Source organism: Crocodylus siamensis, chromosome 9 (assembly GCF_052110815.1).
Source record: "Crocodylus siamensis isolate JL-2025a chromosome 9, ASM5211081v1, whole genome shotgun sequence".
NCBI lineage: Eukaryota > Metazoa > Chordata > Crocodylia > Crocodylidae > Crocodylus > Crocodylus siamensis.
The window spans coordinates 69,997,913-70,202,076 of record NC_143403.1 but is presented as its reverse complement, the minus strand read 5'-3'; the positions used below and the strand labels follow the sequence as shown (position 1 = coordinate 70,202,076).

The 204,164-nt window shown below is 49.8% G+C and overlaps 1 protein-coding gene across 5 annotated transcripts; it reads right to left on the bottom strand.

The window, feature by feature from the left end:
- Positions 1 to 39,625: 39,625 nt before the first annotated feature.
- On the bottom strand, positions 39,626 to 191,791 carry CMKLR1 (chemerin chemokine-like receptor 1). Of its 5 annotated transcripts, none has more exons than XM_090063442.1 (3): positions 191,751 to 191,791; positions 44,472 to 44,555; positions 39,626 to 43,482 (listed from the first exon to the last, which is right to left on the bottom strand). In XM_090063442.1, exon 3 carries the CDS (start codon positions 43,477 to 43,479, stop codon positions 42,406 to 42,408), a length of 1,074 nt encoding a protein of 357 aa, XP_089919568.1. In that variant the 5' UTR covers positions 43,480 to 43,482; positions 44,472 to 44,555; positions 191,751 to 191,791; the 3' UTR covers positions 39,626 to 42,405. The 5 variants fall into 5 exon arrangements, with proteins under 5 accessions (XP_089919568.1, XP_089919565.1, XP_089919567.1 ...); XM_090063439.1 differs by lacking the exon at positions 191,751 to 191,791 and adding an exon at positions 80,702 to 80,881; XM_090063441.1 differs by lacking the exon at positions 191,751 to 191,791 and adding an exon at positions 71,327 to 71,506 and having other exon boundaries at positions 44,472 to 44,573.
- Positions 191,792 to 204,164: the final 12,373 nt, after the last annotated feature.

Here is a 204,164-nt window from a genome sequence, read left to right as displayed (position 1 = left end):
TCGGTAACCGTTGTGTGTCCGGCGTTGCAGCACTATGCTGCTTTCTTCAGCGAGGTTTTCTTGCTGCATCTCCATGGGGAGAGCTGCTGACCATCCTTCACCTTGCATCATTGAGCGGATGTGCGTTTGGAGCACCTTGTGCTCCTACAAGACCGACGACATCCGGGCACAACCTGGTCTCTTGGTGATGAAGTCTCCGGGCCAGAGCCCGGTAATGTGCTCTAAGCACAAGGCCAAGCTTCCTCTCCTATTTGAAGACTAATCAAACGTGTAGTTATTATTACAGTTCTACTCCAAAGTCAGGTCCTTATACCTGAGGTCCTTTTACGCATGCAATATTCCCAGAGGACTGAAGAAAAACCTCCCATACGTCCTGAATTGGACGATCTTGATCTTTGAACCACCCTAGCTCTTCTGAGCAAGTTGCCTGCAAACATATATCCCGCTTGCAGTGCTTTGGAGGTATTCCTGCATCTTACTGCTCTCAACTGTCCTCAAGATGAGTATCGTGCAAGTTATGCATCCCCAAAAGAAAGTTCATTTTATTTCCTTTTGATGGAGCACAATAGATCACTGCAAAGAAGTCTGGCACATCAAGTGCTGTTTGCCGCTGGTGCGACTCATCTGTTCGGAAGTAGACAAGCATTTATATTGCGCGAAATGAAGAGTGAAGCAACCCACTCCAAAATAACAGGAGTTTATCTTGATATCTCATGGTCTCAAAACATGACCCTGACATGAGGACTTCATTTAGGACATGTTGGACTAGCTACTATTGGTAGGGGTTTTCTGGTGTGTTTTGCTTCTAATTTACATTGCATGGCATTGGGTTAGTTATCCTGTGAAAATACATATACATAGGGGTTGCAGCCTGGGCATAAGCTATTGGAAGGGAGTTTAACTTCTGCATGATTGGAGCTGAAGACTTTCCCCACCCCCGTCCTGTGGCCTAGAACAGGTACAACTTGCAACCCATGGGCTGGATCCAGCTTGCAAAGCCTTTTAGCTGCAGGGCAATCGGGCAACATTTCCATGGTAGGTCCGTGGCATCCATGTTGGCCATTGGGAGAAGTCACAGTGGCAGCCACATCAGAAGTACCAGCCCTCCTCAGCCTGAGCTGCCTTATTTTGGCCCACTGCTCTGAAAAGTTTTGTGTCTGTCCTGAACTTTGGAGTGAAGCACTATTTTCTGCATTATGATTTTTTTTTTACGGGTACCCAGCCAGACATGGGTGCCACCACACGCCCAACCCGCCAGCAGATGAAAGGCGCTCCCCAAACAGACCAGATATGTTTACCAATGGCAGAGAAAGACTAATTTCTAAAGCTTGCACAAAAGCCAGAGGAAGCCCTTCGAAGGCTGGCAAATGTCACCTCATTTTCTCTTCTGGGGCTTTCCGGATCGCTGGTGCTTAATTCATTTATTCCACCGCAATTGCTTGTTGTAGTGAAACTGAACAATTTTAAGTCATTACCTCCCGTAACGGTGTGTCGAACATGCGGTTGCACGCACAGACAACGCTTTTCCACAGCCGCGCTCTTTAGCGCGGCTCTCAGGAAACACAGCGTTGGCATTTTTCAATTCATCCTTTGGCGTAACCTTCTTAGCAGGCAGCGGGGGTTTTCTTTCCATGGGCCAAGAGATAGAAACCTGCATGCTACGTCAGATCTGGCTCGCCAAAAAAAGGGGAGCTACACCTCCAAGTTCATCCCCAAAACAGGCTCCACTCACATGAATGCCCAGAATGAGGCTGGTCGGGGTAACGGGTGCAGACATCACGTGCATACTTTGAGCTCCACTGGACTCCTTGAGTGGGAGTCATAGGTGCATAGCATCACTCAGGTGGCAGGGACCTCGGGAGGTCACGTCTAGTCCAGCCCCCTGCTCCAAGCAGGACCAGCCCCAACTGCATCATCCCAGCCAGGGCTTTGTCTAGTCAGGTCTTAAAAACCTCCGAGGATGGAGAGTCCAGCACCGCTCTGAAATCCCCATCAGTGAAGCCTCAACAGACCCCTGGACTTTGCTAGGGTCGCTGGACTTGCTTCTCCTTGGCTGGGTAAAAAGTGATGGTAATTCCCACCCACCAGCCACTGGCAACCTCTGTCTCAGGACGTGCATAGCGACCCTCTTTCTCCTGCGCCTCAGGACACAAAATAGCTAGCGATGTCATGACCATTATGGCCCTATTCGTAAGCACACAGCATGATTGATATCTTCAGCTGTGCAGCCCGCACCGCAACGATTCAGCTAATGCAGCGGTTTCAGTAGTAGGCTGTTATCCTCTGTCGGACCAACCAGGAAGCAAAGCAAGGCTCTCGCGTGCTCTGTCACTCAGAGCTCCATCTGATTTCTCAAGGATGCTGGATCCGCTCTTAAATATGCAGCTGTTTTTCTTTTAAGGCAAACAAGTGGCGCTTCTGCAAACATCTGAGAATCCTTTGAGGCTAGCGAGCTTTTTCAGCAGCCAGCAAAAGGACACGACTCTGCAATGCTTCATCTAGGCAGAGCAAAAGACAAAAAAAAACCCCCCTCTGTATTGCAGGAATATTAAAAAGTAAGAGCTAGAGAAACTCAAAAAGAAATGCAAAGGATTAAAGATGAAAAAAGCCAGGCTGGTTCTGCAGGAAGGTAGAACAATAGTTACACACAGGCAGATTATTTTGTTTCTCCCAACTGATCCGAAGTGCCGCTTTGCGCGCCTGTGACTCCCCAGTGCAGGCAGGTTTCTGTTTGCACGGGGAGGCTCGCACATTCCTCCAGCCCTGCCCTGAACACGCAGAGCCTCCAAAGTCGCAGACTCGTTGCATTTCCAGGAGGGGTTGTCACACGAACTGGGAGCTCTTGATTGCCCCTTCAGCTTCTTCCTTGACAGACCGGCAATTCCCCCAGCACCTCAGGAGCCTGGATTAATAAAACATTTGCTTTGTGGTGGGGATGGAGAAATGCAGACGCGTGAGGGACTCTGCCTGCGTTGTCCAGATATCAAAGGAGCCCTTTAGAAATTTCCCTCCTCCCATTTTGATGTGGACTCATCACTCATGCTGCCTGTTGTATAAGGCGCGAGACCCACCCAGCACCTATGAATTGCTCTGACATCTTTAATAGGGATGCATTTATGTTGATAAGAAATCTCCTCTGAGCAAGAACTCTTCCGGTAACTGCTGGACTCGAATTGCGCAGCCCTCGGGGAAGGGACAGAGAAAGGCCAGGTCCTGGTTTGCACGGGTGAATGCTACATGCCCGAGGGAAGGTTGGCTAACGTCCCTGCCTGAAAACCCATCTCTGGCTCAGATGATACATTCATATCAAATACATCCTTCTGTCTTGGTTTCTTTAAAGATACGTAGGGAGACAGAACTTCTGTCGATAGAAATAGGCCTCGTTCCTTATATTGCAAAGGCCCCAAGGTGACCAGCGGCCCTTCTCGCTTGGGCAGACAAATACCTGACAGTCTCACAGCTGGCTTTCTCCGACTGCCATTTGGGGAGCAGGATTTTATTGAGGGTGCTTTACTTTTTCTGCCTTATGTCATTTGTCTCAGGGGAACTCTTAGGCTCGTGGCAAGGCGTGATTACAGGCCGGGACAGAGGGGTGTAGGGTCATTTTGGGGAAGGATACTGAAAAGCCAGCCTGTGTCATGTCCGGCAGTGCTCTGGATAGCAAGGGAGGGGATGTGCAAGCTACTTCTGCCCTACTGTCGTTGCAAGTCTCCAAGCACCAGTGGGGCTCACAAATCCCCAGCAACAGCCCACCGGGCCACCTCTGCTGAATCAGTATCATGTACCTCTTTGGTTGTGTCTTGCAAGAGAGCCTCCATCAGAGATCTTCTCCGGAGGAGCAGTGAAGCCCCAGGTATGTAGAAATAAGGGCTGTCATGTTAGTGGGAGGAGCTGTTGCTTTCCTGTACTAGTAACCTTTGCACCTTTGCCGAGAGGTGCGGAGCACAGGGGCGGGCGAGTCGTATCGGTGGAAGACAGCCGAATGAGATGGGCCGCATTGGCAAGGTTCAAAGCCCTTGCAATAAAGAGGATGCACAGAGGAACCCATCACCAGGGAGCAACCAGCACTCACTTAACCCTTTCTCTGTTGGGAGCTGAGGAAGCCTCTTGGAAATGCTAACACAGCGTAACAGCCTGAACACAGGCCAGTAAGCTGGTCCAGGGCTAGGCAAAATAGAACATGCTTTGGCTGCAATTTTTTTGCCCCCTGAGAAAATGAAGTGGCAAACATAAAGTAACTCCCTAAAGTGGCAGCAGTTTGTCCAGCTTGGCTCCCGATCCAGTCCCAGTTCTCTTTGTGAGGGTGAAGTTATGCTTAGACCATACTAAGAGTACTTAAAATGGGACCGGCCACATGTTAAAGCTCACTAAGTCATGCGGAGTGCCCTCCAAGTATCTCCGAGCTGGGCCACTTCAGAGAGGGTTAACTCTGGGCCGTGCTCCTGAGCTCGTGTTAGGGTAACTTCAGTCTGCTCCATGGAAACAAGCAATTTGCAGTCCTCCTGCATCCCAGCATGTACCACTCCCAGCCCCCCACCCAAAACAGGGATAGTCCTGGCTCCTAGCCATGTCCCTGCTCACCTGCCCTCTAGTGGCAAGTCAGAGTGGTGCAGGCAAAGAATGGTATTAACCCTTAACGTGACACTGCTCACCGCACAGCCTGACTTTAACACCACTAACCACTGCCGCAGATTTAGCCTGGTCTGCCTGGAACATGCCCTTTCACCCTGAAACTGGCCCAGGCACTTAGCCAGGGACACACTGAGTCCAGCAGTGGCTCGTCAGCGGCTCTCCTGTGTGTAATGCAGCAGTAACATGCCGGCTTTCAGGCCACGGGCTCCCTGGATGAAGTTAAAAGGCAAGTGTCCTTTGAGAGGAGGAGGAGAGGCCAATCCCCCAAACCAGTCCTTCTGTATCAGAGCCCAAGCTCTGGGATAAGTCGTGTCCTGGCTGAACGGGTGGCAGGAGCTGTACTTTGCTGAGGAGGAAAAGCAGTCCTGGAGGGGATGCCACGCACAGCACAAAGACGGAGGGTTTTTCTTCTCCCTCTATCTCCCTTTTATCTCTTCTCTTTATGTTTCTTTACTTCCCTCTCCACGCACTGGCTGTGGTACTGAATGCTGATGAGCGAGGCCCAGCTCTCTCCAAGCCGGAGCCAGGATTTCTGTGCTGCTTATAGCTGATATACTGCACACACCAATGAGCTGCTTTTATGGCATTTCAGGAACCAGGTTGAACCAGCTTCCCTCCTACCCTGGCAGCATTTTAGACCCATCTCGGGGGCTGGGATCAGGCCCTGGGTTGGATCTGTCTACACTATTCTGCAGTGATGGGGAAGGGCAAACGGAGAACGATTTGCTCGTGGAATACCAGCAATGCAGCCCAATGCTATTAGGATAGCAATTAAGATAGAAATACAAGGAACTTTGATGTGTACTGTCTAATCACAAAGGCAGAGGAATAACTAACTTGATGGCTGATTTCAATCATATCCTCCCCTGAGTTCTGGAAGAAAAATAAAGTAATAGAAACCTTCACTGTCAAGGAAACCCTGGCTGGGCTAGAGCGAAAGCTGCCAGTTTAAGACTGTGCTGATGCTGCTGCATCGAAGCCAACACTATCCAACTTCTCTGCCAAGGGAGCAGAGCATCGGAAATATTAGGATCTGGAGAGAGGATGAAACAGCATTTCAACCGGAGGGGCGAGCAGCAGCTTCTCCTGGACAGCCATTGTTCTTATGCCAACACAGACTAACGTGCCACAACACCCCTACGGAGGAGATGACGCCGTGTGGGGCTTTGCAAGAAGAAATGACATCACTGCAGCAGTCGGGTCTGGAGCCACTTCCATACAGCTCCCGTGGTAGAGCTGGGGGCTGAGTTGTGACCCCTTTGGAGTCTGGGGCTCGTGAAGAAGTCTGGGCGATGATTTTTCCTGGGAGAGTATCCTTCCCTTGGCTTTTTCTGAATGCTCACACAGCTGCTCCCAGCCCCGTCTCACAGCAGATTAGTTAATTGATCCGTCTGAGCTGCCTCCTTTTCGGGAATAGATGGGTGGAAAGGACAAATCTCATTTCTGTGAATGAGAATGCAGGGTTTACATGGGGTCTTGCGATTCATGGACCTGATTGAAGACTGCAGCTCTCAGGTCAGGAAGACTTTGGGAGGGAGCTCTGGAGCGTATAAAAGGAGCTGCACACCCAGCATGAGGGGAACACATCTGGGAGAGAAAAGAGAGAAGAGTGGGGCTTACAAGAGCTGAGGAGAGCTGCTCAGCTGGGCGAAGCAGTAGCCCGGAAGTGCTCCTGAAGACTTCTATCAGTGGGGGATGGCAGACGGCTCCAGCAGCTAGGTTCTCGGTGCACACAGCATCCAGACCCTGGGAGCTGCGTGAGCGGCTCAGGTCTGCAACCTCTGGCGTGCGGCCAGAGATACAGCACACAGGCTGGTGCACGGGGTAGGGCCTTTGGAGCGCTTGGGCGGCTCAGGTCTTCAACTCTCGGAACGAGGCTGGGAGCTCGGTGCAGGAGACGCTGCACGGAGGATACAGGAGTGGACCAAGCCGGGTGCTGCACAAGGCAGTCCAGGCCTCTGACCCATAGCAAGAGGTTGAGTCCAGAGAGCCAGACTGTGATCAGGCTACTGAGCCAGCAGACAGGGCCGAGCCAGAGGCCCTGCGCAGCAGAGCCCTGTTCCAGGGGACAGCGACCCCCCCCAAAGCCCACTGCAGGCGAGAGAACCACCCTCCAGGCCTGGGAGCTGTGAGTTGCAGGGAAAAGAGGATTCTTAGTTAAGGGCTCCTGAAAGGGGAGGTCCCACTGAGAGGGCCCCCCTAAAGTTACCAGCTTCTGTGTAGGGCTTGGGAAAAGCCCAACGGCATTGGGGTTTGCCCTCGGGACTGAGTTTATCTGTTTCAGATCAGATACTTACCTGTATATGGGAGCACTGGTGTAAGGTTTTATGTCATTTACCTGGAGGGTATTGTTTATGTTACTGGCTTAGATATCTTATAACCATATATATGTATATATATTGACCATATGTGTATATCCATGTTCCTTTCCCTTGTGCTACGCCAATGTAAATAAATGTGTATATAGTGAAGTCCCCTGACTGTCCTGGCCTGGTTCTGTAGGGACGGAGGGAAACAGCAGTCGGCAGTTCCCACCCCACAGCACACCTCCCAGCTAACAATCCCCTTCAGCTGGAGAAGGGGCGTATAGACCCAAGTCACCTGGGCTGCAACGTCAATAAGGAGCCAAACTAGAGGACAAAAAGAAGGGCTGTGAAACCACTCCATGATTTTTTCGGAGTAAAAGTTCTGTCTGAAGGTGTGGGACAGAAAGAAAAGAAGTGGCCTGTTCCAAACAAATCCCTTGGGTAGCTCTAATCTCAGGCAGCTCTGGATGCCCTGCTGTTTCTTTGTCTAATGGTGGGTGGTGGATACAGCTCCTTGTTCAGTATTAGAAGAAAACAAGCCTTTTCTGGGCTCTTTTGTCCCATCGCATTGTGCCAACAGCTGTTTTTTTCCACCGGACCATCCTGTCACTAGGAAACATGCAGGCCGGCCTGTGCGACACCTTGGAGGGCAAAGGGAGGTGCTTTGGCCGCCCCACTTGCAAGAGGTCTCTGTGCCGCAGGAGAGGACAGAGGAAGGCAGGGCACTGCGTCCCCCTGCACAGCCGCAGCAAGGCCGCTGGCAAATGACCAAAGCCAGCCGGAAGAGAGGCCTGCGGGGAGGGGGAACAAGTAGAGGGAAGACATCTAAGAAGCCATGGGGCAGGTAGCCCCCACAGATCACAGCTAATCATGCTCAAACCCTGATATGGGGCATCTTCACTGCCTTGCAGTATAGCTCCTTGCCATACCTCCGATGCAAAGAAATAATTCCCTCCCCTCTTAAAAGTCCATCATGCAGACCCCAGGGCGAGCTCCATCCCCTACATGCAGCTCCTCGGTCTCTGGAAGGACCCCCAGACAGCTTTGCAAAGAATAGCCCCGTCTCGGGTGCCTTCACCTTCCCCCTCTTTGCACAACAGTGAATCCCACCCAGGCATTACAGCTCTCCGGCAGCCACAGCAGCCTCCTTGCAAAGATGCAGCCACGTCCTTTTGTTTTCCAATTGATTCCAGGTTCGATCCGGGAAGAAATAGAAATGCCTGGTTTTGGGCAACACTTGGCTTTGAGACGTGTCATTGGTCCAGACCCCCCCTGCGGCCAGTCCAGCAACGACGCTCGGGGTAGTCAGTCGCGATCTGTTTGCAGGGATTGGAGATCGCTGTAGAGGCTGGCTTGACTGTCACTGTTCCCGTTTGCGTGCACACACAATGCAGACTGCTCCAGAGACGGGGCATGAGCTGGCGGAGGCAGAGCTGCTCAGGGGCCCTGGAGACCTGTGTGCCGTTCCCAGCTTCACCACTTACGTGCTGGGGGACCCTTGGCAACTCGCTCTCTGTGCCTCGGTTTCTCTCCTCACCCCGATTCTAGATTGGCAGCTTGTCGAGGCACAGGCTTCGTTACCCATGTGCTGGACTTCTCGGTGCTGCCGTGGTTCAAATCAGTCATACAAACTTTGCTCGTGTTACCCTAGCACCAATCTCCCCCCGCTCTAGTCAGTCACTCCTCTAACCAGGCCTCCTCCTGCTGGCTCGTTGTGTCCCCTCTCTCATATTTCTGTGCCCTAGACCCTCTTCCGTGGGCTGTTGTGAGCCCCACTGGTGCTTTAAGACTTGCGGCTCCAGTAGGGCAGAAGCATCTGCACATCCCCTCTCTTGTTATCCAGAGCACTGCCGGACATGCCGCAGGCTGGCTTTTCAGTATCCTCCCCCAAAATGTCATTTGCAATATAGTGGGTTTCCTCCTTTCTTTCACCCTTGGTGGCGTCCTGATGCTGACATGCATGATCCCCAGGCAGGTCTAGGGCACAGCTTGTCCCCCCGGTCTGCTTTTGGTGCACTACTCTCTCTCTTGCCCTGGGATCTCTGGGCTCCTGATCTCACATGTCCCTGTGCACTGGAGAAAGACAAGGTAACAGGTAAGAGACCCTTTCCCCACTGCAAATTATCCTCCTGGTCACCACGTTTGCAAGGCAGAGGCTGCGTGCTTGTTCCAAATAACAGCGGGCCCTGCTGCGCAATGGGCTAAACCTCCTCCCGCCCCAATCGGGGCGGAGGGCCTGTTGCTCCCAGCCCTAGCGGAGAAGTCCAGCAACGAAACAGGCCGTGGGGAGAACAGGCCAAAGTTGCCCCCCAAGAAGAGGTTGAAGGGAGGGAGGGTGCTGGAGGGCAGAGCTGTCCATACCGCACTTGCTCTGGGCAGGGGGATCGTACCCCTCCAGGGCTGTCGACCCATCTCCTTGTGCCAGCCCGACACGCGCTTCCTCCTCATTTTGCTGAGACATGGATGCTTTCCAGCAACTGCATCACAAAGCCTGCCAATCGCCCGCCCCACGGCGACCCCGAGGCGCCCGCCGGCTCCCCACGCTGCTCCACAGCAGCAGACCGCTGGGCCCTGGCCAGTGGGGCTGTTTAAGACGCACCGGAGGCCACCGGCAGCAAGTTCAGGCTTTCAGAAGAGAAGCCGCCGCTCCAGCACTGTCTGCAAATCGTCGGCTTGCTTTCCACACGTTCTTTGTGCGGGTTTCCAAAAAAATAAAGTCACGCTGGGAGCATATTTGGCCAACGCTTCGAGTCATTTCGTTAAGATCATGAAATGTATATTCAGCGGATTTATACGGTGACATCATCTACTATTAAGTTATCGAGGGGCAGAGGAGAGACGGCGAGTTGGCTTCGAGGCCAGCTGCACATGCAGGCTCTTTCTTGAAGGTAGGTGGGACGAGCGGGGCGGGCGGAGGAGACGGGGGTCCCGAGAGGGAGGGTCGGAGCGGCGAAGGCAGCAAGGCGGTCCGCCGGTGCGGGGTTTCCTCTCCCCGCGCACTTCACGCTGCACAAGCCGCCGCACGGCACAACGTCGTACCCCCAAGAGGCAGCCACCGCCTGTTAACGTGGGATACAAGAATTTGTAAGTCCACTCTTAAGTCCAAGCTAGCTGGAAAAGACGGGGGAAAAAAAGGTCCCACAAGAAAAATGGCTTTTCAAAGGGCAGGAAGGTATTTGGGAGTGAGGTTTTTCAGAGGGCCGGTGGCTAAGCCCTGAGTGAAGGGAAAGGCAGTTCCCAGAGGCTTCGACTCTCTAACTCCCCTTGCCTTGCCCTGGAGATGTCATGACCTGTCTTCATACCAGTGAGGAACTGCCTGCCCAGAGGAGTTTTCCAGCTATTGAGTCCTCCGTGAAATCCTATGAAATATGAACTTTCATTTCTACCCAGGAGACTGTGTGCAATCTCTTCTCCAGTGCCTGACAAAGGGTGTTTGCGCCCGAAAGCTTGCAATTAAAGACCATGTTTTGCAAAAATCTTGTCGGTTTAATAGAAGATATCATCTCTACCATAAGTCCCGATGACCTGTCTGGGCACTTCACGGACACGGATACGCTCCCCCATGCAGCCGAGGCCCAAGCCATTAGTGTAAAATTGTCACGCAGGGCCCTCATCCCACAGCCCCTTTCATACGGCCGTGAGCAATAAACTCAATTGGAGCGACCCTTCATCTGGTGCCGTTGCCTGTCGGCCTCCGGGGAGACATTTCCAAGGCCCAAATGAGTAAGTCAGCAGGTGCTGCTATTCATCTTGCTCCATCTGTTCCATTTTTCATTATTTTTAAAGGTTTTTGTATGCAGCATCAGTGTGATGAGACGCGATTGATTTTGCTGCTAGAACTACAGCGCCAAGCAGAGGGTCCGACTCATGTCATTTCCACGGGGTAGTTTAAAAAAACCCAGACAACCCCCAAACCTTAAAAAGACAGTTTCTTTTTAAAAATTTCTCCACATTTAATGACGCTCTCGCCACTGGGATCTGCCAGCAGTTGTCCCTCTCATTAGCGAACAAGCCCCAGGCTGAATTAAAGACACCCGGTTCCTTTTCTTTTCTTTTTATTTTTTTTACATCCAAATTTCCACACAAGCGACTGGCATGTGTTGGGGTCCCGCTCTGCCTTTGTGTCTAGACTGTGTAGCCAAGCACCACGTGTGTGTGTTGAGGGCTAAGATGCTTACAGCGCTTGAAAACACTTCTGCTTGGACCTGCTTGGCGGAAGAAGGGGCAATGGTTGGTCTCCAGTTGCAGCCAGGGAAGTTTAGGATGGACATTAGGAAGAACTTGCTCGCTCGGAGGGTAGTAAAGCATTGGGAGAGCTTCTCCAGAGAGGTGGTGGGAGCTCCATCCTTGGAGGTTTTCACGACCTGGTAGACAAAGCGTCGGCTGGGATGATGTAGGTGGGGCTGGTCCTGCTTGGAGCAGGGGGCTGGACTGGATGTGACCTCCCGGGGTCCCTTCCACCCTCATTTCCTGAGCTGCCCTCACTGAAAGCAACAGGAGCACTGAGGGGGGTGAGCATTAGAAAAAATACATTAAGCTGAAGCTATTCATTTTTCTTCCCCAATATTTTTCCTCCTTGTGGCCATTCCTTTGCTCCCTCCTTGGGGAGCAGGGCCTGGGAGCTATTACTGGGCTCTGCGAACTGTAAATGGAGCCAGCTCGGGTCTCTGCAGAGCTCCTTGCTGACGAGAGCTTGACTCTCAGGTAGCCTCCAGCGACACAAAGCAGCCGGAGCGTCTTCCTCCCTGCAGAGCGAGCGAGGGAGACCCATCTCCATCCTCCACCAGCCTTCTGCTCCGCATGGTCTGGCAGGACTCCTCGCTCAGTCGAGCCCTCAGCCCTCAGGGCTCGGTCCCACCATGGTCTGTCTGAAGGTCCACGCTTTCCTCCTTAGCCTGGTCCCTCAGGCGCATGTTGAGCTGCAAAGGGTAAGACCTCTCTCTTGCTCGAAAACACCTACTCATTCAGCGAGTGTGTACGGCACGGCTGCAGCGCCGGCCCTGCAGGAGCCAGCCACGTGTACGTGCAGCTGGGCTGGGGTGAGGGAAGTACTTTCCTGGCGTTATCTCCGGTTTATTCATGGGCTGGGTATAAAAGTACTCCAATCCCAGACAAACCACTCGCAGTCAAATGACTGCAGGTTTATTTTCCCCCTAAAACAACACCAGCTAGCTTTCTAAAGATCTCTCCTGGGATTGATGCACGCTGCAAGACACGAGGACTTACAGAAGTTTAACCTCTTCAGAGCAGCATTCACCGCGAGAGAAAGCCGGCGTGCTTGCAGCTGGCACCTTGTAAAGCAAGATCCCCCGTGCACACAGGGTGGAGATGCTGATAGCCGGTGTAACAGGGGCCAAGGTCCTTTAAGAGGGGAAAGCAGCAGGGGATAGTCGTGTTCTGCTGGAGACAACCGAGCAAGCGCAGGCTGCAGAAAGGAGCCCAGAGAGGGGCTTCAGGGGCCAAGGGCTGGGCTTAATCCATTTCGGAGCAGACTTCGTGGAGCAGAGGGGCTATCCCCGGGGAAGCACAGGGCTGGAAAACGTGGGGCCCAGGCAGATATCAGCCCCACCCCGGAGCCGCCGGTCGGACTCGAGCCGTGCGAGAGGGAAGAGCTCCAGGCATCGAGACGGGTAGAAACCGTAAGCAGGGCCGGAGCTGGGGAAAAGCAAGCCAGGCAACACAGGAGTCCAGGGAGAGCCTGGACTAAGGCCCCAGCCGGCTGGGGTGGGCTGCGGGGACTATTAAAGACCCGAGGCCGGGTTGTGGCTGCAGTGGAGCTGTCAGGGGCTGAGCTCCGAGGCAAATCCTGCTGTGGTCTGGGGTCCAGGATGGTGCAGGAGGCCGCCCTGCAAAGAGGGTCGGGGTAGAGACCCAGAGAAGAGGGGCCGGGGGCCGAGCGACTAGGAATCGGTGCAAGACCGGGGGTCCAACAAAAACTGGTGCGCGGCTCGGGCGTGGCTATAAGGGAGGCCAGAGGCCACGACGAAGGGGCACGCGGCTCCCCCCGACTCCGAGCCAGACCGTACGCTGCCACGCTCTGGCGCCGGGGCAGGACGCGACCCTGGCCACGGCTCTGCGAAAGGGGGCCGGGGGTGGCAAGAGCGCTAGCGGGGCCGGCAGGAGGCAGCACCCCCGGCCCCGCGCCCCCCGCCTCTGCACAGCGCAGGGCCCTGCACGCCTGCCCCGCCGCGAAGCCGTACGCGCTTCCCTCCCCCGCTGCCGAGGCTTGGGAAACAGGCCTGCGGACCCCCCCAGCTCAGCGGCTGGCAGCGCGCTCGCCACGACGCGGGCGAGAGCGGCTCCCGAAGCGGTTGCCCTGGCAACGGTGTCTACGCTCACACCATCTCCCCCCAGTTCTGTGCGATTTTCGCACTTGGGTTCATCGCTGCAGAGAGAAGAAAGCGAGCCCGGAGATCCCCTGCCACTTTATCAGGGCGATGGACATGCCCCCCGCCCCGCCTGGAGGGAAGGGCGCCCTGCCTCCCCCCGCGCGGGCCAGGCTGCCAGACCTCCTGCGCACTTCAGGTGCCCCCCGTGCAATCGTCTCTTCTTTTGGAGGCCAGGTGACCTGGGCGCAGCGCAGCTCCCCGCGGGCAGTGTCCTGCCGGCAGCGCCAGGGGCCCTGTCTCGTCCCCGCGCCCCACCCGGAGCGGGTACAGGGCCTGCCGGAGTCCTTGGCGTGAGGCACGAGGCGCCCAACCACGTCGGGCGATCATTTAAACATGGGGTGCAGCGGTGAGGAAGGAGAAAACGATCAAAAAACATTTCTTCCTTTTCTTAAATCCAGTCCCAAATAAACACTGGGCATTCACCGCCTCCACGGAGCACGTCCTGCCAGCCGGGTGCAACCGCAGTGGCCTCAACGGCATGTCGCCCCGGGGCCGCGTCTGGGCCGTGCCTGGTGAGGACCACCGCTGCCCCCCTCCCCTCGTCGGCAGCCAGCCAGCAAGCAGGCCACGGCGGCCTGTGGGCCTAGTTTTACCCCCTTCGGCACCGAGAAGGAGCGTGTGCTGCGGCGCCCATCCTAGGGCAAGCAGCAGAGCCCGGGCCAACAGGACGCCACCAAGAGCGAAAGGAAGGAGGAAACCCACGTCCCCGAATTACGAGGCGAAAGTGGAGGCGGGGGAAAAACCCCACCAGGGATCATCTTTTCCCTTAGTTAAACGTGCATATGCAGTTCATGTTGCTATTTAAATGAGAAAGACTCAAAAAAAACCAAACCCCCACTCCTAACAATGTATTACAGAGGCCTACAACAGCACTTTCATAAAAGCAATAAAATGTATGGGAGATGAGAGTTATAAATCTGAATGGCAATAATATTCATCCGCTACAAAAGAAACATGTTTATTTATCGCTTTTACTATTTTCCGTAAAATTTACGGTCGACAATCTGCCTGAATGCAAGGGAGATAATTTAAACATGGCTCTCTCCGGTGCGGCGCTGAGGAAGGAGAAAATGATCAAAATATTTCTTCCCTTTCTTAAATCCAGTCCCAAATAAAACGGGGCTGATTTATGGGAGGGATAAAACACAGCTTTATTTCAAGCCCCTGACAGCTAATTGAAAAGAGCAGTCATTAAGGATCGCAACGCGTTACACCGACAAGATTTTTGTATATTCCTGGGTAATTTGCCCTGTGCATGCCTGAAAAAGGAAACTGGCCCCCAGAACTGTCAGGGCTCAGAGTACGACTGGTAATTACAGGGAGGGAAACAAGCACTTTCTGGCTGCAGCGAAAAAAAAAAATTAAATGGGGATGATTGGCATTGCTAAAGCACTGAACCAGCCAGAGGACACCCCAGGCAGGCCTGCTGCCCGCCAGGAGGCTGGACATGCATCACTTTAATTGCGTTGTGGATGAGACAGTCACACGAAGGTCCCGTCTGCAGCCGATCCACGCCGGGCTGTGATCTCAGCGTATCTCAGAAGCTAATCAGGGCTCGAACAGGCCACGGCCGCAGGAAGCCATGTAAGCGATTCAGCGTGCGGTGCCTTCTCCCCAGGACGCTTTTGAAACAATGCCCTGGTACGTGCAGCTGGCAGTGCTTCGTTGCCGCGCGCCGCCTGGGGATGGATTTTGCGGGAAGAGGTGTGTCGGTGCCAGCCCCTGCCTGTCGCCACAGCCCATCAGCCGAACAGAAGCGGATGCAGTAACCTCTCCCGTTTCCAGCCCCAAACCGGGACACCGGGTTTCCGACCAGCACGTGCCAGAGGCGCACGGCGGGGAAGTCGCCTAGCGCTCGCGCCGGATTCGGGAGCGCAGGGCGGAAAGGTAGCACGGCACAGCCAGGATCGTTGCTTGCAATTAGCAGCCTCGTTTCCTGCGTGCATGCTATGAGGGGCCTGGCAGACCCGGTCTTCATCCCCAGCCCAGCACTGACCTGCTGCTTCCAGCGGCAGGTGGTCAGGGCACTGCCCTTGGAAACGCGCAGCACAGAGCGCCCTTTTCAGAGAACGGCAAGCTTGTCTTTTCCTCCAGGCCCTGTCATTTCTGCAGTTCAAAAAATGTCAACGGCAAAGCGCTTATCGGATTCAGGTCTCCGCTACCCCCTCACCAGTTTCACCCAGACTTTTGCCTGAGTAAGGATGCCAGAATTTGGCCTGATAAATACCAGATAAAAGAGCCGGCGGCAGAGAATTGCGCCTTGTGGGCAAGGAAAGGCCAAGGGCCGAGCTGGACTGAGTGAAGCATGGGTCTTAGGATCGTGGGAAAGCAGGGCTGGAAGGGACCTCCCAAGGCTGTCTAGCCCAGCCCCTGCCCAAGGCAGGATCGTCCCAGCCAAGTGTCTGGCCGTCCCAGCAAAGGGTCTGTCCAACCTGCTGCTAAAAACTGCCAGGGATGGAGACTCCCCCGCTTCTCTGGGCAGCCTCTTCCAATGTTTGACCCCACTCAGCCAGGTCCTCCACGTCTCCAGCCTCGGTTTCCCCTGCTGCAGCTTGAGGCCGTTGCTCCCAGACCTGTCCCCCGCCACCACAGACAAAAGGCCATCGCCACCCTCTCTGGACTCACCCTTCAGCTATCAGAAGATGGTTATCAAACCCCTTCCTCGGGCTTCTCTTCTCCAGACTAAATACCCTAGTTCTTTCAGCCTTTTCCTCCTAAGTTTTCCCTCCCAGGCCTCAAATCATTTTTTGCTGCTCTGCACCGGACTCTTTCCAACCTGTCCACATCCTTCTTGAAGCGCGGGGCCTAAATCTGGACACAGGCCAGACTCCAGGTGCCGAACGAAGGGGAAGACTCACTCCTTGCTCTGGCTCTCTGCCTTCAGACAAATTTCTGGTCTTTCAAGGCTTCGTTGCCATGGACTTCACCTCTTCATAAGACACGCACCTTCACATAGGTGGTGCCAGGGGCTCAATCCTGCCAGATGGCCAGCAAATCCCGGGGGTGCTGACTGAGTAGCCTGGATTCCCGCAGGAAGTTTTGTGGGAGTGAGGATTGAGGTTTCAGCCCCAGACTGGGAGCATTGCAGTCTGCTCAGCTCTTTTCAGGTCAGGTGAAGATAAATATCAGGGTTTTTGACCCCAGTGCACTAAATCTCTTCTGTAAAGCAACATTATTGGAACAGAGACATTTGTCTGAATGCTGATTAGGACTTTTTGCATTTTGCTTTCAGGTTTTGCTACAGTTTCATTAACCCGCTTGACATGATTTATTCAACAGACAGGATTAATTCTTAGAAGAGGCCACCTTGCAACTTAAATTTTGAGTCCATCAGTGATTATAAGATAAATGAAATCAGCTGATTTGGGGTCAGTAGGGTGGCTGGAAGGATTAATGCTTTAATCTATTGAACCTCCTGACCAAAGTAGCTCATTTGAAGTCCCATATTGCAAGTCGGGGTCAGCGTTTCCTTCTCGGTGGCAAACTTCCAGAGCTCGATCAAACTGACAAATGCTTCAAGGAGGGGAAAGAGAAAAAAAAATCTTTAATGTTACCATCCAAAGTACAATAAGAAGACGGGGATAACTAGCGAGACCACGAGGAGCTGGAATTCTTCAGCAGTGGGTCAGGACTTCTGGGGAACCCACCCCCAAACTTGGAGAAGTGTTGCTTCAGCACCCATCACCGTTCCTATGTTGACTACACCATGTTAAGGATAACAACCCAATTTTCACCACCCTCTTTGCAACAGACTAAGAAGTGGACTTGATTTTTTTATATTTCTTCTGGAAGTTGAGTAAAATGCTGGATGTTTAAAAGGCAAGGAAGGTGTGTTTGGCTGGGGAGTGACACAGGTCGAAATCAGGGGGGACAAACTTGGGAGAGCCATCCACGCGACGCGCAGGTGGGGACATGGCGCCCTTCACGGCCACACAGAAAAGGAGCTGATGAATAACAAGCTTTTCTACTTACTGGAGTTTTATTACTGATAGTTTGTGTGTGTGTGTGTGTGTGTATACAAACCATTAAAGTATTCTTTGTCTATCCTGAGCTGTCTATTCATTTCCCAGGCACAAACACACTTCAGTAGGAATCGGTTATGGGTTTCCTCTGGATTCTAATTGAATAGAAATCAGCTAGGGGAATTCATAGATTTCATAGACATCAGGGCTGGAAGGGACCTCGGGAGATCATCGAGTCCAGCCCCCTGCCCAAAGGGCAGGAAGTCAGCTGGGGTCATAGGATCCCAGCAAGATAAGCATCCAATTTACTCTTGAAGGTGTTCAATGTAGGTGCTTGAACCACCTCCGCTGGCAGACTGTTCCAGACCTTGGGGGCTCGGACAGGAAAGAAATTCTTCCTTATGTCCAGCCTGAAACGGTCTTGCAGGAGTTTGTGACTGTTCGACCTCGTCATCCCTTGGGGCGCTCTGGTGAACAAACGTTCCCCCAGATCCTGGTGGTCACCCCGATAAACTTATAGGTGGCCATCAGATCACCCCTGAGCCTGCGCTTTTCCAGGCTAAAGAGTCCCGTGGCTCTCAGCCTGTCAGTGTAAGGTCTGTTTTCCTGACCTCTGATCATGCGCGTGGCTCTCCTCTGGACTCTCTCCAGCTTCTCCACATCCTTTTTGAATTGTGGAGCCCAAAACTGGATGCAGTACTCCAGCTGCGGCCTCACCAAGGCCAAGTACAAGGGGAGAATGACGTCCCGGGATTTGCTCGAGAAGCATCTATGGATGCACGCCAGCGTTTTTGTCGCTTTACTAGCCGCAGCATCGCATTGCAGGCTCATGTTCATCTTGTGGTCAATGATGACCCCCAAGTCTCTTTCTTCTGTAGTGCTAACCAACGTAGCACTGCCGAGCCTATAAGGGTGCTGCAGGTTTTTCCTCCCAAGGTGGAGAACCTTGCATTTTTCGGTGTTAAACACCATGAGGTTCTCATCTGCCTATTTGCATACTCTAAATCCGCTCCTCCTGCTTTTTGGGGGATATTTTAACACAAAGAAGTAAAGGGGGCTTCCCCTCACCCTTCCCCATTTTCCAAACACCACCACCACTCAAGAAGGCCCAACCAGTTCACTTCAGACACCGGGGGCATGTCTACATGTGCACATTTACTGTGCAGTAGCTGAAATTATTATGTAGTACAGGTGCACATCTACAAGCCCACACCGATGCTGTGCAGTAAATATGGCAGCTTACAGTAACTTGAGTGTAAATTTGATACTTGCATCATCAGATTTACACTCGATTAGTTACTGCACAGTGATGCACATGTAGATGCCTTACTGCGCAGTAACACTGTGTGTGGACCGACTTGGGACTAACTTTACTCCCAAGTCAGTCCACACACAGCGTTAATGCGCTTTAAATGCCTACACATGTAGATGCTGGCCTATTCCTGCTCACTGTGCAGTAATTACTGTGCAGTAAATTTAAGCCGGCACAAATGCACATGTAGACACATCAGGAGTAGTTCCCTCTCATCCTCATAGCTAACTGGTCTGCAGGTGGGCCAGATACCATGGGAACCGCTGTCCTACGGCATTGCCAATCTGTGGCATGGGTACCACCAGTGGTACATAGACAACCTGTCAGTGGTACGCGTTAACAGATATACTATGATTACTTTATACAACAAAAATTTGCTGGTGGTACTTAAAGTTGTATCGTTTTAAATTGGTGGTGCGCAACCTGGCAGAGTTTGGGAACCGCTGCTGTAGGAAGAACCAAAAATCGAGCCAACAAGGGGAATTCAGGAGCAGCTTGACTAGAAATCCCCGCAGAGCGTGGTCTTTTTGTCCCTCTTAATGAAGCACTTATTGTGATCTGACTACTCTCTCCTCGTACACCCAAGTGTTCTTCTCTTATCGCCCAGAGTTACAGAAGACGGGAACTGGGTACTCTAAACCAGACCTGCTCTAAGCTGAAGTGGGGTGGGTTAGGTGATGAACAGATACCCCGGAAAGGGAGCGCTATATGATTTTAAACTGGCAGGTGCAGTGCAATCATTATGGCAGATTTGGTCCTTCCTGGGGGAACTGATGAGTTATTGCAGTGTTTTCTCTGCTCCTGAACCACAGCCTTTCCTTCTGCCGTAATGCATGAAACAATTACAAATGCATCATTTCCATCTCAGGTGAAGCCCCTGGGACCAAACTGATCTCATCATTCACCAGCACAAGAAGACACCCGCAAATTATGGGACTTGTCCAGCCAACCAAGACTTGCTTCCATGCTGCCTCCTGCTCCAACAGCTGCTGCTCAGGGGAGCCTGCAAAAACTGAGCCATTTGAGTGGTATTTCAGAAGGACCTAGGGATGTCTAGCCCCAGCTGCTTTTGTGTCAGCTAAAGAAATAAGCAGAGGATGCTAAGCTTGGCAAAGAAATGGAGAGGTACAGGAGAAGACAAGAGGATAACAGAGAAGGGAAGTACAAGGGGAAGGAGGATCAAGTATTCGGGAATTAGCTCAGCCAATACAGGATGCTGACAGACAAGTCTGCAGGTCTGAGACGTCACCTGTGAAAGCAATCAGTGCACCGGATTATATAAAAAGAGCCATTCACAGACTGAGATAATTGCACCCAGCCTCATTCTTCTGCAGGAAGCAGCCTTTGAAAAGCAAAGCACAACGGCATCACGGAGTCTGCTCCACAGAGGAAATCAGCCCTTTGCTTCCAGATAACCTGCCTGGCAGCCCTCCCTTTGTACAGAACGGGAGCAGGGCTCTGCTGGGGGGGCACGATTTGAGCAAGTGATCTGCAGCCAAGTCTCTGCTTTGATTGACTGTCATTTGATGTAATGAGCTTCCGAAAAATAAATCTTGGCCACTGTTGGGATAGTGGAAACTTAATTAGCTGCGTGTGTTCCTTGTCAGGCCCAGAAAATGAAAGGGCTGTGCAGCTTAGAGCAGATGGGCGCTGGGGAGGGAAGGCCAGAGCATCAGGATGGAGGCAGAAGTCCGTTGTGACTGGGGCTACGGCTTGGTCGGAGCAACTGGACTCTGCCTAATCCGTAGGCTGGGACCCCCACTTAACGGAAATGGAGCACCGGCTGTTTGGAGAAGCGGCAGCATTGCATGTGGGGCTTGCTGTTCCCTGGCCATACCCAGGCACGCCACCAGAGAGAGAAAGGAGGCTACAGTGAAGAACACAACTGCCAGACCGTAACGCAGAACGGCAGCCGTCGTTCCCTAGTCTAAAGGGCAATTGGTCACCAGCTAAACATGGCAGAGAAGACAACTGGGCCAATGCTGCATTCAAGAGCACTAAGAAATACTGTGTTGGGCCTGACTCTGCATTGCTGGGGGGGATGTTTAACTGCTTCCCAGCCAATCGGTCATGTGTTCAGGGCCTTTTCCAGCTTCCTTGGGGATGAAGGTGCCACTGGGTTTGGAGGAGCTGCTGGGAGTTTATATGCACCGTCATTTGAGCCTGCAGTGGTGTGAGAACGAGCCCTTCCTGTCCTGCCTGGGCTGCTAGGATGGGCAGAGAGCACAGCTGCCCCTAGGATATCTGTATAGTGCTTCTGCTTCCCCCTTGCCGCCACGGAGGTCAAAGCAAGTTTCTGAAATGTTGGCCAGACAGCACGGGACCTGCAGGGAGTTGGCTCCCAGCTTTGGGTAACACCCCTTCCAAGCCAGCGCGTTTGCCCATAGCTTTTAGCATTTCCTGCCTGAAATACGCTCCTCTGTCCCTAATGGGTTGCAAGGAAGTGACATTTGGGTACTTGGAGCAGGGGACTGGGACTCAGACCTCCTAGGCGCTCTCCCTACTGCTGCCACAGACCTGACGAGCAAGTCACTTCATTGCTCTCTGCTTAAGCTATCCAAGGGCAAGCCCAGGGAGAGAGCAGCAAGTCAAAGGGCTTCAAGACCCCTAAGTGAAAAGGGGCTGGAGAACGGCAGGACATCGAGCTGTCCCAGTGAACCCATCCACCACCCCCCAGGACACAGACCGGGATGGTGACAAAGCCTCGACACCACCACGCTGTGGGAAACGTCCTCCCTTTGTATTAATGCCTTTGATCCTTATTATGGCAACAGGACCAGACACTCCGGGACTGAAAGCGGCTGTCACGTCAGCCAGCTTCCCTATTCATGGCTTGTTGACAGAAGCAGGAGTCGCAGGCATGTTCCCCGCCTCTATCTTTGGGCTCATCACATCAGCCAACGCTGGCCAGGCTGCTCCACGGGTGAGGAGGCTCGGTGAAAGAGAAGCTGAATGATTCCTAGCTCTCACGGTCCAGATCCAGGCTGCTACTTCTGAGCAGGACTCGGTGACCAGAGTTTCAGGGAAGAGGCCGGTTGGATGCATAAATCCATCGGCCTCAATTCACTGGCTGACCTGGGACTTCACGAGCACTGGATGCAGGAGAGGGGAGCAGGAGACTGTCACAAGAAAGGAGAACAAGGCCTACAAGGGACACCGTTTCCACATGCCCCCCTTATTCTCTACTCCAGGTCTGGGTAATAAGAGGTGGACGAATGGCACACGGTCACTCCTGACCTGCACGGGGAGACGAACGGAGGCATCAGGGTCTGCCCAGAGGATGCACAGATCCCACCTCTGCCTTCGAGGCGGCTGGTCTCAGCCCAGAGCAGCTACACCATGGGCCGGAGACACGGTGCTGTCCCTGCAGCATCTCCCATCCCTGCTCAGGTACAGCAGCAGGAAGCAGAGGTGAGACGGGCGCTCTGGATGAGTGCGCGGTAGCTGGACAGATGCTCCTGCTTATTACTTTTCGTTACAGCAGGACTGCCAGGGCCCTATTATTCGGGGCATTGTAGCGCACGGTGTGAAAGGCGAGCCCTGTTCTAGAGAGCCCAGCGCCTCCATAGAAAAGGCACACACAAGGAGAGAGGCAGGATTATCGCTCCACTGAGTAGGTAGGAAATTGAGGGCACAGAGGGACTGATGTGCTCAAGCTGGGGACTGAACCTCGGGCTCCTGAATCCCTCTGTAGAGCCCTAAACGGTGGGAGGGAAGGCCTGGGGGCTGTTGCCTAAATGGGCACTGAGGCGCCGTCGCGGTGGACGCAGGCTGGACGAGTGATTTGGGTAGACAACCCCGGGAGGGGAGTCAGATCGCCGCCACCTTTGAACTCCGGGAAGACGAGCTCAGACAGACCATCGTTCAAGCGCGGGCACGAGAGGCAGCGCCGCGCAGGGATGGAAATGTCATTTGAAAGCTACCAAATCACTTTTGTGCGGTGGAGACAAGACAGCGAAGGAAGCTCCCCCCGCGACGGAGAGCCTGGCACGGGGGGGGAATGTCATCGGCGCTGATATTGCGAGAGCGGGAGCAAGATGTAAATTGTGCCGAACCAGATACCAATCTCGGCGCTGTCATTAATAATTCTTTTTCAAATAAGCATAACAGAACAGTTGCCAGATCTTATCTGACAGAGAACACGTCACGCTGACATGAAGACAGAGGGAGATATTGTAGGCCATTCAGTTCGTGGATTAATGAATGAGGAAAAGGAGAAGAATGGTAGCAACCCATGGGACGCGGAGGAAAATAGCACCCACAGCGATATCTGGCCTGGATACAAGCGCTCTCTGCCACAGCGATCCTCGGCCATTAGGAATGGGGGGTCTCGGGGGCAGGCCGATCACAGATATAGCGTGCTGGTATGGGCACCACTGCTCTCAGAGCAACATTTAAAGCTCCCTGAGCATCAGAATGAGGCTCCATTAGGCCCCATTTGATTTTCAAGACACAAAAAATACTTCTGGGGGGAGGGCGCCTCTTTACCTCGGAGTTTGCATTGCTCAGAGAGGCACCCAGGAGGCTGAAGTACATTCAGAGGAGGTTTCAAGTCATGACAGGGCGCCCAGAATGAAGCATTCCCATCGTCTGTTCGTTCCCAGGAGTTTTCCAGGCTGCTGGGCAGGGCAAAAGAGATGGAGCTGCCCCGTGAGCAGCCCTCGTTTGCAGGGTCCCTGCGAGAGTCTCGCTCAGTTCAGCAGATGAGTGAGCCGGAGTAAGGCTACATCTGTCATTTTAAAGGGGCTACTGGACCTTCCCTGCAGGGCCAAACTAGGGAGGAACAAAAGCGCTTTCTTCTCCATTGCACGCACTGACTTCCTCAGCTTATCAGCGACTCTTATCATTTTATTTGCTGCATCTCTTTCTTCCCACCCCCACCAGCAGCTCCATTAATGCCTTCAGACTAGAGAACAGCGTCCCCAGGGCCATCTCGAGGCCACCGAGCTTGTACGCAGGCATATTTTACTTTGAAGCTCATCCTCACCAGGGGATTTGTGCTTGGCATTTGGTGGGAAATCTCTCTGCCTGGCTCTCTCAATCTTCCCTTGGCTGAGCAGCCACTGGATGCTCAGGAAAACTGCGATCTAATAGCCTTGGCCAAAGGCTGATATCGGACTGGCTCTCAGTGCAGTGTGGCTTTTTCCACCTAGCATCTCGCAGACAAAACAGATCTGAAAATGCTCCGCTCCCCACCCCTCTCAAGCCTTTGCACCCATCCTATTTTACTAGGATGGCTGGTTCTGCAGTAGCCCATACAAGATGGACATGTCGCCATCCATAAGGAGTGAAAGCCAACCCTGGCCGCAGATGGGTTTCTTGGAAAGCCTGAGCCGCAGTTAGCATCTGCACGCTCCATCAGTGTGACCAAAGGCTGCATCTGACCCGCATCCTCCAGGGACCAGAATAAAAGCGTTTCCATATCAGCGTCGCTTTATAAAAGTCTTGCAATTTAAATCTTATTGAAGAAAAGAGGGAAGGGGGGGGAGCTCTGGGACAACCAATTATTATTGCATAATTATTAGGCAGCATGCAGAGAAAAGCTCTTTGAAAAGAACGGTCTTTGGAGACTTTATCAGAGTCCAGCTTGCTTTTTTGGTCATTGAGCTGCTGAAAATGACCTATCCTTGGGATTTTTTTGTGCGTTTCTCCTCGTCACCGCTTCAGATGGGCCTGGGAGAGTCCCTCAAAAGCAAACGAGACTCAGCTACTGCTACTCCCCAGAGCACATCAGCCTCTGCCCAAGCCCTGGTAAGGTTGGAGGAATGGACGTTCATGTTCAACGCTGACAGTGGAGAACCACAGGTTCCTGATCAAGCATGGATCAACTTAGCTGGACCCAGATGCGGGGAGAAGGTCCACCACTGACCGCAGCATGAGCGGAGAGAACGGGGTGAATTATTCCTAAACTCTTCTCTCATGCATGGAGAGGAAAATGCGTGCTACGAGAGACCTTGATTTGGGAGGGCTGCTGTCACTGGTAGCAAAGCATCCTTACAGGGTTTAAAAAATAGTACTGTAGATGATAGCTTTCTTCAGGCAAAGGGCATTTTGTCAAATACGAGATAACTACTGGCATTTTGAACGGTGGTGATGAACCGCTCACCGGACTGAAAGTTGGTCGTTGCCTTCCTACACCACGGGTGCTCAACCCCCAGGCCCACAGACCAGATCCCATCCCCGGCATAAGTGACCTGGTACACTAGATCCTGTGCACAGGGCAGCACGGGACTGATCCCAATATACAGGGCTGGGCAGGAGCAGTACAGGGTCCTGGGCTTAGTCTTCATGTGTGGGATCTCATCTTGGTGCATGGAGGTGGCACAGGGTGCCAGGACACAATCCCAATACTCAGGATCCGATCTGGGCATCCAGGGGCCAGCTGAGGCCTGGCAGGGCTCCATCATTATGCGTGGGGCTGATCCAGCCCATGGACCAGTTCCTTATCACTCCTCTGGCCCACAGGGCCAAAAAATTGGTCTCCACTGGTCTAGAAGACTGTGCCCAACGAATTACAGTCAATGTATGCAAACAGAGGACAGTCCCAACTGGTATTAGATACGCCAGATGCTTCTAAAAGGGACGTAGTTCCCAAAGTCAAATGAAATTATAAGCAAAAAGTGATTGGGAAGAAATATTTAGACCAAAAAATGGAAATTGGGAGGCTTTTAAGAAGCTGTTATTAGATAGCCAGAAGTGACAATTCCACACAAATAAAGAGAATTTTGGCTACAAGCACATCCTGGTTCTTTCAAATGAATTAGAAATAAAAAGTAATGGGGAGAAAGATGTGGGGAAAGGAGAAAATGTATGGTCATCAAGATAAATTGGATGCTGTTAAGTCTATAAGAATAATAAGGGAAGCTAAAGATATGAAGACTGGTAGGGATAAAGACACTAAGAAGGTGGTCTTAAAGTATGTTAGGCACAAAGGAATGCTTAGTAATTATTATTGGGTGCAGAAAAGACAGTCATCACAATAAAGAAAGATTAGGAATATAATTAACTGCATTTGGCTGGGAACACTAAACAGATTTCAAGTTTGATTGATAAAGGTGAATATAGCGTACGCACACTTTTGTAAGGCAATATATTTTATTGGAATATGACATTGTAGTAGTCACAAAAAGTCTGGAGTGCTAGAAAATATTTAAAAAGCATGCAGATTATAAACTGGACAACTAATTGATCCGCAAATGCAAACATTAATGAAGGATCAGTAGCAAATGGGGATGTTTCTAGTGCGGTTCCACAGAAGCCAGTATTAGGACTGATGCTATTCAACATTGTCAGAGGTGGTCTGGAAATAGGCATAAAGCCATGGTTGATCAAACGTTGCAGGTGACAGAGGCTGGTGGAGTGGTTAAGGCAACAGCGAGGATAGGGCAGTCATACAAAAGTGTGAGACGGACTGCTTGGCAGCTGGGCCCAGGCAAGCAGGGGGCATTTTAATACAGCTAAGGGCCAGGTTGGCCATCCTGGGACAAGGACTGTGGGGCACCCTCCGAAGCATCGGCTGTGTAGCATTCTGGACAAGCAACTCAGCATGAACTCCTGGGGTGATGCCACAGCAGGAAGGGCATCAATTCAAGCTTATGAATAGGGGAGTAGAGAAGAGCAGAGAGGTGATGTGGCCACCACGTACGCCCTTGTGAGACCACTGCTGGAGCACTGAGCCCAGGCCTGGTGTCCACATTGAAAAAGTGTCGCATAATTGGAGAGGATGCCAGAAAGAGAAAAGCTATGGAAATCTTTTGAGGTCCAGAGGGAAAAAATGCCTGAGATTCTTAAAGGAGCTAAAGCTCCTCATGTTGGTTGAAGACAGGGGAACGAGAGGTGACTTCACTGTAATGCATTTGTACCTCCACCGGGAGAAATACCGAGTACTTCAGGGCTCCTTGGTCTAGCTGAGAACGGTGTAACAGGGATTAGAGGCTGGAAGTTGCAGCCAGGCTCGTTCCAGCTGGAAACAAGGGACGCACTTTTAAACCAGGAGAGTGGTCCCCAACATCCTCGAACTCCCCAGGGAGGTTGTGGGTTTCCCGCCTCTTGGGTGCCTTCAAGCCAAGACTCAGCGCCCTTCTGGGGTGTCTTCCTAAAGCCTTTTCAAGAGGGCGGGCTTCTTATGGACGGGACTTGTAATGCCCTGTGATGTGCAGGAGAACAGTTTAAAATTACTTGCAGAATAAATTCCTCCCACCGCTGCCCTCATTAGAATACCCTGCGAGTGCTTGATGTCTGGCATGCAGATTGGTTGGATCCGGTACATCTGTCACGTGGCCTCTTTCTGCTCCCCGATTGGATGAGCAATATCTGCATTAAAAAATTCAAACGAGGTTTTTTGTTGTTTGTTTGTTTTTTGAAACCTGCTCCAAACACTCAGCTCGCTGTACGGCTTCGCCGGCTGTCCCAAAATGCAGGGAGAAAAGTGAGAGGCTCCTCTGAACTTCGCTGGGATTTCAATTAGATCGAGGCTGGGCCCTTCTTAAGCATTCAGGACTAGCCGGCTCTCTTCTAGCCCATCTGGAGAAGGGGATTTAGCACGGTCAAAGCAAACGCGGTTAAACATTCAAATAAATATTCATAGGCATTTTTCAGAAACGTGATCCCAGCTCTGCTCCCGGCGATGACACTATTCAGGGAACCTGACAGAGAATAAATAAATAGAGAAGTCTAAAGAATCCTTATTCAGTCAAATCCTGCCTTGATATTGGACAAAAGCTGACAACTTCACATGAATCAAGAGAAGGGGATTTTCGCTAGAAGCACAGCCTGGTTCATTGGTGAGGTGAATGCAGCAATTAGACATACAAAGCAATTTACAGAAAGAAGCAGGGGGGAGGAAGAGATGCAAACCTAGAACTAGATCTTAAGGCTAATCCAGGCCATATGGCCAGTTTAGACCCACTAGGATCCAGGCCTTTATTTTTAATCACCCTCTTGTATTTCAGAAACACCCATTTGGGCTTGATGAAGCCAGAGCTTAGTGGAAACCTCAGAGATTTCTTCCCTCCCTGCATGGAGCTGTGGCACAGACACGACATATTTGTATGTAAAACAGATTTGATATTAACTAGGCAAACAGCTACAAAGACAAAATCAAATATTAGGTTTCCAAAGCTGTCATTATAATGATGATTTAACCCAGGGTTACGTACCAAGTCATAATTTCTGGAAAGCTGTTTGCAGTAATAATAGATGGGGCTGAAAAATCCACCCATGAAAATTAGTAAGGATTCTCCCCGCTTTTAACTTCTCCTGCAGAAAAGGTCGCATCTCCAGGCAGCTGCATTTCAGAGGGAAGCAGCAGGGGGTTTGCACTGGGGGGCAGGGCAACTGTGCAGCTCCCCGCCACCCGGGAGCTTTGTTAAGGGGTTGAAGCGTACAGAGCCTGCATCTACCTGCAAGAGAGGTCAGTCAGGGTGGAATTGCTTCTGGGGTGAATCCAGGCGAGACGCCCCACGTCTACTTGGACATGGATTCAGTGCGGACAAAAGAAGGGCTGTGAAGGCCGGCTGGCGGCAGGCGTCGCAGAGAAGATTTCACCACCCTGGCAGCTGCCCCATCATTTCAGATGCTCCAGCCCAGGCCTGGTGGCAATGGGGGCTTTGTAACTGCCTTGAAGGGGGTTGATCTTACACCCGAAGGCACTGAAGGAGGGGAGAGAAAGCAGCCCAGAGGTAGGAGGCACAGGGGATGCCTTTGATAGTCCCTGGGGCTATGGAAAACACCTACACCTGATGCTAATTTATAAGAACTAAAGCCACAAGGAAGCGTGCGGAGCGGCTGTCAAATTGGCAACCCCATTAGCTAAGAGGAGCCCCACCTGAGCTAGAGGTGCATGGTGAGGATTGCTGTGAGCTGCTTGGGGAACCCACTCAACCGCCTTTTAGTCATTGCAACTAGGGGTGGGCCACCCCTCACCCCTGCAGCTCAACACTATGTCCATCTTAAGGATGTGAACCCAAACTTGGCTTCTCGGCCCTGGCTCTCTGAGCATTGAAATCCCTGCAGGAAACTGGGGCATGGACTTAGCTTCAAAGATGGATGCAAGTGTCCTCCGCTTGCTCAAATAGGGCTGCCCATGAACGTTGTGCCTATGCAACTTTTTCCACTGGCAAACCACCGGCAGGACCCCGGGGGACCGGGTGGGACTCGTTTCCTCCTCCCCGCCTCGGCGCTCTGCCACACGTTGCGGTACGGAGACGCACCATATGTGTGCGTGTGCGCATGACTTGTGCGCCAGCTAATTGTGCCTCTCTCTTCTGGCTTTACGGAGCGGCCATAAATTGTGAGGTGCCATGCACATCCATGATTGACATTTACAGTGCTGGGCTGAAGAACGGGGCTATAAAAACCTTCTGTTCTTTATACATGATTTAGAGAAGCTTTCGACCTCTATTCATGTTGAGCTAATAGGACTCCAGGACCGTACCTTTGAGCACTTAATTAAATATTATGTACAGTAGAAAGTGGGCAAACAAAGACTTCCTCCAGCTGCCAAATGCACACATTTTCCCCCTGCCTTGGAAAAACAAGGGGAGCGCGTTTCAAAGCAAAGTGCAACCAGTGGCTGGGAAAAAAAAATGTCAGCGCAGCTTTGTAGAGCTTCGGAGCAGCTCATTCCTCAGGGGCCTTTAGCTAACAGAGGTTTTATGAGACAGAAGAAAGTGTATAAATTACCCTAACAGATTTCCATGATCAGTTATTAATGTTAACAGCCTGCTGTTTCCTTAACTGAGCAATTTTGCTCAAGACCTTCCCAGCAGCCCAGGCCATACAAGAGGCTTAAAGAGCAGGCTCTGCCTCTGAGCACAGGGTGCTTGGGGCAGCATCTCCACTTAGCAGGGCTATCTATCTACATCCACCAGACTTCCTTCGAGGCCAAGAAGAGGTGCTCTGGAGTGCTGGCCGATGCCATTTTGTGCTGCTTTTAGCCTGTCTGGGCCAGACAGGGCTATAGCCATTTGTCTGTGCTCTGTGAATGAAGCCGGGGTGCCAGTGAATGGTTCCAGCGATGCAGTCCCACCGGTTGGAAATCCCCCTTTTCTCCGAGCTGACACAACACGCTTCCTAGCAAGGAAAGCTCTCTGAAAGCTGTCTCACCACTTTGCCTCCATTCCCTTTTTCAAGCCCCAGGCTAATATTAATATGCGGTGACCCACTCTTGTTCATACATTAGCTAATGCCCTGTAGGCTGTTATTCAGCGAGCTGCAATGCCAGACTACCCTTCCTGCCAAAAGGGCAATAACTAATATAACACGAGCTCATATAGGAGGAGCCCTCCTCCCAGCCCCCTTCCCTTAGAGCTCTCAGCGTGTCTTCCCCCTTCCTTTATAGGCTAGGTGGCCTTTAATGAGTCACTCCTGGGCCATCAGTCAGCACTAATTAACCTGCAGCTCCCTTCAGAGTCCCATCCCCACCTGGAGGTACCAGGGAAACCCTGCAACCAGAAAAAAAACAAAAGCTAGCATATGCCAGCGATATCTAGCCCGTGTTATGACGTGGGCCTGCTATGAGCTAGTGATCTGCCAATCAAAGATAATGCAAAGCTGTGGCTTTTTACAAAGCAGCCTGGATCTTCACTGCAGCAGGCCCAGGCACCTGCTGCAAGGGCGCTGGCCGGGGTAAAATCAGTGACCTCAGCCATGCACCAACTTCCGAGTGGCATCCCACCCACTGGGAAATGGGACTTGCAAGCGGCCCTCAGTAGCATCTGCGCTGTGCACCCCTGTCCCATGGTCGTGCGTGAACAGGCGCCAGTCTGCAGCCTGAATCAGTGAGCTGATGAGCCCAGGCAGCAGGGAGCTCTTCAACTTTTAATTCCCTTTAAATGCTCTACCAGCTCTTCTTGCGGGGGTGGGCATTAGTGAATGTGGGGCTCTTTAGAGAAAGCTCAGTCCCGGTTTCTGCAATAGCAGCTCCTGACAACTGACGTCTTCTGTTTTTATCCCCCCAAACAGGGATACCGAAGGCAGCAGCAGTTACAGAAACAACCCACTAGCAGTCTCCTGCCAGCCAGCATCCTTCTCCTGGAGAAAAAGGATGTGTTTCTAGATCCCCACTGGAAAATGAACATGATCTGAAGGGGTAAACTGTTTCTGGAGGGAGTCTGGCTATGCCCAGTGGGGGCAGCCGGCAGGGTACGCAGCTCCTGGAAGATGCTGGTACTGGGGCTAAGGCAAGTGCCTGCGTTCTGGACTCGCTCAGACAGGCGTGGAAAGGCCAATACGTGCAACTTGGTGTTGAAAGCCAGGCTACATGCAAACCCAAAGGGCTGCTGGCAGCCAGCCTTATTTAGAAGCCCTTCTTTTTTGGAAAATCTCCCCCTCCCCGTTCAATAAATCGCTTTTCGCCAATCTGTGTTGTTGAAGGAAATGCCCGAGAGGTGGCAGTAGCCCATCTCCTATTAATTTGCTTTATGGTCCTTTCTGCTAGAATATTCATGATGCACGCCGGTTCAGTATGAATACATTTTACTGGCATTACCATTCTGCTTCCCTTCACCCCCTTTTTAAAGGCCTAAACGTAACGCGGCCAAGGGTCTCCTACCTCCCCTGCCCCGGGAACACGAAGCTGGAGAAGGAACTGAGTGTTTGGGTTGAGCTCAGATTTGGAGTGAGGCCCGGTTTTGACTCCGTGTCATTGGGATGCCACGTAACGTTCACCGCCGCATGCAGCAGGGGAGATGGGAGCAATTGTCTGTGCTGCTGGATCTGCACAGGCAGCGCTGCAAGAACAAATAGCAAATAAGCACAGCGCTCAGCTGTTATAAAGGTAGGGCTACCTCGGCAGGTATTTAAGGCTGATCAGATATTGATGGGTTTGCTCATTCAGTCTGAATGCTGTTAGGTTAAAGCTACGGAGCATCCCAGTTTGGGGGGAGCCGTCCTAGAAAAAGTTGCTCTGATGTCTTGAAAGAACTTAAAAAAAAAAAATCACTATTTTTGTCTCAGAAAAGATTGCATATTGCTTCATGCCAGCACCAGGCAGCATCTCAGAGAGGCAGATTACATCCATTCTAGGCCAGCTACCTTCTGACCCCAAAAAAGGGGCTGAGAGGTACCCCAAACCTGTCCCTGCCCCATCCCTCCAGCATCATCTTTGGTTCTTAGTTTACACGTTTGTGGGTGCAACCACGGCAAGATTGCACGGACGCTGTGGTGACTGCTCTTATCCTCGTGGGCTTTCAACCAGCCCAGCACCGGCTTTCACGTGGCTGCAAGGAGGCAGAGGGAAAAAAAAGTCTGTGTGTGCACCAGGGGAAAGGACAGAACCAGGAAGGGACGTTGCCAACCGCGTGTGCAAGGGAGGTGGAAAGCTCCTGAGAGGGGCTGCAAACAGCAGGGAATGACGAAAAGCAAATAGACCCAGGGCATATGCAACATGTCCTTAATACGGGTCTTGATGAGGACCGTTGTCTCCTAGCTTTCGGAGGCCAGAGTCACGTGGAGCGCTCGCCTTCTCTCCTGCTGCGTGCTCTGATGCAAAGCCCTCGGGGATGGCTCTGCTCCCGGGGCTCAGCCTTTCCCTCTCTTCGGCATCCATCCCAGCCAGGCGGCTCTCCCCATCTCCCGCCCAGGGATTCCCCCCAGCGCCACGGGCGTTGCGTTCACAAGCCCGGCGGAGGGCTTGGGAGTTGCCGCCGCTCGCTCCAGAGCTCGGCTGCGGGTGTGTCCTGCCACGCGGCAATTCGTTCAACACGTGCTAAGGGCTGGATGCCCCCTAAACCTGCCCCTGCCTCTGGCCTCGTGGGGACTGGGGTCAAGCGTTGCACTCAGCTTCCCTGATGAAAGGGCCTGACCCACAGTAGTCGATCACCCTGGGCATCCTTCTAGGGGTGGGGAAGTGGGTTTGACCCTCTCCTCGGGATCCCTCTGGGCTTTAGGCAAGAGCTACACCCCTGGTCCCTCAGGGCACATGCACAGAACTGCAACTACAGGTGCCCCAGGCTTCTGCCAGGCCCAAGCCTAAGTGACATGCCCAAGGCCATACAGGGGGGCCTGTGGCAGACCTGGGAATCCCATCTCAGTGTCTCAACCATGCTGCATTTCTCTTTCCAGTGACCGTCATCTCCAGGGAGTCCTGTGCTGAACCATTTGGGTTCCTAATACCACCACTAAGCAGCTTTTTGCTGCGGGGGGGGGATCTACACCCATGCAATCACTACTTCAGTAGAAACATTTCCATTTGGTTTTTCCTACGGGTGAAATTACGGCTCAGATTTGACCTTCGAATGCCCTTTTCATTACTGAACTCATGCAACAGGTTGACAACTGAAAACAAAAATACTGTCGCTAACCTAACGATGTATTTCAGATTTTCCTGCTTAGGCCAAAGGGGTTTTCAACCCCAGCTCTGGTGGGAAAAGGTTCAGCTTGTAACCTCCTCTTCCGGTAAGAGTCGGAGCAGCTCTTCCTGACATCCACCCAGATAAAGCCTGGCAGAATAGGATCGTTAGTGCACCCGCCCCGTACGAAATGCGCCGGGGAAGCTTTCATGCTTTTCCTGACACTCCGATTAATTAGTTAAAACGTGTCGAGCTCTCTGCAGATGAAAAGCGCCAAGTGCTAAATATTGTTATTTTGAGCCTCTCTCCCTGTTACCACCCAAGATCTCTTGATGTGGAATAACGCCTGCAGTCAACAGTGGGAACCGTCTTATTCCCCCCCGCCCCAAACGCCACGCCGCATTCAAGGATCAAAGCGGGTTTGCTGTGTGTTCCCGATCCTGGCTCCCCCTGCCCCAGTACAACCCCGGGAAATAAGATGGAGCTTGTTTTCCTTCCCAGGGGCAACCTTCATAGTGTGCCTCTGCCCTGTCCCCCGAGACACGTCAGCCAGAGGCTGCAGCCCAAGTCAGATCCTTATTGATCCTGACCCCGACTGAGGTCAGGAAGGCCGTCGACGGGTCTTGCCTGCAGGGCTGGGACCTCCGAACTGGTCTAGAGTTGAAAATCAATGTGGATTTAAGTCCGGTGTGAGCTCCCAGCCTCGTAGCTATTCCTGAAGATCTCCGTGGGTCTCTCTGTGTGCTGCCCTAACAGACATAGGGAGATCAGGGTCTTCCCTCCCAACAGACGAGGGATGAACCGGTGAAGGAATCACAAACTCCCCTTCTTGTTGGGGTTGTGCGCAGCGGACGAGCTGGGCCCACCCATCTCATGGGCTGCTCGTCCTTTCTGCAGGCCGAAGGAAAAAAAGTCCTTCCTTTTTATTCTGGTTTTCTTTCTCCAATGCATGCCTGCCACGCAGCCCCGGGGCGTCGTTACCACTGTGAAACACTCATTACAGGACATTGCAACGCAGCCAATTACCAACCACTGTTATGTCAAGGCAATCCTGGAATAAGGAAATGCTCGCAGCAATGACCACTTCCTGAAGGAGCTTGGTCCGGGCCTGGAGAAAGCAGGACACCCACAGGCGACCGAGCAACCCTTCAGGAAGGGCATCGATGGGGCTGGGAGTTGGCTCTGTCTTCCCATCCCAGAGCTACCTGGAGAGACGCAGGGGCCTGCTGGCATGGATTCAATCGGAGCACAGGGCCTTGCTTTTCCTAACGGGTTGGCTGGCTTTTATAGCCCCGCTGGCTTTGGCGATCTCGGTGCTTAGCTCGTTACATTTTACTTGTTCGGCGGGCTCCTACGGTGGCTGGCTTTTTGGCATCCCGCTCAGATAAACAACAACCGGGCTTTAAATTCAGCCAGGAAAGCTCGCGGCTTTGCCAGGACCTGCAATTTCCATGCTCTGCCGTTTTCTGCTTGACCTTTCTCTCACATTTTGCTTCTTCCTTGCTCCACGCTCTGCATCTCTAAATAATTTACACCTAGTCGGCTTCCCAGTGGCTATTAGTCACAGCAAATGAGATAAAGACACAGGTTCAGCCACTGCCCTCCGCACCGTGTCTTCACCGGAAAACACAAGCAAACAAAGACGAGATAGCCAATCCCGTGCAAAGCCCTGGGGAGGCCAGCGGCCCAGCATTTTTAGCCAGATGTACACTGCAATAGCGAGAGACCCCAGGTTGGGGACACAGAGTTAACTCGTCTATCTAAAAAAATAACACCAGGTGCTTTTTTTTCTACTTGGACTGAATTCCTGCCCTTTCCCTGGATGCAAAGCGGGCACCTTTTTTTTGCAGCGAGACCTCACTAGCACTCTTCCCACCAGCCTTTTATGAGGCTGGTAAAAGCAGAAGGCATTTTTGAATATTTTTTTTTTAATGAAAAATGATCTAACTGACAGCTTTAGTGGGTTCAGATGATATCCTGTGTCCCCATCAAGTTGACACTAACAAGATTATGCAGATAAAACCCTTGATAGATTTGAAACGAGGCAATACCATCATGGGGGGAACTGTCTGATAATCTATTTGAAATCCAGCTCACTTCTCAGTGTTTGGTATTATCTGAGGAGTTGCTACAGCTCGACACTGTAGCTCAATTACTTGGGCTTTGTGAATCAGTTTATATCTGTGTCTGGCTTGATCTTTTGCTGACAGAAACCTGTAAATAGCTTAGTGTCTTTTTACTGGGAGCTGCCTATTGACTTGCTTCTTCTTCTGTTTCTTTTTAAAATAAATACATCGGTACTGTCTGCTATCTGTGCACAGACTCCCAACTGAGGCAAGGCAGCTGGTTATGTGAGACTCAGCACCTTCTCCTTACCCTGGGAGGATGGCATGCTGCTCTCTGGAGAGGTCAAGTCTTGAAGCCTTCCCAGTGATGAGTAACAGCCATATTCAAAAGGCCCTTGTATCACCTGGACGGTGCCTTTCCAGCAGAGGAAGGATAGGCTCTCGGAGGACTGGACCCTCCTGCAGCCTTTCAGGAGGCTTGCAGACGGATCTATCCGGTGGGGATGGTACTAAGAGGTTTCCACCTTCCCTTCTTGTTTCCCCCTTGTAGGACGGAGGTGGTGGAGAAGCCACCTTCTGCTCCAGAGCTAGGAGCCGGGGCTTGCACTACCGAGCACAGCTGTCTCTCGGCATCTATTAATTAAACCTTCCTCCTTCCCCCCTCCAGCAGCCCCTTGCAGTGATCACTCATAAAGGGAACAGCCCTGCCTGTGCGATGCGCGCTAATTAATTTGTAAAGATGGGAAATGAGTGTTGCCAGTGTCGCTGCTTCTGCTAGGCTGGTCAATAGCCGTTCTAATCTTCCAGAAGAAATTAAATCTTTGCTGTTTATTTTTCCTAAGGGGCCCTCTCTCTAATGTTAGTGTTAGTAAACAGATGCGGTGCGGTGTGCTTATAAGCGGTGATGTATTCCTCTCTTTAAATCATTAGAGTCCCCCAGTTAATACCTTGCTACATCGCTGACATTCATCACCGCAGAGGCTGCAAGAATCGCAATGGCTCTGAAGCCGGCAGCCTCTGCGCATGGCTCGCTCTCATGAGTAAAGCGCCGAGGCGTACGGTCGGGCCAGGACTCCTGGGTACCGCACCCAGCTCAGCCCCTGGCTGGCCAGCAGACCTGAAGCACGGCCACCCCTGTGTCTCTATCTGTATAACAAGAGCACTTGCCTACCTACCTGGCGGGGTGGTGAGTCTTAATTAATTAACGACAACAATGAGCCAAATCCCGATGCCCTTAATCAGTCCCGGGTCAGAGATACTCAGCCTGTACTTCCTGCCTTAAGCCCATCTGAATCCTGCAAACAATACAGCTGGATCCCAAGCCTTAGGGACCAGCGAGCCCAGGATTTAAGTCCAAGATCCCTTGTCCCCAAGGAGCAAAACTCATCCTCTTATGCAAAATGATATAGAATTGCACAGGGTGGTAACAAACAGGGTTTGACATGCATTTATCTCCTTTGTATGGGAACCACCTGATCAAAGTCTCTAGCAGGAAAAAATGAGGCTCAGGATGCCTCTCCAGAGAGAGTATTTTTTTGTTCTGCTTCCTATCCTGGGACCCTTCTCTTCTGACAGGATTGTGGTAGCTGGCCTCAGATGATCTGAATCCCACTGGACAGTCACCCTAGGACATTTGGTGCCTTGATTTGATTGTTTATAATACAACCCTCTGGAGATTTTGGGTCGCCTCCTGCACTTTGCTGAAGATTTTAGTAGCGGTGTACACCGCAAAGAAATCAACATATAAATAAGCATGGCGGTGGTGTCCACTCAGCGGTGGCAGCCGAGGAGTCAAAACCATGAATTATCTCCCAAATTAACTGTGCGTGAAATTGGATAGAAAGAGCAGCTCAGCCCATCCTTTCCAGAGAAGATTTATGAATGGGCGATGTGGCCTCGCCGAAAGGCAACACAAGTGGAGGGAAAGTTACATGATGGGCGACGAGGAAGAGAGGCATCTCCCACGTCATTTATCTTCGGCGCGCTTTTGCTTAGCTCCAGTATTTTTCTTTTTTTGCAGGAAAACCAAATTGGGATCAAAGCAAGAGGGTGCTATAGAAAACATGTAGGGTAGCAGCCTGGCCTCACTGAAGTCAATTTGAGCTTTACCTCCGAGTCTAGTGGATTTTTCACCCATATAATTGAAGCAGGGACGATCACTTTCTATTGGTTTTTGCAAGCGTGCTGCTAATTGTGTAGGAGGGATACCATTCGCTATTCCATTCGAGTCAACAGGCTAGATACCACTTTCTATGATATGCCGGAGGATTTTTTTTTTTTGAGACGGGACCAAACCTTTTGCAATGGCTGTTAACTGACCGCCAGCCCTGATAATGAACCCCAAAATAATCAGGATGCTGCCTGTTGGAGTGTGTGTGTCTCTGAGGATCTTGTTTGCTTGATTAAGGAAGTGCATGCTATCGCCTCATCAGGCAGAACCATGTTATACAGACATCACTTTCTGGGCCCACATTCAGCCTAGTGTTGCCAGCAGTCACGCCTGCATCACACATCTTGTAATATCTGGTATTACAGCCCCGACTCTAGGGGGCATTTGAAGAAGTGAGATGCTTGGCTTTTATTAAAAATAAAAAATGAGTAAAATGCAGTAAATTTCTGGCCCATGTGTCAATGGGGCAGGAGGGGGAAAGGAAGGATGATGCAAAGGCTCAGGAACCTGAAGGCAAAGAACCCCTGATTACAGATATATTTTTAAAGTCATCTCATGGTTTTAATTGTCTGATTTTGGAGGCCTGATTCATGGCTTTGGACCCCGTGGGGCTGGCAGGGGCCAGCCGCAGATTCAGGAGAGAGAGGGGGTACGTGCACACGTGTGTCTGTTGGAAGAGAGGAGACCTGCTCAAGGGCTTGGGGTCATGCTGGCCTCCTGCGAGTGCATGCGTAGGCACAAAGAGGCCATCAGCCACTAGTACTCTGCGTGGTGAAAGAGCTCTCTCCTTAAATCCCAGGGTCAGGAGTGGAGGCTTGTGTTTCTCGGCACCGGCGGTCCGAAGTCCCACAGCCCATGTTCCTTTTGGCTGGAAGCCTTGTACACATACGACACAGGCGGGGCACGCCGGGAACATCTGAGCCAGGCACGCAGTGTGCTGCCTAGAGAAGTGCGGATGTGATGGGGAGGGAGAGAGTTGGAGCTTTCCTGGAAAGATGCCATTTGGGCCACGATGCACAAGCCAGATGTTTCGAGGATGCTGCTGTCTCTCCCCGGGTCTCTCTGTGCAGCACATGCTCCACCAGTCCTCTTGCGACCTGAATATTTCCCGTAACGATTCCCCGGAGGACTGTAATCCCCCCGGTGTGCACTTTCCTCCTTGGCATCTGGCAGACGGGGGGAAGATTGGCAATTACCACCATGCACTCCTAGGCGCCTGGAGATAACTCTTGCCTGCCACCTCAACTGAGATCCAGCCATCGTAGCACAATGCAGACCCAAATGAGAGAGGATAAGTGGATAAATGTCCTCAGCTCACCTCCAGAGGTCTGTTTTTCAGCCTCGCTTGCAGCAAAACATTTAGTATTCTCATCTTGGCCCTCAATTGAAGGTAGTTCACATCAGAAAAACAGCAGGGACGACACAGTTTGCTTGCTCTTCCGCCCACCGCAGAACAAGCCCGGGTAACCTTCGGTGCTGCCTGGAGCTTGCGGGCCGCCCCTGCTGCTCAGATGTCCTTTTGGAGGGGGTGGATGGCAGTCGTTTCAAGTTTTCTTTCCAATGAACTCAGATTTCCTGCGCTGCTGCTAAGGAACCAGCAGGCCTGCCACTTCTGCTCTGCCGCGCGAGGGGAACAGGGCTGTCTGTAACCCCCTTGTTCCCCAATCCCCTGCCACTCTGCCCTCATGAAGGATAATGCCAGCCTTGGCTGCATTATTTTCCCCCCCCTCTCTTCAGAGGACAACCCAACCCTGGCCTTCCCAGTCCCCCATCTCCCCCGGTGGGGACCCCTGTCAACTGGCTTGGAAAAAGCATTGGGCACCTGAGGCAGGTAAGCCTGGCTGATAAACTCAGGAATACAAAGAATCCCTCCCAGCCTGGATCTCAGGGTGACCCTGAACTGTTTCTCACCAGGTCCTGGAGAAATCAGCTTTGATTTGCAGTGAAGAAGGCGTAGGTCACAGATTAGGGAAAGAAAAGCACAGCCCCCTGGGCAACGGGGGTGCCAGGGAAGGTCTGGATTCTGCTTCACTGGACATTATCCAGACGGGTCAGAGAAACACCCTTCAGGGAGGATCTAGGGGTACGGACCCTGTCTTAGTGAGCGGGGTTGGACTAGACGACCTCTCAAGGTCTCTCCCCGCCCTGAGTTTCTGTGAATCTCTGAATGAACTCAGCACCTTTCTGGCATTTGGTTCAAAATGTGGCTGGGCCTGGATCAAAATCCCCTTACGGTATGCTTATGTCTACAGATCTTGTGGATCCACGTTCCCCTATGAGATCCATGTGCTTGGGAAGTACTGAATGTCCCCCGCCTCTGTTGCTCCATCTCATGCAGCTCTGGTTTCTCTTCCACACCCCATAGGTCTACTCATATTCTACCATCCTCTGCCTATTGCTGTACTCCCGGGATACGTATCTTCATCCTACTACTGAAAATAATTTTCCTCTGACACATATAACTGCATGCAAGAAAGACTGGAGCCATATCTGGAATTAATCATTGTTAATGAGAAGACATACAAAGGCAGTGTGTTTCAATGCTGGTATAAATTTTAGGCGCGTTGTCTTATGCTAAACGCCTTGTACAAAGTCATCTCTATTCCTCCCTGCATTTTCTCTCTGAGGTTACAGCTGGGGCATTCAATAGGGCTGACGGGAACGTCGTGCTCTGAAAATCAAGGGGAGCCGGACACCTGTCTTAGGAGCCTTGCTGTTGGGAAATCACAGAAGTGAAAAAGCAGGCGGTGTCGTCAAGCCACGGGGTGACTGAAAGGCAGGCCTCATGAGGGAGGTGCCAGAGGATATTCTGCTTTCCTGCTGGGCCCTGCAGCATTGAATGCTCATGGACGCGGGCACCAGAGCCCAGGGGGACGGTCACTGAGATGTAAGGAGCTTCTTCCCTGTGCTCTCCAGTGTACTGGGCAGGTGCCTGACCGCAATGCCTTAGTCCTAGAGGAGCATCTGTGGTAGGTATCCGGTTTCCCTGTGCTCAGGCTGCTGTTGGCGGAGGATGCAGGACGCAGCACAGAGAAGCAGGCATGAGCAATGTAGTGTGCACTGATCCCAGTGCTCTTAGACCATCCCGACATGCCTATGCTGGATGGTCCAGCACCCCTGCTCAGCCACCGCTGCTCTGTGGTTTAGCAAAGCCGGCCTCATACGCCGACACGAGGACTGGGCCCGTTCTGGATGCTTGGTCCAAAAGGCCTGGGAGGGAGTCCCCGGTGAGACATCACTCTCAGGTAGCATCACATCAGCCATGCCCCATCCCATCCCAACAGACTTATCGAAGGAGGAAGGGAAGAGTCGTGGGTGTGGAAGGGGTGGGAGAAAGCAGCTCTCAGCTCCCAATGGCCCTCCCAGCCTCCATTTGCACGGGCTGCATGTTGGCCCACAGCAGACCGCCACCCAACGGGTCTGTCCTTCCTGAACCTCCTGTCTTACGAGGACAGGAAGATCTTTGTTTGCACTTTTAAAACTTATGAGACGCAGCTCTTCCTGCTCATCCTATTTATAGATTAAAACACATCAAGGACACGGCTCTCAGGCAGCTGATTTGTCCGGTCAAGAGATTTCTCCTTCCTAAGAGCCTTTATGCTGCCTGCTGGTGCCAATAAGCTATCATTTCAATTAAAAAAAATGCAATGACATCTGGGATCCGGCGCATATTTCTGTCTCCTCACTTCCGTCGCTCGATCCGAGATGCTCACCCATTGCAGCTAAACCCTTCTGATCAGGGCTGTCCACCCCCACTTCGAAAACTAATCCCTTGCCTCTGAGCTTAAGCCAATTGCTACAGGGGTCAAGAGGCAAATTTGTTTCACATTGTACAATGGCCCAGGCACCTTCGGGAGATTTTGTTTTCTGTTCCTCAGAATTAATAGCGAATTCAAAAGACTGCAGGAAGGGGATTAATTCGGCATTAAATGTTTTAGGCTTTTAGAGGCATTTCAATAAAACCATATGCCGTTTCTAACATGACCATGTAGTGTCGCCCCTAATGGGACTTTCATTTGGGCTCATTTTAATTAGATACTTTATTCCTGACTAGGGTTGCCATGTGCTGTGCTGGCTTCCATTGGAGGAGAAATCAGGCCGCCGTGTACCTGAAACACATGCGAGGTGTCATAAGAATGGATGCCGTGGCCATCCAGCTTTTGTTCTTTTTTCTTTATCTGCTCTGATTTCGGGTATACTCGGGGAGTAGAGAGTGTTTGCAGACAACCGAAAACCCTGTTGTGCTGCTACCAATATATTATGTGCCTTCAAGAGACTGGTTAAGTGGCTATATGCATCACTATATACAATGTCTAACATGATTTCCCCCCCAGGATAAGCAGTATGTATTACAATTATAGGATAATCAGCCTTTCAGCCCACCGGGTGTGATGGGCATTCAAAAGACGCTCTCAAAGTAAAGCATTAAAAGTCACAGTCTTCTCCCCAACATATATTTTAAGAAGCAATCCTGGCTTCTCTGCTCTGCACGTTTCTCTCTCTTGGTCATGAGTCTCTGTGGTTTGCTTGGACTCCATAAACTTTGGCATGACCTGGTCATCTAGTCATTTAAGATGGTATTGTCTCAACTGGGGCTGCGATTTATAAACTGTGCAGTTGTTGGCACAAAGGGAGATTTATACATATTCACAACTGTGTGTGCATGTGTACAATCACCAGGAGCACAGAGTAAAGTGCAAGGATAGACCGTTTTTATGGCTTTGATTTGGCAACTTCTCTCTGTCCAGTAAGAGGCCGACTGAATGAACTAGTCCAGCAGTCAGCAATATGCAAGGTGGAAAGGTGTCTTGACCACACAGGTCCAGATGCCAAATCCTTATCCAAGGTTTGGACTCGGTCTGACTTAAAGCAATGATCTCCTTCTCTCAAGCAGTTTGGGAGGCGTAAGAAAGAAAGTGTGGAAGGAGGAGGAAAAGGCACATGAAGACCTTCCATCATAAGCACTGAGTCTGCATATAAAATACCCAGTGGTTTGCCCAATGTTTCATGACCAAGAGCATTGATTTGCTGGCTCTCCAAACTAGAGGATCTCTTCTGAAAATTGATGGCACTTTATCAGATGCAGTAAGGCCACAAAATTGGGTTAATATACAGACTGCATCAAGAAAATACAGGCACTTTCTTAAGGTCCCCTGAAACATCTTCTGAAACCAGAGCTCAGGACACACTCCTAGATCTCAGTGCAGTTGCCTCTTCCCCATAGGAAGTACTGAAAAGAGTCTGTGTTTTGGGTGCCAAAAGCATCTGAGGTAGGGATTAGAGCAGTATAGTCTCCTTCTCGGTCATCGAAACCGTCTTAGAGAAGCTCCTGTGTACAAGACTGGAGTGAGCAGTGTCTTCACTTATGGCATTCACCAGCCTGGAGAAGACACTTATCTTGAATTTTTTAAAGTCCTGGCCCATGAAGACATAAAGGACAGGATTCATGCAACTGTTGAAAGTAGCAAGTGCCGTGGTGATGGGTATGCCAACTGCTAATACTGAGTAGGGGATTTCGTGGGGATGCATTTCCAGGAAGTGCAGGATATGGTAGGGGCTCCAGCAGAGGAAGAAAGTCACAATGATGGTGACAATGATCTTGAAGGGCTTTTTGGATTTGGAGAGGCGGCTGGTTTTCAGCTTGCAGACAATGCGGATATAACAGAGTGTGATGATGGTGATGGGAATGATGAAGCCTGTCAGAAACTTAGTGACAGTCACCATCTTGTGCCTCATCACACCCAGAGAGTGATAAGACTTATTACTGGACAAAGAGAAGTTGCTAAAGCAAACCACGTTTTGGCCGTCATGCTCAATGTCCCGGAAAATCAGAGACGGGGAACTCATCATGAAGCCGATTGTCCAGGTGACGAAGCAAACCAGACATGCCAGCTTGGCGGTTCGATGGTTTTGGGACCAGATGGGGAAAAACACTAACAGGTAGCGGTCGATGCTGATCGTGGTTAGCAAAAACACGCTGGTGTACATGTTGAGGTTCAAGAGGTAGGAGTTCAGCTTGCACATGGCTGTGCCAAATATCCAGTTGTAATTCATAGCTGTGTAGGCAATATTTAAGGGCAGGAAGACGCTGAAGAGAAAGTCAGCAGCTGCCAGGTTGAGAAACCAAATGGCATTGACAGACTTCTTCATCTTGAAAATTATGATTGCAATGACCAGACCATTCCCCACGATCCCCAGCAGGCAGGTGACACTATAGATTACAACCGAAAGGATCCTAATAATTTCCACTGTGTTGTGCGATGAGCTAGACCCGAAGCTATACGAGCTGTAATCGATATCAGAAACATTTCCGTAGTCATAGTCATCTTCGGAGTAGTTGTAGACCTCCATTATCTGTAAACCAATTAAAGCAAGTTCAGTGCTGGGGTCTTTTACAGTGCATGCTTCCACTAACTGTCTGACACGGGAGGGCGAATCAAAGGAATCTGGGAGGTGCCCCAGAGATTTCAGTTTGTCAGGACGAGAGCTCACTCAACGCCAAATTTCACGTTGGGTAGGGGGTGCACAAAAGTGGGCAGCTCTCAACAAGAGCAGCATCGGGGCATAGGGATACAGACACTGATAGCACAGTGTCAGAAAGCAGGGTCTAAATTCAACATTGCAAAGAGCAGCTGTGGTTAAAGCTGGGCACATCATACATTTCATACGTTTCCAGGGGAAGACCTGCCTTTGGATTTCCGGCAGCTTACCCAGCTCTGGCGAGACAAATGCTATAGGTCTTGGAACAGAGTGGCTGGTCAGAGGACAAGTGACATTAATGAAAACTAGGACAGAGGGGTGGGGAGATAGGGAAAAATAAGGAGTTGACATGAGCCTCTGCTCCAAACTCCAAAATAACGCTCTGAAAATGTTTAGCTGACATTATTGCTGGGTTATATCCGTGCACTGAGTTCTGGCTAGGCATGGATGCTGGTCAATACAAATAGGGGGCTCCTCTGATTTTGCTCCAGTAGGGTTTATTTAGGATTGTTCTAATATGACTGAAAGTGAAATTTAGCCGTCTTAGCCACAGGGCATGATTCAGAACCATTTCATTTGATTTGGGTTTTGTCCTGAACCATCTCTTCACAAAACAGGTATAATCCTCTCCATCTACCACCCACAGAAGCATCTGGGGCTGACTTAATGCCTGCTCATTAACTGCTTTGAGAACCTACAAGGGCAAAATACTAGTCCTCGTCTCAGCTGCCTTTATTAAATTGCACATTTCTGTTCCAAATTCTGCCCAAAGTTTAATATGCAACTCAGTTGGCATCAAGGGGGTTGTACAAATATAATTAAGAGTAAAATTTGGCCCTGTAAAAAATGTTATTAAATCTCACCTTTTCACTCCAGTATTTTTTCAGCTCCGCTCTTAATGTGCCTGTAGCAGGGGCTTCATCCACTCCCTGAGCAGCTGGAAATGCCTGCAAGACAGGAAAGATCTGATGGATTTATTATCCAACGCCAGGCAAACAAAGGCAGCCCTTTCCTGTGGATGCGGTCTACTTTGGGAAGCACATGCATGCGTAGCGATGTAACGCTACCACTTGGATCATACAAAGGACAGGCCTCCAATGGAAGAAGGCGTTTCAGGAGGAAGTAGATTTTTAAGCTTCAGTTAATCTTGGTAAAGTACAGCTGGAATTGTCTCAAAGCCCAGATTTCTTACATAGTGCCTGACTTGTCGAGCCAAGGTCCTTTCTGTTGGATGGATGCTTTAACACGCTACCCTGTATTAGGAAATCCAACAGAGCTTCAGCTGGAAAGGACAATGTTATCTTCCGAGAAAAACTAATGCCATGTGTCTAATTCACTACTGGTTTTAATCTGCTGACATCATTCAGCTCGCACAACAAATGAATTGAAGTCCACTGAGGTTGCTCTTTAATATTAAGACAACAACAATTCGCAAAAAACTCCATCGGCCCTCAGAGGGACAGATTTTTTTTCCCAACAACAATAGTTTCTATTGTTTTCCTTTCAATAGAACAGGAGATTACAGGTGTCTCAGATACCTATGAAAGGCAAACCTGGCTTAACTTTTTAAGGGCATCCTACACACCCTATCTACAGGGATACCCGGTGCAGCTTTTGGTGATGTGTGCTCAGTCACCGTCCTGTAGCTTCAGAGCAATGCTCAAATCAGGAAACGTCCCCTGCATGTAATAAGCTAGCTTAAAAAAGGAAACCATTTTGGAGCCAGTAGAACAACTTAAAAAAACACCAGTCCCAAAACCCTCATCAGGCCAATAGTTGCGTTAGGATAAATAACTAAAAGCATCAATAAATATGTGTGAAAATGTTGTGGTTATTCCTCTGATTAAATAAGTGCCTCTCACATTTTAAATCTTTCATATGACAGCTCACACTGCCGTTGGCTGTAACCAAGTCCTGGCTTGGACCAGCCATAGGAAGGCCGCGCTTGAAATGGGATCTTTAACAGGAGCATCTGACCAGGGGCTAAAACTTGGATCGGACCCAGGCAAGGAGAGAACTTGAGAACATGCTTGAAGCATTTCACTGGGGAAGGGGATGTGCTTCCTGCAACGCAGGATTTCCTGTGCTTGCCCACGTCAGCTCTGATGGCATCCAGCGACACGGGTTTACAACTGGAAGGAGCTGTGGGCCCATCACATGCAGCTCAGGAAGCCTTTCCCAGAGCTTCCCAAAGTCAGACCTGAACCTTCCCCCACTTTGCACAGGCCGTGCATTGTGCGGCACAGGGTCTGAAAGGGACCTCGGCATCTTCCGAGGTCAGAGCTCTCGCACAAAAGCTGACTGCCCTTTGAGGGAAAGGGACACATGGATGAACCAAGCCTTTTAAATGTAGTTCCTGCCATGCAAAAATGCATCTGGAGTCAGAGGAAAATATCCTCCATGCCACTCGACTCTCAGCACCAGCACTGCTTTCAGCTAGCGTGGCTGCAGGCGTGGCAGGAGGGTCTGCTTGGGACATGGCTCCACAGCCCAGCCGGTGGGCACAAGTAAAAGCAGCTCCCAGACGAGGGCTGGAGGCCAGTTCTTGGGTACTTGGATCCTAATCCCATAAAATCTGTTGCTTTCTACAATGGGATCTGGCTCTTTGAAATGATTAGCCCAGAACAACGATGCTCCCAAAACATAGCCTCGTCCCACTCCAGTGGCCCTTGATTCAATACCTCTGGAAACATTTGCAATCTGAAACTTAGAGGCCACATCTCGAAGTCCTTAATGGGTTTTAACTCATTCACTGAATAAAGACCTCAGATTCTGTGCCACTGATATTCTTGGACCGCCAGCAGTGAGGCATAGGATAGGACAGAAGAAGGAGCAGACCTGCACCAACACAGAGTGTTACAACCCCTGTATACATCAGGAAACTAAATTCCTAGAAGGTGCAACTCAAAACCAAGGATAATGGACTTACTCCTGCAGATATTTTGGCCCTAATCTTTCAGGTCCACTTAGGTCTCAGTCACCGTTGTCCAGTAAGAATGGGAACTATATTTTGGGAGTGATTTGGCCGTTGGCATAAATTGTGAGTTATTTTTATACCCTCCAGATGTTTTTGGAGGCGGCACCTAATAAATTTCCACTTATTGCAAAGATGCCTTAAGACCATAGCATTTTTTGTCATGTTTCCAATGAGCCTTTGCTGTTATTGTGAATGGAGGGGGTTTTCATCCCCCTCTGGGAATGTCTTCACTTCCCACCTCACCCCTTAAAGCAGATTGAGGTGAGACATCCCAGCAAAGGAAACAGGAGACCTGGATTTTAGGTCTCCAGTGGGGGGCGGGGGAGGGGGCGAGTAGGGAGAGTCTTTTCTATGTTTCTTCAAATACTGCACTGCTAAGCACCGCTCCGTGATGTGCACCTTTCACTCGACTGTCTCTTTGGGGCACTTTTCCTGTCCCTCATCTCTGTGGCCTTGCTCGCACAAAGGGGGAATGCAGGTGTGAATGACAACCTTGTAGCTGGAAGGATTAAACATCCAACGCAGCAGGTGCCGATGCTTGGTGCTGGGAGTGGGCTGTCCCTGACACCCTTCTGACAAGTCGTGCAGATGCGATGCTTATCTGCATTACGTTCTTTGCACATGACTGCTCGCTACCGACTGCTCTGTGCGCTGAGCAAAAATGCAGCAGCCAGTTTAATCTTCTGTTAGTGATGCGTATCTATCAGCTGAGCTCGAGTGCAGTAATGACTCAGTGCATATCCAGACTTTCTGAAGCCTTCACAGCCCTTCATCTATCAGCACCATCAAGATGTGATTGCAAGGTGAGTGTGCAGCTGGGGATGTCTGAAATGTAGAAGTATCCAGAAGAAGATATAATATGCTGTCCCGTTCCTGTATTCCATCCCCATATTTCCTTTAAAGGCTTTCACTCTTTCAACCCTCCAAATCACCTTCCTCTCCCATCTAGCCTCCTCCTTCTCCTCCACCTAGTATCATCTTCTTTGGAAGTATATTTTCTTCTGTGCTTTTTCCACTCTTTTGTTTTTCATTTCTAGGCATCTACTCATATTCTTCAGAGCCTCTTGCAAGGGACCCTCTTGCTCTCTTTTAGCCTATTGCTACTAATGTTGTTATTACAGTGGCACCCAGGGCCCCAAACAAGATAGGGCTCCAGTGAATTAGGCATTAAGCCAGCCCCTAGGTAGACACAATGCAAACCCTACATATCTGACCATCTAAGAAGATGAACAAATATAATAAGAAGGGAGAAATGAATACGCCACAATTTTTGCAGATTCCTATGTACTTGCATACACATAAACAAGACCTTGAAAGATAAGGTCTTCATGACTGCCGTTTGACCTGGCCATCGCTGGTTGGCTGATTCCTTCCAGACGTCAAGGCAGAAGTGGGCCCTAACAAGAGATGTGGATGGAGAAGATGGCGTCTGCCCCATGGACTGATTCAAGGGGGAAGTTTCATGCATATGGTGCACGTGGAGCTGGGATGGGACAGAGTCATGCATGAGAGCCAAGGCTGGGCAAGATTTCAAGAAGACTGAAGGTGACACAAAAGCAGCATCGAGGTCAAGAAGAGTGAGAATGGACTTTTGCACCTGGTGGGTATTGACTTAATCGATACTGCTCATCTCAGGCGTGTTGAGAGTGGTAGGGAATTCCTGGTGCACTTTTGGTGTTCCTTTTATGATTTCCTGTGGCACTGGCCTGCATGATGACATCTTTCATGCCTGACACCAAATCTGTTAAAGGAATCAAATTTACGAGCGTTGGGCAGACACTTTCCTTGAACGGGCATTTCAAATAACTGACTTGCACTGATTTTCCCCAACCCAGTTAAAGCCCCACATTCTGCTGTGAAGCAAAAGTCACTTCTCTTTACTGCTTTGAATTCTCTGATGAACATTAGCTCAGCTCTGGTGAAGTCATCTCACTGGGATGGTTCAGATGTTTGGGTAGCGTAGCTGATAATGCACCAGGGAGTCCATGATTAAAATCACATTAGGAGTCAAAGGGCAGCTTGTAAGGGAAACAAGCTCTTGTCTTGGCATTTCTAATGGCTGTTACTTCACATTAGGAAATGATCATACATAATCTGGCAAAGTTTGATGCAGCTGGTTGCCTCAGATGAGAAGAGGTCCAGCTTGGAGCTGGCCTGGGTTAGAAATAATGGTTATTTTTAGATAGGAAAATGACTGCCCACCCACACTGAAGCTGGCCAAATTGAAGGTTGAGAGGGAGCTCCCACCGCAGCAGTCTTCCTCAGATGAAAGGTTTAGTGCCCTGGAAACAGAAGGCTTCAACCATCAGGCCTGTCTGCTACTGTGTCCCTTGCACTGGCACTTGGAGTCCCTTTTGCACACAGGCCTGGCCTACTGCCTGTTGAGCCTTACTAGTGTGAATGCCTACACTGGAAACAAGGACAGGTGAAGCTGGGAAGATGCAAACCCTCCATCCCATTCGAAAGCATATCAGCCAGTGAGATGGATGTGTTGGCTGGCCATGGCCATCTCTGGGGTCCAGCGTTTTAATAACATTGGCCACCCCCATAAAGTGGAGACACATCACTCCAAATCACACATTCAAGCATCCTTGAACGTTAAGGAGGTAAACGTGCCCAAAGCTGGATCCTAACTTCTGGTTAGCTCCCTGCACCGGGGCAGTCCACCTCCCAGTACAGAAACCTAATGAGGAAGGTTGCTTTGCCATTCATTCTTCTAGGCCGGCTGAGAGGCATGAAGACTATTAGCCTAGAATAAAGGCCTTTGACATAAGTACAGGCATCTTGACAGAAGTAGCTTGGCTCTTGCCCAGCCATGGGGGTTGTTTACGTGAAATGCAGGTTTTGCTAAGTCAAGATGAATTAGGAATACCGAGAAATTGGTTAAAAGGAGAAAAACAATATGTGTTCTTGGCAGACAGAGACCCTCTAAGGCAAAACAAGCCATACAAGAAATAGCTGTTAAGTAAAATATAAGGTTGCTATAGAAATGTGTGACGCAAATGAACGACTGTAGAAAAGGGTGTATGTTAAGATAAGAAGTGGAGCGATGTAAACAAGATAGGTATAAATTTGAAAAGCCAGCTTTGGGTCTTTGCAAGTCCCACTCAGAAAATCCTCGGCGTTGATCCTCTGACCAAAAGTCTACCCTGAGCAGAACTGATGTAGGAGCGGGAAGCCCCAACGAGTCCTCCCGGCCCAGTCAACCAGTGACGTCATGTTCGTTATATCTTGCGTGCTGCATCGTTTTTAAGTAACTACAGAAATAGAATTGTAACTGCTGCGGTTATTTTGGCTTTTTGAGTTAAAGTTGCAACTGTTAGGGTTTAGTAAACTTGCTTCTAGTTAAAAACAACCATGTCTTAGTCTCTCTACTTGGTGAAAAGACCCGTAGCAGTGTCACTGGACATAACAACACCCAGAAGTGTGTGGAGAGTGCGAGAGAGAAGATGGGTTTTTTGAGTTTAGCGTTGTTAGCTCAGAATGGGTTCTGGCACTGATTAAAGATGAGTTCATGCCGTGAAATGCTGGTCAGCCCTGGATTTGGATTTTGAAACAACCCATTAGAGTTGGGGCATGTTGAGGATCTGCAGGTAGAAATCAGGCTTGTTCCTGAGCACTTGAGCTCTCTGGAGAGTTTCTGCTCAAACCCAGTGCTCACCATCCCAGTTCAGCAGGTAGGATGCCAGCTGGTGAGAAGTTGTGACTGCAACTTGGGGCAACACAACTTTGTTGCCTTGAATCTAGGAAGGGAAGATGCCCTGGTCTGTGCTGGAGTCCATGCCATCATTGTCTTCACTGAAACTGGGACTCAAGCTTGGGAGAGTATGTTTAGCCATCTCCAGTCACCCACCCCAGCTGCAATGTAGCCAAGCTTGTACTTAAGTCCATACAAATTGTAAGCATGGGCTCAAGCCCCATTGGCTTCCAGTCGGAGGTACCCTCGTGTGCCTTCCAGAAATGCAGTCCACACAGCAACTCAATATTGTGCTAGGATGCTGGACATGGACCTTTTGCTGGAAATCAGGTACTCCCTTGTCTTGTCCTCCAGGGCACAGCCAATCCCTGGCAGGGCAGCCACAAAAAAGTGACCTGAATAAACGAGGGTTTAGGGCAAGACCTGTAAATTAGCTTGAGTTGAAAGGAGACCTGGCCCCGGTGAGACCTTTATTGTCGGGAGGATGAATTAAAGTTGATGATCCAGCAGAAGTAACAATATCAGCAGAACTGGTTGTTATACAGCTGACTATTAATGTTGCTGTTTAATGAGCCATTTTAACTGTTCCCTTTATGGACCAGCGATTTTCATATTGTTACCTTTCAAAAGGCAAAGCCACAGATGGTCTGGATGGCAGGCTGTGCTTCACTTTCACTGGGCCCAGTTTTATGGAGGGAGACTGCAGAGGGAGAGCAGGGAACCACTTCCCCTTGGTTCAGCCTCCTTTACACAAAGAGGGACCCTGAACGGTGCCATCCACACAGATGCACAAAAATACTGCAGTGCTCTATGAGCAGGTTGTGGCCTTGTTGTGGCCTCGTTGCCAGGCTAAGCCATAGCATCTGCAGCACTAGGAATTTTACCAGGGTCCAGAAAACAAAACAGGGTGGATGAAATGACTAAAGCCAAGGTCTGAAGCCCACAGACTCAGCTCTCTTCGAAGAACGGCGAGAGACCCAAACCCCAGGATGGTGCTGAGCTGCTCAGCTGAATTCCCTCCTGTTCCCACGGGTCTCTCCCAAACACAGATGCTTGATTTTCACTTGCGGAGCAGGAATGCATGCACTCAAGGTTATGTACTACATTAGATGCTGTTCTGGATGAATTCCTGGGATGACTGGTAGCAGAAACCCTGTGCATACAAGTTTTCCAGCGGAAGTTCAGAGACTTCCAAAATTTGAATGGATTCAATTAGTGTCAGAACATCAGAGGACTTTGGCGTGCTGAATCTGAGTCCCTGGGAGGTTAGCTCATCAGACTACACCCTCCCAGTGCTTTCTGCCGGCATGGCGAGATTTGGGATTACAGACACCCGAGGTTGCTACAACAGCGTCTTTGCTGTTTCCCCTTGGTGGAGGACATCTTTGAACACAAATGAGAGGTTCACAGTAAGGGAGGTGCTCCTGGATTTGATTATGCCCATATCCTGCACTATGGAGGGAAGGATAAGTCTGTGGAAAGATGGAAGAAACTATTGGTGAAATGGGATTTTTAATGATATTTCCATTTCCCTTCAGCCCACACATACATTTTGTATTTAAACCCATCCCTCTTGTTTATTGTGGGCCCGGTTCCTGCAGTGACATTCAGACTGACATTTCAAAGCTGCGTTTCATGGATTGTTTGTTTGAACTGTCTGCTTGTTTGCTTCCTCTTTCACTTGTAGCATGGGCAGTGACTGAAACAGGTCGGCACATTGGGATGAAAATGGGTAACACGGGCCCATCTGTGCATGGGCACACGCGGTCTGGCCTCGTTGTGGGGTGATTGAAACCTGGGTAGCGCTGGGAGGTGCATTGACACCGGTGCAAACAGCTGTGTTGGATCCATACAACACCTCCGTCCTTTGCACGGGTTGTCCTTGCATAGGCTCTTTTTAGACTACCCCCTCTACCAATGCTTCAAGTCAGACCTAGCGATAAGCTGATACCTGGGAGGTTGTATGCACTAGCACAGGGGAGGGGTGAGCGCAGCAGAGACCCCGCCAACTTCCCTCGCTGCGATTTCCTACGCAGAACAACGGCTTCAGCCGCATGCTTCATCTTCCCAGCCAGGTTTGATTTGTCTGCAGAGCAAACCAGCCAGAACAAACACAGAAAAGGGGGAGACGTCCAGGGAGAACAGCTCATTCAGAAGGTGCGGCAGGGAAAGATGCAGGGATTCCCCACCAACTGTTGCCGTTTTTTGGCTTGTTTATAGATGTGTCTGGGGTACTCTCTTGACATCTGTGGTTACTCTCTTTCCTCCAGCCAAATGAACAAAACAGTTTTGCACGCACCATGGAGAGAGATTAGCTTCCCAGGTGGCCAAGGCTTTGCAAACATTTCCAGCCATGGACCCATGGCTTTGGAAATCCCAGGACCATTGGCGCTCTGCTCCTTAAGGTGTCTTGCTGGGTTGAGATGAGGCTGATGGCAAGGAGGTGGGGACTAAGGGTAGAGCAAAAGGCGCCTCTACTTCCACAAGGAAAGGAGGATTATCTTGCTGGGATCCTATGACCCCAGCTGACTTCCTGCCCCTGGGCAGGGGGCTGGACTCGATGATCCTCCGGGGTCCCTTCCAGCCCCGAAGTCTATGAATTCTATGAAGTGCAAATAACAGGTTGGCTTTCATTTTCTATTATTTCATTTTCTTCTTGATGGGAGGGGGTGGAATCTGAATTGAAAGTTCATGTCCGTTGACAGCGCAGCCAGATCACGTTAGTTGTTAATTATAACTAACTCACGAGACAGGCCTGACTCATTGAAACTCCACTCCAAATTCAAGGGAATGGTTGGAAGTGGTAGGAAAAGAAAATGAACTGAGCAACTGAATCGGTTGCAATGAAATGGAAAGAAAAACAAGAGGTGGTGCAGAGCTACGGTTCTCAATTTTGAAAGAATAAACTGATCAGCTAAAGGAATGAGTCAGCAGATCAGCCAGACTAGGGAACTCGGGAACTTGAATGCAGAAGAGATTTGGCATTTGTCTGAAGTGAAGGTGCTAATCCCAAGAAAAAGGACAAATATTTGCCAAAAAGTTCAATTTCAGCAGAGCTGGAACCATATGTGAATTCAGGTCAAATCTGGCAAAGAGCAATAAGACATAGCTAAACTATTTATCTGAACTTCTTCTAAATGAACTTTCTCAATTTTCCATTCCCAAACTAAGATTTCATTTTAAAAACTGCCAAAAAAGGCTTTCAAATGTTTCAGTTTAGGTCACACAAAATGTTTGGGTTGAAATCTTTTTCTTTTCTTTTCAAAGACCATCAAAAAGCTTTTACTTTAGGTCAACTCAAAATGGTCCTTTTTTATTTTATTTTTTGGTTCAGCCACAAAACTGAAAATATCCATTGTTAACTCAGATGTTGCAATTAGTAGATCCTAATGCATCCCAAAGGCATACAGAGTAGGAGTTTTGGCACATATATTTTTATGTGTTCTTTAGATGTATCACAGGATTAGGTGAAGTCAGATGTGTTATTCTTGTGAAATCAGCAGGAAATGCAAAAAAAAGTGTCAGAAATAATCAGACTAACATCAGCATTTTGCTGCGGTTTTTTTATCTAGCTTGACATGTTTCATATTGCAACCAAATGGTACGCTTAGACACCTTAAGAGATGGAAATTAGTCAGGATGGTGGGGAAGGGGTCATCACTACGTTTTATTGGAAATGCCCTCCGTTACCCCAAATGGAAAATAGTTGCAATCCAGTATTAAATTTTAAATGCAAATGCATTCAGCTGACTCATATTGGTAGAAAGCAATAGTGGAGGGGAACAGGGACTTGCACAAAGTTGGGGTGAATATTTCCTGGTAATATTAAAAATAAAATTTTGAAATTTGAAAATGTCTGGCCAATTCTGTACGTGCCTTACTTAGCAAGGCAGCCAATCTGTTTCTTGTAGCCAGCGTGAGCCCTGTCCTTACAGGACATTTTCTAGTGCTTGGTCCAACTTGTTCTCCAAGTCCATCCCAGGATGCTGCTAACTACGATATTTCAATGCTAGACCTAATGCCCTGTTTCAACATGACAAACTCCACCCTGGCAACTGCACATATATCCCTTTCTTTGCATTTGGGTGCTTATCAATAACCGGTCGCATTTAGCTACACCACGTGCAAATACTCCTTGAGAAGACACCCTCAGGGTACGTGTCTAATAGCCAGCACCGTATTTTCCACCTGAGTATACTATCCCAACAACAGTGACATACCTTGTACCATCTTAAATCGCGCATCTGGTGAGAGATCACCAAAAATACTATCTCTGAGCAAGGACTGGATAGAAATGGGTGTAGGACAGGTCACAAGAAACTGGACTGGACCCTCAGATTAGCTGGAAAATATGTTTTTCTCATTGTTTAACCCATGGTGTTCAGAGTGATGCTCACGGGGAAATTCCTCCTTGCTGGACACAGTGTACTACACCTCTCTGCTCTGCTTTAGAGGCTGCACCTTGCAGCAGGAGGCAGCCCAGAGCCGTTTAATGATTGTAATAGGGTGGTAAATGGCAAGTTTCAGTCTTCAGCTGAGGAAAAGCCATATGATGGCTATCAGACTGCCCCAGAAAGAGAGGAACGTACAGACAGGACTAAAGAGGTTTAGGTTACCCAGATGCTTGCAAAGGTGATGCTAAAAATGCTAAGATCCCGATGGAGAGGAGACATTTGCACAGGACTGCTCAGAGGTGTAACTGCATGGCTCTCTGGATATCCATGCACACAGATCTACGGACACTCAAGCGATGTGCCCCCTGGCAGAGACTGAGCATCTAGTTTAGTTTATATCTCTCAATGTCCCTGTTTCTGTATCTAAATCTAGCTGAGGTCTGCCCCCCCGTTCCCACCCTCAGAAGCTGAGTGGTGAAGCTCTTTGGGGCATTGCAATTGGTTTTTTCATTGTAAACAGGCAAGGACTGGGGATGGTCTGTGTGTTGTGCTGATTTGGGCTGGACTTGTGGTTCAGACCAGATGTCATGGCCAGGTCACTGCTGTGAAGGCGCAGACAAGTTGATGAAATGCTCTACACCCACCTCCACTCGGTTAGACGGCAGGTCTTTTGCCTTCCCACTCAGACCATGTATTTTTTAATCAACCTTGTCGTTTCCAGTTGACCCGGCTGATGTGCTCGTATCTGCCGGTGGTGGCATCACAGGATGTGGAAATGCTGCTCCAGAAGACCTGGGAACTGTGACCTGAGCCCACTTTTGAATTAGCAACTGGACTTGGGGAAGTCATTCCCTGCTGTTCAGATTAGTCCTGGGGGGTCTCCACTTGTTTTACACAAAGGCAACTGGAAATACCATATAGCGGGTAGGGAGAAGGCCACAGCTGGGAGCTTGGCTTTGGGGTAGGTTGGTGGGTCCAGTTACTTGCAGGTGACTACTGTGGGCAGAGGCTTTAGGACCTGTGTCTAGCTCTTGTGTGCACATACAGATAGGAATAAGCACAGAGAGATGCCAGGGGGTCATGGGAGTGATGGGGAAGGGGTCACATTCTCATTTCCATTCTTGTTTGCATTGCTGAACTACACGGATGCCAATGGGGCACCTTCAGACTGCCAGCCATATAAGCAGAGGAGAGTCTGGCTTGGCTACGAACACGCCGCCCTTCGTCTGCACCCCAGCTAGGAGAGCTCCCTGTTTCTGGTAGTGCAGCTTAGATAAAGCTGTGCTAGGCATGGATGGAAGCAAAAGGGCACAGTGGGTAGAGTGGCAGAGGCAAAGTCTTCAGTGCCAGCAAGACACAGAAAACAAGAGCAGTTTAAATAACAGTGCCGTCGTCTGAGTCGGTGGAATTGCCCAAGCAGAATCCTGTGGGTTGCTTCTCCCCCCCCTGCCACGCAAGCCCTACAGAAATGGCATTTCTCTACCAGCCCACAGTCCTGGAAGGAGCTTGAACCACTGACTCCAGAGCCACCAGTCCAGGACCCCACCCCAGCACTGCTGTTGAGCTGCTTTGCTGCATGATGGCTGTCTAGCAAACAGCACTAATAATGAAGGCAACAGGAGTGAATGAAGGCCATGCTACAATGCGCCAGCCTGTTGGCTTGAATGGACGATGCAGGGATGTCTCTCTTCTGCACGGGCAGAGAAAGTGCAGCAGCCCAAGCAAACTGTCCAAGGACATCCTAAAGGCAAGCACTACAATACCAAGGACCTGCTGGCAAGAAAGCACCGATGCAAGGGAAGGCATAGGAGCAGATACACCATGCACTAACTCGAATCTGGTGTAGGATTACCCCAGGAAAACTCTGGTGAAACTACAGCCGTGTAAGTGCTGTGGATTTATTGCTATTTTGGGAGACATTCCCTGCCCCTCTGCCATCTAGTGAAATAGAGCCCACTGACCTGGGATGAGTCGTGCCTTGGCCCCTCCAGACACCAGTGGATCTGTGACCAGCGGCTAGTCAAACCGAGAGCTCTGAGCTCAGCATAGATGTCTCTGAACTAAAAATGCACTTGAAAAGCCTGTGCTTCCTGTGCAAACTGGCTGGGACTCCTGCATTTGGGCTCTTGCACTTTTAAGGTAGAGTATTTACCAATCTTGGTTTCTTGGAAGCCTGCCTTGCTGAATACAGTGCTGTCTGCTAACCACCTCCCGCTGCCCTTATGCCCCTGTAAGCCATTTCCCTAATTACCCGTCACAGCCATTTTCAAGCCCCTTTGCTTGGAGCTTCCAAGGCTTACCCTCCTGTCTCAGCTCCACCGTCTGCCCCCTCCCCAGCCTGGACCACGGTGGCCCCTGCCTCCCTCGCAGGGGCCAGAAAAATCTGCCCACGTCGGGCTGAGAGACCAGCCGGCTTGAACATGTTTGCAAACTTTTTGCTGGCAGAGCTGGAGTGGGCTAAGGGACAGGCCAGGTCTGTGACAAATGGAAATCAGAAACAGATGTTGGAGGAACATTTGGTGAGTCTCCCGAGCCCCGCTGACCTCCTGTGCTTCCGTCGGCATTAATAAAATACAGCAGAGGCAAAGTTGGTGGGGCAGTCTACGTCCGAAAATAGCTTTCCTCTCAGCCGCGTGCATGGTTATTGCTCTGTCTCTCACCCCCACTGGCTCTCAGACTTCATTGTCAATGCCTCAGTTAATCATTTATATGATCAAATACAAGGCACTGTTTCCAGCAATAATCTCATCCTCCGCCATAATTCCTTTTATTTTTAGCCTGGGTAATGCAGCTTATTAAAGGCACAAGTTATGTTTCCATTAGCAAGAGAAAAGCCAGATAAAGATGGTCATTGTTCAGAAGCACAGGGAAAGCAGATTAAGGAGATTACCATTGTAACCTCTTGTAAGGGAACCCGACTGCACTGTAGCTCCATACAAGAAGGCATGTTTGTAAGGGTTGACTGAAGATTAGCCAAACTACCCCCCCAACCTCTGGGCTAGGGACAGAAATGACACATAAACTGGTACAAGTGATCAGAAACTGGTTCAAATCTGTAACACAACGGAAGTTCAGTGCGCATAAATCGCTTTCAAAATGGCTGAAACCTGTTTAAGATAAATCTGGATGGATGTAGTATCAGATCAAACTGATTTAAGTTAAATCGGTTTACTGAACTTCTGTCCCAGCTCCCAGAGTTCGTAGAACCCATGGCCTTGATTCAGAGCAGCGCATCGGTCCGTGCTTACTTTGAAGGCAATGGGATTCAAATGGAGGCTGACAGTTAAGGATGTGCTTATGGGCTTTCTTAGTTCAGGGCCTGGATTGGGATCCTCGCTGCCAGTCCTATGAGATCCTGAGCACTCTCCACTTCTAACCCCAGCCAGAAATCCCTCCAGAAGGGGACTTCCTGATTTATCCCAGCACTTCTCTTCCCTTTTGAGTGGAACATGGACACAGGAGAGAGAAAATACCCTGGGGGAAAATGCTGGGCACGTGTGTCCCAAACAAACACAGCCCAAACTCCCGCTGGCTGCAGAGGAAGAGACACCCAGGCAGGATGTGGGGCAGGTCCGCTTGGTTTTGGGACATAGGTGGGTATGTTTTTGGCTGACCCTTCTAGCTAATGCATTGACAAATCCTAATTGCTTCAGGAGTAAACCCTGAAATTCCTGCTCAGGGTCCAGACCCTGAGAGCAATCAAGCTCCCCTCCATGTCAGCAAAAACTCGCCTGCGTAAGAACAGGAGGCTGCATCCGTGAGACACCTCATCCATAGCCTGCGGGACACCCGCATCCTTTAGCTGCACACAGTCCAGGCTGCAGCAGGGCTGGTTGTGGATGGGAAAACTATGGGACGTCTGCTAATTGATACCATGGCACCGTGGTCAGACGAGGCAACCACCCCTGTGCCCAGGACCCCTCCCAAGCAACGCCACTGCATGAATTTCCAAAGAAGAGTTTTTGACTCTTGGGAAAAAAACCCAAAACCCATGTCCTGCCTTTATTTTTAACTCCCTGCCCATGTTTGCGGTTATTTTAAATGTTAGTCACCATAGCAACAACAGCTTCTGCACAGAGACCGGCTGCGCCGTGGCGTGGCCCAGGCCCTGGAAGGGCCGAGCGGGTTCTTGGCAGGATGCCTTGGCAGTGATTTCCTTCTACAGCAGAAGCCCCCAGACACCCCCGTGCATGCAGCAAGGGGAAACGCTAGGTTAGTGGAGGGGGAGGGAGGGCTGTGGGCTTGTGGGCCAAATTACATTTCCAGGCCACCTGCAGAAAGGCCCCAGGGAGGAAGGGTCAGAGGCACCAGGCTTATCGGTCCCAGGTACAGCAGATAGTAGCAGAGAAACACCGAGGGTAACTTGAAGACTTCCTTCTGTATCCCAGCCCAAAGGTATGCCATGGAAACCCGCGGAGAGGGGAGAAGGGAATGAAACGGCAAGAGCTGGCACCCCTTCCTGGCTGTCAGCAGGTGACTTTAGGATTCACCCTGGATTGCCTTAGCCGTGAAACAAAGGCACTGACCTGCCTGGCGGAGGGGAAGGGGGTTGGGAGGACTCCCTGGGAAAGCAGGACCAGACCCTGAAATGCAAGGAGCAATTCGAGTGCAAAGGATATGAAGCCACCGGTTTTCAATGCCAGCTCCCCAGGGATCTCAAGCAGACCTGGACACAGGCATAGGTGAACCGGGTGGCTGCCCAGGGCCTGGACAGAAAGGGGGCCCAAAAATGAAAAAAAAAATTACAACTGCAAAAATGTTTCAATTGTGTGCATGTACGGGATTGGAGATGTTATCAGTTAAGCATGAACTATTTAAAGACATCGATACCACAGATGCGATGAAGACTTTTGCAACAAAAAAAACATTATCCCTGACAAAAGGGGACCCGATACTAAAAGTCTGCCCGGGGCTGCCAGGAGTCTAGGTACGGCACTTCTCTCAAGGATGAGAGCTGACATGGGCAGTGCGTTACTGGTGTATGGCAAAGTCTCCCAAGGCTTCCCCTGAAATCCCTGGGCTAGAATAAATACGAGAGCAAGGCTTCCCCCCGGGGACTGCTGAAGAAACAGGGGGCCAAACCACGGCAATCAAACCCCTCTGAAGAGGTCAGAGGGAGAGACGATGAAGGGCGAGCCTCCACGAGTCCCATTAAACGCTGCCCCAACAGGCACCTCTGGAGGTGCTTTCCCATTATTTGCCTCCAGCCGCCTTTTCCAGCTCGCGGTGAATTGCAGCCCGGTATATTGCCTCTGCGCGCGCGTGTGTCCTCCAAGGACTCCCTGCTCAAATCTCATTTTGAGCTATATATATGTGCAATATATAGACAGGCGCTCGCATTCCCTGGGCAGTCGTGGTGTGATAAATCACAGGAGAGCAAAGGCAGCCAGACATCCTGGACTCCACTGAGCACCGCCGCTCTCTCCCCTCCCCTCCCCTTCTCCCCATGTACTATCTGCCCCCAGGGACGGCTTCCTCCGCCGCAAAAGGAGCCCTGGGCTGTCTGGACAGGCTTCAACGCTTCAACTGGGAAATAACCTCAGAGTTATTGAAGCCTGGTTATAGGGGCTGCTGGAAGGGAAGCCACGAATCCCCTTGGGGACGGCCCCGTGCCGTGGAAGGGGCTGCCTGCCATGTTCCTGCTCCTGCCCAGAGTTAACCCGCCTCTGTCCTGGCATGGAGAGCAGCTCCTCAGCAGCCCCCCTTTGAGCTCTGCTTCCACGCCTGCTTTCACCTTCCTCTTAACCTCGCTGTCTCCCGACAGCTTTGCTTGCAGAGGGGAACGATGAGTAGCGTCTGGCTGCAACCAGGAAGCTTCCTTGGGAATTAAGCTGGGGGCTGAAACCAGCTGGCCCTCCCCGGGAGAGGAAACGAAGCAAGGCAGACAGGCCACAAGCCACTGGGGATGGGGAGCTGCCTGAACAGGCTTCAGTGAGGGGAGGGGGCACCTGGACAAGCCACAGAGGTGCTGGGTGCTCTACCAAACCCTCTGCCCTGCTGGGCTGGGGCCCCCTCTCAACCATTACAGCCAGCAAGGGACTCGCCTTCACACCCACCCGGCGTCCAGCAATGCAGAGGGCAGAGCAAGAGGGGAGAAGTGCAAGCCTGTGGCTCTTATCCAGGCCATGATAGAGATGAAAGCCCAGCCCCCAAGGGCAGCGCCACATCAGCCGGACCCCGCACGGTGCGGAGACAGCAGGGAGGGAGACGTTACCCCCTGGTCCATTGCTAAGGAAAAATATAGCAAGCACTAAGGCTCCCCTGATGGTTTCCAAGTCCAGAAATTTGTTTTAGGCACACGAGCTGTTTTACCCAGACCGGCCCCTCCACCTGGGCAACCAGTAAGTAGGTTTGGGAGAGGCTGGGAAAGAGCAGAATCACATCACAGTGCTGTGGCACCTGCAGCCACGTCCCTTCCCCGCATCGGGGACCAGCAATGTGGCAGCGCTCTGGGAACGTCTCTTTATCTTGCCAGCTACATTATCCACTCCCCTCTGTTTGTTTTCCAAAATCATTACTTTCCGGTGGAGAGATAAGGCTGCGCCGTGTCTACACCAGGCTGATTTGTGTACTCGGCATCTTGCCTCTGGGGGGAGGAGGGCTGGAGTCATATAGGAAGGAGAAGGATGTCCGACCAGATCTGCTATACAGCGCGGAGAGATACCACTCGAGCGTCCCTCGTCTTGAGGAGCATCGGTTATCGCAGTCCCTGGGCTCTACACAGCCCTTGATCATTGACACCGAGGAAAAGAAGCTGAAGAGAGAGAGAGATGGGATGTCTGTGCAGCAAAATGGAAGATGTAAGGGTTGCATGTGCTAATCAACCCATGCTTCATTTGGCTGGGGCAAAACGGGCAGCAGCGACACGGGTGGGCTTGTATCCTGTTTGCTATGCGAGCACATGCTAACATGTGGTTGCACATGCTAACGCCCGTTGCCACTCATTTGCACTTCTGCCGTTCGCCTGGTCTGGGTGCAAAAGCAAAATCCAAGCTCGGACCACTGAGCGATTCTTCTTCGCTCGAGAAGGGGAGAGCAAACTGTCTCCTGTTACTTCCTGCCTGCCCGCCATGGTGTCCCTGCCAAACTGTCACACGCAAGTCAAACCAGAGTCAAAAGCCTCCATCCAGCTGCGCCCCCTCCTCGGCAGCAAGGTGCGAGCACGCCCCCGCAGCAGCCGAGGTGAAGCAGGCTCGCTGGGTGTCCTTTGACACGCTGGGGGTGCGCAGCACGTTTGGGGACGCGCAGCGCGGCGGGGATGTTGCTCTGGCCGGGATCCTGTGGTCCCTGCTGGCGTCCTGCCCCTGGGCGGGGGCTGGACTCCACGATCCTCTGGGGTCCCCTCCAGCCCCGGTGTCTAGGAAATCTATGAAGTGTTAATACCTAAAGCAGACGCCTGGTTCTGTGCACAGACCGGGTGGGCCGGAGGGAAATGCAGCCGTCTTGGTGTCAAGTGGACAGGAGCTGAGGAGATCCTGGCTCTGCCACACGCTCCCTGGGCCTTCGCCTGCTGTGCCTCAGGTCCCCAGCAATAATAAAGCGGGGACAAGGACATTAAGGCACTACAAGCTCCCTCTTTATCTAGCAATAAGACCAATGTCCCCAGTGTTTGGACCTGGCATTCAACATGGAGGTACCAAGGCTGGGTTCGGTGCCCGAGCGGGAAACTGAGGCACTGCAGCTCCACCAGGCTTCGATGTCTGTCCCCCACCGGCAAGCAGACAGACGCAGGGCTGGACGCTCCCTTGCCAGCCCATCCAGTGGGATAAGGCAGCTCGGCAGGGACAGAGAAGGGAAATACTTTGCTAACAAACCTGTGCCTGCCGTGTGGGCCCAGCTGGCTCCTCACGTGGGCCATGCCTGAGCAAACGCTCCTGTCTCCCAAACCGCTGCAACACGGGGCGACCGCGTCGGGAAATGACAGCGGCTTTCTCCCCATCAGGAAACATCTGAGGTGGTCACACGCAAAACCCACAGCTCCCGATTTCATCAGCCAGCTGCATCCCCATGCTCAGCCCTCCTCCGCTGGGGCGCTCTGGGTAGTCCCTAAAGGATGCCGGGGCCAGGCTGCGACTGCATCTAGAGATCAGATGGAGGCCTGGTGCCTAAAATCCCATCAGACGACTGCACGATGAGGCATCGCGATTGTTATACGGCGCTGCCAGAAAAGGCTCGGTATGTTGCAGTCTGATGCCAAGTCACGTATTAGTATTAATTACTCATAATGAGCATGCAAACAAGGCTGACAGCCCCTTGTTCTAACCCTTCCCTTCTCCTCCTGCGTGAGGATTATTAGACTGAGCACGCTGTAGCGAATGATTTAATGAACAGAGCAGAAATTCCCCCGTGGAAGACGCCGGCTCTGATCTCGAGGCTGGCCAGAGGAGCGCGGAGGCAGCTCCGGCAGGGGAGGGAGGGAAAGGTAAGAGGGGGCAATCTGTGAATCAGCACGCCTGGAAGACCACCCCCAGGACGGGCACGAGCAGCTCTCGCCCCCCGCCCGGAGACGCCGGGGCCCGCTGAGCTCCCTGGCACGCTGGGAGGAGAGGCAAATGTGATCGGGCAGGCTGGCCTGCCTTCCCTGAACGACTCAGGGAATCACCTGCACGCGGAAGAGCATCTGGCTGGCGCGCACGGCTGTTCGGGCAGCTCTGATGGCATTTCACACGTGGGGTTTGACAGGCCTGCGCTCAGTGATACGGGGGCACGGGTTCAAGGCCGGTCCCCAAAAGCTGACAGCGCTCACGGTGTTTGAGGTCCAGCTGGGCCCTGCTCCATTTCACCACCCGCCCGCCTCAGGCCCCGATCCCGCGGTGGGGTCCCTGTCTCGCAGGCGGAAGCTTAGGGCGACAGGCTTGGGACCACTGCGGTCATCCGGGGGTCTTGGGGGTGTTGGAAGTAATGGAGCCAACGTGCAGGGTATTGCATGGCTGAGTAGTAGAGTAGCTTGCCACTTTGGAAGAGAAAAGAGATGTGGGGCTGAGGGCGGTGGGCACGTTCAGGGCTTGAAGGGGCAGCATGGGTGGAGACCCAGTTGTCTTCCTCCTGTCGCTCTTCACTTGGGTTCATATGACCCCAGCAGTCTTTCCTGCCCAAGTGCAGGGGGGCTGGACCCGATGATCTGTAAGGTCCCTTCCAGCCCCAAACAACCATGAAACTATGAAACTTCAGACCGTCCCAAGTGCAGAGGGCTGCTTCCCTCAGGGCCTGTTACCCGCTTGCGGAGAGAGACGCACGGGGATGCCTTTGAGGTAATGTAGATTAGAGCCAGGCAAGTGAGCAGCAACTAAACAGAGTCCAGGATCCCAAAGTAGAGGGAGGGTGGAGGAGTGGCAGTCCCATTAACCCCATTTTACAGAGAGGAAAACTGAGGCACCGCAGCAGCACCAGGATCAAACAGGAGAGCCCAAGCCCCAGCCACCTGACTTGGCAACCTCGCAGGCTGGCATGGTGTAGGCGGGCTGGCTTGCATAGCCAACGGCATGCTGGGGAGCCACGTGGCCAGCTCTCCTCCTGCCCACTTTGCCCCAGCCTGAATGCCCTGATACCCGGTCATGCCTGCTTCTGGAGCTGTAGCAAGATGCTTAAGTGCTTTGCCCCCAGCATGCCTGGACTGTCCTACAACACCCCCAAAAGGGGCTCCCGCACCTGCAGAGCCCAAAAGCGGCTCTTCCAGCAGAAGGAGGGTGCTACCTTGTGCTGAAGCCATACCTGTTTTCTGGCTGGTCAGGTGCTGCTCGGCCTCCTTGCTGCTGCAAGGGGAATGCAGCCAGCATCTCCTCTCTCACGGCCACGCTGTAGGAGTTCAAGACCTTTTCCTCCCTCGACTGTCTCACAGGCTCCCCAGAGCACTGGGGACCCTCTCCGGACTCCTACCCTGCTGCTGCATCGCCTCACCCTGCAAGACGGAGAACTGAAGGGAGGGGTGGACACAGGCACTGCCCTCTTCTCCCAGCCTGGCTCCTCAGCAAGACCCACAGCAGCTGGAGACCCACCCCACGACCTGCTGGCCTCCGCATGCCAGCCGTCATTGGCCCGTCTCCGCGTCCCCGCTTCAGTGCCAACGCACTTAATCCCAAATCCATGTGAACATAACGAAATAAACAGGGGAGGCCACAGAAAAAAAAAAGGCCCTTGTGGTGTCAAGGATTTGAGAGCAAAACCCAGCAGCGTGACTCACTCTGTTTATCCAGGCAGGCAGCACAGGGCCTGGCACCGCACCGGGCTCAGTTTATTCCTGCAGAGGCTTCCAGCCCCGGAAGAGCCTCCACCCACCCCGGCGGTCAGCAGCCACCGGCCATGCCCTCGCCGCCAGCTGCAGAGACGTTGAGGCTGGAGGTTGTTCTGAACTCCCTTGCATGCACGCGGAGCAGGGCGCGGGCGCGCAGATGGGGCGAGCGGTCCACAGAGCTTTTCATCGGCGAGGAAAAAGACCCTGTTGTTCTGGCTCACGTGCGGGTCAAAGCCCAGGCAAGCTGAGCTCTTGCCTTGCACTGCGGTGCCTCTGGGTGGGCAGTGGATTCGGTGCCTAACGCGCCTTCCCAAAGGGGAAGGGGCAGAGGTGAAAACCTTCCTATGAAATACGAACTTGCATTTCTACCCAGGAGAACTTTTACAATCTTCTCTCCTATGCCAGATGATGGGTGTTTGTGCCTGAAAGCTTGCAATTAAACACCTTTTTCTGAAAAAATCTAGTTGGTCTAATAAAAGACCAACTGGTTGTCAGACCAACCTGGTGCCTCCTACGACCAGGTCACCAAATCCCTAGACGCAGGGGGAGCAGTGGACATCGTCTTCCTGGACTTCCAGGAGGCCTTCGACACTGTCTCTCATCCTGTTCTCATTAAGAAACTGGGGGCTGTGGTGTTGACCCCCCCACAGTCAGACGTGTTGCCAACCGGCCGGAGGGCCGCACTCAGAGAGCGGTGGGGGACGGGTCATGCTCGACCTGGAGGGATGTGGGCAGTGGGGTCCCCCAGGGCTCGGTCCTCGGGCCCGCACTGTTCAACATCTTCATCAGCGACTCGGACGAGGGGGTAAAAAGCACCTGTTGAAATTTGCTGATGACACTAAGATGTGGGGGGACGTGGGCACGGTAGAGGGAGGAATAGGCTGCAATTGGACCTAGACAGGTTACAGGGGTGGGCGGACGAGAACAGGATGGGATTCAACACCGACAAGTGCAAGGTGCTGCACCTGGGGAGGCAGAGCCAGCACCATACCTACAGGCTGGGGAGCTCCCTTCTCGTCAGGGCAGAGGAGTCATTGATGCCAAGATGAACACGGGCCGGCAGTGTGGGGACGCGGTCAGGAAGGCCACCCGCACCTTGTCCTGCATCCACAGATGCATCTCGAGCAGGTCCAGGGAGGTGACCCTCCCCTCTGTGCGGCACTGGTCAGGCCGCAGCTGGGGTACTGCGTCCAGGTCTGGGCGCCGCACTGCAGGAGGGATGTGGACAGCATGGGGAGGGTCCAGAGGAGGCCACTCGCATGATCCGGGGGCAGCAGGGCAGGCCCTATGAGGAGAGGCGACGGGACCTGAACCTGTTCAGCCTCCACAAGAGAAGGCTGAGGGGGATCTAGTGGCCTGTTACAAACTAGTCAGGGGGGACCAGCAGGCACTGGGGAGTCCCTGTTCCCCGAGCACCGCCGGGAGTGACCAGGAATAACGGCCACAAGCTGGCAGAGGGGAGACTCAGACTAGACATCAGGAGATGCTACTTCACGATCAGGGCGGCTAGGGTCTGGGACCAACTTCCAAGAGAAGTGGTGCTGGTGCCTACCCTGGGGGGCTTTAAGAGGAGGCTGGACAGACACCTCGCTGGGGCCGTTTGACCCCCGTGCTCTTCCCTGCCATGGCAGGGGTCGGACTTGATGATCTGCTCAGGTCCCTTCCAACCCGACCAACTATGAAACTAGGAAGATAACGCTTCTACCATAAGTCCTGATTGCTTTTAGACTCAGAGGCAACTTTAGCATCATGATTCTGGTGCCAGCGTAAGGGCCAGGCCGCATGCTGGAGGAATGGCTCCAGCACCCATGAGCTATTTCTTGGAAGCAATTCAAACCCTGGTCTCCTGTGCCAGTGACCTCTCTGTGCACTATAACCACCCAGAGCCCCGCTGTTAGCATCAGTGGACTTATTCTAAAGCAAAGGAATGAGCCAAAAAGCACAAGCCCTGGAAAAGCGCCCCTGCATTGCTCCTTTCTGTCCAGAGAGCAGAGCAGAGCTCTCCTCTCAGCCGTGGGGGCTCAAGACCCCGATGGCTGACGATATTTGCTTGCCATGCAGCAGTGCCGAGGAGGATGGATGGGGTAGATGGTGCGAATGGAAGGGAAATATAATAGTGAAGCAATTGCTCCAGGTAGCGCCGGCTGGAGGAAGGAGGGCAATGGAAATGTGCAGCCAGAGGCACCATGCTGCCGCAGAGCACCGGGGAACGCAAGCTGGTGATCACGCCAATCAATAGCGCGCCATAAATAACAGGGAGCCGGTGCTTGGAGGCAGCCACCGACGTGACTGCATAACAGCGGCTCAGGCACTGGGATGCTTCTCTGTAGCATACCTTCTCCGTGGCTGGAGAACGCCCCTCCACCCCAAGTGGGGTGCGTGCTGTGAAGGAGGTGACCCTCTTGGCTCTCCCAAGAATGGATTTTTCAACAGGGCTGAAAATAATATGGTGACGGGAGTTACAGTTATGCAGGTTTTGATTACGCACCGCCGAGACAGATGGAGGAGCAAAAACAAATGCTCTGCCCGGTGCTGGGCCAGAACCAAGCCGCTGGCTCTGGGCATCTCTCTGCCTTTGGAAAGGCTCCGATCTGGACTCAAACAGGGCAGTTCAGGACCCGCTCACAGCTGGCTGGCATGTCCTGATGCAGGGGGAGTCTCAGAAGTAGGCAAAGTTCACAGCAGTGGCTCCCAGGCCTGGCACAAACAGGCCCCCCAAGCTAGATGGCTGCCACTGGAGCTAGATTTAAACCAGGCAATGAAGGTGAGAGAAAAACCACTAGGACTTGCCCTGAACTTTCCAGGCAAGAACGGGCAGGTCCTTCAGCTCCTTCTCATCAACAGATCAACTCAAGCCCGGTGCACAAACCTGACCCTGCCTCAAATTTCTTTGAGGGCTTGCCTTCATCTACCCCAAGTCGAGCCCCACTGACATCCACCCATCGCTCACACCGCATGATCCAGGGGCGTAGTTCATGTGAGCCAGATCCTGAGATGCCTCAAAGCAGACGAAGCCTTTGCTTGGACAAAATTCCCACTGAAACCAACTGAGTGAATAATGCTGGGGTTGGTCTGCTGATGACAGGGGAGGTTAAGATAGTGAGCTTTTGGCTCAGTAAATGTAACTGTTTAATAAATAGACCTATTTAAAAAAGGGGGGGGGGGATTCTTGGGCTCTGGAGAAGTATGTTTTTAAAAAAGCAGTTTATGCTTCTGCACTGTGCTGCCCTGGATGAGAACTGCCTCTGAGATAATAAAAGTTCCTTTTATCTTCTATTCTTTTTTTTATATTGGTTGCTATTAATTTTAGGCTCTCCTGGCATTCTGCAGCCAATAAAAAGGCCAATAAAACTCCCTTTTTTCTGCAACCGGTGCACTTCCCAGGTTCTACTTTTATACCCACTCTGTCGGCTGCAGAGAGGTAGTGCAGTGCAGCTGTCAAAGGCAGGTGGCACTTTTGACAATAGGTTGTAGCAATGCAAAACTGAGGACGGGGCATTCAGCTGACTTTACTGTATCTGGCCTAATCCTGCTGGAAGGACTCAGGATATTGCAGGGCCTCCCCGCTACGTAGAAAGAGGAAGGGAGTCTGTGGTCAGCATAGCCCACATAATCGTGCACCATCCAGTGGCCAGTTTCTCCAGCTTAGGAGGAGGGCTGAAGCCTTGATGGATGCTGATTTATAGCAAAAAGAAAAGGTAACTCTCTCCAGCCCTCACCACGAGCTGACCCATGGGGGTCACCATATTTGAACCACCATGGACAGAACTGGCCGGGTCGCTCCAATCTCCTGGTACAAGGCTGAGGTGCAACCTTGTCTTCTGCCTGCCGTGCCAGGCCCCGCTCGCTTCACCCGACTCTGCATCCTCTGTGGTTGATGCTTATTTTGCGGTCGGCAGCACTGCGCGCTTACCGTGCTTTATTAATAAAAACCAGAAAGGTATCAGACAAAGGCAATCTGTCTGCGAAAATGAAAGCCCAGGCAGCCTCTGCCCACACACGCCAAGGTGAGATCCAAATGCTGGGAGTGCTAGAAAAAGAATCTCCTTCGCTTTTGCGGGCTCCGATTCAGCAGGGTCCTTTAGGCTCACGCCTCACTTAAAGCACCCGAGTTGTCCTGTTGGTGCCGAGGAGATGGCAGAGGTCGAGGGCTGGATCCTGCTCCCCAATGGCAAAACTCATGTCGTGAACAAAGCACGGGTCAGCCACCCTGGCCAAGTGCAGCTGATGAAGCGCCGATGAGATGTGGGGAACTGTACCTTTAGGAGGCAGCTGAATCGAGGCGGTTACCTTTATGTGTTTTGCTAGGCTGATCTAGATCTCGTGCAGAAATCAGCCCACCGAGTCAGTAGGATGTTTTTAAGTGCACAAGTGGGGGCAAGGGAAGGGTCTCTTATATTTGCTCCCCCGTGTGCACATCAACCTTGCGGCAGCCCCCACCTCCTGAGGCAAGCGGAGCCCAGAAGTGGAGAGGCCCACAGCAGGCTTTCTGGGCTGGAGGGGAAAAAAGGAAATGGTCTTTTCCCCTCACTGGTCTTTTTGGCTGTGGAGGGGCTGACTGCAGCAGATGCAGCCGTGCCCGGCAGGGGCAAAGGCGGAGAGAGATCCCCTGCCCCTGCCACGGCTGCCAGGGACTCAAGGTGGAAAATCACCCTGGATTTCTTCCCATGAGAGCTGGAGCCCGGCATGCTCACAGCTGCAGGCAGCCGCTTGCACTGCTCAGGGCAGCCTCGTGCTGCCAAGCGACGGCAAAGAAAAGCTCCTCTGTTCGCCCAGCATCCTGCCGAGGTCAGCCCCTCCTCTCGGCACGCCGGGAAGGCTGGGAGACTCACGCACAGGCGCGACGCTGGTGTTTCCTCTGCAGTAGGGACGTGACCAGGATCGCGGCCAGGCCAGCCCCTCTCTTTGAGGCTCTGGAGCTGCAGAACCTCCCCAGCCCCTTCCCACCTGCTAACCACCCCCAAAGTCAGTGGGCAAATCCTCAGGGCCTGGCTCGGTTGCTTACTCAGAAGAGCTGAGACGGGACCAAAAGTTTGCAGAGGAAAGGAGTGAAGAGCTAACTGGGCCTGGCGCAGATTGCCCTTAGCCCTGGGACGTGGGAAGAGGATGTCAGGAGCTTCCCACCCCCTGCAAGGCAATGCCAGAATTGCCCCTACCCCTGCCCCAAAGGGGGGAAGGAGATGGAGGTCTACGCATGCACACCCAGGCTGGGCTGACCCAAGGAAGCTGGTCCCTGTCTGGTGCCCATGCGGTTCCCAAGCAAGGCCTTCAGCAAAATGCCACTGCTCAGCTCTAGGTGAGCTCACGAGTCTCCATCGACAGTTGTCTCACTTCCTTCCTCCAACCATGCAAATCACTTCTCACGTCAACAAGGAGGAAAAGGAGAGAAAGTACAGTGGTTGGGACAGCAGCATTCGGTGTCTGGTCCTGCCTGGCTCCCCCCACCAGACACCCAGCATCACAGATGCACGTGCAAGCGGACCCTGGCCAAACTTAGCACTTTCCTGGGCTGAGTTTTGACACCAGGCCTGGGCAGAAATTTCTCTCTGCTGTCTTTTTAGCCAGCCCATTCCCAGTAAAGAGGCAGCGGGGTTATATTCAGGGCTGTTAAGAGGGCTAACACTTCAAATCCCCCTCACCTGCCACTCTTTCCGATAGGCAGAGATCCTCACACCCTCCTCCCTGCCACTCACTTCTTTTCATGTAGGCTACAAAGGGGCTGCAGATCACAGAATTGCCCTTTTTTGTCCTACTTTAGATAGTCCCTAAGGAACCTCAGGTGAAGCAACCCTTTCCCCCAGGCAGATACATGCAGCAACTCGTCGTGCAACAACACGGCTGTAAAAGCAGCCTTATGTCTCGGTCCCCGCGCAGAGCTTGCCTCGGAGATGCTTCGATGTGGAAATGACCACACGCATCAGCATCAGATAATTGCACAGTCATTAACAAGGCAGCCCCGATGCTGGAGCAACATGAAAAAACCTGCTTAGAAGGACCTGAGTTGGGGGAATTGGGCTGTCCAGAAAGAAATTGTTTCTGCAACAAACCTAAAGGGAAAAAAAATCTCCCTTCCAAGCACAGCAGAAAAGAGCAGAGTCTACTGTGGGTCTCAAGTCTGCCGTGGCTTTGCAACTTCCTAGCCCTTGCAGATATATATCCCATTCCTGCAGAGCTAATTGCAAAACCAGGCTTTTTTGCTTGTTTAATGATGGTGGGGGGAAGACAAGCTGGGAAGCTGCTGGCACCCAGGTGAAATTCAAACTCAGGGATTTCTCCTCTGAAAAGGGGGAATGAAACCTCCCCTGGAAAGGATTTAGGAGCTGAACACTGCCCGCGCCAAAGATCCTAGCATCACAGAGAAGCCCTCCCAGGGATCATCAGAAAGGAATCCAGATTTAATAATGGGGATATATATTTACCTGGTCGGAGGCTGAGCAATTAGCGAGCCTGGGAGTTTCAAGATCACATGCCTCGAGCAGACTGAGCCTGGCTTATGACTGTCCCGTCCCACTTCTTTAAAATTAGGCTGACATCCCTGGCACATGAGCTCCGCACACGGTTTTGCAATAGCTGCACACGCAGCGATTGTTTCTTGTCTACCCCCCCATGCTGAGCGCTCCATTTTTGAACCAGAAAAAAGGGAGAGGGAAGGAAGGAACCAAACCCACCGCCCCTTGAGGCCTGATGTAATCGCCTCCTGGAAAGCAAGCCGGCCCCAGGCGCAAGGAAGTGGGGCTCGTGTGAAAATCAGGGGCAGGAGCGAGCATGCTGTTGCCAAACGAGATAACCTTGATCATGGACAACTGGACAACGTGGTTTGCCTCTCCCCTACCTAAAACATGGTCTTTGCTATTGCTTGATATTCAGTGACCTCCCCGTAGCCCATGGGTACAGGCAACATTTCATGAGTGCTGGGGACCCAGCTATGTCGAAGCCAGGTTGTGCGAATGGGCCATGAAGGATGTCTTCGCTACTGCTTTTTATTCCAGCCGAATTCACAAGGGAACTGGTGCCTCCCACCCAAAAACTGAGACAGGACGATGACATTTCCAGGGCACACAAGACACCTCCTCAAGGAAACCACAGGGATCCTCAGAACAAGGCTGGGACTTAGGAGACTGCTCTGCCACAGACTCCCCAGGGGACCTCATGCAAGTCACTTAGTCTCCGCGCCTCTGTTTCCCATCTGAATAGCATCCTATATCAGCAGCGAGCCATAAGGACAAGGACACTGAGGGGTGTGAGGTCGCTGGCAGGGCAGTAGAGCTCCCCACATAACTTGACCCCTGCCTATACCCCTTTCCTGTCCCTCTCGGCTCCACAACCACCGCCCAGAGCTTGCATGAGATGATGCTCAGGAGGGCGGGTGGCAGCCCCGCTGCACAGACCATCCTCAGCCCAGGCTCGCCCAAGCGGCTGGAGGCTTGCAGAAGCAGGCAGTGTGGACAGACAGACGTCTCCTCTCTGACACAGGCACAAGCCACACAGCCCGAGCGCTCCCTGCCCGCCCCTCCCGTCCGGAGCCCAGAGCAATGCAGGCCACTTCCTTCTCCAAAGGAAAAAAAGCCCTCTCTTGGCACAGCTGGAAGGAGGCTGCTGGGTGCCTGGACAACCCCAGTTCCCCTTTGCTTCAGACACAGCCAGGGCCGCCGCAAGGCCTGGAGATGCCAAGAGGCGCGGGAGCGGCCGTTAATACCCTGAGACATCCCATGCGAACAGCCCAAGTGGGGCAGGGGCTCCCTCGCTTCTCCCCGGGACCGAGCACCCAGCGAGCCAAGGTGCATCTGCAACATCTCCGCAAGCTGCTTTGCATCTCCTTGGCGCCCTGCGTCTGCTTCCAGAGGAGCAGCTCCAAAAAACCAGCCGAAACCGCGCAAAGGGCTCCATTGACAGACCCCATCTGCCGTCTGTCTGCATCTGCTGACCTCCTCAGGCTCCCAGCGGTTTGGCCTCCTCTCTCCATCTGGCTTTTATTTCACTGGCTCTGCTGCGGGGGAAGAGAGCTTATTGTCTCCCTTTCTGACATCACCCACAAATATGTACCTTGAGGACACGAGTGGGAGAAGGCAGGGAGCGCTCTCCCCAGCTGCATCCGCTCATTAGCACAGCTGACATTTTGCAAGGAGCAAAGAAGCCGCCCATCAGGGCTGCTGCGTTTGGTGCAGATGCCCCCAGTTGGGATTGAACTTGGGAGCTAAAAGTCTGAGCTTCTGCCCACCGACCAGGGTCCTTAGCTGGAAAGCGGGAGCACCTGTCTGCAGATGAGGCCAACACAACATTATAAGGCAATTATTTGTCACCTGCTAGGTTGCAACGGGCCATCCTTCTTTTCTCTTTCAAGTGGGTGGCGCGAGGAGACATCCCAGATATAGTGCCCCCGGTCAGCAGAGATGGGGCTCAGCAGGGGAATTCAATTCCAGCCTCTGGGCAGCAAAAAGCACCCGGTCCAATCGTCCTTTGTTGGCCTGCGCAGCCCCCATAGCAAACTGGTACAAAGATGTCAAGGTACATCAGCTAAGCAGCACCGAGGCAGCAAATCACACCGGATGCATGCGATGCACGGACACGTACCATCTGTGCACGCGTGAAAGCCGCTGCGTATATGCCGTGCGAGGGCTGCAATGTGTGGTCTCAGCCTTAAGAACCACAGGCCTCCACCCTCGCTGGAGGAAACGAATGCACATGTAATAAACCTGACCGCCTTCCTGGGGACCGCACCTGTAACCAAGCCAAGGCAAAGGGATTTTCTTTTTCAAACAGGAAGCGGGGAGAGCGGCTGGGAGAAACAGCTGTGTCTAAACCCTTCACGGCAGAGCTGATCCAAAAGGATCACGTCTAATCACTGAATGTCTCTATTGTCTCTCACCCATGGCCCATCCCAAATGGGATTTTTAACTCAAGCAAAGCACAATACAGAGGGATAAACAGCCCCCTACTGTAGAGCGTAGTGCTGGGAAGGGTTTCTGTAGGGAAGAATCTCCCTCCGGCAGCAAGAATCAACTCCCCTCTGCCTCCTCTTTTAGCCAGTCCTTTAAATCTCTCATTCTTACCCAAAACACAGAGCATGTGTAATGCAAAGGAAAAATGCAGCCATGGATTTCAGGACCAAGATTTCAGCCCTGGGGCTAATGCTTTGCTAATGAAGCACGATACTCCTACAGAAAAATGTAGGAACCAGCCTGAACGTACAAAGGACATGCAAGGGGGCGAAAGGGAGATGATCACTGAGCCCCTATCAAGACCGTCCCAGTGGCTCCCTCGGCTTTCTCAAAAATAGACAAAATATGAGAAGACATAAAAGCACATTGAGAAAGAGAAAAAAAAAAGGGGGTGGGGGGGAAGGAGAAGGGAAGAGGTAGGAAGAGCAACTTAAAGAGCCTTATAAACATTAATTAGGCCTCCCCAATTGCTGGGAGGCAGGTCAGGATGAGATCTGTTTGACGGATGGGTCAACTGAGACACAGGGGAGCTGAGGGACACACCAGAGGCCACTCAGAGAGTAGGTAGCAGTCGGGAAAAGCACCCAGGACTCCTGACTGGCAGCCCCTGTTCTGACGCGACCTTCTCCGTGACCAAGAACTTGGTTCCCAGGTGGATTTAAAAACGCGTGTTTTCTATTGAGCACATGGCGAGCGCGTCAGGGACTGTATGAAGGAGAGAGCCTCAGGAATCATTTTGTGAGGTCCCGTGAGCAGGATTTGCTTGTGGGAGTGACCCTTGGTCTGTCCATCTTTGCAGGCAAATGCAAGGAAGAAGACATCTCTTCCCCTTTCAGTGGTAACTGGGCTTCTTCTAAGGCAGCGCGGCGATGAACCTTTGTCCGAAGCCCCTTCAACAATAACATCCACCTTTCACAATTAGCATTCAGCACCAAGCCACTTCTCGCAGCCCGTCGGGGGCACCTGTAAATCATCCCAGGCCTATTTCCGTCCCAGGAATGAAGTGCCAGCGGGCGCATGGGTAAGATCTTAAAGTGTGATTAAGGAAATGGAGGAATAATGCTGCCTGGGCACAATTTGCAGGTGACAGCTGAAAATGCAAACCAAAGCAGGCCTGGAAACAGGCAAGGTAATTACTTTCTTGGCAGGACTTGCACCTCATTTAAACAAGGCAGATGAAAGCATCAAAGGCTCTGGGGGGCTGTTACAACCTGCCTTTCCCTGCCTTTGACTTCCCCTTAGTGTCTGGTTCAGAGAAAATAGGGTGGCCTATCATCTCCCTCCTGACTCCAGAAGTTCAGCCTCTTCCCTGAAGCTGGAGGAGGAATATCCCTTATATTTGTCTCCTTGGATGCTCCACCAGCTAGCTCAGCTTTTACACTAAGCTTCAGTGTAATAGCTGGGCTATATTATAGGCGCTATTGTTTATTACTAAACCCCTAATCCTTTTTTAAAGTATTCATTTAAGGTCTTTTTCAAGGTGGTATCCTGAGGACGGTGGTTCCACAGGCCAATGAAAAAGGACCTGGGGGTTACAGTGGGCAATAAGTTAAATATGAGCCAGCAACGTGCCCTCGTTGCGAAGGCTAGGGGCATCCTGGGCTGCATTGGTAGGATCAAGGGCAGTGATTCTTTCCCTCTATTCTGCACTGGGAAGGCCACATCTGGAGTCTGGTGTCCAGCTGTGCCCCCCCCCCCCAAAGGATGTGGACACATTGGAGCGAGTCCAACGGAGGGCAACAGAAATGGTTGGGGGACATGACTGGTGAGGCGCGGCTGAGGGAACTGGGCTTATTTAGTTTAGAGAAGAGGAGACTGAGGGGGATTGAATAACAGCCTTCAGCTCCTTGGAGCGGGGTTCAAAAGAGGATGGAGCTGGGCCCTTCTCAGTGATGGCAGGTGACAGGACAAGGAGCAATGGGCTCAAGTTGCAGCCAGGGAAGTTTAGGTTAGATATTAGGAAAAACTCTCTCACTAGGAGGGTAGTAAAGCACTGAATCAGGCTACCCAGAGGGGTGGTGGACTCTCCATCCTTGGAGGTTTTTAAGACCCAGGTAGACAAAGCCTTGGCTGGGATGATCTAGCTGCAGCTGGTCCTGCATCGAGCAGGGGGATGGACTAGATGTGACCTCCCGAGGTCCCTGCCACCCTCATTTTCTATGATTCTGCGATAATGAGATGTTGCCTTGAACTGTTACCATTTCTTCTATTGCTTACTCATTAAAAAATACAGCAGTAGTACTAAGGGCTGTGTTTCACGCTAGCTAGGAAGGCTTTAAGGCATTGAACGGGGATAGCCATGAAGCGCAGACACCATGAACTTTGTCCATCATGCCTCCTACTGCCTGAGTAGCCATGCAGCATTGACCCAAGTCCCAATCTTGCCTTTATGCAGCTTAGCATAAAGCCTGGAGAGGATTCTCTGGGGACAGATACCTCTAGGTATTCAACAGTCCTAGCTGGAGATGTCTAAATTGCATTAGTCTGGTACTACGACCGTCACGCATGAACAAGCAGTTCCTTGACAGTGATGCTGCTGGGGAAAGCTCTCCAGTACAGCTGTCCAAGAGAGAGGTGTTATTGTCTATTCAGGAGGGCTCTGGCTGACAATGTCCTCGTCCTGCCCTTGGGCAGGTTGGAATGACACAACCTGCGTTTGCAAAATTGCACCACAGAGAAACGCAGTGAAATACGGCAGTCACGGGGAAAGCATCCGCGGACCGTTCTCTGGCTGCAGTCTCTGCCCAGACCTGCATTAGCAATGAAAGCCCTGCCAGACGTTCTGGGACGTCCAACATTTCCTTCCAATGAAGAAAGAGAAATTCTCTAGATAGCCTTGGCTTCCTCTTGAGCATAAATCAGCATGTCAGCCCGCTGTGTGCGCTGCTAATGAGTCAAGAGAGCCAAGGGAAAAATTGCAATCAGGAGAGAGGGAGCAGGATAGCTTGGCCTGCCACTAAAACTATATTGTAATTTAAAAACACCCTGAACAAAGGGGAAATAATTCAATGGATGAGAAACGGCCAAGGGAAAGGTGTTGGCGCAGAAACATGTGCGCTCTTGACTTGGCCCAAGGGTGAATAGCCAATATAAAACTCACGCGCTGTCACCCAACAGGCCTTGGCCACCTTTCTCAAACAGTTTGTCCTGCTGTCCAGGATCTTGGTGCATACTCGGAGAACAGTGTCCCCTCAAAGGGGTAGGATATCTCCTAGGTGAAATCACTGCAAAATGCAAAGATACACTTCCAAAGACCCTGGGGTTTCAGTGATGCTGTGCAATAAGGGTGCCATGCTAGGATGGTACAACAGAATAATCCAACTCCAATTAACCGCATGTCCAATTAGCCACCCATTCTTCCTGCACTTCACTTCCTTCTCTGACAGCTCTATAACAAATTCCTGCTCTTTTGTGACCTGGGAGAGCTCAAAAAACACCCCCAACAGCCCTTCTACGTTTGCTTGCAAGTTAGCACAGGGTGCATATACACATGTATTTACATGCACCTAAATTTAACACGCCTTTTTTTAAGGGGCATTAAATTCAGGCTTGCATAGCAAAGTTGCATTAGCCCACATGTAGCCGCGCTAACGTGCATGAATGCGATGTGGGTCCATTGACACATGCTGCATTAATGGGCATCAAGAGTCTACATGTGGGCTAATGCGACTTAGCTAATCAGGCCTAAATTTGGTACTTGCTTTAAGTAGGTATAAATTTAGGTGGGATTCACCTAAAAATGCCATTTTTAAGGTGCATTAAAGGCATGCACGTGTGGACACGTGCCCTTAATGAGCCTTAAAAATGGTGATTTTAGGCTAATCCCACTTAAATGTTCAAAACGGCACAGAAGTCAGGTCCACGTATTGTGGCTATTCTGTGTTCTCCTACAGGCTGGATTTTGCCCCTTGAGGACTCACAGGGATGCTACTCTGATCTTGGCACTACAGTGGGCATTGGGCATCTATCTGTACATTGCCGGTGCCGTGAGAGCCCCAGCTTCCTAACATTTACATATTTGTGCTCAGTCTGATTATAGTTGAGGTCTGCAACTGTTTAGCATCTCAGCTGCTTGGATCCCATCGGCTAAACACACCGAGGTCTAGGAGACCGCCAAGGAAATGGAGGATGCTGTAGGAAGTGGGAATGAGGCATAGACCCAGCAGAGCGCTGTTCGTGTAACCCCTTGTAAACAGAGCAAAGGATCCCGAGCAAGGACAAGGAGGAGGAGGAGCCGGATGTGGAACCTGAATTTGGAGCCTGAGTGCGGAAGGGAATATATCTGAAAGCAAAGTCAAAGAGGAGGAAATGCCTGACATGGACCCTCCGTCTTGCAAAGCTGCCCCCTGCACCACAGGATGTGACTCAAGGGAAATTACTGAAGACTGAAGGGCATCAGGCTGCATTTGGGACTTCCTCACACCTGCCATCGTGGGTGATATTTGCCCCATTAGGAGAACCAGTGTAGGCAGCCTACTGGGAGCAGTGGTAGAAGCCTTCAGCCTTCTGTGAGAAGCCCCACAAGCAGCAACAGCTCCGTGGCTGTGCGCCTTACACACAGAAAGCCCCGACTTCCAACGCTGTGCCTGTATCCCGGCTAATCAGAGCAAGACCACAGCTCGAAAAACAGGAATCGGTGGCACTAACGTCAATCTTGTTTATTTTTGCACAATGACCTATTGCAAAAGCACCTCCGGGGTGAATCAGGAGGAAACTTGCTGACTGGACCAGCAGTGAGGCGGGGATTGCCCTAGGAAAAGGAGAACAGAATCTCCAGCAGATTCTTTTTTCCAGAAATGCTGAGGTGCAGAAATCAAGAACTTATCAACACGCTTGGCTTGCGACAGACAGAGTGACCACTCCAGGGGAAGCGTTCTGGGGCGAGACACAACCGATCCCAAATAGGAAGGCATTTAAAAAGTGAACTGGGCACAGCACTGAGGGATAGGGACAAGTTCTTTCCATTGGCAGGTTGCTCCAGGTAGACTTGTCCAGCTCTAGATTCAGGTGCCCGCCAAAATAAGTCCACAGCAGAGGACGCTCCATTTCCCTATCAGTAGGAGCTACTAGGGTGGGGGGATCAGATACGGTTAGGGTTTATGAGTGAGGGTGCAAATTAGGGGGGAAAGATCCTGAGAGACTGCTGGGGGAAGGTTGTAGCATCCACTGGTTCCTTGTAAGATGAAGCCCCTGTCCTCTTTCCACACCCCACCACTCCCGTCCTCCTTTTCCTGCTCTTCCTTTGCCCCTACCCCATGATACAACCTGCCTCAAACATGCACTGGATTGTACGAGCGCCTGCGGGAGCATCAGTGTAGTTTCCCTGAGGGACGTTCAGCACATGACAATACAGCATCTAGCCCAATATCCTGCCTCCAGCCTTGTAGGGAGGGTAGAAGAAACAGGTAGAGTGATCCGGGCCCTATCATGCCATCCCAGTTAGTAGCAGTCACAGGGATAAGGATGTCCCGAAGCCAGAGGTAACATCCCTGCCTGTCGTGTTTAATAGCCCCTGCCCTCCACAAAGGTAACTAATCTTTTGAACCCAGAGATATCCTGTGGCTGGGGGACTTTTGTGGAAGATGCCTAGATGACCTGACATGGGGGGCGGGGAATGGACACAGATCATACCTGTCTGGCGCTCTTAACCAACCAGACACATTAGACTGAGCTGTAGTTGTAATGTGGCTCCATTAACAAGCTTAGTCCTCCAGCAGCCATGAGTTCCACAGATTGACTGGACAGATGCACCTTTAAAGTCCTGCCTCCAGTTTCACTGGGCAAATTCTGCTCAGGCATTAGAGGGAAACACACAATGCCTTGGCCAGACCTGTTTCGGGGATGTATTTGGGAGCTGTGTTGGTCTGCGATAAAAATAAACGCAAAACTCTAGAGCTCTTGGCTCAGAGACGACCCCTTTTATGAGACCAGCTGGGAAATCACAAAAAAATGCCGTATCTGCACATCAAAGAGCAACCCACAATAACACTCCCATGGACCCAGAAGAACAGACTTCCACCTTCAGCTTCCTCTGTGCAAAAATGAAATGTATTTTCTACTTTTAGGGACTTTTTACCATCTTTAATTTTCCCTGAGCCTGAGGAAGTGTGTGTTTGCTCGAAAGTTGCCCAGACCTGGGCTTCATTATGTTCTCTGTTATCTGTTACTGGGAGCAGCTTTGTCAAGGCCCCTTCTACCGTCTTCTCTAGGGTAACCTGCAATACCTCCCTTCTAAGTCTGGACTTCTAGTGACCCCTCAATCTTTCCTGAGCCTGGCCCAGTCCAGATGTCCCATCCTATGGTCATTTCCTCTTCAACTTTCTCTTTCCCATTTTCAACACAGCCGAACGCCCCATTTGCCACTCGGGCTTCTGCAGCACGCTGGACAGCCCACAGCATCCTGCTATCACCAAATGGTCCTTAAACCTTTTCCAGCTCATTCAGACCCCATCAGCACCTCAAGGGAGGTGCAGTCATCCCATTATGCATCTATTTGTGTTAAATTTCAGTAGTTAAACTACAGGCGCCCCAGTTCAATGAGGTCCCTCTGGGGACATAGCCGGGTCCCTGTCAGCAAGTTTCATCATCGGTTGCAGGGTCAGAGCAGAGCAGCAGTCAGATGCTGGCAGTGATTTATTTTTAAATTAAGGGTGGGGGGAGAGAGAACTCGTTAAGCGTTTGTTATTTTAAAATCCCAGCATATTTAAGGCAGGGTACAGGGCTTGCAGAGAAATTCAGGGAGGCAGAGCCCTTGTTCCCCCATTTCACCCAGCTTCAAAATCTTTCAGTGGAGAGAAATACCTTCTGATTGCTGAAGTTTGTCCTGGGTTTGCTCTTTCCTCTCCATGGACCTACCTGAGCCTGGAGACAAGGTTGCACCCGCTCCACCGAAGCCCCTGGAAACACCAATTGCCCCCACAGGAGGCTCCAGAGATGTTCAAGGCATCAACTGAGAGGATCATGCATCCGGGCACAGAGGTCGGCATAAACCTTGTCAGATGTTCCACCAGGCACCTCTTCCAGGAGGAAACTTGTTCTCTGACCCTCTTGCATACATGGAGACACACACACACAAAGTGCTGTTACTATGTTTTTTAAGAGACAGGGGGTGGAGGGAGAGCCATAAAAACACCATGGGATGAGAGATTCTTGGCAGATTTCCTTCCTGAAAGCAACAGCTGGAAGAGGGTGTAGCGGTGATGTAGGAAAATTGGCAGTGGGCCTGCGGGTGACCCAATCCTAGAGAGTAACAGGCAGATTCCTAAAGTCTCCGCCAAACATGCGACTCGCACGGTCCCTAATAAGGTTCAAAGGCTTCCCTAGCACAGCATCTCTCTCCTGCTGCCCCTGCATGTCCTAGTGATGTGGTTCCTGGACATGAATGCCAGAACAGAAGCAAATTTCAGGGTGAATATTTGCAGCCACCACACTTAGTCTGGATTATTTCTCTCACCTCTGATCCAAGAGGACAGGGCTGCTACCTCTCTCTGGTAGTCTCATCCTCCAGCCGTCTCCCCCGGAGATACTGAATCATTCCCCTCCCTTCAAGTTGGCTTCGAAACTTTCCTCTCCCGCTGGCCAGAAGATCAGTTCTGCCTGATGACTTGTATGATCGTCATGACATTAGCAATGGCAGGGTGGAAGTGCCCCAGGACCCAGCATGGGGTAGAGTCTCATGGTGCTACCCACTGCACAGATATGTCTGTATTGCCAGCTAGACCCAGCTCAAACCAGCCACGCTGAATGACCTCTGTGTATAGCAAGCCTTAATCAACACCACCTAAAAACTTAGGGCTTGTCTACCTAGGCACATGTTTCCAGTTATACCAATATAATGACACCAGTGTGTTTAAGGAATGGCCCCAGCACAGTTAAACCACAGAGTTATGCTGCTAGGAGCCCTGCGAAGACCCTCGTTCATTGTAATATAACTTGTTGGGTCCCCTTTGTCGTTCTTCACATGCCAGGCAAAGACCTCTGCAAGAAAACACATCTGCATGTCAATGGTGGTAGAAGAAACCACCTGATTGCAGTAATTAAAGACCATGGGGCAGATTTTTATTTAAAGACTGCTTTTTTATGCCACTCTGGTAATTTAATGGGGCCTTAAAGCACTAGGAAAGCATCTTGTCCTTGCCAAAATGATGTAAAAAGGGCCTTTGAGCATATGAGAATCTGGATGATGTCACATTGCTGTCCTGATGACATAGATGCTAGTTGTTGCAGGGGGAAGAGCACACAAGGTGGAGATGCCCAGCGCAACGGCCCTGTTCTCTACACAAAGCACTTCCATGTCACCAGCTTCCAGATGCCACCCACTGCTATTCATTATCCCTTTCTGGCCAGGCATCCCCTACAAGAGCCACCAGATCATTATTAAGAAGCTACCAGTGAGGCGTCGAAGGTGATGAATACCCATCGGCGCGAACTTCCAGTCTCCACATCTGGGCAGCGGGGCGCTGCATGGGGGCATGAGAAGTGACAGAGGTCGGGGCTAAGGAACTAAGGGAAGACACAGCTATTGCAAAGCAGAACGACAGGAAAGGCAACAAGAAGCTGGAGGAGAAGAAAGAGCAGAGCACATTAAGTCTCTGCCTCTCACCCAACATCCTGTCTGCACTCCCACACCATCCTGGCTTCCGTAAGAGCCTCGAGGGGACAGTCGGAGCGAGAAGCATCTGAAACGGGAAGTCAAACCAGCCCCCCCTCGAGAGCAGACCTCAGTGTGGAACCACAACGCCAGCCTCCCTGGGGTACCCCATGTGCCTGGGGCTCAGAAACGGATGGAGGAATGGGGGTTGGATGTAAGTGGGGCCTGTGGAGTGGGTTCCCTTCTGAGCCCTGGGATCGTCGGAGAGCCTGGGCATCAAAGCCCAGAATCTGGGAATGAAGGGGAACGATTCTTCCCCAAACTGGGTGTGGGAACGGTTGACTGACAGAGGGGGAGTCTTCTATCTTGGGTTTAAATGCAGCAAAACCTTGGGGTCCTAACTTCATTTGGACTCTATCTGTGAATTCCCACTGAATAAGCACCGCAGACGTTGCCCCCACCCCACAAGAGCCAGCTGCCGGGTTCCCTAACATGTGGGACGCATGAGCCCGGTGGCAGTGACGAATGCTGGGACAGAGGATCCTGCCTGTGGTTCCTCCCCCAGGAGCCTCACAGTCATGAAGTTTTAATAAACAAGGCTCAGCCTAAATCAGAGTATTAAGAAAACCAAATATCTGCATCTCTCACCTCCCAGATCCTTTCTAAACCAAGTGCCTCCAGCATTTCAATTCCATAAACCTACCCCTTGCGAATTACTTTGCTCCCGACACTTTTAGGTATATGCTTGCTACACTGGAAACTCAAAATATTTGAGAGACAAACATCCATTTTAGCTTCGGGAAAGAGGTTAACATCCTATGGCCTTGCAAAACAATCAGATGTAGAGGCAGAAATTGCCACAGCAGGACAGACCAATGTGTCCCTCTCCAGTAATTTCTTGTCTCCGGGGACAAAGTCAAGGGCTCATCTGAACCTTCTGACCCCTGGGGCTAGTTTAGATAAGACACACCAGCCCCTATAGCCAACAGCACGTAAGGCTAGCATCATGCACTAGCCACTGTTAATTCTCCAACCCAAATGACCAAGAAGCCATTTACAGCTGGGCTGATGAGGGGACCGCCTTTGATACAAGTCCGAGGCAATGTACAAAGTCATATCTCTGGAGCCACAGTGAGATGTTTTAAGTATTCAGACACCACACCCTGCCCATACTGGATATTCCCAGGGGACATGCTATCCCCTAGAAGAGCATGATGCACTTCAGTGTGCAGTATTTTACCCTAAGAACAAACTTCTTCTTGATACCACTGGACAACTACTTTAATCCTGAAGCGGTGGTGCTGGTAGCTTTTGTAATCGGAGTACCGCCACAGTGCATTCATCTCCATTTGGCCAATGTTGGCAGCACACAAGATGGGCAGAAACTTTTACCTTAGCAAGAGAGTCCATAAATTAAACAGCTCCTAAGCAAAACCAATTGTTCTTAGCTTTAAAGGAGGTTCCACATTCAAACAGAAAGAAACCAAACAGAAAATAGTCTCAAGGATGGCCTCATTTGAGCCTTTCCCCATGTCGTACCCTCAGTCAAAATGCTGGCAAGGATCTTTCTTCTCAGAAAAAGCTGGGTTTATCCATCAGCTGCACACAAAGCTCGTTGGAGGTTTGTTTCTGGGAGTGAACTGGGAGGGGGGAGACATCCACCTGCCTCACTGTGAAAGGTGGCCAAGAGTTGTAACGGGGGCTAGGGACAGAAGTTACTCATAAACTGGTTTAAGTCATCAGAAACAGGTTTAAACCTGTAACAGAACAAAAGCTCCATGTACATAAACCCATTTCAAAATGGCTAAAACTGGCTTAAGATAAACCTGGCTGAACGTAGTATCAGACTTCACTGGTTTGTGTCAAACTTGTTTATGAAACTTCTGTCCCAGACGCCTTCCTGGTTCAAGTTAAAGCAGCGTCCCCCTGCATCCCAGCATGCTTTGCATCCCTGGGCTGTGCTGTGCTGTCTGCTCCAGCAGGGAAGTGTTGGGATTGCGGGGAGGGGGAGAAGAGGCAGGGACTGCCCCACTCAGGCAAACCCTGCTTGGTGTGTGGGGCCAGGGAGGGGGGTTAAGCCCTCCCTTCCCCCAGTATAGAGCTGCCCTGCTAAACGTACTGAAAGTTACTGCTCCCTGAAACTGTGGACTATAAATCCCAAAGGCACCTGGAAGCAGGAAGAGGAAGTGATGAGCAACCCTGCAGAGTCCTGCTGCTGTGATGCTGAACTGCAAATCCCAGAGACCTCAGGGGCAGCAGGAAAAGGAAGTGCCAGAGAGCCTGGTCTAAGCCACTGCTGGCATGTGGCTGCAATTCCTAAATCAAAGGTAAATGTGCATCCAGTTGTTTCTCAGTTTAATCTCTCCAGTTTAAGACTAACCTGCAAAAACTGAATCGATTCAGCCTCGGCTGCCTGTACTTAGCCAGGGGAGCATGGGTCAAACTTCTGAGATGACAAGTACTCATAGGACCCTGTGAATATAATGAAGACATGGCAAATTAACAGGGAAAAAAGAAAGGCAAGAAAACTTTATCTCCTTCAATGTGCTTCAGATCAAATACCGCTACTGCAGACTCCCTCTTGGATCCGACGGTAACTCTTGGTGCCAACTGTACGGTGTTTTCCTAAGTTCTGTTTCTGTCAGCAAGGAAATGCATCTGGCAGGAGAGCCAGTTCTGGAGGAGAGCCAGGCAAAGGCTCTGTCTGCAATGAGAAGTTCAGAAGGCAAGCAGGTTGTTCTGACTAATAAAGCCTTTGCTGCATGTTGTCGGGAGTGATGTGAAAGTACTGAGCCTGGAAAGATTAAAAAACTACTGGGAGATGCACGTTCTATTCAGCCTCAGAACAGCAAATGCCAAAAGGAATGAAAAGAAAAGGCAACAGCTTTGCACGCAGCGAGCCTGCTTTTAGATTCCTCCTGTTACTGTCTGGCCATCAATAAATCTCTGAAAGCAGAGAGGAGGAGAGAAGAGAGGTGGACACCAGTGTCACTGCTTACTCAGAAGAAAGAAAGAGCCCCCACATTCACCCAGTGAGTCCCAGGCTGAGTGTGGGCTCAGTGACTGGAGATGGCACGGGATTTTTTCACAGGGCCAGTTGGTTTCCATGTCATTGTGACTGAAGCCATAGAAATGTTGGGTGGAGGGAGCCTCAAGAGATCCTGTAGCCCAACCTCTTGCAGTGAGTTAAAGAGAAGCCCCATGCTTTTGCCTCTCAGTAGAGATGTAAGGGCACAAGCCAGGAGCCTGAGATTCAGAGAAAGCCCTTTCATTTATTCGGGTGGGCACAGGCTAAGGGCATAAGCACGGGGGACTATCAGGGCAGTGGTACCATGTGGACAGCACTGACCTAGACCTTAAGCGTGACATTTGCACTGAAAGTCAGAGCCCTTGCAATCCTCCCTGCCCATCACATTTACCAAGAGAGCGGAGACAAAGAGTGGCTGACATGAGAGAAACCTCTGCCGCCACAACATTTGCCAGTGACCTGTGCTATGCGCGGGCACTCTGGCTTTCACTGGAAAGAACAGACCCGTGGTAATGACTACTATTGGGCTGTGATTTATTCCGTCCTGCTGGCTGAAGAAAGCCAACACTGGTTGTTACTTGAATGGGAGGCCTCCAAACATGCCTAGGACATTGCAAGAAGCTGTACTGGTGCATCAGTTGTTATCTTAGCAACCAGCTGAGGAGGTTACAGAAGTTTTCATTACTAAAAATTTAGAGATCATTTTGGGCGAATTTGATGACACAGGTTGGAGAGCGACTCTTTTCATTAGGTGGAAGAATTATATACAGAGCCAGGCACAATACAGCACATCGACTGGAGCCTTGGCATGCTGCGACATTGGGCATTAAAAACAACAAGAGTCAAAAATTCAACTTACAGGTTTCTGGAGTACTTGTCACCAGTGCCGCTGGTCCAGCTGTCGCTGGGTGCTGGGTTTGACTCCTACGTCCACAGAGCCTTCTCCAAGCATTTGCAGTCGCACATGGGTTAATGCTTATGCCTACTTGTACTGGTCATGTGTATTTATGCACAAGTGTCCCTGGCACTTCCCCTGCGGATGAACGTTTCTGAGCACAAAAATGGACTCACCGAAAACGCTCCCTGGAGCCACGCACGAGAAGCTGTCGATGTGGTCTGAATTCTTTACTCGGAGGATGCTTGGTAATACTCTTGCACAGCTTCATCTGGGGCCAAACAAGCTTAAAGCTTATTGCAGTGAGGTGCAGACTGACACAAAGGGAGGGGCTGAGACTACTTGACTTGCCCTGAGGAACGTCCCCCAGAAATGGCTGTTTCCCTCCTTGGGGCTGTGTATCCCAGACCAAACCACACATGAGCTGTGGGATTTCTGCATTGCTACAAATACAAATGTACATGAAAGCGCCTTTGAACCCCACAGTAGCAAAAAATCCACCTACACCCACTTTGGGGCCCTTTTATGTTGCAAAAACAGTGTAAAAGGACCCTGGCATACAGGACAATCACACCCCGACATACAGGACAATCAGACCCCAGACTTGCACTTCTGCAGCCAAAGCCAGGGCCCAAGGAGAATGGGTAATGGCTGCAGCTGGAAAAGCAGGGAGGGAGGTCTGTCGGCAAAGGACATGGGGAGCTTTCTGGGGGTCTCCAGTCAGTTCAGAGGCAGGCTAAGGTCAGACAGAGCCTGAGCTACTCAAATCACATGTGACCCTTCAGAAAATAGCCCAAGGGCTCATGATTTGAGCTGCCTGCATTTTGGCAAATTCAGTTTGACCCCAATCCAGCTGCTCTCTATGCACACTCTTAATGTCCTTCAGTGGTTAACTTTATAATACAACCATGCCCCAGCTGGTTTAGGCACCGAACCAGTCTGGTAAGTCCTATTTTTGTTCCTCTTGCCTGTGTTACACTTCCAAGTGCTGGAGATGGCTTTTTCCCCCCAAAGCAATTGCTCTGTTACCATATTCAGTCTAAGGACTGAGGTGCTTTCACATATCAAAGGATCATGATTAATGGCCAGCAACTTTACATTTGTCTTCATTGTTTCCTGCCTGGGCTGCTACCACACCATCTGAGCAGCACTAACCGCCGACATGCTTTTCATTTGAACAAGATGTTTGGATGTCTCCGAGATTAAAAACTGTTATAAAACAACAGCCCCCGATAATCCCTTCTGTCTCCGGAAATGTGACTTAGAGGGAAAGCCTCCTCTTTGTGCAACGTGCCTTCAGTCTCAATTGCCTTGCTCATAAACAACTGTAACTCAAAGTGTATTCTTGGGAGTTTAGTAATAGAAGGGTTTTGAAGGTCAAACTGGATGAGCTACAGAAAGAGGTATCCATTGCAGAGCACAGAAGGTAGCAGTCCTTGATAGCATCCTAGAGAAGCAGGGCTGGGAGAGACCTCAAGAGGTTATCTAGTCCAACCTCCACTCAAGGCGGGATAGTCCCTGTCTAAACCATTCCAGCAAAGTGTCCAGCTAACCTGCTCTTAAAAATGCCCAAGGAAGGAGATTCAGCAGCCTCTCTAGGTTATCTGCCCTAAAGCTTAACCACTCTTACAGAGAGAAAGTTCAAACAACTTAAATTTACTCTGGCTGATAACTCACCCAAATCTATGTGTTCATTATAAATCTCCAGGAGACTGCTCAGGGTCTCCTGGGAGATAAATGATAGGGCATTCATTAAAATAAATATGAAATGTTGAATCTGATTTATACAGTACAGGCAACCTCTGCTTAACGCTGTTTCGCTTGGCACTATTTCGCTATAACACTCATTTTAAATTGATAACTGATTTCATGTAGCACTCAGCAAGTTTTGTTATAAAGCTTGCAGTTGCCATCTTGCAACATTAAAAGCAATCGCGGTCGCCATCTTGGGTCGTCAAATACTTTCGGTTTTGTTTAACACTCATTTCACTTAATGCTTGTTTTTCCAGGAACCAATTAAGAGCGCTAAGCGGGGGTTGCCTGTAGTCCAAGGGGTTTTTAAAATGTAGTAGTGATGTAAATTTGGCTTCCTGATATAAAGTCTATGCACCATAATCCATAACTGATATAAGCAAGCACATGGGCATGTTCACATTGTGTGTCGTGGGCACATTGGCACTGTCATGTGATGAAACCTCCAGGAATAAATTCCAGCCAAGTTGGCAACCCTACCAGCATTGGGTATGCTGGACCCTCACCACGCATGCCCAAAGTGAAATGTTCAAGTTGTGCACTCGCTGTGCGAGTCTGAACAGATTAAGAGAAAGAGAAGGATGGGGCATAAAGAATTATGGGAAACCATCAGACATGGGTGTCTTGATTTTTGAATGTCCTGCTCAAGCCTGAGGTCCTCAGCTGTGGGCGGGGGGTGGGGCAGGGGGCTTTCAGCATCTATGAAAGCAGGCTCTCAGAAGTCCAAAACAGTGGGTATTTTTGAAAATGTGAATTTTAGCTGATAATATTGTCAGCACTCCAAATGGAGCCCTAGTCTTCCCTGTCAGATGGCACACCATTAGGCATTAATTCCTGTCAAGGTTCAATAAAAAGCCTAACATAGAGCAGACGGGCATACAAATGTCAAACTCTTACAATCTAGCTCTAAGTGAAGGGAGCTTTCAGCACACTTCGAATTAGCAAATGAGTATCTTTTTATGAACTGTTCTTACAAACTCCGTGATAAGGTTCAATTAATCAGTGAAATGAAACCTGCTCAGTGAATTAAATAATTTTGAAGCATTTCTATTGAGTCTTTATTTTCAAATTTGCTGTACGGCGTAGTCTTGTACCTCACCAGCCCTTGTCCATATACCATACCTGAACCTTAGGAACCCTATTGTCTTGCTCTCCAAAAATCTCGCCTTCCACTTCTCTTTAAAAAAAAAGCTCAGGCATCAGCTCCTTTGGCCGCAAGGAAAATGTCAAAAGTGTGAAGCAAGAGTAACCTGTGCAAAGATGACTTTGCAGGGAACATGGAATAACTTCCCTCTGGAGTCTGAGCTGGGAGATAAACCAGGAGGTGTACTCAGTGGCGATAATGGAAACAGCAACATTGCTAATGCTTGCATTCCATGTATAAAAGAAGAGAAGGGGAACCTGAGATCCTCACAATGGCTCATGTGTGGCATTTGGAAGACACCACAACACAATGGGTTTCCAATGTGCTAGAGCCCCCAGGCAGATTCAGCTCCCCTGTTCCAAGAGGAGACGAAGCCAGGGAGCTCTGTGTACCTCCAAGGAGAAACATGATCATACTGTGAAAATCTGCCCAGTTTACAGCTGGTGGTATCCCATGTTTTACTGTGAGGCCAAGGTAAGTTTGTGGGAAAAGCTTAGAAGAATCAACATTTTCCCCTCACCCAGTCTTACCCATGTGCATAGCAACAAGTTAATCTTGCAAGCACCAACACCTAACAAAGCACTTGCTGACATACAGCTGGGTCCATCCCAAAGTACATACTCCATTTAATACATGCAGTCCTCAGATTGATAGTCAATTGTATGCCAAAGATTAGGAAATGTAAGGATGGAGGTTGGTAGGAAAATACCATGCAAGAGCATCATCATAGTATCACAGGGGTCCTTTCTGCCTGAATGGTATATGAATACATGGCTACTGTAGGCACCCTCTATATATTACATGTATGCCATGATTAACATGTTAATTGTGGCATACATGGCAAAGGTGCTACACATGCATCCTTTTTAAGGTACCATAAAATGCAAACCAGCCATAAAAATGTTCTACATCATATGTAGAATATTATATGTAGAACATTTTTATGGCTGGTTTATATGACACCTTAAATTGAACATGTAGTAAGTCCCAGCTAGGGCCAACAATTAGTTGTGTAGCATAGCAGGAGGTGCAATTGTTAGGATCAGATCCCCTTGAGTGTGTCAGTGCTCCACTGCTATGAGAAAGAAATTGGAGAGATGAAAGGGAAAAAGCAGCCGTGAGAAATCCACCCCCAAGATCTCGGACTTGGGCAAACCTCCCAAGCTAGTGGGAAGTTTGGCAGGAAAATGTAGACTGCAGCTTGTGCCTGATTTATGCAGATAGAGTTGGACCCAGTGAGAAATCTTTGCTGATTACTGAGCTCTTCCTGCTGAGTAACCCTGTTAGCTTCCAGCACCGCAGAGAATCTCTCTCATCATACACCAGACCCACGCAGTAATGTACCAGGGCAGTTTGAGAAAGGCAGCCTCCAGCCAAGGGGGATGAGGCATTCCTCAGGGATGCAAGCCTGCTGCGTTCGTTTTGGTTTCTGTATTTTTTTCTGCTCAAAACTTAACTCTCAAATGTGCCTTGCAATGCAGCCAAGACCACCCCTGAATACAGATGAGGGGTTACTTACTTACCATCCACTTTTTGGCTTCCCTGGCATTTCCTCCATTTGACACACTCAGATGAGTGCAGCAAAGCAAGAATTTCTCATTCGGGAAGAGCCTGATTTCTCTAAAGCAAACGGCGTTTTTTTTAAGCCATGTCATATCGTCTCTGTCTGACATTTAAAGGTCTGGTGCTTCAATCACATTGCATTAGAACAGCAGGATGCCTCACCTTAAGTAATGTGGAAAGACTTGTCTAGCACGGTCTTTTAAAGGGGATGAAGGAGGGAAAGCACCTCTTGTTTGACATCCATTCCACTCATCGACAAACTAAACCGCCTGGGGCTTCCGAGTTTCCTGCGCAATGGCTAACGAACAAGGCCAAGAGTAGAACTAAGGCATTTGCAAGTGGGTAGCGAACTCAAAAAGGCTGTCTTGAGCTCGGAAAGATGATCCTTATCCCATTGATCTCAATGAAGCTACTCATGTGCTTAAAGTTAAGCAAACATTTCAGAGCTGTGCAGGGGCCAGGATGTAGCACTACACAGGATCAAGACCTACATGAGCAGTGGTCCCAGTTTCCAACATCAGGAGATCCCAGTGGAGCGGAGGCCAGTCTCTACCCTCCAAGATGGCCCCGTGGGATGAGACAGTTCCTACAGCTCCAGCCCCCGCCTATTCTTTACCTTTCCATGAATGATCAATGGTCTTTATTTGTCCAGGCCTGTGTATTCTTTCCCCAAGGCCTCCTCCATTTTAGTTAAACCATTAGCAAAGCCTCCAAGCTTTCCAATTAAGCTACTTCCCTGTTGTAACCTTTAATGAAAATGACTTTTCCCCCCTCTAGCTGTATGTATTGTGAGCTTGTAAGATGTATCCATTTAACTCATTGAATGCAATTATCTCACAGCCTCCAGAAACTGAAATGATCGTAAATGCTACTGATGAAACATCTTTAAGTCCCCTTATTCTCAATGTGTGGGGATTTTGTGCTGTGTTTCACTTATTTTGAAGGGGTTTTGTGAGACTTAAGGAGCCCCTCACTCCTGATTAGACATTCTAGCTCCTGTCAGCTATTTTTTCTCCTTGTTTTATTATTTTTCACCCTTTCTTTCTCCACCTCGCTGGGAGAAGCACTTTCTGGCTTGATTGGGTGTGTGTGGGTACTTTTTCTTGGATGAAAAATGGTCTGAGTCATTGCTAAGCAGATGTCATGCTCTTAATGTGGAAGAAAACACAGGAGGAGTTTTTCCTTCACTGATGAAACTTTTACCACGATTCATTAACGCCTTTTCCTCGCCTACGTACAAAGAAAGGAAGAGGAAAATCAGGATAAACTACACCCAACCAGAACCTCCAGCTAAAACTAGGGCAACACCAAGAGCCTGGATCTTTCTTCATTTTTCAGTTCACTTTTTCTTTCTGGTCTCCATTTTCCAGGCTGCTTAGCACTTCCAGGTGCTGGCTGGAAAGGGTAGTATGATGAACATGATAGAAATCTTCTTGAATTCCTGGGACCTAATGAGAAAATAGTACTAGAAGATTTTTCAAAAATAACCCAAGGTCTTGGGACATATCCCAGACCCATGACAGGTTGCCAACATTTTAACAAGGTGCTGCCACCAAAATATTTCCACCCTTGCTCTGCAGTACAGTCCAGGAACCAGATATAGGGTGGGGAGCACTTCACCATTGGATTTCCCATCTCAGACAAAAATATTCTTGTAACCAAGGAGTTATAAGCACTTTCAGGAAATACCTCAACAATGAGTTTGCCAGTGGGTCTAGTTCAGCTCTAAAAACCCATTCTAATGGCCTTGCTAGCACAGAAGTTTGTAAGTGAGGTGGGGTGTAGGGTCAGCAAGCACTTTTGACTATCTTGGGTATTTTTTAGAGAATATCTGAAATTTTGGTGCAATCTGACATAAAATATTCACTATTTGGAAATATGGTTGCAAACCATAGGATACCTCATCTCTGTTAGGGCAGACTTCACTACGGCCAAAGACACAGGGAAATCCCTTCTATATGGGGGTTTTCTATCCATATGGTTTCCTTTTAGTTCTTAATGGGCCTCCCTACCCATATACCTTGTGGTTCCAGGTGCCTGGATAACAGACCAGTCACTGTTCATTTTAACAGCACATTGATCCATTTCTAAGAAAAGCCCTCATACCAACATAAGTATTTTAGCATAAATCAATGCTTTTCCTATTAAGCTACATGTACAGCTTTATTCTCAAGGAATAGCCCTTCTCAGCACTTTTCCAACAACACTTTATATAATAAACAGAAGGAAAAATATTGTAGGACTAAAATGACATTTGCAACAAATGATGCCGTGTTCGCTGCTGGTGCATTACATACCTCCTTTCTTCTTGGAGGCAGGGATTTCTTAAGGTGATAACTTTTATTGGACCGACTATGTACTTATCGTACCTACGTAGTTGGTCCTATAAAAGATATCACCTTAAGAAATCCTTGCCTCTTGCATAATTGCTGGACCATCATGCCTACAACTTCACTCTTACAGTACTCCTTCCTTCTGCACATTGATATTTGGAGCTGTAACTCTGCACCTCTCAGTGCATTGATGTATACTGCAGACAAGGTTCTTGGGGTAGATGCGATATCTTTTATTAGACCGGCTAAATATTTTAAAAAATTGTTCTTTGAAAGCTTTTGGGTACAAACACTAGGGCTGTGCAAGGCTTTGGACTGTGCTTTGGATCTGGAGAAGATTTGAAGGCTTTGGACACCGAAGCAGCATGTCTGGATCAAAGCACTGGCTTCTTTTAGGTTTTCTGAAGCAGTTTGGAGCTTCCAAAGCACTTTGGAAAAGCTTTGGAGATCCGGCCATAGGGCATAATCAATGAAATATCTATGACTTTGCTCTTTTTTGTTACAACTGGGGTGGGGGGGCACTATACATCAATAATCCCCATGGCATCAGTAGACTGAACATCACTAGTGTTGGTTAGGCCTGTGCAAATAGGTAGCTATTCATTTCGGCTTCAGATCCGGCTGCTTCAGATGCCAGGGATCTGATCCGGAGCTCTGGATTGGTTTCCGGCTTCGAATCTGCTGGAGCGGCTCCGAAGGTTCAGAGATCTGGCCATAGGGTATAATGGGGAATCAATGAAATATCTATAACTTTGTTGTTTTTTGTTTGCTTTGGATGAAACTTGCAGGGGTGGTGGCCCCTGCTGAGGCCATGAAGCCTGCCAGCTTTCAAGGAGACAGGTGCAAGGGGGTTCTGGGGCCCAGCACCTCTAGCTGCTGACAGGCAACACTCATGACATGGGTGCTTGTGCAACTGTGTCTGTGTTGGGGCATGGGTGCTGGGTGGGGGCAGGGGGGGAACTACTGCAGACCTGGCTGCTAAGCTACTGTGTTACCAGTTACCAACCAATCATGATTCACTCAGGGACCAGCTCAATACACAGTAGCTAGCTACTAGTAGCTTCTAGATAATGAGTTAATTAGCAAAGATTAACACCTACAAAACCACAGACTAGCGAGCGGAAATAATCAATACAGACAATCAACTGTCCCAAGACAGAGACAGTGAGTTGCACAAGCACCCATGTCACGGGTTTCGCTTGTCAGCAGCTCGAGGTGCAAGCCCCAGACCTATCTCCTTGAAACTTGGCAGGCTTCGTGGCCTCAGCAGGGGCCACCACCCCTGCAGTTTTCACCCCCTGTGAAACATGTGACATGAGTTTTGCTTTCAAGAATTTGGGGTACATTTCCCCCCAAACCCCTGCACTGATCTTCTTGAAACTTGGCAGACTTCATGCTCTCAGCAAAGGCTACCATCCCTGCAAGTTTCATCCAAAGCAGACAAAAACCAGCAAAGTTATAGATGTTTCATTGATTCCCCATTGTACCCTATGGCTGGATCTCGGAAGCGGTTCCAAAGCTTTGCAGCCACTTTGGCCGATTCGAAGCGCGAAACTGATTCGGCGTTCTGGATCGGACCCCTGGCATCTGAAGTGACCGGATCTGAAGCCAAATCGAATAGCTGCCTATTCGTACAGGTCTAACAAACACTACTGATATTCAGTCTACTGATGTATAGTACCTTACTCCATGGGGATTATTGATGTACCTTACTCCATGGGCGTTATTGATGTATAGTACCTTACTCCATGGGCGTTATTGATGTATACTGCTTTACTCCATGGGGAGGTGCTCTTAGAGAATCATAGCAGCTAGTGTATAGGTTGGGTCCTTTACTGGAATCATTGCCAACAGCCTTCCTAGTCCAGAAAATCCATCCATCACAAACAGGCTGCCATGATCTCTAAGCATCATGGTTCATTGTTTCCTCCCTGGATCACTCGCATGCCTCTCTCTGTCTGCTCCCCAGAGTCCAAGTTGTTTGGCCAGCTCCAGCTGACAGGGAAGCATGGTGATAATGATCTGTTTCTGCAGGAGAATTGTCCTACATTTTCTTTCCAAACTCTTTATTGGCATGAGAAAGAAGCAGATTGTTTGCTTTTCCCATTCTCCATGCTGGTGAACTCCACGCCCTGCTGGTAGGCTGGAATGGCTTTTGGAACATGTGGAATGCTGAACTAATGGCCACTTAACATCAATTAATGTTAACGCTAGATTAGTATTGAAAACATTGAACTAATCCAATAATGAAGCATTTACTATACCCTGCAGTGGGCTCTCTGCATTGCACAACTTGCAGCCATTTATTCAGACTTACAAAAAAAAGCCACAGCATCCAGCTTGGCTGAGAGTCGCATTCAAAGATACCCATTTGACAACAGGAATATACTCAAAATACGGCGAGTGTCAACTGTGCGGTGGGCAGAGTGGCTGTGACAGGAGACTGCACCACATGAATCTGCTCTCCGTCATGCTAAAGAACAGGGGTGAAAGGACACATTGTTCAGCAACCAATAATTGCCCCCCCGCCTTATTGTAATGACATTTGAAAAAGGAAAACACAGGGTGAGTAGCAGCTGAAACGGCATTCTGGTGTGATTTATTAGATCATGATATTTTCCCCTCCCTAGGGAAAGAACTGAAATCTCTTCACATGGGATATTTAAAACCAAACTGGACAAAATCAATGGAGCAGAACCGCCCCGTCTGTGCCCCCAAGAGACCAAGAAGATGAGTTAATAGATAGGCTCTCCTCTCTCGTTTCAGTGAAGTTGGTTTGCGATCAGAGCGGAACAGCTAATTCATAGTGAATAATTTACGGAGCCTCTTTATCTGTTTGCAGATTGCTTGTGAGCAGCTGAGGAGTTCTACTTTCTTCACTGCATAATTTTAATACCTAGTTCTGGGTCTCTGGCTTATTCATGAGCAGCTTGCTGCAAGAATTCTGCAAGCTGCATTAGGGCGTGAACAGAACAATGTTTCCATGGGCAGAATTGTTGTTACACTTGTGTAAAAATACACGCTGGAGGCAGACAATGCAAGAATCAGGTGTAAAATGCTACCGGTGTAAGTTATGCTGATTTAGGTTCCATCTGTCCACATCTGTCCCAGGATAGCCATTTGCTAATCAGGCTATTACCAGCTTCACTGTTGCCTGGCAGCAAGGTACCATCAGAGCCGCCTGTTCCTGGAGACACTTCCACTCCAGAGTTATAAGGGCTGATTCTCCAGCTATGCTTGTTTTATGCTGAAATAGGCCCACTTACTTTGATGGAGTTCTTCCTGATTTACACCAGTGAGTTTCAGGCCTTTTGTTTATAAAACTACTCATTTATTAGGGACTTTGCCCAATGACTGCTGAGAAAAAACAACCTTTGTTATGCTAATAGCTGCCATCAAGGGGAGGACTTGGATCCAAGGACTATTACAAACTTTGATAAAGTCAATTATGCCAAATACTCTTTTTCAGGCTCAATGGAAGACGCAATTAAGCCCCTTTATAAAGTGAAACAGCTGCAGTCAATAGAAGCGGCTGTCCCAAGATAATAACCCTTGTGATCAGGCCTGAGCAGAGTTAAACACAATAAATTAGCAAGAGTTTCCCAGGCTATGAATACAACAGTTTCCAGCCTATGTGCACACTGCACCCCAGATCCAGAGTCTACTGAAGAGTCTTTTCTTGTCCAAGTTGATTAAAGAAGAGAAGACTTTGTGCACCAGTTTCTACCCCGGTCCCAATAAATCCTAACAGCCTCTGTTCACAGTTGATACACGGGGAAGAATTTCTTCCCCTGTCTATCCCTCCATACTGCCAAACCTGTATCTAATGCCAGGGTCGTCCACTGAAAGCACGAACCATTTTCTTAGTTCTGTGACCCTATTGCACCAATATATTACATATTGCATTAGCATATTAAGACCCAAAGGAAAATGGAAAACCATTGCAAAAGGGGAAAAAAATCCATGTAGCGGATGTCAAAGAAACTGTTTGCTTCACATGTTTTACTGATTTTTGACACAATTATGGAAAAACCATAACCATAAGGAACTTATGCAATCCAGGCATTATAAATAGAAACCAAACACGGAAACGGAGGAGGGCTCCATGTAGACGCATGTCTGGGCTTCTAGTGATGACATTGCCAAAAACAAGCTTCAGTCCCAGTTGCTATAATACAGTGGGCGACTCTAGCTAGCTTAATATGCTTGTGTCTGCAGGTTTGGATAAGGGACTGGGCAGCAGAGCTTGGATAGATTCAGCTGCTTCAGGTGCTGGCGTCACTTGAGCTGGCATCAGCACAGAGAGCAGGAACTTAAGCCTGCCCAGAAGGACAAAGCAGGAAGGGAAAGTCTGGTATGAGGACAGTGATGCTTGTTGCATGATAAAAGCAGAAGCAGGGAAAGGGCATTGCTTCTTTTCTGCTGCTGCGGAAAGTGAGGAGTCTCCTAGGGGACACATTGATCTCCCCAAGGAGTAAGTTTCATCAGAGGATTCCCAAGCGTTCAGCAGACATCTCAGTGCATCATGGGACTTTGCAAAATTACCATTTAGTAGAACAACTGCAAGACCCACCCATGCCACTACCAGAAGGAGCCAATGACATTTCCAAATAGACATTTTTCAGGTTTGGGCTAATTTCTGTTCAGTTGGAGAGAATTGTTTTCCCAACCAAATCTGGAGGTGTGGCTCTCATCTCCAGATTGCAGGGTAGGAGATGGAGGCTGAAAGGGGGCTAAAAGTGAGCTAGCCGAGGTCACACATGCAGCACTGCTCAAACAAGGAGCAAATGCTACAACCAGACGAGCTTTGATTGCAATGTGTGCGCCCAACCTAGTACACGTTGGTGTGGGAGCTGGAACATATTCCTTCTTGGGGTTTTACAGACTAGCTGAGTGGGCAGCTCCATGCACTGCACAGCTCTGGCATTTGTCTGGCTCCAGGTACGAGCAGGAGAGCCACTTTCATCTCAACCCCACACCATGGCAGGGGGTCAGACTTGATGATCTGCTCAGGTCCCTTCCGATCCGACCAACTATGAAACTATGAAACCTCCTCCAAAGTCCCAGCTCTCCTGGGCTAGCACATGCCAGCTCCTTATAAAGGGGCTTGGTGTCTCTTACAAAACAGTCCCTTGCACACAAGCTCGCCTCTTCTCTAGTTCATCCCTCAACCAGTTCCAGGTGGCCCGACAACATAGATCCCTTCCTGTGCACCCTCTCCTGGCTCCAGAATGCTGCCCTCATCAACCCATCCTGCCCTTATAAATGATTAAAAGTAAGGCTGATCCATGCCTTCAGGAAGGCCTGACTATATTATTTCACACCACTGTAGGGCTGCCTCATCTCCAGAGACCACTGGAGGCTAGATATCAGGAGGCACTACTTCAGTCAGGGCAGCTAGAAGCTGGAACCAACTTCCAAGGGAAGTGGTGCTCCCCCCTACCCTGGGGGTCTTCAAAAGGAGGCTAGGCAGCCACCGAGCCGGGTTCATTTGACCCCAGCATCCTTTCCTGCCCATGGCAGGGGGTCAGACTAGATGATCTGCTTAGGTCCCTTCTGACCCAGCCAGCTATGAAACTCTGCTGCTCTCCATATACCCCTCATTGCCCTCTTACTCGACTCTAGTACCAACCTTTCAAGTCCTAACCATGACATATCTTGACCTGATCATCTTCCAAATGGGCTACCAAGAAATTTGGTGCTAAAGCTGTGAAGACTTCAGAAACCTAGATTTTTGGTTTGTGTCCTGATATGGGGTAGCTACAGATCCTCCCTTTCCTGCACATACAGACGCGCCATTGTGTAGGAGCCTGAGAAAAGTTGAAGACAGTCAAGGATGTGTATAGATATATATAGAGATGTATAGAGCTATACATAGAGATATGTAAGTGTGCAACACACGTGCTGGATGCTACCATAGAGCAATGCAGATCTCTCTCTCATATATATATATATATCTCCCTAACTATATAGAATTTGGCTAGACCCATTCAATACTGAGAGCAAGCCTGCCTGTCGCTGAGCTGGAACCAGATGGGATGCATTTCTCCCCACTCTGAACATCACAATCTGCTTTCTGGCATTTAATAAACACTGCAGCTAGACTATACAAAACGGTCCCTTATCCTCTTATTTCTTCATTTGTTTTACACTTTGTAATACACTTCTTTAATGTATATCCTCCTCTCCTTGGAAACCTTTCAAAGAGCCTTCATCCTTATAAGCCCTTGACTCTTCTAACCTTTATCAGTGCATTTTTCTGAAGCCTGCCTGATTCCTCTCTGAATGCTCAAGCATCTTCCCATCCCCAAGGATTTCTTCAGAAGGGGGAAATAAAGAGCTGATACAGCATCACTCTTCACAGAAAAAAAACAACAGAGATAGACAAGACCCAGCTGGCCCTCCTATCGACCTCGTGCTTGCTGCAGAGCTGTTGCCTTCAAGACATTTCCAAGAACTTCACACAGTCTAGTTTTTAAATCCTAACTGTTCAACCAGTGAATTGTCTTCGGGTTTAGAGATTTCTCTACAAAGAAAGTACTGCAGCAGAGCCTCGCAGAAGGCATCTTGAAGAGCCCTCTGGTACCATCCCACCGTTCTCTCTGCGCGCGCAGACGGCTCTCTGTGATGGAATTGGGGAGCAGTCCAGCTACTTCTGCACAAAGAGCCATGGGAAATCACCTCTAGAAGTCCTAGCAACAATGTGGGGAGAATTGTTGAGCATTGTTTGGTAAGGTGCCTATTCACAATGGAAGTAATTCTATCTGGGTGCGTCTACACGTTCATTGATGCACCAGAGTTACTGCGCATTAAGTTTAGTATACTAGGAAGAACTAAGTACTAAATCAATGCACAATAACTCGTGCTACTGCACAGTAGCACCAGTGCATGAGGGGTTTTTTAGACGTTTTCAGCCTAATACTACCGCGCCGTGGCATATCAGCACAGGTTTTGCCTGGCACACTACTGCACAGTGTTATTAGGCTACTACATCTCATGTAGATGCGCCGTCCGGGTATCTGGATGGAGTGTGGTTCACCCAAATCAAGTGTTCAGTGAAGACAAACCCAGAAATGGTGAAACCTGCCTGAAGTCTTGTTGTGTTTTTTATCATGAAGCGGCTCTAAGCCCTAAGCTATCAATTACAGACTTCTAATAGGAAACCAGCTTTGAGAAACACCTTCTGTGGTCTCTTAAGATACAATTTCACTGCGTCCAAAAGAATAAAAATGGAAATAGGTTTTCAAACTTAATCCCCAAGTTCAGGCTGAGGCTTTTATGAAGGTTTCAGGTCAGTTCTTGTTTCACGCCTACCACTTTCTCAACAAGCCCTTGATCTTATTGCCTAATAAATACTGGATTTTTTCTTTCCGCTGGGTGAATAAAGCTCCAAAGTGAAACAAACTGCCCCCAGAACAGATTTCTAAGGACCTGGGACCTATTTTGGCTTCTGCTGGTGGAGCTAATGCTGAAACTTGATTAATTAATGATGCTAGAAGCCCACAGACACCTCACAACGTTTGAGAGGGGGGCACAAAGGCCTAATTAAAAAGCATATTAAAATGCTGATGAGCTGTGGCTGTGCGTAAATGACAGGTGTGTTTTTAAAATTCATGTCTATCATCTTTCTTGCAGAAGCGGCTGGGGAGGGGGAATAATATAAAGGACCTAATTTAATTGAGATCCAGACGTGTTGGCAATAAGGGTTGGATGAGGGGAGAATACTATTTGATGCTTTGTCTTACTTCTGATTTTGAAGTTGCTAACAAAGTACTTGGACAGACAGCCTGTGCTGAGTCAGCTGCATTTGGGGGCTTGCAAAACACACTGCAAACTGAAGCAGCAGCAAAATACAATGGGCTCAGAAGAGACATGATCACGAGAAAGAGGCTGAGGCCCTTCAGATGACCTGCCTGTCTTTGCCTGGGGTTATTAGGCAAGGAGTTAGACACCTCGTTTGCCTAGTGGGCACACAGCAGGCATGATAGCTAATGGGATTATTAAGGGACCACAGAGCCCCTTCTCAACCCAACCCACCTGGTCATTCAGGCTAGAAAGGCAAGGCAATCAGAAATGAGCCTGGCTATATTATTCTCTCGAATGCCGTTGACTGTAGACATCAGTAACCTTCCAAATATCAGGCCTCTTTGACATGCCTCCAGTTAAACACCAGAAAACTTGAGGCACCCCCAAATCACCAATTGCTGCCGAAGGTTTAGGCCCGGAACTTGTTCCGAACTCTGCAACCTGCTCCCTTACAGTTTTGAGCCGGGAGAAGCATGGTGTGGGTCTTTCCCCGACCCAGCTCGGTTTGCTCATCCATCATTGCTGTCTCTGTACCAAGGTTGTGCCCACTTATCCAGCTTCTCACATGTGTAGCTACAGGCTGTAGCTTTCCGGTTCTTCTGAACTGCCTGCGCTTGCGGGTGGGTCTACAGACACACCAGCACGTTTGCTTAATTTTGCACTGAGTTCCATACGGAGGAAAGCATCACTTGGGTGGATTCACTAGCTCTGATGATGCTGAATGAGACTAGCAACGTTTTCTATGAATCTCAAGTGATCTGCTTTAAAATTAACAGTCATTGTCCCTTCACTTGCTGCTCCATCTCAGTAAGCAATGGACACCGAGAAAGTTAGCTGCACCTGGGATCACAGAAAGCTCACATTAATCAAGAGATTCTCTTTTTTTTAATAAAGAGTTTTTTATTCACAAACCTGGTCCCTGCCTCCAAGCTGCACTGGGAGTGCCGTGTTGATGCATGACATGCCTGCACTCTGCATGCTAAATGGGGGGAGGGATGCAGTATGCACCAATATATGACCCTGACATACACATTCGTAGGGACTTAGCATGGTCCAGACACTGCACAACCATGCTTTGGCCTCCTACCATGCCGCTTTTCTGCAAGGAAAGCCACTGCTTGGAACAGAAGGGAAATTTCAGTCAGGACAAAGACCACTGCATTATAGAAATGAGACTTGGCAACTCGCAGTCACATGCACACATCTGTGGAGGCACCCACAGGACATGTTGCACTATTGGCACATCAGGCTTCCATTCGTAACCACCCCCTCATCTCACGGGCAGATGCCATGACCCAAAGCTGAGCCTGGGGATGTGGTGTTCACACTTGAAAGCATCAACCGCTGTCCCGTAGTCACTCTTGAACAATGCATTTAACTCTAGAGCACCTCTTATTCCACGTAAGCGGGATGGTAGCATGGACACTTGCTTACACAATAGTATGTGCAACGTTGGAGCCAGTTTCTATTCTACCTTTTAGGCGTCTAATATTCCCCCTTATCTGAACCCCTGATAACAAACACTCGTGCAAAGATGACTCACTAGTTTGTGATCTATTCTTAAGGCTACAAGGAAGGCTAAGCTGAATGTGTGAGTGGTTTTTCAGGGATCTGAACTGGGTGGAAGAGGATTGCAGCTGCAACTTGGATGCCAAATAGGAGACCCTTCACGTGGGGACTATGCCAAATTTCTTTGATGCTTGCTGGTGACACCTGAAGATATTGGGAGGTGGTCAGTTTTACAAATTGATACAGATAAAACAGGAGAGTAGCAGAAAGCCCCATTAAATTATCAAGTCTAACCCATGGCAGTGACAATAAACAGTCCCCACATATTAAACCTGATACTGCACTTAATCTCCGCCAGAGAGCTAAGAGGAAATCGAGGGCTAATGAACCCAGAGCAAGAGTGTCTATTAAGGCAGGCCGTTCACTGACCGAGGAGAGGATTTTAGAGGTTACTGTAGAAAAATCCTTGAAGCCTTCATCCCAATTTATGGCTGCAGTAAAAAAAAAAAACCAGGCAAACAGGAAAGTGGGACATCTCAGGAGAGAGTTAGGGGAATACAAATGAGTCGGATGGTTGCTGTGAAGCCATTGCTACAAAGCAGCGGAGCACAGCGGTGTGGTCGATTCAGTCCCATTGGCCCATCTTTCTACCTGTGCTGCCCTCCCCGAGGGGCTGCAGCTGTGAGCCCCTGCCTTGGAGCGGCACTACGCCCAGCATCTCAGCCCCACCGTTTCTAGGGGACCCATTAAGCCATCGCTGATGATGGAGCTCAGCACGTCTGCAGCACGGTCCATCCACAGGCTGCATACACCTCTCACAGCACCTCTGTGAGATGGACAGATACTGGAGCTGGCAGCAGACCTCCAGTCCCCGCTCACCCAAACACCCCTGGCAGGGCCTCATGGGTGGCTGACCTAACCCACGAAGGATGCCCTGAGAGATGCCACATTATCCTGAGAGGGAATTGCACGAACGATGCGCTATCATGATCTCCCAAGAAAGAGGCAGGAGGCCCATTAAACACGAGGCAATGGGCAGTTTTCATCTCAATGCCATGAGCAATCCCAAGCCGTCTGAGCTGAGCCAGAGGATGCTGTGGGAAGTGAGTATTAAGTGTGTCCTTCCCACGGCCAGAGGAAAATGCGAGGGAAGATTAAAAGAAACTTTGGCCAAGAAATGATGAACAGGGACATGATACATCTCTGCACACTCCTGAAGCGGGGGACATCTCCGAGAGGGGCTGATGGTGCAGCCATCCCCAAGGGAAGCATGCTTGTACGAGTTATGGAAAGTGTGAATCGAGCAGTCTGGAGCGTGGTCGGATGGTGAAAAGTGCCTGTTGCTTTACTGGACCCCGGGGAAAACTCCCACGCAGAAAGACTAACAGCAGCTGTATAGCGCCTGCACCCAAGAGACGCATCCGAGGCATCCTGGGGGACGAAGCATTTCTCTAGACTGATGAGGTTCCCTTTTGTTCCACGGCAGCTGCACAAACAGCAGGCAGATGCCCCTGTGCATCCTCCCAGGTCTTTGTGGGCAGCCTCAAGCTAGGAGTTTCCCAGCTGCAAACAATTAGAGACCAGGCAGACAGAGGAGAGCATGGGCTGGGCCGTGAAAGCGAGCCATGCCACTGTAAGCTGGAATTTAAATGGAGGTGGTCACACTCCATCTGTATGCTCTGATTCCAGTAACAGCGGCCTATTTTCAGGTTAGCTTAAGTCACTTGAGACACAAGAGGCTAAAAGAAAAGCAGCCACTCCCACACCACAGTACAAGCATTTGCACAACCCAGTTAATGTTTCCTGTGCAAATGAGGCCTGTGGCTTAAGCAAACTTTTCTGAGAAAGGGGAGCTAGTCCCTTCCGGGGTCAATGGCTGACTTCAGGTACCTAAAACAGGCCTTGCCCTGGCTTGTTACTACCCTGTGTGACGAACCAGGACTTGCACACATTGCACGAACAGCTGGCTCATCCTGCTGACTCGATGTCTCTGCTTTCTTCTGCCATGAACGGGGCCGCGAGGCCATGAAGTCTTCTGTTGCTTAGGGAAGGGATAACAACAGGCCTCCCCAGACACCCGAAAGCAACAGTTCAACCCATCCGTCGCTCCCACCAGCCTATGTGACCGTCTGCAGGACTGCCACGTGCTCTCCAGTTCCTTGCCTCTCTGAGATGCGGGGCAGCTTAGTTTTAATTAGACCTGACTCCATCTCACTCTTCCTCAGGCACTGATTATACACGTGATTAGCAGCTGATCTCCAGTCACCTGACAATCCATCCCGGCGCAGAGCAGCTCCAGAACCATCCATCCTCTGTCAAAAACCTGGGCCGGCCCCGGCTGCAGCTGTCACAGAAGTGCAGGCGACTCTACGAGGAACAACTGGAGAGCTTAATTTTGTATCATTGATCCACGTGCTTGCGCCCTATAAGAATGGAAAGCTCCCTTTGCAACTGGTACTGGCTGTATAGAGGAATCCAAGGTGACAGGTGAAGGAAGACCCATCTAGGGCGGTTCACCAATAAAGGCTTTACAGAGACCTACCCCTCCCAAATCACTGCAGCTACTTATTATTAGGGAGACAGACAGAGCAAACTCTGATGACATGGCGCTACGCCACGGCTTTAATTTTGGGGTCCAGTGGATGAGCGCTCCAGCACAGGGGGTCTGAACAACACCTGGACAAGATACAGCTGCAAACGGGGTCGTCACTGAAGACCTGCCCGCCTGAAGTTCAAGTGTCCGTAGCTGCAGGATGTCCTCAGCCAGCTGCCAGAAGTGTAGCTGGTGGCATCAGACATGCATCCTGGTGGGGACCCGTTCTGTTGCGACACCAGACAGGCGCTGTATTCCCTGTGACAAACAAGCCCAACTGTGATGATGGCAATGGTGCGACGGGTCTAAGTAGCAGAAATAAGTGACCACTTAAGAGAAGCAAAGATCTTACGTTCAGGCAACCAACCTGCACTTAAAAAAAAAAAAAAAGAAGTGGCAAAAATGATCAATGTAATTTCTAAAGGGTATGTTTGTTCAAATGCGAGTCTGGCCATATCGTCCCCATGTGTCTGGACCTGACGATGATGGTACGATCGCGCAGATCACTGAGACAGGTCACATTCACCACCTGGAGGATTAGCATCAGCTCATGTTTATAAATGCAAAATCTCCTGTCTGTGCAAAGCGCTATTAGTATTCTGCAGACCAGGCTGAGATTCAGCAGTAGCTTGAAAGACACCTGGCGTAGCCATGAAAGGCACGAACTGCAAACAGTCTTCTCTCCCCCATCCCAGAGGAGACAATTTCCTCTTCTGTTAACAATAGGCACCTTTACCTTGACTGAATTCTAGCTTTTATGGCGTGCAGTTAATTCAGGCCGCAGCCAAATTTGCATCTGTAGTCAAGTTTTACACTGGCAGAGAATGCTGCCATTAAATAGGAGAAACACAGCCATAAATACAAGGTAAACACTTCTTGGGCCCAAGCTGGGCTTATAATGCAATGCAAAAGAGGGAACTTTAACGCTAATATATCAGGATTGGGTTATATAGCACCTTTTGCATTCAATGCATTCCCAAAGGCCTTGCCAAGGCAGTGAGTTAGACACTAGGAGCCTAGGAAGAAATGAAGCAATTGTCTTATGCACACAGAACGAGGGCAATGCCTGGGCTAAAGACAGAGCCGCTTGTAGCAAGAACTAAAATGCTGGCTGGCTTGCTCTGACTCTTTCTGGTACGCGCCCTGAGGTCGAAGACCCGCTGTCGTGGACACGGCGCAGAGCTCTGTAGTAGATTGCCGAGGCTATCTGATGCCACGGCACGATACTGCTTTCTCCAGTAATGCCCTGCTGCCAACGCGGGGTAGCCAGTGGCGATGGGGCAGAGCATGAGTGGATTGTCGGAGAAAGAAGACCACGGGAGACCGAAAAGGAAAAGCAGGACTGCTCTACTGGGTCCAGTTGCTTGTATTATCCCACTCATTAAACTAAAAAGCAACACACAGCAGTACTTTGAGCCCTGTCTTGCCACCCTCCAGCCCAGGGTACTACTCCCTAGAGCTGTATTTGGAAGTCTCTCTTTAGGACCCACTAATGCTTTTGTCCTCCATGAATGCTAGTCGGTGCCTTTGGGTCCCCATGCCAGCATGAAGCTAAAAGGACTCTTCCCTCACCACGTCCTGGTGGGGAGGAGATTCTCTAATGAATGCTAAATGAAAGCCCTGCTCCTCAGAAGAGTCAATTGCTTGGAGCTCGAGTGAGCTACACTCCCCCACCGGGGAATTTATGAGTCCTTTTCTGATTTGCGAGGTAGCTGTCAAGTGCCACTTGAATGCAGGGAAGAATGAGGGATGGCTGCACACAGATAGTTTATTTTATTTTACTTTTAAACCTCCGAGCAGGTCATCCCTTTCTGCATTATCAAGTAACTTGTTTCTCATCTTCAAATCCCTCTGGCAGATCAGTGACAGGACATCACCTTGCCTGGGATTTATGACGGGGTGGGGGGAGACTGTTGCTTCACGCCTATCCCAGCTGAAATCTTAGGTCATCTCTGCAACATGCAGCCAGCAGCTGTTGAGGGGGCTCTCTCTGTGGCTTTGCTGGGAGAGACCCATGTATATCAAGGAGGGTCTTAGAGAGCCACAAGCGTCTTTTATGAGTTTCTCAACACACCTCTCTCCCCATCTGTGCCAATCTGATCACAGGATAAAATTCCTTCCTGACCCCAAATCTGGTGACTGGCCTGGCCTGGAGTGGAGGGGCAAGACTTTCTAGCCAGCAACCTCACGCTTTAAATCCCAGCAGGAGACTCCAGCCGAAATCCCCAGCCTTGGCTGCAGCTAACATCTAGGAGGCTGAAAACCCCCAGACATGTAGCAGAAAGGATTCCCTCCCAGCCCCATGCAGCAGTCAGCAAAGCCCGGAAGCAGGGGAGATCCCCGTAGTACAACACAGGAACCGCTGTGTCTTTGAAAACAGGCTTAATTTAACCCACGGCTACCGGTACTCACAGGCATCACTCATAATGACCTATTTATTGCAAAATAACTATTGTAGGACAAAATGAAGGCCATCTGCATGCCTTCACTGGAAGTTTCCATAGCTAATGTTTGGATTTCTTTTAAGTTTAACCTTCCTCGGGTCCTAATCCTGGAGCTTGGAACAATTACAAAAAGCCTTGTACCGTTTTCCTGGCATACCCTCTCAGGCTGCACTCTGCTTTCCTGCAGTTTCAGGCTGGGAATATCTCTCTCTCTCTCTATATATATATATAAAATATCTATATAGATAGATATAGATAGATCGATATATATATACATATACACACACGTGTGTATGTGTGTATGTGTAAGCTAATTTCTTACTAGTTACTGACCTATTTTTATTTTGAGGCTCTGTGGATGCTCTAGATCTAACTAGTGCCCCCTGCTTTTCTTTGAACAGCATGTGGGATGGAGCTATTTCAAGTGACTGATACACATCTCTCCGTTTTTGTCACCCTGGTGGGACCAGCCTTATGCATCCTTTGATAAAGGCACGGCTGGCCTTTCCCCCCGTCATTATTCAGCGTCTCGGTGTCTGTTCTCTGCGCCTGCAGAATCGCGCTAGCCCGGCTCCCTGAAGCTTTCAGCTTCCCACGCAGGCGTGTGTTGAACTGTCGATCGTCTGTGGCTTAATGAAAACTCGTGCTCCTTTGGCACTTGCCCACATCAGGCCGGTTCAGCCCTCGCGCCTTCTCGGCTCAGTCTCAATCCCGGTTGCAGCTGTCAGCGTGTCCGGGATCCCTGTTCGTGGGGAGTCATCACGACAAATCGAGATGCTTGAGTTTGTTGCGCAGGCGTCGTCTCACGTCTGCTACTCGGCACCTTGCCCCGGGCCTCAGGGGGTGTTCCTGGGGCTGGTGGCAACACCGCACATAAGAACACACCCTCTCAGGCCTGGAGACTGAGCCCTGTCCCGCTTCAAGCCATTACAGGGTCAGGGCTCTCGGCATTTCACTCCTTGCCAATCTTGTTTCTGCCTGTCGACGGGGCCACTCACAGACATTCATGCATTGTTGCCCTTTGCCCTGAGCTGCTGGTCATGAACTCAGGGTCCCGCAGATGGCTCCAGGTAGGAGAAATCAGCAGTAGACGTGGTGTTTCCTGCCCATGGACAAAGCATGTGTGCAGACCCATTTCCCTGAATGCAGGAGGATTCAGGCAGTGGGACGTTCGTCACCTGCAGTGTCACGTCCGTAGACCCACCAGGACCTCAAGGCTTTCCTCACATCTGCTTCCCAGTAGCTTGTTCTAGCCACGTCCTGATACCCCTGGGCTTTTTCTCTGCATCTCTTCCTCTGCTGATTTCTGCTCTCACACATGCTTCTCCCAAGGCAATCCCAGCAAAACCCATCTATTCCCATCACTCAGACTCTTGCATGGCTGTGCACGTGGGTATGAGGTGGAGGCTACTGTCAGCATGGCTACATGCAAGTGCTTTTATCCCCATTGCATAGAAAGAGAAACTGAGGCACAGGGAGATGAAGTGACTACTTGCAGGCCACTCAGAGAGGCTGTGGCAGAGCTGAGAACTGATCCCAAAGCCCTGGGGACCAGTTTCTTCCTCCAAAGCCCCCAAGTGGCCTTTCCATGTGCTTTAGTGGGAGCTGGCTTAGGTCTGTAAAGACCACCCGTCCCTAACAGAGCAGGACAGCCCTGGAATGGGATCATCAAGTCCTGGTCCTGGGCTGCATTCATCCCAGATTCACAGCACTGTGAAGGGATCCAGGTGTCCCCTTGCAGGCTGGCAGAGCTGCAGCCTGCAAGGGGCTGCCAGGGGTGGGATGCAAAGGGAGCCACGTGCACGTGCATGCCTGCACACATGCACTTGGCCAGGAAAGAGCTGGGCAGTCTGGAGAGCAGCTCCCTGTGGGTAAGTCTATGAGGAGCAGAGGGGGCACAGGGGGCCAGATCGAGGTCCCCATGGCAAGGGGAGAGGGCAGGGACTGGGGCTGGGGGTGCTGCCCAGCCAGGGCAGTGCATGGGGCCTTGGGGCTGGGGCAGGGAGTGCCAGACCCACGGGTGCCTTGCCCAAGGGGCATGGAGGGGTGACCCTCCCTGCCACTGCACATCGCCCAGATTTGTGCACCCCCCAGGGACGTATCATGGGAGCATGTGCCCCCCCAACTTTGTGCATGGGGCGGGGATGCAGGATGCTCTCTGCAGGCTCAGGGCTGCCTGCCCTGCTGCCCTTCCCTCAGGAGCCCCAGGCCACCATGGAAATGTGCCCCCTGCCCACCTGACAACAGTGGGGTGGTGGTGGCATGGAGCTGCGGCCCTCACCGCTGCCTGGCAGGCAGAGGGCATGTGGCCAGAATCGGGAAACATGTAGTCTTCTCTCCATTGACCGAGGAGGGCAGTGATGAAGCAGGGGCTGGGAGTAAGAAAATATCACCCTTCCAGGGATGCTCGAGGATCCTCTGCCCAGCTTGGCATTAGGTCTGTTTTCTAGGGGTACGGTTGCCTAGATTGACCTCTTCCTGCCTAAGGATACAGATTAGGGAATCGTGCTGACCACCTCACTAACACGGCCCAGGGGACAGTATGGGTGTATCCACGCTCCCTCCCAATGGAGAGGCACTCACTCCAGGTATCAGCCTGGTAAGCTGGGGGTTAGACAACCGCAAGACTGCATGAGCCAGCTCGAGTCAAGGGTAACCTCCCAACCTGATATCGAGGGCTGAGCAGACCCGTCGTCACTGCAGGGCACGGACCATCAACACTAGAAAGAGACTGCACCCTTCCTTATTGAGGTCTCCCAGGTTAATTAGGCCCACTGTTTCCTTCTGGTTAGATTAATTGCTAATGGAACAAAAGGCTAAATTACTCACCCAACTGCATTTAAATTATCAAGGGGCCTTGCTTTACCCGCTCCATCCTCCAAGGAGAAAAGCTATTTAGTGCATCTTTAAATTCACCTCTTCCTTCCTTCTTTTTTTTTTTTTTTTTTAACAACAGATTACACGCAAGACTTAGGCCCAGGGGCTGGACACACAAGACACACGCACAAAAGCTAATTTATAATTGTTGTGCAGGGCAGATGCTGCAGGAAGCTGCTATCTCCCTCTCAGTTTAGGTTAGGGCTGATCCCTGAATAACGAGGCTTTGCGACCTCTCAGAGTTTCACATGTGCATGGGAGGGTGTCCTTGCTTTCAGAGGGGCCGTCCTGGTTTCTCTTAGCAGGAGGGTGGAGTGGCTTTGGCATAACACAGCTGCGCTTTCCACAAAGGAGCTAGTTTCTCAGGGCCAAATTTTTAAAGGTATTTTCAGGCGTCTCGCTTTCACTCCTCTTGTGGCTTCAAACCAGCTAAACCCCCTTAAGAGAAGGCTTTGCTTTAAGGCTGGGTTTCAGTGGGATGATTTTGAATTAAACATATGCTAAAGGGCTTTGTTGACTTGAGAGAGATGTCATCAAAGCTGGGGCCCCTGCTGCAGAGTAATCCTGGTGTGACAGGTCCCAAGGACAGAGCAGCACAGTGCCTGTATCTGGAGAGGCAGGAGTAGCCCCAGGTGTTTTGGGAGAAAATACTCATTAGCTAGATTACAGCTTGTCACACAATGAAATAGGAGCTTCACAGATTTGTTCATTAATCTCATCATCCAGCTCTGATGCAGGCTGTGTTCACGGCTTTGTGTCCCAGGGCCCCTTGCAACACTTCGAATGACCCCAGCCATGCTGCCAAATCCACAGAGCTTCACCAGCTTAGTGTGGGCATGAGGTATTTGGTGTTTGTGGGCTCCTATTTGTTGATCCTCATCCTATTTCAGTCATTCAATCAGCAAGCTCAGATAATATCGGGGAGCACCACCCTCAACTCGCCAGAGGCTGAAAACTATTTGCCTGCACCGTTCCACTAACGCTTGGGGAGCCTGAAGATATCCGCTATTGCTGCCCGTGTGCTTGGCACATGATTCACAAATTAAACGAGCAAACGGTCACAGCGCATTTGCTCTAACGTTGGTTGCCCGGCTCTGCTAGGTCTTTATATATACAAGAAATCGGTAGATATACAACATTTGACACTCAGCACGTCCAGATCTCGCACTTGGGGGCAGTTGCAAGAGTAACTGGGTCAAATACTCATCTGATGGAACTTAATGTGGTTCAGATGAAGTCCACTGAGCCCCATCAAGGGGCTGCCTCCCAATTTTTCAAGGTAACTCACCAGCAGGGATGCCTCATTATCTCCCTGAAGACAGTTATGTGCACAAGGGTGGCAAGAAGACATGTTCTTCCCCTAACTGACCCTGTCCAAGGCAAAGCCTTGCAGATGGCTGTAGAAATGAAGTTCTTTTTTTTATGTCTCTTTGAAGGACATTGCTTCTTCTACAGGGCAGTTTTATTCCATTTTATAGGCCTCCAGCCCTTTCCACCCCTTTTCAACCCATTAAAGCTTCGCAGACAAACTTCCCATCACTGGAAAATTCTAGTCTCATTTCAAGGAGAAAGCAATTGTAGTCACCAGGTGGTGCATTGTGAACATGCCTGAGGAGCAGCAGTTAGCATGGGCACCATGGGACAACTAATTCAAGCCAGTGTGCAATTTATATTCTCCATCGTGTTTTTAATCTCTGGAAATTTAATGGCACAACCATAAGCTGTATTAAGGACACAGCTGATCCATCACCTATAAATCAAAATCTCCAGGAGAGGCTTCAGAATAAATGATTCCCTTTTAGGAGACGAGGCTATCCAGCTTGCAATTTTTAATGCACTTCCAAATAGAAATATATGCGGACGCCTGCTGCGGTAAAGGTAAGAGTGAGCACAAGACACGCTTTTAAAGTTCAAGCACAGGATAGATTATAAATCTAGGTAATGGCTCACTTCTCCCGCTACCAGCCTGGAATATATCCCTCTTTCATTTGACTAAGTTCAGCCCTCATTGCTGAGAGAAACCAGGCCCTGATACGAAGTCCAGGGGAGGTCTATGGTCTGAGGTCCCACCACCTAGTGAGGACCGGGACCTGGATGGGCGACCTCCGATTAAAACATGAGTTGGTTTGGGCTCAGTTGCATTTGGCAGAGTGCTGCTCTGTGATGCCAAAAATCAATTAAGGTGCACCCCTGTTCATTTAGTATAATTAAAATTCCCCACTCCCTCAGCCCTTTTTTGTAGGTCTGCTAACTCCAGTGTCCTGGCTCGTTTCTCTGTGGGTAATGACAGTTTGTATTTGCAACTGTATATGAAGATGGAGGCACAGGGGCTACAAGATTCCCTCTGATCTTCCTTGCCATGCATTTGCATTTTCACAGACCTGCATTTTGCATATTGGCTTAAGCGTCTATGCCACCCAGAAGAGCACACAGACACCAGCAGACTCTTCCTATGCCTGAAGAAGCATGTTTGTGCCCAAAAGCTTGCAAAAAACAATTTTTCCAAGTATTTAGTTGGTTTAATAAAAGATACCACATTACCCAAAGAGCCTGGTCTGCCTAGGGGCTACAAGAGGCATCTAAGGCCAACTCTACATAGAGCAGGATGAGGTCTTCCTCACCCATCCCTGACTGATGCCTGTCTACCCTCTGCTTGGAAGTCTCCAGGGACAGAGATCCCACCACTGCCCTGGACAGCTCACTCTATTGTTGTAATGCTCTCCCAGTTAGGAAGACTTTCCTTAGATGTCATCTAAATATGCTTTGTCACAATCTAGGCCCACTGTTGCACACCCTGCCTCTGTGGCAAGGGAGAGCAATGCTTTTCCAGCTCCTTCAGCCTTTCAAGTATTTGAAAATTGCTTTAATCCAGCCTAAACATACCCAAGTCCTTCAAGCCTATCCTGAGACAATTTGCTTCCTAAGCCCTTTTAGCATCTCCACCGCTTGGATCCTCTCCAGCTCCTCTACATCCTGCTTTAAATACACACATGCTAGCCTAACTAGGGCTGAGCAGAGCAATACCAACACCTCCTGTTTGTAGCACTTCTCCTGACTCATGATACTGTGTAATGCTGCGCTAGTGGTATGTGGTTTCTAGAAATAGCAATGAAAAAGTGCTACGTGACTATGCAATGCAGTTATTTTCTGGGAGCCCCTGACACTACATCTAGAAACAGCCAGGGAATTTCGAACCACTTTGGCCCGTCACTAGGGAACGCATTAGGAGAACTGGCTCAATGCAAAACAGCAGTGAGCACGAGATGAATTCTCAATGGCAGCAAGCATCTCTCAAATTGTGACCCAAAAGCACTTCAGCGTGTAACAGCGGTTACCGTCTTCCTGCAGTCCCCCCTGCCTCCTGAGCGCTTGCCACACTGTACAGAGTCAGAAGTTGCATAAACCAGAGCTTCTCCTCCAGCCCTTGAACTACAAGAAACTATTGCAGGGGGCAAAATGCATATGATGAAACCACAGCCCTCCTTTCCAGCAGGCCTCTATTCAAAGCCTGTGAAATGCAGATGAAATCTCAAGTCCCCTCTGAGAGAGGCAGGCACGTGCCCAGTGCAAGATGCTCTTCCGCAGAAAGAGGCAGAAAAGAAGGAGGGCTCCCTGCTGAATGTGGATCGCTGGACCTGCAGAAGGACTCTCGCTGTGAAAAATCGATTTTCTTTTTCATTTGTAGAAAAGGCATTATTAAGTGCCTGGCATGCAAGTCACTGCCTTAAGGCTGGTGGCTGGGAACAGCTTAATGAGAGAGAGGCTCCTGCGTGAAATAGAGAATGACTGAGAAGGCTGCAGGGAGCTGATTTAGTCCAACCGTTATCGTGGACATTTGCAAAGCTGGTGAAACGGGGGAGAAGAGGATTTGGGCTCCAAGTGATCAGTCACGGAGTGAGAAGTTGGGTCTGCATGATGTTGGTCTAAAGGGGGAAGGTGGGAAACAGCAGGATAGGGAGACAACGGTTTTTCAAGAAGGGATCGGCTCTGTGCTCAGACACCTGATATAGTTCCCTGGGCCACCAATGGGAATCCCAGCTAGTGGGGCTTATAGGACTGTCATCGTTGCCTTGCTGCATCACACTTTACATTGAGGATCCAAGACAGGGGCAGGGGGTCAGACTTGATGATCTGCTCAGGTCCCTTCCGACCCTACCAACTATGAAGACAATGATATGACAACCTACAGAGAGCTGATTAATAGGTAAAAACCTGGCAATAGGTTGCTTATATTCCCAACATTATGATCACATAGAACACTTTCTACTGATGCATTGCAAACACATCCTACCAATGTCTATAACCCACTTATAAGATATATTCATCACAGATAAGTCTTTATATGAGCCTGGATGAGCGCACTGTAGTTGATCAGCACCAGTTAGTCCATCTCCTCCTTATGAATTGCTCTCCCCATGAAGATCTGAATGCAGAACAAAACTTTACTTCAATTTCTGTAGCAATAGTGTTAGGATGAAAGTCACTGCAGTGCAAGGGGCTAGGACATCCATTAATCTCTAACGCACCCTGTGCTGGGAGTTTTATAGCCTGCACAGTTGGTGAATGACTTCATGCAGCAGCTCCTACCTCTACAATCCTATATCAACCTGTCCAGTAAGCTTGGTCATGACTGATGGGATCACTAATAGCATTATGGTTATCGCAGAGGATGGGGATAGCAACATTCGCTGCCAACAAAGCAACCCCATTTGCTGTTGGGCACTTTATGAGCTAAGCTTTAAGTGTGCAAGTCAAAACCCTAGCCCCCACTGCCTGGTGGGTACTCCTTGGCTGGAGAAAGGTGAAGGGACATCACCCTGAAAGAAATGCACTCTAGATGAGGCACTAGGCAGTCAACAGCAGTTCTTATGTCTTGCTCTGGCACAAGCTACAACCATCAAGGCACCAAACATCTGGGCTTGGTCTGGCCTTTGGATTCTGTCCTGATGGTCTAAAGTGCAGAAGGAAGGTCTTGGGCAGCCTTCACTCCTCCATGCTCCTGCCTTGGCGTACATATCGAAGGCCTGGGTGTCATGGTCGGCAGACTCGGTACAAGTGGATTCATCAGGCACCCGGCTAGACCTCTTATGCAAACACCGTCATCCAGAGGATTGGCAGTTGCCTACTATTCTTCTCCCTCCCAAGCGACAGTTTGGTACCACCGTTCATCTTTAAATGCTTTAACCAGACAGACAAGCCCCTGGGCACCGACTCCCCTGACCCAAGGCCATTTGCACTCTCGCCAGCTCTCCCAAATGTTGTGAGATACAGCAGTTCACCAAGCCCTGTGTACTGCAGGAACAGCCTCTGATGCCGGAGATCAAGACAAAGAGTTAAGCTGTATTTATATTCTCCAAAGGACTTTATTACCCACTTATGGTTGTGACTCAGAGAGCTCTTTATAGGGACTCCAAGTATCCAACTGTTCACCCTCCTAAACCAAATGTTCACAGCAAACTACTCTTGTCTGAACAACAGCTACATTTTGAACACCTGCAAATTGTCCCCCGCCCCCAGTTTCAGCATTTGTTGTTCCTTATTCAATCCTACATCTCTTGTCTGGCACCGTTCCAGCCGTTCTCCCGAGTCAGAATTTTACCTCTGTTCAAAGAGTCGCTTACTGACACCACGGATTGAATTTCCAAACATTTGTGCCAAACCCAATTAGGGATAATGACACCTGCAAAACAAACGCCACAAGTATTTGCAAAGGCATATTATTAAGGCACATAAACGGCATTCTTGGCGTGACAAAAAAGGCAGCTTGTGTGTTAGTTTTCAAGGCTGGGGGCTTCCAGCAGGTTAAAATGAGGGAGAATTTGTGCAGGCAATTGAGGAAAGTTTTCTTTTACCATTTATTCCCACCCTACTCCTCTGCTGTACATCAAAAACCTGAAGGGGAATGGCCCCAAAAGGTCAATTTTTGCAAAATGTTTTCAACAAGTATAGTGTTGGACCTGAGGACCCTTCGAGGAACAGTCAAAACACCACAGATCAGAAGCATGGCTGGAAGGGGGAGGTCACCTAGGGCAACCCCCTGCTCAAGGCAGGACCATCCCTGTAGCCATCCTAGGTAAGTGCTTGTCTAACCTCTTTTTTACAAACCTTCACACACAACTACCAGGCCAAATGCTGCACTCGAACCTGCCAAAGGCAAGGCAGAGGGATGAGGGCACTGTCCTGCTGCTGCAAGACCAGGAAGTTGTTAGCAAATCTATTCTCAAAAGACCTAAGGAAGAGGGCCAAGCTCCCTGCTACAGAGGGAGGCAAAACCCCCAGCAGCCCATGTCGATCTGACCACAAGGTAAAATTCCTACCTGACCCCAGATGGGGTGATTGGTCTGACCCTGAGCGGACGAACAAGACCTTCTAGCCAGGAACCTCTGGGTTTTTAAATCCAGCAGAAGCACTGGGGCATCCAAGTCAAACCCCAGCTCTGGCTACGGCTAATCCCCAGTGCTGCGGAGGAAGGTGATAAAAACCCTTGACTTACACAACAGAAGGGAGGAAAACACTGCTTCTTGTCCCCATCTAGCGACCCACAAAGCCCAGAAGCAGAGGATAACCAGACCCCCTCCACTCTGCACTGCAACCAGGGGCTCGATCAACAATTTGCTTCCTTTCCCAGGGTGCCAGCAGGTGCATCACACCAGCCAGCTTCGCTTGAAAAAGGGTATTTCACCTCCCAGACATATTTACAAAGTCAGCACCAAGGGCACATCCTTAACCCCATTGAAACCTGTCAGAAGCTGACCACTAAGCCCACGTTATTTCTGCCTTTACAAAGGGTTTTTTGTTTTTTGCGGTTTGTCACCTCCGCTTACATGAAGAAGTATTTTTGTGGTCACATCTGATAAGCTGAATTCATCTTATGCCGGAAGTTTGAATCTTATACCTTCTCCACATGTCTAATTTAGCCTGCTGCACTATTTCTGCATAGCAACTGTATATATTTTTTTAGCTAGGCTCTTCCCCTTAGCATTTTATCTAGTAATTTTCTGTTTCTATGCTGCTATGTCCTGTTTTGGGCTCCACTATATTTATGTCAAGTTGTACTCATGCTAGCTGTGGTTTTACCCATCATGCTCCATTTACCTTTGCTTTGCAAGCTGGATATAGCTACAGAGATTGATATAGCTATATCTAGAGAGATATGGATATATAGATCTAGATATCCAGCTTATTTTTAATAGAGGAGGGGAAGTAAAACTCACAGCTACATGGGCTGTTTTCTGCAAACCTTTTCATTGGGATGAAAAAGTCATTTTTCAGCCACTGAGGTATGGAGGAGAACAAGGCAGGGAAAAGATTTCTAGAAGAGGTGAATCTGAAAGATGGGGGCAGAGACAGAGAGGGATGTTTGAAGATCAAGCAGTGAGAGCTTGTTTGAAGGCCCTTCCTAATATTTAACCTCAGGTTTTGGCTGTTGCATTCAGAAGCAGTGACACCACCTTGCTCTGGGTCCAGAGATAAAAGAAAAGCAGCTCTTCCTCTCTTTTCTGCAGAACCATTCACCGAGCGCGGCACTAGCATAACCTTCAGACTTCTTTTTCCCCAACAACAGACATGGCCCTTTTAACCTTTCCTCCTGTTCTTTCCAGGTCTTTTATCTGGGCAGTTTCTGTCTTCTGAATAGTCTCTGCTCTGCTAAGTGTTCGGGTTTCAGCCAGCAATCAGTGCTCTCCCCATCATTGGCCTATCACAGAATACAAACGCTCAGCACAACAGACTTCAGCTTCTTTCTAATGAGTTACGTACTAGTTTTTAATGCCACAACCAATTAATCTGAATTCCCAACAGGGTCCCCTTCATGTGTTTTGTTGCATGAGATTAATGGTGAATATAAAATTACTTTTTCACCTTGGGACATCACCATAAATCTGGAGAAAACCCTTCCTACAACATCCCATAAATATTCAGGGATTTAATGTATTGCCATGTCCTTTGTTACAAGAATTTATTATCATAAACAGTTTTTCCTCAGGCAGTTTTCATGGCTGGCAGAGCTCAATGTAAATTGTATAACTGTGTGGCATGCCAAGCCCTTCTTTGGTCTTCTCCTCTATTAATTTATTGACAATCCATCCTATAATGGGGTAAGGAAGCATAAAATCCTAACGTGTCTTCTTTCAAGGATCTTTCTTCAACGTATTTCTCCCCTAAATGACACCGCCAGTAGGAAAACATAGAAAGACCCATTTCATGGATGGGTTAACTGAGATACAGAAAAATGAAGGCCCTGATTTTCTAAAATGGACTCCAATCGTGTGCATCTCCTGTTGCAAGAGTACTGGGGGAAAGGCAGCATGTGTGTGTGTGTGCAAATAGACAGTACATACTAAAACTTGCCAGGGGTTGCAATGTAGAAGTAGAGGACTAAGATAAATGTATAGGCTCAAAAAAGGCATTGCTATTACACTGCAAAATGGCCTTGCCCTCTTGCCTACCAGCTTCTGACCCTTGCTAAAAGCAGAAGGAGAAAATCAGACAAATTCCATTTCAAACTGAATTGCTCAGCAAATCCCTTCCCGAGTAAAGAAATTCTGCAGTTCGCTCTGGACTGCCGGCCTACCCTTTCAGTGGTACAGGCTTGAGTGTAGCCTTGAGGGCCACCCACACAACGTCTATCTGCTCAACTGACAAAACCCCCAAAGAGCCGCCTGTGCAAAGTACCCACGATGGAAGCCAAGCCTCCCTCGTGCACACAAAAGAAACCCAACAACACATGGTATAACAGCTTTCAAAAAAGCCACGTGGCATTTTGCTAAACAGGGCCACAGCCCTTAGACATCAGGTCCTTCCTCCTTTCATTGCAGCAGGAAGAATTCAGAAGAGACATTTCTAAAAAGATCGACCAAGCCAGAATCAGCTATTTTGTCATTAATCAGATCCAGAAAGCAGCATAGCCATACAGGAGATTAGATTTACATAGTTCCATAGTTGGTTGGGTCAGAAGGGACCTGAGCAGATTATCTAGTCCGACCCCCTGCCATGGCAGGAAAGAGTACCAGGGCCAAACGACCCCAGCGAGGTGTTCATCCAGCATCCTCTTAAAGCCCCCCAGGGTAGGAGCCTGCACCACTTCTCTTGGAAGCTGGTCCCAGACCCTAGCCGCCCTGACCGTGAAGTCGCCTCCTGATATCTAACCTAAACCTGCCCTCTGCCAGCTTGTGACCGTTATTCCTGGTCACTCCTGGCGGTGCTCGGGGGAACAGGGACTCCCCCAGTGCCTGCTGGTCCCCCCCGACTAGTTTGTAACAGGCCACTAGACCCCCTCGGCCTTCTCTTGTGGAGGCTGAACAGGTTCAGGTCCCGTCGCCTCTCCTCGTAGGGCCTGCCCTGCTGCCCCCGACCATGCGAGTGGCCTCCTCTGGACCCTCTCCATGCTGTCCACATCCCCCCTGCAGTGCGGCGCCCAGACCTGGACACAGTACCCCAGCTGTGGCCTGACCAGTGCCGCACAGAGGGGGAGGGTCACCTCCCCGGACCTGCTCGAGGTGCATCTGTGGATGCAGGACAAGGTGCGGTCGGCCTTCCTGACCGCGTCCCCACACTGCCGGCCCGTGTTCATCTTGGCATCAATGACGACTCCAAGATCCTTTTCTGCCTCTGCCCTGCCGAGAAGGGAGCTCCCCAGCCTGTAGGTATGGTGCTGGTTCTTCCTCCCTGGGTGCAGCACCTTGCACTTGTCGGTGTTGAATCCCATCCTGTTCTCATCTGCCCACCCCTGTAATCTGTCCAGGTCTGATTTCAGCCTATTCCAGCTACAATCAGACCTAGGATCCGATTCCTATTCCAGCTACAATTGGACATAGCGGATCTGGGATAAGGCAGTTCTTCTAAGGCAGGCAACTGTGTCCTAAATGCATCTCTATGGTGACATTTGGTTTCTGGATTATTACAGTCTGAAAAAAAAAAAATGGATGCAAGATGGTTCAGGTTAAGGAACAATTTTCTTTCCTCCCTGCAAATATCCAGCCTTACAAGCAGCTAAAGTCCAAATCTACTATTTTACCACAACTTGCATGCGTGTGAATTATGACCTTCATCTCCCATTAATGGCTTGTGTTGGCTACAGAATTGCTGAAGCTTAATACGTGCTTATCTTTTACACTGCACTTGAGAGGCCACATAAGAATCAATAGGTTATGCATCTTTCATACAGACAATTTTCCAGGTGCCAAAGCTGAAGAGTGCTTATTCTCTCCCCTTCTCTCTCTCTTGCCTTCCTCTTGTACACCCCCATAGAAAAACACACACACGCAACTACATGCACATAGCTGAAAATTACCTCCACGCCCACTCTTCCTCTGTCTTGAGACCTACGGGAGGCCTGCCTTCATTTGGTTTCCAAGCAATGCAGTCATTGTGGTAGGAGCTTCAGCTAGCAAGAGGCGATGCAGAGCAATTCCTTTTCCCTCATTCAGCAATCAGCAATTAGACTTTGAAATTGTTTTTCAGGCAAGAAGTTCAATCACCAATTCCATTCTGTTCAACAGGGAATCAAAACAGGCGTTGGACCTGGCTCTGGTCCACTGGCCATAACGTCTTTTTTGGAGCAGCACAAGACCTCTATCGTCCCTTTCTTTTGCCTGAAAGAGACTCAACACTATGGCCCATGCCTTGTAGTGCCAAGAGGAGCCCTTCTATTGTGGTCATGGGCATCAACTCAACAGCTTAGTAGTGCTGAACATCAGCGCTCTTCTCCTGACCCAATGGACACAAGCCTGCCCCAGCTCTGCCAACGGCTAGGACCCAAACCCCTGGGAACTGGGCTGAATTAGTACGTGCCTTAGTTTCCCCTGTTCAGGAGGGAAAAGGCATGGCTAGTCCCATAATCATTGTCCTATTGCTATGCCCTAGAGCTTTCCAATGGGAAATCCCATGGGAAGGGAAGGAGGGATGACCTAGGCCAACGCTGTGTTGGCACAATGGTGAGTGTCTTCTATCGCCACAGGTGTTTGCCCGGTAACATGGTTTATGAGCCTCGACACATGGGAACCAGCAACCCTTTGGGTTGTCACTCTCATTTCCATGAGAAACAGTGTTCCTTAGGATCAGTTATTCCAGATGCTGAGGCCCTGGCCCAGAGTTTACATAGGTCTTCATCAGACAAACTCCAGATGACAGCAGTGGCCCATGCAAGAGGGATGTGAATGGAGGGGCATGACCTGCTACAAAGGGAAGCACTTGTCTTTTCTGGCCAACTCCATGCAATGTCTGCTGCTGGTCTAATACATTTTAAACCTTGTGTCAACCCTTGAAGGCTTCCCATCCCGAATGCATGAGGAGGGGGCCTCGGCCAGTCTTTTAAGAACTGATTTGATGCAAGCACCGAACTGTGATGCCCGAGGGAGAACCTGGGGGCTGTCATGAGCACCGGGGTGCAGTAGCCCAGGTCCAGACAGCACGTGGGATGCAGGTTCCTCTTCAGCGTCTCCTTCTCTTCAACCTTGCAGCTACCCCAAACCCTCTGATAAAATTGGTCTTCCTTATGCAGAAGGAGCTGGTACGAGGCTGTAAAAAGCACACACTCGAATACCCCAAGGCCTGAGCTGTTAGGGAAGGAGTGAGACTATCACTAGCTGCCAGTGTGCACCCCCTTAACCCATTCCAAATCCAGCACTTCCCACTGTCTACCAGGGCAGATTTATCCACAGCCATAGGAAGGGAGAATTTGCAGGTGTAAGGCTTAATTTCTACACTCCTAATCCCTTGAGAGAGCCAAGTCTGGGGGTGAACAACAGTGGGGTAAGACTTCATTTGCCCCATGCCCCCTGGGGAACAGGGAGAACAGCCAGGATTTGCAACAGGGAGCCACAGAGTTGCATGTCCTTCCTTCGTTTCCCAAGGGAACTACTTTCCAGCCTGAGCAGAACCAAGGGGCCTAATAAGCCTCCGACATGGATACTAGCACATGTGATGGGATATACAGGATGTTCCACTTGCTCCGAGACCCTAGCTTTTATTTCCACTCTTGCCCTGCATAGAGGGCAGAACTAATTTGGGTGGTTCAGCTTACAGGATCTGGCAATTACCATTTCCTTGCATGAGTGCAGCTATGATGTCCTGATGCTCCTCGTTAATAGATGATGCTGATGATGAGAAATGGGATTGAATTTCAGGCGGCACAGTTAATAAGCATCGCCTGACCTATAAAACACCCTTCTGTGCAGAACATCCCGTCACCCCAGTTGTCTCTCCCCCTCCGACCCCAGTGACATTTTAAATGAGGCTTGTAATGGAAAGCGATGGCCCAGAAATTAATTCCAGGGGGGAGAATCCAGATCCTTTGTCTATTCTATAAAGAGGAAATTGGTTTTATTAGCAGCGTTTGTGAGGTCCTAACACCCCGGTTCTTCCTCTGACAAATCTGTCAGGTGGCCCTTGCAAAGCACATATTTGCCAAGGTTTTTAGAGAGCAGCAGCCCTGCCAGATGGATTACTTTGTGTGTATGTGTGGTGGGATGACAAAAAATATATGGAGCTCTATGTTTTTAAATGTAGGTGTTAGGTTAAACTAAATTAAGAGCATTAGCAAGGCCTTCCTTGAGCTGGGCAGAGTATGGCAATAGGATCTATGAAACCTGAAGGCTTCTTGTCTTTGGTAGAGGCCCATCATTTGCTCTTGCACCTCACAGGATTGGGGCACTCTAACAAACAGCATTTAGCACTGGGTAAAGCCTCATGGGGGCAAGGTTTGCTCACTGCCTAAAGGCCAAGAGTTTCCTGAAGCTATCAAATTAGGGGTTTTGTGGCCAGCAAGTTTTCTAGGCCAGAAATCACTCTGCATCAGCAGGTCTTTTTGCTGTTTGCAAATGGGGGATTGTACCAGGTCGCCCTCCCCAGTGCCATCTTTTTGCCTGTTATCCGTGACCTATGAGGGGGGCCCTTGAAGTCCCCTTAATGTTTCTTATGTTCTGCTTTCTATTCGTCTGCCACGTCTTGAAGGAAATATTATACAGATGTTATTGTAAGCGGGAGACTGCCTATTGTATTTTTGTATGTTGGGGTTCTCAGCCACCACGGGCCTTGACCCCTGTCTTTCTCTAGCTAGGCCTCCCCATGTAAACCCACCAGGTAGGGCTTGACTCTAAGGCTCTACCTTCTTGGCCTCGGGGCTCATGGCCCTCATTTTTGCCCGCAATCTGGAGCCCAGCCTCTCTGGCCCAGAGGCCCGTCCACTGGCCCCATAGCCAGCTTCAAGTTCAAAGCTGGGCAGTGGCCCCGAACCTCTACTATCCCAGCCCAAAAGCACACAGCTGCACCCAAGTTGCACCAGGCCACTTTGGCCTTTTATGACTGCACCTAAGGTGCTAATGAAGTTTCCTCCACCCCTACAGCCTCATCCACAAACCGCCGGTGTTAATCAATCAAAAATTATAAACAGTATGTCCATGGGCTATAACTGCCACAGAAAAAAATAATTTAAAGAGGCAACATGCCAGCTTACATTTTTTCAGGGGTTTGTGCTTTTGCTCCCCACCATCTGCTGTGGTCCTTCTTCTGGGGCTGCCGCCACTTCTCCAAGAACCCTCAGTAGTTCCCCTCCCGCAGCACCTGAACAACTCACCTGTGGAGCTCTTGTGCACACTCCTTCCCCCTTGGCTGCTGGCCCCTACTGCTGCCCAGCCCAGGGTTTTTATAGCTCTGGCCTGCCCGCTTCCGGTCACCTGGCTACCTGGCCAGGCTCAGCTTTTAACCCCCACCTTGCCAGCATGCTGTGCCCAGAAAATTCTGGTATTAGAGGGACTGACCTGCCTTCTGGTAACAGGGCTAGGGTTCCCTGTTACAGGGATGCATCCTTTTGTCATCTCCTAAAGGAGGAAACTGAGGCACTGGGCTCAAAGCTCTACCTCCATGGCTACCTATGGGCAAATAGCAGGGAAGGCCTGGAAGCCATCTCACGTAAATTCTCGAGATTGCCCATTAAAGCCTTTCTCTGCCACTTGGGCCTGCATGGGTATTTCAGCACCTCTGATTCCACCCATGTACGAACATGAAGAAAAGTGGAGGGATGGGGACGTACAATTAAGTACCTTCCTGCTCTCTCTAACATGGTTACTACCTTCCACAGAATCCAGACTCACCTCCCTTGCCACTTCTTGGAGTGTCTTTTTTCGTCTAAAAAGGAACAATTGAACACCATAAGGCTCAGCCCACAGCTTCTCCCCTATGTGGAGTTCCTACCTCTGCAACGGGCAGCCCACAAACCTAGATCCTCAGTTAACAGAAAAGTCTCTCCTGCCTCCTGTCTGTCCAACAGCACCAAATTCATCGTTCCAGAAAAATCAGCGCCCATAATAGGGTATCAGGTAGCCATGCAAGAGAATATTGCTTCTCTCTCGGCATTCTTACTCTGTGTAGCTGGGGAAAGAAAGAAAATCACGTTCACGGTGCACAAATTAACTACGGGTTAATTGTTACCTGTGGACTGGTGACCAGATCCTGACAGAGCAGGGAGGCCACTGACAGGGCTGCTCCCAAGGAAATGGGCAGAAATGAACCCAGCAAATATTGCACCAGCTCTGAAGGCATCTGAAGTGTGATTCAAGCATAAGGCCTTTCAGGCACGCTTCCTGCAGGAAGAAAGCAGAGCTGGGGAGAGGCAGACCACAGCATGCCACCCTCCCAGCCTCCTGGTGCACGTATTGTCTTGTGGCCAGCAGCACGAGAGATGCTGAGGCAACTCCTGAACAAGCTCAAGAGCTGTCTGCCCTGGCATGGGCTCTAGCACGTCGCCCTGGCTGCATCACACTTCAGCATGTTTTAATTTTAGGAATGCTAGACTGAATCTTTGCAGCCTCTGGAGAAAGGGGAATGGTACCATGCCACCGAGCCCTTGCTAGCACGTCAGATTTACGTATGGGGATTTGTTTGGCCTGTGCAGGAGATGTAGGCAGCAAAGCCAGCATCGCCTCCCAGAAGGCATGGGAAAGCAAGCTCTTGATGCTCTAGCTCGTGGGATGCTACGTACAATGACAGCCATACAGCCTCCAGGCAGCCTACCTCAGTGCTCTGCCTGTCTTTTCTCAGCCCCCTTTCCCCCTGGGCAATGAGCAAAGATCTAGCTGTGTGCTGCCTTTTCCTCTGGCCTCTCAGACCCACAGCATGGCATACAGCGCAATATGGGCATGTGTAGGTTAAAAAACCAGCTTCTTCAGCAACTCAGTGGCATTTTTTTCCACCCAAACAGCACAGGCCTGGGTACGTGGAGCTAGAAGGCCAGTCTTATGCAAGCTGCTATACGCTTGACCCCCCCAACCCCCAACAGCTTGAGAAGGTAACTCACGGGCTTGTCATAATGGGCCTTGATCGCTAAAAGAAGCGGCCCCATGTTTGCGGAGTCACAGGTCTGGCATTCCTGGCTGAGTGCCCATGTGGCTCCACAGCCAGCTGGACAGCAGTGGCACTGCTCGGGGGGAGTGACTTCATCAACATCTGGCGAAACGTCCTATTCCTCATTCACGGCGAGAGAGAGAAGGATTGCGCTGAGAAGCCGGCGGGACCTGCCCCCACACCCACCTGTCAGCTGCGAGTGGTCTCCAAGTACCATCAGCATCCTCATCACTAGAGAGCACATCTGGCTAGCAAGCCCCACAGTGCAGCAGAGGCTGGGAGACAGCACAGAGCAACGGCTTCGGATCTAGGGCTGAGGGGCTCAGTGTGGGGAGCAACCTGCCTCTTGCCCATAATTAGGGAGCTCCAGTGTGATGGGACGTCTGTCTGGGTTTGTCCTTTGCCTCAACCCCAGTTATAAATCAGGGTTTTCTTTCTGGAAAAACCACCAACCCTGTGTTTGCAGCCGTGTAAACATTTCCCCCAGTCTTATCGGATGGGACCAACCTGGAGCAGAAACTGGGCTCATCACAGCCCCGCACACCTTCATGCTCTCTTGCCTTTTCCCCAAGACTCCCCTGCCCCAGGAAGTGCTGCCCAGATAAAACCACACATTGCAGTGATGCCTCGGGATGGTGCAGGTACTTTCACTGGCATGTGGAGAGCTTTGCCACGCAGATCTTAAGACCGCTGCAAGCGACAGCACCTTGCAGAATAAAAGGGACCTGCAGCAGCAGATGAAATGTTCTCATTAATTTACACAGCTCGTGGGTTCAATTCAGCTCAGCCGTCACCACCTTCCTTCTCCCAGAGCTGGGAATGTCTTTTGTTGGGCATTTTCCCAGCACTCCCGGGTGCTTCAGCCCCCACAGAGCTAATGAAGAACAGTTTTGGGAGTGATGTGGGAGCAACATAGCCACTCACGTGGAAGATTTCCTCTGGTCCAAGGCCAGAAATATTAACCCAGAAGATGGTGCATCAATCTGTCAGACCAACCTGGTGGCCTTCTACGACCAAGTCACCCAATCCTTAGACGCAGGGGGAGCAGTGGACATCGTCTTCCTGGACTTTCAGAAGGCCTTCGACACTGTCTCTCACCCTGTCCTCATTAGGAAACTGGGGGCTGTGGTGTTGACACCCACAGTCAGACGTGTCGCCAACCGGCCGGAGGGCCGCACCCAGAGAGCGGTGGTGGACGGGTCACATTCGACCCGGAGGGACGTGGGCAGTGGGGTCCCCCAGGGCTCGGGCCTCGGGCCCGCACTGTTCAACATCTTCATCAGTGACTTGGACGAGGGGGTAAAAAGCACCTGTTCAAATTTGCTGATGACACTAAGATGTGGGGGGACGTGGGCATGGTAGAAAGGAGGAATAAGCTGCAATTGGACCTAGACAGGTTACAGGGGTGGGCGGACGAGAACAGGATGGGATTCAACACTGACAAGTGCAAGGTGCTGCACCTGGGGAGGAAGAACCAGCACCATACCTACAGGCTGGGCAGAAAAGGATCTTGGAGTCGTGATTGATGCCAAGATGAACATGGGCCGGCAGTGTGGGGACGCGGTCAGGAAGGTCGACCACACCTTGTCCTGAATCCACAGATGCATCTCGAGCAGGGCCAGGGAGGTGATCCTCCCCCTCTGTGCGGCACTGGTCAGGCCGCAGCTGGAGGACTGCGTCCAGGTCTGGGCGCCGCACTTCAGGAGGGACGTGGACAGCATGGAGGGGGTCCAGAGGAGGCCACTCGCATGATCGGGGGGCAGCAGGGCAGGCCCTACGAGGAGAGGCTAAGGGACCTGAACCTGTTCAGCCTCCATGAGAGAAGGCTGAGGGGGATCTAGTGGCCTGTTATAAACTAGTCAGGGGGGACCAGCAGGCACTGGGGGAGTCCCTGTTCCCCCGAGCACTGCCAGGAGTGACCAGGAATAACGGTCACAAGCTGGCAGAGGGCAGGTTTAGGGTAGATATCAGGAAGTGCTACTTCACGGTCAGGGCGGCTAGGGTCTGGGACCGACTTCCAAGAGAAGTGGTGCTGGCCCCTACCCTGGGGGTGTTTAAGAGGAGGCTAGATGAACACCTTGCTGGGGTCGTTTGACCCCAGTACTCTCTCCTGCCACGGCAGGGGGTCGGACTAGATGATCTCCTCATGTCCCTTCCAACCCGACCAACTATGAAACTATGAAATCTGAATCTTAAACCAGCTGTCTCTCCTAGTGTAGTCCTCATTGCAGAGGTGTGACAGGAGTTTCCATGATGTCCATAAAATGCCAGGTGCCATTTCCTTAAGTCTCTGCTATAGCTTTGAGGTAACAGCAGGCTACAATAGATGCAGCGGGGTGATGCTGTTACCCACTTTCTGAGAAAAACCTATAGATCTTACGTTGTATATGGAGCCTTTCACCCTGAGGATGCTAGGTCAAAGCAGCCTGGGTCAAAAGTGACTATCAGTTATCACCATCGACCGGCTTGTGTTGTGTGTGTTATTTCTGACTAGTGTAAAATAAATGTGGTGGCTCCCGGTGCAATGGCCACTAGTCCTTGCCATGAAAAACCAGATTTGGGTGATATCAGCTGTTTTGATTGATACCAGCTGTTGCCCCTCGCAGGCTTGGGGACAGAGGGATTCCCACCCCAGAGCCAGCACAAATACCGATCGGCGCTCTTCAGTCAGACAAAGACACCCATTGCGTGGCCTAGCAAGCATTTGAAGGACACCCATCAGAGCAGGGAAGTGAGTTTCCCATGCACCTATTTTGAGGCATGGTTGTCATGGCAATAGCCTATCACTTCAGTAAAGCATTAGCACGCTAGCGGTGTTTATTTTAAAGCCAGCAAAAGGCAGGATGCAGGTGGCTCTGATTCCACCATGGGGTGCCTAAAACCTCAGGTTGGACCCTGGTCACCATGGCTTTTTGGCTCTCTGAGAGGACACGGGCTAATGCTGGCCCTTCGCGAGCCCTGGGCAGTGGCCATGAGCAAAGCAGGTGGTCATCGTATGCTTGGGCACACCAGTCCTGCCCCTGGAGGTGTGGGGCTGGTGACCAACACAGACAGCACCCTCCAGCTGCCTCTTCTGAAACCCGGGGCCTCCGGGGCCTTGCACTGACCAGACCCACAGACAGCCCTGCCCCAAAGGGCTCCCATTCTCAGGGTAGACGCCAAGCACCAAGGCAGGCGAGGGGAAGACTCCCATGGGCTTTCCCAGGTTCGGGACTACTGATGACACATACAATCATCTTCATATTAGAGGGGAAACTGAGGCACGGAGCAATGACATGGCTTGCCCCCAGAAACTGGGTCAGAACTAAAGACTGACCTAGTCCAAACCTGCTGCTTGCTCTCCAGGGTGGGGAAGGCAGCTCCAGGATATCCTCTTCCCTCACCGGGTCCCTGGGACCCAGAGGCTCTGACTTGGTATCAGTCAAACGCCCCTTGATTTTTCAATGCTGGATGGTGACACTCAGACAATCACCCTGCAGACCATGTTGTGCAGAAAGGCACTGCCACGGGGTGTTCACTCCCTGTTTTAGCCCCTGCAGAGAGGCACTACCCCAAGGTTGTAGGGTGGTGAGAGCACAGAATAGAAAAAGGCCCCTCAGCAAAAGAAAATAGAGTCAACCGAGATGTTGGCTCCTCCAGTCCGGGTGCCAGCTACAGTCCCACTCTCAGGCCTCACTAGGTCAAGCAGCACTTTGCATCTACTGTAATGAAAAGGTTCGAAGATCTGGAGGAAGTTTGCAAGCCCAGACACTGCCCGCCTCGCTCAGCTCACACTGCTCCTAGGTCCCGTGTTTACAAGTGCAACAAAACCGGACCGTGCCCAGTGCGTAGCTTTGAGCGTGGGCATCGTTAATGCCTAAGAAACAGGTGAGGCCCCTGGCTGACGTCAGCTTCGGTGTCAGCGAGTTGTGATGAAGCATTTTCGTGCCAGACTCCGAGGGTTGTACCAGCTTCATCTATCAATCTGCCCAGGCAGTCATCAAGGCAAGAGAAATAGAAAACTAACAGCGAACGCCACAGCAGCCTGAATAATTCAACACCCACTGCAACCTTTCGAGCCCAGACTCAGGAATTTATGTTTTCTGGCACTCGCAGTTTATTCCCACGGAGGATGGTCTCGCAGGCCAAACAGGCGTCTCCTACCACTTGAAATGCTGAACGGCCTCATCTGGACAGGAACGGGGCCCTGGAGCTACTCGGGGCTCACTGCAAGGGTCTTTTAGGTGAAACTGCCCAGGGCAAGTGTTTGGGGTGGGCTGAACTGGGCCCTTGCACCACTGGGCAGCCTTGTGCGGGCCTATTCTTCTCAGTGCCTCAGTTTCCTCCCCGCTGCCTCCCAGGGTGTCATGAAGTTTATGATAAGCTTCACTGGGTCCATTTCTGAAGCTGGAGGGAAAAGGGACCTCATCCTTCTTCGCTGCTGTAGTGCACCCAAGGGCCTTGCAGACCCTACACGGGGGGTCACAAAGGTCCTGTGTCACAGCAACCCTGAGCAGGGTAGGGTGTGACCCATCCTCATGTGCAGACACCTGCCATGATGCCGCCCTGTAGCAGCCAGCAGGGACCTGTGGCCTTTCTGGTACAAGCCACCATCCGAGGCCAGTGCTGGAGCCTGAGACCTCTCGGTCCTATCTCTGTGTTTGAGGCTTCACCGACAGCCATGACAACAGCCAGGGGCTTGGGACATGGTCCTTGACCAGAGAGGAAGATGCTCTTAGTGAAGCAAAATGCTCCGTTCCCAAGGACTCGGCCCTTGGGCTGGGGAGAGGGACCAAGCCATTGCTGCTAGGTTTCTGCTGTGTGTTGATAGGAAAATCAGCTCCCTCCTGAAAGCCATCCATCCCTCGGGGCAGCCCCCAGACCGCCTAAGTCCTCCCCAACCTTCTGGCTATCTGAAAGCCATGAAACAAGCCCCCGCATCATCTAGGAAAGAATGAACTCAGTTTGCTGATGGAAGCCAGGTCCCGAATTTGCCTTGGAAAGAAAACAAATCAAACCCCAAAAGGGAACACAGGGAGCGAAATCTGTGTATGCAAATGTTCCGTGTCACATTAGACAGAATTAATGCTTCAGCTTGTCTCTGCAGATGAAAAGGCTTTAACCTAAAGAATCAATTAAGTTCCTTTCCAGACAGCCTAATCTAACCCTAGGGGGACTTTTGAAGGAACTATCCTCCAGCCTTTATTGATGGCAACAGTAAATCTCAGACACATTATGGCATTGATCTTTGAAATATATATTTTTTGCAATAACTCGAATGAGATTTAAAAAGGGATTTCCCTTCTTCTGGAAACCACATAATTAAAAAATAACAATAATCACCTGTATTGCTAATGACACTTCAGTTGATTAAAAGGGAATTATTTTTAATGAGCCTATTTATTCTTCTCCATGTGGGCACTTAGGTTACTTTCTGAACAACAAAACAACTGGCTAGTTTCCCTTCTGGCCCAGCCACTGGCCTTAAATCACCTGGAAAGGAGAAGCAGCACATGTATATTTGTGCATGCCTCCAAGGCACTGGACTTTACCGCTGGTCAGGAAATGATTTTTTTTCCTAACACCTTCAACAGAGACAACGTGTTTTTAATGCTGTTCTCAGCATCATTTTTCTTCAACACTTCTAAGGCTTTGCAGAAAGAAAACAAAAATCCGCTTTTTTTAAATGCAAACCTAAAAAGCATCAATGGCCTGGAAATTTTCATTAAAATGGCCTTTCTGTCAAAGAAGCGATTTCCTTCCAAAATATATTTTGATAGGACATTTGTGGCAGGTTTTCTCCCAGTTGACAGAGAGGGGCCAGGAAAAGCAAAACTGAGGATTTTAATTTAAATTTGGGGGCATTCTCCGAGGTCAGGATTAGTTACGGCACGTAACGGGGGCGTGCTTTCATTCTCTCTGTCTTATATTATCAGCTAAGACCAAGCACCGAGGTAGGTGAAGAGGTTAAGACTCAGCAGTCTCTTCAGTACATGACAGAGGACTCTCAGGATATTGCTTGGGCTTTTGGGCCAGGAGAGACATATGTTGGACACTCCCTGGAGCTCCGTAGTGATATGCGTTTCCATTTCTTTCTCTGTGCTGAAACCCATACCTATCCTTTGTCCTGGTATGGATCACGGCAAGGTCCGACTCCGAGTCTCTTGGCTAGAAAGACCAACAGGCAGGGGAGATCTTAACAATGCCCCGGGATCAGAAAGAAAATCCCCCTCATCTCTTTCCGGTCAAGACATTAGGGGAGGGAAGCCCCGGCAGGGACCACCTCGCCCTAGTGGAAACCTCTTGGAAGACTCAGAAATGCTCTTCCAGATTGCTTTTACGGCTAGGACCTGGATACCTTCCAGATTTATGGAGCGCAATGATTTGTCTGGGCTGCAGACTCCTGCTCTCGATGGCTCAAACAACCGGGGCCGGTTAACCCTCTAGGGTACGCCTCGGCCAAGCTGATCAGCATTAGCTCTGCAAGAGTCCTGTGGAAAAGGCTAACTTCTCAGGCAGCCCTTCTGTGAAAAGCCCGGCCAATGGACACTGGGTGCAGCACGGGAAGGAACAGCAGGAGCATTTCAGGCCCGAGACCCACGACTGAACAAGTGACGGCAGGTTTGCGCAGAGCCAGCAGAGATCTAAACATAAAACATCCAAGGTGCTTCTCTGGCTGCCTTTGCTAAAGGGTCTGATCTTCAGTGCAACACCCCAGAGAAATAAGGAGGTGCTGCATCTCCGCTCTGCAATGGGGCCAGGACAACCCCCGTCCACACATTGGAGCACACAAGCCCAAGCCATGAGTTTGCTCCCAAAACAGCTTTTAATCGCTGTCAGACAGCAGATCAGCAGGGGAACGACTCGAAGTACCTTCATTCCAAAGGGTTTCCAGCATTTATCTCGCTTGCACGATCTCTGACCCTGATCGTGGGTGCCGAGCATGTGAAAATCCAGCTCGGGGCTTTCATGAACATCAGAGAGACACATCCGCAGCTGCTGGAAACTGTCACCACTCCACCAAGGGCAAAAGGGTCCCTGCCAGCAGCTGAGGCCTTCCCCTTAAGGGTCCCCTGTTCAGCCAGCATCACTTTGAGCTGCATGATGAGGTTTCTATTCTTAGCAATGGACGCAGGATGTTTGCGAGCGAGGGCAAAGACATCCGAACAATGGAGCTGCCCTTGGAGAAAATGTGCATTTCAGAAAAAGAGATGCAGATTTACAATCAAATGGATGTGTCATTCCCAACCAGAGGAGGTGTCTCTAGGACCAAGATAGGAACAAGGTGGTTGTACATAAGCTAGTGCCAACCTCCAGAAGGAGACACGATCAAAGTGCCGTGATCAATGCAGTGAAACCAGGCACGACCGACTTGCCCCTGCCCTGCTCCGTGCTGAGCCTCAGTGGGTCTGGAAAACCATGTCGGGCTGTCTGTGCTGTGGTGCATGGAGATGGGGAGAAGAACTAGGCTGAAAAGTTTGGATTCAGAAGAGTTTCTGGCTAGTTGGCAAAGTACTCTAGTAACCCACATCTTAGGATTGTGAGTCATAGGAACAGGCAGGGGTAGAGATGCATTTGCTCTGTCGACAGAGGTGGAGAACTGCATGGGGTCCTGGTTTGGCAGAGAGGGGCATCCCTGGATGCTTCACTTCAGAGATGACTCATTGTGATGACCCCAGCCCAAAATGTCGTCCTGTGCTTCACTTGCAGAGGGCGTGCTCTGTCTCTCTCCGACACCTGGTCTGCAGCAAAGACAGGAGATTTTCTATTTACCAGCTCCTGGAGTTATTCCATTCCTGTGCCACAGCTCAGGCAGGGAGCCTGACTGTGGTCTGGGATTGTCCCGGACAACAATCATTTCACTAGCACATTAGGATTTGAAAGCAGATGTTTGTTCAGAGTAACAGGGCAGTCCTGAGGGCAGAGAGACCTTTGCATGCCATGGTGAAGGGCTTAAACATGACAGCAGGGAAGCAAATAGCCCTAACACCTGGACAGCCATGCAGCTGCACTGGACGTCCGTATTCCCCCACGTGCACCCTTGCACGGATGTGAAATCCATAAGATCACTAGGGCTGTGCAGAGCACAAAATAGTCGATTCGACAGCCATGTCAAATATTAAACCGGGTCCTGCTTCGATTTGCCGTCCGCTCCGGGTCGGAGCAGCTCCGCTTGGACTTGAAGTTGAAGCTCAGCTGAATATCCGAGCTGCTTCGACTTCCCCGTAGGCTATAATGGGGAAGGTCGAAGCAGGCTATAACTTTGGCATTTCTTGTCTGATCTTAATGAAACGTGCAGGAATGGTAGCTCCTGAGGAGCCCACAAAGCGTGCCAAGTTGCAACATGATAGGCTCAGGGGGTGCAGAAAAACTGCGCTCCAAATTCTTGAGAGCAAACCGCCTGTGACTTCTATGTGCAAAGCCACAGGGAGCTCAAACTTGCAGGAACGGCAGCTCCTGAGGAGCCCGCCAAGCCTGCCAGCTTTCACGGTGATAGCTTCAGGGGTTTGGGGGAAACCGCGCCTTAGGCCGCCAACAGACAAAACTCGTGATCCAGATGGAGCGAGGAAGGTGGCCTTTGCTCCATCCGCACCTGCCGCGTGGGGACCCCGGCAGCAGGAGGTTCACCTGCAAGAACACCAGCTGCTCCCCCAAACCAGGGCCCAAGCAGGCGCGGTGGGTGTCACGCTGAGCCCCCTCTCGCTTGGCACGCCGGTCGGGGGACAGGGCCGGTATTCCCGGGCAACTGTGGCCAGATCCGGCCGCATCGGGCTGCGGGGTGCCCAGCAGGCCAAGGGGTCGCAGGCCAGGGGCTCCACAGGCTCGGCAAGATGGGCAGACACTGCGGTGGGAGGGCTGTCTGCCTGGTCCTGGGGTCTGGTGGGCCTGGACCCCCTCATGTTTGCCATGGCCTTAGCCCGTATTGGCAGCGCCTGTGGCGGAGGGGAAGACCGGCTCGGGGATGGGGGCTGGGCTCGGGCAGTGGATCCCCCTGTCCCACTTCCCCCGCCTCCGCCGCTGCGCCTCCATCGCTTTCTTCATAAGCACCTCCTGCCAGCGACTCAGTGTCTCGCTGCCACGTACGGTGCCCTTCACCCTTGGGTCACAGACGGCGGCCAGCATATGCACTGTGCTGGACCCCAAGGGCTCAAGCCTTTTCCTAAGGCCTCCTTCAGCCGCCTCACCGGTGCCTGCACATCTGGGGACAGCGGCCTGCCCCGCCCAGGCACATCGGCCCCCAGGAAGCTCCCCGTTTGCCTGCGGAGCTCCTTCACTCTGGGGACCACCCGGCTGAGGAAGGCATCAGCAGCACTGAGGGTCCCAGTGGCCTCGAGGAAGGGCTTGAGGACCAGCAAGATCTGGGAGATGGCATCCCACCCAGCCTTGGTCAGGGGGCCGCTGATCCCAATCTCCCCAAGCAAGGCCAGCTCATGGATGGCAGCCCTGTCCCCCTCCAAGGCACCCCTCACAAGCAGATGTAAATTGTGTGCCACACAGCAAATACCAGCGAAGCTGGCATCACAGAGTGCCTTGGCCATATTGGCCCCATGTTGCAGGGTGCCCTGCCTCTGCTGTGGGGGCACGGGGGTGTGGAGCGAGCGGGGCCGCAAAGGGGTGGTACCTGCGGACATGATTCAGCATCCCCGAGGTGGTCGTGCGCTTTCTTCCCTTGCCCCGGCTGATTTTGGCTCGGCAGCGCACGCAGATAGCAAGCGCGGGATCATCTGCCAGCTCATAATGATCCCAGACCGTGCCCGTACCTGGCCTTTCCCTCCGGCGTGCGGGTGCACCTGGGGATGCTGCTGAACTCTCCCCTCTCCAGCAGTCAGAGGCGCAGCAAGAGCACGAGCGGACGCAGCCGAGCCGCTTGCCTTCACCTGTACAGAGGCACCTCTGAAGTGCCTGCGGGGAAAGACCTCGTGGCTAAGAAGGAAAAACCTGAGGGGTGTCGAGCACAAACTCGACTGATTCCCCCTCCTGCCCTCGCCAGGGCACGGAGATCCAGGTCCAGCACCAGCTCCTCTTCTGGCGCGGGAAGGCTCGGCATCGGCAGTGCCACGGGGGGAGCGCTGCTGTGCTGGCTGCGGTTACGGCGGGAGAGGTTGTGGCCGCCGCGTCCGGACACGAGAGAGTCTCGGGCACGGGCAGTGGCTCTGGCGGCACGGCTGCCCCCCTCTCTTTACGGCTCGTAGCAGCCTCATCCCTTGTCGCGGGAGGAAAGGGGCTGCGTCCGAGTTTGGAGGGGGGAGAAACTGCGGCTCTCCTGCTTGCAACCCCCCTTGCTCCCCTTCGTGCAGGCTGGCCAGTGCGGCCACCTGCCGCTCCACCCCGCTTCATAACGTGCTCCTCCGTATGTAAACTGGGACCTGTAAGCGTGCCGCGCGCCGCGGGTTCGATTTCTGGGTGTTGTGTCAATGTGTTCGTGTGTTGAGAAGTGTTGGTGTGGTGGAAAGAATGAATGATGTATAAATATATATATATATATAAACTAAATTCCTGTATACAGAATAGATCCTAGGCTACTACTAACCCCATCCAATATAAGCATAAACTAATATGAAAAGTAGTTATAAAATAAAAGCACCAAGTTCTCAGAAATCCCTGTCGCTAGTGTTGCAAGCGGGGAATCTGCTGAAGATCAGGGCTTCCAGCCGGCGTGGTCTGACGCAGCGGTGCTGGAGAGCGCCAGCAGCGCAGAAACGGGCCCCGAGGCAGAAAGCGGGGAGCGGAAAACCTGCTGCCTTTTCTGCATTTTCTCTGGCCCCGCCCAGAGCACTGGGATTGGACGGGACTCAGAGAATGCTGACAGGTCACTGGCCGGCCACACGTCAGTCATGAAAGCGCTCCTCCCCCTACTTTCCTTTTCCTGCCCCCCCGGGAAGCCAGTATAGGCAAGACGAATATTCGACCCTTATCGAGTATTTGACCTGCGCTGTTAATATTCAACTTGCGCTGTCAATATTCAACTTCCAGTATTCGATTCGACAGCTATTCGACCAGCTGCAATTCGACTCGACTTCCACTTTTCAAGGTCGAATAGGTCGAATACTTGTCAAATCGAATATTAAGTCGAAGCTTTGCACAGCCCTAAAGATCAGCTCTTATCGCCCTCTGCTGGCTGCCCCATCACTGGCTGCTCGGGTCTCTGACCCTCGTCTCCGTGCACTGAGAAAGTGGGGCTCCTCCTCCGAGCACGGTGGTTTCGGGAGAGGCAGGTGATCCTCGCTTAGCCCTCTCCCATGCCATGTGTGCACCATGAGCCAGCGAGTGAGTTGTTCACTCAGGAACCCAGCAGATCCTGGCACAGACACGTGCTGATGGTCTGGCTGGAGCTGCGTCCTGTTCTGATATTGCAGCTTGGAGCTCTTGCCCTTTGTTTCTATGTGATTATAGCTGAATAGACGCTTGCCTGCTGCCTTCTCAGTATGGCTGCAGATGGACAGACTGACCTGGTCGTTCCCCAAGGTTCACCCTCACTTCTGTGTGCAACTGCAACGTCAGTGCAGAGGCAATCACTCCCCAGCAGCAGAATCGCGGCTGTCAATGAGGGGAGAAGCAAAACTGCTCCCCAAGACAACAGTGTTGGACAACACAGAAATACCCTCATCAGCTACATTATTCGTGTCCCCATTAGCAACCCCATGGCCTTGTATGCAAATTCTTCACCAGATTCCAGGATTGAGAAACTACATTTTACCAACTTAAAACTCCCATTTCAGTTGTACTTGGATTTGGCATTTCATTCCCAAAGCGGCTGGCAACGTTGCAAGAACAGGCACATCCTAGGGCAGAGGTTCTCAGCCTTTTTAGATTTGAGGCACCCCTCAATAGACCTAAGACCCCCTCAGAAAACACCAGCTTTTAGCTTCCCTTGTTTTTTGACAATGGAAAAACAACAGTGCAAATACATTGCTGCAAATTGCTCAGAAAGACCACGGCAGGGCAGAATGGTTTTGACACTGGGGATCCGCTGTCTGAAACCCCTGAGTTTATTCTGTGGATCATGCTTGCATACCTAACAGTGTGTGGCACCCCAGAAGGATCTCAAGGCACCCTGGGTTGCGCAGCCTTGGACCGCTGTCCTGGTGGAGCTAGGAGGTGACCCCCCTTCACAGCAAACACCTGCCTGCACTGAGCACCGGTTCTGCAACTGAGACCCCGTGGAAGTGAGAGCGTTCAGAGGACTGTGCCGTGTGAAACGCACCAAAGCACAAGATGCCACCGCTGCCGATTTCAGTCCTGTTCCAGATTGGCATGAAAGTCTGAGCTATTTTAATGACCCAAATTGCTTAGACCCCATCTCCCAGAAAGGACCCATCTGAAATTGCTCAGAACAGGGCAATCCTATTGAGTCTATAAAGCTGGGCAAAATAATGAGGAACAGGAGCTCCTATTCCAGGATAATGGACCATTGCGAGTGTAACTCCAGTGGAGCCCACAGCAAACGCTGCCAACATTGCTTTGCCTGGAACCGCTCTGCAATTTGGGGAATGGGAAAACAAAGGCCAGAGTAATTGTAAGCCACGGGGTTTCATCACTATTGCACGCACATGCTCACAGCACCATGGCAAATAATGAATAATGGATTTTTAATTATAGAAAAAATCATTTGCATTTGGTTCCCAGATGCCCCACTCGCGCTGGATATTATGCAGGTGGCGGCATCCGCAATAAGCGGAGGAGATTAGAAAATGTTATCGACAAACTGTGCTCTGGATTTTAAACTGCCAAGTGCCGGGCTGCAGCGCCGAAGTATTAGAAGCAAGAGGCTGATTTACCTTCCAGCCAGATGATAAAAACAATTGGAGGTGGAAAGAAATCCTTCAGCTGGAACGTCATGTTACCCGTGCCACTTCCTCAGCCCAACTGGAGCAGCCCACGGAGAAGCAGGAGCCCAAAAATTTTTAGAGCAAAAACAGGCAACCCCTCTCCCCCCCATCTAACAACTTTGGCTTTTGAGGGACTGAGGTAGGACTTAAAAGACCTGGGTTCAGTTCCCTGCTGTGCCACAGACTTGCTCTACACCTCAGCTCCTCACTGATAAAAGGAGGATAATACTTTCTCTCTCTCTCCCCTTCCTTGCCTGTCTCACTTACTGATGCTGGGTGCTCTCTGGTGCAAGGGGCACCTTCTTAGACTGTGTGTGCAGCGCACCTAGTACAAGGAGGCCCCAGTTTTAAAACTAATGAAGGTACATAATGAATAACAACATCCACTGAATTAGGCAAACGGGGAATGTGTCCACGTAGATGGGCAAGCTGGTGGAAGATAATGCTCTTTGCCTGCATGGAGATTGGAAACCATGTTGTAAGACTATCTAGAGTGTTTTGCTCTGAATCTTTTGTTCAAGGCAGCTCTGATTTCTTCCCAGCCATCACTTCCCCGGAAAGGACGGATGCCTCTCCCTTGTTTACTCAGCATTGCTTCCAAATAAATTGTATCACAGCTACATAAATATACACAAAACATGTTAAGGTGCATTGTGAGTAACAGCAGATGATCCCAGAGAGAATACAAAGCAGACGTGGCTCCTTGCGATTCTGCCGTCACAAGGCCTCTCCCCTGCACGGCACAGAAACGGAGAGGCACGTGACGGTGCTGCCATCGATGTGGAGCAACAAGAGGGCATTGCAAGAGCTGCTGTGATTTGGGATCCTTGACCTGAGGAACTTACAGGAGGGGCTGAATTTGAGAGGCCAGGTACTTAGCACTCTGAAAATCAGGGCTCTTGAACTGGGCACCTAGGGCGCTTGTACACGTGACGATTTTCCCATGTACATGGAACAAAAATCGCCATTTGACTAGCATAATAGCATTGCCATATACTCATATACCCAATTCCAGGGGTTAATCTCGACCTCAGCCTTTTCCCTGTGCTTACTAAGGTTGCCTACATCTAACAGCACACGCTCAAGAACAGTTATTATTACCACCATCAGCTCTATTACAGCGGTCCCAAAGGGTTGTGGGGGAAGTGCAGACATGTCAGAACATGCAATCCTTGCCCTGAAGAGCCCACCGTGTCAAGAGATAATAAAAGGAAGTGCAAGGAAGAGGAAACCTCATGCAAGCCAAGCGCTTGGAGCAGTGACTGACAGGTGGCTGGTTAGTTCTGTGCAGGGGCTGGCGTGTTGCTTTCTATTATAAGTCAGAGAAAGAAATGTCAATTTTGACTCACATCTCATAGGTGCAGGGCACCTAGGGAGAGCTGAATGAGCAGGAGGTAGCAACCTCACTCTGGCAAAGTGTTCTTTGCCGCATCGATAAAAAAACCCAAGGTGGATGCTGGAGTGGCTGATTAATGGAGTGTCACAGCCGGCATCACTGGCTGGGCCAGACCTTGTCAGGGTAGAGAAAAGGCTCCATTCCCTGTCAACACACAACCGGCATCGCATTTGCACCCAAGATACAGGGTGGGAGCAAGAAGCAGCAGTGCAGAGTGGCAGGGACTTAGTCATAAACACAGGTAACAAGGCAGTAGAGAATTAAGCCTAAATTAGATGTGATCCTGGGTGGAGAAGGGGGTGCGGATAAGGAGGGCTTGGAGCAGAGCACTGTTTTTTAACCTGTGGTCCACAGACCCCGGTGGATCCACAGACTATGTCTAAGGGGTCTCTGAAGGATGACTATGATTGATCAAAAGTATGTGAATACCCACACATAGAATCAGAGAATCACTGAGTCGGGAGGGACCTGGACAGATCATCGAGTCCGACCCCCTGCCAGGGGCAGGAGGGAGCACTGGGGGTGGAGGGGTCATAAGACCCCAGCCAGGTGCCTGTCCAGTCTCCTTATGAAGATCTCCAGGGAAGGTGAGAGCACCACCTCTCTGGGAAGCCCATCCCAGGCTCTGGCCACCCTTACAGTGAAGCAGTTCTTCCTAATATCCAACCTAAACCTCTCCTCCCGCAGCTTGTGGCCACTGTTCCTGGTGACTCCAAGGGGGGCCCTGGGGAACAGACTTTCCCCGAGTCCCTGCTGCTGGCCCCTGATAAGGCTGTAGGCAGCCACAAGATCCCCCCTCCATCTCCTCTTGCAGAGACTGAAGAGATTCAGGTCCCTCATAGGGCTGGCCACGGAGGCCCCCAGCCCTGCGAGTGGCCTCCTCTGGACCCTCTCCAGGTTCTCCACGTCCCTCCCAAAGTGCGGCACCCAGGACTGGACACAGGACTCCAGCTGCGGCCTGACCAGCACCACACAGAGGGGGAGCAAGACCGCTCTGGACCTGTTAGTGATGCCCCTGTTGATGCAGGACAGGGTGCGGTCGGCTCTGCCTGTTGCTTCGTCGCGTTGGAGACTCATATTCGTCCTGGAGTCAATCCTGACTCCAAGATCCCTCTCTGCCTCTGTGCTGCTGAGAGGGGCAGCCCCTAGCCTATAACCATAATGCTGGTTCCCTCTCCCAAGGAGCAGCACTCTGCACTTGTCCTTGTTGAATCACATCACTTACAATTCAAAGAGGTCTACATCTCCAGTCAAAAATTTTTAGAGGTCCGCAAATGCAAAAAGGTTGAAAACCACTGGAGTAGAAAATTGGATGTGGTTGGAGCAGGTACAAAGGCTGATGGGGCCTGGATGGGCTATGGAGAGGGAGAGGCCACGGCAGATGGATGCAAGAGGGAAGTGGGTTCTGGGGCTGACATTGCAAGGAAGAGGAGGACCAGCCTACACTGGGGAAACAGTGAGGGCAAGGCTGCGATGGGAAGAAAGGAAAGAGCCTCCTCACCTCGAGAGAGGGCAAGCAGGATGCTGATAGTGCCAGAGCATGATGGAGATCTATTCAGCGAAGGCATGGAGTGAGATGGGGGAGGAAGTTGCAGCTAGGAGCAAACTGAATAACAAGATTTAAATGACTCATCCTTACAGCTCACATGAATTTAGCTCCATCCATCAGGCAATTATTTCATGGGCCTTTGCAGACCATTTGGCACAAGTGTTTCTTGTGCGCGCTCCCTGGCTTCCAGAGCTGCTCCGGGTCCTTGCTGTCTTCAAGGCTCTGCTCCCGGAGATGGGGACTGCCTGCTGGGACGTGAGGCCACTGATTCCACTCCGGCCCAAAACAACTCCATTGCCATTGCAAGGCCTCAGTGAACGGAGCTTAGGACATCTGACCTGGTTCCCAGGATCGGGACATTGCCAAGTTTGTTGTCATGATGGGTAGGAAACTCGGTGCAGGGGAGAAGGTCTGGATGGAAGTAGTGTGTGCACCCCTTCCCCCAAATGATCTAGTACCTGTTAAGCATCTTCCAGATATAGAGGAGATCATTCAATCTTGGGCACATGTGAGAGTAAGGTAGGTAGATCTCAAGCATTCAAAGCCAGCTGCTAACAAACTTAACCTCCCGCACCCCCAACTTATTCCCTATGAATCACACCTGTTCTCACTGCCGGGACTCCAGTTAAATATGTAGCAGGAACTGAGTTCCTGTCTCGATGCCCCAGTGATTCACAGCAGAAGGGCAGATCAGATTAAATATTTATATGTTGGCCCCACTTGTTGAACTGTATAGGATTTACAGATACACACACACACACACACACACACACACACACACACACACACACACACACACACACACACACACACACACACACACACACAGGATTTACAGATGCTCCAAGTTTAAACTAGCCTGTTCTGTCTTTTTTGCCTTTAAATACATGGACACCCCTGTTGCACTGGTTACATGCTTTCAAGAGTTTGCAATTCCCTGAAGTCTCTTCTATATCTCCATCGGGAGCTGGATATCTAGTCCAATTGGACCTAAAGACAGAAAGTGTGGCTTTCAGTCTCTCTTGATCCTCACAGCTAATTTGAGAGGGTTGTCTCTCTTGAAATATTTCAGTTCCATGGTCTTTGAGATGCCAGGTAGAGACCTAACAAACATGCATGAGAAATACTGGGCCAAAACTTTTCAAATACTTGAGAGATGCTGAGAGAAGGTTGAGTTCGGTGCTACTCAAGCCAGAAAGGAAGGTAGCAGGGTTTTTATACCCCATGCCTCAAAAATAACGGGGGAGAGGGGAGACATCTCTACTGAGTGCAAATGGAGGAGCAAATCCACCCGACTGCCTCCTCAGTTGCTGAGATAAATTTCCCAGGGGTGGGGGATGAATATAAGGGTCAGACTCAATTGATCTATTAGTCAACTAAAGGTGATATCATTTCATTGCTGGAAACTCTGAAAAGCCATTGATGTAAAACATGGCTGGGCCTTCTTCCTTCTCCTCCCCATTTGGTGCGACTAAGTGTTAAGGCTAAGATAAAGGGTTGTGACAAAACCAGATGCATTCATGGTTTTTCAGGGGGTTGGGTAGGGTGGAGTAGGTTCCCATTTAGGTGCCTGAGTTACATGTAGATGCCTGGTAGGTAGAACAAGACTTTGGTTCCCAGTGTTACACAGATTTGCTCGTGTTACCCCAGGACACTCCTGGTGTTCTGGTGAGATGCAGATCCTATGCTCGTAAGCTTGTAGCCAAACCTCTACCTAGATGATGCCAGGTATGAGAGGAAATAGAGCTCCTCCCCACATTAACCAGATGTTTCTGTAGCGACTTCTGGGATTGTATAGAGAAGCAGAGTCCTCCATGTGGGAGAATGGCTTTATGGCTAAAGCATGGGATTGAAAATCAGGATCCCTGTAGACCGTACCTGGCTCTTCCATAGATTCATGGTGTAATACAGGATGGCCAAGTCACTTCACTTCACTTTATTTCTCCTCCTTCTAAATGAGGACACTATTCTGTGCTCCATAATGGGGTTCATAGATGCATAGATTCATAGATGCTAGGGGCTGGAAGGGACCTCACAAGATCATCATTGCTACGCTTTGAGATCCACAGATGACACCAGCTGCAGAGGCACAAAACGCTAGTTTATTGTAGCCTCATTAGGAAATTCTCTCCACACAGGCAAACCAGCATGAAGGCAAGAGACCTCAGCTTTGTTATTAACAGAAGCAAACAAAAACCTCTGCTAATTTTATCTCTAAGACAGGCTATTATTAGCGTGTCATTATTCTTCAGAAAATTTTGATTTTGCCCAGCCCAAGATATATAAAGTCTCTATAAACTCTACAGCATGATTTATGGTTCACCATCAAGAGACAATAGAAAAGTAATTCAGTAGCATCACTTTTTGTTCCTTTTTTAAGCAAGAAAAAAAAAGGGAAAAAAGCTTGCAGCGATTAATGTTTACCTGATATGAGACTTGCAATCACAATGGATCTGCTAGGTAAGAAAGCCGCAATCTTCATTTGACAAAGACAAATTACTTGTAAACACTTTTTCTATAGCAGAAAATGGGGGGATCCTGTAAAGGGTGGCACAAAAGCCTACAGAAAGGAGATAGGACTCCATGGCGTGTTGGTGGGTTTGAGAGCAATTTTTGAAGAATCTAATTACATGTCTACACAACCCCACTAGATTAAGTCCTTGTAACTCCCACTAGACTTTTGCATATGAGCTGCAAACGTCTGCTTCTACACAGGAAGATTCATCTCTGAGTTCAGTTCTTGACGTTTTGTGGCACGGACGCACGGCACTGAGACCAAGCAGCTTGGTCAGCTTCGCAGAAGAAGCTCCAGCAAAAGAAAGTGATGTCGTAGTCCTCCAGTTCCCTTAAAGAAAAGAGACTGCAAGGAAAGAGGTGATCGTGACCTGCAGCACAAACACAAGGATGTTAGGTAACCGTAACACCAGGCTCACAAGCTCCTGAGATCCAGAAGGGTTGGCATTTTTCACTGCTGCTCCCCGTGTGTGTGGATCCTTCCCCTTCAGTCCACAGGTAGGATGGAAGAAACCAAGCTACCAGGAGAAAAGCTGTCCTTGAGGTGCTTCCAGCCAGAAATGTTCCTGCTCAAGGCAGCCAGCTCTCAGGTTTGGAGAGGTACCCAAGCCAACCAGATGCTCTGTGCTAGCCTACTGCCCATTCCTACTGCATGAGCAAGAGGGGATGCATCAGGCAAGCAGCGTGCGATGGGAGTTTGGTGCCTCATGCTGAAGCTGCGTTGTCCATCTCTTGGCTTCCAGCCTCTCAATTTCCTTTCCTGAAGATCCAGGTCTGTCTGGAAACCTAGTCCTTTTCCAGGCACATCCTGTCTCATGATATTCTAAAGCTCTTGGGATGGCTGGCATTTGCAGTCCCTCATGGCATTATACTCTCCCTCCTAACCAAACATTACTAGTTCATTTGCAAGGCCACAAGATACCCACAAGCATTTCACTACTGGTACCCAGCACCTGTGCTACACCATCAAGCTATTTGGATGACCGTACTAGACTCCCCTCCTTCCTCTGAGTCCCCGCTGCTTCCATTTCATGGGTACGTGCTGTGGCTCAGTCATGAACTGGATCCAAAGGCAATGAGCTGCAGTGAAGTGCCCGGAGCCTGTATTGTAAAACCCAGTACAGTCAGCAAAGCACCTGGGAAGACGTCAGGCAACGTGCAGGAGACAAAGCAACTGATGTAGTCTCTGTGGCTGATTTATTGCTGACATTTGTCCCTGGCACCAAGGAAGCAACTTCCAAGCGGCTGTGTATTATCTAAGTTTAATTCTGTAATTGGTCTCAAATCTGCTCCCCGAGACCCTTTTCTTTGCTGGGTGCTGCCTTCTTTGGAGCGATGCAGCAGCAGCAGCAGCGGGCTCAGCTCAGGATGATGCATGACTCCAGCACCTCATTAAAACAATAACTTGCCCTCTTGATGGATGAGCACGCTACATCACACCAAGCAGATGCGCGAGTGTTGCTAATGAGAAGGAGGCTGAGAGAGTCCCCCTGGAAAAGCTGGAGTGGGCAAGAAGAGGCACTTTAATTATGGGACAAGGAGAGATGCCAAAATTTAAGGGCTTGCAAGGCACCAGCACAGCAAAGCAGCGGGGTAGGGCAGTGCGTGGAATATGGGGGAAATCTGATGATTTTGTGGACTGCCATGCATCAAACCACACATCATGGACTCAAACACCAGGTCTGATTGGCTGCATGGGTTCAGCCAAAAAGGTACCAGTTAGGGCACGTAATTAGGATGCCCATTAATTCCGGTAAGTACAAAGTCCTTCTGTGAAGCCAATGTCAAGGGAGACCCCAATGGCTCAGCTCATAATGCCACAGGAAGAAGCTGCTGTCTTGGCCAATCACATGCCATTACTTCTGATCCCAAAATGAAGTCACTGCCTTTCTGACCCCCTACCCCACTGCATTTCCCTGTGTGGCACTGTCATTCACAGGGAAACCGCAGTGAATTAGGCACAGAGGATTCACACAGGTGCTTTGCTGGGAGAGCGGGTCAGTCTGCTCGCTAATTTGGTTCCTGTATTGGCGCTCCGAAGTGTTTCAGTGTAGTCCACCGCCTACTGCCAGAGTATCAAGTGTAGAGGAAGATGGAAAAAGATGGAAGCCTTGTTCTGTAGTTCCAGACCAGACTCCACTATCCTTAGTCCTACTAAATAACAGATGTATTCATAAAAGTGCTCACTGGAGTGACAGGACTCTTAAGAGTAAAATATGACGAGTACTTTACTATCCAATAAAGCCCCATTCACAGCTAACACCAGCTGATTTGGTTGCAAAGGCTATGTCCTTACACATCTTCTAATTGAACCTAGGCTGCTCATCAAGATGGATAGCTCACCCAGCCGCTGATACATCTCTAGTCAAAGAAAACGGCTTGGCTTCTGTGGACGATATAAAAAGGAGCTGAATCTAAGTATTACCCATATTTTAATGGGGAGCTATTTTGAAGAGGGAGATTTAGTCGGTTTTTATCAGCATCACATTCACCACCATTATCACAAAGGGAAAAATAAAGGAACTGAAATGAGAGCAGGCTTTAAAAGTTTCCCAGGCTTCAAACCCTTCCTTTATCTTTTTAATATTAAATACAGTATGGATTTAAGGAATGTGCATCCTGGAAAAATAGGGCTCAGGGTTTTCATTTGCAGGCATCAGTCTGAAAAATGATGAGGGCGAGAAATGGCACAGACGGAAGACAGCTGCGAAGCATGGGAGCGAGCCCTCAAAACGATTCCAGAGCGGTCTCTTCTCATCAAAGGACAAGGCTTTTTTGGAGGACACACCTGAAAATTAACCTGGGCCCATGCCATCTGCCCACAGGCAGGCCACGGAGGCCAGCACCCTTGGGGCACTCTGCTGTTCTTTGTACCCGGCACCCCTGGCAAAGAGACGGTCTGTGGTTGGTGTCCGACCGTCCCTCTCTTTCAAATGCCAGGCCAACTTCATGCTGTGAGCTTTCTGTTTCAACGCTATCTGCCCACCCCCATTTTTCCCTCCTCTCAACCAAGCAAATCACATGCAAACTAGGGTTAAATACAGGCAAGAAAATAGAGCCTCAAGGGTTATAACTAATTATTCCTAGCACATGGTAGCAGGAGGATTCACTCTCTCCCTTCATGATGGCATCTGGAACCGTTACCAGAAGATGAAGAAACATTCATCTCCCGACCTCCTCCCCCTCTAATGCACCCAGCATTTGTGTTGCAAGGGAAGCTGCATCTGCTCAGAGTATGTGCTTCCAAACGTTGCTGAACCAGGGCCCTGGGCCTGAGCTGTGACTGCTCAGCACAGCTGTGGGGTTTTCTCAGCTACATTAAGCTCTGTGAATGCTGCCATCCTCTTGTCGAATGGGTATTAAATCAGCTTCCGCTAAGATCATTGCCTTCTCTTCTTTGCTTCTTTCCATCTTCTTTGTTTAGTGAAAACTGACTCTAAATCAGAGGAGTGGGAAAAAGACCATCACCTGATTCCTTCTGTGGCCGCCACTTTCCCCATGTCACCAAACATGAGTAACTTGTTCCATGTGATTCGGGTCCCATCCATGAAATGGGGTGAATACCCCTTCCTTTCTTGCACTCAGCGTTATTCTGTAAGCCTGCTGGAACAGGGGTTGCCTCTTCCTTTTTGTTCATACAGCATCTTTCTCTCCTAACCTTGGCCATGCAACCATAGACTTGGAATAGACCTTGGGAGTCAACCAAGCCAGCCCCTGAAGGGAGGCGAGATGCAGTCACGCTAACCTATCCACCCCCCTCTTAAGGACCTCTGGTGAAGGAGAGTCCACCACTCCCCTGCACAGCTCGCTCTGCTGTCCTCCTGCTCCGACAGTCACAAAGCTTTTCTTAATGTTCAGTCTAAATCTGCTTTGCTTCCATTTAATGGTGTGAACCCTCTGGCCCTTGTGCAGTACATCTACTTACAGTGGACACGAGAGGCTGAATGCCCACGGCTTTACCTGGGCAGCGACCATGAATGACCTATTTGGGAGAGACATCCTTAGGGGAGCAACTCCATTGCTGTGAAAGGGAGGCTCCCATGTGGACCCTGTAATTAAGGGTTTGTAGGATCAGACACTTGAGGAAACACTCCCATGACCTTCGTTTAAGTCTGAACACAATTTTGGCTATGGCAAGACCTGAGACTACAGTCTTCAGTGAAACCAGGGATTTACCAGTAGCCCTGCTGAAAGCAGAAGCTTGGAGCGCCAACCTCAGGACATCAGACCCAAAGAGGAGCTAAAAATCCCTAGTTAAGCCCCCCCGGTTTACCCTTTGTCTGGATGGTTTGCATCCATACAAAAGCCAGAAGAGTCCAAAAGACCCTCTCCACCCTCAGCATGGCAGGGCTGTGAGAGCACGATGGCTGTGATATTTGAAATGTAAATGTTTCATAAATCAAAACATCAACCTGTTTGCTCTACGAGGCTCTTTTGAGCTTTCGCTAATTAAGGAAAGCAATGAGAAGGGCTGGGAAGGGAGCTGGCGTGTGGCTAAACAGGTGAACGTAAATATTTTGGGAACGCGAGGAGCCAGACATTTCAAACTCCCCCCATTGCGCGGGTGGCAATGAAACCATGACTTGGTGAATCTGGAAGCATAAAACACGGGCATGTCTCCAGCCACAAAACATCTAAGGGACCACTTCGGACCTGATTCTGAAGCTCAGATCACCAGGGTTTTAGCTGGAGCTGAGAGCATGCAGCACACCCAACAAAGAGGCTAAAGAAGCAGATACCGTTATTTCTAGGAACTCTAATAGAGCGCTAAAGATTTGCAGCTGAGGCTAGGAGTCTTGGCCAAGTCATGTAAACAGGCTATGGCCAAAACAGGAACTGGACCCAGAACTTAGGAGCCCATAGTCAATACTTTGCTGCCGAGGCCATCCTTCCTCTTATGCAAGTTACTAAAGTAATAAACTCACATCCTACTAGCTCCTTTTTTAGCTGAAGGCATGGTTTGCTTTTGAGGTTACAGTATAAATAAAAATCAAATGGGAACTTCAAAGGGGGAAAAATGTGGCATGACTGGAAACCCAAATGGAGCTTCCAAGTTGTTTTTAGCAGCAGTAGCATGACTGCACCGCCTGCAGGCCCCTTCAAAGACAGGGTCCACAGTTGTACCTGGGACCCCACAATGGAGCCCTGTTGGGACAATCATTGTACATGCCTGTAACAAAAAAAAAGTCCTTGCTCCAAAGAGCCTGCATTTGAAGTACAGATGGCAGCTGATGGACTTACGGATGTCCCAGCTGGACCAGAGACCATCTCGCCATGCTCGTGCTAGAGCCATCATGCTCATCATTAGGCTTCAGAGTGACTGGACCCAGTCCATCTTTCCCTTTTTCTTAAAGAAAACAGTCAGGTTTTGCCCTCAGTTGCTTTTTTCCCCACCCATAATTCAAACCAAACCCAAACTTCAGCTGAGATGTGAAGAACTTCAGTTTGCCTTGAAAGGAAAAAAAAAATCACAAGGCATGCAGATCCTACTGAAAGGCCTTATTAGAAGACAGCGACTCTGCAAAACACATGTTTATTGCGAGGATTTGTCAGGGGAAAGACGAGAAAGGGTAGAGAAAAGCTCCATCTTAATTTAAGCCGACTTGTAAATGCACAGCATGATTCTCTCAGCTCAGAACGAAACACATCATTCGTCTGAAGTGATTATTCTTAAACAATTATATTATCGCTAGATGAGATTATTATAAATTAACTGTAATACCCTCAGATAGTGTCGGCATTTTATTACTTTTCTGTCCTTTGTCAAATAATTTATTTGCAACAACAGTGAAAGATTTATTAAGCTGAATTTTCGCATTGTGCTTTCCTTTTAATACCTCTTTCTCTTTCCTACAGGCCATAAGCTTTTTGTTTAAAGCTAGATTGACTGTCAAATTATATTGAGCCTTCTTCCCAGATCGGAAGCCATGCAGTGCATCTTCATAAGGGGAGTACTGTTTGGGCAAAGGCCTGAGCTGCAAAGAACCGGGCCAAGAGAAGGCCCAATTCTGCAGACACAACACCAAGGGAGACCGCATCCATCTTAGCCCTATCCCTGCTCTCTCGGACGGCGGGGGAGCAAATTTTACTCCCGTGAAGTCGAGAGAGCTCCCTTGCAGCAAAGAGCAGCTCTGCTTCAGCAAGGGTGATGAGATGGAAATAACCATGGACTGTTCCTCATTACAACTGCAATTAAAGAGGCCTGGTGTTGAATCATCGTCAGCTTCTCCACAGCCAGCAGGAAACCTGACCTTTTTGCTTCCTTAGTCCATCCTGGCAAAAGACTTTTAAGACAAGGTGTGCCTCATTCCCCTCTCCTCGCTGGGGAGGACTCCCAGTGAGCTTGGATACGTGTTTTCCTCTGCCTGCCTCCCCCGTCTCCAACTAAGCCCTTGTCCTGGGTACTTCTACTCTCAAGCCCTTTGGGCGGAGATGGTCTTTCCCCACCTGAAGGTTCAGGGCCTAAAACAAAGGGGTCCTGCTCCCAACTGAGGTTTTACATGCTGCTGAAATACAAGCAGTAACACACAGCGTTGAGCCCTGAGCTGTGCTCCGTCTCATCCACCACCAATCCCAGCTACCGGGGACACCTTTCACCGCTCCCTTCCCACCTTAGTGTGTATCATAGGATCATCGAAAATGAGGGCTGGAAGGGACCTCAGGAGGTCGCGTCTAGTCCAACCTCCTGCTCCAAGCAGGACCAGCCCCAGCTACCTCATCCCAGCCAGGGCTTTGTCTGGCCGGGTTTTGAAAACCTCCAAGGATGGAGACTGCACCACCTCTCTGGTTAACCTAGTCCCCAAGCTCCCTCTCCTGTCCTGCCACATGGCTTGTAGCACCAGCACTGGTTTCTCTGCAGGCTCTTGGATAGAGAGAGACTCATTTTGCCTGTGAAGAGGAAACTACACCTACTTGATTCTCCCCTGCAGCCAAAGAAGTGACCCAGGGAAGGGAACTTCTCACCCTCGGCAAGGTGAGAATTGCATCTGAAATGCACTTAATGAGAGCACCTGTTTCTGAGCTCGTCCTCTTGCAGGTCAAGGACATGACTGAGAAGCCCACTGGTACAGTGGGAGGCAGAAGGAAGTGCGGGACTTGCACAGGAACCAGGCATTTAGAGACCCACGTTCTCATCTACCTGCTTGGGTTGCCACCTCCTTGGTAGGCCTGCCCTGGGCCTGCTCCCTCTTGATGTGGGCAGCAAAAACTCTCATCAGAGCAAGAGTGGTCACACACAGAGATGCCTGCTGTGTTTTCCTTGCTCCCAGAACTGAGGGTGAGAGCATCTGAGAGCCAACAAACAGTCATGCAGCAACTGGAACAGAAACAATCCAGAGAAACTCCATCTTTGGTGCTACTTTGAGTGTGTCGTTTCACTACTATCTCAAATTTCCATTGGTTTAAGAGATTCAATGATAATTCCCTGGTCTTTTTAGGCCTGGGAAAGTCTCGCATTAGCTGCACGTACAGCACCTAGCACAACGGGACCCTGATCTCAGCTGGGGCCTTTGGGTTCTGCTGTAACTGAACAACTATTCAGTTCTTGGAAGTAGCTGAAGATGTAACGAGAGCAGGGTCACTCAGGCCAGAGAGGTCTAGCTAAGGACGAGGGAGCTTTCATTAGTGATAACTTACATGAGAAAACTGAGAAATAGGTACCTTGAGGGCTCCAGAGGAAATTGCTAATAAAGCATGGAGCCAGAGCCTGTCTTTCTGACCCTTCATCCACTGCTCAGTGGATGAGAGCCTGCAGCCTCCCAGAACCCAAGTGCAGGGGGGCTGGACCCGATGATCTGTAAGGTCCCTTCCAGCCTCAAACAACTATGAAACCTGGGCTGGAAGGGGAGGGGCCGTCCCGTTCTGGGATCGCAAAAAAACCAGAAGGAAGAAAACTCCACAACTCCCATAAGAAACGGGCAGCAGGAAAAGGCTGCCCCTGCCCTTGCCAGTTCAATACAACTTGGGAACGGTGAATCATGGCCAAGCCAACTAAGGAAGAGGGGTCATTCTCCCTCCACACCCGTCCAGCTGTGCCTTTTCTGCGGCATCTCCATTATGAAACAGGGCCCCATGAGACCCACACCCCTGTCCGTGGGAACTGAGCTGAGAACCACCCAAACTCGCCTCACCTTCCTGCCAAAATGCCCCCACTCTATTTTTAAGCCTCCACATCCTGAAGGCTTAAATCCTTCAGATCCTAAAATCCTGAAGGGAGGCTTTGCCAGCAGCCTGAGCTGCAGCAGCGGGGCTAGCATTTTAAATTTAATTTGATTCTTTTCTATAGTGTTAACAGAAGGGATTTTTTTTCTCCTCTTTTTTTTAAAGCTGGAACTAATTCCACTCCTGCTGACCCAATGGCAGAGCAAGACAGAACCCCTCTCATTTATTCGGGCAGCTCCATGCTGGAAACTTTTGTTAAATTTTCACTTTAATTACATGCCCTGCTAGAGGTGTTCTGCAATTATCTTGCTTTAATTTCCTGGAGCAACATGTCCTCTAGACCCTGAAAGCCTCCTGGCCAGCAGTACTGGCCTAGATGAATTACAGTTATGCATACAGTACATCTCTGTCACACTTTCCTAGCTGGGTAGAAAATTAGCAAGGAAACAATTTCTATAGCTGGGTTGCTGGGGATTTTTTCTCCCCACTCCTCATTAGACCCATGTGAAATTTGTAACTGCAGCTCTCTGCAAGGCTTTCTTCTCAGAGACTCATCGAGAAACTGGTGGTAGGGAATCAGAGGAGCAGGCTTTCACCGAGAGACTTTCTCACTCCTAATTAGGGTACAAACACATCTGACTTGCATCTTTTATCCTGGGTGGCAGGGAGGACGCATCATTCCCTGATGCGTGTTGGTGGGAGCCGGTGTAAAACAGCCCGTTTTGACAAGCCGTGCTGTGCAGCGAGGGGGAAATCAAATCGCTTCCAACCAGAGGTGTTTGTGCCGGTATTTTGTGTGATTTAATGAACTCTTCATGCTTCAGGAAAGCCTCTTCCCCATGGGTCTGTCTACCAAGACTTGGCAGGTGAAGTGCAAAATCACTGGGCTTCTTGCAGCCTTCAGGTCCCTTTCCATTCGGGGCTGAGCACCATACCAGCAAACCATCAGAGAAGTGACAAGGGGACATTTAGAAGTGGAGATTTCTCTCTGTCCCAACCTCTTACTCCCCTCCTCCTGCTCCAGAATGGATGCTGAGGATGGGCAAGGAGGAAACAGCTCATTCCAGTTTACTGATCTCTTCCCAGCCTAGAGATCGTTCTGCAGTCACGGTGCCACTAAGTAGTCAGGCCACTCAGCCAGGCACTTATATAATTTATAAGAGACTTGGAACTGCTCCAGGAGAGCCAATCAATGGGTGAACATTTACATATTAATGAAACCTCATAAATAATACATAGTGCACCAAACAGTGCTGATGATAGCTATTGGAATACCCACGGTGTACAGTGGTCTATTTAACTTATTTCCATTTTGCTTTTTTTCCCCCCAAAAAAGAGTCTAACGAGCCCTTTAAATAATATGCATTAAACCACGCCGGTGAATAATACGTAAGTTACATTTACTGCATCCATTACCAGCTGGGGAGGAAAATGGAAACCTGGTATATTTATAATTTTACTGCCCAGGCTCACAACTGCTTAAAAGCATGGTTTATGGGGAATGTAACCTGTAAGACTATTTCATACCAATAAGCTACATAGGACACTAGTATATTTATCTATGGGCAGTACTAAGATGAACCCATTATTGTGGCATTTAAGCCTCTTTCTCCCCACAACACCTCCCTTTGGTTGGAAGGGCTCTTAGCCCCATTGTACAGATGGTGAACAGAAAGGGCAGAATCTCAGCCAACATCAGTGTTGGCAATAGCATCATTGAGAGCTAGAGAAGGGCAATGGGGATGATTAGTGGTATGGGGGAAAACCCTGGTCCGGTCCTATGTTCTTAGGCATGAGCTGACTCAAGCACTGTTTCAGTCCAGGCATCACCACTAACTCCCCTTGCGATGTCAGACAAGCCACTGATCCTCCCCGCATTCAACTTATAATTCCCCACCTCTTCTCGTTGCAGAGATCCAGTCCTTCAGGACAAGGCCCCTGGCTTCTCTCTCTCTCTCTCTCCCTCTGCAAATTACTATGCACACCTACAGGGGACATGCACCTTTGCTCCAAACAAGCTTTCTGCTTGTGGGAAAATGGGTGATGAGGCCAAATTGGAGGCCAGCAAATGTACAGGAAAAGATGCAGAAGTGGATGCTGCATTTGCACACTAAATCTCATGCCCTAACGTGTCACTGGTGCATTCACATTTTCAGTGTTGCCACCTCTCATGATTTTTGGCAGTGTTCGTAAAGTCTACACGTCAGGAATGTGAAAAACTTAGCTCTTTCTTTTGTCTATATTTATATTTATATAGAGAGAGAAAAGAAAGAGCTAAGTTTTCCACATTCCTGAAGCATAGACTTTAAGAACAATGCCAAAAATCATGAGGGTTAGCAATATTGAATTTGTAATTAAGCATCCCCTTGCACAGACAACTCACTGATCTGCACACGCAGTCTTGGCGGTAGCATGTCTAAACTGAGTCTCCACTTGGCGAGTTCAAAAACCAGGCTGAAGGGACGCCACGCTTCCCCACTGGAAGTCTCTGACTGGATCGCTGTAATTTTTGCTTCCGTTTTAGCACCGACAAATGTCACAGGGTAAAGCTGGCAGTCCTGCACAAACATGCTTCCTCTTTAGCATGCAGGACAAACAACCAGCAAAGCACCAGAGCAATGGTAACTCTTTGCTTTTCCATCACCCCTATCACCAGGAGATTCCCAAAGCAAGGCTCTCCACACAGCTCTCAGCCAGAAATGCAGGGAAGCTAAGTGAATGGCCACAGGCCATGATTCCCCTTGTCAAAATGCTGCCAAATCCCTTCAGCTTGAGTCTGTCCAGAAAACAAATTTGAAATCGTTGTATCCTATATAAGGCAAAGCTGTAAAACAACAACCCGGCCGGCCAGACTGAACACGCTTGCTTCCATCTGATTTTGAATACTCACCGTCCTGGGCCTGGCTGGTGCTTGGATAAGAGACCACCCCAGAATCCCACCACTGTCAATCCAAGCCACGGAGTCATGGCTGAATACTAGACCACAGAAACGGAAACAAGGGTCAAGACCTTATCCAGCCCCATCACTGCTGCTGAGTGGATAGATGGGAATAAAAAGGAAAGGAAACTTGGAAGCCAAAGCCGGATCCACAGGAGACGTTTTCTCCAGTCCCCAAGAACATTAACTTGGAACTCATTCTCGGAGCTATAATGCAAGCGGTTAAGAAAAGTCTAGGCAGAAATGTCTATTAAGTTTATAGCTTAGGAGTGAAGATTTAGATAATAGAGCCATTGTTTCTCAACGGCATTACGCAGACACGATGATGAATGCATCTCATCTGGACGCTTTCAGCATGCAGGGGGAAGAACAGTGGTTGGGGCATCTCAGAAAGCACCAGTAGCAAATGCCCACGGTTACTGTACAGCCAGCCATGCGGCACATACTCTGGGCGATAGCACAACTCCACAGCGCTTGTTCTCTCCAACTGGAAATCCAGTTGTTATAATGATCTTTGGAAGACTTTCCTTTCCAGAGTTGCTGTTAATTGGCCATGAATGTTACCTCTAAGCACAAACAGCTGCTAAAAGCAAATCATATAAAGATGGCAAGGCAACAAAGCCATGTATAGGGAACCTTACTCTCTGGAGTGACTGATTTGCTTCCTTAGCAGAAATTCTTCTGTGTCTCCTCCTGTCCTTATGAATTACAGCTTTCTTTTTTCTTCCTCTTCCCCTTTTTTGGGTAAAATTGCTAACAAAATAGAAATGCTTCTCCCTTGAGAACAGAGGGCCTCACATGGGGATCAAAGGCAGGTCAACATAAAGAGAAGCACAGAAGTGGAGGGTAGACTCTTTACTGGCTGATTTTCTGGGGCAGTTACTGTACCTATTCCATCTGGTTTTTTCCATCTGAAAAGACTTTAAATGGTATATTCCAATGGGGATGAAATTTGGTGGAGTCACCGAAGGGAATAAAGCTCATGTGGGTTGAAACAGGTTTGTCTGCACAAACAGATGATTTGGAAATGACCGGTAGTTAGTTCCTGAGCACCAGGCTTTGTGCCGCTGAGAGCAATCAGTGCTGCAGTACGGCGCTCAGCAGTGACAGCCTCTTCACAGCCACCTTTTTTTTTAGCATCTTGAGCATGAAGTCAGAAACCGCCTTGAGCTCTGTCTAGTTAGTGAAGCTAGTTAAAAGTCGTGCTGTTCTTGGGAGCGTTGCCCCATTTCTAGGGCTGCCTCTTCCGTGGCATTGGCATTCAGAGCGAGATGAGCGTGACAAGGCCTCGGCACTGCAGAATATTAACGATGACGGTAACGAGCGCTGCATTCAGGAGCAAGCACGCCGGGGCTCTGCAACCGCTAAACTTCTCTGCGGGGCTCAGGGCCTGTGACAGTTCGCCCACCACCTTCTAGGTGCCGTTCAACCTCAACTGCTCCTTTCCTTCAGGAAGTCAAAAGATGCCTGCTGCAGGCTAGCGTCTGATCTGATCTGACACCAGGGGAAGTCTGGACAGACTCCTGTTAAGTCAGGATGATTTGAAAGGAGTTACTCTGGATTGACACCAGAGTAAAAGAGTTCAGGCACTGGCTCCTCCTGATAGAGAGGATCACACTGCTACGGCCACCCTCCAACTCATTAACCTGCTCCCTAGCTTGACTTCCACCTCTGTCCGCTCTCACTGGTGGGGTAGAAATTGGACATGGGCTCTTTGACTCAGACCTATTTATTAGCATGATTTTTTTCCTGCATCATTATTTGTAAATGATATTTTTCTAGTTTCCCCACTCTGGAGCTGCAGGCTGCCATGGACTGAACTGTGCAATCCCAAGATGCACAAGAATCTCATAGTTTTGTAGTTTCATGGATGTTAGGGGCTGGGACCTTACAGATCATTGGGTCCAGCTCCCTGTGCTCAGGCAGGCCCCTGTGCTGGCACGACCAAGAGTGCAGACTCAAGACAGTTTGAAGGATCTGAGGAAGGACTTGACCAATGCACAGGACAAACCTGATATGCAGCTAATGAGCAGATCATTTGCAACTGAAATGCAGCCCCCTCTAGGCGGAAGCACATTAGTTGTCCAGCAGAGGAGAACATGCCAGGATACAAGGCAACAAAAGCAATATCCTGCAGCTATGCAAAATGCCATGACGCAGCTGGAATTTGGCAAGAGCATCACAGTGCCGCCATGTGCTATTTAACGCACACAAGCGCTAAGGTGTAATGGAAAGTCATGCTCGATTCATCTAAATGGAGAGAGGATGCTGGGGTCGGGGGGAGGTCCCAGCTTCATGCTACTTTGCAACTGTGCAGAAATACGCAGCCAGGAATCCCCAGCACTTGTGAAAAGGGTGTCCCCAATACATCGAAAGCTGTCGAGTGCTTGGATCTTCTGACCTGTCGCTGAGCTCCCTGTCGCGTGTGCTCCGCATCACAAGGGCAACGTCGTTCTTCCGGGGAAACGCAAACATCCAGCGTGCTCACCAGACAGTGGCTTCTTGCTGGGAGCTGTGGATAAAGTGTAGCTGCTTAAATCCTTGAGGACTTAAATGGGATAAAATAGGCATTTGGTTAACCCACCGGGAGTAGCATGAACCTGCTAATAACAACAGAGCGAGCCTGTTAGAGCTATGCAGAGATATCTGTGACTTTCCAGTTCTGTAGGGTATCACAATGGATCGCTGGAGCCGAGGACTGCAAAGATATAGCATGCAACTCCTACTTGAGAGCGATAAACAGGCTCTGGGCACCTAATGCCTTCAGGCCTGTTTCAGAGTCCCAGCCTGAGATCACCAGATAAACATGGCACTCCTTAATAGGAGCAAGAAGGTGAGTTTTTAACACTATGAACAATGTGATCGGGCCATTGCTGGAATACAGCATCCAGGGTGGTGTTTGCATGCTTAAAAGGACATTGAAAAATTAAAGAGTTCAGGGGAAAAAAACTCCGTGAAATGATTCAGGGGCTGGAGAAAATGCCTCACAATGAGAAACTTAAAGAGCTCAATCTCTTTAGCTTATTGGAAAGAAGATTGAGAGGTAGCTTGATGACAGGGGATAAATAATTTCACAGGGAGAAAATTCCAGGTACTAAAGGGCTTTTTATTTGAGCAGAGGAAGGTATAAATGGCTGGAAGCTAAACTCAGAAATACTCCAGTTAGGAATAAGGCACATTTTACTGTAATATCGAGGGCAATTAACCCCTGGCACAAGCTTCTCAGAGATACAGTGGATTCTTCATCCATTGTTTTTTTTTCAGAACAGGGCAGGATGCCTCTCTGGAAGGTGCCTTACCTATATATAAGGCATGCTTTAGTCAAAAACAAGTGACCAAGCTAAGAACTTCTGACCTTAAACGCCGTGAATCCCGAGACACAGCTGTGAGGCTTGAGCTGGGGAACACCCAGAGCAAAAAGCATGAGCAATAACTCAAGACGTGAGCTGAACAGCTGAGCTCTGCTTTGTGGGGTAGGCACCAAGGACGACCCATAACGTCTGCTTGCACCAGAACATCACAAGAGGAACCAATTCCTGGGGGCTGCGAGTCGGTTGACTTTCCAGGCATGCATGAAGCTTAGACAAGGCTTGCTGAGAGCAAGGAAACCCCAGTGCTTGTGTGTAAAAGAGGAGAGGAGTTGGGTCCATTATGGCTGAAGCTGGCTATTTTCAGATTGGGGCATGGAGCAGATCCTGGCTTTGCTCTGGGTTTGATTTTATGTTTTCAGGCACAGGAGGCATCTGGGTAATCTTGGTTATGTTATGTAAGGGGAAAAACATTCAGGAAAATACATCTTTTCCTTCTGCCTTCCTGAATTATTCTAACTGGACCATTTCTGGAGGTCTCTTGATGCTAATCGGCTCTGGCTGGAAGGTTGTTCCTCCAAACCAACAGAAATGCCTGAGCCCTTATTTGCACCAGTCCTGACTTCCAGAATATGAATGAGCAAGAGGCTACGAAACCTTGGCCCAGGATGGAGTCCGGTGATGGGAGTGGGGTACTGCTGGGCACCCAATGAACCACTCACTATTAGTGGACATGAAAAAGAGAAGACATTAGTTGTGGATGGGATTGTGCAGAGAACAGTATTGGCGAGGAGAAACCATGTCTCCCAGTTGGAAGAGTCTATATTTCCAGCACAGAACAAAGCACTGGAAGGGAAAACATCATGGGAGCCAGGGGGTTTCAGAATTAAAAACACTGTCCCCATTCCCAAGGGAAGCATTCAAACAGCGCGCATGCCATCACCGGCAAGGGAACAAGATGCGACCGCACTTTTCCCTACAACAGTAAACCTAATTCTGTCAAAGCGAGGGAAAATTCCTATTCATAAGCCTGGGAATAATCACACGTAGGTCTCACCCTGACAACCCCCAAATTGCTAACAGGATCAATATTGTGAGCTGACTAATGACAAGGAGGAATGTGCCAAGCTCTCATTGAAATTCTCCATCTCTTTCAACTGTCAACATTTTTAAGGCTCCTGATGAGGCTGCTCTCACATTTCGATGGCGGTGATTTCTATTACCTGGTGACAGTATTTCTATAATGTAATTGACTTCCCAAATTGACCCGGCGCAAAAGAGGTTGACGGGTTTTCTCACACAGGAAAAAAAAACGTCCCTGAAAATCAAAGCCCTGGGCTTCTAGTGCCTTTTCCAGTTTTGGTTTTCTTCTTTCCGCTTTTCTGGCCAAAGCACAAGGGAAATGTTGACTTTCTGCTTGAGAGGAAATCATTTCTTTGGATTCCCAGAACTGCTAGGATTTGGATGAGCTCCGTCTCAGATCCTAGCCACAAGCTGATTTGGGTTTGGCAAAAATCAAGCCTGACCTTGCTACACTTCCTCTCAGACACAGAGAGCTTGCTTTTCTCCAGCATCGGTGGCTTGTGGATGCCTTCGAGGCTAAGACTTCAGCACGACGGTCTTGGCTGCAGCCCTGGAGCGCAATTGCAAACTGAGCAGAACGCCTGTGTGTGCAACAGTCGCAGGAGTGACTGTAGCACCGTGAACTGCTACCTGGTAGGAGACAAGTCATGGCCACCAGTGGCTCAGCATGGGCTGAAATCCTACCTGAGAAGCTGGGTGAATGAGCCCCAGGTTGCTGCCCAGAGCTGAGGTAGCTAGGTGCTCACACTACCCCATCAATAACTCCCTGGAGCTAGAAGGAAAACAGGCCTTCAAAAGAGAGGAGCCACCTTGGGGAAGCGTGATAGGGAAGATCTGCTTGTTCCGGGGAGAGGGGGATGTTATCCCACAGGCTGCTGAGCAGTCAGTAAATCACAATGCTTCCTGGGGGGCACCCAGGCTGTGACTCTTTGCAGTCCCGAGGAGCGTAAACTGGCTCTTCATCATTGCTCCTGTCAACAGACTGAGCAGATGCTGGTGCTCAGCAGACCTGGGGGCTGGAAGAGGGCTTGCCCTCAACCCAACGAGCAGAGCAAGCAGGGGGACAGAGAAGCTGGGGAGAGCAATGGCTAACCCCCGCGGGGCAGAAATAACGCAAAATCATGGGAAAGTAGGGCCAGAAGGGACCTCACAAGGTCATCTTTTTCCTGCCTGGTGAAGAGGGATGCACCCGATGATCTTCCAAGGTCCCTTCCAGCCTTTCTCTAGGCCACCTGTTCCCATGCTTGACCCCCTCCAGGTCAGACAGGTCCTCCTCATCTCTGACCTCAGTTTCCCCTGCTGCAGCTTGAGACGGTTGCTCCCAGCTCTGTCCTCTGTGGCTAGAGAATAATCTATCTCCACCCTCTCTATAATCACACCCTGGAAGGCTGTGCTCATATCTCCTCTCAGCCTTCTCTTCTCCAGACTCACTAACCCTGGTTCCTTCAGCCTTCTTTCCAACCTTTCATGAAGGCTGTGAACAACTGTGGCGCTGGGCGCAAACTCCTCGCTCCACTGCCATGGAGCAGCAGCTCAAGTGCTTTGTGAGCTTTCAAATCTAGGCTTTTGGAGAGTCAGGTTGTAACAAATGAATGCCAATCTTCAACAAGTACCAACGTTAGCACATCACGTCATCCAATGATTTGCAGGTGTTGTAAGTGAACATGTGACACCATTTCTAGAGGTCCCAGCATTGCTGGATTTCAAAGCCCTTCCTTCCTCTCCTTAAATCCTTTGCTAATGTAGGCAATGCTTTGGGGTACTAATAGGCTCCTAATGACTCTAAGGGGCACTTGACATACCTCCCTGGGAATAAAGCCCCATTTCTGAAAGGGGGACCCAAGGCAGACATACAACCTTCCTTGAGGACACAGAGGGACACAGAGTGAAGCAGGATGTTGTGGGAACAAAGGGTTTGTTCCTGCTTTTCTGGGGAACATCAGCAGACAGCTCACTCTTTGGTGAAAGGCAGATTACAGCAGTACAGTCCTCGTTGCTCTAGTGGCTTCATAAGAGATTAAGCAATGCCATGTAAGTTGTAATGCTGTGCTACGAGCTCACATGGAGAATGTCACCTTTAGTCCCAACTTTGCTGGACTCACATGAACCTAAATATTTCCAAGTTGGTGCCTTTCTTTAAATAGCATCGGACGGAATAAAATATGTCCCTCCCCCCCGCTTTGCAAGAGAGCAGTGCTTTCCCTTTCTTTCCTAGCAGATGTGTTTATTATTAATTATGGACCTTAACAAAAATCAGGCGTCAGCAAATTTTTTCCTTTCTTCTGTCCAGGCAATTTCATGGACAAAGTAGCTAAAACACTATCCTGTGTTTTAATGTGCCTTCAGTTCAAGCAGCATACTCAAAGGCTGCATTAAGTTAAACTGAGTTGCCATCTATATGAGATATTTGTAAATGGAGTGCTCTTTTGAAAGCACTGAAATTTCAACAGGATCCATAAGGGCTCTGATAGGGTGGAAGTCAAAGGGTCCAGTTAATAACCCCAAGGGAATATGAGGACTGCAGATTTCTTAGGTCAACTGCTTTTTATAGTTAGCTTTCTTCCTCATCACTCTTTCTGCAAAGTAGCAGCTTTTCTTTTTCCTGCCACCAGCTTTCAAAATGTTATTTCTTTATTACTATCCCAGCCTAGTGATTCATGTCAAAATTGGAAGCTTTGGCATTGAAATGAAGTCATGGCCAGTGCCAGACCTGTCTAATTTCAGTTGGGCCACACAACACCGTAGAGCTGCCCCCCGCTTTGGGCAAATCTCCAGGGACAACATCCTAGCATCGTGTGTCAAGTCTAAAATGTGGTTGGATCTCCAGTGGCATTTCCTGGGATTTTATTTGTCAGGTATGATCTTAGTGATATTCTGAGACTCCTAGATCAAAGCCAGGCATTTTGTCTCTGCACTTCAAATAAGGTACTTCTGCTTGCAGTACTAATAGTCCAGAAGCAAATTAGGAAAGCAGCTTATTTTGCACAAGTCATGGCTTTGCCTTGAGATGCCTGTATGAGGCAAGGCACTGGAGCACCTCAGAAAGCAGAGCCACAGTTTATCTCCTGCTTCCCAGAGCATCATGCCCTGAAGCAGGGATCCAAAGAGGATGGAGCGGGATTGTCCTCAGTGGGGGCAGACAACAGAACAAGGAGCAATGGGCTCCAGTTGCAGCAAGGGAAGTTGAGGTTGGATGTTAGGGAGAACTTTCTCACTAGGAGCATAGTAAACCACTGTAACAGGTTACCCAGAGAGGTGATGGACTCTCCATCCTTGGAGGTTTTTAAGATCCATCTAAACAAAGCCAAGGCTGGGATGATGTAGTTGGGGCTGGTCCTGTTTTGAGCAGGTGGTTGGACCGGATGTGACCTCCTGAGGTCCCTGCCACCCTCATTGTCTATGATTCTATATCTGATGCAGTTTGCACCCATCAGCCACTGGCCATCTCATTGCCACCATCTCCTGCCAGCAGGTACAGAGGTGCCAAAGAAGTGGGTCCTTGGAAGCGACTCTTCCTCTGTGCAGCTACTCATGGCATGGGTAGCTATGGTATGGAAGTACAGGGCAAGGTATACCCTCTTACAAACCTGTGTAGGACACACCGCTAAAGGGGTCTTTTGTCCAGGAGCTTCATTCAGCTGTGCGGAGCAGTTCTGGTTCCTTCTAAAAGTCCTCGGGCCAGACATTGAACGACAACGTGCTCCTCCAATAAAACACAAGGCTGACACAGAACAACCCACAATGGTCCACAGGACTTTAGGCAGGATGATGTTATCTGGCAACATCTGTAATGGGGATGCATCATTTGTAAGTGACGGGGATGTGGGCATGGAGTATAGTCAAGAAATAACATATATGATGGTGAAATGTATATATGATGGTAAGAGACTACCATGGCTGTTGGTGTCCGTTTTGTCTATAACCATATTTAGTCCATCTTTTTTTTTTTATTAAACAGGTCTTCACACTTGGGTTTAGGGTTTAATTTTTGCCTAGGCCGTGTAGGCCTTAGTAGTTAATGGGTCAGCCCTTTGATATTTATGTGGGTTACCCCGTGATCGTTTCCTGTGAGGTTTTTGGTTAGTTTAGTTTCAAACGATGCTGCTCATGACACAGTGGTCCCATTTTGTTTGCATTTAACAAGTCTGTAGCAACCAGATCAAAAGCTGGGGGCTGGATGCGATGATCTCACAAGGTCCCTTCCAGCCCTAAACTTCTGTGAAAAACGTTGGAAACCTCCGAGGTGATATTTTCCTGGGTTTCACGCAGTCACCAGCATCCAAAAAGATGGAAGGCAAGCTCAGCCCAAATTGCACACCTCACTATTGTACGTAAAGGGGACCTTTTCACCTCATCTGCCCTTTGCGATGGGGTTGCCAAGCATTTGTGGCGTCACCTAACGTGCAGCGGCTGCGACAGGCCGCTCCATTTACATTTCACTCAGCACGATGATTGCAAAACACTTCTCCACTTTGCCTACAGTCTCCGAGGTGTAATTGCTTTCAGAGCTGTTTCAGTCTCTATCATGTTGCAATGCACCAAAATAGGTTGTTTATCTGAAGAACGGGCCCAATGTTATTGCCTGCTGTATTGAATGCATTTTAAACATCTCCTCCGGGCTATTGAAAACTCTTCTTTTCTACAAAGCAAGGAGCCATTTAAGTTTTATTTGCATGATGACAAGTCTCTTTCCATTTAGTTGTTCTACTGTCTGCTAACATAATCATTATTTCACTCCATATTTTCTTCTTTGATCCTTGTTCTCTCTTGCTCCAAGTGGTATGTAGTGATACATGCTTTTAAGGTGGAGATGAGTGTAAGCTTTCTGTCGCCAATGAAGTTAAATGTTCCAGATGCTTTGGGGCAATAAATTATGTATCATTTTAGGTAGTTTTAACTAAGATGCATGAACAGCACATTTGAGCAGTGAGCAGCCTTTGCTTAAGATAGAAGATAGGCAGGCAGGACTCTGACATTTGAGATTGGGGACTTATTTTGCACATCAGATACAGACTTACAGCTTCTTAAGCCCCTGATTGCATCTCAGTATTAAAAAAGTGAGGGTGGAAAGGAAACCATGGGTTTGATCAGGCACTCCTGAGCGGCTGTGCCAAGGATTCCTCTATGATGTGAGTCAAACCATGCGACCACTCCATGCCTCAGTTTCCCCATCCATATGTAGATAATTTCATAGATTTCATAGACATCAGGGCTGGAAGGGACCTCAGGAGATCATCGAGTCCAGCCCCCCGCCCAAAGGGCAGGAAGTCAGCTGGGGTCACAGGATCCCAGCAAGATAAGCATCCAATTTACTCTTGAAGGTGTTCAATGTAGGTGCTTGAACCACCTCTGCTGGCAGACTGTTCCGGACCTTGGGGGCTCGGACAGTAAAGACATTCTTCCTTACGTCCAGCCTGAAACGGTCTTGCAGTTAACGAATGTCCTGTGCTATGAGGTTTAATGATGCCTCTTGCTCACCATTTCCACATGCCCTGGGGGAAAGATGAGCTCAGCAAAGTGCCCTGAAAGCCATCAGATTGGGACTTCTTTGTTTATTGGCTTCTACAGATGCATATTATGTGAGGTTTTTAAGGTAAATCTTTGCATGTAATTTAAATACACCTGCAGCTTTGGAACCCCTGGGTCAGATTATCTCCTGTCTTACCGTCCGTGCCAGTGAATGCTTTTTTTATTGTGTGCTGAGGGAGCAAGCCTGGCCAGTGACTGCATGACAAAGAAAAAAAGGAAGAGAGAAACAATAGCACATTATACTGAGCTGCAGAAGGGCATGCTTGACAGGCCTGGATCCCAGCTGGAAATGTTGATGTATTTGGGCTTAGTAGTTTGGTTGTGCCTGTGAAGAGCTTGGAGGAAGAAGTAAAATGTAGACCTAGGAGCCAGTGTGGGCTTTGGAGTGCAGGAAAAACAGTTCATGCAAAAAGCCTCAGCAAGACATAGGAAGGGGCAAAACTGGGAGGTCCTAACCAAATCTGCCTCTGGTTCATCAGGCTCCTGACTGGGCAATTCAGTGTAGGAAGGTCCCTGCTGCAAAGCAGGTTGTGCTCCTGGAAGACTCTGGTCCTTGAAGCTAGCCCTACCCCACCGTAGTGCACCAGCCTGGACCAGATCTCTCGGGATGACTCCAGCCAGCCCCATAATGGGAAAAAGATCCCGTGACTGCCGCTAACCACAGGTGGAAACACTGCTGAGGTTCCCCCGCATCGAAAGCACCCACCTTTCTGCAGCTACGCTGGAGAAACCTGATGTGTAGGTGTGGAGATCTGTCTGAACTACATATACCCAGTCCTAAACCAGAAGCCTTTCCCCATCTGCCTCCTCCACCTCCTGACTCATCTCTAGCTACAAAGCTCCATTAACTCAATCATGGCTCCACCGAACATGCAGTCGACTTCAAAGGCCTGAATGATTTGCCGTGCAGAGACAGAACTTGTCCCAAGGTTCGAACAAAAACTTTCCTGCTGCATCTGTAAGAAAGCAGATAAACCTCACTCTATTCAAGCCAATAAGGAGACAAAAGAGCAGAAAGGAATAAAGGAGAGGGGCTGGAAATATCCTTGACAGCGGGGCCGAGGCATGGACCGTTGCCTCAGCAACAGCGCAGCGGGTTTTGCACAGCAAGCCGCACACATTATGTATTGGAAAGGTTTGGATTTCGACGGCCTTGCCTGCCTGGCACAGAACAAGAGTTGCTCTCTCTGCCTAGCTTCCCCCCCCACCAATTCTCTGAGCATCCGTGCATTTGGGATGCGTCCAGGAAGGATGGTCCACCTCACTCCGTGCTACACAAGAGGTGCTAAAAACCCCCAGGGTAGCTCTTGTAAGACCCAAGGCTTGTCATATCTAAAGACCCAACTGTATGGTGTGGAGAGGTGTTAGATAAGTTTTGGGACAAAAATGCCCTCTCACAAGGGTTCTCTCTCTTCTGGGCATTGTATGGCCAACACCGCGCCAGATATCTCTCCCCATGTTATGTAAGAGATCACCTCACCTCACCAATCTGGCTTTGCACATATACCCTAGCCCTTCCCAACTATACCACCAACATTTTGGTCTCTCCATCCCAAACAAGGCACTGGGAAAGTCCAAATGAGGGTGAGAGAAAGTGAGAGAAGTGACCAGACTCGCCTGGGACAAGGGGCTGCGAAATCTTGGCTTGTTTAATGCACGGGGGGGAAAGGATGGGCTGAGTCCTGATTTGGAAAGCGTTGGGATTAAACAGGCTGTCACAAGCGCTCCTCAATTTAATCTGCACGGAGGCACGCTGCAATCAGAAGTACTGTAATAATAAAAATAAAGGCACAGCAGACAATCAGCACTGCGCCATATGGAGGGTGTTGCTGCAGAAGGTCATTGCTGTGGCTGTATATTAGAGAGGTCTGGGGAATTTTATGACCTCATAATGTTTGTCTATATGCACTGAGAGAGTGACAAGGGTAACTGAGGTTGAAGCTTCAGGATATGAGCTCGCTGCAGGGTCAGGAAGGAATTGACCCCATCACACATGACGCACCCAGGCTAATGGATTGGGTGAATTATGGATTGCGGGGGGCGGTTTGCCTATCTCTGAAGCATTGATCCCTGATGTAGGTAGGAGGGTGGAGGAAGCAGACCAGTAGTCTGATGAGGTAGGGCAGCTTCCGTGCAAAGAAGAGTTTGTGGATATCCCTACGTGCACAATCTCACAGCAGACATGGGCACGCGCTGGAACGAGATGGGGGTGCATGAAGCAATTGCTTCCATCAGGCTGCATCTGCCCGAGTGGAGTTAAACACCAGTGCTTTAGGCAACAGAGAAGCTGGCAGCAAACCCATAAAAGTCTCAGACTTAGAAGGATGAGCTGGAGGAAAGCAATAGGACTGGAGTGAAATCAGTATCTAGGAGCATCAATATCCAGCACAAGTCCTAAAAACTCCTGGTTTAACCCCCTTCCCACTGGATCCACTACTAGCAAGTGCAGGACAGTAAAAGCCCAGCTGGCTAGATCTATGTGGAGTAGCCATTCTGGCCTTGAAGGGAAGGCCTGCTTGCCATTCCTACCACGAAGCTCCATTTTCAAGGCAATGACTAACATCAGGGCCTCTGAATGTAGAAGTGGATGTGAGTTTGAACATAGCTCTGGCAAGTCACCCACCATGCCTGATACCAACGTTCAGCACTGATCACCAAGCCTTTCGTGGATAAACTGTTCTAACAAGAGACACAAAGAGAGATGGCAAAGAAAGGCCTTCCCAGTGAAGGGAAAGGAGCACCCAATGCAAAATGCAACTGGAGAAGAAGGTTGGTAAGTCAAGAAGATGCAACCGGAGATGCTTGGAGGAGCAGGAGATGGAAGAAACCTGTCAGAGCATTGAATTGTCATTTACAGCAATGAGAGGATCCAGTCCTTCCATGGAAAATGAATCTACTATTCAATTTAAAAAAAACACCGCACTCAACGGCTTGGTAGTATGGCTCCTCCTTCTGTGCTTGATATCTTAACAAGGTGGAAGAAGGAGGGGAATTAAGCAGCACCCCCACAAGCCAATCTTCATGATATAACCGCCATGCCAGAGTGCCCTCACCATAGCAATTTAATTGGCTAGCATTGCAAAAGCGCTGCCACCTCCTTGAAGAAGTGGGGATGGCAGCTCCACTTGCCCACTCAGGACTTGGGCCCTCAGCACAAGAGAGTCCATCCCACTGTCTCACAGAACAAGACTCAGTGCATCTTGGTACTCTGGTGTTTCCCTGCTACAGTAGCACGCTATGTAAGCCAGCACAGATGGTGCTGGGGACACTGGCTCCTGTAGTACATGGATATGCATGCGCCAGCTCTGAAGTGCTGCATGACACTGCTTAAATTCATTTTATTGGGGTCTGTACGGTTTTCAGTGCGTTCGACACAGGCGGTGTCTCCAGCACAGCTGTTACCGGGGCACCTCTAATTAATGATTTCCCAGAGGGCCATTGGGAACAGCAGCCCTCATCAGTGTGCTGTGTGCTGGCTGGGTTGTAATGAGATATCCCCAATTAAAGCAGTCACCGGGCTTGTTCTCTCCTATTACTCGACACAGTCTAACCCTCTGAACTTTTTCTAAATCATTAGACAGCCTCATTTTCCAATTTCCTACAAGTGCCTGGTTGTATCCCAGAAGATTGGTAGACAGCTTCCCAGACCGGACTGTCTTGCTAATGTTCCCAAGTTCATCTAACTTGTTATCCACAGCCTTAGGTTTTGAGCCCAGATGCTCAACCGGCCTGGGGCTTGGATGGAAAATCTCCAAGGAGAACATCCTGGGGACTTCAGAAAGTGCTTTTGGCAAATCCACTTAGGCAAATCCACTTAGGTAAATCCACTTATTTCTCCTAGAGCAACAAGGGGGCAGGCTGACTTCTTAGGCAGGCATTGCACCATAGGGCTGGATGTTCTGCTGGCTAATCATGAACAGAGTCCAGCTCAAGGTGTCTCTTCCTAGTACCAAAAACACTTCATGAGACAGGTGCTAGTCACTTAACTAACCTCCCACTCTCACCCCCATGACTCTGGGGAGAGCTACACACCACAAGAACCATAAAACAACCAGCCAGGTGCAGCAGCTTGTGAGCCCGGAAGAAAGAGCTGTAGAAGAGCTGGAAATGGGTCAAGAGAGTGGTATGAAAAATGAGTGAGGACCATCAGCACATTCAGACCTTTAAATACATGCCAGCTGGGGCTTGGGTCACCAGGTGGAGAGATGAAGGGAGAAGTCTTGTTCATCACCGCCTTCCCGCTTGTGCCAAGCTTACAAAGAGTGACTCGAGGAAGGGGGTGGCCTTTCCTTCAAGGCCAGGTCTAATAGGTTCTGCTTATCACCAGCGTGATGATGTCTCCCAAGGACTCTCCTTATTAACAGCTGGACTGGCCAGCAAGGCATGACAGGACAGGACTGGTGGGTCGCATGAGCTTTAAAATGCAATCTGAAGGAGTTGCCAATTTTTAGCAGAAAGGCACCCTTGCCTTGTGAGGAGATGCAGCACAAAGCCCCCCAAAAAGCATGTCAGGGTGACAACAAGGACTTGATGAGCAACAGTTGTGTCACTTCCCAGAGCCGAACTACTGTTCCCTAGAGGCACTCTGTGTTTCTAAGGCCTTTTGCTGAAGGATCTCAACATACATCACAGCCATCAGCTCCTTATGCCTCGGGACATCCCAAGCAGGTAGGTAAGTGACAGCCCAGCCAGGAGGATCGCATGTGGCACAAGCTTTCCCAAAAGTCAAGGTCCTGGGCTCACTCTATTATGTGAAGCCTGGAGGCTGCTATCAGCTCTAGCCCCACAACATATGGGAGGGTCCAGACCATGGTCCCACTCCAGATCCCCTCTATGATCCACATTTTCTGGATGGAAGGAATAAGGCACAGGGTTGTTAAGTGACTTGCCAGAGGCCAAGGGCAGCGAGTGGTGATGGAGCAGGGGACAGAATGAGCCACACTCTCCATGATATCCAAGCTAAGCTAAGCTCAACGGAGAGGGCCAAGATGGCTTGCAGAGGCAGCTCCCTGCTCCCTGACAGTCAGCCAGAACATCTGGGGTCTGCTCTGACTGTCCCTGGAATAAGCACGCGACGGAGTTCACACTAGTGGGAGACCAAGTGCCCTGAACTCAGCTCTGCCCCATCCCCTCAGCCCCTGCTCCACTGTGGCATGTCCCCAACTCATACCGGAAATGGGATTCAGCTGGTCTGGTGGTCACAGCAGCATAAAGCTGGGGACAACCACTGACATAAGACCACTGACTTCAAGGCAATCGTAGCTGATGACATTTGTGCCAGTGTTGTGCTCCTTAGGGAGTGAGCATCTTCACACATCCATCCCTCGTGGGGTCCACATGAGAAGGTTGGGCATCTGCTCCAGGCATCACAGAGGGAACTTGTTAGCTACAGCCGGAAAGGGTCACATTTGTAGCACTGAAGGTCTCAGGTTTAGATCTTGCTGTGAATTTAAAGAGTTGAATTCCATCAAAAACTCTCCTTCCAGGTGACATCAAGTGATTTTGCTACACACACGGCACCTTGAAACTGTGTTCTCAACTAAAATTGCTTTTTTTTTTGTTTTGTTTTCCTTGCAGTCTGGCCTTGTATCTCACGGCCCACATCTTTATTGTGCCTTCCCCATCTCCACTGCAGAGAAGTAACAGCTATATTTTTAGGTAATTTAATTAGGTTTTCCTCTGCTTTATGTCCCATGACATAAAGACATAATGAAATTTTAAAATGCAGTAATTTTACACCAAAAGATTATTAATACTGCAACACAGTTGCTAGCAACAGAATGTAAAATGATCAGGCTGCAGCCGCATTGTACTTTGGTATACGGCTGAGATTTATGTGCTCACGCTTGGAGTTATCATTGTCATTATTACTGGATTTTTTGGAGACATGGAAAGCTAGTATGAGATGCACCGCCCCTTTGCCATTGGAAGCGTATACTTCGGCTGCAGGGGCACAACTGATTTTGATGGAAGGGGCTTGCTGATGGCCAGGCTAGCATCCTTAATGGATTCAGAAAAATTTCACCCAGAGGTTTGATGTCACCAGGGGCATGTCTAATGCCAATGTAGTGCAGACAGGATACCTTGCTAGCTTTAATCCAATAATGTGGGTAACCACCATGCTGAGAGCTTAAGCACAGGCTGTACAAGCCCAAGTACCAACACACTCAAGTTCATAGCCCATACTAAGGCCCATGCCACATCTTTGCCACTGGTAGACTGAGGTTGGTACAGAGAAGGCCACAATTCCCCTTTCATTTGCTGCATAAACATACTCGGTCAAAGGAAGAGCTGAAGGCATCATAAAGGCAGTATGACGACCTGAAAGTACCGTGAGCCAAGGACACAATGACTTAGAAGCACCTGGAGATCCCGTGAGTTGAAAGCACCTAGCTATAAGGACACCGTGACCTGGTGGAGACATCACTGGGCTGCCACAAGATTTCTCTGCAGTCTTGCAAACCATAGGTGATGGATTATAACTAGGAGAATTACATAACATGGCCCACTTGCGGAGGGAGGAAATACCATTGTTCCCTTGTTATTTAATGACAGATCTTCCCTGCAAAAATCAGCCCTCTTAGCCATTTGATTATTTCGACGAGAGAACACTCAAAATTGCAGGCGTCGAAAAACGCTGTGATATCCATTGTGAAGGAAGAAAGAGTGGGAGGGAATAATGGCTCAGAAAACTGTGCAATCAATTGGCTTTGAATGCAGAGCAGTTCCGCACTGCATCAGAAATCCTCTCCCCAAACTTTGTGCTTTTCAGAAGTAACTTTTAGTCTGCTCTTGCAGTTCCATTTTTGTAGAGCCGGCAGTGAATTGTATTCGCCAGCGGGTGGGCTGGAGCTAAGACTATTCCAGTCCCTGGTGTTCCATCAGCTCCTTGAGTCTGCTATTTAGAACAGCAATCGCTTTAATTGGGGGTTAATCATCTTGCCCCAGGTGGCTTGTATTTAGTTTTGAAGCAAATCTCCTAATGCCATGCAAGTAGGAGGAGTATTTTTGGTTGAACTAGCTATGTGTGGACTTGATCCAAATTCTATTGACATCAATGCAAAAACTTCATTTGACATGGCTGGATATTGCATCGAGCCTTTTATACCTCTCAGTGTGCATACGTGGGGCAGTAATCAATCAGCATGGCTTCCAGTGTGACATATACAAGAACTTGAAGATGAAACTTTCTGTTTTGCCCATTGTCTTAGCAGAACCGAACAAAAAGCACTCTCTGATCCAAAGTATTGAATATTTTGCTGTGTAAGTGTCCTATTTTTCTTGACTGTAACCTTCATACTGAGCAACCAGCCTTGAATAAGAAATCCCATAAGGGAATTTAAAACAAAACTGAATGGGGGAGAGACTGTAAAAACAAAATTCTCTGCTAGAAAACTGCATCTTGGATATCTCAATACACCAAATGAACTGAAGAATACACTATAGTGATAATCAGGGTATCACAGCACCTTGGGGTGTCTTGAGATCTTTTCAAGGCTGCTGTAGGATGCTATGCAGTGTTAGCAGTGTTAGGTGTGCAAACATGATTCACAAGGTAAGTCCAGACTTTTCAAATAGGCATCCATTGTGTTAAAACCATTCTAACTGTTGTGGTCTTTCTGAGTTCTTTGCAACAGAATAATTGCTCTATTATTTTTCTGAAGTCAAAAAACAAGTAAAAACTAGGAGTTGGCATTTTCCAATGTGTCCCTCAAGCCTAAAAAGGTGGAGAAACACTGCTCTTATGCATTTTATAACATACGGAAAAGACGAAGGGATTAAATGACTGACTAACCTGCTTAGATGGGACCAAGTAGAAATGGACCTTTTTAATTGTCTATGAAAATACTTTTAGAGCTGGGGGAATATGTTCACTTGTTTTAAATTTGGGTTCAGATAAACAGCCGGAAGAATGCAAAATCTATATTTTGCCTTTTCTGATGAAAGTCAGATCTGTATTTCTACCCCCCTGAAACCACACAGATCCTTTCACAGGATCCAGCCCTGGGGATTAACAGACTAGTTAGAATTATAGGTTCGGCATGCAGAGATTCAAGCTTCTGTCATGCCTGGGCATGGTGGACATGTTCCCATAATCTCACTTAAAGAGATGATTGTCCAAGCCCAAAGGGAGGTAATCCCAACACGGATCAAAGGGGGCAAGAGGGCACAAAAGCCCCCATGGCTCACTAAAAGCGTCTGGGAATGTCTCCTAACTAAAAAGGAGGCACACACCCAATGGCAGGGAGGGGCCATCCCCAGGGAGGACTATACCTCAGTTGCTCGGGGATGCAGGGGGGCGGTCAGGAAGGCCAAGGCGGAGAAGGAACTGGGACTAGCGACCCAGAACAAGGACAACAAGAAGTCCTTTTTTAAAAAGGACTTGTGGTTCCCATCTTCAAAAAGGGGAGGAAGGAGGACCTGGGGAACTATAGGCCAGTCAGTCTTACCTCAATCCTGGGCAAGATTTTTGAGAGAATTATCCTGGCACATGTCCATGAGGGGCCGGGGGGGAGATCATGCTTAGGGGCAACCAACACGGGATCATGAGCGGCAGGTCCTGTCAGACCAACCTGGTGCCTCCTACGACCAGGTCACCAAATCATTAGACGCAGGGGGAGCAGTGGACATCGTCTTCCTGGACTTCCAGGAGGCCTTCGACACTGGCTCTCACCCCGTTCTCATTAAGAAACTGGGGGCTGTGGTGTGGACACCCACACGGTCAGATGTGTCGCCAACCGGCCGGAGGGCCGCGCTCAGAGAGCGGTGGTGGATGGGACATGTTCGACCCGGAGGGAGGTGGGCAGTGGGGTCCCCCAGGGCTCGGTCCTCAGGCCCGCGCTGTTCAACATCTTCATCAGCGACTTGGACGAGGGGGTAAAAAGCACCTGTTCAAATTTGCTGATGACACCAAGATGTGGGGGGATGTGGGCACGCTAGAAGGGAGGAAAAGTCTGCAATCGGACCTAGACAGGTTACAAGGGTGGGCAGACGAGAACAGGATGGGATTCAACACCGACAAGTGCAAGGTGCTGCACATGGGGAGGAAGAACCAGCACCATACCTACAGGCTGGGGAGCTCCCTTCTCGTCAGGGCAGAGGCAGAAAAGGATCTTGGAGTCGTCACTGATGCCAAGATGCACATGGGCCGGCAGTGTGAGGACGCGGTCAGGAAGGCCAACCGCACCTTGTCCTGCATCCACAGATGCATCTCGAGCAGGCCCAGGGAGGTGATCCTCCCCTCTGTGCGGCACTGGTCAGGCCGCAGCTGGAGGACTGCGTCCAGGTCTGGGCGCCGCACTGCAGGGGGGATGTGGACAGCATGGAGAGGGTCCAGAGGAGGCCACTCGCATGGTCAGGGGGCAGCAGGGCAGGCCCTACGAGGAGAGGCGACGGGACCTGAACCTGTTCAGCCTCCAAAAGAGAAGGCTGAGGGGGATCTAGTGGCCTGTTACAAACTAGTCAGGGGGGACCAGCAGGCACTGGGGGAGTCCCTGTTCCCCCGAGCACCGCCAGGAGCGACCAGGAATAACGGCCACAAGCTGGCAGAGGGGAGATTCAGACTAGCTATCAGGAGGTGACTTCAGGGTCAGGGCGACTAGGGTCTGGGACCAACTTCCAAGGGAAGTGGTGCTGGCTCCTACCCTGGGGGCTTTAAGAGGAGGCTGGGCAGACACCTTGCTGGGGCCGTTTGACCCCCGTGCTCTTCCCTGCCATGGCAGGGGGTCAGACTCGATGATCTGTTCAGGTCGCTTCCATCCCTACCAACTATGAAACTATAATAGCTTCTATTTAAAAAAAAAAAAAAAATCAACAGAGAATTTAACAGGCAAAACACTGCAGCATGGAGACTCTGGAAATAAAACAACAATGGACTGGAGAAGAGTCTTGCTGTTGGGACTGCAAGAATTGGTAACAGAAAAAAATGGGGAAAACGCCCATTTATAACTTGAATGATCAGTGGGTTATTAGTAACACAGGCAAAGGAGGAGAAGAGCCAAACACTGCCTTGTCTCTCTTATGTGGTCTTGCTGGCTCAAGCAACTGAACTTCTGGTGGCTCCTTCCAGCTAAACCTTTGGACTTCTGGATAGTCACCAATTGCCCGATTGGAAAATGATTTGATTCAGCTTCTGGAAACACATCTATCCCTCATTCTTCTTCTGGAGCATCTGATACTTGTTCCAGGAAACCGCTGCCGTCTGAGACTTGCCAAACAAAAGGGGACAGTTTAACTTAAATAATGAGTGTTCACAAATCTGATTGCTCTTTTTTCTGCGGGGTTTTTTTATCTACAGCTCCCCCAGAAATCACCCAACCATGCCTGCACAATAAAAAAGAGAAAATTTAATAAGATTCCAAATTGCCTTCTCCTGAATTCAAATTGCTTCATATATTATGTTCATGATAACTACTGTAGTTTCTTATTTTCCTACAGTCCTTTTTTATACCAGACAAGTTCTCGTGTTAATGAATTCTAGATTTTCATTTAATAAATGTTGCATAGGAAATCCTCATTATTTGTGTCTTCATCAATCTAAACGAGAGACACAAAATGCCCCTTCCTAAGCACCTGGGATCAATAGCGTATGAAGCTCACGTATAGATACTCTGCTCACTGCCACCAAGAAGAATTCAGTAATTGAAAAGACCTTATAAATCAATAGAGCTAAATTGAAAACTCAGACAGAACTTCACATAATTCACCTGCTCGCTTGTTAAGACTTCTCTTTACTTTTAGAAAAAAAAAACATTGGCCAAGCTTAGGGGAAAAATATCAGATGTTCTGCTTTATCCCAGTCATACCATAAAGAAACTGGAGACCCATCCAACATTAGCATCACCACCAATTATTTGTATTACTCGTTCCGAGCCTTTTTTTTTTTAAAAGCTGAACTAATTACCCTTATGTTTTTACTTAAACAAAAATAGATCAGTTTGCAGCTTGATGCATCTGTTCTGTTATTTCAGTGCACCGGTGACTCGCATTTACAATTAACCGTGTCCCAGAGAGCCAATCACTTTTCATTTCCTAGGAGAGAGGTGAGAAAATTTGGATGGATACAACGGGTATTTTGGCCTGTCTGGCCCTGAACCCAACCTGAGCCTTTGAAGAGGCTGCAGAACAAGTCACCCCTCAACATCACCCTCTTCTTGGGGAGAGAGGGGTGCTGAATGGTAACTTGGTGGGGCAGAGAACGTCTTGTAGTTCTCCATGGAGGTCCAGAGGGGTCCATGGAGGTCCAGAGTCTGAAGCATATTGCTTTGCTTTCTACTAGCAGACCAATGCCCTGGTTCCTGCGGTTATTTCAATAGACAGTCCAGTGCTTTCTTTTTTATCCTCAGGGAAGAGTCTGGATGGACAGGCCTGGAGAATGAAGCACTCTGCTCAACCACCAAAGGGCCAGCGGCTGCACAGCCAATCCCTTCGGCGCACCTCTGCCTGTCCGTGGGGAGACCTCCAGTCCAAATGCCATCAGGTCAGTGTTGTCCCCAGGGGGCTCACTCTGCTCTCGGCTCCCCTGCCCAGGACGCTGACTCCAGGTAGCTGTGGGGGGTGGGAAGACACACAGCACCAGCAAGCAGGGTGTCTCACGGGAGTCTCTGCTGCTGTGTGATGGCAGCTCCCTGAACTACCTTTAAATGGACCGACTGTACCGAGCTCCACCAGGAGTATTGACCCACGTGCCCGCTTGAGCTCTGAGTCTGCAGAGGCCAGGCAAGCTGGCTTCAGGCTAGCCTGGGGATGTCTACGGGAGCTGCAGTCACACCCCTGACTGCAGCAGAAACAGATCCTGCAGCACCTCTGCCTTTGGACTCATGCTCCTGGTTTGTCCCCGGGCCCGCATTTTGCAATGCAAAGCACTTGGATTCAGTTCAGCATGCAGGCTGGCTGAGCACATACCAGCTGGCAGTGGTGGGGGCCTGATTTTCACTCCCTGCAGCAGCCTGTGCCTAGCAATGCATCTAGAGAGCCTATCAGAATCAGGGCCCTGCTGTGCTATAGCACCCAGGCAGGACAGACAGGCCGACAGCCCCACAGCTTTCACAGCCTGGCGGAATGACATCAGTCATTGATATGCTCTGTGCAAAGCTCTAGCCCAGTGCAAAGGGCTAGCTCAGAGGCTGTGCATCCATTAGCCCTGCCTAAATAGCACTCATGTGGGACTGGAGTGGTAGAGAAAGTACCATGCTAGCTTCCTGCATGGAGGGGTGCAGATTTCACCCTGAAATGAATCACTGCAGAACCTGCAAGGGTCTCATTTGTATTCCAGTCCATGCCAGACTGGCCCCATCTGCCCTCCCACCCCACTGACCCTGGGCTGAAGAGAAAGCAGCCAGTGGGCTGAGCGCAGGAGCCGGGAATGCAGAGCCACAGCAGCGCCGGTGCCTCCACGAGGCTCTGATGGCAGGTTCAGCACTCCACAGCACAGATTAATCCCTCGGGAGCAGCAGAATTAAAAACTCACAGGCAAAATGGCAGCTTCCGGTGATCAAAGTAATTTCCTTAATTTATTTATGTATAAAACTGAAAGAAATGTGCTAATAGCTTTAAGACAAGTGATTAGGATGAGATAATCACCCCCAGGAGGCAGTAAAGGCCGGAGATGGTATAATATTCTGGGAGTAAGACAATATTAGCATCGCCGACTCCAACATGGGAGCCGCTGGTTTCAGCTGATGAGCGCAGCAGGGGCAGATGACTTACCTGAAAGTGGGTGGCTCGTGGCCTCTCCAAGCTTTCAGCATGTTGCTTTTCCTTCTGAAAAGGAGCCTGGGCTGCAACTCGGCTGCAGGTGGCTGACACAGATCAAGTGGGAGCTTGGGGAACCCCTGCATGCACCGTCTCAATGACAAGACTGTGCCTTTCCCAAGACACCTTTTCTCCAAGCATCTCTGGCCCCCACACTTCAGAGCATCCAGACACTGGCCAGGCCCCTCGCACACCTCAGAGATGTGGGAACCGAGCCACAAAGGGGCTCCCCAGTTTTGCAGCCATGCTGCATGCTTGTGCTCATCTTTCCTTCCAGATGCCCAGTGCTCCAGACCCCGCCAAGCACTAAGCCAGGACAGTCCTCCAGTGTGTGCTTAAATCAGGCATTTCAGTGGGGCTTTGCAGGAAGTACATGGTGCACCTCCAATATCGGAGGGAAGACAAAGCAGTGGGCCAGTGGGAGTGAAAACAGTGATACAGAAGGAGAACAAAAAGGCACCTCAGCCTTTTTTGGGTCCCAGAGAGGTTGGCACCCTCTTCCACTTCCAAGTTTGCAAGCATCCAGTCTCCTCAAGGTGCTGAGAGCTGCCTTGGGGCTCTCCAAACACAAGACACCAGCAGACTCTCCCTATGCCTGAAGAAGGGTGTGTGTGCCTGAAAGCTTGCAAAGAACAATTTTTCCAACTGTTTAGTTGGTCTACTAAAAGATATATCTACCCAAAGAACCTTGCCTGCCTATGTCCTTAGACCAACACGGCTACAACCAACACTCCCTAAATCCCTTGAAAATACCCAGCCCTTAACCCTCTTGGAGTCCAGGCCTTACTTCCACCGTCCTTATTTTGAAGCAGGTCAGGCAAGAACCAACGCATCCTATGCAGAGACCTTTTGAAGGTCAAGTGGCCTTTTTTAGTTCTTCAGCAGAAGGGAGAAGCTGTGGCCACTGGGCATGGGGGTAGCAAGGGGCTGCGCGAAGCGCCTTGATCACTTGTCATATGCACAAACCATCACAGGGCTTTGGAAGCTGCCAGGAAGGAGAAATGACAGCACAATATTACCTGAGAGTGAACTATAATCCATCTCTCTCCAAGTTCATCTTATTCCCTGAGTGCTTTCCAGCTGTCACAGGAAGAGTCGTCTGTCTGGTCATGTTATCCCCAACCCCTATTAGGTCTGACCTTCATCCAGGACCCTTTCAGAAGCCTTTTTTAATCATTTCCAGACTTGGATTCAAACTTTTCAGAGAGGAAGGAAATATGCACGGAGCTTGAAGCCATAAGGGCCCAGGAAATCACCCAGTCTGGTCTGTATACCACAGGACACAGACTCTGAGCTGGTTACCCTGCATTGATTATAGTCCATGTTCCAGGAAGGCATCCAGCTTTGAGTTGAAGACTTCCAGTGGCAGCAGTCACTGCGCTTGGCTTTGAAGGCCATTCTGCAGTGAAACCCTAGTGCTGCCCTCCAACATAGCTACCAGTCATGTACAGATGAGGGAACTGAGGCACTGGGGATTAAAGGCATGGCCAAGTGACTGTGCATGTCAGAAACCAGTAAAAGGACTCAAAAGACCTGCCCCTCATGAAATCAGCATCACCATGAAACTCATTCTCCCTCCTCTGCTGGGCATGGGGTGTTTTGGGGTCACCCTGCAGCCAGACCCAAGCCCTTCAAACCATAGGGGCATTCAGTTCTGTATTCACTTACTGGCCCAGGCTTTGCAACTCGGGCCCATTTCTCTGATGCAGTAAACCAGGACATCTGAACCGCCTCACCACCGCCAGCCCATCCTCCCATCCCCACTGCCACAAGAACTCCAGGGCAGTTAGGATCCAGTTTCATATCCAAATGCAGCAAACTGGGCCCATCTCCGGTCGGTCCTTTGCTGAGTTCTTACTAAGAGGTGCCCCGAATAAAGGCACCCAAAGCTAGGGCAGAGAGCACACCCCATGTTTCTCCGTGTTCAGCGAAAGCAAGAGACAGACAAAGGAACTAGTTATACCACCGTGAGCTCCACGCAGACAGGCAAGGGAGGCCTAGCAATAGAATCCACTGGGCTAGAGACAAGCCCCTGTCTCCTGCAAGCTTTAGTGAGCTCTACCAACACCCACAGCCCAAGCGAGCCTGCAGCAGCCCCTAGCAAGTGTGAGCCAAGCAGTGTGTGCAGCACACACCCAAGGCTTCGTTCTTCAGTCACTTCAGTAGATGGCATTCCACTGGGGTGTGCAAGGCATGTACCCCTCTTGCTCCCTGCAAAGGCTACTGGCACTCCCCAACCCGCCTGCAGAGACCCGGGAAGTCTACTTCATTGCAGCCTTCCAGCTGCAAGCTGCCATGCCAATAGCTTTGTGCCACTCCCACCCTACTGTGCCAGGTAACAGCAAAGGTCAGGCCTAACACAAAGTCACAGGGCAAATCAGCATCTCGCTGTGGATTCACAACACCTGAGTTCATGGAGTAGCAAGCCAGAAGGGAGCCAGGAGCTTTCCTCATCTGACCCTTCGTATTTTATGGGGGCAAAGCAGTAGTCTCCGCTCTGCCAGTCACTGCGTGGCCTTGAGTGAGGCACATGCTCCCTGAGTGATTCAATTTCCCCAAAAGTAGAACAGGTCTTAGAGACACCTGAATCTAATGAAGCATCACAAAGATTAATTGCACTAACAAGCCCCATGGAGGAAAGATGCTGGAGACGTGAGGAATGCCTGTCACAGTAACAGAGAGAGCAAGCGATCCACCCACCACCCAAAGCCCAAGTTTACTCTAGGTCTTGGAGATGGGACTAGATGTGCATGTCTCTAGAGTCTCCAGGTGCTTTGTAAAAAGGAATTAAGCCTTATCGCACCCCCAATGTAGGCAAATGGGATCTTCGCTGTACAGAGAAATAAGCAGGTCCGCAGAGAAAGCAAGACAAGAAGCTTGCCTGACATCACATGGCAAACCCCTGGCAGAGCTGAGCAAAAAGAACCCAGGAGTTCCCAACACCAGGTAAAAAAATGCTAGTCTAAAAAAACCCACCACTGGCTCCCAGGTACCTTACACAGCCACGGCTGGTTCAACTCTTATCATGACAGGCTATATTTGGGGTCAGGAAAGAATTTTTCCCCAGGGCCAGATAACACGGACTGCAGGGATTTCTGCCTTCCTCAGTAGCAGGGGGCATGACCCTCTCTACCTGGGATCTCTTGCGTATATATTAATAACCATTTACAGAAGCAGGATGTTGCCTGCTTTCCCTGTGGCAGGTTAGGGTGTGATGACTTGTGTTGTGTCCGGGTTGACCATACTTTTAAAAAGAGTTTAGACTATGGATTTGTAGAGGATGGTTTGGATGGGGATGACCCTGCCTCAGGCAGGGGGCTGGACTTGATGTGACCTCCGGAGGTCCCTTCCAGCCTGACCTCTCTATGAAAAGCCACCTTTAAAGAAGCATTTTTCCCCATCCCCTGACCTGGAACATCAGGCAAACCTTTCATTCAGTCGCCCAAGACCCTACTCCATTCATCTCATGCCCTGCCTCGCTCCGAGCATGAACAAGACAGGACCAAGTCTGTTTGCTTTCCAGGGCGTCAGCTGTCATTCCAGCCCATCAGCTTTTGAATGTTTACAGTTATTAAATTCTCAGCGAACCCGGGGGATCACCCTGGAGCAGTTGGTGAAGAATTTCTGCCAGTTAATTTGTGAGCCATAGAAAACACCGAGCTAATGGTATTTAGGGGAAGAGGAACGAACAGTTGTATGCAATCAGACCCAATTATGATGCTAGTATATAGGTCAATTAAACAGGGGGTCCACTGGCAGGGACTAGTGCTGTCGGCCTTCAAAAAGGAAGATCAGTTGGCAAGAGAGGAGAATTCTCCCCTCTGAGCTGCAAGGCAGGCAGTGACTGCAATGGTTTCACCCCCTGGCTAATCCGAAAGCCACTACTCTGTCCGTACTCATGCACATCTCCCGTTGTGCCAGCCCTTTGTGCCTCGGAGATGTTGGTGGGAGTTTGCAGCTGTCAAGTGACTCAGAGTCACAGGAGCTCCCTCCACCCTGAATAACAGCAGAGTATGAAGTACCTTGGTGTCTCGGGATCAGACCCAAAACCCACAGACTCACGCCGTGGGGTGTATAGGATTATATAATTAGCATTATATAGGTGCTGAATAATAGGCTCCCTCCTGGGTGAGAAGCATGAGCCCACGGGTGGGCTGACTAGGAAAAGTTTGTGCCCACGCAGCCTCCAAGGAAGCACTGGACCAAACGAAACCGCAAGGGGACCCTTGTAGGAAGGTAGCGTCTAACCAGTCCCTACAGGAATGAGAAGAGCAAAGCAAACAGAGACGAAGGGTTAATCTTGTATGCCCTGGCCAACGCAAACCAGAGCATCATACAGGTCATAAACATGGGCACCTACAACACCCCCCTCTCTTGTTGCACGTGAGAGCCACATGCAACAAAACAAAACCAAGTGCCGAAAAACAACATCAAATCCCACAATGATATGGTGAGTTTTGTAATCTCAGGTGCTTTTCTCCTCATTTAAAACCTGATCTGACTGTTTTTTGAAGCCTGGGATGTGAGTTTTGGAATGCTTAGGGACAGAAAGACTGAACATCTTCAACAAGCCTGCACCCCAAGACACCTTGAATGGACTAACTGAGCACCTTGCAACTGCATAAGCTCCTGTTTGCCATGGAGGGCCAAGATGAAGAGACAAAACATAAGGTGAATCACCACAGGGCAACTCAAACGCATGCCACTGCTGGTAGGTGAATGCGGGCACTACTTCTAAGTTGGAAAAAAAATTAAAATCCACACAAAGGACTTGGAATAAAACTTGGGCAGATTCGGAGGAATAAATTACTCCATAACAGCAGCTGGGCTGGCAGAAGACTGTCAACTGGCATAGAAAATATGTTTCCAAAATACTTGCCGTATATATCAGCTTTATTACAAACACAAAGGCCCGCTCTCTGTTCTCTGATCCCATTGCAAAAAGGGTGATGGGCACACAGACAAATGAGGACCCAGAAATGGCAGCTCGATTTTCTCATATTAGTGCCCTGCAATTAGATTAATCTAATATTCATATCTAACAATTCTCTGGATTCCACTTGTTTGGGAAACTTTTGAAAATAACTATTTAAATTAGTCATTTGTCAATTAAACGTGTGGTTTTGCAAGGCAAATTAAAACCTGCGCTTGTGTTTAATTAATAGGACAGATTTATATTAGATAAATTAGGGACAGTGTTGATGAGCTAATTTGTTAATTAATTGAAGCCTCAAGGCTCTTGTTTTATTAAACTTTGACAAATTCTGTAATCTAAAAGTGGAATTTCTCCTGCTGAAACGCATGCATTTTGCAAGCATGTAGAGCCTAGGGGTTTTTTTTGCCTGCATCCCCACTTCTTGTGCTTATTTATACCAGTGCCAAAGGGTCATCAAATGGTGTCAAATCTGAGCATCCACTTATACAGTCATGACAATGTTGTCGGCCCAGGTAGCCATCACTTTGCCCTGACCTAGCTAACATCATAAAGTGGTAGACAATCATGTCCAAAGTATCTTCTTTTCCATTAAAAGCAGCTGCCTCTGTGCTGGCACGTAGTACAAAGGCAACACAACCCAAGGCTGTCCAGGACTGAGGCGGTTTGAAGAAAGGCCACTAGGTATTTGGAAGCAGGTCATTCCCCAAGCAACCACACGCTAATTAAGTATATGCCATCCTTGTCTGGAAACTCACGGGTCGTATCTCTTTAATTTTAGCAATATATGGGGGGATTTAATGTGGGAAAGAAGGGCCAAAGTGTCAGCCCCCAGAGACTAAAGTCTTCTTTTGCCTCCTAAAATACATACAAGCACATCAGTAGCAGAACAGGATTCTCCACTATGCCACAACTGCTCATGGACTTCACCTCTGTCCAGACAGGACCTTCTCAAGAGCTGCTCCATCTCTCCCTCTCTTCTCAAAGCTTCATGGCCATCCAGCCAATTTGGTTTCTCTGCAGATGTCCTCATTAACTCTGTGTTGCCCCTATCCTGTCGCTGTACCAGCCCACCTGGATATAGCCATCCACTTCACTGACAGTCCAGGCCATCTCCATGGACTTCAACCGGTTCCCAAATCACCCATCACAGAAACACCCAGGCAGCAATATCCTCTTCCCACTCATCATGCTAGACTTGTGCTAAACTGGTGAAGTCATTCTACCAGATTTCCCTACTGAAATCATTGGACTGTCATTCCTGGGCTATAGGTGCCCCTCACCCCAATTTCACTTTTCCAACAAAAATGGCATTTTTTTAAATACAAAAACTGCAAATTTTCAACACTGAAACAATGCTGATAATGGCCTATCCTGTTCTCAGAAATGAGTTTATTTTCATGGGAAAAGGTACTGATCTGTGTGAGAAACATCAATCAAGATTCGAGGGATGCATGCACACAGAGGCTAATTACACCAAAGATCCTACAATATACAGATGAAACTGCTATTTCATTTTTGGTTGCAAGCGTTTTCACACTTACTCAACACTCTCTTCTGTTTGTTTTCATAGCATTCCCTGTGCTTTCTTGTTGAAATCTGGTGCCTTATTGTTCTGGGGCAGGTGAAACATTTTTCAACCCACTGGGATCCTTCATGGACTCTTTCTTTCTGACTTACACGTGGTTCAAACTGAGTTGTCTTGTTGGGTGTGGAGATGTCAAACTGGAGTAGTTTTCAAGTGGCGTTAAGACTTTAATGATAGAAATCTACACCTGGTTTCCCAGGGATCTCACAACAGACATAGTCTTGACAAGAATAAGGACCACTGGAAAAGCTTAGCAAAGCTCTTCGATTCAGCAATGAAGCTCTCATGTCACCTGCCCTTGAGTCCTGGGCCTAGACTCTTCACTGTGATGGTGTACGGTGAATCCAGCTCCCACAGCAACCGTTCATTATGGAGGAGGTACAAACCCCTTCACTGTCATAGATCCTTGCCAATCTCATAAAGCATATGCACAATAGCAAGTGGTGTTTGCCCGCGTGCTCAAGAATCTGAGGACCTCTGGGTGGTAGAGTCTGCAGGAGTTACGTAGTCCATTTGACACCAGATGCAGGCATGAATGAGAGGCAGCATCCTGTCCTACAGACCCAGCTCTGTGGACTCGGTGTGTAAAACACTGGAACGGGCTACCCAGAGAGGTGCTGGAGTCTCCATCCTTGGAGGTGTTTAATACCTGGCTTGACAAAGCCTTGGCTGGGATGATGTACTTGGGGCTGGTCCTGCTTTGAGCAGGGGGATGGACTAGATGTGACCTCCTGAGGTCCCTTCCAACCCCCATTTTCTATGATTCCTCATCACTTCACTTGTCTGTGCTTCTATTCCCACCCCACACCAGTCAATAAAGGGGCAAAATAGTCCCTCTATGCCTCACTAGTATGTTATAAAGATGAATTTATTATGGCTGGTGAGATGTCTATGCCAGACAGACACGAGGATCCCAGTGCCACACTGGCCCTGCACTGACCCCTTTCAGCCTAAAGGAAAATAGGAGAGTGTGACAGGAGTATCGCTGCTGGAGTTGTTCTAGTGGTGACTCTGCCCTCCTGTTATGGGCCAGCCGCCTTCTTACTCGCCTGCCATGCCTTGATCTTAATTGATTGAATGATGTAATTAGCAGGAGGCTGCCTGCTTTATACGCCCCGGTGCCAGGGGGCACTATCTGCGGCTCCTTTCCTCCCCTACACCGCAGCCCAAGCCTCGCAGATGGTACCGCCAGGATCTTGACTGAGGCCTTGCTGTAATTCGGCCCTCTCCTTTACCTTGCTAGGGCTCCTCGCTGCCCCCTTCACTCTGGGGCTGGGGCCAATGCACCCCCAAGATACTGCACCCTCTCTGGCACCAGGACCCCCAAGCTACCAGTGAGTCCCTATGAGGCCTCCTCCAACCCCTAATAGTCTCACCTGGTCCTCTGGTCAAACAGTAAACTCAAAGCACAAAGCCCCTGGGCTATAACGTAAAACTAAACCATCCGGTCAAAACAACATTCGATCCCTACCGGGAAAAATACTCCAGGCCATGGCAGCGAACCAGAGGATGCTCATGCAGTCAATCTTCACCCCTCTCTCTGCACTGGCCAAACTCCCCCTTCCTTGGCTGCCAGAGGGGAACTGCCCTCCTGGCTTCCTGCCTGGGCTTAAGAAGAGCTAAGCCCTGCCCCTTCCTGTCAGCAGGTTTCACTGGTTGCCCCAGCAACCAGCACCTGTGCTGCCCTGGTGACTGGCAGCTGCACCTCCCCCTTCTCACCGCTAGGGGTCTCTCTTGAGCCGTTTCTATTTTCAGGCACAGGGCACCTAAGTGCTCTGCGACAGAGGGCTATCATTTTTATTGGCATTACCACAGAGACTAGGAGCCTGAGTGATAGGCCAGGACTCGGCGTGTCAGGCGCTGTACAAGCACAGAACAATAAGCGGACCCCTGCCCAAAGAGCTGAGTCCCCAAGTATAACACGGAGCGAGACAGGGCAGTCAAAAAAGCCAGAGAGACAATATTCTGGAGCATTTTCAAAGACTCCTTTCCTTAAAAAACAAAAGGCAGAGTTGTGCAAGCAACTCTTCATGCCTTGTTTATTCCCTAAACTTGGCTTTTTTCTTTCTCTTCACGGTCATGAGCAAGCTGAGAATTTCTCTGTTGATTTCATTATTTAAAATTCACTCTGCGTTCTCCCATGCCAAACCTGAACTTCCATCCCACTGTAAATTTCACCGTTGGTTTTTTTCCCTTTCTCTCTCTCGTTTTCAGTGTTGGCTCTTCCACTCAACACAGGATGAACAGTCAAAATATTAAAAAAACATTTGCAGAAGTGCCAAAATATTTCAATTCTTAAGTATCACTGTGGAAAACCTGGCACATTTTATTTCTGTCAAAAATGTCTTGCTTAGAATCTCCGCGCAGAAGAATTAGGCACATTTTGTTAGTGTTGCCTAGATTGTTGACAACACGCTGGATTTTATCAGGAAATTTACTGACCAAAAGATTTTGCCTGGCTTTAGAGAAAGGCTTTCAAATGCATAGAGGACCGGCAGCTCAGTCCTAGCTGAAGTCATCAGGAGTTGGGGCAAAAAATTAGCTGTGTTGTGGAAAGGTATGTTGTACCGGAAAACTTGTCTCTGCCCTTCCCAGTGATGCAGCTGGGCCAATAAAAGATATCACCCACAAAAATCCTTGCATCTCCCCTCCCTAGTCTTTTGATTGTGTCTGCAGGTATTTATCCCACTCTCTGATGCAATGCCTATTTCCAATTCACAGTCCGTCCAGATCCAGGCATTTGCTTTGGGATTCTCCTTGCATTTCTTCCTCAGCATGATGGTCTGGCAGGACAGCTCCCAAAATAATGCCCCTGCCACTGCACCTGAAGACTAACACACTGCTCTTTTTGCTGGCCTCCTGGATTTATAGCACGTGGCTTGGCATGGAAATATTTCTCTACCCTTTTCCTTCACCACAATTTATTTCTGTTGTCTAGGAGAAGAGTGAATTCTTAGCACCCAGGGTGCCAGCTGTCTCTTGCTAACCAAAGTTGTGACCTTTCTTCAAGGGGGGAATTTGAGGCCCAATTTTTAAAACTTCGGAGCTTCCCAAAGCAGAGTAGGTCAGTGAGTTAATTTTCTTTGATAAATGGGTTATATGAATTGAGGACATACTCGTTCAGTGAATAACCTTCATCTGCATGTCAATTGTCAGTGTGGAGACCCTTCATGCTACACACAGTGCTATATGGGCTCTTATGGGAAATTTGGGGATAATGGCTAAGATGCACAGCACGGTATAATAGGACATGGCTCCTGCTAGTCTGGGAGGATGAAGTCAATCAGGACGTCCAGGATAAGGGAGCTGGTGACCCGGAATTAACGCTACAATGCTGACACCCAGGTTTGTAAAGCTGAGTCATTCATAGGAAATCAATCCTTTCAAAACAGCAGAGCTTTGTCACCTTTCTTATGAAAACTGCTTCATGAGAAGGAATATAATACCTGAACCCAGGGGGGAGGGAAGGAAAAGGATCATTTAATCTTGTGAGCCCGGTTTTCTTTTTCAGGAATTTGTAAAAGGGTAGGGCTGCCCTGTTCCTGAAAAGGTTTCATCTCTCGCTTCTCCATGCCCTCAGCCCATCCAGTCTGCTCTGCTAATAGCAGCTAGAGATGCTAAAGGTCGTGGTACAAATGGGGTTTTCGGAGCCGGTCTGTCACAATGGAATTTGTCAGCTTCAGCTCCAGCAAAAGGGAGAACCAATTTTTGTCATAGCTTCACATCAGATGCAACTGAGTTCAGGAAACCATCTATGCAACCTGCTCCTGCCCCTCTCTCCTTGTACATCCTAATCTCCTTAAGTGCTGGTAGGTAATTACTTTGGTAACCTTTGTCCCTTTGCATGCAGATGTGTTGCCGACTACTGCATCACACTATTAAACACTCTTTAGACTACATTGCACATTTCAGCAAAGCTACTGCTTTATGGGCCTAATTTATATTCTGGAAAGGAGGTCTATAAAGTTGTGCTGCTTTAAAAGATCAGGGCTGCTGCCTGCCTCGCAAATGCTATCGAGTATCATGGGGCATCACTCTGAAAAAGACACATGGCCACCGAGAAGGATGAAGGACACTCTCATGACCTTTGGCATGAAGGACTGACCAAAACCAAGTGATTGATATTGCTCCAATCTTTCAGGGATCCTAACAACAGCCTTTCGGGATGAGTCCAACAAGTAGGATGCAGGATTACAGCCATGCAGGGGTCCAAAATGACAACCAACCATCTCACCTGTCATGCACATATCCCTCAGAGCCCGCACCGAAAGGCTGGATTCACAGCAGTCAAGAATGGCATCTCCCATACCACGTTCTTGTCACAGCTACTCTCCTTCATCGAAAGTCTTCTTAGGAAAGATGTTTTCCACGTCTAATTCTAGTCAGCGACTACTCTCCTCTCTCTCCCCCCCTCCATGATCTGTCACTGGATTCAAGACACTTATCAACTGATTGAGGCCTTTGATTAGAAAATTCCTGCACTGGAGATGGCAATCGGGGCTTGTGGTAGAGGTGGTATCTTTTATTAGACCAACAGGATTTTTGGGGAAAAAAAATCTTTAATTGCAAGCTTTTAGGCACAAACACCCTTCATTGGGCATCAGAGATACCTAGATACCTACGTTAGAGATAGCATCTCTGACACCGAACTGTGGCATTTCAAGCATGCATCGCAATGGGCTCATCTGGGAAATCATGGTGTTGATTCCCCATTTATTCCTCCTGCCACCCCTATTGAATTCAAGCATGATGATGCATTATCTACATTATAACTTTATACAGAGCTCATACAAAGTCTTTCTCAATAACTAGGTTACATTTCAATATTTTTAGGTTCTTGCCCATCAGCTCATATTATCCAGGTACATCGGATATGGCTTTGTCACAGTCTCTCCACACCAGGCTGTGTCTGAGGAGAAGCTAAAATACTAGACAATGCCAGGACCCTTTTAGAGAGAAGTCCCCACTGCGGAAGATCTCAGCAGGGTTTCAAAGTCTGACGCTGCCCACAGTGACAAATCTGCAGCTGAACTAAACTTAATTGATTGAGCAGGCACTAGGAAAAACATGCCACCCCTGTGGACAGACAGGCGTCTGCACCCTGAGATACGGGATGAAGGTATTGATTGCCACGCAAGAAAGAGCCTCTCTCTCCCGCAGCCGCACACACAAACCTAAATCTAATTAACACAGGCATCGATAACAACAGGGGACTGCAGCTGTGGTTGGAAATTGCTCACCCTTGGCAGAATTTATGGAAAATAAACCACTGTGTGATGCACTTAGTGATAAATATCTTATTACTGGCTGCTCTTTATTTATAAAGCCCCTGTACTGTAAATTGTACATTACATTAAAAAAAGCATGATTTACCAGATTGTGCTCTTCACCATTTTCCCCAAGCCAGATTAACCCAGAGCCGGGGCAGAGAGCTCCCTTATTTATTTCAAGGCATTTGTACCTGCTGCGCTCGCCATCATGTTATCAGGTAAATACGGGAAGCCAGGCTGCTGCCAAGAGAGAGACACCAAGAGGCTCCGTTATCTTTGTTTTTAATGGACTGTCAAGCTCCTCGGATGTGTTTGCTTTCAGCCCTGAAAGGAAACACAAGCTTTGCGTTCCACTGCACAAGTTTTTCAAGTCTTGGCCTTTCACAGCAAAAACTTACTTCCCCAGCCACCAACCCAAGGCAATGAATTAGCACTGCAAAACTTTTCGTTGGAGCAGGCCAAATGGCGACTTCTTTCAGTGAGCCAGATACATATCTCATCTCATCCTATTCCTCACTACATTCACGAACCTCTCCTGCAATGGCTTTGCTTACCTGTAGCCTACTATGCAGCCAGTAGGTCTAGATACCTCCAGATGCCGAACACAAGCTCCAGGGTGTGCGTCCCTGGGAAACAAAGCTGGAACTCAAGCTGTGTGGAAACCTACTTTGCATGTGCCCGTATGTGTTTTCTTTAGCAAGCGCCTAGTTTTTTAATAAGGTCGGTGATCCCATGTGCCATGACATGCATTTGCCATGGAGACTTTGCTATGCCTCTTGTTTGGCAGGAATGTTCAGAGCAATAGCAAATGTTATTGCTCTACCTTTTCTTTTCCTATATTTCTACCTATTTACAGTCTCACTAACATCCTGTCACACTTTTAGCGTCTCTCATTCCTTGGAGCCTCAGAACAGCAGAGACTTCCTATGCCTGAAGAAGGGCAATTGAGCCTGAAAGCTTGCTAAGCACTTTTTTCCCAATTACTCTCAGCTGGTCTAATAAAAGACATCTCGTCTACTCAAAGAACCTTGCCTGCCTATGTCCTTAGACCAACACGGCTTCAACCAAAAACCTAGCAAATTTTAAGCATTTGTTAGTGACTATTCACAAAAAGAGAACCCTGAATTTTCAGTCTTGGCTATTTTCAGTCTTGGCTGGCAAGCTGATTCTGGGGGCTGAATTCTCCAGGCTGCTAGGTCCAGTTTGCAATGCTCACCCAGCAGTGCAGATCTAGATGAAATCTCAGGAAAAGCTTCCTAACTGTCATAGCAATAGGACAATGAAACAAGCTGCCCAGGGAAGAGATGGAATCTCCTTCGCTGGAGGTTTCCAAGAAGAGGTTCGATGGGCATCAGTTTGGGCTGGTTTAGGATGACCGAACCCCGCACTGACTAGGTGACCCTGGAGGTCTCCTCCAGCTCTGTGATTCCATTGCAAGATTAAGCGTACAAGTGGCTGTACACACATAATAAGAGAGAGCCCCAGATCCCAATGATCAGGGGTGACAGCAGGCTCCTTCATGCTGCTTCACATCTTGTTCTGCTCGGGGAGCTTGGCATTACATCTGCTGAAACAGGAGAGAGACACGACGAAGCAAGGCCACCAGGTACAAGCCGAGGTCACAACCTAGCTGCATGCCAGGAAATTATTGACTGAGTATATTCCTCAAATGGAGCAAATCTGAGAAAAGCTGCAGCTGCTCAGACACAATTCACCTACAGGGCTTGCCAGGAGCTTTTTGCTCACCTATACTTTTCAATTCAGATTTTATCAAGCAAATGCCTACTGAAGTTAGCAGGCAACAGAGTGAGTAAACACTGCACAAACCGCAGGAGACTGTCCTAACAATAATAATTAATTCATACATAATAATATCGTATCTCTCTGACTGCTGATCTCTGCCAAAGCCTCCTAGGCTTATTAGAATGAAATATTTGTTTAGAGAAAGCTGTTGCTTCTGCGGTGGCTACAAGAGGACCGTGTACTTGCTGGGATCAGCAATGGGAGCTTGCTCTGACCTGAACCTGGTTCTCCTTACTCAGGCCAGCTCCCAGTGGAAGTTTTCTCAAAGGAGTACAGGTTTGGGCTCCGCTCTTCCGTGCCTCAGCAGTGCTGCACAGACCTTACCAAATGCAGGACCTCAGGGAGCAAGCCTCACACCGATAATCCCAAACTGGGAGAGAGCAGAAGTGAGCTCTGACCTGTTTCCGTTCGATTCAGTGGAAGTCCTCTCTTCTCTTAAAACCAGCTGTTATTCGCTTTTGCCTTTTCTCTTCCTGCTGCTCAGTGGCTCTTCTGCAAAATGCAACAGGCAGCTTGCAAGCAAATATGTGAAAGCTGAGACCAGGTAAAGCGCTGGATTACACCCAGGCTCAGACAGCCACAAACGCACACTACGGGGTGCTTGTACACGATGCCACAGAAGAATTTCAAACCACCTCAAATACAAGTGGTGTAACTACCAGGTTCGACAGGAAACTCCACATGTGCGTGGCACAGCTTGTTTTAGACATACTCCAGCCTGGGCACAGGCAGAGACATGCCCAACAGGTTTTCATTTGGAAAGCATTCACATTTGGCACCTGTTCATAAAAATGATCCTAACACCAGTGTAAAAAGTGTTTCCTTATGGGGGGAGGGGTGGGAAAAAACCCAAAGCCAAGCAGAAGTGATTAAAGTGCTATTGCTATAAAAACTACGCAGGATTAATGACTCAGCGCAGGCCAAAATACACTTTGTATTTGTAAACTCCTGTGTATCAATTAATAGCTTCTGTTTGCTAGCAAGCGTATGCCCACTGCTCCGCGAGGAGCTGGCTTCTGCTGACCACGCTCTTAAGGCAAGATCAATCTTGCAATTGAGTGCATTAGTTATAGCCAGGCTCCAAGGGCCTAAGGGAGAAACGTGGTGTTTATACAGATTACAGGAGGGTCAGCCGCACTGCAAAGCAGGGGATTTAGCAGTGTTATTTGCTTGGCGCACTGGAGCGGGCTCTTCAACAAGCTGCTTTCACCCTGGGTCTCCTTTCCTCTCGAGGCTGCCACCAGAAGGGGCTGGGTGAAGGAGAACGGGGTGATGCGTGGAGAGCTTTGCAGTTCCCATGCAATGCAAGGAGACATGCCACCACGCGCTCCTCCAACACCTGCAATATTTGCCTGGAAAACCTCATGCACACAAGCCTTCTCTCAGGGTACTTCAGCAGCTAGAGGACCACGAGAGAAGGCTTGTGTGCATGAGATGGTCCCGCTAAGGTGTAGCGATGCGTGAGCACGCCACTTCGGTCCGTTCCCGCATTGGTCCCACCTACCCCTTTCAGCGCGCGCCGCCTCGGTCCGCCCCACAGGATAATGCAGCATTACAGCAAAAGAAGATACAGCACCCGGGCCTCGGCCGCCTGCTGCTTAATTCACAACCCCGGTGTCGGTTAAACCTCACGGCCAAAACACAGAAGTGGAAATGGGGAGAGAAGCTGAGGGTGGTGGGAAAGGCAAGTTTCCGATGGCTTCTACCAGCTGTCTCCAGATGGGAGATTGCGAGATTGTGACTCTTCCCTCTGCCTCTGTCAGAGACCATTCCCACGGGCTCGTGCTGCTGCGCAGGCCTGCTGTTTATTTGGGCTTTGTCAAATACGCAGCGATGCCGCCGCGGGCGTCTGCTGCAGCGCTCTTCTGTCCATCAGCAAGCAAATGCCCAATTGCAAATGCCCTCGCGGTTATGGCACTGCCTCACCTTGGGGGGCAAGGAGGCACGGGGCGCCTCGGGGAGGAGCCGGTGCCTGCCCCGCGTGAGGAGGGAAGAGCTTACCTCCGGTAAGTGTCCCTCCGCCATGCTCCGCGCCCGGCTGCTCTCCGGTGCGCGCCATTCAAAAGTTAATGCGCGGCAAGTTTTTAGTCGAGGGAGCCTTGCTTCAGCTGCTCTACTTCGAACCCCAAATGGGGCCAGGGGTGCACAAAGTGCAAGGTTACAAGGGAGGAGGGGGCGAATATGCCGATGTTCGAGCCCTCCGAAAGGTGCTGCGTGTAGAGACGGGCAGTGGAAGCGCCAACAGACAGCGGCAGTTCCCTCACGGCGCTGGCGTCGTGTCCGTGTTATTTATCCACCGCCGTGCAGCGGTACCCCAGCCTCCCAAACGGAGATCGTGGCTCCAAATGCATGACACGCCAAGCGGGTCTCTGCGCCAGGAAGCCTGTCTAAGCAGATGCGACAGGTCACGGAGAAAGAAAGGGAGCGGGATTGTGTACTGAGAGGCAGAGGGCCAACTGCTGCCACTCAGCATCGCTCCTGTGGGTAAAGGGATCACACTCTGGCCCTAAGAGACTCACCTACGGTCACACGCCTGCAGCAGAGCCAGACATGGCCGCGACTCCCATGGAGAGCGCTAATGACCCTCTCGGGTGACCAGAAGGAATTTCCCCCAGAGCCTAGGGCCATTTAGGAGGGATGCATCTTCTCTGGGGCACCTGGGTCCCCGTGACTGCAGGGGTGGGCAACCTGAGGTCGCTCGCCCTGCTGTTCCTGAGCACGAGTGCACGAATTCACACGCATCGAGGACCTGGGGACTGTGCACAGGTAACTAATGGAAGCAGGCAAGCCTGGCGGAGGAGCTGACGGAGACTCTGGCAGGCCAGGGGTGAGTCCACGGCCGCTCTACCAAGAGCAAAGTGCTGGAATCGACCGCCGTCTGGGAGGATTTGAAGGGCACAAATAAAACACAGCTCCCAAAAGGAAAAGACAGCTTGGTAACAGCGCTGTCCAAAATGGCACCATTCAAAATGGAGGAGACCGTCTGGTAACGGTGCCATTCAAAATGGAGGAGACCGTCTGGTAACGGCGCCATTCAAAATGGAGGAGACCGTCTGGTAACGGCGCCATTCAAAATGGAGGCTCTCTCTCAGCCTGCTGACATGGCGTCCTGTCTGTGCCACTGCCCTCAAGCATCCCACACTGCCTCAGAAGGGGGAGCTGGGCACGCCACAAGGTGCTGTGGGTATGCTAATTAGCAGGACTCGTTATGCGGCCCGCAGCACCGATCCCGTGGGCGCCGCTGCGCAGGCAGCAGCACGGAGGGCCCGGGGGCAGCCTGGGGGACTGGCTCCGCTGGCCGTGACGGTGGCGTATGAGGAAAATATTGCCACCAAAAGGACCACGCAAGCCCCTCAAAAAAGACTCAGAGGCCTGCGAAATCAGGTCGAAGGACTGGAATCGGCCGGCGCTCAGGCTTAAACACCCCTCAGGCCTTTGCCCGTCTTGTCCGCCACGGGAATTTGGGAGAGCCTCTGTAGGTGCGGGAGGAGAGGGGCCCGCATGCCTCAGCTTTGAGGCACGAAGCCCCAGCACTTCCCTGCCTTCATCCTCCTCCCTCCTTCATCCTGCCCGGCCTGCCCACTTAGCGCTGAGACGAGCCCCGAGGAAAGCACCTCTTCATTTCCTTGGGGGGTTTTGGGGAAAATAACATTGTGTGTTTGCAGATGAAATGCCACTGCCCGTGATTTCCCCCCCAACCCCTTCTATTTTCTGACAGTCCTGCCACAGATCAATACATTCGTTCAAAATTATCTAACGAGCACTCAGACTGTAATTTATTTTTCATAAGCGTTAATGTAATTCCTTCCAAAAGTTATGCCTCTGGGACCCTCAGGAATTAGAAAGCTATTCAAGACGTTTCCTTGACATTACTTAGGCAGAAAACAAAATCAGAGGTTTTTTTCAAAAAATAAAAGAAACAAACAGTGTCAGGCTCTTCGCAAAGATGGTTTTCAGACACCCAAAACCCATTTCATTTCATCTCAAATGCTGGGTTTTATATTTACCAGTTCACCCTCCAGCCAATCTGTTAGCACTTCGCTTCAGCCTTTAATAACTGCTAGAAAATTAATTTTACCAGAACCCTTGATCTGATGTGGTTTTTATAGGAATCTAAAGTCAGACTCATCAAGGGGACAACTTCTGCACCAGATGTACTAGACCCATAAAATACCAACAGATCCCAGCCTGATAGCTGGAGTTGCTGGAAACTTTGTCATTTCTGCTTGGACCGGCTACCCAAGCTGGAACCAATATTATACAAGCAGCTCAAGTTGATGGAAAACTCCAAAAAGATGGAGTCTGACGGCAAAGTTATGTGGCCTGTCCTGAATCAGCAGGCTGAACATTGGTTTTAATGCATAATATTTGTGTGATTAATGTGCAATATATAATATATGTGTAATATGTAACATATAATGTATGTGCAATTCATGTGTAATGTGTAATATATGTGTAATATATATGTGTAATGTGTGCTAGATATGTGTAATTCATGTGAAACGTGTAATTAAAGTGTGCTATATATGTGTAATTAAAGTGTACTATATAATATATGTGTAATTAATGTGAAATGTGCATAATTAACGTGTAATATATAATAGCTTTCTAGTTTGGGTGGTCTACATTAACACCCGTGTTGTCTACACATGCCCTAGCTGGATATATTAAGGCTTTATTGGGCTTTTAAAGGATACCACTGGGTTCCGTGGGAAAGGAGGCAAAGCTGTATGGAGTTTCCCATACCTCCGTCCTGTTACTGGGGGCATGGCAAGGAGGGAATAGAAAATGGTTTTCCCTGTCCCCTGACAATTTTCAAGGCTTCGACATTTTTGCCCACCTGAAATCAGGAGAGAGAAAAAAAAAGTTGACACCTTGAAAATGCTCATGAACCGAAGATCTGAAACACAAAACCTGGGTCTGGTCAAACACAACGTCTCCATTCTCTCTCAACTTTCAAAATGACCGTCAACCCAATTCTCAAATTCACAAAGTCATTTCAGGCCCAAACAAGGACGTTTTGCATTTTAAAAATAACAAAAAAGGGACATTTTGATCATCATGGTTTTTTTCTTTTGATATTTGGGAAAGGGAAATCTCGTCTCATGAGCAGTTTTCATTTCAATCAATTTTCTGGACAAAAGAAGTTCCCTTGAAAATGTCCCCGAGCAGCTCTGGTTCTGGTTGCTGCATGTGGGCACCAGCCTCTACCTCTGATCCAGGTGGCTGTCATAAAACTGATCTCATCAAAGGATGTTTAGTCAGACCTAGGGGACTTAGGGTCACGACTTGCGCATTGTTTAGCGCACTCAGCCTGTAGTGTCTTGGTGCCGTGCAACCTCCTGTTTGCTCCTATGGTTCTATATCACCTGCAGGTAGGAGCTCTGCTATATAACAAATCGCTTCTGTCAGAGAGATCTGCACTGTGACAAGCCTCTTGGCTCATCTCCTTAAAAAAGCTGGACCGTAGCTAGCACACACAGCATCGCCCCGCTCCTCCTGGCCGAGGAAGCCGGTGAAACACAACTCACGGGATTCTGCTGCAGACCGTCCCAGCGATGCTACCAGCTCCGCAGCCTGCATGCTTGTGAGCACTGAGCTTTGGATTTTGGCTGAGGCAGGGGCCGGGTCACCGCCCAACCCACCCAGGGGAACACAGTCGCATTGCTTGAGATGAAAGCAGCAGGCACTTCAGGATCCAAAGCCCTTGAGATGTTTTATCCTTTACAGGGCCCATGGGAGGGTCATTTTGACTCTTGCTTCATGACATTCAGCCGGGCGTCCTGCGGCACTGCCAGAGGAGTCAATGCCAGTGATGCCAAATGTCACCAAGGCCCCGTTTGTCCCTCGCGCTCCTCCCACGCCGACCCAACCGCTCCGGCACAGACGTATGGAGTCCCTCACCACTAGAGCAGCCAGAGCGCCGAGCCTGGCATCTGCGCTGCCTCGGCACTGCAGCCAAAACGATACCCTGCCGGCTGTGGGGAAGGGCGAGGGGACATTTCCATGGGTGCGGAGCTGGATGGCTCTGCAGCTCGGCCAAATGCACAAGTGAGGGGAAAACAAACCCAACCAGGAGCTCTCATGCCCTTTGCAGAATACCCCACAGCGCAAGGGAAACCAGCAGAGCAGCAACAGCTTGGAAAAGAAACGACAGAGGGTGGAGGAGGAGAGTAGAGCGGTCTATAAAAATCCTGAAGGATGTGGAAAATGTGGAGCAGGGATCTGTTCCTTCCTGTCTCTTCTAACACAAGACCCAGGGAGGGCCCCAATGAAATCATCAAGCAGCAGGTTTAAAATAAACCAAAGGGATTTTTTTTCTTTTTACCTATGTTTGGAACTCATTGCCACAGGATGCCAGGGGAGGTGAATAGCTCAGCCAAGTCCCAAGAGGGATAGAAAAGTGCACGAGGGGCTATCCAACACAACCGTGAGTGCTGTTACCTTTTCCTGGTGATAGGGAGGGTCCGACGGGGAAGCAGTCACTCTGCCCATGCCTTGTTTCTAATACTTTTCCTCTAAAGCAGTGCCATGGCACCCTGGGGTGCCTAGAGATCCTTTCGAGGGTGCTGCACCACATTAGTACTGCTTGACATACAAGCATGATTTATAAGATAAACCTGGAGGGTTCAAATAGGACTCCACAGCATTTACAACATTCTGCCTGGCTGCGACCTCAGGTCTTTGCAACAGGAGAATTCCTCATTACTTTTCTTTGGTCAAAAAGTGAAAGCTAAAAACCTGTATTTTTTAGATGCCTTGAGCTTAAAGAGCAGTGCCTTGACTCTATTGATGGGTGCCTCCAGCCTAAAAAGGTTGGGAACCACAGCTCTAAAGCTTCTGCTACTTGTCAGTGTTGGAAACAGGATACCGGACTGCCTGGGCTTTGGGCAGAGCTAGCACATTCCCTTCCAGCATCTGTCCAAGCTGAGAGCCCTGAATCCTAGTGGGACTACTCAGGAGAGATGGGGCCTAAAAAGAAAAGTCAAAGGGAACCTTTCTAAACCTCACACGTGGTTGGGTGGGAGGGGAAAGGGGCAGCAGAGCTGGAAAATTGGGCTGGTTGTAAATGTATCAGATTGTCCCCTTTCTTCGTTGTGGCCACGTATACACATGACGCTTACTGTGCAATGGCTCGTTACTGCTGCACAGTAGCATCAGGGGGCACGAACTGTGATGAGAGTAGTAACGAGCTACTGATCAGTAAGCATCACCATGCAACTGTGATAGGATGCTACTGCACAGACATTTAGTACTTGGTTATAGTCAGTTAGTAACAACTGCGCAGTCAACGTCTTGTGTAGACACAGCCTGAGGAGGGCAAGATAGCCCTGTGCTTAAAGCTTTCAAGGGGAGGTGGGCCCGTGGCCGGATAAGCACTGCCCCACTTGGCCCCTTCCCATGGTTTCTTGCAGTACAAGAACCATAGAGGTGATCTGATCTGAGGATACAAGACCTCTGGGGAGGAGGAGGAGGAAGGAAAGTACCTGCCAGTAACATCCCCCCAAGCCATACCTGACTCAGACTTGCTCTAGCTTCCACAGCAAGTACCCCGGGACACTGGCTAGCCAGCTGGAGCTCTGGGGACACCAGGAAGCTGAATTGTATCCTTTGAGTGATGGACCTGGAGCAGGAGAAGACATGCTGGTTTCCCACCTTTGGCCAGCAGCACCAGGCTCCCAGCTGCTATCACTGGAAACCTGCCCGGCTGCCCTGGCACTGTCCTATTCACTGCAGCCAGCTTCCAGCTGCCATGCAGTGCTGCAGTCAGCAGTCTGGGGGAGGCTAATTACCTTGCACTTTGATGGGCAACCAGCCCGACACAGCCAGGTATTTCCTGCCGTTTCCCTCATGCAGTGACAGGGAGCTGAGGTGAGTGAGGAAATACAGGCTGTGTCATTCAGGTATGGGAATCTGCATTCAGTGCCACCTTCTCCCCTTCTCCTGTGCACAAAAGGGAATTTAAGTGTAGAGGCACCCAGCAAGAATTTGCAAATGCCAGGAAATGCTGGTGTCCGTAACACAACTGGGGCAGATGGAGGGGTTATTTCAGTCATATTCACTGGGCCTGGGGCTAAGGAGAGGGTCCAGCGCTGGTCTAATCAGGCAGCCAACAGGAGGCACAAAGAGATGATGAAGTGACTTGCCCAAGTTCTCACAGCAAGTCAGTGGCAGAGCTGGGATTTGCACCAGGGGCCCTGGCTCCACGGAAGAGAATCTGGCCCCAAGAGCAGAACATCATGCATCACCGCATGTTAGCTTCATCAGGCATCTGCTCCCCGTAATCCCCTTGGCTGTGTAGAAACCCTTGGGGGATTTTGCTAAATAGGAGCAGGCTGAAATCCAGGCTAGCACCAGTGACCAAGCACTTTGCAGGAGCACAAAATAACTGCAAGTGTTCAAGAGCCCCGCAGGCCAAGGAGCTCTTTAATCAATGAAATCCATCCTGGCTTTTACAGAAGCCCTGAGGAGCTATAAGCACCAGCTGCAGGGCTGTGCTGGAAGTCTCGAGGCAGAAAGCTGGTGCTTTCAGCTTTTGCTACAAGAAAGCATCGTGGCACAGAGACTCACTAATATCACCTGGAGCTGAACGGCTGTGATTTCAGCCCAGCCTCTCTGGCGTTTGACTCCTGACCTATCACTTTAACAAGAACTAAGGGGAAAGCAAAGCCTCCTGGGCCGCCACGTAATCCAGTCCTAACCTTGCTTTACATTTCTGTCACTCCTCTCATCTGAAAGAGATCACCCGGCTCTGCACCAGCAGTAAGTGAGCCCCGTAACACTCCTGTGAGATGAGTCTGTGCACAGACGGGGAGCACCCAACCCTGGAGAAGTTAAAGGTCGTAGGCGATGACCCTAGCAGAACTGGAAACAGAACCCAGGCGCCCTGCACCCTAAACCCCCACATCACCTGGACTCTGTCACGGCTTGCTTCCCCTTGGTCTTTGGTGCTAGAGGGAAGAGAGGTCCTAAGGCCCCCAGAGCTACGACTGGATTTGAAATGGGGATGGCATTCTCGGTACCACCCCGAAGAAGGGGGAATAGCAACCCATCACACGCGGGAATCCCAACGTGGCATGGTGCCAGGGAGGACAGCAGGCGCACACTGCCTGTGACACAGCTAGTCATGCCACAGTGCAGGAGAGGGCACCCCGTATGCCCAGTCGTGCCCCAGGTGCCACCGTATACCACGTGCACAGTTATCCCAGGATGCTGGGGAAGCTAACGCCTCTGTCTGTCAAGCCCAGGCTCTTGGCCACAACAGGTCTTCTGCCAGGCTGGAGGGTGCTCATGACTAGACTGAGGCAGGCCCATGTTTGATCCCTCACACAGGGGCATATTTGAGGGACCCCTGTGCCATCTGTGCACATATGAATGCCCCTTTCCAAACTGGACAGTCATTACAACATGAAGCTACAGTGGTAAATTGCATTTCTCCGTTCTCCATCTCCAGGCACAGTCCCATACTCTAATGAGATTCTCCCCGGCTAGCACATTTTAACAGCAGCCATGCTGAAAACTCATATTCAGCTCCGGCAGTGACTTATGCGATGCAGAGAAAGACTGGAAGGATAGCAGCCAGGAGGATTTTGCTCTATTTTCCCCAGCTCCATGGGGAGAAGCAGGTAATCTAATCAGCAGGGGGACATTTCCCTAATGCCTGCTGTGAACACGGCTGTCAAATCCTTTTGCATTAGAACAATATTGATGGTGGAGACTCCCAGCTGCCTGCAAATACCCTGCAAATAGCAGCAGGTCCTTGAAATGGGGGGAAACAGGGAGAGATTCTCTCCCTCCTGTCCCTTCTGGAAACAGTGCTCAGGACAGGACACAGGCAGCAGGGAGAGACACCTCTGGCAGGAGGATTCAATACGCCACGGTTAAAACAGCGCACAACATATTGTCCATACAGGCAGGAGGATGTCACAAAGACCTTTTAGGGCCGGATGCCAGCTGATTTGGTAAGAAGGAGGCTTAGGCAGATTGTGAGTGCTGGAGAAGTCACAAAAGCAATTCCAGCTCAGTCCTAGTTCAGCAAAATCACTTAGGCCTGACCAGGGCACCTCAGCCTCAGAAGCTATCCATGTCAGCTAGCAAAGTGCCTCTTCTTGCAGACCTGGATCAACTCCTAGAGCAAGATGCTTCCATTGTGGGAGTAACGGCATCTAAGTGAAGGCGCCTCTAAGCTTGATTTGAATCTAGCCCAACGTGAAAGCCAACAGCTCCCACATTTTCTCTGAGGTCCTACAGTCCAGAGCTCAGGAGTCCTAGGTCTTATTCCCACCTCTGGCAGCCACTTCGTTCTGCATCTGTGGGCAAAGACCCGCCAGTAACACAGGAATCACGTTCACCGTCCTTTAGAAAGTACGGGGAGCTCCAGCAATAAAGAGTCCTCAACAGCTACCCAGAGCTGTTACAATCCTGTCTCGTTACCGCCAGCACTGGAAAGGAGAAGACCAGCAAGATCAACCTAGCCCAAGGCACAGAGTTGGGAGAGACAACTGCTAGAGGAAAAGAGCAGCCATCCCATGACAGTCCAGACAGAGTAAGGCCTAAAACCAGGGCCAGCAGCAGAGTCAGGGAAGAATCCTCCCTAATTCGCACCCATCGCATGCCTCTTCACTAGGGAGTCGAGGCTAGTGAAAGGTGTTGGCCAACATTAGGACCTGTGAAAAGGCACCATAGATCCTTTTGTGCATGGACGCTTTGACGCCATCACTGAGAAGACCTGGCCTCAATGCACAGCTGCTGTCAAAACATCCCCTTGGTCACCAGCTCCTCCCACGCTAGTTATTCCTTCGTCAGAAATATGCCACACAAACAGAGCAGCCTTGATGCAGCACCGAACAGTCCTTCCAAACGCTTTGATCTCAGCTACCTGCACTCCACAGCTCCCTCGCTGCTCGGTGATCAGCTGAGATGAGGCGGTTATGAGAGGCTGGGGGAGAGGCACGGTTCACATTTTCTGTTGCCGGCATTTAGGTGGTTTGCCGCTGCCTGCAGAATGCATTTCTCCTTCCACCTACCGTCTAATGATTCCATGCGCAGCCCAAAAGGGAGACAAATTCCAGCAATACTTAAAAGCTAATTAGTCCAAGAACTGACTTGGAAATGATTATTCAAGTTACAGAACATGTGGCTTTGTTCAGAAGTTTCTCTTGATTTAACATAGAAATAAAGCTGTAATAAAGCCTGAAATTGGGACACAGACTTCCTTTCCTCCCTGTCTGTAAACCTGTTAGAAAATAGGCTTCTCTTCCCTGCAGCCGTCTCCCATTAGGAAAAGCCGTGCCAGTGCCATCTGTATGCACTGTCCCGTCCATGCTCAAACAAGCCCGGGCCAGCCACAGGCTGGATCTGCAGCTCTTGCCAGCGAATTTTCAACAGCTGTCCCATGGCTTGATTTGCATATGGTGGAAGGGAATGGTGCCATATTGCTCCTTATTCAGCCAATCGCAATGGGGGGAATCAGTCGATCCAATCCCAATTACCTCCGCTAGACACAAGTTCCAGATTCTCCTTTCTTGCAAGGGAGATGGACATTTAAAGAGCCAGAGCAGTGAATGCGTGTTGGTGAGAGTATGCAAATCTCTGCAGTCACTCTGATTGGTTGCCAACTGCACATTAGTTTTGTTTCTGACCATCAGGGATCCCGGTTTTCTCTGATAAAATAATGTCCAAAAGTTTCTGATTAACCCGCCCCTGCTCCAGTCCACATTTTTCTGTGATTAAAACAAAATGCCACTATTATATGTTATATATAATATATAATTATATAGCTATATCAATATTGATATCTATCTATCTAGATAGATCTAACGTCTATATAGATATATCTATCTATAATAGTGGTGTTTTATTTTAATCCCAGTAAAAGGTGAATTTGGGGGGGTTTAAAATCAGAAAAATTTCGATTTTTTTTTTTAAATCAGAGAAAACCAAGATCCCTGCAGTGACCAGTATACCCATGCTAAAATGAACATGGGGCCCTCAGATCCTCAGCTTTTTCAACCGGCTGAAGAGCAATTATTACGTATGCGAAAATATCGCATCCCCCTTTCCAACATAACCTCTGGACTCGCTTCCTAGTAGCGACTGAATCCTGGCTAATCATATCCTGGGTTAACAAGGCCTTCTGTCTCCAGGATGAGTGAACTTGGAACAGGCTTGGCACCGGTGCCGGACCCAGCTTTAAATCCGCTCTGGAGCCCAGCGGCTGGTTTCTGCAAGCAGCAGTGACCTCCTGTGGTCCTTCGAAACACTGCACGCTCCTCCAGACAGGCGGGTCTAGAAATGTCAGGACGCTTTAGACCTTTTCCCTTCTTCACACATGGCTCTCAGCGGTAAAAAGACTCAAGGGACCTCCTGGATGAGGGAGAGAGAGCAGAATTCATGCTCCTAGCATCCTAGCAGCTCAGTCACACAGCATCTGGGGTGTTTGTGGGGTGTTTCATCCAATTTATTTCTTCATTTATCTCCGGCACTAGCCATGTGCCCTGGGCCAGGAAATGCCAGTCTGGCAGACACTCAGCCCTGTATGCCCACACAGTCCTCCACCACCTTCGCTTTGCTGTTTGCTTCATCTCATCCTCTTTCAACAGCTCCTTCCTTCTTCATCCCAGTCCAAAAACCTCAAACATTTTCAAGATGGCTGCCTGAGTACACATGCAGATTTATATTCGCATGCCTATTCATGAGACTTCCCCGTTAGGCAAATACTGAAATTGCAAAAAGGAAGACTGAGGTTAGACATTAGGAAGAGCTCTCTAGCCATGAGGATAGTTAAACACTGGTGTAGATCACCTAAGTAG

What these genes read in the sequence shown, in the direction of transcription:
- CMKLR1 (XM_090063442.1), bottom strand. Translation starts at nt 43,479, where the DNA reads ATGGAGGTCTACAACTACTCCGAAGATGACTATGACTACGGAAATGTT.